We start from the raw sequence: 225,412 nt of genomic DNA on the forward strand, positions 1-225,412 counted from the left end.
TATTTGCGGTTTTTATTTGTGAACGAACACATAGTTTTTGCTTTTGCCTACACTAAACCTTTTAGCCAGCCAATCAGGTGTAACTTAAATAACACATACAAAGTGAGGTAATCGTAGACACGTGTCTACACGGCGCCTATTTCTGCCGTGAAGCAGTAATGTGTAAGCATCTGTCTGAAGGGCGCCGTAGCTAGTGAAATGACTGGGCAAATGAGACTTAACATCTTATGTCTCAAGGTGACGAGCGCAGCTGTAGTGCCGCTCAGAATTTTCGTGTTTTTCAAGAATCCTGAGCGGCACTGCATTGTAATGGGTAGGGCGTATCAATTACCATCAGCTAAACGTCCTGAAGAAACCTGAGTGGCACTGCATTGTAATGAGTAGGGCGTATCAATTACCATCAGCTGAACGTCCTGCTCGTCTCGTCCCTTATTTTCATTGGAACTAGTTAGGTTCCTCACTTATTTTGTAGATTGAGTGACAGCCCTAATTTAATCCGATTAAATCCTCTTCGTTATATTTCTCAAAATGTGTCAATAATTTGGGAATGTGAAGCTATTTATTTTCCTTAAATTAACTCAAAAGATATTGCCACACGTTTTTGAATTTTTATGTCTTGAAATACCCTCTCCGTTACGGAAGAAGATTTACATTCCAATTGTAAATTAATATTTGACCAATTTACCCCGCTTTCCGGTAGAACGATAGTGCAAAGAGAATGATAAAAGAGGTCGGTGTTATTGGCTCTTCCTAAATCACCCATACAATCTACAGCGTCATAGACCTGATAGGTATGTGCATGTGCAGTATACTACAACGAAATTGGCGCGAAGGTCCAACAATACTAAGAGCTTGTCTAAAAAGGCGTGAGAGACAGCGAAACTTAGATAATTTATACGTCTAGATAGTCTCGTCTTGCTGTTAAACAATCAATAAAAACAGGCCAGGTTTTTATACTTTAGTTTGCGTGACAAGCTACGTCTTACACTCGCGAATGGCATGAGATCTCCTGGGACTGTATGGGGGTACCACAAGGGTCTATTCTTCCTAATTTATATAAATGATCTACCTAACCTTGTAGAAAAAAAACACAAGGTGGTATTGTTTGCGAATGACACTTCACTTATATTCAAAGCGAAACGAAGCCAAATTTTAATGGGACGAAGTAAACAATACTCTATCTGACATCGTGTACTGGTTTATCGCCGATAACTTATTGTTAAATAGTCATAAAACCAAATATATTAAATTTACCGCGCCAAATGTCGAAAATGTAGATGCGAATATTTTATTAAATGGAGAGGTGGTAAAACCAGTGGAATCTGCTGTATTTCTTGGCATTACTCTTGATTCCAAATTGCAATGGGGCCCCCATATTGAAGTATTGGCGAATAGGCTTGGTTCTGCAGCATATGCGGTTAATAAAATTAGACGGTTAACTGACATAGATACGGCGCGACTATTATACGATTTTCTTAATGACACCACGGACTGGGAATAAAACGAACACCCTCACGCTCTTTAATTATAAATATTTATTGTACGATTTCACATTGTAATCCATATTTTATATTTAAAAAAAGCCCGCTGAGTTTCTTGCGCCCATTCTTCTCAGGTCTGAGGCAGTCTCTTTTGAATGGGTGGTAGTTTTTGACGTTCAATAAGTGATTTTAAATCCTATTTTGAATAAAAATATTTGAATTTGAATTTGTATGACACTTTGTGTTAGTGCGTTTGCATTGCTTGCATAGAGGTTAACTCTAAACTCAATTTTTTTGACGTTTTCACACCAGTCATAGTCTATCTAAACGTTTAAATGATCTAAGCAGCAAAATATCAAGCTGTGAAGCAGTATTATTACACTTTTATCCCTTGAATACATCCGGTCGGAACTGGGAAGTTGGTGACAACAAAGCCCGCGTGCGTCACTGCTCGCTCGTGAGTCCCGACTGGCCATAGATAATACACTATATAGAGATGTGCAACTCATGTTTTTATTTATTAAAATCCGTGTGTACCCAGGCCAAGAGATGGCGCTGCGTTATTTTTTCGCTCTTAGCGTACCGTCGCTAGATGGCGCTAATTATGTTTATAGTTTTAACTTTTTACTATTGTAGTAGACAGTATTGAATGCATATTGATTCGACAAGGTATGACATAACGCCTTAATCTTTAAGCTATATGAACTGGGTATGCCAGACAGGCTCGTGCGCATCATACGAGCCTACCTTAGAAGAAGAAGGCACGTTATCCACGCCCCAACCCATCAGGTTGGGAGTGTCTCAGGGCTCAGTTCTGTCCCCGCCCCGACCCTCTTCTCACTCTTCACGAGTGACCTCCCGAAGCCTCAGAAAGTGCAAATTGCACAATATGCGGACGACACGGCTCTTTATTATGGCGCCACTCGGGGGCGCCTCGCGGCTCATATAAGAGTGCTTCAGGCCGCCGTTAATGAACTAGGAGACTGGTTCAGAAAATGGCGGATTGAAGTCAATCCCTCAAAGAGTGCAGCGGTACTCTTTGGTAATACTAATAAAATAAAATCGTTGGCCCCTATACCAATTGTTAAATTATATGGGACCCCTATTCCGTGGGCCCAACATTATAAATATTTAGGTGTTACGTTTAACAGTAACATGAACTTCGCAAAACATATCAGCACGGTTTGCAATAGAGCCGGGTTTGCCCTTAGCCGCCTGTATCCACTTGTATGCAAGCGAAGCAAACTACCGCTCAGACACAAGGTGACATTGTACAAGACCATCGTACGTCCCATTATGTCGTACGCAAGCATCGTGTTTGCCCACGCGCCGCCGAGCCACTTGCGGCGTTTGCAAGTGGTTCAGAATAGATTCACGCGCACGGCCCCCGGAGCACCGTGGTTCGTTCGTAACGTAGATCTCCATCGCAATCTTGAGCTGCCGACCATCGCTCAACATTTCAAGGAGATATCGCGACGCTACTTTGATAAGGTGGCCGAGCACCCAAATATCTTGGTGAGGGAGGCATGTGCTTACACTCCTCTAGACCACAGTCTGAACAAACAGAGGCGACCTCGACACGTACTAGTCGACCCGGACGACTATATTACGATCGCAAACGCGACACCAACACTATCACCAACACCGACACCAAACCAACCACACCGCCCTCGAAGACGTAGGCGCGGCCGTGTACATCAAACCGCTGCCACTAGTCACTTTGACGATTTCCAGCGGCCACAACCTAATATAATACGATTCACACACTTTGATAGAAGCCCGACGAGATAGTCCTCGTCCTGTAATCGTTTAACATCACTCACACTCACATCACAAATCACACACCTACAATAACACTACACACAAATAGTCACACACTTACATACACTCACACATACTTACATACATATATCACCGCACTCGCCGGCGAGTGCGAAGTCTCTTCAAACCTAGAGTCCACTGGACTAACAGATATATTAGGTCGTTAGTGATCTTCTCTCCATCCAGCCTAGTGAGCAGGCGGTCCGAGGTTCGAGTCTCCTTCCGAGACGCCCCGCGCCTGTGAGCTACATTTTCGGCCTCCAAGGCGCCCGCCCGGCTTCGCTGTAAAAGACTTCAGGGCTATCAGCACAGAGGAGGTTTTTAGTCGGTAGGGGGTGTTTACACCCGAGCCCGACATATGGGCCCCGTTTCGGGGTCTTCAATACGTAAATGTATTTTACTCCTCTCGAAAAAAAAAAAGAATGCATATTGATGTTTGTTTTATGTGGGTGTAAATTATTATTCGTTTATTAAGTTCAGCAATTCAATGATTACAACACGATAGTCAAGTCTTTAATAAGTAAGTTAAGTGAGTTTTTTTGCTATCACTAGCTCCATCTATCCATCTATCATGTATGTTAAATTATCACCATCATGGTGAAGTTGCAGCGTACCTAATAGAATAGGTGGCAGCACTTTCAATGCAATTTTTTTTAATGTGCCAATGTAGGAAAGTTGCACCCCCTTGCTACTGGCTGGCTTATTCTGTAGAGGTCGCCACACGTACTTGCGATTTCGATACCTACATGGGGTGTGAGACAGGCCTGGGAAAGCGCAAAAATTACATATAGTATTTTTTAACGATATGCCCTAATATCTATTTAGGTTGTCCTAATATCGATATATATGTTGATGTCGTTGATCACCGCATTTTATTGAACTTAATGAATCTTATTCAATGGATGGGCTCATTTTTAAAAAACCGTTAGATGAATGTTGTTCTTGGAGGGTACCAGTCAAATACTTTTCTTGCGACGTCTGGTGTTCCGCAGGGTTGCAATCTTGGACCCACTTATTTCGTATTTTCAGTAATGATATAGTCAAATGTTTTAAGTTTTGTCAATTCCATCTTAATGCAGATGACCTCAAGATGTAAAGTAAAATAAAAAATATACAAGACTCAAGGAATATGCAACAGGATTTAGATATACTTTCGAAATGGTGCAATGAAAATAATCTAAAATTAAGTCATCTAAAATGTTACAGTATTACCTTCAGTAGAAAAATAAAAAATATTAGTTTTAATTACAGTATAAATGGCAACATATTAGAAATCGGGAATCAAATAAATGATCTCGGGATCATACTGGACTGTAAGTTGAGTTTCATATCACATTTGATAATCTGGTGAGTAAGGCTCTAAAACTTTTAGGTTTCATCATAAGAAGTACAAAAGAATTTAAAAGATCATCCACAAAATTAACGCTGTTTAATTCAATGATTAGAAGTAAACTTGAATATTGGTCTGTTGTATGGAATTCTAACTATCAAGTGCATAAAGAGAGAATAGAAAGAGTAAAAAAAATCTTACGACACTTAGCCTACAAGGATAAAATATTAAATGAAATTAATAAAACCAATGAACTCTTAAAATTTTATAAAACCATATCACTATACAATCGTAGAAACTCAATAGATCTCTGTTTTTTGCATAAAATTGTAAATGGGGGTATTGACAGCCCGAACTTATTAAACAGAATAAGGTTAGCAGTTCCAAGACAAAATGCACGGTCAAATATTAAAAATAAAATTACTTTCAGGCCAAGAATTACAAGGAGTAATCTAGGTACAAAGATCCTATTAACAGAATGGTAATGTCCTATAACAATATATTTAAAACAGCAGATTTGGACATATTTTGTAACTCGGAATCGATTTTCATCGATTAAAAATCATTTAATTAAATAATAATATCATTAGTTTATTCGTTTTTGATAATACACACATCAAAAATGTCTAAGCAACATGTATTTATTTAAATTTTAGGATGGTTTTTCACATTATAACGTTGTATTTTATTTTTAAAATAATATTTTAGGGTCCTATGATGTAAAAATAACAGCTGTTGTCTTTATAAGTTCTTTTAATAACAGAATTGACAATATTAGAATATACTGCAGAAACTAAGGTATATAAGCAACTAAACATTTTTTTAACAAAATGAAATTTCTAAGGAAAATGAATTTATTGTGAAAGAATAGGATTATTTAATACAAAGTATGGCCTCCTCTTGTCGGCAACGATTATTCATTGAATTAATGAGACTGTTTATGTCATCTTGCGGTATTCGCTCCCAAAGGAATTGTAGCAAATCCTTCAGCTGTTGGGTTGTTGTCACTCAGTCCATATCCTTCAAAACACGTCTCTGGAGCATGTCCCATGCGTGCTCGAAGGGGTTGAGGTCTGGCGATTGTGCAGGCCAGGGCAATACCCGGACGTTCTCTGTTGCCAAGTACTGACTGGTTCGCCGAGCTGTATGTGAACGCGCATTGTCAAGCATTAACGTAAAATCGGAGCCAAAGGCTTGTGCAAATAGATGGACATAAGGTCTGAGAATATCCTCAACGTAATTTTCAGCGTTCATATTTCCATTTACAAAAACGAGCTCAGTTCGCCTGTTCTTCATAATACCCGCCTATAACATAACTGTTGAGCCACTGTATGGATGAACTTCCTGAATGCACCTGAGCCTTTCAGTATTTCCGGGCCGACGGTACACTCGCACCCTTCTTGTATCAGGCCTAAACCCAAATTGCGACTCATCGGAAAAAATAATTTTATCCCATTGTTCCTGGGTCCATGTTCTGCGTTCTCTACACCATTCATTTCGACGAGCGTGATTCCCGTGACGTACTATCGATGGGCACCTAATTGGGCGTCGAGCTCATAGGCCGTACTCGTGCAGTCGATTTCGGACAGTTTGGGGACTTACATCAACACCACTTGAATTTTGTAGCCTCAAACTTATCTCTCGAGCAGTTAACATCGGCTGGCGTCTTGCAGTCAGTTGTATGTACCGGTCTTGCCGAGTGGTTGTACTCCTTTTACGGCCCGAATGCTGTTCAGCGGGTTCCCTTGTATTATTGTAGCGCTGCCAAAAACGACAAATAACACTTCTATGAATGCCAAAATGTCGAGATACCTGAGAATGATTACTTCCCGCTTGCAACATCCCTACAGCTCTTGCATTTCATTTGCCGTCAAATGACGTCGCTCCATGACGTAAACAATATCTAAAAATTCAATTTTTTCGCTAACTTTATTTAAATGGTTGGTAAAATTATAAAATCAAGACTTTAGTCTAAGCAATAAAAACGCTCTTAAATTCAAACAAATTCCCTTTCATTTAATTTTATGTACAAAACAAAACATAATCGATATTTTTTTTACAACCAGCCAGTATGTCATGATCAATAACAAAAAAGTTTACATCTACCTATGCACATTGAGTGAATAAAGACTGAGAAATTAAATAATATAAATGGTAAATTTTGTAATATCATGTATGTTGCTTAGACTTTTTGATGTGTGTAGTTGCTGTATTTTGAATTTGTTTATAGTTATAAGTTTTATATAATTTTGTGTAAGTACTTTATAAAGTAATTTAGATGGTAATTAAACAAGGAGATTGTCTTATTTTAATATTGTTATTAACTACTTGTGATTTAATTAATTAATTGCATGTCGACTTAGCCCGTAAATGGGGTATACGATGTTAAATAATATTAGTAATTTATATGTAAATATACCATAAGTCAACACATTGTATACAACGTGAACTTTCTTCTAAATAAATAATGTTCTTTTTTATTTTAAAACTGAATTGACTAGGAAACTGAAACGAGTGCGTTAATCATCCAAATAATAAATGAAAAGTTGTTGCCTTCGTCTAAATCGTCAACTTTTCGGCCCACTGTTCTGAGACGACGTTCCTTCTTTGCGCATCCGTCGCGCAGAAAAATAGTATTACAATATGTATAATCTGAGACAAATCAAAGAACACAAAAATAAAAAAGATATGTATCGTTCAAGTTCCAGCGATGCTAACTTCAGTATCACAAATTTTTGGGAACTTTCCGTTACAAGTATTACCATACCAGCAATCGTATACACAACACCGGAGGGAAAAGGGTCATCTCAAGCACGTCCTACAACTGAGAGCCCTCACGGTGTTCCTCTCCAGCCATTGTTAGCTGAATCTAGCCAGAATCAAACATGTGCAGATTCTGTGTGAAGCTACTGAAGACTCCAAGGGACGAGGCGAGCAGGACGTTCAGCTGATGGTAATTGATACGCCTTGCCAATTACAATGCAGTGCCGCTCAGGATTCTTGAAAAACCCAAAAATTCACTTGCTACGGCGCCCTTCAGACCAAAACACAGTAATGCTTACTGCTTCACGGGATAAATAAGCGTCGTTCTGGTACCCGTAAATTAGACGGCATACTGTGCAAAGGAGCCTCCCACTAGCAAAATTAACTTAAGGCAGAGGACTTGCCTTGCCTAAGCCCTCGGAGGATCCTACGCCTCTTAAAAGTAATAGGTCTTGAGGATGTAATTTAAACTTCGGCACAGTGCATGTTGCCTAGCTAGTAGGTTCGATTTCCATAGCTCATTTTTAAGAATAGAGAGTTAAGTGTACTTCAATCTCCAAATCTTAATAAAAAAATGCACTTTCTATTTCCCTCCCTAGGTACTTAACATACCTACTGATGTTTGATGTTTGTTTATCACAACTTTATCTAACAATATTGAGAAAAAAACACACATTAGTTTGAATAGTACCTTTATTTCAATAGTATACAGACATTTATGTAATAAAAAGCAGAATAGAACTGGAACTATTGGCATTAACTTCAATTTGAATTTATAGTGTTAATTGGAGATGGTTGAAAACAACACCACTGCTACAATGTTTAATATAAAAAAAAAAACTTTTAGTTTCTGGGTATGTGTACAACTTATTTGACAATGTAATTCGTCTACGAAACAAATGGTGTAGTCAAACTCAAATATTCTATTGGTAGAATTACTTATTTTTATTATATATATCAATTATAATTCATGAATTTTACAAATTAAAACAAGTGACACAAAAAGTGAAACGAAATATATTACGATGAATTTATACTTGGACATAATTGCATATTTAAGTCTAATAACCACGAGTACCACTAACATAATATTAATGTATTTTTATCAGTCATTGATAATATTATATTAGATCTCACTACATCAAATCGCCAATAATTCCACCCCTTAGATACAAATGGCTCCCATTCATGCTATAGTTAAGACGATATAATTTCTAAAGGTACTTATACACATATATTTTTATCTACACCCATGCTTTAAATCCTTTATTAAAGATTTTGAAACAGTTAGCTTATTGTCAACATTAAAACACCCAATGTTCTAATAACCATTACATCATCCAAACGAGTGTTGTAATGTTGTACTGAATTTGTAACAACACTCCTATGTTGTTGTTTTTTTCGATCCCTTCATGCGCAAAGAGTTTCAACAGACAGCCACATCTTATTGCTCGATGCGTGGTATCTGTATGAATTTTAAAAAAAGAACATTTTCGTTTACGCGCGTTCCACACTACCAGAAGTCGCGCGATGAAATAAAAAGTAGGTTATTCGAATCCCCGCCATTTTTATTGTTTTGTTTACAAAAAAGAGGGATTCATTTTAAACGCTGCAAAAGAACATTATATTCGAGTGAATTTTAATTATTGCACTATACAAAATGTAAATTACTACTAAAATAAATAATTGTTTCACTAATACTTAAATAAATCAGTAATGAATGATTTTAGGTTACTACTAGGACTGGTGTTTTAATGTTAGCAGGAGGTTAAATGTTTCAGAATCTTTTAGAGGATTCATATTCTGGGTATAGATAAAGTCTTGTATGCAACTTATTACACAACAGTTGCATAAATAACAAATACAACATGTTTATTTGGCGTTTAAATGTCGTTTCATAAACTCTTAACAAAAATCATCAGTTAAGAATACTTAGACTGATTATTATAAGAAAACTTCGTTAATCAATGCTGATATTATGAAATTTCTTTAAAAAAGTGGCATGCCTAATATATGTTTTAGTGCCATTTGTAAAATTAAGTAAATTAACTTAATACACAAACAAACAAAGTAAAAATATATTGATTCCATAACTAACGGCCGTTCCCAATACACTATCTACAGATGGAGATAAATTACTACCTTCTACTGTCAGTAATTAGCTGTCAATAATCTGAAGCAGTCCCAATGTACCCGATAAGTCATTCTTATCGCCTCATATTGGGACGCGTGAATTGAAATTTCCTTACAAACTTCTATCGCTGGTAAGCTATACGTCGTCCCATTGGCAGACAGCGTGTACGGATAAGGTGAGTTACTGTCGATAAGTTTATTGGGACAGAAAAGTCAACGATAGTTACCATTTTTATCTCAAGTAAGAGATAGACTGAATATTGGGAACGGCCGTTAGTAGATAAATGAAATTTATACAAAACGAGCATAGTAAATGAAGAGTGATTTTCTAAAATCTACTATTTTTGAAGCTTACTAGGACTGTCCATAATATCAACCTTAGTTTAAAATACTAACTGTACTTTGTTCACTTATACGAGTATCCAACAACTAGGCGGGTAGGTGAGCCGAGTATAGAAGTACAATAAACAATAATTAGACTCACAACTCACGTTGTGTTCCGACCGCGCTTTGAATACAACGCCACGCAATAACAGTGTTCAGTGAAAAGTAAAGCCGTCCAAATAACAGCATACCGAAACTTAAAGAATATGCCCCTTTAAATAAACATGATTATGTAATTAACTTGACCTTTTTAATAGTTTTGATAAATAATTACATTGCAGTTGCTAAAACAAATCCATGAACCGTAATGAATTCTTATGAGTATTATTCTTCGTATACAATAGACTTTGAACATTAATGCCGCGAAATAAGGTGTCAATTTGAATGAATGTTATCTGCATACGTATATACAACGCTTGGACATTTTTATCCTACTAATATTATAAATGTGAAAGTTTGTATGTCTGGATGTATGTTTGAACTTCTTTAACGCAAAATCTACTGAATAGATTTTGATGAAACTTTACAATAATATAGCTTACACACCAGAATAACATATAGGCTATAATTTATAAAACTATAGTGTATAGTGTAATTATACAAAATATAAAAGAAGTGTGATTGTTACTAATGAATACAACTAGCGCAATCTCTTATCAACTAGCAAGCACAAGATCAATACAATTTATATGGCAAAACAACGTTTGCCGGGTCAGCTAGTACCTAATAATAGGCGATTGGGAGTCTAGTACTTTATCGTACGTCAATGTTGGCGAGTCACAATTATTGTACTTAAAGATTTGACGATCGTATTTTGTATGTTCGCTAGTCGTTAAGTTCGAGAGACTAGCACTTGTCTGTTCTATCATTTCATTCATTCATTTTAAAAGTTCTTTATTCAAGTAGAAAATATATAGAAAGTACATTACTTGACACAGTCAAAGAAACGGACATTTAAAAAACTTAAAATAATAACAGATATTTGATATTATAATTTGTACCTTTGGAGAGGCAGGTAACACTCGTTTACTAAAATATTCAAAATCATTAATTTATTACTGATGGCACAGGTGATAAGTTAATCTCAATAATTAATTGAAGGTAGGTCGAAAATAAAATACTCGTAACGATTTGTTCAAAGCAGTAATTAGCTTGTGCATATTTCATTGTCTTGATATATATTGATTAGCAAATGGTGATGGGGCAGTTTATATCGATTATACGTTTCGATAAACGGTAGGTCAAACTACTGTCTGTTCTATCACAACTTCTATAAAACTCTCCAATGTGCGTTATGTCCATACATACTTTAAATATACATCGTAAATTTTTAGTCAATTTAAAAATATTTGACGCCAAAAAGTAGTAACCAGTTTAAGGCCTACTTTATGGCGCGCTTTTCCATTTTTTTTCTTATCTATCGAATGGGTTTTATATTTTTACGTTCAATAAATGATTTTAAAATGCTATTTTGAATGCAAATTTCTGAATTTTAATTTTAAATATCAACATCTTTGCTTGTTTCTAGAATATGTGAACATTCTTCAAGAAAGTTTGTTTTAGGAAACACATAGCCTCTACGAAACCCTCCGAAAAAAGGTTAAATTATAGTAACTATTAGTTGAGATTTAGTATTTTTAAATCTAAAAGTTAAGTATCGAATCAAATTTATACATTCTTTTACTGATTGGCTCTTCATTTTTTGGATTTGCCGTCGCCGAAGAACATAGAGCACATCGTCGCGTGCAGACAAGCCTTAGCCGGCTTAAAATCCTCGTCGAAAGCCAACGCGTACCTGTACATCCAAACCGCTTGGTCGTACTCCTTCTGCAATTGGAAAAGTATTAATTATAGTATAAATTCAATTATTTTTCAAAATAGGATGTGACATCAGTTATTGAAAGTCAAAATCTACCACCCATTCCAAAATGAATGCCTCAGACCTGAGAAGAATGGGGGCAACAAACTCATCGGGCTTTTTTTTTCATCGAATAAATATGTTTACAAAGTAATATTGTACTATTAAACTTATTATTTAATAGCCTGAGGGCGGTCACTCCATTCCCAATCTGTGGTATCATTAAGAAACTCATTTATGTTATAGTAACCTTTACCACACAAACGTTTTTTAACAATTCTTTTGAATAACGTAATACTTTTGTTTTGAACATTTTCTGGGATCTTGTTGTAAAAGTATATACATCGCCCCACAAAAGCCTGACTAACTCGACTTAGCCGAGTAGTAGGCATCATAAGTTTATGTCTGTTCCTGGTGTTAACATTATAGTTATGACAGTTTCTGGCAAATTCACTTATGTGCCTATGAACATACATTACATTATCAAGAATATATTGGGAAGCAACAGTCAAGATGTTAATTTTTTTGAATTTTGCTCTCCATGATTCTTTTTATTTTTTTAATATTAATTATATTTTTTTTACTCGTAACTATAAGACGACGAAGGTTTTCAGACTGAAGATAAAAGTATTCAACCACTGCGTGTTGTCAGTGATGACTTATGGTACGCAGACGTGGCTGACGAGAAAACTCATGGTCGCTCAGAGGGCAATGGAGAGGGCTTAGCTTGGGAGTTTCCCTTGGAGATCGTACCAGAAATGAGGAGATTCGTAGGAGGACCAAAGTCACATACATAGCGCACATGGTTGTGAAACTGAATTGACAGGGCACATAGTTCAACGGACAGATGGCTGGTGAAGCAGTAAAGTCCTTGAATCGCGACAACGTACCCGAAGACGCGTGTTGTTAGGCCTTCAACAAGATGGAACGACGATCCAGTCAAGATCGCCGGAATACATTGGATGAGAGCAGCGCAGGACCGATCGTCATCAATCGGACAAAGATCTCCTTTGTCCAGGAGTGGAAGTCATTGAGCTGATGATGAACAGATCGAACTATAATTTTTTGTAATGGACCAATTTGAAAGACATAGAGCTAGATGAAATACAATCCACTGAAGTGTGGCGGCAATTTTGTAAAAATCCGAGCACCTGTGTGGATACTTTTGAAGCCCAGGTGTTCGGATTCCAGCGCGTGTGTATGATGGGAGGGATTCCAATTGGTTCTTTAAGCACTGATTGCTTGTATAGTGCGCTCTGTTATAAAGTAATCTCTTGAGCTTGTTGGTACTCTATCCCAAAATTCCGATCATTATTTATATCGATCATAAAATTTTATACATCTTAATTAATATGCACAGATATTTTGTTGTATTGGTTGATGATAAAGGATTGTTTGTATGTTTTTTATGTATAACAATCTAAAAACCATTTTGATTTGTGTGGAATGGATTGAGCGGTCCTGGCGAAAAAAAAAATATTTCTCAATAAAAAAAAACGATGCGACACCTGAACGGTTGGCTTAGTGGCAGAGCGCTCTGACGGAGAGGTCGTGGGTTCGACTCCCGCATCGTTCATAAATATTGTTTTTAAATTTAATTTTTTGTAATAATTTTTTTTTTATAATAATTACAATATTTGTTATATGGCAGGATATGGTTATTTTTTAATTTGTGTCAAATACCTTGTGTGGCTACACACGTTATATACAGTTTCTATTATAATCAGGAAACTTTTCTACTGTTTTCACTTTATTATTGCACTAGAAAGAAATATTGACGCAGAATATTATTAAAATATATATTACCATGTGTGTATGCGAGACAGCAACTAAGAATGACTCAATTTTACTTTTTGGCGACGAGTAGAACGACAGATAAGCGACTTCCTTGGCGTCCCGTTGCTTCATATGCCTGAAATACAATGAATAAGTTATGATGTTGTTGTTCTTACATTCAAGCTCAGTATCACTACATATTATAAAATTTAGTCCTCCACCGCGCCTCTTTGTCTAGTCAAAATAAACTCAAAAAGTATTGCACCAATATTCACACTGTTTTCGCCGCACACTGCACCGCGCCGCACCACCGGCTCATATACTCACATGTGCAGCATGGCAGTCAGTCCTCGCAGCGGGTAGGGCGCCAGGTTCACCGGCGCCAGCATGTGCGACAGCGCTGCACACTGCACCGCGCCGCACCACCGGCTCATATACTTACATGTGCAGCATGGCAGTCAGTCCTCGCAGCGGGTAGGGCGCCAGGTTCACCGGCGCCAGCATGTGCGACAGCGCTGCACACTGCACCGCGCCGCACCACCGGCTCATATACTTACATGTGCAGCATGGCAGTCAGTCCTCGCAGCGGGTAGGGCGCCAGGTTCACCGGCGCCAGCATGTGCGACAGCGCCGCACACTGCACCGCGCCGCACCACCGGCTCATATACTCACATGTGCAGCATGGCAGTCAGTCCTCGCAGCGGGTAGGGCGCCAGGTTCACCGGCGCCAGCATGTGCGACAGCGCTGCACACTGCACCGCGCCGCACCACCGGCTCATATACTTACATGTGCAGCATGGCAGTCAGTCCTCGCAGCGGGTAGGGCGCCAGGTTCACCGGCGCCAGCATGTGCGACAGCGCCGCACACTGCACCGCGCCGCACCACCGGCTCATATACTCACATGTGCAGCATGGCAGTCAGTCCTCGCAGCGGGTAGGGCGCCAGGTTCACCGGCGCCAGCATGTGCGACAGCGCTGCACACTGCACCGCGCCGCACCACCGGCTCATATACTTACATGTGCAGCATGGCAGTCAGTCCTCGCAGCGGGTAGGGCGCCAGGTTCACCGGCGCCAGCATGTGCGACAGCGCCGCACACTGCACCGCGCCGCACCACCGGCTCATATACTTACTTTTTATTTTATTTATTTATTATATATTAGGAGATTCAACAGCTTTCATAACATTACAAAACAATCTTAATAGTCATAGCTAGCCATTTATAGAATCCCACGTGTATATAATTGGATAGTTACATATGTGTGCGATACACCAGCCCATAATCCAACATACCTACAGCCAATATTATATATAAACTAGATACACTATAATACAATTAGCACAATATATGTGAACATAATATGCATACCAATTACAACTCCTATAACATTACTATAAATTATCAACTAACTTGTATAACATTATCCAATACTACCTAATCAAAAAAATCCCTGTTCAGTAGCCGTCTCGCCGTTGCCACACTTGTGTTGAATATATCAATGTTTATGTACTTAGAGGTTTCATTGAACTTATTGCCTGCCCTTACTAAAAATGCATTTTGCCTATAGTTTGTTCTCACTTGCGGTATATTTATTAGAGGATTAAATCTAATAGGTTTGGGTACATTTAGTTTAAGTTTTTCTAATAGTTCAGGACAGTCCACCCTATTGGAAGCTATTTGCAACAAATATGTAATGTCCGCGATATCCCGTCTAGCAGAGAGTGGAAGTATGTGCATGCGCTGGCATAAGTTGCGGTACTCTTAAGAACTATAGGGAATGCGCAAACGGAAACATAAGTATTTAATGAATTTCACCTGGATTTTTTCAATTCTATCAATATTGATATTATATCGCGGATTCCAGACTTGTGATGCGTATTCCAATATACTGCGGACAAAAGAACAGTAAAGCAACTTATAAGTTTTGGCATGCTTAAACTCAGCAGAGCTTCTTAAGACGAACCCTAATGACTTCGAAGCCTTTGACACAATGTTATCTATGTGATCATTAAATGATAGCTTATAATCATGTATTACACCTAGATCACTAATTTTTAAACATTTATTTAAACACTGATTCTTCAGGTAGTAGTCTACAGATATTTGTTTTGGTTTCCTAGAAAACGAAACAACAAAACATTTGTCTGGATTTAGGTCAAGTTTGTTCATAAGACAGTAACTGTCTAGGCGTGCTAAGTCAGATTGAAGCTTTAATGCATCGGTGGCACTTTTAATGCATGTAAAAATCTTCATGTCATCAGCGAAGCAAAGCAAGCGAGAGTAAAGTCTCTTAAAGTAGTATAGCAAAGCTCATCTGACGCATTGTTATAAGTTTTATATTTACAGTACAGTTTTATATTTACATGTGCAGCATGGCAGTCAGTCCTCGCAGCGGGTAGGGCGCCAGGTTCACCGGCGCCAGCATGTGCGACAGCGCCGCACACTGCACCGCGCCGCACCACCGGCTCATATACTTACATGTGCAGCACGGCAGTCAGTCCTCGCATCGGGTAGGGCGCCAGGTTCACCGGCGCCAGCATGTGCGACAGCGCCGCACACTGCACCGCGCCGCACCACCGGCTCATATACTTACATGTGCAGCATGGCAGTCAGTCCTCGCAGCGGGTAGGGCGCCAGGTTCACCGGCGCCAGCATGTGCGACAGCGCCGCACACTGCACCGCGCCGCACCACCGGCTCATATACTTACATGTGCAGCATGGCAGTCAGTCCTCGCAGCGGGTAGGGCGCCAGGTCCACCGGCGCCAGCATGTGCGACAGCGCCGCACACTGCACCGCGCCGCACCACCGGCTCATATACTTACATGTGCAGCATGGCAGTCAGTCCTCGCAGCGGGTAGGGCGCCAGGTCCACCGGCGCCAGCATGTGCGACAGCGCCGCACACTGCACCGCGCCGCACCACCGGCTCATATACTTACATGTGCAGCATGGCAGTCAGTCCTCGCAGCGGGTAGGGCGCCAGGTTCACCGGCGCCAGCATGTGCGACAGCGCCGCACACTGCACCGCGCCGCACCACCGGCTCATATACTTACATGTGCAGCATGGCAGTCAGTCCTCGCAGCGGGTAGGGCGCCAGGTTCACCGGCGCCAGCATGTGCGACAGCGCTGCACACTGCACCGCGCCGCACCACCGGCTCATATACTTACATGTGCAGCATGGCAGTCAGTCCTCGCAGCGGGTAGGGCGCCAGGTTCACCGGCGCCAGCATGTGCGACAGCGCCGCACACTGCACCGCGCCGCACCACCGGCTCATATACTCACATGTGCAGCATGGCAGTCAGTCCTCGCAGCGGGTAGGGCGCCAGGTTCACCGGCGCCAGCATGTGCGACAGCGCCGCACACTGCACCGCGCCGCACCACCGGCTCATATACTCACATGTGCAGCATGGCAGTCAGTCCTCGCAGCGGGTAGGGCGCCAGGTTCACCGGCGCCAGCATGTGCGACAGCGCTGCACACTGCACCGCGCCGCACCACCGGCTCATATACTTACATGTGCAGCATGGCAGTCAGTCCTCGCAGCGGGTAGGGCGCCAGGTTCACCGGCGCCAGCATGTGCGACAGCGCCGCACACTGCACCGCGCCGCACCACCGGCTCATATACTCACATGTGCAGCATGGCAGTCAGTCCTCGCAGCGGGTAGGGCGCCAGGTTCACCGGCGCCAGCATGTGCGACAGCGCTGCACACTGCACCGCGCCGCACCACCGGCTCATATACTTACATGTGCAGCATGGCAGTCAGTCCTCGCAGCGGGTAGGGCGCCAGGTTCACCGGCGCCAGCATGTGCGACAGCGCCGCACACTGCACCGCGCCGCACCACCGGCTCATATACTTACTTTTTATTTTATTTATTTATTATATATTAGGAGATTCAACAGCTTTCATAACATTACAAAACAATCTTAATAGTCATAGCTAGCCATTTATAGAATCCCACGTGTATATAATTGGATAGTTACATATGTGTGCGATACACCAGCCCATAATCCAACATACCTACAGCCAATATTATATATAAACTAGATACACTATAATACAATTAGCACAATATATGTGAACATAATATGCATACCAATTACAACTCCTATAACATTACTATAAATTATCAACTAACTTGTATAACATTATCCAATACTACCTAATCAAAAAAATCCCTGTTCAGTAGCCGTCTCGCCGTTGCCACACTTGTGTTGAATATATCAATGTTTATGTACTTAGAGGTTTCATTGAACTTATTGCCTGCCCTTACTAAAAATGCATTTTGCCTATAGTTTGTTCTCACTTGCGGTATATTTATTAGAGGATTAAATCTAATAGGTTTGGGTACATTTAGTTTAAGTTTTTCTAATAGTTCAGGACAGTCCACCCTATTGGAAGCTATTTGCAACAAATATGTAATGTCCGCGATATCCCGTCTAGCAGAGAGTGGAAGTATGTGCATGCGCTGGCATAAGTTGCGGTACTCTTAAGAACTATAGGGAATGCGCAAACGGAAACATAAGTATTTAATGAATTTCACCTGGATTTTTTCAATTCTATCAATATTGATATTATATCGCGGATTCCAGACTTGTGATGCGTATTCCAATATACTGCGGACAAAAGAACAGTAAAGCAACTTATAAGTTTTGGCATGCTTAAACTCAGCAGAGCTTCTTAAGACGAACCCTAATGACTTCGAAGCCTTTGACACAATGTTATCTATGTGATCATTAAATGATAGCTTATAATCATGTATTACACCTAGATCACTAATTTTTAAACATTTATTTAAACACTGATTCTTCAGGTAGTAGTCTACAGATATTTGTTTTGGTTTCCTAGAAAACGAAACAACAAAACATTTGTCTGGATTTAGGTCAAGTTTGTTCATAAGACAGTAACTGTCTAGGCGTGCTAAGTCAGATTGAAGCTTTAATGCATCGGTGGCACTTTTAATGCATGTAAAAATCTTCATGTCATCAGCGAAGCAAAGCAAGCGAGAGTAAAGGAAACAGGACGCTATATCGTTGACAAAAATTGCAAAAAGCAACGGACCAAGAAGAGATCCTTGGGGAACCCCACTAGGAACCAGAATCCAACTGGATGTGTAATTACTAATAACTACAGCCTGTGACCTTCGCTCAATGTACGACGAAAACCATCGGTGCAAGTCTCCCCTTATTCCTATGTTGTACAACTTTGTTAATAGGATTGTATGGTCAATTTTATCGAAGGCTTTCGTGTAGTCCGTATAAATTACGTCTACTTGGCCCCCCGAGTCCATAGATTCCGAGATGAATTCATTTAGTAGCAGTAAATTGGACACAGTAGATCGACCACGCAGAAAGCCATGCTGAGTGTAATGAAATGAGTTCCTAAGAGCGGTATATACTTGATTATATATCACTCTTTCAAATATTTTCGCGATAATGCATAATTTCGAGATAGGTCGATAATTATTGACCTCCATCCTAGATCCTTTTTTATGCACTGGCGTGATAAATGCCCATTTCCAAATTGGCGGCATTATGGCACTACTAAGTGATTTTTTGAATAATAGTGCAATAGGTATGGCTAGAGTTTCGGCACAATTAATTAAATATATAGGGCTAATATGGTCAGGACCAGCTGCTTTGGTAGGATCTAACTTCTTTAAAAGATTTTTAATAGCACTAACATCAATGTTAATCTCGGAAATATGAGATAAATCTGAGGAGGCGGACTGAAAAGTGTTAGCTTGTAAAGATTCGCTGGGAGGACTAGTAGAAAGAAATGTCGAATAAAAATAATTAGAAAAAGCCTCACATATGTCATCTCCGGTGTTATATATATTATCAAGATATTTAATATTGTTAGGTATACTATTCGAATTTTTACGTGATTTTATAAAAGACCAGAACGTTTTAGGATTTTTAACCAGTGATTTTTCTACTCTTTCTATGTACTCGTAATAGCATTTTCTTTCTAGTAATTTAGCCCTATCTCTTAAAGTAGTATAGCAAAGCTCATCTGACGCATTGTTATAAGTTTTATATTTACAGTACAGTTTTATATTTACATGTGCAGCATGGCAGTCAGTCCTCGCAGCGGGTAGGGCGCCAGGTTCACCGGCGCCAGCATGTGCGACAGCGCCGCACACTGCACCGCGCCGCACCACCGGCTCATATACTTACATGTGCAGCACGGCAGTCAGTCCTCGCATCGGGTAGGGCGCCAGGTTCACCGGCGCCAGCATGTGCGACAGCGCCGCACACTGCACCGCGCCGCACCACCGGCTCATATACTTACATGTGCAGCATGGCAGTCAGTCCTCGCAGCGGGTAGGGCGCCAGGTCCACCGGCGCCAGCATGTGCGACAGCGCCGCACACTGCACCGCGCCGCACCACCGGCTCATATACTTACATGTGCAGCATGGCAGTCAGTCCTCGCAGCGGGTAGGGCGCCAGGTTCACCGGCGCCAGCATGTGCGACAGCGCCGCACACTGCACCGCGCCGCACCACCGGCTCATATACTTACATGTGCAGCATGGCAGTCAGTCCTCGCAGCGGGTAGGGCGCCAGGTTCACCGGCGCCAGCATGTGCGACAGCGCCGCACACTGCACCGCGCCGCACCACCGGCTCATATACTTACATGTGCAGCATGGCAGTCAGTCCTCGCAGCGGGTAGGGCGCCAGGTTCACCGGCGCCAGCATGTGCGACAGCGCCGCACACTGCACCGCGCCGCACCACCGGCTCATATACTCACATGTGCAGCATGGCAGTCAGTCCTCGCAGCGGGTAGGGCGCCAGGTTCACCGGCGCCAGCATGTGCGACAGCGCCGCACACTGCACCGCGCCGCACCACCGGCTCATATACTCACATGTGCAGCATGGCAGTCAGTCCTCGCAGCGGGTAGGGCGCCAGGTTCACCGGCGCCAGCATGTGCGACAGCGCCGCACACTGCACCGCGCCGCACCACCGGCTCATATACTCACATGTGCAGCATGGCAGTCAGTCCTCGCAGCGGGTAGGGCGCCAGGTTCACCGGCGCCAGCATGTGCGACAGCGCCGCACACTGCACCGCGCCGCACCACCGGCTCATATACTCACATGTGCAGCATGGCAGTCAGTCCTCGCAGCGGGTAGGGCGCCAGGTTCACCGGCGCCAGCATGTGCGACAGCGCCGCACACTGCACCGCGCCGCACCACCGGCTCATATACTCACATGTGCAGCATGGCAGTCAGTCCTCGCAGCGGGTAGGGCGCCAGGTTCACCGGCGCCAGCATGTGCGACAGCGCCGCACACTGCACCGCGCACGCACCGTGCCCGCCCGCGCCGCACCACCAGCTCGCACTTAGCGCGCCCAGCCACGACGTGGGCCGCTAAAACACAAAAAAAAAATTGAAAAACAAACAGTATTACATGACATAAATAGGTTAAAAAAGCATACATTTATTTACCATTGACAGTTTTCGCATGTATTACAAATAATGAGCAAAAATACAAAAAAAAACGAAAAGTGATACAATAAAAGTATATACATATAAAGACAAAATGAGTGCAAATTTTAGAATCAAATATCAGCAGTCAAGAGAACACGCACTTATCCAACGCCTCGTTAATCTATCTCTTAACGGCCCTAAATCTGGTAAAATCATATTTAAGCTAAACAGTTCAGATAGTCGATGTAAATGGCAAACGGTCTTCGGGTAAACCTGTGGGAATATGTGTTCCACAGGGTTTTATTCTCGGTCCTTTCTTGTTTCTTATATATATTAACGATCTACCGTTTGTGGTAGATGATAGCCATGATATTGTATTGTTTCCTGATGATACTTCACTTATTTTTAAAGTGAAGCGACGTGCAGATACTGATGACGAGGTAAACAATGCACTCTCAAAGATAGTGCGTTGGTTTGAGACGAATAATCTGCACTAAAACAAAAAAAAAAGTGTTTACGGTTCATTACACCAAACACAACGGAGGTACAAACCAACGTACTTATAAATGACCAGAGATTGGAACTTGTGGACACTACGGTCTTCTTGGGTATCACGTTGGATAAAAGCTTCAGTGGGATCCACTTATTGCCCATCTAGCAGATAGACTCAGCTCTGCGGCATATGCCGTTAAAAAGATTAGAGAATACACGAATGTTGCGACAGCTAGATTAGTGTACTTCAGTTATTTTCACAGCATCATGACGTACGGTATTTTACTATGGGGTCATGCTGCTGACATTGATATAGTGTTTGCTCTGCAAAAGAGAGCTGTTCGTGCTATATATCAGGTTGGTTATAGACAGTCTCTCAAAGAAAAATTTAAAGAAATAAATATTATTACTGTTCATTGTCAGTACATTTATGAAAATACAAAAAAATACAAAAATACAAAATCATTTATTTCGCACTTTTCATATACAAATTAACATTTTATACTGACCCCCACACTAGGCATTGCCTGTCTCGTGGGGGAAATAGTAGAATTAACAGAAAATAAAGATATACAAGCGGCTAGTGACAACAAGCTGATTACTAAAATTTAACTAATCATATAAAGAAATAAACTAAAAGTAATAACTATACAAGTATTAATTGTGTGTATATGTAGGTGAAAATGTGTGTATTGTGTATATGTATATGTATGTATTTTTTTGGATTGTACCTTAAGAAGATTTTCAGTTTCCATATAGGATAGTTGTATTAAATATTTTGATAGAAGCTCTTTAGCCTTGAAGATGGAGTGTTCTTTAAATTTACATAGCTGGACCAGTTTATTATAAATCCGGGGTTACAAAAAGGTTGGAAAGCGACATGCAAATGCAGTTTTGACATTAGTAACAGGCAATTTGTAAACTCGGTTTTTAAGCAATGTGTTGTATTCTTTTGAGTTCAGAGCTGTTTTGTGGACATGCATCGCCACTCTTATCAGGTACAGCTTTCGAACACTGAGTACCTGAGCGTCGCTGTACAAATCATTCGTTGGGTATCTAATCGGTTTCCTCAAAGCGACTTTTAACACAGCTCTTTGCGCTCTTTCCAATTTTATGAGGTTGGTAGAATTTGTACCTCCCCAGGCTAGAATGCAGTAATTTATGATTGATTGTCCGAGGGCTAAATAGATGCTTTTTAATAATGAAAGCTCAGCGGACTCTCGAAGCAATTTAATGGTGTATACCAATTTTCGTAAACGAGTTGAGACAGCAGCAACGTGATCTCTGAAACTTAATGTTTCGTCTACGACTATTCCAAGATATCTCATTGCGTTAACTCTTTTAATGTGGTCACAAGTGCACTTTTGAGCTGGACGTCTTGTACAGTTTGTACTGTGAATTTTAAGATTTTGCTGTTGGCTTGGTGATGAAGCAGAAGTCTTATAAAAGCATTGAAATCTAGTTTCAGAAGAATTTAAAGTTAGAATATTTTGTTTCAGCCAGTATGATACCAGTGACATACCTTGCTCGACATATTCGTAAACGGTATCCCAAGAGAGTCCGTGAAAAACAATAGCTGTGTCATCAGCGTAACACAGGATCTCAGCATTTTGTAATGGCATAAACATTATGTCATTAATATATAATAAAAACAGAGTAGGACCTAAAATGCTGCCCTGTGGTACCCCGAAGGATATTGGTCTCAGGTCACTAAGTTTATCACCAACTTTAACACATTGGCTTCTATCCGTCAAATAGCTGGTAAACCAATCCAGTATAATTCCTCGGAACCCGTATGCTTCGAGTTTTCGCAGTAGGATGGGAATTGAAACTGTATCAAAGGCTTTCGATAAATCTAGGAAAACTCCTACACAGGCCCTTCCTTCGTCTAAATGGGCGGCAACAACTTTTGTGAGAAGAGTCACTGCATCTTCTGTTGACTTGCCCCTTCTAAATCCAAACTGCCGATTCGCTATAAGGGAGTTAGATTCAAGGTAAGCGACTACTCTTTTGTTCACAATGCGCTCCAATAGTTTTGAGACAGACCCTAATAGTGATATCGGCCTGTAATTACTGGGTTCCATCTTTGATTGACCTTTATGGATCGGTACAACTGCCGCAACTTTCCATGCCTTAGGGAATGTACCACTTTCGATGCTTTGATTAAAAATCGCCGCTAGCGGTTCAGCAATTGCAGGGCCAATTGACTTTAGGACTTTATTATTCAGGTAATCAAGACCTGGGGAGCTATAAGGGTCTAATTTCTGAATGAGACCGAGAACTTCATGTTTATCTGTAGGCGCTATAAATATTGAGCTTAGTGCTGATGAGTTAATTTTGACCTTGGCTGCAAGCGATTCTTCGGTTTCATTTTCTTGACCAAGTATTGTATTTGCAAGGTTTTGACCAGCTGAAGTAAAATACTCATTACAAATGTTTAAGGCCTCTGTCTCATTGTTTCTTATGTATTTTAAAACTTGCGCCGGAGGAGCTGTGCAATTGCGATGTGTAATTTTATTGATTGTTTGCCAGAGCTTTCTTGGATCTTTTTTGTGAGCAACTAGTTCCTTTTTTTCGTGTTCAGCTTTAATATTTCTTGAGAGTTTAATGTAGAAGTTACGATATCTTGAATAGATTAGTTTTTTAGTTTCATCATGAGGAAATTTTTTTGATATTTGGTGGAGTTTATCTCTTTGTTTGGAGCACCTAATGAGGCCAGGAGTCATCCAGGGGTGGATGCAAAATTTTGAACGACTTACCTTAATAGTTTTGGTGTTTTTAGCTATCGCAGCTGATACAGCAGTCGTGAAAATAGACACCGCATCGTCAAGAGAGTTTGCTTGTATAACTGAAGACCAGTCAAGCAGTTCAAGCTCTTTATTAAGATCATCGTAGTTTACTTTCAGTTTTGATCTCACCTGAGTTGTGATTTTCTGCTGTTTTGTTTTGATACCAACCATGATTAGAGCATGATCAGTAAGATCGGTGGTACACACAATCGATTCGGCTTGAAGGTTACATGGGACGAATATGTGATCGATGCAGGTTTTACTGTGTGTAGGTTTGTTGATAGACGACAGTAGCCCGTGTGAAGCAAGTACTTCCAAGTAACTTGATGTTTGCTCAGTAGTTATTTCTTCTATAATGTTAATATTCACGTCACCTGACAGTATGAGACAAGAGTGTCGGTTAACTGACTTGAGCAGCTGGTCCAAGGACTGAATAAAGTTGTCAGTGTTAGGGAACGACGGAGAACGGTAAATACCTAGAACTGTGAAAACTTTGCATACACTTATCTTCAAACAGTTTGCTTCGGCTATATCAGGTTCGGAAACTTCCGCAGACCATTTGTTATTTACGTAAGCGATGACCCCACCTGATTTGTTGATGTACTTTTTTGTGCTGTGTGCTATATAACCATTTATTTGCTTAATTGTGGTGTAATCATTAATCCAACATTCGCTGAGAATAATAACGTCAAACGGTATATCGATTCTAGCTAAAGTCAATAAGAAATTATCAAAGTTCCGCTGCATGCTTCTGATATTTACTTGAAGAATTTTAAGTGTATATTTTGTTATAATGGGATAACATACTTCCGGGCTAGAAATAATGTGGCATTTAATGTCAAAAGAATTATCAATTTCAGTCATAAGATCTAAAGCAGCCATAGAAAATGGATAATTATAAAATAAATTTGTTTTCTAAGTAATAAATACCACGATGTAAAAGCGCCCATACAAGGAAGAGGACGTGCACGTACATTGGGGTTTGTTTTAAAGGTAAGTGTTTGTTTAAGATTTTTTCTTTCAAATATTGTAGTATGTGTGACTGTTTGGGTGTGTGTTGAGTTAAGTTGAGTGAGAGTGTTAAAATTCAAAAGAAATATTTTGAACGAAGTTAAATACAAAATTTCTAAAGATAAAAAAACAAAATACATATATGTTTTACTAAAGTTATTCGTTACGTTTGTCTGAGAAGTTCTGGAGATCCTCAAGAGAACGAACGATTTAATATATGTTCACAAAAATCGTCACCTTTTTGCTCTTAATAGTGATTTTCATTATTAGATTACTTATTTATTATTATTACATTAGAAATAAGGGATTGCTTGTAACTAATTCTAATAGGCTTCATAAGATACATAATAGCTTTAAGGGTAAATGTATACACTTCTACAATAAAGTACCAGCCACTGTTCAGTCATTATCTGTAAATAAATTTAAATGTTTTATAAAAAAAATGGCTCTGTCGTAAATCCTATTACTCCACAGCTGAATATCTAATTGATCGGACAGCTTGGGACTAGATTGTGATTATTTTATAGCGATAGAAATGACTGTACAATATTGTATAATTTTATTGAAAAGTGCGCAAAAACAAAATGCTGGGAGAGTTTCTTGCGCCGCTTGTTCTCTCTCAGAGCGCCATTTATTTCCCAAGCGGTAGTAGTATCTAGTATATTAGAAATGACATCAAAAAGAATTCTAAAGGAATCAATTTTGAGAAAATAAATGCCTTTTATGCATTTTATGCATTTTATGCATTTTAACGCGTTTAGTGACGTATTGAATAGATCGAAATCAGGCAAGTCAACTAATAACTTATTTATTGCTTGTGGACACCTTATAAAATATGAATGTTGCCTGTAGTTAGCATTGCAGTGAGGAATGTATATTGTACATTTTATCCTGGTGTAGTTATTGGGCGCTTTGATACTAATTTGTGCTGTTAATTTAGAAGAATCTATCTTAGAGTGAAGTAACTTAGCGTAAAAAACTGTATCAGCTATTTGACTTCTTACTTGTCATGGTAGCATGTGATGCCTTTTACATGTTAATATATAATCTGTATCATATTTATTATGTAATATCAATATATATTGGAATTATCTTAAAAAACTTGTTTGAATTTTTTTCAAGTCTTAATGTGAACTTCATATTAAGGGGTTCCAAACCTGAGAACAATATTCATGGGTGCTTCGAACATATGAACAGAAGTATTTTAATGAGTTTTGCGCTAGAAAATTGACAACAGATCCGTTTGATGAAACCAGAAGATTTCTTTATCAATGTGTATTTCATATCTAAGTTTACTGTCATGTGCAGGGGTATGCATTCCATATATGCCAATAGGCATAGGCAGTAAGTTTTTCGTCACGCGATATACTAAACACCTATAGTAGGCAGTTCCGATAATGCCTACTCAAAGCTAGTAGAATACGTTCAATTTCTATAACAAAATTTATTTGTCAAGGTTATACGACCACAGCAAAAATTATACAATGACTATGTTTATCGTTCTTAAATGATTGTGGGATATAAAATATGACATTTCCGGAAATAAAAATATATTGTTCAGTAAGTCAACAATGACAGCGTAATTTTTTTAGTTGTTGTGTTTTCGTGTACCTACTTTATATCACGGGCGTGAATTATTAAGCTAATTACATTAGTTATTTGTTGTGTTGATTTGTTTATATTTAGTGTTTGTATTGGAAAAAAAAAAGAAGTTGCTGTGTGTTTTGTGTTTCAAATAGGAAACTAATAAGGAATCAAAATAAAATGGAGAAATTCCAGTGTCGCGATTGTGGCGAAAATACGATTTGTTTACAGAAATTAGGTACGTATCCTTTTGCACAATTTTCGTTCGTAGATAAAATAAAAATTGTTTCTCTTAATAGACCAATACCAAAAATTAGTTAAAATCAACAAAAAGGTAAAACTATGAGATATTTCAATACCAAGTATTACGAAAAATATTAATTGCTGTTTATTTTCTACAACGAAGACTGTGTGCAACGATACTGGTTACGGTAACTTGAATAATTTGACAAATCTAAAAACACGATCAATCTGACAGAACGGCAGAAAAATGTTGGTAAGTGAACTCATATCTATCCTTATAACAGGAACTAAATTTTAGGCTAGTTAGGCCTCCAGTGCCTACCGCACTGGAAAACCAATGCACGCCCCTGGTCATTGTGTAATACCAAGGTCTCTAATTTTAATAACAGAATGAAGAACAACGCCCTTTATTTTATATTTGTAATCTATTATATTATACTTACGTGAAAGAGTAATGGAATGACATTTTAACACGTTAAGGTCTAGTTTATTCAGAAGACAATATGCCTCAAATTTTTCTAGATTCGCTTGAAGAAGCTGAAAATCTGAATCTCTGGTGAAATTTAAGAATATTTTCATATCATCAGCATACAGCAAGAAATTGGGAGATTCAAAGTAAACGCCTACATCATTAATAAATATATTAAATAATAGAGGGCCTAGTAATGAGCCTTGTGGCACTCCAGAACATACAGTATTCCAAGAAGAGGCATAGCCTTTTACAACAACTTGTTGAGACCTATTTTTAATGTAAGAGGTGAACCATATGAATAGATTTCCATGTATTCCAGCAAATAGAAGTTTCCGTAACAGTATACAGTGATCAAATCGGTTAAATGCGTCCATACCTGCAGTTTTGTAATCAATAAATGATAGCAGATTAGTGGTGGTCGACCATGTTGTTCAGGTATGGACGTAGATTTTAGAGAACTGTAAACCTAAGTGTAAATAATACATTCAAAGATTTTGGCAAATATACAAAGCTTGGAGATAGGTCTAAAATTTTTAATATCGATTTTATTTCCATTTTTGTATACTGGAGTTACGAAAGTTTTCAAATTTTAGGTAATATACCTTCATTTATTGATCTAATAAAGAGTATTTTCAACGGTTTAATGGGCTATTGGAACAAGAGGATATAAGTAATGGGTCGATATGATCTGGTCCCGATCCTTTTGCAAGATTGTCTGACTTGAGGTGTTTCATAACTATAGAATCATCAATATGTACTGTGCTGAGAGTGCTGCTATAAACAGAAGAACAATGATTAAATGTATTTGAACTTCGATGAGGCTGTGACGTGGGAATGAGGAAATTAGTCTGAAAGTATTGAGAAAAGAGATTACATATTTTGTCACCTGTATCAGCTACACGACCTTCTAATGTTAATGTGGATGGCAAGGAATTGGGCCTTTTTTATTTGATTTTACGTAGGATCAAAATAGTATATAGGATATAGGATTGGAAGCAATAGAAATTTATATCGTTTTAATGTAGTTCCTATGACATTCATCCTCCAATTCTTTAGCTCTTTTCCGTAGGATAGAAAAGGAAAGACAATCATCGGAGTTGCCATATGTGTAATATTTAAATTTTCCTTTAAGTATTTTTTTCAGAGGTGGTGTAGTGAGGTAGTCCGTGATTAGTGCGAATTACGGACTAACAAAAATAACGACTCCGTGGCACCTTACATAACAGTGTAGCACCAAAACAAGCCGATTAACGAGTAAATACATAGCCCCACGCACACACTTACAGGCCGATAGGCGGCCATTATGAAAATTGTCATCGTCTGTGACAGATCAGTTTGCGTCTCAAAAAAATATTTTAAAAATGCCGTCGTGCGTTGTGAAAAAGTGTAAAAACGATACTATATAAATTATTTAAGGGAGAAAAAAATTGTGTAACTTGTATCCCCCGTAACCGCACACACACTAGCATAACGGTGCTTCACTTGCTAATATCAGGGCGAGGAGTCCTTCTTTTTTTACTTGTCCGTGGCACTAATATATTTCTTCTTCTTCACTTGATTGAGGGATTACTTTAAAGCTTAGTTTAAAATCAAAGTAATGTGGCAACAAATCGAGCTCGAAGCTCCATCGCTCTCCCTCCATTATTTTAAGTATGTTGTGTCCATCCCAGTATTAAAATATTTCATTTTAAAATATTCACCAAAATCGATTCTTACATACCAGCATTGAATCCTTATTTCAGGCAAAACTTTTCAGAATTACCAGAAAAATACTGAAAAGATTTGAAAATTTAAAAAAAATTGTTTAACTTGTGTTTTATATCCAAACAAAAAATATGTAAGAAAAGTGTAAGCCCAAGTAAAAAAATGATTTTCAATAATTGATTGCACTCATTTTAATGGCAATTATCAAATAGCAAGTGCAATAAACATTAGTTACTTACGGTTTCCACATACTTGGCAATCATAGCTCCGAGTGTAAGGTAATCATCGAAATAGAACAACTCTGTGAACTGGTGGGTGAGACTCATTATTGGTTCCCATTTTGTTGTGTCTATTCTGCTCAACCGTTGTATATAGAAGTCTTCCGAGGAGCTTAATAATGACTTGCAGTCCGGAACTTTCTTGGTTGATGGCGTCATGGTAAGTATTTCTGGGGGTAATCTGAAAAAACAACATAAAAAAATCATCTTCTTTCATTACACATTTAAATAAAACACTTTAAAGATTAAAACGCATGTAATTGTAACTGTGTGTGTTTTTAACATGTAACTTTTACATTAGTGTTTGCCTTTTTTCAGTATTCCTGAAATAATGCTCTGAAAAGGTCATGGAACGTCAAGTTAACTAAAATAATAATAAAAATGTATGTAAAAAAGTAACAATTACACGCGTTTCAATCCTTTAAAACTTGAATAATTTAAATAAATAAGAAATTGATTACGATAATTTCGTATCCCTACAATTTACAATGTAGGCAAAGTATTTACCTAATATTCAGAATTTAGAAATTGATGAAATCTCTCAGATTTTGATTGAAACGCTGGAAACTAATAGTTATTTATGCAACTGTTGTGTAATAAGAGGTATGAAAACACGAATGTGGGTTTATAATATTAACACATGAGTGTTTGAAAAACTAATTAACAGTAGCATACAAGACTTTATCTACATTCATATATGAATCCTCTATAAAATATTCTGAGGCAGTTTGCTTACTGCTAAGTGTTATCATTAAAAAAGCCAGTCCTAGTATCCATATCATCCAAAGGAGTGTTGTGAAAACGGATGATATAATGTTGTACTGAATTTCATTACAACACTCGTTTTGATGATGTAATGGTTATTAGGACATTGGGTGTTTTGATTGGCAATAAGCTGTAACTGTTTTAGAATCTTTATAGAGGATTTAAAGCATGGCTGTAGATGCTGCTTTACGTCACATTCAGATGTAAACAATGTAAAAGTCAATTCTCACCTCACATTAGAATCAGTTAGTAATTGTTTAAAGCTAACAATGTGCAACCAATATCCAAATTGTACTGAGTGATGTTCACACTCCTCCTCGGTCATTGACGCGTCTAACGGATTCATACCTGAAATACAAGTGTTCCAAATTTATCACACATTATATATATTTAGTATTTTGGGTGGGCCTACCATTATTTAGGAGGAGGTGCTACTCTTATCTTGGAGGTCCGAGTGTTTGTCTATTTCTGTCCCTATGAAATAATGTAAATTATTGGTAACAGAAGGCCAACCATCAACTTTTAATTAGCGATTCAATTCCGATGCGGTAGCTAAACTGAATCGCTAAGATTAGTACCATTGCCTTTAACTGAATGGCGTTAGAATCGCTTATGGAAGAATGAACGAAAGAAATTTGTCTGTGGTCCGCGTTGTAAGAAAGAGATGACGCTGTACAGTCATTGCATAAGTCCGTCTCTTTTACTCGAACCATATGCGTTGCGTTTCGAAACCTTAAATGATATGATTTTAGCGGTTTTTGCGTAAATATTACTACTTTAAATACAATTTAAAGTTAAGCATTAAGCCCTTATAAGTACTTATTAAATAATAGCAATATGTATATATAGTTCTTTGAATTACAAATTAAAGGTGTTCTTTGGTATTTTCGTAAAAATAAACTGATTAAATAGAGTTATGAACGCACCTCCATTCATGTTTGATTTGACAGGAGCACGGAGTATATAGTTCTTTCAAACAGGCTATAGCCAGGAGCCTTACAGCCTCGTCTTTAGTATTTTCATTTTCGGTATTGATGTTCAGTATATTTTTTTACAGAAATGTCCACTAAAATATTCTCTTTTCATCAATCCTCTTAATAATCTCTCTCTCAATATTCTCAATCACTCTTTTCTGTATGTTTTCAATATTTTTTATCAGTTGTTAACAAAACGATTCACTTTCCTCTATGAAAGTAGCAACTTTTTTTGGAATCGCTCAATTTGACACTTATCGAGTTTAGGTTGAAATATTACCTCATGGTACGATTCAATGAACGAACTAAAACAGTTTGCGATTCAATTTCCGACTTGATTTGACGTCAACCTAAATTGGATAGCTCTAATGACGTCGTGGTATGAAATAGCAAAACAGTTAATTTTAGGTCGTCAATTGAATCGCAATAAGAGTTCATGGTAGGCACACAGGACAGCTAATCTTCACAGTTCGTCCGAGACAAGTCCGGCCACGCAGGGGCGTGCTTTGCGTTTCTAGCAAGATAGACACTGTAGATACAAGTACCTACTTTAATAATATAAGGGTTGAAGTTGTGATTTACTCTAGCCATGTCAATTTTGTGGTTTTAAAAGTAAGTAAGCTAAATCTGTGATGTTCAATAGAAAATTTGTTATAGAATAATGAAAATAAATTATCTTACATTGGTGGTATATATTAGTTTAGGATTTTATTAAGGTAGGCATTGCCTAAATGTCTATATGGAATGCTGCACGCCCTTGCTGCCACAGTTCTTATTTCTGAGAAGTGCCGAAGTAATTACAATTACTTGCCACGTTCTATCTTCTAGCGCTTCGCCATCACTTAGGTATCGTATTATTTCTGTTTAGGACTTATTCAAATAAAAAAAATGACTTAATTTGAAAAAAAATATCCGAAATTACTCACTTCTACATCCGTGCGGGCCGCACCCCTTCAAAACAGTATCTATTGCTTTCATCATATGGTCGTAATTCGTATGGTGGGCTAGAGTGTCGTGCCGGCTTGCGGGTGTGTTCTGTATTATTATCTCGAAAAATTTATCGTTTATATAGTTTTTTCCCTTGTACTGTTCATATTCATTTTGTTCCAGCAGTGACATAAGTGTACTGGTGTCTTCTGTAACATACACATAATGTTTTAGCATAAGAAAATTATGGTGAATATCAATAAATATTTCATGACTTGTGTAAAACTTTATAAGCGTGCAGATTATGTGCCTAGAAAAACACTAGTTTTATTGTTTCAATAAAATCAAGTACGCAGTTACAAAATAATTTTAGTTTTCGCATTACATGCTAAGCGATGCCTGCGTTATTACGTCATAACATCGCACGGCGCCGTTCAGATACCAACAGAAAATTTTGACAACTATACGTCATATACAGAATATTTTGTACCTATTGCTTATATCTAGCTATTCGTTTTCTTTTTATCATGTACTAGGTGATACCTGCGACTTCGTCCGCGTAAACACATGACTAAACACGTAGTACTTATAAAAATCTTTATCTTTCATTTCATTTCATCTTTATTTCTTACAATTTTATTAACTTTATATTAAATGAAGATATCGCCATATTTTATCAATTTGTATAAAAATAATATAATAGATAGTTAACAACTGTAAGTAATCTACCAACTATTATTAGCTAAACATAAGTTTCTTTTTTACCTCCTGAGAGAAGGAAAGATATAAAAATTCTAATTAGTTATTCATTTTAAACTATTCTTTCAATTTGATTTCTGAACGACGGGGGGTACATCAAAGGAATAATGAAAATGTTGTTTTTATTTAATTCCGAGCATTTTCATATTTATTCACCTTTTAAACCTTCTCTGGGCTTCCACAAATAATTCAAGACCAAAATTATTAGCCAAATCGGTCCAGCCGTTCTCGAGTTTTAGCGAAACTAACGAACAGCAATTCATTTTTATATATATAGATTTATTGAAATTATGCTATAATAACATAATTCTGTCCAATCATACCACATAAATTAAATATTCACTGTAAAAAAATTATTGTTTATTTTTTACAATGTCAAACTAGACCAACGCACACGTAATCTTCACAAAAATCTTTATTAAATGGATTCAAATTCAAATATTTTTATTCAAAATAGGATGTAAAATCACTTATTGAACGTCAAAAAGTACCACCCATTCAAAAGAGACTGCCTCAGACCTGAGAATAATGGGCGCAAGAAACTCAGCGGGCTTTTTTTAATATAAAATATGGATTACAATGTGATATCGTACAATAAACATTTATAATTAAAGAGCCTGAGGATGTTCGATTTATTCCCAGTCCGTGGTGTCATTAAGAAAATCGTTTATGCTATAATAACCTTTCCCACACAAACGATTTTTAACAATTCTTTTAAATTTTGTAACACATTTGTTTTGTACATTTTCTGGGATCATATTGTAGAAGCATATACATCGCCCAACAAAAGAGTTACTAACTCGACCCAACAGTACAAGGTACAGAGTACAAGGCATAACAAGTTTATGTTTGTTCCTCGTGTTAACATTATGAATGTCACAGTTTCTAGAAAATTCCTCAATGTGCTTATGAACATACAGAACATTATCAAAAATGTATTGGGAAGCAACAGTGAAAATGTTTATTTCTTTAAATTTTTCTCTTAATGATTCTTTAGGACTTAGGTTATAAATCGCGCGAATAGTTTTTTTTTTATGAAAATAAGGGACAAGACGAGCAGGACGTTCAGCTGATGGTAATTGATACGCCCTGCCCATTACAATGCAGTGCCGCTCAGGATTCTTGAAACCCCCAAAAATTCTGAGCGGCACTACAACTGCGCTCGTCACCGTGAGACAAGATGTTAAGTCTCATTTGCCCAGTAATTTCACTAGCTACGGCGCCCTTCAGACCGAAACACAGTAATACTTACACATTACTGCTTCACGGCAGAAATAGGCGCCGTTGTGGTACCCATAATCTAGCCGGCATCCTGTGCAAAGGAGCCTCCCACTGGTAAAGCTATTATTAGGGTCATCATACTGTGGCTCTACTTGTGTTTCTATGACCACTGACCTTTCTTCTTGCTAAAGCAGCGAATGCTGGTCATGTGACAGTTGGCTCCACCCTTCTCACACACCATGTTGATACCGGGCTGTACTTGAGTACATACATCACCTTCACTGAAATCTAAAAAAAAAATATATGGTCAAGCAACATGTAATTTAACTACTCCCCAAAAGATCACCATGACGATCGATCCTGTGGGGGGGGGGGGCTACGAACACTTCATCTTCCGGTACGTGGTCACTATGCGAGGATTTTACAGCCCCAACGGCCATCTGCCAGTCGAACTATGTGCCCTGCCCACTGCCACTTCAGTTTCGCAATCATCTGCGCTGAGTGACTTTGGTTCTCCTACGGATCTCCTCATTTCTGATTAGACATCGCAGGGAAACTCCGAGCCCTCTCCATTGCCATCTGAGCGAAAATAAGCTTCTTCACAAAACTCATAGCGACCACATCTGCGTTCACAATGTAATTAATCTATACTAATATTATAAAGCTGCAGTGTTTGTTTGTTTGAACGCGCTAATCTCTGGTACTACTGGTCCGATTTGAGTGATTCTTTCAGTATTGGGTAGTCCATTTATCGAGGAAGGCTATATGCTATGTTTTTTTTTTTCAAAGTTAGGGATCCGTAATAAAATTGCTATTTTGTAACACAAGGTGTAAAATCGAAAACCTATTTTTGCGTGCGCTGCAAAAACTATTGCAAATGAAAAACATGATGTACAGGCTATATAAAACTATCGCGTGAATTATACTTTATATGGCAAAACAACGTTTGCCGGGTCAGCTAGTATAATAATTTACATATAATTTACTAAGATCCAATTACAAGCGCACGCAAGGGTATGAAAAACACCAGCAGAAATCCTTAAATCATTTATTACATGCCGCAGCGGTATAATATGTCTCACAAGGTACCAATATCACAAACACTTATTATGAATAACACACTAGTACTTGTATTGATTGTTATATTTGCACCCATTGACGTACCCAGTGTCTGAAGCAAAACTCTGCCTACGCGTCTATTAGGCAGATTTTTATTCAGTTGTGCTTCGACCGCGCTTTGAATACAACGCCACGCAATGACAAAGTGTTAATAGAAAAAGTGTCCAAATAACAGCATATCAAATATGACTCTTACATGCGCGCAATGTATTTAGAAAGGGGTATAAAGTTTTCCCATTACAAATAAATAATTAAATAGATGTAGAACATATCTCACCGACTTCCTGTATTTTATACACTTGTTCGAACACGCATGCCCAGGTGTTGAGCAGGTTCCGTACCAGGCCGGACATGAACCCTGGCTCCACGCGGATCACCTGCTCGAGGTGGAACATCTGGGTCAGTCTGTGCTGCTTGATGTTGTTTAGCTGCGCCATGAGGAAGTTCGTTGCCGGCTGACAAATAAGAAACAATAATAGTGTTTTTATAAGAATATACGTTTATTTACAATTGGTGTACTAATATACATTACACGTTGTAAAAACTACCACTACGAGAATGAATATTAAAGAATTACTGTCAGATCTGGATTTGTGGGCTGACCAGTTGGCCAAAATACCAGCAAGCACTTGGGTTACGGTAACTATTTTGAGGCTGTCTGGCCGAGGATGAAACGGTCACTCATGAAATCCTCGAATATGCGGGGTGCCTATCCAACGAGTAAAAACCTTACTCCGCAAACACCCCAGGAGTGTTTTTAACTACTGGAAGGAGCTGGGCTGGTTGAAATGACTGGATAACACTGCACGCAAAATGGACCGACCCAACTAAGTGGTCTGCTTTAACTTTAACTCCTTTACCATAATCATCCAAATAGTTTGAGTTTTCTTCAGTGTTAATTCCGCCAATATTTGTCTTTTCAACAATTCGACACGTGTTTCGCCTCTACACGAGGCATCCTCAGGACATGATGACTCACCAAAATCTGGCACGAGACGAGTGCACATACGTGTCAAATTGTTTAAAAGACAAATACTGGCGGAATTAACAGTAAAGAAAACTCAAAAAAATTGCATAATTATGGATTTCCGCAAAGTAACGCCTACTTCAATAAATTCCCTTTCCCATACCTTAATACTAATACCATACTCTATTGAGACGCGTAGGTAGTACTTTGTACAATCTGCGCGCCTCGGGGTCCCACTGGCCAAAGTTCTAGAGATAACGCCTCGTCTTATATAATCCGTATGTTGTGTAATATTTTTCTATAAAACCAGTAGTAAATACAGTAATAAATCAATAATTTGTAAGGTCAAGAGTGAATTTCACAATTTTCAAGCTTAAGAATGACTCATCGGTTATGGGAATGATATATATATCATATATGAAACAGAAATTTGAATAAGTTTTTTCTTATGGTCACTTAAATATATATTTATCAGCTTATGTTTACATGCCTCATTCGCATTCATCTGTATAGCCTCTTCCGCTGCTAGCACGGCCTCGTCGAAGTATCCCAGCTCCATGTACACCGAGCCTAAGGAGACCAGAACGATCTCCTTATACTTGGGGTGCACTGAGCGTGTTGCCGCTTGCAGACAATGCAAAGCGTTGATTCTGTTTCCCCGGACTCGCCAGTACAGCGATGCCAGAACTTGCCCAATCCACTTTGGGGCTAATCTCTGAAAATTTATATTAGATACGCATTTGAAAATTGTTTCTATAAACACCAACTTATGTATGATAAGGCTCTTTTGCACAGGATGCCGGCTAGATTATGGGTACCACAAAGGCGCCTATTTTTGCCGTGAAGCAGTAATGTGTAAGCATTACTGTGTTTCGGTCTGAAGGGCGCCGTAGCTAGTGAAATTACTAGGCAAATGAGATTTGACAACTTATGTCTCAAGGTGACGAGCGCAGTTGTAGTGCCGCTCAGAATTTTTTGGTTTTTCAATTATCCTGAACGGCACTGCATTGTAATGGGCAGGGCGTATCAATTTCCATCAGCTAAACGTCCTGCTCGTCTCGCCCCCTTATTTTCATAAAACAAAAAGAACACGTCGGTCCGGTGTACGTCGGTCCGTTGACGTGCTATGACGACAAATAAGTGCGTTCAGTGCGATGCCGACCGAGCAATCGACCAAAAATCGTAAACAAAAATTGGTGTTTTTGCAATTTCGAATATATTGTACAAAATTCTCCTTTTATTAGGCGCTCTATAACAATCGGGTAATCATGATATCGTCTCCTTCTTTTATACCGTAATCGTTTGCGTAAGTAACAAAAGTTACAAATGGATTAATTTTCTTCACAATTGTACACGTCCAATCAAACTTGCAGCTGAGCACTAAACACAACATGGTCAGCGCGTACGGGTATGAACTACGCTCGACCGACATCAGCCCTCTCCATTTGTCGATAACTAAATCCAGCCTTAAACGGACACACAAATTGTTTTTTCACACTTCTGTTCGTTGCTAATCCGCTGCTAAGAAGCGTTCTATCTATAAAGCTCACTCTCCGTTGCGTAGGGTCGTTGCTTCATTGTGTATTTTCATTTATCATGGGGAGTGTTTTGAAGAGCTATGTGACCAGTGTCAATCAATATCCCTGCCAACGAGTTATACCAAATGCCAAATCTAGATGTGTGGTATTGCCGTTGTGGTATCCATAATCATCCGGTGCAAAGGAGCCTCCCACTGGTAAATAAACGACCGACGATTCTCATCAGCGTGATGTAGCTGTAGGCGCGTAGCAATTCATCAGCGCTGGACTATATGCGTACATGATTTTTGCTCACCGTCGGTCGAACACTAGAGCCAGCCTAAGGGTCGGTATAATTAGTGTAATTACAGGCCTAGTGGTACTTAACAACTGAAGTCTCAAGGCGACGGACACAATCGCGGTGCTGTTGAAAATTTTACTGTACTGCATTGTAGTGGGCAGGGCTTTCATCTCGTCTCATCACTTATTATGTATAAATATATAAAATACGACTTCCAAAGCACCTTCCTCATGGCTACGTAGATCCTGTGTCCTATCTCAACCTCCTGCATATGCTTGGCGTGCTCCGGGTCACCGTCGCTCACGTACTTCAGCATCATCTCCCGCAAATACCCTGTATCTACCACCTCTGTTACATGTTGCCTGCAATACCATAATATTAGATTAAAGAACTAGAAATTCATGGGACCAGAATATGATGTGGATATCTTAGTCCAGAGCAACTAGGTACTTTAAGGTGTTGTTGACCTTTCCAATAATAAAATTTGTTTTGATAAGTATTTATACAAGAATTAGTGTAATATTGTTTGTCCGTGATGAACTCCTTAATTACTGAACCGTTTTAAATGAAATTTCATACACTGTGTGCAGTTTAATCCAACTTGAGAGATAAAATAGTTTTTATTCCGATTCATGACCCTTCATATTTTTCAATTTCAAGTTTTATTTCTGCATGAATAATTCTATGAGATAAATTTTTAAGCCAGAGTGAAACAGTTCTGATATAACATTATTTAATTAGAACAAAAGGGAAAAACGAAACAATAATTGTAATGATCTAACTTCTACAGATTTCGTAATGAACAAAATAGATTTTAAATTGTGATATTAAATTCTTTCTGCACCGGTCAACAGCTACATGGCTATATATAACTGGGGGCAATCATTTAAAAAATAGGTCATTTATAATTTGAAAAGCATAAAACTGTGAAATAGAACATGTAGATGGATAAATGGAGTTTATTTGTCATATTCTTTACCCTAATGCGCCAAAAGAAGAATAGTTACTAAAAAATAGCTTCGTTGATGTATCATTAGAAAAAGGTCACTGAAAACAGTAGTGTATGTAATATGCTACAATAATTAACCCTATTGATTGAGACATCATGAAAAATGTTCTTTTGCAACACCAAAAGAACCACCGTTCACCTTTTAGTGGGACAATACACTTTTTTAAGGTACTCACATCATATTGACCTGAAGAACCCCTTTAACGGCCGTTCCCAATACAGTCTATCTCCGGTTGTGGCCTACTTGAGATAAAAATCGTAACTATCGTTGACTTTTGTGTCCCAATAAACTTATCGACGGTAACTCAGCAATCCGTACACGCTGTCTGTCAATGTGAGGACGTATAGCTTACCAGCGATAGAATTTTGTATGGAAATTGCAATTCACGGGTCCCAATATAAGGCGATAAGAATGACTTATCGGGTATATTCGGACAGCTTCAGATTATTGACAGAAAATTACTGACAGTAGAAGATAGTAATTATTAAGTATAGTAATTTATCTCTATCTGTAGAAAGTATATTGGGAACGGACGTAAGAGCTCATCAAACTAAAGTTACAGAACACCCCCGAGATTTACTTTGTCTACACGTAAGAGAAGTAAAGGACATTTTGGTGCTAGAAGATAAATTTGCTCCTTCAATCATAGGTGACATAAAACCTTGAAATTGACTTACTTGAAATTCTTCTTCACATTGCTATCTTTCTCATGAAGACAGTTGGGAGGATGCCACGGCAGCTCGTGTTCCACGTCCAGAGGCACTCCGATCTTATCAGTAAGCAATGATCTCACTCTGTAAGGGGCGCCTATATCAATGTAAACCATGTTTAAAACAATTAAGGACCAAACTAAACATTGAGGAAAAAATAATAAACATAACATATTTATTAGCAAAAATCTATCGCAGTACTTTTAGCACTTTAAAGTACTGAAAGCGTGCTTAAATTGACTGATGGATGGTACCGAATGAATTGCCGGGAAGATGGGGACTGCAGCGCATTTTTCTCGCTAAGTATTTTTTTATAGAAAAGTTGTACAAACATGCGTACGGGTCACCTGGTGTTAAGTGATCACCGCCGCTCACATTCTCTTGCAACACCAGAGGAATCACAAGAGCGTTGCCGGCCTTAAATGAAGGTGTACGCGCTTACGAAGCTCATTCCACAGCTTTGTCATACGTGGAAGAAAGATCCTTGAACCGAACTGTGGAGGAACGCCAAATAAAAGAGAGGTAGCACTTTTTATGGTAGAGGAGGATAAATGAGCTTACGAATCACTTGTTGGTAAGTGATCACCGTAGCCCATGGTTATGGTTTGTAAAGTGGCTTTGATCCAGTTCAGTTCAGCCCTGTTCCACTGCGACCAATGTGATCTATTGTGATAGCCACTGTTAACTATAGCTCACTGCTAACATTGATTCTTTTCATAAATCTTATTATATCTTTTGCAGTGAGCTGACGAGTCTCAAGTGGTCAAGAATTGGACTTCCTAAAGATGCTACGTTTACGCATTAAAGAACCACATTCAGGGAGAATGTGTAACTGGGTTTCATCTGCACTATTACAGAAACTAAACGCTCTGCAATCTATTAGACCTAAGATTGAGAGGTGTTTGTTTAATCTGCAGTGCCCCGTTAGTGCCCTGCTTAGAATGCGTAAGTTTTCTCTAACTAGCCCTAGTGCCTCATGCACTGCCTTCTTGTTGAAGGCTTGGATTAGGGCCGTAGCCCATAGTTTCTTGCAACATGAGAGGAATAACACGAGCGGTAACGACCGGTATGTCGTATCCTGGAAACACCTCACAAGGAAGCTCATTTCAGTTTTTTCTAGCCACACTGAAGCCACAACATGAGAGTTGTACAAAGCATACAAGATTTTATGACGATACGTCACTCGAACGGTTAGCTCAGTTGGGAGAGCACTGTCACGGAACGCCAGAGGTCGTGGGTTCGAGACCCGCATCGTTCATAAATTTTTGTTTTCAAATCTTATTTGCATATTGTCAGTTGAGTGATACTTAAAACTATGTTAGTAAAATTAAAAACATAACAAATTGTTTAGATTTACAACAGCGACATCTCAAGTCAATTGCCTAATATGCAAATATTGGGGTTGAGCAGGTTATCAACTGTAAAGTAGATCCTGTACATGAACCCACAACCTGAGAGTTGAACAAAGCATACAAGATTTTATGACGATACATCACTCGAACGGTTAGCTCAGTTGGGAGAGCATTGGCACGGAACGCCAGAGGTCGCGGGTTAGAGTCCCGCATCGTTCATAAAATTTTTTGGAACACAGCACTGGGAATAACGCCACACATCCAGTCGGTAAAGATAATATCCATAATATTAGATAGATTATATATTATATATAACAGATTGCTCAATCCCCGATAATTCGAGCAACATTGTGTTGCACATTTAAATAAAACACTTTGTAAAGGATTAAAACACGTGTAATTGTAATTGTGCTTACATTACATTTGGCGTAAAAGTTACATTTTTATCACTATCATTTTCCCCTTACAACGCTCTCTGAAAAGGTCACCAAACGTCGAGTTAAGTGACATAATTTATTTAAATGTATAAGACTCTCGTTAATCAAAGAGAATACTCTGTGTTGCAAGTTGTTTTGTTTTTGGAGGGCTCCCGCTAGGCAAGTTACAGGGCTACTATTGCTTATCATCTCAAATCTTAAAGTAGCGAGCACAATTGTAGTGCTGGAAATTATACAAATTATACAAGACAGCGAAGTCTATGGTCCTTCACTACGTAGACAATATTACGCAGAAAAAAAATCAGTATGGAGAGTTTAAAGGATTTAAACCAACCAGCAGATTTCATCTTAAACGCTGTAGGTACGCTATCTAATTTCTGAGTTTTTTTTTATGTAATATAAGGGGACGAGAGGAGCAGGACGTTCAAAAACCCCAAAATACCGAGTGGCACTACAATTGCGCTGGTCACCTTGAAACATAAGATTTAAGTTATAACATAAGTCATATTTGCTCAGTAATTCCACTAGCTACGATGCCCTTCAGATCGAAAGACAATAATGTTTACACATTACTGCTTCACGGCAGAAAAACGGCGCTGTTGTGGTACCCTACCCTAATTAATAATATAGGAATCGATATATAGGAATATAGGATATCGGAATCCATGTCAAAAATTTTATAACATTCAAAATTAAGTGGAAATTCGATTGGTCGATTCAAATGATATTCTTACAGCGAAAGATCCTCGTGAGATCAATGCATTGTTTGGAGGTAGTTTTTTATTTTGTTAACGGCTTTCTACTAAAAGTAACTGTTTTAAAATTCAGTTGCAAAATTCGATCCATACGAAAAAACCATACCCATACGATCTAAGTTAAACAAAAGTTTGGAAGCATAAAAAAAGAGGAACAAAATAAGGGGACAGAGACTAGGATACAATATATTGTTATGGTTAAGAAAATAGTTATTATTTATACAGATATCATACCTGATGCCTTTGTTCTCCAGAGGCAAGAACACGGGGTATAACGCCTCCACTTTGTCCGGGAAGTTCGGAGCCGCAAAAAGACAGAACTCATCTGAAGGCCAGTCTGGATCTGTGTCAAAGTCCTCCCTGTTTTTATTTATTGTTAGTGACTGTGGGTGTCTGTAAATTTGTAATTAACTTGATTATTATTGTATTTTAAAATTAATTATATTAATTATTAAAAACAATGAAAGTACACTTTTCTCCTTTTTTTTTTATGGAATAGGAGGACAAACGAGCGTACGGGTCACCTGATGTTAAGTGATTACCGCCGCCCACATTCTCTTGCAACACCAGAGGAATCACAAGAGTTAGTTAGTTAGTTACTCCTTAGTTCTGTGTCAACTGTCAGTGTCCGAATCAAATTTTACATTGCTGCTTTTTTTAATGTATAGATTTTATTTATTTCTTATTAACAAATTATATATTATAAATATCAAAGTTCTTGTACATACATACTCATTCGAGTTTTACCGAGTACAAAAGGTTGTCAGAATACATATCTATACTATATAATATTATAAAGCAGCAGTGTTTGTTTGTTTGTTTGAACGCGCTAATCTCTGGTACTACTGGTCCGATTTGAATGATTCTTTCAGTGTTGGGTAGTCCATTTATCGAGGAAGGCTATAGGCTAGGATGTTTTTTTTTTCAAAATTAGGGATCCGTAATAAAATTGCTATTTTGTAACACAAGGTGTAAAATCGAAAACCTATTGTTGCGTGCGCGCCAAAAAGTATTGACAATAGAACAAAATGATGTACAGGCTATAATATAGGCAATATTTTATCTCGGTATTTCCACGGAAACGAGAAAAACGCGGGTGAAACCGCGGGGCACAGCTAGTTATTTATAAGTTTAAAGTTTATTACTCAGTTAAATATAAAAGAAAAAGGAAACAACTTAAAACTACATTAAAATATTAATTATGTAAAAAAAAAACAAAAGCATAACATTTAGGTGCTAAGATATTATTTGTGAACAACATTACAAGCTAAAATAATTTACGAATACCCTCAATGTAAGCACTAAAAGTATTGTTGCTTTTTAAACAGAGTGATTATTTTATTAACTAACAATATAACTCTACAAGAATGACGAGGAGAGTGAAAAATATATCTATACTAGCCGTTCCCCCCGCTTTGCTGGGCGAATTTTAAAAGAAAGGAACGTTGGAATTTGAAAAATAAGTATAAGTAGCCATAAATCATCTAGGATTAATATCACATCGAATGGTGGTAGTTACATGTCGATGCGATCAGTGGTTTAGGCGTGAAAGAGCCTCAAACGATTCCTCCAAACCAAACAAATTCTCGAATTAAAACATTAATTGAGTTCTGACAAAAAATATTGGTTTAATTTAAATTTCAGATTTTTTTCTTTATTTTATAGCAATTGTAGCTTATCATGGTGTAATTTATAGCATGTCCCATATTTCGGGTTTGTTGTACACGTGATTTGTCTATATGTATAGAAGAACGCCATTGATAATTTCAGTAAAACAAATATTTATTGGTCGGATTTTCCCTAGGAGGAACGCTATTGTAGATTATTATCAACCTCATCATCAATTAAAGTTTATGAAGATTCTAGGTTCTATCATAATCTTGAATTTCTAATGGGTAGATAACTTACAGTAACACAAATTACATATAGACAAAAAAAAAGAAAAAAGTTCACATCATTATTTAATAAAATACAACATTATTTTATAATCTATTACATAATAAACTTTAATGGCCGTATAATATATTATTTACTGACTCATTAAATACATATTTATATTATTACAGTATATTTTAAGTAATCATTGACACTATATTTGTTAGAAATACGGACGAGTAAAAAAATAATGACTCCGAGTCACCTTACATAACAGTGAGGCACCATAACAAGCCGGTAAACGTGTAAATACATAGCCCCACGCATACACTTACACTAATACAAGCCGATCGGCCGCCATAATGAGATTTGCCATAGTCTGTGACAGATCAGTTTGCGTCGCAATAAAATATTTTAAAAATGCCGTTGTGCGTTGTGATAAAGTGTAAAAACAATAATATAAAAATACTAGCTGACCTGGCAAACGTTGTTTTGCCATATAAATTATATATGTAAACCTTCCTTCAGCTTCAACGAATCTATTACAAAAGATTTCATTGAGATCGGTCGAATAGTTTAGGAGTTATTAGGGAACATAAAAACATACATTCTCTTTTATATTTATAGATTTGTGGAAATATGATTATCTAAGGGACAAAAAATTGTGTAACTGGTATACCCCGTAACCTCACACACTAGCATAAAGGTGCTTCACTTGCTAATATCAAGGCGCGGAGTCCTTCTTTTTTTACTAGTCCGTGGTTAGAAATCACTAATTTGCAAAAAAATTAATTGGCTGAACATAAACCCATTTGTAACGCCTATTTATTTAAAGTGATTGACGCAATTAAAGAAATATGAGTTATCGTCAAATATGTATGTAATTCTTTGTTCTTAATACACAAACTATTTTTTTAATACTAATACAGAACGATAAATACTATTCTTACGAATACGGACTTTTTTAGCACAATTCTAAGCTTTCTATTTGATGGGACTGATTAGTAACGTTAAAATTTGTCGATTTGACACATTTCTGGAGAAAGTAATATATAATTAAGAAATTTAAATAAATGACACTCTTATTTATTAATCTGTATACTAAACTTGGTTGAACCGTAGGTCAATGGTTCAAATCCAGCTCGAAGGACCAAATTGACTATGTACGAGCTGTTGGTACCATACCATAGTCAAATAAAAGATGTTGTTGTTAATGTTAATGAGCGCTCGCGGTAAGTGTTCGTCGCGAAATCGTACTGATGTTAATACGGCTAATGTCGCGTAAAGTGCTGAGTGAAAACAGGTTGCACAGTACAAAGGGCAAACGAAGAAATTAGAAATACTCTACTTCTTCCGGAAAAATGTGGCATATAATATATTGTGCTGCATTAAACTTACAAAAAGATATCAGTTTCATATTCAGTGAGATCATCTCCGGCATCCTCTGTATGATTCTTCTCCTGTTCAGCTGTTTGTGTATCCTTTTTACTTTTTTCTTTTGGCATAGATTTATCCGATAATGCTTCTTTTGATTTACCTGTAAATCAATTTGTTTGATTTGCCAGTAATAAATATGCTTAGTATGCATAAAATCTTAGTCAGTGACATAAAATCTTAATGTGCGGTGTTTCCGAGACGATTCGACACGGGTACTTCCAAAAAATGCGCGTACATTTTCCTTAAAGGCCGGCAACGCTCCTGTGATTTTCCTGGTGTTTCAAGAGAGTGTGGGCGGCGGTGATCACTTAAGACCAGGTGTTCCGTACGCTCATTTGTCCTACTTTTGGAGGAATTCTATGGAGGAACACATACGTTCAGATAGTGGGGATAGGATATCATATCCTTTGTGAGAATGTGGGCCGGCTTGAAGTATTGCCGTGCTCCATTTATGACGCCAAGCTTCTTCGAAGCCAATTTAGCGTTGTCTTCCAGATGACCACGAAATTGGCAATCACTCGACATTTCGAGACCCAGTATTCCGATACTAGGCGAGGATTAAGGGAGGTGTTGTTGAAGAGCGGTGATACGACAAATCGGGTTTTTTTAAGTGGTAAACGCGAAAACTTGAGTCTTCTGGGGGTTAAATTGGACAATGTTCAATTTACCACACTCTGCGACCTTCTGGAGAGGACTCGATACAAGACACAAGTTTGTCCCGGCACTGATCGACGATTTCCAGAGAGGATTGGAGGTCTCCCAACATATGCAGAAGAAATAGTGTAGGAGATGGCACACAGCCTTGGGGTACTCCAGCGTTCACAGGCTTCGGATTCGAACAATAACAGTCGACAACGACTTGTATGCTGCGCCCAGTGAGGAAACTGGAGGTCCACTTGAACAAACTCTCGGGAAGCCCAAATGATGGATTTTTTTAAAGTAGTGCCTAGTACACAATGTACACAATCAAAGGTTTTCGCTATATCAAGGCTAACTTACATGCCTTCTTCCTTGCTTTCGACAGCCGCCGCACATCTATGTGTTAGGTGTACCAGAAGATCGACTGCCACTGAACATTGCGAAAACGGTAGTCAGTCGTTGATCAATTGGTGACGGTGTAGTGATGAAAATCCGGAAGTAAAATAAATGATTTCAACGATAAAAAATTCTGAACAATCAATTAACTTACCAGATTCAATATTTGTTATAGACGCGAACAGATCTTCCTTGCTCTCTTTATCCCCTTTATTCAAATGTGCCAATATTTCAGGTGTATTCGAGTGTTTCTGTATGTAGCCCACAATCCTCTGCAGAGTGTAGATCGCGTCAAGGTTTGGCACGCTGGCCAGTTCCAAAATCTGGCCGTCGAACATTGTACCGTCAAAGAAATACTTGATCAATGAATATTTATCACCACTCTGTTTTAACTTGGCTATTGGTAGTCCGGTCAGTTCAGACATCTTGGCACTGTTCTTTTCGACGTTTTTATAGTCTGTAAGAAAATTCAAAAAACGTCTCAGCCGGCTTATATTTACATATAATTATAACAAGATGCTTTTTATAAGTGAGTTACTTTTTTTATGCAAAAAAACTAGTGCCTGCCCGCGGCGTCGTCCGCGTGGCCGGTATAAAGCCGTTAGAAATATATGTCTACATCTAATGTGATGATATGTAACCTATATGTTGTTCCGAGGTCTATATTCATGCAATATTTGAATTAAATCTATTACTGATATTTATTATAATATGATATTAATTAAATCTATTACGTTTTCTGTGTTTTACATGGCCATATAAACGACAAAAATTCTGTAAACTACTTTTTTTGGCCCTGGTATTGTTTGTAGAATTCACAGCAAACATTCTTTAAAAAAATATATTTATATTATGATGTATTAAATTATGAAGGTGGAGTAGAAATATTTATCAATGCAATTTTCTGTCCTCATTATGTTTATGAGATTTTTTCGTCTATCTACATCTCAAGTCAATTCTCAAATATTTATATAACATATTAGGTTTTAGCAGGCTATTTAATTTAAAGTAGTTTCTGTTGATGAGGGATTTGATAATCACTGGGGTTTGATTCTCAACAAATTTTCTCAAATAAAAGACCAAGAAGTCAGTGTAATTGCAAAATTTGTCATGTATAATGTTTATAATTAAAGTTTTATCAAGTGGGGGGCTTATTTAAGGGTGGAAAAACATCCTCACTCAATAATCAATAATTATCTAAGATTTTTTATATATAAGAGGGGGCAAAAGGGCAAGAGTCTTACGGGATGGGGAGTGGTGGGATAACCGCCCATAGACATCCGCAACAACAGATGTCAAGACATGCATTGCCAGGCCCTAAAGGTGACAGTATGCTCTTTTCTTGAAGGTCCCGAAGTCGTTACGCGTCGGGAAAACAGCAGCCAGTAATTGATTCCACAAAGTGGCTGTGCGAGGCAAGAAATTTCTTGGAAAACTCGCGGTTGAGGGATGCCAGCAGCTAAAGTTATGCAGTTGGTATATTGCATTTTGACGTAATGTCCGGTGGTGGAATTCGGCCGCCGGAATCTACCCGAACAGCTCCTCTGAGCACACTCCGTGATAAATGCGGTAGACGATACAGAGAGAACCCACATCTCTACTTAACGCGAAAGAATCAAGACGATCGGAGATGACTTGATCATCAATGATTCTAGCCGCTCTTCGTTGTGTGCGGTCAAATGGAAGAAGCTGGTTATGGAGAGGGCGCCCACCCAGATATAAGAACAGTACTCCATGTAAAGACGAATTTGCTCCATGTAGTACAGTTGTACGCGGTGGTTTAAGGTGAAGTATTCTCTCGCCTTACTAAGTACACCAAGCTTTTTAGAGGGTAGTTTAGCCTTCTCTTCCTGTTGTTATCTGTTGACTGTTGCCGTCTTACATATAATATGTTTGTTTAATGTGCTTATTAGAAATAACTTAGTAAATACTTTTATTAAAACCATACTATAATTAAAATAATTCACCATAGCCATCAATTTGCTTCATGGTTTTCAGAAATTCACTTTGCGTTTTAATCCATAATGACTCCTTTAAACTATAGTCATTTAGTTCCTCACGCAACTTATGGATTTTCCTAAAAAAAATTGATAAATATAGTACCAGTGTTGTACATAATGTTTTAACTGTAATAAATATTGAAGTCTCAAAGTTTTTCAATGGCTGTCTGTGCTACGCAATAACATAGCTAGTCTTGATTTTTTATAACTTTCCTGCTTATTTTATCTAAATATGTTTGGCATATTAGACTTAATCTTATCTGAATTGTTGGGTTGAAATAAGTTCTTTACGGCCATTTTCAATAACTTATCTCTAGTTACAGATACATTGCTGTCACCGTTTAATGACAAGATCTTATCTATCCATAGTTATGTCCAATATAGTTAGAGTCCAATGCTTTAAGTCTATAGGTTATTGAAATGTAAGTAAGTGTAAAAGGATAGATTTGTCTACCTCTAGTAAGTTAAACTAAGGATAGATATGTTATTGAAAATGGCCAATAGTCGTTATTTACTTACTAGACAAAAAGGAATGACAGTGCTCACTATGGCCCTCTGTGCAGTGTATGCATAAATGCAATATAAAAATCAAGAGATTGGTAGAGAGTTGATTTAGTATAAAATACATCAAACATTCAAAGTAAAAAATAACTCACTAACCACTTCATATTCTTCATTCTTCCCTTTACATGGATATGACACAGTGTAGCATATGTATGTTTTTTAGCTATTTCCATTTTAGAATTTATCTTCAAGCATATTTTATAGTGGACCAAGGATGCATTATATTCACCAATATATGTATAAAGGTTGGCAAGTACAAAATGTGATATCGGATTTCGAAAATCATGGTCCACTGCTCCATTCAGGATAATTAAAGCATCTTCGTAATGTCTCGCTCGATAGAATATTGAGGCTAAGCTCAACATTGCTATATCTTTATATTCTCTAGAAAATAACACCAGAATTATGTTACTAAAAGGCATAAAAGGCATTTATTTTCTCAAAATTGATTCCTTTAGAATTCTTTTTGATGTCATTTCTTATACTACTAGATACTACTACCGCTTCGGAAACTAATGGCGCTCTGAGAGAGAAGAAGCGGCGCCAGAAACTCTCCCAGCATTCTTTTTTTTGCGCTCTTTTCAATAAAAATATACAATATTGTTAGTCATTTATATCGCTATAAAATAATCACAATCTAGTCCCAGGCTGTCCGATCATTTAGATATTCAGCAGTGGAGTAATAGGATTTACGACAGAGCCGTTTTTTTATAAAACATTTAAATTTATTTATAGATAATGCCTGAACAGTGGCTGGGACTTTATTGTAGAAGTGTATACATTTACCCTTAAAGCTATTATGTATCTTATGAAGCCTACTAGAATTAGTTACAAGCAATCCCATATTTCTAGTGTTATAATAATGAAAATCACTATTAAGAGCAAAAAGGTGACGATTTTTGTGAACATAAATTAAATTTTCATAAATTTACTGACAATGAACAGTCATAATCATTCTTTGAGAGACTGCCTATAACCAAGCTGATATATAGCACGAACAGCTCTCTTTTGCAGTGCAAACACTATATCAATATCAGCAGCATGACCCCATAGTAATATACCGTACGTCATGATGCTGTGAAAATAACTAAAGTACACTAATCTAGCGGTCGCAACATTTGTGTACTCTCTAATTATTCTAACTGCATATGCCGCAGAGCTGAGTCTATCTGCTAGATGGGTAATATGTGGACCCCACTGAAGCTTTTTATCTAACGTGATACCCAAGAAGACCGTAGTGTCCACAAGTTCCAATCTCTGGTCATTTATAAGTACGTTGGTTTGTACCTCCGCTGTATTTGGTGTAATGAACCGTAAACACTTTGTTTTTTTACTGTTTAAGTGCAGATTATTCGTCTCAAACCAACGCACTATCTTTGAGAGTGCATTGCTTACCTCGTCATCAATATCCGCACGTCGCTTCACTTTAAAAATAAGTGAAGTATCATCAGCAAACAATACAATCTCATGGCTATCATCTACCACAAACGGTAGATCGTTAATATATATAAGAAACAAGAAAGGACCGAGAATAGAACCCTGTGGAACACCTATTTCCACAGGTTTACCCGAAGACCGTTTGCCATTTACATCGACTATCTGAACTCTTTCGCTTAAATATGATTTTAATAGATTTAGGGCTCTATTTTTCACTCCATAATGCTTTAGTTTTACGAGTAAAGTTTCATGGTGGACGCAGTCAAATGCTTTTGACAAATCACAAAAAATGCCCAATGCATCCTGTGACTCTTCCCAGGCGTCAAAGATGTGCTCAATGAGTCTAGTACCCGCGTTAATTGTTGATAAGCCCCTAGTGAAACCAAACTGATTTTTGTTCATTAATTTACAAAAATGCATTTGTAGCTGTTGAAACAAAAAATTTTCAAAAATTTTACTAAAAACAGGCAGCACTGAAATAGTTCTGAAATTAGCAGGGTCAAAAGAACTGCCCGAATTAAACAAAGGTATAACTTTGCTGTATTTCATGAGGTCAGGGAACACACCCTCATCTATGCATTCATTAAATATTATTGCTAATTCAGGTGCTATAATGTCAAGTATGTATTTTACAATATTAGTCGAAGGGCCCCATAGGTTAATTAATTTGAAGATTTTTATTATATCGCTACCTGTAACATACTTAAATTTCAAATCAGTGGAAGATACTGGTACGTGTAATTTAAGCATATCATATGCTGCTTTTGGCTAAGAGTTAAGGTCTTTGGTCGTGACAATCGGGATTTCGGAGAAGTATTTATCAAATTCATTTGCAATTTCTATTTCCGAATTTATAATGCGATTATTAATATTTAAACAGATGTTACGGCAATTCGATCTACCAGTTTCATTGTTAATTACACTCCAAGTCGCTTTTATTTTATTATTACTGTTTTTAATTTTATCTGCAATGAAACATGTTTTCGCTTCATGACAAACTACTTTAAAGAGCTTGGAGTATTTTTTTACATATATTTTAAATTCTTCACTATTATTGTAATGTCTCTCATAATAAAGGTCATATAAGCGTTTACTACTTTTGTGGATACCCATTGTTGCCCAATCATTAAAACTATGTTTGTTGTTTACTGTCACCGTTACTGGAGTAAAAATCCTGTCAAATTCCTCACAGAAGGAATTGAAGACTAAGTTATAGTGAAAATTAGCAGTTTCACCACAGTGAAAAATGGTATCGTATTTACCAAATTATTTCTAAACCTCTCAAGACCTTTCGTCACCTTTTTTGGTCTGACATTGTCCAATCTTGTATTTACTTTTATAAGTTGCCCACTATGGTCGGACTGAAGATTATTAATTATGAGTTTACTAGTAATATTAACATCTGTAAAAATATTATCTAAACAGGTTGCTGTTGTAGAAGTGATTCTAGTAGGTTCCCAAAATACATTGAACAAATTAAAACTTTGAAATAAATTTTTAAGGCTAGTACAATTGGCCGAAGGTTCAAGCAAGTTTATATTAAAATCTCCACACACTATAATTGACTTGCTAGTTTTGCTAAATTTTGATAGTACCTCCTCCATTCTATGTTGGAATTGTTCATATGATGCAGTGGGGGGGCGGTATACACTTACAATAATAAATTGCTCTAGTTCTATACAAGCTATCTCAATTAGTTGTTCTATAGAGAGATTAACAATATCTCTTCTATTTTTACATTTTAATCTATTATTAATAATAATTAGGGAACCTCCATGTATTGCCCTACTTCTACAAAACGAACTGACTACTTTATGTTCTCTAAAACTAAACTGGAGCTGATGACTCTTACGCCAATGTTCTGTAATACATAATATATCTATATTACAGCAGCTCAAAAACAGTTCAATTTCTAATTCCTTACTTGAGATACCTTGTATATTCTGGTGAACAATATTTATGAACTTTATATTATGATTATCTATAGCAGTAACATTTATATTTGGTGAATGTTGCCTATTTTGTATGATATTGCAAGAGTTGTCCTCCCTTGTCAAATAACTTAATTTAAATTAATTGAAGAAAAATCTTCATTGTTATATTTTTGTACATTAGTACTAATACATTCCCCAATAGAGGCTTGTATGTCGATTATTTTACCATTTTGCCCAATAGAGGCATGTTTATTAAATAATACTACAGAGGAAGTAGTTTGTTGACTAAGACTATAAGCTACTAAAGTAGCCAGCTGTCGCTTAACTCTAAATGGTAGGTATAGGTCACCATTGGTTATTTTCAGTTTATAATTAATGAATTTATTTGTGTCAAATGAAATTAAATTTTCATTGTTGTGGAATGTCACATTATACAAAGTTGTATTTAATTTAAATATTTTTCTATTTTGCTCCTGTGTCAAATCTGAGGAGTATGGAAATGTACACATCATCACTTTAGATTTTGTGTTATTGGAAATATTAATTAATTTTTCTATATTTTTAATTAGGTCCTTATTTCTAATATTATGAGAGTTATTACCAAACATTATACCTATGATCGTTTTTTCTTTTAGATTTATTTTTGGTATGGAATTTATGAGGTTATTGAAAGTTATATTGGGTTTACATATATTTATCAAGTCACAATTCTTTGCAACTGCATTATTTAATAAAGGTCCAAAAGGTACAGAGATGACTAAGTACACTCCAACAATTCCTTGCTAGTATCTATCAATTAGAACATTATCAATTATTATTATCAAAAAATTTATCCTTAAACATACCTTACATCCAACAGTCTAAGTGATTTATTCATCTATTAAAAATCCATTTTATATCTTTGAATCTTTAGTTACAAGACCTATACTATATAAAATAGTACTAGTTAGTAGATAGGTAGGCGTGTTAATGTGGTGCCACCATTTCAAATATCAATTTATAAGGTCCCACAACACACATGTGATTCCTTGGTATAACAAGAGTATGGTCTGTGGTTGGCCCATCAATATATTATGCTGTTCATGTATGTGAACTGATTGCTCATGCCATGTAAGATAGCTGGCAAAAAACTATATAATATGGTGAAACACCTGAACCCCCATTCTTGTGGATTGTTTATATGTGACCACATATAAATCTTTTGATCAGTTTCATAATCCGTAAGTTTAATATAGCAGATGTTTTGAATTTTACAATAGCATGTAGAATTTTAAAATAATCAACCATTCAGAATAAAAAAAATGCAGCTAATTTATAATTCACATACCTAGGAGCATAGTGAATGGCTCTTCTACAGCATTCAATAGCTTTTGGTGCATTTCCTTTGATCCTCCAGTACAATGAAGCCAGGTTATAATGAAGCCATGAGGAAGTGTTACGTTTCAGGACCCCTGTGAGCCAATGACCCATCTGATCCACTGATGTTGTAAATGGTAAGAGGAATTCTAAGGATGGATATTCTGGTGCTATAGATATATTGTTTCTTTCGATCATACTCTGAAAATTAACAATTTAAATGCCACATAATACATTATTTTTTGTTACATTGTAGGATATGAAGAGGATCACTTTAGATAAATGTGTTTTTAAGACAGCTACTATTTCTATTAACTGTTCCACATAATTGAATATCCACATAAAAGAAACAGTTTGATCTATTCACTGGAGTATTCAATTTAATCAATACCATATACCAGTGTTAGGCTCCTTTGCACAGGATGCCGGCTAGATTAAGGCTACCACAATGGCGCCTATTTCTGCAGTGAGTAATTTGTAAACATTATTGTGTTTTGGTCTGACGGTTGCCGTAGGTAGAAATTACTGGGCAAATGAGACTTAACACACAATTCTAGTGCCACTCATAATTTTTGGGTTTTACAAGAATCCTGAGTGGCACTGTATTGTAATGGGCAGGGTATAGCAATTACCATCAGCTGAATGTCCTACATGTCTTGTCTCTAATTTTAATTTAAAAAAAAGACTACTTACATTTAAATGCTCAAATGCAAACATACTGAATGTAAGTGATGATATCTTTTTACAATCTGGTACTTCAGAACTTGCTCCAAAGTGTTTGGGTAGCAAAAAATCTTTTTCAGGTATGTTCTTTATAGTACCATCTTCCAGTGGTGTGTGATACCAATCTATCATGTTGAGGGGTCCAGCTCTCATGCAATTTTCATCTTTTCCAACATCAATACCTAAATCTGTATCTTTTTCAATTTCAGACCATAGATTATCAAGGAAGTCCTGCTTCTTTGAAAGCTCATTATACAAATTTTTTATCTCCTCCCAATGTGTATCTTGCTTTAAAAAAGATAGCAAGTCATAGGGTCGAGCTATTTCAAAAGGAGAATCAATCTGTTAACAAAAAATAAACATTTTAAGAATTAAATGAAAAATCATAACTTTACACCTTAGGTAAAATGGCAGACAGATCTTTTTAGTAGTCCACTCTGTCATTGAGCCAGAACATATCTTGAGGTAAGATTATACATGTTATAAAACCTGCTCTTACATGTCAACATTTTTGTGACTTTTCCTTTTGTAAACAAAGACTTTGAATCGTAAAAATAGCCTTTAATTTCTACGTATCTGCTAAGCCTGGGTATATCATAAACAGATATTTCAGATTCCTAAAAAATATCCCTGCCACTAATTACAACTGTAATTAATACAGCTTTTGTAAGTAGGTTGCTGTTGCACTTTAAGACAAACCATCTTTAATTTACATTACTCAATTTATCTTTAATGTACATTGAAAATCATAGTTTTGCTCTCAAACTATTTCAAGTATCTATCGCATTAAATAAATATTTGTGTTAAGCCAAACAGTACCTACCAGTAGTAACTTAGCATGTATAAATATAATAAACAGACATGAACGGTGTTGAAGTTAATTTTTAAGTTGTATTATGTAATTTAAGAATTTTTATAGAAGCAATATCACCAAGTATGAATTTTTCTAAGATAGATATAAATTAATGTATTCTTAGTTCTTACCCTTGGCTGAATTAGACCACTTTCAGTCACCATCCAGTGCGTAGTCGCACCAGCTTTTCTAGCATGACTAAATAAGAAAAAAAGCCATATAAAGGCAATTTGCATTGCTGCAAACAAATTTAAATTTTTTCGCACCATATTTAAGTCAAAAACACATTATTGTAATTGAAAATAATTTTCTAAAGCAAAATCACGACTGTTCCCACACAGTACATACATACACATTGCACACACGCATTGTGCAACAAACCACAGCAGACAGGTGACAGGTCACAGGGTACAGACCGTTGAGTTACAGAATACAGACCGTACAGACTACAGACTCTCAACCTTAGAATATTGGCACTAAGCTTTCAACTATCAACAAAGAGGATGTAAATACTTATACTATGCAATTAGAGACGGGACTGCCTCAGTAAAAATTGAAATTTAGTTTAGTATCAAAGCTGCAGTTATTTGACATAAGTTTGAAATAGTAATAATTACAATATCGCGATTGGCTACGATGTATAATCCGGTTTGGTAATAGTTTGAAAGTGAAGAGTTGCTTTCAAACGTAGTGGACCTCCTTTTTTTACAAGATTATAGACATCATCTGTCAATTACTGCACGTTTCATACAAATTACAATCGAGTTAATCGCTTTTTTCTTAGAGAGTTTCGCTAGGCTGACTATAAATATAACAAACTAAAAGTACTCTGCGGCAGTTGGCACAAACACAAACACAGTAACACACTGTAAGTATACTACTTCACAGTTCACTACACTATTCGTGAAATGAGAAATCGCTTCAACAAAGTCTTCGTTGCAGTTGATCGTAGTTCAAATATTCAATACTTTCGCAACGTCGCGAAGAACTCACATCTGATTAAGTAGTGATGTCACTTCATTGTAATATGCATTCAACCATATTATTAGTATGAACATATTTTAAGTAGAACTATAATGTTTTCCACCGCTGTATTCCACGATTACACCATATGCCACACACCTACCTACTAAAATATTATCATCCTCACCATGTGGATGAGTGCCGTTTCTTAACACTTTTGTTTTCAAGGAACTTTCTTCTATGAACGGTGTTTCTAGGACAATACAACATTTGTACCTTTAAGTGCGTAAAGTGACCTTGACTATGAATTTTTTTGGAAGTCTTGTAGTCTATCCCAAGATATTTTATACGTCCAGATAGAGCATCTTGCTTGTAGGCAACGCATGTACCTGTGTCACTTTTTTTGTCGTTTTAGTGCGTTGCTGAAAATAGAGGTTAATAGGTCGCGGCATTTTTTCGACGTGTTCACAGCTGTCACAGTCTATCTAGACGTATAAATTATCCAAGCATCTGAGATTTATATTTAATTGCTCTCAAGTCTTGCCTATATAAAACATATATATTTTAACAAGACTTACGAACACATGCATGAGAAATAATTAATATTTTCGACGTGACTCTGTGCGACTACCACCAAAGAGAATTTAACCACTACGTTAATCCACAGACTATATTATAAAATAAATCGAGCTGGAAGTATCGAGTAGCCGAGCACATATTGCACAGACTACTATGATGCTTACGCATACATATTGATACTATTTCGCTCTGCGTAGACAATTCTGTGATTCTAAAGTAAAACGCGTAACTCAAATTCTACGCAAAAAAAGTCGCATATTATAAGATAAACAAGATATAAATATTAACATAATATAACTATATACATAAGCAAGCATAAAGGTACCCAACGGATACCAACGCGCTAATGCGCAGGTCCAACCAACCCTATATACGTACAATGGTATTCAGTACTAAAATGTCCAACATAATATGTTTTTACACTCTTTTATCGAAATTGAATGTGCACACGTAACGCAATAAAGAAAATAAGTACCTACAACAGCCAGTAAAATTATTGATTAAAATCAATAAAAGCATAAATGCAATGACCACCTTTCAAGTGCTTCACAATGGCTTCATATTTCAAGCTGATCGATACGACTTACTGGACTAATAATAATCAGTTATATTATAAACTTATTAACCAAATGTAGAAAGTGGAGGTGAAAGATGATAAATGACAAACAGGAAGTGTCGACGCAAAGCTGTTTAATCGAACCCGCTGAAGACAGTAATGTAAATAGTAGTTCAATTGTAAGCGTGGAGTACAAGGTAATAAATATTTATTACCTATTTATTATATTTATTCTATTTTGTGATATAAAAAATATATAAATTATGGTTTAAAAAATAAATTAGGGCCTCGCATTAATTATTAAGGGCAGCAGGCCATGTTTTTTTTTTCAAATGTAAGAATAATCGTTCGGTACGGTTTATATAAATAATTATTTATCTATACTTACATGTAATACACAAAATTCTGTGTCTCGGTGTTTGTTACCAAATACATCCGAAACGGCTGAACCGATTTGTATGAAATTTATTGTGCATTTCGGGTAGGTCTGAGGCCTCAGCCTGGGAATCGGCCATCATCTATTTTTCATACCCCTAAATGATAAGGGTGACCCACTCCTAAATATATTTTTTTATATTTTTGACAATTTTTTTTATTTATATTTTGTTATGATTTAGCATTAAAAAATATGTACATACATCTTCAAATTTTCGCCCTTATACGATCTACAGCTATAGTGTATAACGATTTTTATATTATTCTGTTCCATCCACAATAATTTTAGTACGATATATTTGGTAGGTCTCAGAATCAGTTGCATCTATTTTTTATACCCCAAAAATTTTAATTAATGAATTTTTTTAATTACTTTATATGGCAATACAACGTTTGCAGAGTCAGCTAGTATTATTACACAATATAACAAATTGAAAACTGTATATTGAATATTTTTTCAAATAATACTTGCTGTTTCATTTACAATCAATTCCGCATTCAAAAAAATAATTAGTAGAAATTTCTGCTTGTCTGTTTGTCTATTGTCTGTACTCTGTATGTATGTAAAACGCCAAAAAGTAGGACTCCGTGTCACCTGACAAAACAGTGAAGCACCCACTTACACTAATATAAGCCGATCGGCCGCCATTATGAGATTTGCCATCGTCTGTGACAGATCAGTTTGCGTCGCAATAAAATATTTAAAAATGCCGTCGTGAGTTGTGAATAAGTATAGAAACGATACCATAAAAGTATTTGTGGCCATATATGATTATTTAAGGGAGAAAATAATGTGTAACTAGTATCCCCCGTAACCGCACACACATTAGCATAAAGGTGCTTCACTTGCTAATATCACGGCGCGGAGTCCTTCTTTTGTTACTCGTCCGTGGGTATATATAGTATTTTCTTTGATTGACGCGAGTGTTATACATTTAACTAAACTTAATACATTTAAATAAACTTTTAAAGGATTAAAACGCGTGTAATTGTAACGGTCTTACATTAGATGTTTGCGGACATTAATGGTTTTTGGCAAAATTTACTGACAGTGTCCTCTTGTTTTTTTTTCTTTTTTATTTTTTGGTACACTACACATACCAAAAAAGGAGAGGACACTGTCAGTAAATTTTGCCAAAAACCATCTGTGTACAGCAAATACCACCTCCGAGGAAATAAATGGCGCTAAATTTCATAATGACAACTATGACAAATACTATCTTTGACTCACTTCATCTGCAGCCTGAAAACGAGATCTGGAAAGGTCTTGAAACGTCGGGTTAACTAAAATAAAAATGTAACTTTTACGCAAACATCTAATGTAAAACCGTTACAATTACACGCGTTTTAATCCTTTAAAAGTGTTATTTTTAATTAGGTATATATGCTATATATTATCATGCTAGTAGCAGGGCTAGTATTTTTACTGCTTTACAACGTCGTCCGCGCGGACGACATCGCAGGCAGCAGCTAGTCTATTTAATATACATTAATTAGCTAATTAAGGTAGGATATAAGGTCGCGGACCATTATATATTAGGATTAAAAATTCGGTGTAGATTTGTTTTCTAGAGTTCTTATCAAAGACGAGTTGTCGTTCGTGTGATTATTTTCACTTAAACCTTTATTAAATTAATATTCACAAAATTATTTTGGTTTTTGACTATCACTTTGGATGCATGGATTCTTCTGTAGAAAGCTAAGATAAATACTTTTAAGCGGAATTAATTAATTATTTAGACCAACCGAAGAATAACGATAAAAGATTGCTCGAAAGGCAGCAGGCACTAAGGCTGAGATCTATAGAGCGTACTTTTTTTATTACAGTAAGGGATGAGACGAGCAGGACGTTCAGCTGGTTATGGATACGCCCTGCACAATACAATGCATGGCCGCTCAGGATTCTTGAGAAACCCAAAAATTCTGAGCGGCTCTACAATTGCGCTCGTCACCTTGAGACATAAGCTGTTAAGTCTCATTCCCAGTAATTTCACTAGCTACGGCGCCCTTCTGACTGCTTACATATAACTACTTCACGGCAGAAATAGGCGCCGTTGTAGTACGCATAATCTAGCCGGCATCCTGTGCAAAGGAGTCTCCCACTGGTAAACTGGTACTTAGAGTTAAATCAGACTCTACGTACTTAAAACTCCGAGTGATAAAACGCGAAATTGCATTGTCTTCGCTTAACCTCAACATATCTAAATACAACTATCAAATGACTATAAAAACGATATAAAATATTATGCTAAGCTTACACTCAGCTAATTTTGACGTAAGTAAAGTCTAAGCAAAGTCTAAGTATGCTCTATAAATCTCGGCCAAAACTCTTAAAATTTTATTATTATACTAGCTGAGCCAGCAAAGTTTGTATTGCCATATAGGTAAAGTAATAAAAAAATACAATAATTAAAATTTTTGGGATATAAAAATAGATGACAACCGATTCTCACACCTACCAAATATATCGTAAATAAAATGTATCATACTACAATAATCATTATTTTCGATTGCCATCTTGCAACTCTATTGCGTATCTGTAGATGGAATAGAATAATATTAAACTCGCCATACAAAAATAGGTGTTCATCGTAGACGGGTGAAAATTTGAAGTTGTATGTACTTTTTATGCTGAATCATGAAAAATTAAAAATAAAAAAATTGACAAAAAAATAGAAATAATATTTAGGGTTGAGTGACCCTTATCATTTAGGGGTATGAAAAATAGATGTTGGCCTATTCTCAGACCTACCTGACATACACACAATTGTTCAAACAAATCGGTTCAGCCGTTTCCGAGGAGTTTGGTAACAAGCACCGGGACACGAGACTTTTATATGTAAGATATTCTTTATAATCAATTTAATAATACTTTATCTTATTTTTCATTTGGTCTTTGGTAGGGTGTCTTGTGGACATGTGCGCTCAGGAGAATGTGTTTAACTGCTCTGTGGCTTCCGCTAGGTGCATTAATATTTTGCTACGTAACCGCAACGATGTTCCAGTCAGATGACATTCATGAAACACACTGTAGGGTAAGATATTGTTATTATTACCATAGACTTTGAATATATAAACGTATAGACGACCTGACAGCCGGATAATAATAATAAAAATCAAACATTATTTGGACGTAGTTCCTGAAAAACGTTCCAAACCACATAACATTTTAAGGAATTCGTGTTAATTTTTAATTCATGTTTTTTAATAAATATTAGTCTATTCCATACATGTGGGTTGGGCTACAAAGTCATGGTGGCATTTAAAGAGTGACAGTAGGGCTGCCATTATTTGTCAGTCCGTTAATGATGAATCACGTGACTAGTTTTGTGTTCTTTACTCAATTTCGACATGATTGTTATTTGGGACAATTTTCTGGAATTACGTCCATTTCAGGCATAAAATCCCATATCACAATATTTAGTAGTAACAATAAATAGAATAGTATACTATTAAGTAAAATATATTCATAAGCTTATAGCAGTCAAAAAACATCGACATCTATTTGCGATTTTTTGGCATGATGCACGCAAGTTCAATGCTCGAAAATGGAGCAGTTTATAAGCCCGGACAACGATGAAATAATAGTATTCCAACGCTCGCAACCTGTTCCAGATTTTATTTTAATGAAAATAAGGGATGAGCAGGACGTCAAATAATGGTTGATACGCCCTGCCCATTACAATGCATCGCTGCTCAGGATTATTGAAAAACCCCAAAATTCTGAGCGGCACTACAACTGCGCTCGTCACCTTGAGACATAAGATGTTAAGTCTCATTTGCCCAGTAATTTAATTTCACTAACTACGGCGCCCTACAGACCGAAACACAGTAATGCTTATAAATTACTGCTTCATGGCAGAAATAGGCGCCGTTGTGGTACCCATAATCTAGCCGGCATCCTGTGCAAAGAAGCCTCCACTGGTGAATCCCACAACACGAGATCTGATGAATGAAGTCGGATATGTGGGACGCGTTACAGTAACGTTGCAGCTTCATCAGGACACGATATGCGTCATTATATTGTATCCGGATAACGCTCATTGTCCTTTGAGTGTACCGTACCCAGAGCTGACACGCGTACCTATAAGAATAATGCATTATCACTTTTAATTTGTCAATGTGTGGTATAGCTAAAGGTTTAACATTTACAATACACAGCAGCTAATGCCAAAAGTGGTTAACTGCTTACGACATGCCAATAAAAATCGGTTACAGTCACAATAGTCTCGCTTCCCTTACTATCTTGCTATATCCCCGTTATAGACATTCTTCTTTCATGCACGACGACCTGTGTAGCCGAGTGGTTAGCGATCCTAGCTACTAAGCTAGAGGTCCCAGGTTCGAATCCCGGTAGGTGCAAGCATTTATATGATGAATATGGATGTTTGTTTCCGAGTCATGTATTTATGTATGTTTATATGTATTTATGTATGTTTATATGTATTTATGTATGTTTATATGTATTTATGTATGTTTAAGTAAGTATATTGTATTAAATATATCGTTGTCTTGCAACCCATAACACAGGCTATAATATGCTTAATTTGGGGCAAGATAATTTCTGTAAAAAGTGTGTGTGTCAATATTATGCATGCTTCGTTTGTCTATGCGTTAGTCTATTTTAAGTGAATGATTATTAATTAGATAATTTATACGCCTAGGTAGAGTCTCCTGCTGTTAGACAACCGATAAAGGCAGGCCAGGAATATTAGTTTAGTGTGCTACGTTTTACACTCGCGATTTGTATGACATTTTGTGGTAGTGTGCGTGAATTGCTCAAAATAGAGGTTAGTTCTTAATTAAATTTTTTTCGACGTTTTCACAGCTATCATAGTCTATCTAGACGTATAAATGATATAAGGATTATTACTTTCCTTCAATTATTAGCCCATAGTCAATAAACACGTGCTGATAATTATTGAACTGATTTTAGAAGTTAATTATTACTTTAAATTAACATTATTTTTGTTTTAATTTCGCTTATTTTCCAATTCAGGTATCAATGATGCTTTATCATAAAAATATATTTAAAAGAAAACTAGCTAAACACGGCCAAACTTGGCTCTGACTTAGGGTGAGATCTACAGAGGGTACTGAGACCTCACACAGACTTTACTTACATAAAACTTAGTTGAGTATGATAAAACGCGAACATGACTTTTGTATTACGCTGTCTTAGCAAAGCTCAGCACAGTTTCAGATGTCAAATAATATAATATAATAAAAACGAAATCAAAGATTATGCTAAGCTTACACCTAGCTAAGATATTGTAGATATTGTATTTTCTATAATTGGTCCAATTAAAACATGTAACAAACTCTTAAGATAAATATATTACAGCTCAAAAACTATAAGTTAAGTTTTGAATGACTGGATCACTTGTAGTTGCGTAGAGACGTCGCTTCATTGTTTGTTTTCTACCGCATTTATCACGGGGAGTGTTCCAAAGAGCTGTTTCACCTGATTCCTGCCGCCGAATTCCACCTTCGCACGATACGCGACAAATTATGATATCATCCCTACCATCTGGATGTGTGGCGGTCCTCCACAGTGCGGTTCTACGTACTACAAAGCTGTGGAATGAGCTTCCTTGTGCGGTGTTTCCGGGACGATACGACATGGGTACCTTCAAAAGAAAGCGCACCCCTTCCTTAAGCGCTCCTGTGATTCCTCTGGTATTGATAGGTAACATACGAGTTAGGTAACTACATCATCATAAATTGTTTCTGAAAATTCTTCCAGGTTTACAACGTAGTGCCATCAATAAGTGCAATTACCGGGATAAGTCCACAACGTTACGTGTGGAGGATTTGCATCGCCTATCACCTAGGACCAAGACTTTTGATAGGATCTCTCTACTATAATTATCATAAGGAACGCACATTGCAGATAAAGGATGGCGAGGTAAAATTAGAATATCAAATCTCAACTATTAGTATGTGTTGGTGGAAAATCGGAATGAAGATTAAGTATATTTCTTGAGAAAGATAACAGTTTATCCCATATCCCTATAAAATGATTATCTTTATAAATAAAATGATAGAGAGTTTTATTTGTAGGCGCATCACGGAAAATGTATAGTATTAATATATCAATTAAATATTCTAAGTTCTATTCCTTGGACTAAAAAAAAATAGTGCGATATCATCATTAAATACAAAGTTTTAAAAAACAAAATTTTTTATATGTAGGTACCGCTTTGTGGTGAATAACGAGTTTTTCAGCTATTTCGTACCTAATATGGCGATCTTGCTGCACTTTTTCAAAAATGGTATATATTTTATCCGTATCAGGGCGACCAGATTTTGCATTTTAAATATCAAAATTCATTGACTGGAAACGCTTTCAACCATGCCTTTGCTACTTCTAACTCACTTTTTACGCGACTTACATTTTCCTTTTTCGTAATGAGATTTTAAAATATATCGAAACTCTTAATTAGATTCACTTGTCTTGACAGAAATAAAAATAATATATCTTCAATAAAAAAATTAAGTACTACATATTTCTTTTTAAAATTTTACATTTTTAATGTCATCAAAACCAGCCAGATACACATAGTACAGCCAAAGAGATTTTATTACTAGTTTATGCTATGCCTTAAAAGTTTTGATATGAATTAGTTTTATTCAACTAATAATAACACAAATCTTATTTCAGGTTCGCAAGTTGGCTACAAAATTAGGAGAAGCTTGTTATTGGTTAAATTTTATCGAGTTATTCGCTCTAAGTGGAGTTACTTACGTTTCAAATAGAGAAAATTACTGTAAGTATTAAAAATATTCATATTCATTATCATCATGACTACCTCCCTTGACCCTCGACTAAATCTTGATAGCTTCCTTTTTGTCGCGCCGACTTCTCATGGGAAAGTAGGCTTCTCATATGAGAACCATTTAACTTTTAACAAAACAAGACAACATTTAAAAGTCAAAATTATGTCTAAATAAAATATTATCACTTACTTTTTTAGATACATTTAGTAGGTAAATTGCAAGACAATTTATATAATAACAATTCAAAAGTGCTTGAACTAAACCAACTTCAATAATCTGAATTTGAACATTTAGTTTTGTTCATTCGGAAAACTGCTGAGACTAGTTGGACTAGAAAACCAACAATTGTTTTCTATAAATTGAAAATTGTGATATAAATAACAGATAAACTTTTCGAATAGGATTTCAAAAATTTAAAATAATGAGATGCATTGCAGAGAAATATTGCAGTTTTAATTATGTAAGTGCTGGCCCATTGCCAGTTGTGATTAGTGTTGCTATTTGAGTATGATTTCAGTGAATGGGGTGATATTTTCTTCCCCTCACCTGAATACGAGCGCCAAAAACGTAAAGACAATAACCCTGACCTGCATACACAGAGAATTAGGTTAAATTTTCTGTGCCTACATATGGGACCCACAAACCTTAAATCGAGTTAAACTCACAAATTCGGTGGAATTTCAAAATACTAATAAATTAACCATAGATAATTTATACGTCTAGATAGAGTCTCTGGCTGTCAGACAACGATATAAAAACAGGCCAGGAATATTAGTTTAGTGTGCGTGACAAGCTACGTCTTACACTCGCGATTTGTAGGACACTTTGTGTTAGTGTGCGTGAATTGCTCAAAATAGAGGGTAGTTCTAAATTTTTTTCGACGTTTTCACAGCTGTCATACTCTATCTAGACGTATAAATTGTCTAAGAATCTAACATTACATGGAAAAATATAATTAATTAGGTCTATTTCTTACCCAGTAAAGTAGGTCGTTAAAATTATCTAATTCATAAGAAACGTTTATTGCATGTTCATAAGGTTTTAAGCATGTTGTCTGTATTTTGCATATTTCAATAATTGTTCGGTTTCGGCGCGAATGGCAGTCTCACTAACTGGGTAAAAACGAGGTACTAGCGGTTATATTTAAAACGAGTAGCTGTAGCCTCATGGAAATTGAAGACCGAAAAAGACGTACATGTCTAATCGACTTGGAAACACTGCCCATGGAAGTTTGGTGTACATGGAAGCAAGAAGCAATGCTTCAAGCCGGTCCATATGGTTGACTAGGTATTGCTCAACTCTGTTCTGGTACAACCCAGCATCAGCTCGATTATATTTCAACTATTTGACCGTGTGTAGAGCTGCTTGAATCGTTGATGACCCAATACTCTGTGAACGACTTGATCGTTTGACGTAGCATAGAGACGTCGCTTAATTTTGTGTCTTCGCGCGGGGATAGTTCCAGAGAACTATATTACTTGATGATTTCAACCGCTGAAATCTAATAACGCACCACACGCCACATACTTCAATATATCTTTGTCACTATTCAAATGTATTTCTCAACAGTAAGGTTTTTAGGGAACTCTCTTCCACGTACAAATACTATGGAATGAAATTCCTTGCGCGATTTTTCCAATACGGTACGACATGGATACTTTCAGGAAAAGCACATACGTCCACCTAAAAGGCCGGTAGCACTGCTGTTCTTCCTTTAGTGTTGCCATATACCATACATATATTCCGTAAAATAAAAACTGCTTTAAGGAAGAACGCCATACATCCAGATTTTATTATTTTATTACGCGGATGCTGTTCAAGTTTGTGGTGTTTGGCTGTGGTATTTGATGCAAATGAAGTTCGGAATACTCCGGAATAAATACGGTAGAGATTCGTAATGAAGTCAATATTTACCCAACCGTAAGGGAGGAAACGGTTCACAGAATTTCTGAAAGTTCAGTCAGATCTTTCTTGTACGCGGTCCTTTGGATTACTTAGATGACAATATTCTGTTTGTTTGATTACAGTTGTTCACGAGAAGATTTTCATAATATTTATGATAGCTGCGTTGCTACACATGCTGTGCCGGGCCCGAGTGGGCTGTATCGCAACTGACGTCGTAGAACCAGTAGCCACAAACAAACTGGTCTGGGTGTTATTCTACGTTGCCATTACTGCAACTGTAGGTCTTATTATCTCTTTCCTTAGGCATCGATTGCTCTGCAGACCTCTAGGTAAGAAATTTTACTTGAATTTCAAACCAACCTATTGTTTCCTAGATTAAATCCAGGAGTGCACGTGGGAGTCTAATATTACTAGAACTGCAATGAGAAATATTGAAAGCATCATCTACGATCAAGTCCTCTGCGATAGGAATATTCTGATTATCTATGTCCCGAAGTGTGTTCAGAGGATTGCATAGAATCAGCTGCCGAAATATACCATTACAAATGCGAAGTTCCACGATAAAGTCTTTTCAAATTAGACTGGTACGGTATTACCAAATCGATACGCCTTAGAATAGAGACCTTTAAGCTTAAAGCAGTCCTTTCCTCTCTTTTGAGAAGTTATTGCTCTAAATTTCGCTCGTCTGGCATAGCACATCTTAGACATGGTATTGCAGATGTCCAGTCTACTGGAAAAAATGATATATTTACCTTCAAAAAAGCGCGTACACACTGCAAGAAAGAAGAGAAGGATAGGTAATCGCTAATTCTTACGCTAGTTTGGTGCAAAATAAGGTACGATACAAGCAGGACGTTCAGCTGATGGTATTGATACGCCTCATTACAGTGAAGTGCCGCTCAGGATCCTTTAAAACCCCAAAAATTCTGAGCGGCATAACATGTTAAGTCTCATTTTCCCAGTAATTTCACTAGCTACGGCGCCCTTCTGACCGAAACACAATAATGTCTAACACTACTGCTTCGCGGCAGAAATAGGCGCCGTTGTCGTACCCATAATCTAGCCGGTATCCTGTGCTAAGGAGCCTCCCACTGGTACAGTTTGTCCTCCTGCTATAAAAAAATATATCCATAAGGAGCCGTACTCACCTAATTATCACCACTTGAACAGCATGATTCCAAGTCTGACATACTTTGCTTTAACCTAAATGTGTTTTTTTTTCAGCTTTCACCTGGTTCTCGGTTTGCGAGTACATTCTGGCAACAACAAACATGGCCTTCCATGCTCTAATAGTACGTGACCTTCCATTGCACCAGGTTGTAGTGACCAGCTCCGAACGTCATAAAGCCAACTAATTTTATATGTTATGTTTGGTATTATTTCTCCAGTATTTTGTACACCTCAATAAATAAATGAAGGGTAGAGTAAATGTATGAAGCATAATGTATGGTAGTAAAGTCAAAGTTACTTTATTCCATTCATAGGCGATATTATGTGTATGATTCATTTTACGTATCAAAACTAACTTTTAATATACTTTATAACGATTACTAAGATGCGAGTGTGTGTGTACAATATTAATTATAGGTTTCGAATTCGTTTTACGAATATAATACAACTTTTAACTTTAAGGATTGATCTCCCCTGCGCTCCAACTAGATACCGCATGCTTTGTCGCAAAGTGCGGCAAATAATACAAGCGTCCAAGTGGGCGTACTTAAGCCAGTCTCGACGACGACATGGGTACCTTTAAAAAAGCGCATTGGTAGTTAGTTAGGATATCATCCCCACCATTAGGATCCGTTCCAACCAGCGGTCCTCTACAGTGCGGTTTTCAAGAAACTTTCTTCCACGTACTAGAATGTTGTGGAATGAACTTCCTTGTGCGGTGTTTCCGGGACGATACGACATAGGTCCCTTAAAAAAAAGCGCGAACACCTTCCTTAAAACCCGGCAACGCTGCTGTGATTCCTCTGGAGTTGCAAGAGAATGTGGGCGGCGGTGATCACTTAACATCAGGTGACCCATACGCTCGTTTGTCCCCCTTTAACATAAAAAAAGTCTCAAACAATGTGTGACGTTGACGTGCCACATGTTCTGTTAAACTTTGCTTATAATTGAAACTAAAATTGGGTACTAAAACTTTGTAGAAATAATACTACAAGAAATAAGAAAGACACTGGAATCACATATCATCAATAAGTATTTTGTACCTATTTTAGTAATTTCAATGTAAAATAACACGAAGCGTATGTTACAAAATTTGAAAGATGACATCGAGTGTCAAGATGCCACGCACACAAGCATCTAATAGTTGCCGTAATAAAAAAGCTATTGTTCTTAGGTAGGGCGGTATCTAGTTGGAGCGCAGCGGAAAGGAATCTTGAGTCTAGGTTTAAGGTATAAAATTTTATATGAACATAAGTCGTAGAGAAATTATGTAATATAATTATGATATTTTTAATTATTAATGATTTTTTTTTTGGTTTGAACAGAAATAGGAACAAACCTGCGCATAAAATAAGTTCACCCGATTCGCTACCCTATTTAATATGTTTTGCTTAGGATTTTTGTTAGCCACTACTCTATTCACATTTCATGTACGGCTTTTTAATTTTACCCTCCGTAGTACGAAAAAGATGAGTGATGAGTTTTAGCTTAGCTAATTTATACGTCTAGATAGATTCTCTTGCTGTAAGACAACCGCTAAAACAGGCCAGGAATATTAGTTTAGTGTGCGTGAATTTCTCAAAATGGATTTTTTTTGATGAAAATAAGGTAAGAGACGAGCAGGACGTTCTACTGATCGTAATTAATACGCCCTGCCCATTAGAATGCAGTGCCGCTCAAGATAATTTAAAAAACCAAAAATGTTGAGCGGTACTTCAACTGCGCTCGTCGCCTTGAGACATAAGATGTCAAGTCCCGTTTGGCCTGTAATTTCACAAGCTACGGCGCCCTTCCGACCGAAACATAATAATGCTTACACATAACTGCTTCACGGCAGAAATAGGCACCGTTGTGGTACCCATAATCTAGCGGACATCCGGTGCAAAGGAGCCTCCCACTAGTTAGTTTGATGTTTTCACAGCCGTCATAGTCTGTCTAGACGTATAAATGATCCAAGAGTTTTAGGTTTAAAGATGTACATATTTTATCCTAGGCTTCTTGTGAAGTAGAACACAATATATTACAATATATTGTGTGTATTAATAGTTTCATATTTGTATCTTTTATTGGGAGTCGGGATCTGTCACCTATTCGGTAGGATACGAAACTTAGTAGACCCTTTGTACAAATCCCAAAAAGGAACGCGTCCTTGATGGCTTAGGGCGACATCTATGAACAATATCAAACATTATTCGATTACAAACCTTAACACCCTTCCTAAGATAAATTACATAAAGGATTTATTTATTTTTAATATTTAAGGCATTAGCTGTAGTTTATGTTAGTTTTCTTATGATGTGATTGACCTATTTGACATCATGTTGGCAAATTTTTTTTTTCTTTTTACTTAATTCACTTGCATCTTGACATAGAAGCGACGAAGTAGTGATAAAATGATACTTCCCTGTTTGTTATTGTAAATATTACTTTATATTTGTAATATATTTTGTAATTCATAACAGCTTTTTAGCATCGCACAAATATTTGTAATTTGACACACAATATTATGAGAGTATTATTAGTATGTAAGTGATAATGTTGGGAAAAATATTGTAAAACACTGTACGGTTGATATCGAGATATTATATTTTTAGGACTTTATGTCCAAATAGCTCAGTATGAATGTAGGTACCTAATCGGTTCTTCTGTTTAAGATATTCGTTTTGAATTTTTAAATTACGTAAATGCATTAAGCGAAGTTTTTTTGCATACTTATGCCACAGAGTAGTGATGGATACCTACGTACGTATTAACTTATAGTTATTTAAATACTTATTTCAATTTAAGTAATGGTAAGTTTACTTTTTTTATGTTACAAACCTTAGATAATTTATGCGTGTAGATAGTGTCTCTTGCTGTTAGACAACCGATGGAAACAGGCCAGGTTTATTACTTTAGTGTGCGTGACAAGCTACGTCTCACACTCGCGATTTGTATGCCACTTTATGTTAGTATGCTTGCATGGCGCAGAGTAGAGGTTAACTATCAACCTCAATTATTTCGACGTTTTCACAGCTGTTACAGTCTATCTAGACGTACCTATCAATATTTTTTTTACTTTGGTTTCCATTTCGCTAAAAGCATCTATGGCATATATATATATACCTAAGCATCACCTATATAATTGTTTTTCCAATGTCAATTAAGTGAAGATGTACCTAAATAGTAAATACTACGTAAATAAAATATCAATATTATTCATGCTTCTATAGTTACTTTGTGTATTTCTGCGGTCATGAATTTGTATCTAATATACCTATGCGAGTATTTGAGGCAAATTTATATAAACGACTATAAAATCAACTATTATAAATTTTATTAACATTCACGTATTTTATAAAATACTCAACTATATAATAAAAATCACCACCGCATATTTTTAATAACTCTCTTTCCGTTTAATATGGAAATAACAAAACTAATATTGTGAAAATATATATTAATCCAGTGTAATTTAGACACTAGTACAAAATAATGTTTTTTACATTTCTGTCGCTGTGTATGTAGATAGTAAACACTCCCTCTCATAATTTTCTCCTAATTCCCAATGAAGTTATTACAACTTCAAAAAATTTATCACTGCCATCAAACAGATCACTATTTATTAAATAATCCCCTAGGTACGTAAATTACTTTCGAGATATTTTTAACCGACTTCAAAAAGGAGGAGGTTCTCAATTCAATTGTTTTTTTTTATTTATTATTTTATTTAGGTATGTACACCGATAACTCGGAGATTTATGATCCGTTTTACGTAATTCTTCTTTAGTTCGATGCGGAATAGATGCCATTTGGTCCCATAAAAATTGTATATAGTCTGGCCCAGTAGTTTTCAATTTTATGAATATTTTTTATGAAAAATTTTGTCTACCTGGATGAAATTCTTATGGCTTATAATATTTACTGTTCAGTGTTATTATTGGAAAGTTATTAGAAATGACAAGGCACGGATGAGACTTTAGATATAATATCAGAACACATTTGGAGAAATTTAGGCTATATGTGCTGACCGTACACATCTACGGACAAATGCAAAAACGTCTCCATAATAATATACTTGTACTACTGGGCCAAATACATTATAGAGCGCTGTACTAGGTAGATTGAATAATACTTAATTGACACCTTTTTTTAAAATCATAATTCCATTGTTTTGCAAATAATATTTTATTATAGTGCACAAATAGGTACGATTTTTCGTAGATAGGTAAATCCTTATGTAAAACATAGAATTTATCGAAATTAGAACGATTTGGCCAAATTATATTGTATAAATATATAACCTACATTATTTACATGAGATTCTTTCCTATTTATATAAATCTTGTAAACCATGATGAGTCCCTAAATGTATTAGAATAATAATGAAAATTATTAATAATACCTATATTTTTAATAATTACTACCTAAATATTTACCACAACTCGCAAGCCGTACCTAAGTGATTTCTTGTACTTATCACAATAACGAGAAAAACTATAGGTATAGTGTAGGTACACGATTTGAATTTTAAATATCAAGTATGTCAAGTGATAATTTGATTAATTATTATATTGAGTACTTAGATGATTGTGTAGGCCAAAGATACCTAGGTAGTACCTACCTACTTGTCGCTGGTGTTTTAGGTAGTATTTCTGTGAATATTAGGTAATTAGGTACTTATGATACAATAATTATTGTAGGTAGCTAATTTAAACAGATCAAAGTACCTATGCTGTACGTGTGTAAGTGATACCCAATAAGAGCCCAGTAGTGAAAGAAATTTATAAACTTAATTTAGTTAGCATTTCCTTATTTTAGCAAGAGTAATTATTCGCTATTGAAATAAAATATACGTTAAAGTTATATCTGTAGTCTTATTTAAAAAAAACCTGAAAATCTGAATTTGTTTTATCATTTTATGATTTTTTTTTTAATTATAATGAAGGCTCAAAGAACCTTTTTATGTCTACCACTATACTTTTCTTCCACTCCATCTAGTGAAGATTGATAAAAAGTAGTCGTAATCGAAGTCAACTAGATGGCAGCACAAGTACCAATGATACGATAAAAATATACAAGACCCGCTTGTTTCGTAACAAACATGGCGGCAGATGAGAGCTACGCAGGTATAAAACTGTGAATGTGTGCGTCTATACGTACACAAAATTTCACGTTTGACCACTCTACTCACGCACACATTTATAGTTTACCGGGTGTTCACGGGGCGAGGGGGGAACGTCCATGAAGTTCTGTCAGCATATGCGCAAACGAGGTGCGCATTCGTCGCGTGCGTTGTCGGGATTCTTTGTGCCATTCTTCGCATACCAATAAGAGTATATTCTTTTAAATAACTCATAAATATACATCTTGCCAAAATTCGCCACTTCACCTCACCTTCGAAGCCCGTCCTAGGTAAGTGAAAATTATTTTTAACCCGTTTTTCATACAGTTAATCCGAGATTTTAGTGATTTTTATTCGGGAATGTCAACAATGCGATCGCGATCCTGCAATATTTTACATAGTTGTCGTGTTTGCTTTGGCTCTACTTCCGGTTGTTCGGGTGTCGGCATTTCGCGATGTAAACATTATCTAGTTTTAGGCGTCGGATGTTTCGGAAAGCTCCCTAGGGCACAAAGTGTTCTCAAGGTGTTTTTGTGTTGTTAAATTTGCTCGAGTGTGCTTACTGAGATGGCGCAATTTTCGAAAGACGCGTTATGGAATGGTTCAGTGCGGTCCGTGATACACTTCAGTCGAGTTGGTAGCTTTATGCGATTTGACGTATTCCGCGCGCGGTGATGCTGATGACACTTGTAAGGTTAATTTATGAAATGTCAAATACTTTCCATGTAATTCGCGAGTGAATTTATAACGAACTGACTGTGTGCTAATGATACTAATGCAGTGATAGTTATTATCTAGTGTAATGGACTGTTACTATACGAAGTTTTTTCCAAGACGTGAGTATTTGTGAAGTTAGCGAAAACAAACAAACAAAATTCCTCGAGTTCCTGGAATATTTTCTTAGATTTTCCGCGTGTGGCGCTTTTTCGTGATTGTTTAAATTTTCGTGGGAATATATAAAATGAATTTATTCTTTTTAGAAATAATAGTACGTGTTGTTTTTTAAATAATTTTTAAAACGGATGTAAGTACATTATCCAATAAGAGAGAAATAAAACGAAATTGAATTCCCTTGCCAAGTGACCACTTCAAATAAACTTCAATAACAGTGCAGAAGAGTTCAAAATTAATTTATTTTATTTTTATAATCAATTTTAATGAAATTTTATCAAAGGATTACACTATAGTCAATTGTGTATGATATTAATGGAGTAATTTTTTGAATTAATATTGAATTTCGAATATGAACATTTTATTTAGGTAAAATAATTAACTAACAAACGTTATAATTTTGATTTTCTGTCAACAAAATTTTTCCTTCCGGGAATCTTTAAAAAAAATCTTTATTGAACTTAGTTGATTCTGTTGCATCTTTTGGGCGCGAAAATTTATCCTACTTGAACCCCAAAAACATTTACTTTTGAAGGTTTTTTTTTTCAAAACTATAGGAATATTAGATAGACATCGCCTTTATCAACAATCTTTAATTTACATGCAATCTTACCTGAATCTATTTTATCTGTGGTGTGTACATAAAAACTTAAATAACAATAATAACATTAAATAGCATATTATTGTCTTGTTTTTTAACATAGACCCCAAGATTTTTTCAAAATGTCCGATTATAACCGATTTTAAGATAATGGTTATTTAAGTGAATGTCGCTTGGTCTTTTAGGGTCATTTAGTAGTTGAAAGTAATAGAAAAATGAATTACGGATTCGTGTAAGTGATAAGCTTCCTACTAAAGTGTATGCTAATTGAGCGATTAATTGAAATACTCGCTAATTTTCACGTAATTTTAACAGCAATTGCGATAGAGGTCATGAACGGTGATCACTGTGTGGTAGGTGATAGTTGTAAGGAAGTTCGCCGCCAATCACCAGTAGCACCATGCGGGTATTTCCAGGATGATACGACTAGGGTATCTAATTTTTTTTTATGGAATAGGAGGACAAACGAGCGTACGGGTCACCTGTTGTTAAGTGATCACCGCCGCCCACAATCTCTTGCAACACCAGAGGAATCACAGGAGCGTTGCCGGCCTTTAAGGAAGGTGTACGCGCTTTTTTTCAAGGTACCCATGTCATATCGTCCCGGAAACACCGCACAAGGAAGCTCATTCCACAGCTTTGTAGTACGTGGAAGAAAGCTCCTTGAAAACCGCACTGTGGAGGACCGCCACACATCCAGATGGTGAGGATGATATCCTAACTTGTGGCGTGTCGTGCGAAGGTGGAATTCGGCGGCAGGAATCAGGTTAAACAGCTCTTCGGAACACTCCCCGTGATAAATGCGATAGAAGACACACAATGAAGCGACGTCTCTACGCAACACCAAGTGATCCAGCCGTTCACAGAGCACTGGTTCCCCGACAATTCGAGCTGCTCTGCGTTGCACGCGGTCAATTGGATCGAGCTGATACTGGGGTGCGCCAGACCAGAGATGACATCAATACTCCAAGTGTGGCCGGACCTGCGCTTTGTAGAGATAATTGATATTATACCTCTAGATAGAGTCTCTTGCTGTTAGACAACCGATAAAAACAGACCAGGAATATTAGTTTAGTATGCGTGACAAGCTACTTCTTACATTGCGAGGCTCCCTTGCACAGGATGCCGGCTAGATTATGGGTACCACTACGGCGCCTATTTCTGTCGTGAAGCAGTAATGTCTAAACATTACTGTGTCTCGGTCTGAAGGGCGCCGAAGCTAGTGAAGTTACTGGGAAAATCAGACTTAACATCTTATGTCTCGAGGAGACGAGCGCAATTGCAGTGCCGCTCCTGTCCGTCTCGTCCCTTATTATTATAAAAAAAACACTCGCGATTTGTGTAAGTTTACGTGAAATGCTAAAAATAGAGATTAGTTCTAAACTCAATTTTTTTCGACGTTTTCATAGCTGTCATAGTCTATCTAGACGTATGAATTATCTAAGGGTATCTAATAAAGCTCGTACATCCACTTTAAAGGTCGCCAACGCTCCTGTCACTTCTCTGTTGATGCAAGAGAGTATGGGTCGCGGTCACTGACCATCAGGTGACCCATTTGCTTAAATATTCTCCTCTTCCAATCAAAACAATACCTACGATTTGACTGTAACAGTTTTAGTAAACGTGTCAGACAGTAAGATAACTTCCCTATGTGATTAAGAAAAAGCTATAAAACTAATAGAATTAATTAATGTACCATCATTTAGGTACTTATTAATAATAAAAGATCATTGCCATATTAGCTATTCTAATACTAAATTTAAATTCATGAAACTACCGTCATTTATGTATCAATCCAAATTCAAATATTTTATTTAAAGTAGGATATGAAATCACTTAATCGAAAGTCAAAAACTACCACCCAATCGGAAATGAATGCCGCAGACTTGGGACGAACGGGCGCAAGAAACTCAGCGGGCTTACTTTTTTTTATAAAAATTCGATAAAGTCAAATTTGAATATTTAAATCTGTTGTTGATTGAACGTTTTTAACAATTCTTTTGAATTTCGTTGATACATTTGTTTTCAACTTTTTCTGGGTTTTGTTATAAAATCATATAGGTAGGTACAAGACTTACTTACTCGACTTAGCCGAGCATATTTGTTCCTGGTGTTAACATTATGGTTATGACAGTTTCTAGAAAATTTATTAAGTACATTAGCAAAAATATGTAGAGAGGCAACAGTTATAATTTTTATTTCTTTAAATTTGTTCTCTACAGCACAAAATGGTATTAATATCGGTAGCATCAATCAAGCAATCAATCAAAACATATCTTTGAACAATCCATTGAATATTATTAATAATATTGTTAAACTGATTCATAAAGTTTAAAATGAATGAGACTCGCGAATCAATTTCTAACAATACGATACCGCGAAAACGAATCAAAGATCTTTAGATAGTTCGGATAGGCGCTTCCACTTCGTGTCTGTCGCTCGAGTGACTGCCAAGAGTTATTTTGGTCAATACAGTTGATGTTTTTATTGGTCGCCGCGTCGCCGGTGGAGTCGAACACGATAGAAACACGGCTAGCAATATAGCTGCCACTCCGACCCTCACATCACACCTAATGGACTATCAGGAACGATTTATCACGCTCATGAGACGAACGAACGTAATCAAACATTATTTCTTGCGTTTCGAAATTTAAATTTTGCCGATCTTGAGCTTTTATGCAATTTGAGACACGCATGGGATGAAATACGTAATTGAGTGGGTCTGCCGGATGTCTAAGATTTGCATTTGCGTATAATCCGATTGCCTCTAATGATTTTTCGACGTCGCAATTACGGGAACGAAGAATCATTAGTAGAATTAAAAGCGGCAAAAGGTTGGATCAAATATGTTTTGAGAACGAGATTTCGTAACAAAATATTTAGTGATATTGGTAATCTTTTCTTTTGTTTATGGTAGAGAAGTTTAAAGTGTTTACGTGTCCCCTGATTTTGGGTGATCACCTCCGGCCACATTCTCACTATTCATGAGAATAATCACAGTTGCTTTGCCGACTTTTTTAAAACCTTAGCTCACTGCAAAGAATTGGGAAAGTTTCTTGCGCCGTTATCCTCTCACAGAGCACCATTTCGTCTTGAAGTGATAGAATCTTTTGCTGTAAGCTGCTGAGATTAACTTAGATAAAGTAACTTTTTTAACATAGTGTTATTTCTATTACTTACTACTTGCTAGAAAATATTAAAACGCTTTTCGAACTCACTCGTATTTGTAAAAAGTCCTAACGAAGTTTAAAGAGTATAATTAAAAATTTAAAACTCAACCAAAAATAAAAATATATACTTAATTGTCCCTTTTTTACTTTTAAAAGAATCAATAGGCTTTAAAGACAAGCATTATAAATTAGTTAATGACAGTTATTAGTGATGAGGATCATTTATACTTAGTAATATGAAGTTTTAGGAAGCGTTTATGGTGAATATTGCAATTGAAGCAAATAACAAGAAATACCAAAACATTGATAATTATATCGAAATTCAGCTTTTTCTACTGGTTGATTGAAGACGCCCATTTCCATTTATTTAAACCTGTTAGTGCTTATCGTTATTGTTGATTTTTCCGCCATACTACCTTACTGTGATATTAAAGTATTTTATCTACACCCATGCTTTAAATCCTCTATTAAAGATTCTGAAACAGTTAGCTTATTACCAACATTAAAACACCCAATGTCGTAATAACCATTACATCATCCAAACGAGTGTTATAATGTTGTACTGAATTTCATAACAACACTCCTTGGTTTTTTTTCTATCCCTTCATGCGCAAAGAGTATCAACAAACAGCCACATTCTTATTGCTCGATGCGTGGTATCTGTATGAATTTCAAAAAAAGAACATTTTCGTTTACGCGCGTTCCACACTATCAGAACCTGGCGCGCCGTAAAAAAAAAGTAGGTTATTCGAAACCCCGCCATTTTTCTTGAAAAAATGAGCGATTGAAGTTTTGTCAGCACACCGCCGGATATTTTACACGCTGCAAAAGAACATAATATTCAAGTGAATTTTAATAATTGCACAATACAAAATGTAAATTACTACTAAAATAAATAATTAAGTATTTCATTTACACTTAGTTTATTTGTATAAAATCAGTAATGTATGATATTAAGTTACTACTAGGACTAGCTGTTTTAATGTTAGCAGTAAGCTAACTGTTTCAGAATCTTTTAAATGATTCATATTCTGTGTGTAGATAAAGTCTTGTATGCAACTGTTGATAATTAGGTATTAAAACACTCATGTGATACTATTATCACACTCATCTTCGCCTCGTGAGATAAATCCACATTCGTGTTTTAATACCCCTTATTACACAACAGTTGCTTAAATAACTATAACATCTTTTTTGAACAATAACGGCTCACTTATGGATAACATCTTAATACATATAAATCCAGTGTCCTGATGTTTGTTTCCAGTGAACTCCTAAACTAATGAACGGATTTTAATGGGGATTCATGGAGTGCAGTTTAGTCCAACTCGAGAGATAAGATAGTTTTTATTTCTATTTGGGACCAATAATTATTTTTATTTCCAATATTTGTTTGTATGTACATATTTTCTATGAGAGAATTTATTGACGCACGGCTTGACAGTTCTGCTGTGAAACAATTTCATTATAACAACAATATTTCTTGATAGTATGAAATATTATTGACAAATTCATAAAAAAAGAACAGTTTTTTATTTATTGTGTACAGAACAACGTCTGTCGGGTCAGCTAGTTGTCTCTAAATTCCCAAAAGATATTACATATTTTAAAATTTATTTTACACTTAATTTCGCAGTTTTGGACTAATCCAATCCCAACGGTAATATGTACTCTATCTAATAGGGGTTCTTCATACCCTTAAACGTTAAAGGCGTAGGACTTAAATTAGAGAAGAGAAAAGAAGGAGGTTATCATTTAAATTTACAGCCTTTATAAATTCTGCGAACGTTTATCTGTTTCCGCATTACTTTTTATCAGCTTGTTGTAATTCGATAACAAATTACGTATTTCAGGAAAGTCATAATTGTTCGCAGGCTTAGCTGGATATCTCTAGGCGACACAACGTCATATATTGAGAAAAATATATCTATAATAATTAAATATGGAAAATTTCTAATCTTTGCGTGTTCCTAAGATCTCGTAAAATTAATTAAAATTACGGAATTACTTAATTTAATATATAAAATTCTCGTGTCGGGGTGTTTGTTACCAAACTCCTTCGAAACGACTGAATCGATTTGTATGAAATTTTGTATGCGTATTGGGTAGGTCTGAGAATCGGCCAACATTTGTTTTTCATACCGCTAAATGATAAGGGTGACAAAATTTATATTTTTTTATTACAAATTAAAATTTTCACCTTTTTACGAAAAAAACAGGGAGTTTTTTAATCTCCATTTTTATATTATTCTGTTCCATCCACAGATTTGCAATGGGTTGCAAGATGGCAATGGAATATTAACGTTAACTATTTTTTTTTCTCAATTTAAATTAACCTTCAACCATTGTAATCTGGCAACACAACGTTTGCCGTGTCAGCGAGTAATAATATAATTTCAAAGCCAGAATAAAATAATATAACTAATGGTCAGTTAGTATTAGGCAATAAAATCCACAAGAAAGAGTTCATAGAGAACATTAAAGATTTTGCGGAGTCTGGAGATATGATTGCGTCGTCTATCCAGTAACCTCGCTCTATTCTCGGACCACTATTTGTGTGTTATTCCCGCGTTGAGCCTCTACTGTTACTCTGTCATTATAAACCTTAGGTTAATGCAGGAGAGCTCGAAATTGTCTGCCGTTAACTGGAACAAACTTCCTTTACTCTTGTTAAATCAGTGGGAGTGAAAGGCTCCATCTCTTGTTATTTATCTTAATAATCTTCTTTAGACTTATTAAGTAGATGTTATATATGTTTAAACTATGTATCAATTATATCTTATTAAAGATCGTTTACATTTTTTAGGGCTGGTCATTTGTATTTAGGTATATGACTTTCGTTTTTAAATTAACATTAATTTAAATCCTTTGCAGTGACAAAAAAGGATATGAAACTTGATAATCTTATTCGAATCACTCTCATATATAGCAGATAATCATATAACAGTAGGAGGTTCCTTTGCACAGGATGCCGGTTAGGCTATGGGTACCACAACGGCGCCTTTTCTGCCGTGGAGCATTAATTCAAATTTCAAATACAAATTCAAATATTTTTATTCACAACAGGATTTCACATCACTTATTGAACGTCAAAAATAAACTACCACCCATTCCAAAATAAATGCCTCAGGCCTGAGAAGAACGGGCGCACCAAACTCAGCGGGCTTTTTATTCATCAATAAATATGTTTACAAAGTTATATCGTACAATTAAACTTATTATTTAGTAGCCTGAGGCCGGTCGCTCCATTCCCAATGTGTGGTATCATTAAGAAAGTCATTTATGTTATAGTAACCTTTACCACACAAACGTTTTTTAACAATTCTTTTGAATAACGTAATACTTTTATTTTGAACATTTTCTGGGATCTTGTTGTAAAAGCATATACATTGCCCCACAAAAGACTTACTAACTCGACTTAGCCTAGTAGAAGGCATTATAAGCTTTATGTCTGTTCCTGGTGTTAACATTATGGTTATGATAATGTGACACAATAATGTGTATGCGTTATTGTGTTTCAGTCTGAAGGGCGACGCAGCCAGTGAAATTACTGGGCAAATGAGACTTAACATCTTATGTCTCGCGATGAGCGCAATTGTTGTGCTGTTCAGAGTTTTTGGGTTATTCAAGAATCCTGACTGGCGTATCTATTACCATTACCATCCCTCTCGTCTCGTCTCTTATTAAAAAAAAAAGAATGAAGAATTAATGTTCGTACATTTAGGACTGTTAAAGCAAAAATTAAAAGAATTTAACAATTCTCTCAATTGAGTTCACTGCACGTATTGCAGGTAGCGTTTGATACAAAACCCATTCGTAGTTCACTTGTTAAACTATCGTTGATAGTTGGAATTGTTCTTCGCCCGTAGCCGTTCTTGGCGATTTAATTAAACTTGATATTTGTAGGTTTTATTTCAGCATTGCACGTACGCTTTGATTGTTCGAAGCGGACGGCCTGCGAGCTTCCAACAGAACCTTTTGTCTCCACAGTAGTCAATAATGCACTGCTTATTTATCGTCTTTTGCTTGATTTGCTTTTATTATTTAAGGGTTTTCATGATTGGTTTTGGTTTTTGGTTTTTATTTGCCGTCAGGATAATATTGGTATATATAATGAAAATAGCTCTTCTTCTTCGTCGGATTACTCTTGACAGAGCAGTCGTGGTCACGTCGAACGACGAACGATTCTACGCCAGTTATCCCTGGCTATTGCTTCTCTGGCACATGTGTTGAGGGGAGTATTGGTTAAGGCTTTGATCTGGTCTGGTCTGTCCAGCGCATAGGGGAGCGTCCTCTTGACCTACTGCCGTTGACCCTTCCCTGAACAACAAGTCTCTCTATGGCATGCTGAAAATAGCTAACAGTATATAAATATATATGTATAAAAGATATACTCAAGGGCAGGAGGCAGAAGTAACTCATTTGCATGTTCCTGTTTTTCGCACTATGTTATTAAAAAAAAAAACAGTTGTCTTTTGATCTTTAAGTAATATAATATATATCTGTATAGCCTGTATGACGACCTGTATAGCCGAGTGGTTAGCGATCCTACCTACTAAGCTAGAGGTCCCGGGTTCGAATCCCGGTAGGTGCAAGCATTTATATGATGAATAAGGATGTTTGTTTCCGAGTCATGGATGTTTAAATGTATTTATGTATCTTTATATGAATTTATGTTTGTTTTAGTAAGTATATTGTATTAAATATATACAAAAACAAGACAAGATTACCCGTCCGTCAACAAGGTATTCATCGCGGTGCAATTACAATAATTATTATTCATTAAGTTCTTTGTCAAATTGTAATTAGAGTGATTGTAAATAGTGTGTTTTGAAGTGTAGTACATGGTTTAATGTTATCTCGAAATTTAACAGTGAATCGGAAAAGTTATTTGTGTTTTAAAATTTAACAATTAAGCAGAATAAAATTAAAATTCAAAATTACCCTCAAATGCTATAAAATATTACTTGTAAACAAAACCACTTCAATTTAATTACGAAACTGACAAGTGACAGCTGGAACATACGAGTCTGACATATATCATCTACAAACTTATGAGTGAGTGTCATTTCTTTTTTTTTTTTTTTGGCTTGGAATACTGAGACCTATATAAACAAAAGAAGGTCTTAACGTATTGGCCACGTGGGGCTGTGAATTCATTCCCGACCTAGTACTATCCGACTTGTTATTAAATTTAGAAATTTTATTTGTTAGTAAAATAATTTACGGATTTATACAATGCTACGTTCGCCATCTAAACAATATTCTAACTCTAACCCTGATTTGAGTTCTGAAAATGACTCCCAACAGTCTCAGGCACTAAGGAAACGTAAACAACCTCACTGTGAGTTAACAGAATCTTTCAAGCAATTCACAATTATGATGCAAAATACGCTTTCTGACTTTAAGTCCGACCTAGACATCAAAATATCAAAAATAGGAGAAAATACTGAAAATATCCGGCTGGAATTGGACGCATTGTCTGCATCAATGAATGAGTTTAAGAAAGAGCTGTGTTCTTTACGTAATGACCAAAAGACGACCAGTGAGCAGGTTTTGCAGTTAAGTGAGAAACAAGAGGCTTTGTGTAAAGAAATGGGGGATGTTCAAATCTCTATAGATTTTACTAACAAAATTAATGAAGATGTTAAGCTACGTGTTTCAAAACTTGAGAAAGATGTTAAAAAGTCGGATAACTCTTTATCTAAAATACTGTCACTTGAATCCAAAATCGAAATCCTGGAGGAGCAAGCTAGGAGCTGCAATATAGATATAAGTGGTATACCCGAAAAAAGGAGTGAAAACCTTATTGAACTTATGGAGACTATATGCAGAACTATATGCTTCCCTATTGATCGGAAGGATATTATTGCTATACATCGAGTACCACAAGCTCTACTACAAGTAAACCGGCCTAAAAACATTGTTGTGAAGGTATCTTCTAGGATTCTAAGAGACAACATATTAAGTGCATTCCGAAAAAGAAAAGATATTACATCGGATCAAATAGGCATATCTGGAACGCCTAAACCAATTTATATGAACGAGCATTTGACGTTAGAAAAGAAAAAGTTGTTTCGTATCTGTCGGGAAACTGCAAAGAAAGAAAAATATCAATATGTCTGGATCAAACACGCAACAATACTTGTGCGGGAATCTAACAATCATGCGGCTTTTGCGATACGATCACAGAGTGATATATCTAAAATTAAAGCTGGTGGTAGCAGGATACTTAATGTCAACAAATAATTTATGTTACTTTGTTTTATCAATTTGCTATATTGTGCTATTTAAGTATTTTCACTGTTCATGTTTCCTTTTATGGTGTTTAGTTAAATATTTTTATACGAAAATAATCTCTTGTGTTGTATGTCCGTACATAACGAATGGCGCTTGGATTGTAGGGAGTATAATTCAAACTCGGATCTCATTTATTCTACATTTTATTATCTACGTTTATATAACTGAAATCGCAAAAATTGCTTTGGTAACGTACAATGGGCTTTATAATAATAAAGATGGCTAGCATTACGTGCTACTATCAAAATTGTAGGGGCATTCGCACTAAATTACATACGTTGTACATGAATATTCTTTCTCACGAATATGACTTAATTATATTAATAGAAACATGGTTGATACCTGAAATTGACAATAGTGAGTTCATAGACCAGCGCTACAATGTTTACCGTTGTGATCGCAACCGAAGTGCTACGAATAAAAAGGATGGGGGAGGCGTGTTAATAGCTGTCTTAAAGGGTCTACGACCAATGCCTATAGATTTAATTTATCATAGTAGTTCTTTACAAGGAATGGAACATGTAACTATTTCTCTTCCCAAGTCAAACGGTTCAAACCGACATATTATCACCGCAGTCTACATACCACCGAAAACGTCAATAGAGTCGTATATTGCGTACTTCGATTTATTAATAAGTACTCTAGAAGAAACAACTATAGAAAGTTTCTCGCTTTTTGGGGACTACAACATGCCAAATATAGAATGGGTGTCCAAGATCGATAGTCTTAAAGGCTTTGATTGTAAGGGCACATCCCCACTAAGTACTCACTTAAGTAACTTTTTGTCATATCTTGGGGCAGTGCAGTATAATTGTATTAGAAACGGAACAGGAAAAATATTAGACTTATTAATATCTAACAAAGAGGTTGATATCACTGTACCTACTATTCCACTTTTACCCATAGATAACCATCATCCCCCATTTTGTGTTTCAATCGCTTTTAAGGTTGTTTCTTATCATATGCCGCGGTGCCCACTATTAAAGTATAATTTTTATAAAGCCAATTTTGACTTTATAAACAAGGACCTGGACAATCTTGACTGGCCTACGATACTCAGTACAAGCGATGTAGACGAAGCTGTTGATATTTTTTATAACTCAATTTTTGGTATAATTAAATTATACACTCCTCTAACAAAGCAAAAATCTACTAGATACCCTATTTGGTTTGCATCATCGTTAATTCACATTGCTAAAAACAAGAAAAAAGCTTGGGTTAGGTGGAAGAAGTATAAAAACGCTTCTGATTATGAACAATTTTCTTTATTCAGATCTAGGTTTAAATTAGAATGTAACAAATGTTTCACAAAATATTTATCGTCAGTTGAAGATAGTATAACAAAAAATATTAAACATTTTTGGTCATTTATATCAAATAAAAAAACAAAATGTAGTATTCCTTCGTACATGCGTTACAAAAATCTTCAATCGATTGAACCTTACAGAATTTGTCGAATGTTCTCTGATTTTTTCCACTCTGTGTATGAACCTTCCTCTCTTTCACTCAATACATGGTCGCCCCCGCCAGAATCAACGGCGAATGATATAACTTTAGACTATGTACACCTCACCGAAAATAAGGTTCGAGTAGCATTAAAAACCCTGGATTCATCAAAAGGTACTGGCCCTGATGGGCTGCCTGCATTTTTCCTTGTTAGAACGGCTAATGCCATTTGCAAACCTTTACACCTGATTTTTAATAAATGTATTCTATATGGTGTTTTCCCTGAAGTATGGAAACGTGCAAACATTGTACCAGTTCATAAGAGCGGCTCTAAACATTTAGTGGAAAACTATCGTCCCGTTTCTATTTTATGCGAAGTAGCAAAGGTTTTTGAACGACTTGTTCATAATGAACTTTATCCTGTTGTCCATAGTACAATTTTAGAGGAGCAACATGGTTTTGTTAAAAAGCGATCTACTATTACCAACCTAATTAATTTCACTTCTCTTCTATTTAATAATATGGACAATAACGTTCAAACAGATGTGATTTATACTGATTTTATGAAGGCATTTGACAAGGTGGACCATGAAATTTTGTTAGGTAAAATTGCTTTTAATGGTATACGTGGTAATTTGTTACGCTGGTTTTCTTCTTATATTACAAAAAGAACTCAAAAAGTAGTTATTAATGGATTTAGGTCTGAAAGTATAGATGTCACTTCTGGCGTACCTCAGGGCTCCATACTTGGACCTCTCCTGTTTATTATTTATATTAATGACATAAAGCAATGTTTTGATAATTGTAAATTTTTACTATATGCTGATGATCTAAAAATATTCAAGTCAATTACAAACCTCAACGATTGTGAGTTAATCCAACAGGACCTAAATAGATTATCTGATTATTGCAGAAAGAATAAATTAACATTAAGCCTACATAAATGTAATTCTATCAACTTTTCAAAAAAAAATGCATTATTAATTATAATTATTCTCTTTCTAATGTTACGTTGAGTAAAGTTTTATCTGTTAGGGACCTAGGAGTTATTTTGGATAATAAATTACACTTAAATCTTCATATTGACAAAATTGTTAACACTGCTTTCAAAATGTATGGATTTATCATGAGAACATCCATTGACTTTAAGAAGCCCTATACTTTTTTACATTTATATAAATCCCTTGTACGTTCCCAATTGGAATATGCCGTTCCTATTTGGCACCCTTTTTATAAAAAGTATTACGAAATGATAGAAAATGTCCAACGTAAATTCTTAAGATCCATGAGTTACAGATGCTATGACAATTACAATATGTCGTACGCAGATTTGATAGATAAGTATAAACTACTATCCCTTCAATCAAGGCGCAAACTTCTTCAATGTATGTTTCTGCACGGCATACATAGCAAATTTGATTGTACAGAATTGACCAACAAATTAAATTATGTTATTCCTAGAACAGCCCATATCCGAGGACTGTGTAATCGTAAACTTTTTGCAACAGGTAAATTTCGTACTAATGCAGGAATAAGATCACCTCTGCATCAATTAGTTGACAATTACAACAAAGAATTCATTAGTGTTGACATTTTCCATTTATCCGAGAGCCAGTTCAAGTGCCAAATTAAAAAAAAAATACTGGATAATATTTGATTTATTTACATACATTCTTTTAAATACCTACTGATCATCATAAGTACTTTAGGTTAATATCATTGTATATATAGTCATAATTTAGTGTAGATTTGTGTAGATAATTATTTCTTTTGTTTTCCTTTTTGTGTTTATTAATTGTTTGATTTCTATAAATTTAATTTACTCCAACTAGCCATAATATTAAGAACATTGTGTATTTCTCTTTAGTTTCAATTAGTATTGTATTAACATTTATTTTTGTACCTAACATTGAATACCTCTAAGTTTTTCATAGTAAGATGTGGATAGCGTATCTGACTACAATTTTATTAGACTTAATTGTTATTTCTTTATGTATCTACTTTGTAAGTTGTAGTTGTTTGCTTTTCCTAATAAAAAAAAAAAAAAAAAAAAAAAAATATCATTGTCTTGTAACCCATAACACAGGCTATAGATGCTTAACTTGGGGCAAGATAATTTGTGTAAAAAGTGTGTCAATATTATTATTATTATTATATACCATATTACTCAGTGAAATTAACTAGTTTTTAAATCGCTAAAGGAGTTTTGTATTTATTTCATACAAAAAATAATCTTTTGACTTAAATTGGTAGCATGTTTCCGATGGTCATAAATATTGCAACGATCACAAGGAATTTGCAAATTAGAGCTCAACTTGCGTGTTATCTTATGCTCGTCTTTTATCTAACGTGGACTCCTGATTTAAAATCAGCATACTAAAAACTTCTACAATGTTTATGGTATTACGAGTATTATATAAAATGATAAATTATTATTATTTAAAATTTATTTAATTTTACATCGTAATGCTATAAACTTGAAGAGATAACTGGAATTAATTAATCTCGTTTTTGTTATTATTTTATTATGAACATGAACAAATATTATGTGTAATTAAATGTCGATTCTCTTTTGCTCCTTGTGGTATCCAAGGTAGTTCTATTCTTGCTGGAGTTGCAGCATCAACTGCCGAAGACAAAAAAGGGCCGAAATATGTCGTTTTCAGTGACCCCTCACACCTTTGTGCCATTTGGTGTCGAGACACCTGGAGACCAGAGGCTCGGAAATTGTAAAAGCTACTGGAAGCCAACAATTAAATTTGAAATTATATTGCCGCCATTTCTGAACATTAATAACAGTTTTACCAGTGGGAGGCTCCTTTGCACAGGATGCCGGCTACATTATGGGTACCACAACGGCGACTATTTCTGCTGGAGTAAACATTACTGTGTTTCGGTCTCAAGGGCGCCGTAGCTAGTGAAATTACTGGTCAAATAAGACTTAACATCTGGCTATTTAAGAATCCTGAGCGGCACTGCATTGTAATAGACAGGGCGTATTACCATCAGCTGAACGTACTGCTCGTCACGTTCATAAAAAAAACAAAAAGAAAGTTACAATAACACACGTTTAAAACATAGATAATATTAACAGATAAAGTAAAACATTAAATACTTCAGAACAGGACAAGATAATACAAAATCATAATCCCTTTAGCATAACTATTCCAAGAAACTTATTAGCTTGTCGCAAATTTCATTATCGCGGTCGGCGGTGGCATTGTTATCAGCGCTTTATCGTGAAAAGTGAATGACAAACTCTCAATATTACTTGGGAACATAATATTTACAATACGAACTGTGGTTTGGCGCCACTTAAAGTAGAGTTATCTTCAGCAATTAAGTCATCTGCACAAGATGAATAGAAACGACTTATGAACCGTATTTTTTTATGATAATAAGGGATCAGACGTTCAGCTGATGTTCATTACAATGCAGTGCCGCTCAGGATTCTTGGAAAACCCCAAAAATTCTGAGCGGCACTACAATTGCGCCCGTCACCATGAGACGTAAGATGTTAAGTCTCATTTGCCCAATAATTTCTATAGCTACGGCGCCCTTCAGACCGAAACACAACAATGCTTACACATAACTGCTTCACGGCAGAAATAAGCGCCGCTGTGGGACCCATCATCTAGTCGGCATCCTGTGCAAAGGAGCCTCAGAGTTTTGGGTTTTTCAAGAATCCTGAGGGGCACGGCATTGTAATGGGCAGGACGTATCAATTACCATCACTTGAACGTCCTGCTCGTCTCATCCCTTATATAAGTCATAAAAAAAGTCTTTTGTTGTCACTGATACGATAATTGGTCTTCGCCGCGCTCCAAATAGATACCGCAGGCGTAGTCGCACAGTGCGGCAACTAATACTACGCCCAAGTGGGCATACACGAGCCAGTCTCGAACAGTATGTTACGTTGACGTGCCACATGTTCTGTTAAAAGTTTGCTAATAATTGAAACTAAAATCACAGCTAAAATGCCTGTTAAATCTTTGTAAAAGTAATACTACAAGAAATAAGAAAGACACTGGGATCACATATCATCAGTAAGTATTTTGTATTCATAAAATAAAAAATACTTAAAAAATTAATTTGCAAAATAACACGAAGCGTATGTTACAAAATTTGAAAGATGCCATTGAGTGTCAAGATGCCACGCACACGAGCATCTAATAGTTGCCGTAATAAAAAAGCTATTGTTCTTAGGTAGTGCGGTATCTAGTTGGAGCGCAGCGGAGACCAATCTCGACATCTAGAATACGATCCTTAAGATGTAATTCACCGTACACGTGTATGACACCGCAGCGAATACCAATCTTAATATCAACTCAATGCTATGTTGGTGTATTTACGAGGGCATTAAGTTCTGGTCTTAATGTCTGTAATGTATTAAGTGGACTGTATTAAGTGGTGGTTTATTGATTTTCACGTAGCTTTCCAGTCCATATCTCCGTGTGTACATGCAAATATTTGGAACTCGATGAAGATTATTTATTGAAGTAGGCGTTACTTTGCGGAAATCCATAATTATCTGCAAGACTGCAACGAAGAACTCTCGTGCCAGATTTTGGCGACTCAACATGTCCTGAGGATGCCTCGCGTTGAGGCGAAACACGTGTCGAATTGTTTGAAGACAAATATTGGCAGAATTAACACTAAAGAAAAACTCAAATCATTTGGATCGATGAAGATTATAAAATTATATTCTTAAGCTTTATGTTATCGATATTTAAGGTATTTAGCTAAAAATTGTATTCAATATTTCAGTTAATTTTTATTGAATAGGCGGGAAAAAGCTATTATCTCAGCAATATAGCTAAAGAAGTATTTTTATATTGTTAGTATTCGTATTCATTTATATTAAAAAATAGGATATTAAATCACTCATTGAACATCGAGATGCACACATTCGAAAGTACATGGCTCAGACCTGAGAAGAACAGGCCCAAAAAAGGCAGTGGGCCTCATTTTTTAGTAAAACTTAAATGAAAAAAATCCTAATAAAACCAGGGGCCGTTGCTCTATTCCCATCGTGGGGTACTTTCAAGAAAGTTATCCATATTAATATAACATAACATTCAAATGTAATAAGTTTGGTTAAGATTTGTCTTTAAACAATTCGACACGTGTTTCGCCTATACACGGGGCATCGCCGCAGGAGTTGTTGACTCGCCAAATTGTGGCACGACACTCCAGCATTAACACTCGAGTAAACTAATATTGGGATAATTATAGATTAACACAAAGTAACGCCTAATTCAATCAATATTATGTCATATTATTACTATCATAATATATATTATATATATCTTAACACAGAGTAGATATTATAGATAATTTTTTTATGCCAATACGGGACGAGACGAGCAGGCCGTTCAGCTGACGGTAATTGGTACACCCTGCCCATTACAATGCAGTACCGCTCAGGATTCTTGAATAAACCAAATACTCTAAGCGGCACTACAATAATTGTGCTTAAGATATAAGACGACGGCACCCTTCAGACAGTGGTGCCCATAGTCTATCCGGCATCCTGTGCAAAGGAGCCTCCCACTGGTTATTTATTAACCCACGTGTACGCAAACAATTGTGCTTCGTTTATTATAACACGTCAATTCGTTCAATTTTAATCTCATATATAAACTACTAGAATTTTGAAAGGATAACACGTAATTTCTTTTTAATACATTAACTAAATTAAAATTATTAAAAAAAAATCGGCCGACAATTTGATAATTGCCTAGTCGACACATACATTATTATTTATATCATTACTGCGACACGCTTTTAGGAGTTTTATGATGTGTCGTTACTTCAAATTAACTGCTCGTTCTAGTGTTTATTACTAGTAACTGCACGCGACGGCGCCCTCGAAGATTTCGTTTTCGTTGACATTGGAATCTGACCTTTGAGTCGAATTTTATTACGGACCCAGATTTATTTTCTAAAATAAAAGTATCCTACGTTATTTTTTATTATAAGAACTATCCGCCAGTGAATATCCCATCAAAATCAGGCAGCTGTTTCATAGATAACCCGGATAGTAAATAAAAAAAATTGAAAAATTCTCCGCGTGATAGCAACGTATTATATTTTTAATTCTGAATGAGAAATAGACAATCTCAAAGGCGTATGATATAAATGAAAGGGTGTAAAGTGCGGCTTGCACAGTTCTGTCTCGGATTCTGAATCTTCTCAGTCTAACACCTCCATTTAAGTTCCGTCAACGCTCCTGTGATTGTGATCTAGCATTGCAAGAGAATGTGGGAGGCGGTGATGCACCGTACTCTCGTTTGTCCTCCTTTTCCATAAAAAAATTATCTTTTATGATGTATAATGATCATCTACTAAATCGCCAATAAAAGTTGGTTTTAGAAATTTATTTATTGAAAAGCGCATTACTTATTTCATTAAACCTGATGTTGATTTTACCAAATAGAGAATGAATTTGCTTGCGAAGCATATTCTCGCACCATTCGACAAACCAGGCTGGTTAGTTCAACACTTACATTGTTCGCAATCAACTCATTTCCTAGGTCTTGTATTGTAGCAACAATGTCCTATCACCAGATATTAAGTGGGTGATAATTTATTAAGGCAATATCGATAAATCGTGATTTTATTATCGCTCCTTTGATTTATATTTAATACACGAGAGAGCTGTGGAGTGTTTTAGCCTCAATTCTCAAAGCAGAAGATTGATGTTAAGTCTCTCGGTTCCTACGGACACGAAAGGAACCCGGCTGTCGCGCGATAAATTAACGCAACTCGTATTAGAAACAAGAATAATAAAACTAATGTCGTCTCGCTCGAACACATCTGAAGACCACTTGAATGAAAAGGATGGAAATAGATGCGTTACGACAGGACCGCTTTTTATTATTCCATGACGAAGGCAACCGTTATCCCTTTTAACTTTACTTAATGACGACTTAAGTGAAGGTTGTGATGAAGTTTTAAAATGAGTTAAGCGTTAATTTATTTTGTTTGAATTATACTTATTTTACGATGGTTTTATATTTAATAAAGGAGATATATATAATAAACAGATTAATTACTGTTTCTATTAGACATGATTAGATAGTTAGATTATATAGAATTAAGTATTTTCGATGCGGTCAATTATTATTGCAGCATTACTCGTGTCTCGAGTTTTGTAAAAATGATTATAGGTACCACAACGGCGTCTATTTCTGTCGTGAAGCAGTTATGTGTAAGCATTATTGTGTTTCGGTGTGAAGGGCGCCGTAGCTAATTAAATTACTGGGCAAATTAGACTTAACATCTTATGTCTTATGACGAACGCAATTGTAGTGCCGCTCAGAATTTTTGGGTATTTCAAAAATCCTGAACAGCACTGCATTAAAATGAGCAGGGCATATCAATTAGCATCAGCCGAACGTCCTGCTCGTCTCGTCCTATATTTTCATTAAAAAAAACATAGTATCTTCATCACTTCCACTTGAGCTGGCAGATGCAGGACCATGAAATGCTTACTGAATAGGCACCCCAAAGGCCGGTGAAGAATCTCTAAGAACACTGGCATTGCAGATGTTTGCGATCGGTTACTAATTCGAAAAATAAAACAACGAAATCAAAGGCTGTGCAGCACACTGAAAATTATTATAGTCTTTTTAATAAATGTTGTTTGACAATGCCCTGTAGCAAGAATAACTTTTTACTGTTAAATAATCGACGCTGTATTAGTGTTGCTAAATCCGACGTTAATCCTATCGCCAAGTGAATTTTGTAATAAAAATAAATAAATTTAGATTATTTCAAAGATTGCATATAACATTTTAGTGGTTGAGACTTCCCATTAAGTTGTCTTGGGATACTTGTATGGGGAATATTTCGCAACTTCCTTAGCGGGTTCTTAATACTTGATAATATAGAAGAAATAAACAAAAATGATTCAAAATCAAATTTCACAATAATCGCACAATCAAAACAAATCTGAAAACTGCGTGTGTGTGTATATATGTGAGTGAATGGGTGTGTGAAAATTTTATAGTGATAATAGATGGACGTTAGCCGCTGAAAATCAGTTGTGAATTGAAGCTGCTTGCAAAATTTTAATCCAAATAATTATAACGGATGATATTTTGTTTCTTTATTTCATGAATAAATACTTTTGTCGTTTCATTTCTTCGCTTATCGAGTCATAAAAATACTTCATTATAATATATGAACGGTGTTGTAAACGTCTCCATTAGCAGAAGTCTTCCAGGGGCAATAAAATGTCATGATTTACATGTATAAACACACCACGAAGTATATTGAATGCTGCGCGTCATTAAGACAGCGTAAAAATAAATAAAACAAATGTATTTAGGTTAAGTATAATGCGTCGCAACAAGTATGCAAGCGGGCGATCCTAAGAGATTGCCAGTCCGGCCCTGGCGTACCAATCTCCAATCGGTAAATGGTTTAAGTCTTGGTATGCGAACTATTCCCCATGGAATGTCGCAGTCACTACGCTGCACTTATGTGGACGGAGCGAATTTTTTTCTTATCGCAGTGCATTTTCTGCAGGTTTTAAACGCGGACGACATGGCCACGAGTTCCAAGTAAACATACTGACTGATGCGTCATTATGTTATCGGTTGGGCTTGTAATAATTAATCAGTGGAAGGCTCCTTTGCACAGCAGTAGTGTGTAAGCATTATTGTGTTTCGGTCTGACGGGCGCCGTAGCTAGTGAAATTACTGGGCAAATGGGGCTTAACATGTTATGTCGTATCGTCCGTAACAACGCGCAAGGAAACTCAATCCATAGTTCGATTGTACGTGGAAGAGTAAGCGTTAATATTTGACGACCATAGCATGCTATCCTTGTCACACTAGACCAGATAATCTACTCGCACAATTATGCTATAAAAATGAACGAGAATTAAGAATTCCTATTTTTTAACCTTGACTTACTGATCTGAGATTTCAAGTTCTCATTTATAAAACGCATTTTATCGGCGCAGGTTGTAGTCGCCAAACCAGATGAAACGGTATTACCGATATCGCGCGCTCGTTCACTCTTTCAGTATGTATTGTAAGAAGCAGTACGCGGTCTTATTTGACGTTTTTAAACTTGTCACGTCTTGTCTTGTTGTTTAAGCTTTCGAAAATTGTTTTTAGCTTAACATTGGTTGTTACTACGTCGTTTAAGAATCTAGCATAGAACTGACAAAACGGGTAGGTAAGTACATAATTTACAATTATGTTTAAATACCAGCTTGTACCAGAAATTTCTTTCACAACCTTTGATTGACAAGCTTCGACTGGAATAAAGTCTATTTTGTTTTTAATCCTATTTATCGACATTGATGGTTCCCTTAACATAATATTAGTCACTTTTATTTTTTTTAATGTGATAATGCTCACTTCTGGGATTAATTACACCATTTTTTTTTTAAATATTGACACACTTTTTACACAAATTATCTTGTCCCAAATTAAGCATATATAGCCTGTGTTATGGGTTACAAGACAATGATATATTTAATACAATATACTTACTTAAACATACATAAATTCATATAAACATACATAAATACATTTAAACATCCATGACTCGGAAACAAACATCCATATTCATCATATAAATGCTTGCACCTACCGGGATTCGAACCCGGGACATCTAGCTTAGTAGATAGGATCGCTTACCACTCGGTTATACAGGTCGTCAAATTAAATTATTACAAAAATTAAATTTGAAAACAACATTTATGAACGATGCGGGACTCGAACCCACGACCTGTCGCATTCCGTGGGAGTGCTCTTCCACTGATCCACGCAAATTATTAGAGTTAATGTATAATACTAAACTCGATATATATACAACACCATTTATTGGTGTATCGAAGTATATTATATTTTATAATCGTATCGAAGTTTCATAATACTAGTATTCAATAATTATTAACCACAATGGTAAATTTTTTAACACGCGCAAACATATTCTTGATTGGCTGTGCACCGCGCGCTGTAGAACCTGTGCTCCGTGTCTGACACGTTCACATCCCGGTACTGATACGACACGCAGTGGGTGAACTCAGTCATCAAATAGAGGATCATAAAGCCGGTAGTCGGTATATGACTGTGTGTATTAATCAGCACCCACCATCAATCACAGCCGATGCAATCGTTCCGCTGTCACATCTATTCCTGGACGCGTGGTTTTTGCTAATGGCTGCTCAGATGCTCTCCACATTTGGCCGCTGCGAAACTTTTTTTTTTCTAACGAGAAAAGTGTTGATTTGTCATAGAAATTATCTGTACATATAAATAAAATTGGAGTGTCTGTTTGTAATATTGAATTAACCGTTTTTTACTACTGTTTGTTACGTCTGACTGTTTATTTGTTCCGGCTAATCTCTGAAATGTTTGGACCGATTTTGACGGGACTTTTATTGGAAGGTAGCTGATGTTATAAGGAGTAACTTAGGCTACATTTATTTTAGAAAAATTGTTTAATTTTAAAAAATAAAGTAATGTTGCTATGTCCAAGAAACGGTCTAAATCTAAAAACTAGTTCTCTATAAATTTACACGTATAATTTGGATTATTTATTTTATTTGGGAAACTTAGTGTTACAATAACTTAATTACTATACAATAGTGTGAACATTTTAAACCATTTAAAAGTTTTCGGATATTGATTCTAATGACACATAGTATAATATATATAGGTAGAACTTTTTTTGTATATAAGTATATATATATTAAATATGTTGACAGGTAGGTTTATGGTACATATTTATTATGTTCAAAGAGAATTTAAACACTACGTTCAATTATGTTTATATTTACAGTTAGTGAAACACATTAAACCAGTTGTTAGTCATTTTCGATCTGATAGAATTTGTGGATCAATTAAACAGGTCAAACTCAGGAGAGCATTTAAGATTATTTATGGAGTGAGATGCTCTTGGGTCTCATATTGTAAAAAATGTAATACTACTTAGATACGCCCTGCCCATTACAATGATCGCTCGTCACCCAGTAATTTCACTAACTACCCTCCAGACCGAAACACAATAATGTTTACACATTACTGCTTCACCCTTATATGTTGTAGTATCCATAATCTAGTCTATTTCAGTCTCTTATCGATAAATGCTTTTGGATCTATTCAGATTTAATTCAATCTAAACTTAAATTAAACATCTGTATTTATCACATAAAATACAATCGCTATTCAGCGATATAGATTCGACAATGCGTTCAACTTTTACAATCGATATAACTACATTGAGTTTTTGCATTGTACAGTTCATAAAACTAGCAGAATGCAATTTAAATTTGTGAACTCCTTGAATTCAAAAGCACTTAGAGACAGTTTCGTGTTACTTATTGTTTTAAAATGTATTCTAAATGATAAAGAGAAAATATTTTAGTACAGACCTTAAATACACACTGAACTCCTAGCTTATTTACTTGTAAAGACGTGTGGCACTCGGGGACTGCCGCGGTAAAGCTATTGCATAGCATTTTTTATCAACTTATGCAATTATAATTATTTATTTATTTTATTTGTGCAGTATTTTTTTTTATAAAATTAATTAAAAAAAAGCAAACGAGAAGTGAGTAAAATTTAACTTGCAAGATTTGATTACAGGCAGACAACGGGACATGTGAAATTATATAAAAATGCTTGTCATAATAATAAAAATTAAAAAACGTGATAAAAGAAATAAAGAAATTAAAAAAATCAAGACGTACCCCAGAATCGAACCTGAGACCTTCTGCACAAAACGACATAGAAATATATATAATATATATAGATCTAGTAAGTAAGTGTTAGGTTATTTTCGTTACGGAATTTCTGGATTCGGTCTCCACGCTCAAGGCCCGCGATAGAAGCTATGCAATAGTTTAAAATTTTATAGGTGTTGATACTATGACATATATTTATTTTTAATATATATTTTACACCAACATACAACATAAGGTAGTTTGTAACGATGCTAGTTACACAGTGCTAGTGACTTATGACAAAAATTACGTTTAATGAGCCCGGCTTAAGTTACCGATATAAAAATAATAAATAAAAAAAAAAAAAAAATTCAAACATTGCTTACGTTGTTCTTCAATACAGACACAACGTCAGAAAATATGCAGATGTCAATATGCGCGAACTCCAGTCATAATAGATTATCAAAGATCTATAAACATGGAGTATTAATCCAAACATTAATTATGCAACGATAAAAACATCTCGTAACTATTAATAATTAGACATCACGTTTAAATTAATTACAATTAAAATTAATTTATTATGTTTGTAAAGTGATAAACCTCACTTCTAAATTCTCTCCTCAATCCTAGAAGTGAGTGTTCTCACTTTAAAATCATGGCCAATTGTTTAGAATTGCAAGAGTGACATCTCAAGTCATCAAGGTTATCAACTGTAAAGTAGATCATTTAGATGAAGCCACCAACTGAGAGTTGAACAAATCATACAAGATTCTATGACGATACGTCACTCGAACGGTTAGCTCAGTTGGAAGAGAACTCGCACGGAACGCGAGAGGTCGTGTTCGATTCCCGCATCGTTCATAAAATTTACTTTTCAAATTTTATTTGTGTAGAATTAAAACTATGTCAATTTAAAAATTTCACCACTAGGCATTTATAAGAATTATTCCAAAATTAACATTGCAATGGATGCCTAAGTCACACTATGTACCACAACATTTTGAATTTCTATTAACTTCACTAAATGGTAGCGCACACTACTAAAGCTCAAGTTGTGCCACAATTCGCTGGCACAAATAAAAGCGTAAACATATCTCGGTCCAAGCAGAGGAGTTTATAATTTATTTGTGTCGCAGTTTTCTGGCGACGATTTTCCCACAGGGCGGTGACTCAAACGAGCCGCGCCCGCCCTTTATGTGGTTTTTTGTGGCAGTACAAAATGTGGAAAACATTCAGTGATAACTTGCAACAATCGCTGCCGCCGCGCACCGGATGCTTCAGCCATTCCTCGGATTCCTCGCTGCCCAGGACCTCGGCTCACGCTTTTTCATCGACACATCGAATAAAATAATCGTTGTGGCTCGAATGGAATCGCTCTTAATTAATAAATTTGTTTCAAAGTTCACATTTGTTTTTTGTTGGATGCCACTCTGTGGCGGGTAGTTTGAAAAAAGTAATGTTACGTTAAGTAACTATTTTTATGCATTAATGCATTATGATGTAAAAAGGTAATAATGACGTAAAAGAAAACAATCATATATTGCCACTACGAAATAATAAATAATAACTTATTTCTAGTTTTTAGTGTTAAAATACCTCCCTACAAATTACCTGAAATTACTTATAAAGAAAGAAAATACAATAACTTATTATTTATTTATAAATTTCAAAGTGGTGTTTATACGCATTCTTTATTTAAAAAATAATAATATCATAATTCATGTTTCATGGGTTCATTCGTAGATACAAATATATTTCCTTGAAATCAAGAACTATTTCACATAGTTCGGAATCGAAGATACTAAAATGCTGTTGATTAGTATAGGGTTCAATTTAAATTTAAACGAACAGCTGTTGTTTTTATGAAAAAAAGTCGCACCAACTATTCATATCATACATAGTCTAGATTATGACAGGTGTGAAAACGTCGAAAAATATTGAGTTTGGAGTTAACCTCCATTTTGAGCAATTCACGCACACTAACACAGTGTCATACAAATTGCTTCTATAAGAAGTAGCTTGTCACGCACACTAAACTAATATTCCTGGCCTGTTTCTATCGGTTGTCTGACTGCAAGAGGCTCTATTTAGACGTATAAATTATCTAAGATATAATATTTTAATTTATTTTGCTAGATATTGCAAGTCTTGGGCTAAATCAAGGAAAATAAGTGAAATTTCAAACTACAAATCTCTTTGGTTCAGCACTATAATATATAGAACTTCATCGAACTAAAATTAATGTAAACTTAGGTTATAGTTTACAAAGTAATCTGTTAAGTGTAAAAAAAACTATCAAAACATACGAAAATATAGTTTACCTTCGAAAAGACTGCGTATCGAAAAATATATATTTTGTTATGAATATTTTATCACGTAAGTACCAACTCGTAACCATATCACGGGAGACGAACCAATTCAAACAAAATTTTTATGCTAACGCTACATAAAGAGTTTTTATTAAAGCCCTATTGTTTCTTAATCGCTTCGTTCTTGATTTGATGCAGCGATAAGTTTACGTTAAAACTCTGAAGCGGCAATAACTAATATCTGATAAACGAATCTCAGAATCAGATCACTGACAGGCTCCCAATCTTTGAAGTTGCTGTCGATTTTTAAACCTCGGGAAATATATTACCATTAGAATCTCTCTTGCATACCTCCTTAAAGGCATTGCTGGTATGCTCGTATATGAGTTTGGTTTATTTTCTGTTATTGAAAGGGTATGTAAATAGGGTCCATTATTATGACCTTTTGAATACTTAATAATATGTAAGACTATTATAAATATCTTAACCGTTATTTAGTTTTTTTTTTGATCATTATAAATAATTAGGTTTACAAAATGAATTTTAAAACTTTAGTAATTGTTATAAGATAGATATTATTTATGTACGCAACGAACATTTCAACCTACAAAACCATCGGAAACTAATAAGATATTATATGATACTTGTTAGCAGTCGTTATCTATTAGTATGTTTTTTAAATGCTTTGTATATTGCTGCTTGTATTTGCATTACAAACATTAATAATAATTATTTTGCAATAGAACAAAAGTATATTTAACTCCCATTTTTTTGTGTCAACGTACTACAAGATCATGAAAATATTGCAGTTGACACTCCTTCCATACTTAATACTTTATACTGTATTATTGTTTCCTGCCTTGTTCACTACAATTTAACTATAAGTGTACTATTACACTAATTCATTTTCTGCCATAAACGTGGAGCAGTTCTAAAGCTCAGTCAAATTACCTTACACAAACAACCTACACTTTAAAATGCCAATCAGATTCTCTTATCGAACAGACCGTTCGCCGAGTGCACACGGAACATTTTAATGCGAAAATATCTCGTTAGAGCACGAAGTGTAAATTCCATTCATGGACCTCTAACTTGCGTATTGTTTCCTGCTCATAAATAAGCCATTGCTATTTAGCTAACAATCGAGCTCCGATGGGCATTTGGTTAGATTCCTGCAGCCGTGGCAGCCACGTGTGTCGGCATGCCTGGGGCTGGATATGCAACCCTGCTTGAATTTTGGCCCCTATGCGGAATATGCCATTCGTATCGGTTAAATACTGCCGAGCAATGCCAGTGTATCGGCTATCGATTGAAATGCCCGGATCTAGAATGTTGAGCTACGTGTGCGAATTTATGCAATGGATGGAAATGTTTATTTGTATTTTGATTGCTAGGTCACATAGCCCTCTAGAGCTGTTCATTTTTACTTTGGTAGCAATTAGTCTAATGTAGATAGGCTAGTTACTAAGCTGTCTAAGTTTATTGTTTGTGAAACTGGCTAAAATTTTTTTTTTAATTATGACAGTTTTTTATCATGGCGAAGGCTATGACCTAAGTCGTATGTACAAATCCATATTATTGGTCACTATATTATTTTATAAAGATAAACTCATAGTAATATCTAGATCTACACAGTTCACTAAAGCTTTGGATTTGATAGATAAAAACTAAAAATTTTATGATTTCAAAAAATCCTAATGATAATATCTTGTTTTTTCTGACAGATCTGATGTCAAATCTTAACGAGCTCTTTTAAAACTGTATCTTATTTGTGTTTTCCAATTAATAAAATGTTATTTAATTTAATTTATTCTTGTTTGCAGGTAAGTGACAAATGCGACTGTTAGTGTTAGTGCGGTGATCGTTACATCCATGAGTCATGATGCACCCAGCTGGATACTATGCGAACCTTGGTAAGATTTACATAAGTTACCATTATCTAAGCAACAATTTTGTTGTCTCTGTGCGACAATTACTGATAAGATGCAATAATCGCTTTTCATCAGAACCCATATCTTACTCAAATCATTTCCTTTCTTCTTTGATAAGCAAAATAAAAATCATAGGGCCGATGACACCTAAAAAACTTAAATATCCAAAGGGTCTTTGACGCGTACGCAGAAGAAGCTGTCGTATTTATTAGATTCTTTTCACAAAAATCTAAGTATAGTTTTATTGAATTACCCTTTGTGCACCCAATAATTCGTTATAATTTAAAGACGAAGAGAGAGTGACAATATCAAATGCTGTGGTGAAATCCATAATTGGTTTGTTTGATTTTCTACCATTATTTTGGAAAATTATAGTAACAGTTTCGTGTTCATCGCTTTTAAAAGCATTGGATGTGAAATGCATCTTTTCCGTTCGTGTTTGTTCTAAAAATCTCAGCCGGAAATCATATAATATATGTAACACTGTATCTGCCAATATGATTATAATTATTCTATCACACACAATATACAGAAGGCGATTAGACTTGATATCTAAATAAAAACACTTATGACGTATATAATCCTCGCTATCGAAGCTGATAATATGGTGAACTGATAAGATAAAAGTTGAATAATACTATTAATAGTCAATGGAAAAATTGTTTACATTTGTACGACTTTAAATCTCGAAATAATTTTCCAAAATAACAAATGTTTAAATAAAATTGATAAAGTATAATATGATCTCGATTTTTCTTTACACTTTTAAGATTACAAATCTCAAAATGTAAAATGTTTGTTATTCGTACGATGCGTTTGATAAATTAATATCAACTGTCTGAGAACCTCACTCCAATGATAAAGATAATTATTATAATTTTCTTACGTTCTTTTTCTACTTTCTTCGTCGCTATAAGACTTTTAGGCTAGGGGAAAACTTTTCCTGTAGGATCTTTAACATTTTTCCTTACAAGAACTCCCACTCCGTCTCTTGTTTGTCGTCTGTTTGACTGTGACTTTTTCTCATGTTTTGATCTGATTATTTTTTTACATCCAATTTAATGTTCGATTGAAAAGAGTACTCCATTTAGTGTAGTGGAAACACTTTCACTTCGCAATTATGTCCCTGAATAGTTGCTTGGCGACAATTATTTTACACCAATGAATTCATTTCATCATCTTGTTGCAATTGACCCGATAATATACTTTCGAATTGACTGGTACAGTTAAAGTGAAGTTCTGCTATTTGTTTTTTTTTTAATAATATTTATGTAGAGTATAAATCAAATATCCCCTGAGATCCAGCGACTTGCAATGAATCATAACCGCGAATCACCAGTGGGATCCGGTCTTCCGGTGGTCCATGTTGCTCTATGCCGTGAATACACTGCACTAAGATTGCATAACTTTGCAAAATACAGTATTTGTTTTTAAATATAACTACGAAATTATATATTTTTGTTTTGGATTTCAATTAATTGTACTAGTAATAAATCATCTGCTATTTCTATCATCTTAATCATATGATTAACACACACTACTCTATATTAATTTTAACTAATATGTATTTCACTAAGAAATCTTTTTATTTTAAAATATGGAAGTAGCATTAAAAGTTACTAGATGTGAGTGTTGTCGATAAAGCTAACAATTAATAGGTTGCGATTAAAGCACTTTTCCTCGCAGCTAATTATCGTTTGGTTTTACGAGCTGTTACTGATTAGGCAATTAAATCTTCATCAATATCATGTCTCAGTGCTCTAGTAAAGAATTATGACGCTTCTAAGCTTTGTTTAATTTTATCAAATACATGACGAAAGAAGTAAAATACAACGTTAGAATTTAAATTTTTATGTTACTTATATGAAACCCAGTGTTCTATCAACGGCTCGATCACCTGGCGTTGCATAGGGACGTCACTTCATTGTTGGTCTTCTACCGCATTTATCATGGGGAGTGTTCCGGAGAGCTGTTTCACCTGATACCTGCCGCCGAATCCCAGGTTCGCACGACATGCCAAGAATTAGGATATTATCCCCAACATCTGGATGTGTGGCGTTCCTTCACAGTGCGGTTTTCAAGGAGCTTCCTGGTGCGGTGTTTCCGGGATGATACGACAAAGGTTCTAAATGCAGGGCTGCGGTTTCATTTGTACTATTTGGATTTTGTTTACTATATTAATGTTAACTTGCACATGTATTTATTTCATTGTTCATTTTGTGTAAAACTAGTTGACATTTAGATAAACTAAAAATAAGCCACAACAAACCTCGATTCGTGGAAAATAACTCGTCAGCTTTATAAATATTGGGATATTTGAAATTTTAAGCATATTACTTTAATCCTGCTTTACTTGCGTACATTTCTTATGAAATAAAATCTTACTACAAAAACTTGCAAATCGCAAGCATGGTACCTACATTGTTCATCCAGGGGAGAATGTTGGCGATTCCATTCCTACGATGGTGTACTTTGTAGGAACGAAGCGAAGCTAAAGTCCTCAATTCAGCCGACCATTAGAACTGCACGTTCTCCAGTCTTACTAAGTGCTTCTATTAGAAAATGAATTCCAAATATCAAGTTTATTAGGAGCACAGAGAAAAGTGTTAGTGAACATTTTTAAAAGATTTTTTCATTAATTTTGTATACAAATAAAGTGGCTAGTATCCGTCAAAATATTCAACATTCAAACAAGAAATAAATGAAAAACACTTTAGAAATGGAATTTCATACAAATACATGATGCAGTTCGGCCCAGTTGTCACATCAACACAGACGCACTTTCCAAGGTGTATTATAAATTATGTTTAGGCAATCACGACTTTGAATATTTTTTGGTGTTCAAGATTATTAATAAAACAATGAGGGAAAGACGAATTTCGTATATACATAAACAAATGGATAATGCTAAAATAAAGTTTGGATGCGATTCCCTAATTGATAAAAATAATTATAATGCAAAAAGCTGTTTCAGAAATTAAAGTCGCTATATCTAAGTATAAGTAAGCATTTAATTGAAGATATAGCTATTGCAAATGCCATAATTCCAGCAGTATTTTCTTTTATTGATATTTTTTCTACTTTACTTATTAAAGCACTAACACTTTTAGTAAGTATTGCCAAAATACCTATACTTAACACCACCTTCAGGAAATTATGAGGCTCTAACTGGCATCAAACCTGATACGAATTCTCGTGCGATGTAGCCTTTAGTCGCCTGTGACAGTCGTAGAGCTATGCGGTTGTAAAGCACGCGATACGTCTAGAATATCAAATAAATAAATGTTAATCAGTAAAAAATATCCTCATGAACTTTTGCCATTCACTTATAGGGTAGCAAAATGGCTAGAAGCATGTTTGTAGAGCAAAAGTTATCAGTAATCAAACACTCAGCTGTGTAGTGCAACAGTGAAACAGATTTACCAAGTGCAACGATCAAGCTTCAACATTAAACGCCTCTATCAAACCTGACATAACATTCGCCCCGCCCACGACCTCTCTCTCTAGCGCTATAACGTGCGACAGAGATGCCCGCATACCGAAGCCTCCACGCTTCTAAGAAAAGCCAACTGTTATTACCCGTAGATTGTTCTCGAGCGTTTTGCCTCGCTCTCATGAATGAACCCCGCAGGTGCGCTCCCGAAGCATTAAATTTCGTCAATTACCCCATTCTAAATTCTGGGCAATTTTCAGCACGCTACTTGATAATTTTCGGTGGCTAATACTTTGATGTTTCGCCAATAATGGCGCGGGAAGTTTCCTTTTAAAATTGCGATTTATGCTTATGTGCTTTGTTTACAGTACGAAGCATTTGCATTGATGAAACGAGGGTATTATTATAACCGATTTATGAATAAAGGAGGGAAACATTGTACATTTGTGAACAGGTAGTTTGTGCTACAGATTTCTGTACCGCTACTGTTTTTGGAACCTTCAAAATAAAATTACTCTTACATTTCAACGGCCGGCAATGTATCTCAGACATCTTAGATACCTATTGCTGATTTGGATGGACTGGTGCACAGTTATCTTTATATATATAAATCGTGTTTCCAGTGAACTCCTAAACTAATGAACGGATTTTAATGGGGTTTACTTCCTGGAGTGCAGTTAAGTCCAACTTGAGAGATGAGGAGGAGATGATAGTTTTTATTTCGATTTGGGACCCATTATTATTTTCATTTCCAATATTTCTTTTATATGGACACATTTACTATGAGAGAATTTATTGACGCACGGTTTGACAGTTCTGCTGCGAAACAATTTCATTACAACAACAGGAAGCATATTTTACGAATTAATTCTTGATGTTATGAAATATTATTGACAAATTCATAAAAAACAGTATTTTATTTATTATGTACAGAACAACGTCTATTTTAATGCTTGTGAATATAAATATAGAAGTGTTATGCAATTGAAATTTATATAAGTATCTACTTAATAAGAAGTGACTTGAAATTTCTTATAATGTTTTTAAAGTTTTTTATCGCGGAACTTTAACATTGTAATTATTATGACGGGGTACTCACGATATATATTTTCGGAATCAAATCAAAAATATATATATCGTCAGTACCCGTCATAATAATTACAATTTCATATAATATAACTCATTGTTACTTTTTAAGGAAGTTTTTTAAATTTAATTACAAAAAATGTCAACAGACAGTTTTTACCAGTGGGAGGCTCCTTTGCACAGGATGCCGGCTAGATTATGGGTACCACAACGGCGCCTATTTCTGCCGTGAAGCAGTAATGTGTAAGCATTACTGTGTTTCGTTCTGAAGGGCACCGTAGCTAGTGAAATTACTGGGCAAATGAGACTTAACATCTTATGTCTCAAGGTGACGAGCGCAATTGTAGTGCCGCTCAGAATTTTTGAATTATTTTTATTTGCGAATCTAATCCTTTAAAAAGTATTTCATTTAAATATATTATGATTATTTTATCTTTCAAACTTGGCTCGCTAATATACAAAGAAAAGCGAACTTTTATGACTTATCACCATATAAATGATACATTTGATACAACTGCTCTGTATGTCATATGTAGGTAGATATTATGTTGTCAGTTGTTGGTGGTTTATTCGGTTGAGTGATCGCACATCAATCATCGCTTCATTGGCACTTTGCTATCGATCAATTTGGTGTGTATATAAAAAGATTCATTACCCTCTGCCAACTATTAAATAATCCGAAACAAATATATGATTTTGTTATGTTTTAACAACACGGGGCTAACTGCATGGTAGGAATCCCTGCTCGTTGAAAGGAGTTTATTTAAACGTACTATCACCCTGTGTATATGTCGCAGGTATATCAAAGCCGTGATATTACAATTTAACTGATATTTTTAATTTAATGAATATACAATAAATACAAGAAACATAACCAATAAGAGACGGCATCATAAACTAACGAAAAGTAAAATTGTCAAAATATCATTGTCTTACAATATCAATATAGTGTTTTTTTTTTTATGGAATAGGAGGACAAACGAGCGTACGGGTCACCTCGTGTTAAGTGATCACCGCCGCCCACACTCTCCTGCAACACCAGAGGAATCACAAGAGCGTTGCCGGCCTTTAAGGAAGGTGTACGCGCTTTTCTTGAAGGTACCCATGTCGTATCGTCCCGGAAACACCGCACAAGGAAGCTCATTCCACAGCTTCGTGGTACGAGGAAGAAAGCTCCTTGAAAACCGCACTGTGGAGGACCGCCACACATCCAGATGGTGGGGATGATATCGTAACTTGTGGCGTGTCGTGCGAAGGTGAAATTCGGCGGCAGGAATCAGGTTGAACAGCTCTTCGGAACACTCCCCGTGATAAATGCGGTAGAAGACACACAATGAAGCGACGTCTCTACGCAATGCCAAGTGTACCCTTAACATTACAATGTCACTAAAACCAGGCTGTTAATCGATTGATAATCTACCGGTAAACTATAAGTGAAGTACACTAGTGAAATTGTAATATCAAGGCTTGGACCAATATACCTACGACATATAATATATCAAAAACACATTAGAAAAATATTTTTATATAAATATTCTATTATTATAATATTTGAAAATCAATTTACGATGTTTATTGTTTGTAAACATTTTTCTTGTATTAAAATGCTTGACAATTTAATATTAATCATGCATTTTTACATTTCATAAGTCGTATGACCGTCCTTTCAAGCACTGATGTAAAAATAAAATATCGTCCAATTTACAATTACGGTCACTTTGCATTCAAAGGGTTCCTTAACAATTTAGTTGCACAGTTTCGTGATGATGTGAACACAGCGTATCTTTACAATTTATCTATAACTTAATATCTATATATCATAGGATTGACTTGTTTGCTTGCTCACTGAACGAGTTTAAAATTAGAGTAGTTGTTGTATGTTCTAGTAATAGTAATTAGTATAGTAATAATCTAGTATAGTAGGTATAGATTGTTAGTAGTAGATCTAAGATTTATCTTTATGAAAATTTATTGAATAAGGCGTTACTTTGCGGAAATCCATAATTATACAAATTATTTAAGTTTTCTTTAGTGTTAATTAACAACACGTCCTGAGGATGCCTCGTGTAGAGGCGAAACACGTGTCGAATTGTTTTAAAGACAAATATTGGCGGAATTAACACTAAAGAAAACTTAAATAATTTGTATATTTATCTTTATATTAATTTAAATACTTAAATTTAAGTCAAGCCTCTATCGCAATAGGTAACTCTGTAAGGATAGGCTTTATTGGTTAAATAAATAAATAAATAAATCTTATAACCCGTTCATGTGAAATTCCATCTCGCTCTACAACTGACCTTTTTTTATGGAAAATTTATCCAAGGGATTTATCCTCCATAACAGCATAATTAGCGCGTTCATTCAGAGTAGTATTGCCGGCTTTCACATATTATGATGGGTTTAATAGATCAGTAGGTACTATAGGTTTTTTACCAGTGGGAGGCTCCTTTGAACAGGATGTCGGCTAGATTATGGGGACCACAACGACGCCTATTTCTATCGTGAAGCAGTAATGTGCAAGCATTTTTGTGCCTCGGTCACAACTGGGCAAATGAGACTTAACATGTTATGTCTCAAGGTGACGAGCGCAGTTGTAATGCTGCACAGAATTTTTGGGTTTTTCAATAATCTTGAGCGGCACTGCATTGTAATGTGCAGGACGTATCAATTACCATCAGCTGAACGTCCTGCTCGTCTGTTCCTTTATTGTCATAAAAAAAAGTGTCAGCACTTAGTTGAGATCTATAGAGCTTAGACTTTGCTTAACCTTTACTCACATAAATCGTACCTGAGTGTGATAAAACGCGAACTTGCCTTTTGCATTGGGCTGTCTTAGCTTTAAGCTCAGTATAATTTCAGATGACAATTGACTATAAAAACGTAATCAAAGATCAAACTCAGCTAAGTTTTACATGAGGGTTTTTTTACGAAAATACTGGACGAGACGAGCAGGACGTTCAGCTGATGGTAATTGATACGCCCTGCCCATTACAATGCAGAGCCGCTCAGGATTCTTGAAAATCCCACAAATTCTGAGCGGCACTTCAATTGCGCTCGTCACCTTGAGACATACGATGTTAAGTCTCATTTGCCCAGTAATTTCACTAGCTACGGCGCCCTTCAGACCGAAACACAGTAATGCTTACACATTACTGCTTCACTGCAGAAATAGGCACCGTTATGGTAACCATAATCTAGGCTGCACCCTGTGCAAGGGAGCCTCCCACTGATAAATAAGTCTGAGCAAGTCTAAGTACCATCTATAGATCTCAGCCTTAGAAATTTAACATTTACACGGATCCCTAAAAACAATCAAACACGCGTTATAAATAAACTAATACAGTCGAGTTTTTAAATCCAACATAAAACGATTGTCTCATTGGATACGTGACAGCGAAGTGGTATTATTGTATTGAAGTCGAGCTCTTGGCACGATTGCAGCGCTCGCGAATAAATGCTGATTCTTTTAACAACCACCTGATGTACCCCACTGAATCATTACAGTGATTTACGTTTATTCATGTCATGTTCGAACAGATTGTTTTCAAAAATAACACAAGCATTTAGCATGAATGAGTTAATTCTTTGTATATTCGTATATTTACCGGTGGGAGGCCCCTTTGCAACGGCGCCTTTTTCTGCCGTGAAGCAGTAATGTGTAAGCATTATTGTGTAGCTAGTGAAATTACTGGGCAAATGAGACTTGACATCTTATGTGCCGCTCAGAATTTTTGGGTTTTTCAATAATCTTGAGCGGCGGTGCATCGCAATGGGCAGGGCGTATCAATTACCATCAGCTGAACGTCACGCTCGTCTCGTTCTTTATTTTAATAAAAAAAAGGTATAAAACTTTATACATACCAAGTTTGTAAAGCCGTATATGTTTATTCTAAGAAGCCTTTCCAAACACTTATTTTGTGGTACCGTCAAAAGCCAATATTATTTATTTAAAAAAAAAATATTTTAAAATTAAGATGCAAAATTCCATATCGACCGCTAAATATCGGATTAACAAAGACAGAGAAAGTAATAACATCATTATAAGTATTGTGTTGTTAATGTTGTGTTGAGTGGTGACTGGTGGCTCTGATTGGCGCCAAACCGGCAGCCAAACCGGTCTGTTGTCCGACGGGGGGCGGCGGGGCCACAGTAGCCGCGACCGACTTCTGAGCTCTGGCCTAAACAAAATTATACCCCGTTGAGACTTTACAACGTGTCTCTCTGCCTCTCTACTTTTACTTGTTACTGTTAACGATTTATTGACTTAAGGCGCTGACTGACTAGGATTGTAAACGCTACAAACAACTCAACAATATTTGTGTTGATCATGTGGCTAAGCTGTAAATGGGAATTATATATATGAGAGGCACCTTTGCACAGGATGCCGGCTAGATTATGGGTACCACAACGGCGCTTATTTCTGCCGTGAAGCAGTAATGTGTAAGCATCACTGTGTTTCGGTCTGAAGGGCGCCGTAGCTAGTGAAATTACTGGGCAAATGAGACTTAGCATCTTATGTTTCAAGGTGACGAGCGCAGTTGTAGTGCCATTCAGAATTTTTGGGGTTTTTCAAGAATCCTGAGCGGCACTGCCTTGTAATGGACAGGCCGTTTCAATTACCATCAGCTGAACGTCCTCCTCGTCTTGTCCCTTATTTTCATAAAAATATATAAAGTTGAATAATTGTTCGGTTTAAGATTTAGAAAAGTACTAATTCTATTAAATTCTTTAAGAAAATTAGCGTTCTTATCGCTGCAAAATTCAGAGATTTTTGACTCCAAAGTTTATTTTTGGGAAGTAACTTCCAAATTTTTTATTGGATATTTAAAATTATATATAAATTTTCAATTCGGTTCAAAATTTTCTTTAAGTCCTTCTTTGTGCACTGTATTTTTTGCATCGGAGTATTTTCATTGCGTTATGTTGTAATCGACTCTCTAAGAAACAAATTTTTGTGAATATTGTGGTATGACCGCACCTTAAACTGGTTTTTTATTGAGTACTGTTGCTTATATTTTATTTATTTACTAGACACTTCAACAGAATACACATTAATACATTTATAAATACAAACTTAACATTATTTACAATTCTAATATGTACATCTATAAGAGAAATGCACAACATTGACTTATAATTAAAATAAGTGTTTTATAACCAAAAGTACAAATGATAGTAAATGTGAAAATTAATGTAAGTTACTAGGTATATAGTTAGTTTATAGTATGACTTAAAAGTATGTTAGAATTTTATTTTTAAGTGAGTGACTCTAGATAGAGCTTCGTGCTGCTAGATAACCGATGAAAACAGGCCAGGTTTATTACTTTTGTGTGCGTGACAGGCTACGTGTTACACTCGCGATTTGTATGACACTTTGCGTTAGTGTGCGTGCATTGCTCAAAATAGAGTTTAACTGTCAACCTCAATATTTTTCGACATTTCCACAACTCACGTCACTCTATCTGATAATTTCTAATAATATACATAAACGCAAACAGGAAAGCTGTTTATATTTATTAATGAGAGCCAAATAATGACATTATTGTTACAGTTTTACTATTTTAAATCACTTTGAATTTGAGCTTTTTAATGGGAAGATGTGGCTAGCAACACATTGCTACTGATAAAATTCTATGGAAATAATTCTTGTTTTAAACATACTTAAGTATCTACTTTTGTGGAAAAATAAGATTCTCGATAAGTCATTCTTATCGCCTTATATTGGGACGCTTGAATTGCATTTTCCATACAAACTTCTATCTCTGGTAAGCTATAATACGTCATCCCATTGACAGACAGCGTGTACGGATAAGGTGATTTACCGTCTATAAGTTTATTGGAACACAAAAGTCAACGATAGTTACGATTTTTTTCTCAAGTAGGCCACAACCGGAGATAGACTGAATATTGGTAACGGCCGTTAGAGATGTTCTTCTGTATCGCACGCTTTGTCCGTCTATATGCCACTATATTGTAAATCTATGGCTCTGATTGACCGCGCTCCCTTAATCGACTTGATCCGACTTTAGCCGAACAAGCGTTTCATAGCCGAGAGTATCTTTCGATACGCACAAAATAAAGTGCTCAGGGCGGCTTAAGAAGTTTTTTACTTCAAAAAGTTGCCCTTATGTTGCTGTAAAGGGCACAAAAAAGGCATAAAAGTTATTTATTTTCTCAAAATTGATTCCTTTAGAATTCTTTATGATGTAGGCAATTTCTAATATACTAGATACTACTACCACTTCAGAAACAAATGGCGCTCTGTGAGAGAAGAAGCAGCGCAAGAAACTTTCTCAGCATTCTTTTTTTGCACTCTTTAATAAAATATACAATATTGTACTGTCATTGCTATTGCTATAAAATAATCATTATCTAGTCCCAGACTGTCCGATCATTTAGATATTCAGCTGTGGAGTAGCAGGATCTACGGCATAGCCATTTTTAATAGAACATTTAAATTTATTTATAGAAAATGTCTGCACAGTGGCTGGGCCTTTTTTTTTATGGAATAGGAGGACAAACGATCGTACGGGTCACCTCTTGTTAAGTGATCACCGGCGCCCACAATCTCTTGCAACACCAGAGGAATCACAGGAGCGTTGCCGGCCTTTAACTTTATTATAAAAGTGTTTACATTTACCCTTAAATCCTTAAACGCCTTATTATGTATCTTATGAAGCCTACTAGTATTAGTTACAAGCAATCCCTTCTTTCTAGTGTTATAATAATGAAAATCAATATATTGAATTTTCATAAAGTAATGAAATGTAGAATGAACATTTCAAATTATTTTAAAATCGTACTTCTTAAACTCATCAGTTGTGCCATCATTAAATAAATACCAAATACAAACGTGGTATCAATTTGATATCATCAGCTACTCCGACCATAAACGACAGCTACCAAAAGTTATTAATCAAAGTGTTACATTGCGTTATACTTAATTATAACTAAGTTATATTTTCGTCATAAAGATTTATATCTCAATCTTTTAGAAGATGTATAATTGCACGATTTGAATTGCAAATGCGCACATTAAATTTAATATTAACCGAGCGAGATTTTCTCTGTTGTTGAGAAAAAAAATATGTAATGATTCATGGCGGTGCGATCGTTTCCAGCCAATCGGAAAATTCCTGTAATCTCACAAGACTTTCTTTAAACATCGCTCTATCGGATGTACTTATGACACGCAAACTTTAATGAGACTATTATCATTTCATTTTATTGTAAATCAATAATTATCTTAGATTATTTATACTAGATAGACTATGACAGCTGTGAAAACGTCGAAAAAAAATTAAGTTTAGGACTAACTCTATTTTGAACAATTCACGCACACTAACACAAAGTGTGAATCTCTTGACAACAGATGAAAACAGGCCAGGAATATTAGTTTATTGTGCGTGACAAGCTACGTCTTAAACTCGCGATCTGTATCTCAGATTGTGTTAAGCTAGTGCATTGCTCCTTGTACCAGTGGGAGGCTCCTTTGCACAGGATGCCGCCTAGATTATGGGTACCACAACGGCGCCTATTTCTGCCGTAAAGCAGTAATATGTAAGTTTTATTGTTTTTCGGTGTGAAGGGCGCTGTAGCTAGTGAAAATACTGGGCCAATTGTAGTGCTGCTCAGAATTTTCGGGTTTTTCAAGAATCCTGAGCGGCACTGCATTGTAATGGACAGGTCGTATGAATTACCACGAGCTGAACGCCCTGCCCGTCTCGTCCCTTATTGTCATAAAAAAACGAAGTCAGTAAACCACATCTAATATTATCATACAATTTTGCTAACCTGTTATGTTATGTATGAGTAACAGTCATTAACTTTTTTGTGAGCACAACAGAACGTTCTAAACCAACGTTATCAGTGACAAGATAAGACGGCGAGTGGGTGACATCATACCCTCGACCACCTTGTGTTGATAAAGAAAGCGTTCTTAGTTAGCCTCTGCTTCAGATAACGTTGATGTCTTGGCCAGTTCCAAACAGCATACATTTAAATAACTTTTTTTTAAATTAAAATAAGGGACTAGACTAGCCGCACGTTCAGCTGATGGTATATAAGCCCTGTTAATTCTTGAAAAACCTCAAAATTTCTGAGCGCTCGTCACATTGAGACATGTCAAGTGTCATTTTCCAGTAATTTCACTAGCTACGGCGCCCTTCGGATCGGAACACAATAATGCTTACACATTATTGCTTCACGGCAGAAATATGTGCCGTTTTGGTACCCATAATCTAGCCGGTAGTCTGTGCATACGAGCCTCCCATTGGTAGTTTATCTTTATCAATAAAAAAAGGAATTGTGTGCTCTTTATAAAACCACATAACAAGTGAATCTTTTTTTTCACATAATGTGTGTGACATGTTAATATACTTAAGCAAAATAGTCGAATATAATTGCCTCCACAACTTCTTTTTTTGAGCAATTTTTATCTACCTTCATCTTTTATAATTGTTCACTTTGTTTGTTTTGCATGCCTACTAATAGAAACCTAAAGTAATATTTATATTGTATATTTATGTAAAATTCTCATGTAAGTGATTTTATACTAAATCTTATGAGAATAAATGTCTTTAAACCAAAAAAAAAATGCCATTAATACATACAAAATATTTATGTACATTCAAACGAAAATCTTTGTTACCGATCCCGCTGTTTTTAATGTAGCATTTTGTACAACTCGTCTTAGATAACATCTACCATTTATCATTGTGTCTTGGGCCTAACTAATTTTAAGTCTGATATCGTTCATATTACATAGTATATTCATCATAATAATTGTACAACACAATTACAAGATTATGTGGCGATATTTTTCACATTCCTGTAATTTTGTAGCGTGTAAGAGGGACATTTCCTTTTTGTATCGCTCGGAATATTACAGAAACAAATTTAATAATTCAATTCTATTTTTTTTACGTATTAAGTAAAGTTAGTAAGTAAACGTTATTTTGCGGCAATCCATAATTATCCAAATGCTTTGAGTTTTCTTGAGTGTTAATTCCGCCAATATTCGTCTTCAAACAATTCGACACGTGTTTCGCCTCTGCACGAGGCATCCTCAGGAGATGTTGACTCGCCAAACCATTTCCATAGAAGAAATTATTTACACAATACTTTTAAGGAAATTGTACTTATTATTGAATTAATATGACACTCCACAGATAGATAATAAATTGGGTACCTTCAAAAAAAGCGCGTACACCTTCCTTAAAGGCCTGCAACGATCCTGTGATTCCAAGAGAATGTGGGCCTCGTTTTGCATAAAAAAATATGTAATTAATTCAGGAAGCGTATTGTAAATCGACCAGTAAAACAACTCTATTATTTATTTATTGTACAGTGAATTGTAAAAAGGCCAGGGATCCCAACAGTTCAAGTCAAGCGGTTAGCTTAGAACAGACGGGAGCATATCGGATTGAAACTCGAAATCTTGAACCGGTTTCTCGGTTAGTTCGCTCGTTTCCCACCGCCTGTTGTTGGTATTTTCATCTCTTTCTCTGTGACTCACAGTTTTTACCGGTCTCTACGCACTTCATGGCCACTCGTCCAACTTCGTCACGCTTTGATTTTAATGACTCTACAATATACGACAATATTGTCTATATATTAATGACAATGAAAGTTTTTAATCATTATTTATAAGCTCATTTGATTTGAGTTTCTATACGTAATTATTTATGTTTTAAAAATTCGAACAATGCGGCATGGTGGTTTAGTTTGATGAAAAAAAAAGCCCGCTGAGTTTTGAGGCATTCATTTTGGAATGGGTGGTAGGTAGTTTTTTGACTTTCAATAAGTGATGTCACATCCTTTTTTGAATAAAAATATTTGTATTTGAATTTATAAGTTGAGATTGCTCTACGGCTGAGATCTACCTGAATCGATTTTCAAGTCCAAAATAAGAAAATACATTTAATTAAGTAATATCATTCGTCTTTGTTTTTGATAATAGTTAATTATTATGCTTAATTTTCTTAATTTCTATAGCTTAATATGTTTTTATTTTTATTTTTGTGTACTTTGAAAAGTAATTTATACAGTAAGCAAACAAGGAAATTGTCTTTTTTAAATATTTTTATTATGTGCTCGTAATTTTATTAATTCTTAAATGGGGTATGTTAGATCATATAAGTTAATAATCTATAGAGAGCACTTTGCTCAAACTATACTTACGTAAGTATATTTATATATATAATATTAACACACTTTTTACACAAATTATGTTGCCCCAAATTAGGCATATATAGCCTGTGTTATGGGTTGCAAGACAGCGATATATTTAATACAATATACTTACTTAATCATATATAAATTCATATAAACATACACAAATACATTTAAACCTCTATGACTCTGAAACAAACTTCCATATTCATCATATAAATGCTTGCACCTACCGGGATTCGAACCCGGGACCTCTAGCTTAGTAGGTACGATCGCTAACCACTCGGCTAATACAGGTCGTCATATATATACATATGAAAAAGATAAATGTTGAAATTCAAAATGAAAAATCTTATTTGGCTATATATTATAATATATGTATCTGTTAATTATTCCTTAAGTTAATTATAATTAAGTTTTACTTCAATCGCGCGTAAAGATTACAAGCACACACTTTTATTTTTGTGGCAAGCACTGTTACTATAACTATAAGCTAAACTTTCCAGAAGTTATATCAAATAACGTTTTACGGTAGTGTCCTTCTATCCGATAAAAAACACATTGTCAGCGGCCATTTGTGGATTCTAGGTTTAAATCAGAAGAAACCCTGATGCGCAAACTTCTTCTTCTTCGGCGTTACACTCTTGTCAGAGTGGTCGTGGTCGTCACGTCGAGGTTAGTGGCCTGTTTCACAATGCGACGCCACTCGTCGCGAACTGCCGCTCTTCTCGTGCATTCATGCAGAGTACCGTCGACAGCTTGCCTCACTTGGTCCGTCCACCTCATCGGGGACCTGCCTCTTGGTCTAGTGCTCTCGACTTGCGCAAACTAACTAGGATTGTAAACGCTACAACCAATAGTACAGTATTTGTGTTGATCATGTGGCTAAGCTGCAAATGGACATTTATTTTACTGATTTTCTTTTGTTTATTCAATATTTACATATAAAACTGAAAAAAATGTTAGGTTTAAGTTTTAGAAAAGTACTAATTCTATTAAATTATTTAAAGAAAGAATGTTGTTATCGCTGAAAATTCGGATTTTTGACTCCAAAGTTTATTTTTGGGAAGCAACTTCAAATTTTTTTCTTTGATATTTCAAATTTTGTATTCAAACAATGACACAGCGAACGTTGTATTGCCGATATTAAAATCGCGATACAAAAGTGACTGTTGATCGTAGATGCACCCATCTACGATCAACAGTTACTTTAAAATTTGAAGTTGTGTGAAGAACATTTAGGGGGATGAAAAAGTTGTAGATGTTGTCCGATTCTCAGACCTACCCAATATGCACTCAAAATTTCATGAGAATCGGTCAAGCCGTTTCGAAAGAGTTTAACTGCAAACACCGCGACATGATAATTTTATATATCAGTTTCTATTCGGTTCAAAATTTTCTTTAAGTCCTTCTTTGTGCACTGTATTTGTTGCGTCGGAATATTTTCATTGCGTTATATTGTAATCGACTCCGTAAGAAACCAATTTTTGTGGATATTGAGATATGACCGCGCCTTAAACAAATACATTGAAAAAATATCATCGTGTCATTTGCAGGCAAACGTTATAGAAAATAACATCGTTTGTTATTCAAGTATCGTAATAATACTCGGTAAGCTTGCGGGCGTAATATGAAACCGAGACAAAGCTCACATTCGTTGTCATCGAAAGTTACATTATCTTATTTGATTCGTGTTATTATTGACGTAATATAGGGTTGCCACTTCAAGAATTTGACGACCCATATAGCCGAATTTAGCTGGTTAGTGACCCTGACTACTAAGCCGGGTTCGAATCCCGGTAGGTGCAATCATTTATATGTTGAATATGAATGTTTGTTTCAGAGTCATGGATGTTTATATGTATTTATGTATGCTTAAGTAAGTATCTTGTATTATATATATCGTTGTCTTGTACCCATGGTACAGGCTATGCCTAGTTTGGGGCAAGATAATTTGTGTAAAAGTGTGTTAAAAAAATATTTACATTACGAGAGCTCTACATAAATCGCCGTTCACTTAAACAAAAGCTACTGAAATCGACTAATTCGTTTCGTTTAACGTTTAAAATCATCAATAGCTCAATATATGTTATAATATTTATCATTCATTTTCCTTAATATGTTTCATAATTATTATTAGTATCATAATATGTTTTCCGTATCTGAAATAGGATGTGACAAATCATCGCAACGAATATTAAATATGGTTCAATTTGCAAAATTTGTAATATTTAGTTGAAAAATTTGTGGCAATTGGCAGCCCTAGCAACGATTGGCCCGACACTACACGAAGGTGTAGAAAGAGAAAGGGAACTTATACAAAAGTGGGTAATGTTTTTGCTGTTCTTGTTGCTGCAACTCGGCCGAATGAATCATCGTCGCGTGGGCCGAGCAACGAGCTTATTATGTTGACTGTATATAATACACTGTAGCGTGCTATGTTTTCTCTTGAAGACAAATAATGTACTTATTTACAGATTAATAGCTTTTATTATCGATATAACCGTCATAGATTTGTATGCTTTGAACGTATACGTATCCTATTTTTAGACATACATACAATTGAGCCGATTTTCCAGAGGGTTAGGTAAAGGTTACGGAACTCCATCCACTGTCTGGCATACTTTCCTTCTTTCACTCCTTTCATGCGAACCACCTTTTTTTCTAGATTTTTCTTGACCCGGCCCCTTTCCTGGAGTCCCAGGGAACAGTTGATCATGGAACACAACCATCTTACTTGACTTTACGAATGTGTGCAGTCAATCTACTATCATTTTCCTTTCTAAGTGACCAAAATATGGTTAATTCCTCAAGTCTAGTAATAGTAACTATGCTTAAATAACTTTGGTGGAAACCTTGAAGTAAAAGAATAAATAGTGATTTTGTTATCAACACTTATAATAGGTACCCTTGAAGCTTGAAGTTACTATTATTATTACAGTTACTATTATTATTACATACTATTATTTTATTTCTACTACGAAATACAATAACAACAAACTTTGGAGGTTAATTGTTTCCCTACATTCACTATTCCATTTTACTTATAATATGTAAGCTGCTTGGGCACGGGGAATTGCGCTGGTGTGAGACGCGACTTGCATCGACACTATGGCTACTTCTCTAGTCCAAGTTACGACAGTTGATGCTGGGGCTGCTGCTTGGATTGCCGAAGACAGCAAACGTCGCAAATATGTCGGTCTCAGTGAGTTTTACAACTTTGTGCCGTTTGGTGTCGAGACAGTTGACCCGTGGGGCCCAGAAGCGTGGAGAATGTACAAAGTACTATCTTCTCGCCTCAATAAGGCTACTCATAACCCAAGCGCTGGCAGCTATTGTGGTCAACGCATCAGCCTAGCTATCCAACGTGGAAATGCTGCCAGTATTCTTGGTACGCCTCCCTGTAATGATAATTTCAATTTAATGTAATCATAGTATTGTAAATATAGTTATAAGATTTGTTTTCTTTGAATAAATATTTTAATATGTAAATTAAGTTACTTACAGAACTACAATAGTGAATTAATCAAAGTTTTTGTTACATTTCGAAACGCGTTCACAGAATCGTACAGCTATTATTCGGGGTATTTGCTCAGGTTGTTGCACACAAAAGTGCACTTTGTCCAAACCTTGACTTTGTCTATTATAGTTTAGTTTTCTATTCTTCTGTTTGTCGCCAGACATTTAACGGTTGTTTGTTCTTTGTTGCCTTCTGTTGTCACCTCCGCACAGACAATTTAAACAATTGTAATGGTGTTAACAATACGGGTTGTTTTCTCACAAATAGCTAGATATAATTTGATTATTATTACGGTATTAACGCTAAGTACCAAGCCAATACCGATATATTCTCTCGAACTTTTGGAGCAGCAGTTATTGATAATAAGTAATAGATAAAATGCTGCTGCTGTTCCAAAAGGCAGAAATTTTCCTGTGCAAGTAAATTTCTCATTATATATTCAGATATAAGATATTTATTTAAATAATTATAATGCACTAAATTTATCAATCAAAGAATAATATTTAATTTATTAAAGATTGATAGATACTGAGTTCACGTTTTAAATTTGTTTGGCGATAATGTTTTTGGTTTCGACATTGTCAGTTGGCAGGTTGGAACTCAATACTGAATGAATAATATGATTTAATTTTAACACAATATAGTTATTATATTTAAGAATACAATCATTCTTATACTAGTTTACTCCGTATAAACGCAAATCTGTGTAAATCACTCCTCCATGAACTGAGCTACTGATTTTTTTTTTTGCGCCCAAGCAAGGGAATGGGCTACCCTCCGGGATATTGACGGGAGGGAGGTGGTGAATGCTCATGCATACCAACGCAGACTTAGGCTGTTTTGTGCTGTTATGTGGGACTCACGTGAAAACCTAGGTGCCTACCCACTAAACACCACCTGCAGTTGGCTTTGGGCAGGTGCCCTCTAAGCCTACATCGAAGGCTTCTCTTGGTGAGAGAGAGGCGCAAGGAGCTACTGACTGTTTAGTCTGTTTATATAACCTTAAACTATTAAAAGAGCAATAATTTTTGTAAATATTATGTTTCATGTATCACGCAAATAGCTCTAACAACTTTGCTCTTAAACTTGGCGATTTAATAGTAGAAAAACTGATCTAGCCATCTGTCTTATCTGTGGCAAAATGCTTTTTAATTTCGAATTTTCATGTCCGTTGTCTTTCAGATATGCTTCACATGATGTTTCATCACACCATCATTGCTTTGGGTCAGCCAGCAGTTGTTACACATATATATACATACTCTTTTAGTATATATATATATATATATATATATATATATATATATATATATATATATACTAAAAGAGATTTCCACCTATGTGCTGATCACGATATCCTTGGAACCATATGACCCATATACTTGAAATTCGACAGTAATACTCCTTTCGTCGAGTAGAGATCAGCTAAGAGCAGAAATTTTACTAAATCAGAGAGAATTAATTGCAGAGGGCTAATTAATTTATTACGCCATATGTAGGCATAGTCTTTTTTCTGCTTATAGCATCCACGTGGTTGACTTACTAGAAATCATTTTACATTAAAAGGTATATGCTGTTTCAATTAAATAGTTGAACAACGTGCCATGTGCCATCGTTTCCTGACCTTTGTACAACGGTGTTCAAGTGACTCAATGATGTACTTACGAAGCAAAACTCCCGACACGATTGCACTTTCTCATGGCGACATTCTCATTACAAAGAGACCTTTGTATAGCGTTATGTTACTGTGTTTAATATCTATTGCTGGGTTTCAAAACACTAGTAGAATTTCAAAATAGGTCAAAATAGGAGAAACGTATTGTTAGATAATTTATACATCTAGACAGAGTTGCTTGCTGTTAGACAACCGATAAAAACAGGCCAGGAATATTAGTTACGTACTTCTTACACTCGCAACTTATATGACGCTTTGTGTAAGTGCGCGTGAATTGCTCTAAATAGTGGTTAGTTCTAAACACAATTTTTTTCGACGTTTTTACAGCTGTCATAGTCTATCTATACGTATATGATCGAATCTTTTTTTTAAATAAGGCAGTGTACCATGCCAATAGAACTGAATATTTCATATATTATTGTCTCGTTTGCAATTATTACTAAGAATACTTCCAAATTTAGATAACCAATTATATTATACAAGTTATGGTATATAATATCATTATTTTCTTTAGTAGATTTTTTAAATGACAGTAACGGACGAGACGAGCAGGACGTTCAGCTGATGGTAATTGATACGTCCTGCCCATTACAGTGTAGTGCCGCTCAGGATTATTGAAAAACCCAAAAACTCTGAGCGGCACTACAATTGCGCTCGTCATCTTGAGAGTTGCGACATAAGATATTAAGTCTCATTGCCCAGTAATTTCACTAGCTACGGCGCCCTTCAGACCGAAACACAATGATACTTCCACATTATTGCTTCACTGCAGAAATGGGCGCCGATGTAGATGCTTTTCTTCATATTTGGTGTGGAATTTTTAGTACGGATCACATTAAACGTTTTCTTTTTAATTTTGCATGATATCGTTTACCCGGAAAATAACAATGGAAAAGTTCACACAGCGTAAACAAGTTTTAGGCTGACATAAAGGTTCAACTGTGCCCTTAAATAGCATAATTTACGATGGCCAATAATAATAACATTAAAGTTTATTTAATTGAACGTAAAGTGGCGTGGCCGGTACGAAACGTTGCGTAGTACGTTCTTGGATGAAAATAGAGTGGAGCCGTAAATGGTTCATAGTCGTTTTTGATTGCAGTCAGTTAATGTACCGTTACCGCAAGCCCTGCACGTGTTTAACTATACTTGTCTGTTTATATTTGAAGTTTTCATTTGAGTCCTATTACACTAAAATTAAATTTAAATTTATAATTAACATCCATTCCTGCCTTATAGATGAAAATTATATAAATTAACAAAAATCTTATTTTGCTAATTGATAAATGGTCATCGGTCCTCGATAAATCTACGAATTGTGGCCGTTTAAATGAGTTGGTTGGTTACAAACAAACATGCATACAGGTGTAATAATTATAATAAACGGGGCATTAAATCAGTTCAAATCACAAAACAACATTTAGCATATTTCCTTAACCTCTACTAACCCTAAATTTTCATTTTTGCATACATTACTAACTAAGGTTTCCTACATTTCCGTGTATTATTACATTATCGAATACAATACCAGCTCTTAGATCGCGCCGTGATCCAATAAATCTCTTAATATCGGCTTATTTACAACGGTATCGGAGGTAACCAGTTGTTGAGCGTGTTGTGGCAACATCGCTTGCAGCAAATCAGTTTGGTGAGGGGGGGTAAAGGGGGGACAGGTGCGGGGAGAGGGGGGGGGGGCGGGGTAACACACATATGCATTATTCAAGGCTCATTTCTATTCAACGCCGACGACAGCCCGCCCGATAAAAAGTTCTCGTTTGACAACTTGGACGCCTGCACCCTTTGTACCGACAGCGTGCAACACTGACACGAATCAATGTCTTCTGTGTATTTATTGCTGTAATTACTTAAAGGTTTCTCATGAGTACAAAACAACATGGCGGTGATGGCACGTACGCGAATGTGAGTTTGAAATACTATGGTGTGATAGATGGAGATAAACATAGTCAGCTACTGAATTCTTCCGCCTTTGGGACTAAAAGACAAATGATTAAAAACTCGTCTGCGCAAAATTCTGATCAAATATGATATTATTTGCCTGCAAATTTATTTTGTATTTCTTAGGGATACCGATATCACTTAAGTTTTGATGTTCGTACATATATTATTTAAATAAGACTACAATATGATAATTTTTATAATCTCTCACATTAATAATATGCCAGAGCTTTTTCCGCGCGCAGTGTTCACTATATGTTCCTCTATGTCGAGTCATAGAGAGAAACATGTATAAATTTGAATAACAAAGCTCAAACATAAATATTAAACAAGAATTATTTATTTTTGGAAAACACACATTTCATTAACTCCGCTGTGCTTATTTAAATTTTAAATGAACGGTTTTAAGATGACCTGTTGGACGACTTCATAATTATACAGTTAAACATATTAAATAAATAAAAATTGTTTCAAGGTTACACTTTGACAGTATTTAAGTATTGAGATCTCAGATCATTTATATATCTAGACAGACTGTGGCAGCTATGAAAGCGTCAAAATAGAGGTTAAAAGTAAACCTATATTTTGAGTAATGCACGCAGAACACAAAGTGTCATAAAAATCGCGAGTGTATAAGTAGCTTCTCACGCACACTAAACTAATAAACCTGGCCTGTCTTCATCAGTTGTCTAACAGCAAAAGGCTCTATCTAGACGTATAAATTATCTAAGCTTGAGATATATTCTGGAATAGGGACTTAACACAGCATACATTATTAACATTCACAATATGATTATAAATTTCAAGACCCATATAGCCCAGTGGTGTCTAACCCTGCTTACTGAGCGAAAGGTCCTGGTTACTGGTAGAAGCAAACATTTATATATGATGAATATCGATGTTTGTTTTTTAGTCATGGATGCTTATTATCATCAGCCGGAAGACGTCTACTGCTGGATAATGGCCTCCCCCAAAGATCTCTACGACGATCGGTCCTGCGCTGCCCTTATCCAACGTATTCCGGCGATCTTGACGAGATCGTCGGTCCATCTTGTGGGGCCACCAACACTGTGTCTTCCGGTATACGATGCTTGGTATGGTATATGGTATGGCATGGTATGGCGGCTTCTGTTTCCGAAATTAAACCACTAGTATGGGCCCATTTTGCGGGCAGTATTGGCCAGTTACTGGGGTGTTCACAGACTTCCTGGCTATCTCTTGTCTCGTGCAGGGCAAGATAATTTGTGTCCTTACTATTAATAAATTAAAAAAAAAAAACAACCGACTTCAAAAACACTATTCCAAAACAATAAAATATATAATATGCATTAAAAAGTATAAAAATAATTGCGTATCTTTATAGAATCTAATTAATTAGTCTAATTCTAGTTACGATTATTGTTGTTTTTAGAATAGCAAATTTAAGATTTTTATGGTTTTCTCATGGATGCCGTTGTCAGATCTGGACCAAAATACAATGGGACCACACGGGAAGCACCAGCTTTCAAATAAAAGAAGAAAAATCAAAATCGGTTCACCCAGTCGAAAGTTGTGAGGTACAAACATAAAAAAAAACATACCGACGAATTGAGAACCTCCTCCTTTTTTGAAGTCGGTTAAATAGTATATTAACGACTATGATAAATTCTGCCCTTACGGTTGCATAACCGACCGTGACAGCTCAGTTTAATTCAATACCCACAATGTAAAGTACTCGCGCGCGTCTAAAGAAGGTTTCATTTAAAAAAAAACTTCATCTACATTGCTCAGTTCAATGCAACATCAGCTCGTGTAACACATATAGTGTAATTATGACGAGAGGTTAAAGATCAAATGGATATAATTGACGCTTTGAATTGTAAAAATGGGATCGATTTGTCCTACATTGGCATGAGTTAGATTTATAATGTACCATTCGTAAACTTGTACGATCATAATATAGATTAACCCCCTTATTCATAATGGTCCGCTAACTTTAAACAGCCGCTTAGTAGTGTTTTTTCTCATTCTGACTTAGGTCAATAGAAGAAGACAGAGTGAGAATTAGCAATGCCTTAAGTTAGCAGACTATTATGAATAGGGGAAAGACAATAATAATAATATTGACACACTTTTTACACAAATTATCTTGCCCCATATTAAGCATATATAGCCAGTGTTTTGGGTTGCAAGACAACGATATATTTAATACAATAAACTTACTTAAACATACATAAATACATATAAACATACATAAATACATTTAAACATCCATGACTCGGATACAAACATCCATATTCATCATATAAATGCTTGCACCTACCGGGATTCAAACCCGGGACCTCTAGCTTAGTATGTAAGAACGCTAACCACTCAGCTATACAGGTCGTCAATTACAATATCCTGAACAGGGAGGTATTTTTTTATGAATATTAAAGGACGACACAAGCAGGACCTTACTTACCCATTACAATGCAGTGCCTCTCAGGATTGTTGAAAAACCCCACCTTCACTCACCTTGAGACATAAGATGATAAGTCTCGTTTACCCAGTAATTTCACTAGCTACGGCGCCCTTCAGACCGAAACACAATAAAGCTTACACATTACTGCTTCACGACAGAAATAGCTGTTGGGGTACCCATGATCTATCCGGCATCCTGTACAAAGGAGCCTCCCATTGGTTTATAGAAGATTGATTTAAATTTTGTTTTGCAAATGGCGGGTGCAATTCCTTTTGGGATATGATATCCGTAAAACAGTTTCTGTGTTATTGCAGAAAATTTAAACACAAGCTGAACACTGTTTTGTAATAGTAAAAGATAATCTCCATTTTAGACGCCGTTATTGTTTGGTTACTGACGTTGTTATAGTCATGTCACTAACTGTCTAACAAAACACGTGTCTAAGCTATGTTTAAATTTTATTTTTGTAATAACACCGTTTGTGTTTAAGATTGAGGTTAGTAATAAGATAGACAACATTTTGTTGTGTTCTATATTCATAAAGTAATAACATTTGCAATATTTCTACCTAGTGGGAGGGATCTTTGTACAGGATGTCTTTTTCTGTCGTGAAGTAGTAGTATGTAAGCATTGTGCAATACTGTGCTAATAAGGCTTATATCTGGTAGTAACCAGCATAAGATTTAAACACAAAAACGTAACAATAATGTATATAATATAATATTGACACACTTTTACACAAATTATCTTGCCCAAAACTAGGCATAGCCTGTACTATGGGTACAAGACTACGATAAATTTAATACGATATACTTACTTGAACGTTCATAAATACATACATATATAAACATTATTGACTCGGAAACAAACATCCATATTCGTCATATAAATGATTGCACCTACCGGGATTCGAACCATAAATCTTTAATTCCTGTAACAGGTGTTATTTATGAGGATATTTACGAACAATTACTTAAAAAATATATTTCAAAGTGAAAGTACAGAATGCTAAATCACTGCTCAATTATTTCACCATTAATAAAAATTATTAGCGACCATTAAATAATGCTAAAGACTCTTCGTAAATAGTTGTTTTGTGATCGTTAAACCTACTGAATTAATTAATATAATTAAGTATAGCATTTTAAATATCTGTTAATAGTTTCACGTGGGGCTAGGTCATGCTACAGTTAGAATTAGTATTTAGTAAGAAATCGTTTTAACTGGACTACACTGGCTATGTGTAATCTAAGTTGCTCGTGTAAAACTATGTCCATTTCACTATAAGCATCTGAGATATTCTGAGTTGAGCTTGAACGATCATATTTTTCAGAGCGCTTATTCGCATTAAAAATATAATTTATGTGATTTACATCACATTAGGTAAAATACTGAGAATAACCCCCTTATTCATAATAGGCTGCTTACTTAAAGCATTGCTAATTCTCACTCTGTCTTCTTCTATTGACCTAAGTCAGAATGAGAAAAAACACTCCTAAGCGGCTGTTTAAAGTTAGCGGACCATTATGAATAGGGGGGGTAAAACTCTAACGGCCTTACAAATAAACTTGGTATAAAGTTATATCTGAGAATAAACAAAGATTATGCAAAATGTTTACAAATAGACATTTTGCTTGTCATAAGGCCGCAGACGTACAGAGACCGTGGTCAGTGCCTTAACAACGTGGAAACACTGATACATTACGCTCCAAAGTTTGACAGTTGAATAAATTTTCCTTGAGGACCATGAATGAAGACTATCAGTAAAAACGAGTTTTAACAAGTTAAGATGCATTGTAACTAAAAAGTGCATTTTGCTGTAACATTATTAGATAATGTGTCGCGTTATAGCTTTAGTTGAATGGTAACTGTTGAACATGGTGGTTGGAGTTTGGCAGAGTGCCGACCGCCGACCGCTCATTGGTTGACGAGTATGAATATTGACGGACAACTTAGAAGTATTGGCGCAGAATTACGGAAATATCGTTGCTATTTAGGATGCATCCGAATGTGTTTGGGAATTCACTCGTTCATAACTGCGTAGGCAAATAAACCATCTTGTACACCTAATAAGGGTGAAAACTGGATGAGGTAAAAGAGTGCCCCGCGGCACAGCCGCTCTCATTGTTTTTTGAATTACCAGTGCCCGCGGGCACGGCCGATGCGGAAAGGTTAATACTTACCTAATAATAATAATATTTTAAACTTTTATCTTGTATTCTGAACTTTACTATATTTATAATATGTCTCTAAGCTTGGTGTGCCTTGCGATATAGGCCTCCTCAAATAATTTACACTGTTTTCTATCTGCCGCCACTCTTAGCCTGGGTGCCTAAGGTCTTTTCAGCTCGTCTTCCCATCTTTTCACTTTTCGGACCTCAGCTCCTATGCCCATCTCTTGGATATCAGACAGTCACCAGTTTGCTCCATTTTTCTTGCTGACATCAGAGCAAATGTCACTCCATCTCCATTTTAGTTGGTTGATACGTAATAAGATGTCTGTAAGTTTTGTTCTATGCTTGATGCATATATTGTCTTTTAGCTTTAGCCCTAGAATACTCCTTTCAATAGCTCTTTGACACTGCCAGTTTGCCTCTATGACTTTGTGTCAAAGCCGAGGTATCACATCCATAGGTTTTAATACCTACTTAATTTAATTAAAATTTAACAATCTACAACTCCTTAATGAAAAAAATGCCGCTTTGAACAAAACATCGCTGAAAAAGCTGTATTTTTTATATTCATTTTTCATTCTCCTGATTATGTTAGTGATGCCCTCTATAAAGCAGTTGCTGTTTAGAAATTAGGAAACTCCGAGTTCTGAGCAAGCACTGCGTCACCTTTAGATAAAACGATATAATGATATGTTTCAGTAGTCTATTATTAGTATTATTAAGATTTAGGGATTAAAATACACTCAAATCTTAGGATCTTAGAATTTGTGTTAGAGCAAAAAATAAATTTTTTAGCAACAAAAAAGCAACAAATTTCGGTGTTTTTTTTTTTCAATTTGGCTAAATTTACGTCGCCATTTTTTTCGACCTGAATTTGTGCCCCCTGCTTGCGCTAGCTCAACTCCCTCTGTCTAAAAAAATGAGATTAGGAAATAATCGAGTCTACTAACTAGGAAACGTGTTACTGTGCCAAGATTTAAGTTATATCCTCGAGACCTATTACTTTTAAGAGGCGTAGGATCCTCAGAGGGTTTAGGAGGGTTAGTAATTGGATCAGGCTAAATAAAGGTAATGCTTGCAATAAGTCGCCGTTATGATGTGATGGTGCCATCTATCCGGCCTACTGTAGATATGAGATGCGAGCCATAGTTACCGGCTTTAATTTTTATGATGACCTCATAATATCCTTCTGAAATCGACAAGTACACCAGGGCACTAGATATTGCAGATACACCAAAAACGAAAGTGCCGTACGGCACACTACGCCCTGACCAAGTTCTGATTTCTGTTTTGTTTATAAGATGGCTTATTTTGCATGGTCTTATAGCTTGTTTCAACAGCTTACTGATACATTCACTCAAATCATCCTATCTATTAATACACGTAAAATAATACTCATTGACAGACCGCTACGCGGGCGCCAAAATCAAGCCGATCTAAGGCATACCGCGGCGCGGGGGCACTTGCTGGTTTCGGAAGGATATTGTGTTTTTGTAATATTTATCTAACAAGTATTATTTCTGTAAAGCTTTCTGTTGTGCGATACAAATTTTGAATCCTTTTGGATGACGTTGGTGGTTCACATGGTTCATTTGTTTTCATAATTCGTTGTTGTGTGTGTGGGTTTGTATGTTCCAATGTTTTTGTGGTTTTCCCCGAACCATAGTGTTATTTTAGTCTGTTAATTAATCTGTTGTCATTCATATTGTATGAATGTATGAATTTTTTGGGCCAAAACCTTTTCTTCTTTCTTACATATTTTTGATATTATGCCCTAAAAATAAATTGCTTAGCGGGTCTAAGGAAGTTTTCACTGGCATCTCGCAATATATCCTATGATATATATGTATTATTCAATACAAGAGTATAATTTTATTGTTTGCAATCCTCGAGAGCGTCCTAATTCGGACGCATTTTGACAGTAAGTAACATTTAACGGGCGAATGTGAAACAGTAGCAGTCAACGTTTTCCTTATTGTTTTGATTACCTGTGGATTTAAAAAACCTTAGATGGGACTTTGAAAGACACGGAGATGAAACCTTCAGAATTGGGACAACCTGGAGGTCGTATGATAAATTGTAGTTTCACGCAATAGCCAGTGTATTTAATTATGGGTGATACTCCAAATGTGTTATTTGTTGATGTTATTCGACCGATGATAACAGGCCAGGTTTATTACTTTAGTTTGCGTGACAAGGTACGTCTTACACTCGCGATTTGTATGTCACTTTGTGTTAGTGTGCGTGCATTGCACAAGTACTTCTGGTACAGTAGTCTGAGGACTATAAACTCTGTTCGAATAATTTATCTGTGCGAACACTAGTTATAGAAATTATTGTGATGAACGAACGAGACGTGTTCATTACAACTTCTGACCTGTATTTAGCAGTAGTAGGTTACCACCTAAGGTATAATCTGTCACATCATCAGCGCAATCGCTGCGGGTTTGTACAACGTGCAATCATGACCCTATTACACTACCGATAACTAGGCAGTAGCACAAATGCACACATTGATCTGAAATACAGTTGCAACAAGGAAAATAAGCATTTCTGTATACTGTGGCCCAAAGTCTAACTCATATCTGACGACCCCTTTAGCTCAGTGGTTAATGACCCTGCCTACTGAGCTAGAGGTCTCGGGTTCGAATCCCGGTAGTTGCAATCATCTATACTAATATTATAAAGCTGCAGTGTTTGTTTGAACGCGCTAATCTCTGGTACTACTGGTCCGATTTGAATGATGATTTCAGTGTTGGGTAGTCCATTTATCGAGGAAGGCTATAGGCTATGTTTTTTTTTCAAAATTAGGGATCCGTAATAAAATTGCTATTTTGTAACACAAGGTGTAAAATCGAAAACCTATTTTTGCGTGCGCTGCAAAAACTATTGACAATAGAACAAAATGATGTACAGGCTATAATATAGGCAATATTTTATTACTTATAAAACTATCGCGTGAATTATACTTTATATGGCAAAATAACGTTTGCCGGGTCAGCTAGTTTATAATATGATGATGAATATGAATGTTTGTTTCCGAATCATGGGTGTTTAATTGTATTTATGTATGTTTAAGTAAGTATATTGTATTAAATATATCTTTGTCTTGCACCCATAGTACTGGCTATGCCTTTTTTGGGGCAAGATAAATTGTGTAAGATTGTGTCAATAGGTCAATATAATTAATATTTTTATTCAAAATATTATAAAATCTCTTCAAAGTCAAATAAACTTTAATGAATTGGGCTTAAACTGAGCGCTTTTGAATAGTCTCAATAAATATTTCTTTTAAATCCTGAATTTACCATATGTTCGGAAAAAGTTGAGCTCGTGAGAAAAACATGCAAGAAACTTTTGAACACATTCTTATTGACCGTCAAAATCTAGCACTTCGAAAATATATGCGTCGCATCTGAAAAGAACGGATTCAAGAAAACTCATTGGACCCCCTTTTTTATGAATAAAATATGTTACGGTTAAATTATTTATAGTAATAACTATCGCAGTTCTATCGCAATCGGATGAACGGTGAAGTAGCGCATTAAATATGAACAAATAAATGTAAATTTTTATACATAATATTATATATTATATCAGATTAGAACATGTTTATAACAGTAAGCTCTTCGATTAAATTCATGTTTGAAATTGTTTCACAGCAGAACTGATAGAATCAATAAAGTCTCTCATAGAAAATCCTATTATTATTATATTATAAATGTGAAAGTTTGTATGTCTGGATGTATGTTTGAACTTCTTTAACGCAAACACTACTGAATGGATTTTGATGAAACTTTGCAATAATATAGCTTACACACCAGAATAACATATAGGCTATATAAAATATTGTGTGAATTATCTATACATTGAAATAAAATTGGAGTGTCTGTTTGTAATATTGAAATAACCGTTTTTTACTAAATGTATATTATGAATACATATACGGTACATACACCAAAATAACATTTTTTACTATTTTTGTCTGTCTGTCTGTTTGTTCCGTCTAATAATAGCTTTAAGGGTAAATCTATACACTTCTACAATAAAGTCCCAGCCACTGTTCAGGCATTATCTATAAATAAATTTAAATGTTTTATAAAAAAATGGCTCTGTCGTAAATCCTATTACTCCACTGCTGAATATCTAAATGATCGGACAGCCTGGGACTAGATTGTGATTATTTTATAGCGATAGAAATGACTGTACAATATTGTATATTTTTATTGAAAAGAGCGCAAAAAAAAGAATGCTGGGAGAGTTTCTTGCACCGCTTCTTCTCTCTCAGAGCGCCATTTGTTTCCAAAGCGGTAGTAGTATAAGAAATGACATCAAAAAGAATTCTAAAGGAATCAATTTCGAGAAAATAAATGCCTTTTTATGCCTTTTTTATGCCTAATCCGGCGACTTTTATTGGCAGGTAGCTGATGTAATAAGGAGTAACTTAGGCTACGTTTATTTTAGAAAAATAAAGCAATGTCCAAGAAACGGTCTAACTCTAAAAATAATTTATATAGCAAAACAACATTAGCCGGGTCAGCTAGTATTTTCATATAAAACAAATATTGGAAATAAAAATAATTATGGGTCCCAAATCGAAATAAAAACTATCCTATCTCTCAAGTTGGACGAAACTGCACTCCATGAAGTATTAATTACTTCCACATTAAAATCCGTTCATTAGTTTAGGAGTTCACTGGAAACAAACATCGGGACACTGGATTTACATATATTAAGATATTTTTAAATACAAAATGCGTAACGTCTATAACTAATATACATTTGAACATAAATATCGTGAACGACAGCACACACGGCGACCGCAACGATGACGTCATTGTACACGTGACCTCTTCTATTATGTTCATTGTGCCGATGGAATAAAAACGATACCGTATGTCGCCTACGCATGTTGCTATGTAAGTCTCATTTAAATAGTGATTTTTTCCTTTTTTTTATCTTGTCTCAAGGTGACGAGCACAGTTGTAGTGGCACTCGGAATTTTTGTTCTTCCAGAATCTGAGTGGCACTTCATTGTAGTGGGCAGGATCCATTAGCATCAGCTGAACGTCCTGCTCGTGTCACCCCTTATTATTATACAAAACAAATTTTGAAACATTTAGAAACTTATGTAGCTCTTAATTAATTAAGTAATAATGTATCTCCCAGAAAAAATTTAATAGAACTAGCGTAATTAGGTTAGGCGACTAGACAAAGTCAAGTTAGAGAAAATTAAGAGTCAGACAAAATTCAAGAACGCACACAAGATGTGTCCAAAGCTTTTAAGTGGAAATGGACTGGACAGACTCACACAAAGAAAGAGAAATGGACAAAGAGCGTGACAGAATGGTATCCAAGAGACGGGAAACGAAGGAAAGGTAGACAGATTAGAAAGTGGCAAGACGATTTTAAAAGGACAGAAGGACCGGAATGGATGAGAGGAGCTAAAGACCGAATAGAGTGGAAGTCCTTAGAGGAGCCTTCGAAAGGTCATTTAAGTTTTATTTATAAGAAAAACAATAAAGATTTAAATAAAACACTTTTAAAGGATTAAAACGCGTGTAATTGTAACGGTTTTACATTAGATGTTTGCGTAAAAGTTACATTTTTATTTTACCTAACCCGACGTTTCAAGACCTTTCCAGATCTCGTTTTCAGGGGGACTGCAGATGAAGTGAGTCAAAGATAGTATTTGTCATAGTTGTCATTATGAAGTTTAGCGCCATTTATTTCCTCGGAGGTGGTATTTGCTGTACACAAATGGTTTTTGGCAAAATTTACTGACAGTGTCCTGTCGTTTTTAAGTTTTACTTTATAATTAATTTAGGTTTCAAAACGAGGAAGTTATATTGAGGCTGCGATTATGTTTGTAAGGTGATAGTTTGGTTTATTTGCAATCGCTCCACAAAAGACTTACTAACTGTACTTAGCCGAGTAGTAGGCATGATAAGTTCATTTCTGTTTCTGATGTTAACATTATGGTTATGAGAGTTTCTAGCAAATTCACTTATGTGCCTATGTACATAAATTACATTATCAGGAATATATTTAGAAGCAACAGTCAAGATGTTAATTTCTTTTAATTTTTCTCTCAATGATTCTTTAGGACCCAGGTTATAAATAGGGCCCTCTTCTGCACCATATAATCCCAATTCATTAAATAATGTGTTGGTCATGATTCACTTTCACGATGCAATAAAAGAACGCAGATACTATTGGCAGGTTGCTTCACTTGGAAACAGTCTATCATGATAAATAGCCCGCATATTGTCGCAACTGGTGCTCCGGCAAAACAATGCCACAGACGAGAATATTCTAATCATAACTCAGTTTGACGGCGAAATGAAAAAACTCTTACATTAACCAAATCGAATTCCGTTAAATTATCCCATAGCGATAAAAATGTTAATATTCGCTTAATGTGTTATTGTGTACGTGTCTGGGAAAACATTTTGGCTTAGATAATTTATACGTCTAGATAGAGTCTCTTGCTATTGTAATTTTTATGACGGGTACTCACGATATATATTTTCACCAGTGGGAGGCTCCTTTGCACAGGATGCCGGCTAGATTATGGGTACCACAACGGCGCCTATTTCTGCCGAGATGCAGTAATGTGTAAGTATTACTGTGTATCGGTCGTGAAGGACGCCGTAGCTAGTGAAATTACTGGGCAAATGCGACTTAACATCTTATGTCTCAAGGTGACGAGCGCAGTTATAGTGCCGCTCAGAATTTTTGAGTTTTTCAAGAATCCTGAGCGGCACTGCATTGTAATGGGCAGGGCGTATCAATTACCATCAGCTGACCGTCCTGCTCGTCTCGTCCCTTATTATCATATTTTTTTTATCAAAGACCAAAACGAATTAGGCGCCACGTGGACAGATTGATATACTATTAGCATCCAAATGTTTCTGAGTTTTCTTGATCGTAAATTCCGCCAATATTCGTTTTCAAACAATTCGACACGTATTTCGCCTCTACACGAGCCATCTCCAGGAGATATTGGCTCGCCAAACTCTGCCACGAGACGCAGTTGAGTTGCCTTTGAGTCTTTTTCCTCAAAATAACGTCTACTTCAATAACTGTATTATTAGTACACAAATAAAATTTGAAAACGAAATTTTATGAACGATGCGGGACTCGAACCCATGACCTATCGCTTGTGCTCTTCCAACTGAGTTAATCGTTCGAGTGACGTATCGTCATAAAATATTGTATGATTTGTTCAACTCACAGGTTTAGGCTTCTCAGGTGTAACCCACACCTATTATTAATCCTAGAAGAGAGGGTTATCACTTTAAAAACATTAAACATTGTTTAGATTTGCAAGAGAGACATCTCAGGTCAATTTCATTATATGAAAATATCGGGGTTGAGCATATTATCCGTTTACCTGTAAAATAGATCCTGTAGATGCATGTAGCACAGAACGCAAAAGGTCGCGGGTTCGATTCACGCATTGTTCATAAATTTGTTTTCATATTTAATTTGTATAATTAATCCCAAAAGTGAGGGTTATCACTTTAAAAAAAAAACAAATTGTTAGGTCGAAGTAGGTTCTATAGATCTCGGCCTAAGACAGTACAACATAAGTACCTTCAAAAAAGGTTTGACCTTTACAAGAAAGTCGTATTAATAACACTTGTTATGTTGAAACTAACCGAGATTGGATCACAGTAATGAAAAAGAAATATTACTTCTTCCCACAATCGAAATACTTAGCCAAAGGTCGACATTTTTGAAGCCAATTAGTTCAAATACTAAGCCTTATTTATTCATTCGGTGGGTTGATGATGAAGATAAAGTTATACCTAGCCGGGGAGCATTTCAAATATTTCTATTGAATTCAGTAACGAGTAAGATTGTTATTTAGGACAAAATGTTCACACCGCAGCGGCTATTGTGATTAAATATTCAGTAAAATCTATTTATAGTAATAAAGGAGTTGTAGTTCCACCATTTATTCACCAGAGCCCATACATCCATACTTCTTTACTATTTTTTTTTATGGAAAAGGAGGACAAACAGACACATTCTCTTGCAACACCATAGGAATCAGAGGAGCGTTGCCAGCCTTTAAGGAAGGTAGTACGGCTTCTTTTTCGAAGGTACCCATGTCGTATCGTCCCGGAAACACAGCACAAGGAAGCTCATTCCACAGCATTGTAGTACGTGGAAGAAAGCTTCTTGAAAACCGCACTGTGGAGGAACGCCACACATCCAGACTAATATTTTTATATGTTTGTTTACTTGTTTTGTTAATAGGCTTCAACTACTGAACCGATTTGAAAAATTATTTCACTGTTGGAAAGCTATTGTATCCTCTGGTGACATAGGCTATATTATATTTTCAAATAATTAGGGATCCTTACTAAAACTCCAATAATGTTACCAAAGGTGTAAATAAATTACCTATAATATTCTTTACATCACAAACGCTGCGAAAAGTGTTGGTGATATAATAAAATGACGTACGACGACTTTGCAGAACACGTCATCATTATTTACAAAAAGTGTTGCGAGTCGACAGCATATTATGTTATATAAGTGTTCTTTTATTTTAAAATTTTAATTGAAATGTCGCTACTACGTGGCTCAGACCTGTGTGAAGTCACGGGGTGTGAGCTAGTCAGTAATATGTTGATCCTTAGCAAGGTGTAAGCTTAGTATAAAAGGCATTTATTTCCTCAAAATTGATTTCTTTAGAATTCTTTTTGATGTAGGTACTACTACCGCTTCGGAAACAAATGGCGCTCTAAGAGAGAAGAAGCGGCGCAAGAAACTCTCTTATTATTCCTTTTTTTTGTGCTCTTTTCAATGAAAATATACAATACATTGTACAGTCATTTCTGTCGCTATAAAATAATCCTAATCTAGTCCCAGGCTGTTCGACCATTTTTTTTATAAAACATTCAAATTTGTTTATAGATAATGCCTGAACAGTGGCTGGGACTTTATTATAAAAGTGTATACATTTACCCTTAAAGCTATTATGTATCTTATGAAGCCTACTAGAATAAGTTACTAGCAATCCCTTATTTCTATCCTAATCCCTTATATATACATAATCATTGATTTCGTTATTATTGTGATTTGCCAGTTGAAATTATGCTAAGCTTTAGCTAAGACAGCCCAATCCAAAAGTAATTTTATCACGGGTTCGAATCCCGGTAGGTGCAAGCATTTATATGATGAATATGGATGTTTGTATCCGAGTCATGGATGTTTAAATGTATTTATGTATGTTTATATGAATTTATGTATGTTTAAGTAAGTATATTGTATTAAATATATCGTTGTCTTGTAACCCATAACACTGGCTATATATGCTTAACTTGGGGCAAAATAATTTGTGTAAAAAGTGTGTCAATATTATTATTATTATTATCACTCAGTTAAGTTTTACGTAAGTAAAGTCTGACCAAAGTCTAATTGGACATAATTCCAGCCAAACGTTCCAAACCACAATCATGTCGAAGTTGAGTTAAGAACACAAAACTGGTCACGTGATTCATATTAACAGACTGACAAAATATGGAAGCCCTACTGTCACTCTATCGTCTGTCTTAAGTGACATCATGACTTAGTAGCCCAACCCACACACTAATATTTATTCAACTTTAAACACGAATTCCTTAAAATGCGACGTTTGTGGCTTGGAACGGTTTTTTCAGGAACTACGTCCAATTACGCTCTATAGATCTTATTCTGTCTGTCTGTCAGCGGGCTGTATCTTATAAACCGCAACAGTTAGAGAGCTGACATTATAACAAAATGTATATTATTATTGCGGCTATAGTTACCAACCAACCAAAGTGGCCGTCATTTAAATAAAAAAATATATTGTAACAAAATATTTAAATACATAAAAGATAGATTTAAGTATATTGTCTGTTGGTATGGAACCCTTCGAGTAATTCGGACTCTGACTAGACCGGTTTTTGTTTTGATAATGCGAGTAATTGTAGGCTTATTGATTTGTGTACGTCATATATGATTAATAATATATTAATTATACATAATTGTAAATCAATATGACTCGTTTAATAACTAATTGATAATTGACACACCTATTTTATAATGATTCATAAAAGGCTCGTAGACTTACTACAATTACATATTTATATCATACTATGACATTTTGGTTTGAAGCAAAAGGATGTATCCAAATTATACCACCTACAATTTTACCATTGGAAGGCTCCCTTACACAGGATACCGGTTAGATTATGGGTAACACAACGGCGCCTATTTCTGCCGTGAAGCAGTAATGTGTAAGATGGCCAGAGCAATTGTATCACTCAGAATTTTTGTGTTTTTCAAGAATTCTGAGCGGCGCTGTATTGTAATGGGCAGGACGTATCAATTAGCATCAAGTGAAGGTCCGGCTCGTCTCGTCCCTTTTTTTTATAAAAAATATAACCTTTTTTCTTATTTTTTTATGGAAGAGTAGTTACAGACGAGCGTCACGTGTTACGTTACCTTTTAAGTTCACAAGTTTCAAGATCACCTTTTATATTGAGATTAGCTCAATTCAAAGCGTAAGGCATTCGGAACGACTGTTATTTATAAAATATTATAACCTATAATACGTAGGTAGGTATATTATGAAAACTAAAAAAAAAACTTAAGAACTTTAAAACCGGAAAGCAGCAAGGAACAAATTAGCCTCACATTCACTAAATTTCTGTTCGCATGTAACTGACGACTGTGTTATTGAGAAATAAAGTTAAATAAACCGAACTTTTACTTTTTTTTTATGAAAATAAGGGACGAGACGAGCAGGACGTTCAGCTGATGGTAATTGATACGCCCTGCCCATTACAACGCAGTGCCGATCAGGATTCTTGAAAAACTCCAAAAATTTTGAGCGGCACTGCAATTGCGCTCGTCACCTTGAGACATAGGATGTTAAGTCTCATTTGCCCAGTAATTTCACTAGCTACGGCGCCCTTCAGACCGAAACACAATAATAATGCTTCACGGCAGAAATAGGCGCCGTTGTGGTACCCATAATCTAGCCGGCACAACTTTAAGATCTATGTGAAAACCTGAAAGTAAATCCTACTAAGAAGTTTTGTTTGTTGCATAATGAGTTGTCCAGGAAATGGCAACACTTGGTGTTGTTTGGCTCTATTTAGTATGCATTCGGAATCGCAGAGGCGAGAGCAATAAGTTTAAGTCGCGATTTGCATAGATTGTAACTCCAGGTGCCTGCCGCGACCTGCCTACTCCATGTTTGGTGATTTACTGAGCTGTGGCCGGTGAGCGCTTGGGTCAGCCAACACGGCTATATTTTCAACCGAGCTTCCTGAACTTGTGTTTTGGTGCCTGTACGTACTACACACGTTATATCTTTTTGATTTACTGAGGTTATAAACTTTTTGTTATTTTTAAAGTGATATCCCTTACTTCTGGGCATTAATAATACAAATTAAAGGTCCTGCGACCTCGTGACTCAAACGGTTGGGTCAGTGGTAAGAGCGCTCGGTCGGAACCCGATAGATCACGGGATCGAGTCACGCATTGTTCATAAATGTTGGTTACAATTTTCATTTGTATTACTGAGGTTTTATTACGCGGAGTTTCTTATTTTAACAATGGAACGCGAGCGAACGCGCACCTGATTCCGGATTCCGGAATTTCAAAACAATTTATTATTAATTAATTTATGATTTATACGAGCAGGCGGCCGCAACTTCACTCGCGTTGATTCGACGTATTATACAAATAAAACTGTAAACACAATTTTATGAACGATGCGGGACTCGAACTCGCGACCTCTCGTGTTAAGTGCGAACGCTCTTTCCAACTAAGCCAACCGTTCGAGTGGCGTATCGTTGATAAAATCTTGTAAGCTTTGTTCAACTCTCAAGTTGTGACAACATCCTAGAAGTGAGGATTATCACTTTAAAAACATAACAAATTGTCAACGTATTATATCAATTAACTACACTGTTTGTGAATCGATCGCAATGAAACTTGACACAACATTTAGAACTGCATTCAAATAAGGTAATAAAGCAAATACACAGACAAACAAACCAACATCACATCACAAACTTTCATATCATCCTCACCTCTATCTAAGACGTTCTCTACAATGACGATTTCAAGGAACCTCGCTTTAACTGCTCCTTCACAATCAGGTAATTCATACGCCATAGTTTGTCCTGCGCTATTAATCCTATTTATTCCACAAAAAAAAACTTGGAATATAACTTCTTAGCCACTACAACATCGGCTTTGGTATGTGTGCAATGTTGCCAGCTACGATTAGCAGAATTCCGCTCCCCAAATAGAAGTTAACTACTAAAAAAAGCCACTTGCGACACGTATGTAGGTAATATGTTGTGCCCGACCTTATATGTATATGATTGCTTCGACTGATGCATCTACCACCATGCGAGTTAACGGGCTTTTTATGTATTTACTGTTTTTTTTAATTACAACTCCATAAGTACCCATTTATAAAGTAATTTCTGTGGTATTATTTATATGCCGTGATAATTAAATAAGTTGTTGTTACAATAAACTGGGTATTAATAACTTGACATTTATTTACACGGATATGTTTTATTTTGTTGTTATCATACAATTACTGGGCAAATGAGACTTAACATCTTATGTGTCAAGGTGACGAACGCAATTGCAGTGCCGCTCAGAATTTTTGAATTTATCATTACCATCAGCTGAACGTCTAGCTCGTTTCATCCCTTATTTTCATAAAAAAAACGTCGACTATCAAGTAACTTGTTCGACGCAGTAAAGCAATGAAAAAAAAACATATACCTGACAATACGACATTTCATACTTTCTGTTCAACTTCCATACAAACGTTCAAGCCGTATTTTATCGCCTTAGGGGTGAAATTTTTAAAAGTATTTTCCTAGTTATCACCTTCCGTACATAATTTCAAATTTTAGCCCAAAAAATTGTAGAGCTCTTGCTGCTAGACAACCGATGAAAACAGGCTGGGTTTATTACTTTAGTCTGCGTGATAAACTACGTCTTACACTCGCGATTTGTATTTCATTTTGTGTCAACCTCAATTTTTATCTAGACGTATAAATGATCTAAGGTGGGTAATATTAATAATATGTCTACTAATCGTAACAGGACACAGTGCCATGGTTATGGTATCTGCCAGTTTATCACACACACTATCCAATACCGCTGACATCGGCTCGAATCACCTTACGATTCCCATGGGGTTCACAGAAACTGACTGTAACCGGAGTATAGTTCCGCGTGCAGAGCTGTGTAATCACCAACGACACGTAACACTTGAATATTTTCTGCAACGAATGTTATTTAATGATAATTATTGTGGGAAAGTTGTTCAATTATTTGCCGGTTGTTTTTTTTTTGATCTACAAAGAAATAAACATCCGGGTCACTTGATCGTTAGAATCACCCCTAAAGATTTTAACATTTTTTTTTCTACGTTGTTTTTTTTGTTTTTTGTGTAGTTATTTTGGGATTGACAAGGTACATAAATCAAATTTATAAACCAAATTTATGAACGATGAGGGACTCTAACCTTTCGCGTTCCACTGAGCCAACGTTTCGAGTAAAGTATGGTTGATAAATCTTGTATGCTTTGTTCAACTCTCAGGTTGTGGCTTCATCTATAGGATCTACTTTACAGTTGATAACCTGCTCAACCCCAATATTTTGCATATTACGAAACCGACTTGATATGTTGCTCTTGCAAATCTAACAAATTTATTATTTCTAAAGTGATAACCCTCACTTCGGGGATTAATTAACAAATTAAATTTATAAACGAATTAAATTCAATTAAAAAGAAAATAAATTTCCTTATGTGCAAAATATTGGGGTTGAGCAGGTTATCAACTTTAAAGTAGATCCTGTAGATGAAGCCACAACCTAACAGTTGAACAAGACAAATACAAGATATATCAACGATGCGTCACTTGAACGGTTGGCTCAGAGGATGAGCACTCGCACGTAACGCTAGAGTAGTAGAGAATTTAGTTTGTGTAATTAATCCCAGAAGTGAGGCTTATCATATTAAAAATAACAAATTGTTTACATTGACAAGGTGTTAACTATAGTAGTATGGCACTTTATATACGAGCTCCTTGTTCGGACCAGGTTATTGAGAAAAAGAAAAACTAAAGCCGATACAATGAGCATGCATGAAAAGCAAGGCAAAAAGCTGTTGTTTGCAGGTTTTTTTCTATTTCTGTTCGCTAGTTTGTTTTGTAGGCGGATTTGCGTATTTACCTACGTGCGTAGGTCATGGTCGAAAATTGACAGCTTAAATGTGTTTCAGTTTAGTTATATAGAAAATTTGGTTGTAAAAAAGTAATCTTTTATGTGCATTATTTGATATTCCTGGAGGTATCATTTTAAATACCTTAGTGATTATGTTTTGTGTAATCTACAGTACCTTCACTTAGCTACATTAATTGTAATAATTAATATTTGAACCAAAAAGACAATAATAACAATATTCACACTTACTCCATTTTTTCAAACTCTAATAAACTTTATTCAATCAGGCTTAAAGTAAGCGTGTTTGAAACGATGAATTGAACTATAAATATTTCTCTAAAATAAGTAATTTGCCATATGTTGGGAAAAAGTAGAGCTCGTGAGAAGAACATAAGAGAAACTCAACGATCACTCTTTTCAATTTGGTCATTGGATTTCATACCATAAAAATGTAGCCTTCCATTAAACAATAGGCCGGCATTTTCTAGTCTTGCAATAACGCATGGGTGAAAGTGATCACTCGCCATCTATTAGAAGGAGTGCAAGCAGATGGTCAAAACACATACTTGATGGTAAGTTATGTACCCTGGCCTTTAGTAACTCAAAATTTTGAGTATTGCTTCGATTGCAGAAGCTACGGCGCCCTCCAATCCGAAAGGCACAATGCTTACATCACTTTCACCCAATCCCCGTGATAGAGCGGAGGGTATCCATAGTACTCCAAAATTAATAATAATTTTCTTATTTTTTTTTATAGAATGGGAGGACAAACGAACGTATGGTGATCTGGTGTAAAGTGATCACCGCCACCCACATTCTCTTGCAACTCCAGAGGAATTACAGGAGTGTTGCCGACCTTTAAGGAAGGAGCTAGCGCTTTTTTGACGGTACCCATGGTGGGAGGCTCCTTTGCACCGGATGTCAGTTAGATTATGGGTACCACAACGGCGCCTATTTCTGCCCTGAAGCAGTAATGTGTAAGCATTACTGTGTTTCGGTCTGAAGGGCGCCGTAGCAAGTAAAATTACTGGGCAAATGAGACTGGACATCTTATCCCTCAAGGTGACGAGCGCAGTTATAGAGCCGCTCAGAATTTTTGGGTTTTTCAATAATCTTGAGCGGCACTGCATTGTAATTGGCTGGGCATATCAATTACCTCCAGCTGAACGTCCTGCTCGTTTCGTCCCTTGTTTTCATAATAAAAAGATAATTAAACTAAGAATCCTTTCTTCTCCCCAGCAACAGACTCGCTTTAACTCCATAGAATGAAATTGTGATGTTAGCCAGGTTGATGAACCTCGCGAATTGTTCGTTTAATTGTCTCACAGCTGTCCCTCACTGGATCAACCGTTAGTGTTAATTACTTCAGCCACATTATTTTATTGCCCTTTACATCCGCATAATGCTACGACAACTTGTGTTTTTAAACTTTGTTACGGATTCCCGGCGAAATAACAAAGTGTGAATAAGCAACATGTATTACACAAATTACAGTTTAATTACAGACACGAAAAACACATCTTTACATATAAATAAAATTGGTCTATTTTTAGTATTGAAATAACCGTTTTTAACTACATGTATATGAATATATATACACCAAAATAAAATATATTATTATTATTTTATTATTTATATTAAATATATTATTTACAATTTTTATCTGTCTGTCTGTCTGTTTGTTCCGGCTAATCTCTAAAATGGCTTGACCTATTTTGACGGGACTTATTTATCTTTATTGGCAGGTAGCTCATGTAAGTAATAAGAAGTAACTTTGGGTACGTTTATTTTAGAAAAAATCTTTTATTTTAGAAAAATAAAGTAATGTTCCAAGAAAGGGTCTAAGTCTAAAACTAATTTATATGGCAAAACAACGTTTGCCGGGTCAGCTAGTCATCTATAAGTCTACTGTTGTACGGTCATGGTAGCATCGCATTACTCTACCTTATAGGACATTTTGGTATGCTTAACGATTCATATCAAAATGTCATTGTTATAAGCAGGCGATCTGTATTAACATTGGATGAGCCATCTGCTCGTTCCGTCCCAGCTCACATGTACGCATAAAAAGAATAAACGCCATCAGACACCTTCGAATATTCTCTAAGATATTGAACTGTTGTTTTCACAGAAGTTTATTTGTTTTTTGCATCAGAAAATTGTTCATGAAATCCAATGATTTTATGTGTAACATCTCATTTAAATATTAAATGTAATTAATACTAAGGTGGTGACAGTGTTGTCATAGTTATGTATCATGATAAACCAACAAGTCTTCACTTTACTTATAAGTATTTTTAAAAGCCTCTAAAAACTTAAATTGTTGTATTTATTGTACTACTGGGTCAAGCCTTTTCTTCATGAACTAGTTTTTGTTTATAATTAAAGTTTTTCGTACATCACATGTTGCGGAGTTAAGAAAAGCCGTATTACTGGATAAAATAATACTTAAAAATAATCTGAACTCTATCTTCCCTCTGGTCTTTAGTAAATTTTTAAAGAAATTTTGTGTTTTTCAAGAATCCTGAGCGGTACTACATTGTAATGTGCAGGGCGTATCAATTGCCATCAACTGATCGTCCTGCTCGTCTCGTCCCTTATTTTCATAAAAAAAAGGTATAAGCAATACTTTGTATGGGTCGATCAATAGCGATATAAACTACCAGTCTTATTTAGAACTAGGTTTTCAAATTTGTAAATATTTCTTTCTCCCTATTATTTTAGGCTTGTTTGTGATGAGTCTAATACATTTGGTTGGATGTATAATAAATATAGCGGAAAAGAGTTGTATAAAGTTTTATTTAAGTCCTGGGGGAAGGTTAAGTTCAGTTCACCAGTGGGAGGCTCCTTTACACAAGATGCTGGCTAGGTTATGGGTACCACAACGGCGCCTATTTCTGCCATGAAGCAGTAATATGAAAACATTACTGTGTTGTCGCGTCTGAAAGGAGCCGTAGTTAGTGAAGTTACTGGGCAAATGAGACTTAACATCTTATGTCTCATCTTATGTTGTACCATAATCTAGCTCGAATCCTGTGCAAAGGAGCCTCCCACTGGTGAAAGCATAAAGCATTCGCTGTAATTATAAGCGTCCTTCCAAACGGAACGTGATACGATCAACTTAGCTCAATAACGTAGAGCTTTTGAAACTACGTAGAATTCTAGATCGAGCCAGGAATATAGAGGTTAAGCGATGAAAGCACTCAAGACGCTGCACAAACTTGTTGCGTTGAGCATACTCATAAACTTAGTTAACCCCTTGTCGGCTTCGCAGCTCGAATTAATTCGATTATCAACACACCTTCGTCTAGAGCAGGGGTGCTCAAGCTTGAACTGCTGGCGATCTACTTCAGAATTAATACAACGATCAATCGACTCTGAGAGGCTTCAAGTATGTGTGATGAATTCAATAACCTATCGACATAAAGCATTGTACTATAACTATATTGGACATAATTATGGATAGATAAGATCTTGTCATTAAACGGTGACAGCAATGTATACGTAACTAGAGATACGTTATTTAAAACGGCTGTAAGTAGAATGTCACGATGACATAGATATTAGTTTTGCGCACAATAATATGATTCTTTTTAGTCAAGATAGGTAGGTCTGCTCTAAAATTTCAATGAAAAAACTCATAATTCATAATTGCGAGTTTATTATTGGTTCTTAGAAAACAAACGCGTTCAAGTGTCTAAAGTTGTAAACTTAACTAAAGAGTGACTTCGGATGTTGAATCTGCATGACACTGCATGTGCTGAGCATACTTTTATAAGTATGTACGTAATTACCGATTTTAGTTATCTAAAACAAAATCTGTGAATAGTTCTATATCGGATTTTTATCTCGAGATCGACTTAAAAGCACTCGATCGACCGTTTGAGCACCCCTGGGCTATTGAATAGATTCCCTTCATTGTCCTCCGCCGCACTGCATGTAGCCACAATAATAATACAACTAGGTGCACCGGCTTTGCTTAATTGGATTACAAACGTGTGCTCCAGTAATTGCTTGCCTTTGTCGACTATTACATCCTTGTGTATCTAATGTTATAAAATAAACAACTGCATTTTAATCTCTGTCCATGTATGGAAAGCAGTACAGTAAATTACAACTTGATATTACTTCGAATGGGCATTCATTTATATAACGCAATTAATACTAATAATACGGTGAGAATGAGACAAAATAAATAAAGATGATTTCCGTAATGTTTTAAGAAAACAATATCTTATACGATATATTTACAACAGCAAAACGCTTGCATAAATTCCAAGTAGAGACTAATCTCTATTTCTAAAATCTAAATTAATGAATTCACGGCTTGACAAAATCATGACGAACGATTGGCTTTTTCATCTTGCATCAACCCTTTCATTCATGGTCCTTTATTCTTGATACTCTTCACTTAGACCCTCAACAAAAAGTACATACCCGATGTCAGTCTCACTAGTTTCTATATTTTGTCTCTATTTATCATCTCTCTAAGTGACCGAACCCAACAATCGATCGATTTCGGTCAGAAGCATTATTTCTCAACTACTTAAAAAATTGAATGCGATTTCGAACGAAAATGTTTAGAAGTTTTGAATAAAATCGGCTTAGTTACAAGAAATAGAAATACTGTCAATGCAAATGAATTAAAAATAAAAAATAATCTGCTTTAATTCTGGTACACAACCGAAACAGGGTAACTCTTGCACCTTTCGAAATCAAGGTTAACCTACATATTATTAAAAATAGCGGTATTTTCACAACATATACAATGTTTGTATTTTTACTGTTTTTGTATCCTTATTCTCTATAGATCGAATACGTTTTTGAATCCGTCAAACTTCATTGTCAATAAAAAAACCGATTAATTCTTTGCTTATACATCATACTACTCTATATAATTATTATATAAATATATTCACCAGTGGAAGGCTCCTTTGCACAAGAAGCTGACTAGATTATGGGTACCACAACGGCGCCTATTTCTGCCGTGAAGCAGTAATGTGTAAACATTACTGTGTTTCGGTCTCAAGGGCGCCGCAGCTAGTGAAATTACTGGGCAAATGAGACTTAACATCTTATGTCTCAAGGTGACGAGCGCAATTGTTGTGCCGCTCAGAATTTTTAGGTTTTCCAAGAATCCTGAGCGGCACTGCATTGTTATGGGTAGGCCGTATCAATTACCATCAGCTAAACGTCCTGCTCGTCTCGTCTCGTATTTTCATAAAAAAAAATACTTTCTACTAATATTAAAAAATATATACTAAATACCCTACGATATCTTTCAGCTGTTGAGAAAGGGCCTTCGAAAGTACAACTATATTTGCATCCTGTACACCACTATTGAGTGTATGTAGAACACAGGCATTATCAATGTCTTGCCAATCTCCCTCTTGAAAGTCAATTAAATGCATCCTATTACAATAAGCAGATAAAGTACAGGATTCATTTCCTGACTTACTCGAATGTGTGCCGACTGTGTATGGTTTCTATGTTTATAGAATAAAATCGAGTTATATCAATTTCCTTATACTGAAGTCAAACGTGGCACACAGTTTAATATCACTTTATATTTGTACTTGTGTTTATAAAGTCATACAAGTACATTTGATAATGTGTTACTTACGTCCTTAAAGTGATACTAGCAATGTTCCGCGGTTTCACTCGCTTAAATTCCGATCTCGTGGTAGTGGAAAGTCTAGTAAGTCTGACTGTTATAGAGTTATTTTTATTTATATAAAAGTATTATTTCACTTAGTTACTATTTTATTATTGCATTATTTTCTTTAAATTGGCATTATTAAATTCGATTTTAATAATTTATAAAGAATTTTGAAGGTATTGAAATGATCTTTGATAAAATATTGTTTAATGGGATAAGGATTAATACAGTGGTATGAATAATATAGATTATTGTCGACACTTTTATCAACTTTTAAAGTGTAAAAATATAGTTATTGTGGCAGATCTACAGTAGTTAGACATATGGTTACTCGGACATTTTTATAGATATTGATACGTTCTGAAAATATTGTAAAACATTTTTTTTTGGTTCTATCATCAATAGTTTTCACAGCGCACGCGATGATAAATTTTTACACACCTCGGGTTATATTATTGCATTTTTATTTGTGATCCCTATTTTTTTTTGTTATATGTTACTCAGTGAACATGCAGCTTTCTAATGTTGAAAGAATTTTTGAGATAGGTCCAGTAGTTTTTGTGTGATAACATTACTAACATACTGCCAATACTGAGCAAGAACTGTGGAAAACTTTATGACTAGATATTGCAGATAAGACCGTTTTCTCCCATGTTGTAAACAATCAAATCATTCAATAACAGCACATACTATCTAATATATAAAATTCTCGTGTCACGGTGTACGTAATTGAACTCCTCTGAAACGGCTCGACCGATTTTCGTGAATCTTAGCGTGCATATCGGCTAGGGTGGAGAATCGGACAATTCCTATTTTTCATCCCTCTAAATGTTAAGGGCGGTCCACCCCAAAACCTTTTTTAAAAATACATACAACTTCAATTTTCTAATATAATATTATTCTAATCCATCCACAGACACGCAATAGTTGCAATATGGCTATCGAATATAATGTTTAATGTAGTACGATAAATTTTATGTATGATATAATTAGTAGGTCTGATAATCGGTCGTCATCTATTTTTATACCCTAAAAATTTTAATTATTGAATTTTTTTATTTCTTCATATGGCAACACAACGTTTGCTGGGTCAGCTAGTTATATTATAAAGTTCATAGTCTTAGGGCTAGCGACTTAGGTGTGTAGATTTTACTGAACTGTGTCATAATTGAACAATTTAAGGTTAGTATCTATTAAGATTTATTTAACTCATGTTTTGGGTTCCGTGTTCGACGAATAACCAATAGGAACGCTAGTACTAAATTTTATTGTCTGTACCTAATATTTATTATTTGGAAAATTCTTAAGCCTATTAAATTGTTTATTTTCTGTTTATACAAATTTATTTCTTTCATGTAAATAATTCATTACTGTTAAATCTTGCGTTACTACGAATAAAGCCGAGTCTACACTAGAAATGATGTAATTTTTTTATATAACAACTAGCTGACCCGGCAGACTTCGTACAGCCTCAGTCGATAAATAAAAGACCTAAATTTGTGTATAAAATAAACATAAAACAAACATAAGGAATCCTTTTTTAAGGAAGATTATTTTTTACCACCTGAGAAAGTTAGAAAGATATAAAAATTCTAACTAAGTAGTTAATCATTTTAAACTTTTATTTTTATTTGATTTTTGAACGACGGGGGACACATCAAAGGAAAAACAAAATTGTTTTTTTTTTATTGAATTCCGAGTATTTTCATATTTTTTCAACCTTCAAGACTTCCACAAATAATTCAAGACCAAAATTTGCCAAATCGGTCTCGCCGTTCTCGAGTTTTAGCGAGACTAACGAACAGCAATTCATTTTTATATATATAGATTTAACCTTTGAACTACTTAATATTCAGTAGAGAGCTATCAAATCACGAAGTAAGTAGAAGTTCATTGTTTTTGAGCGAGTGATATTGAAGAGGAAGGGGTTCGGATCACGTACAAAGTGAACGACACTAGAATATTAAAATGTAAGTATTGAATGGGTCGAGTTTTTGGAATTCTTACATACATTTATGCAATGAATGTTAAGGGAATTGTGACGGTCATTTTGTCGGCGTCAACGATAACTGAAAATGAATTTATATATTTATGTTAGACATAACCTTATTATCAGTAAGTTTAGCAGTGGGAGGCTCCTTTGCACAACGGTGCCTTTTTCTGCTATGAATTAGTAATGTGTAAGCATTACTGTGTTACTGCAGGCGCCGTAGCTAGTGAAATTACTGGGCAAATGAGACTTAACATCTTATATGTCTCCAGGTGACGAGCGCAATTGTAGTGCCGCTCAGAGTTTTTGGGTTTTTCAAGAATCCTGAGTGGCACTTCTTTATTATGGGCAGGGCGTATCAATTACCATCAACTGAACGTCCTTGTCTCATCCCTTATTGTCATATAAAATATTATAGGTTGATCTAAAAGTTTCGACACATAAGTTGTAGGTGTTAATATAAACTATTTCAGTTGACTTTTTATTATTTTCCTAAACTAAGGTAATAGGGCTATCTGACTTTGGAGCTGTTATATTAGTCACCATCACCCCAATTATAAAATAAAGAATTGGCAGTTTTAGAGACTACCGATAGAAGTGAATACTTAGAAGTTTTAGTATTCAAATTGAATTAGTTTTTTAATAAATTAAAATTAAATTAAAAAACTAAATTAACTCTTAGTATTAAATTTTCAATTATTAATTTAGTTTTAATACTTTTTACTTTTTCAATAATATATTAATCGAATAAAAACACTATTTCAACAATTCACAGTTATACACACATTGAACTTTTCACAAAATCCATTTAATTTCACTTATAAGAGATACACAGCAATAATGTTGCACAATACGTCAGCGGTATAGCTACAGATACACTGCTATAAGCATATTTTTTTATAATTATTTATTTATCGCATGCGCCAGTCATGAGCATGTCGGTGACGCGAACCTATCAAATTTTTCCTACCAATAAGTGCGTAACGCGGCTGATGTGGTTTTCACTTTAATAATTAACATAAATATATAAATACTGACAACAGAAATTCGAAATCTCAATGTATATATATATATATATATATATATAATATTGACACACTTTTAACACAAATTATCGTGCCCCAAGCCTGTGTTATGGGTTACAAGACAATGATATATTTAATACAATATACTTACTTAAACATACATAAATTCAAATAAACATACATAAATACATTTAAACATCCATGACTCGGAAACAAACATCCATATTCATCATATACATGCTGGCACCTACCGGGATTAGAACCCGGGACCTCTAGCTTAGTAGGTAGGATCGCTAACCACTAGGCTATCTATTCGTGTCGTCATGTATTCTGTAGGTATCATTTTCAATCCATTAGGTACAAAATAAAATGCATACCCAGTGAAATGATTCTGTATTCATTTGCGACTAATTAATATTAATGTACAAAGAGAGGATATCGGACCTACATAGCCAACGTTGTGTGTCGTACGTCTGAAGTTTCGTGTCGGTTCCGTTTCGTGATCGTCACATGTGAGATGACACTGCACAGTGGATAATTATTTAAACCACCATTCATGTAGTGTTTTATTTAAATCAAATGTAACTAAAATTTCGTTTCGTCAATATGCAACGGCTATATCTTGTGAAAACGCAATGCAGTGGGATGCTCCTTTGCACAGGATGCCGGCTAGATTAGGGGTACCACAACGGCGCCTATTTCTGCCGTGAAGAAGTAATGTGTAAGCATTACTGTGTTTCGGTCTGAAGGGCGCCGCAGGGACACTTAACATCTTATGCATCAAGGTGACAAGCGCAATTGTAGTGCCGCTCAGAAATTTTAGGTTTTTCAAAAATCCTGCATCGTAATGGGCAGGGTGTATCAATTACCATCATTTGAACGTTACAATAACGTATGTATGTATTGTAAAAGGGTAGTAATGAGAATACTGGCACTATGTCATCAAAAAGCTGTACACGGCTAATAGCCGAAACACATGGTCGGATTTGGTACGGCCGAATCCAATCAAATCAAAAATATTTTATCTCGTAGGTGAATTACATTACACTTGAAACATGTAATTTTTTCATATAGCTCATTCTAAAGGCAGATTTCCTTAGACAAGAACGAGCAAGAAACTCAAAGGTTGCATTTCAAAACAAATTTGTATTACCAGCTCTTGTTTTCAATTAAATTTACAAATCATTTCATTCACAAGTGATGCAACAGAAATACTCAAATAGACAATCGTGCTTGTATACGGATAAAATATATAGGTTTGCAAGTTTAATAATCAAAGTAATAATGTAATTTCAATCATCTCATGTCAGTACCTATAGCACCCTATTGTCTCTGATCATTTCTTCACTATTTGAGAGGTGGTTAATAGAATATTTACACCTTACTGATTGACTGCGCTACAACTAAATACCGCAGGCGTAGTCGCAAAGTGCAGCAATACCTTTAATATTATTATATTAAAGTTACGTATAATATTATAATAATATTAGCTGACCCAGCAAACGTTGTATTGTCGATATTAAAATCGCGATACAAAAGTAACTGTTGATCGTAGATGGGTGAAAATTTGAAGTTGTATATATTTTTTAATGCTGACTCATAATCAAACTAATTTAAAAAAAAATGTCAAAAAAATAAAAAATAAAAAAACCACATTTAGGGGTATGAAAAATAGATGTTGGCCGATTCTCAGACCTACTCAATATGCTCACAAAATTTCACGGAGTACGGGAACGAACATTGTGACACGAGAATTTTATATATAAGATTGGTACACTTACTCAAATTATCTTGAAATCTCGAATCCGGGACCTCTAGCTTAGTGGGCAGGGTCACTAATCACTGGGCTATATTGGTCGTCAATATATTGAATACGACATCCTCTCAACAATATTACAATACTCGATACAAATTTAATTTGTACTAATAATATTTATGGATGAAGCATTGAAATGAAATGAATTGAAGTCATCTCTCATTATCAACTGTAATGTAGATCCTGTAGATGGCGCGCAACTCGAGAGTTGAACAAACATACCAAGATTTATGGATCAAGCGTTAATCAGACGTGTGGCTTAGTGGGCAAAGTGCTGGGGCGTAACCCGAGAAGCACCAGTTCAAACTATTTATTTAACCCCAGAAGTGGTGGAGAGCACTTGAAAATTACAAATGGTATTAATATTAATAATACACTAATAATATTTTCGAAGGAATAATATTATGAGGAAGCTCATTGTCGCTCAGAGGGCAATGGAGAGGGCTATGCTCGGAGTTTCCCTGCGAGATCGAATCAGAAATTAGGAGATCCGTAGGAGAACCAATGTCACCGACATAGCCTAGATTGCGAAACTGAAGTGGCAGTGGGCAGGGCACATAGCTCGGCGGACAGATGGCCGTTGGGGCAGGAAAGTCCTCGAATGGCGATCACGTACCGGAAGTCGTAGTGTTGATAGACCCCCAAAAGGTGGACCGATGATCTGGTCAAGATCGCCGGAGTAGGTTGGATGAGGGCAACGTAGGACCGATCGTAATGGCGATCTTTGGGGGAGGCCTTTGACCAGCAGTGGACGTCTTCCGGCTGTATATAATATTATTGGGGATTACAAAGAAAATCAATACAGAATTCACACAATCTTTTATAGCTGTTGTGATTGATGAGCCTCGCGTCCATTTTCATTATCGTAAACAGCACCTGCTTAATAGTAAAATAATCATAGACACATAATATTATTCATAAGTTATAATAAAGATATTAGTGGTTCGTCATTACTTTAATAACCGATTTTGTAATAACTTAATCAAAATTCCTGTCGCTAATCGCGGTCTCCTGTGACACGTGGAGTTCTATTATATCCATCGGCCATCGCTGATGACAATGACATTATCAAAGACGATTAAGTAAAACGTTGTGGCTTCGATTATTTATTTGTCTGGGTAAACTGGGACAACTGTGCACACTTCGAAAAAAATAGTGGTGAACTGTTAACCTCTATTTTCAGCAACTCATGTACTAAAACAAAGTGAGTAACGTATCGTAAGACATAGTTTTCATGAACGCTAAGGTAATAAATCTAGCCTGTTGTCATGCATTGCCTAACAGCAACAGGCTCTATCTAGAGTCTTGACGTATAAGCTATCAATGCGTCGTGGAAATCATATTACATTGACATTATGTCGTATACCATATTATATATATAAGAGATTTCCACGTATATAGTCACTTATCACGATATCTCTGGAACCATTCGAGCTAAAGACTTGAAATTTGGTAGGAATATTCTTTTCACCGAGTAGAGGTCAGCTAAGAAAGGATTTTACGAAATTCCAACCGAAAAACTTTTTTTTATTATGAACGTAAGTCAACAACAACGGAACAACGTAAGTCTGTATTGTTATATTATTATCGTCATTGAAATAAATAATCTTCAATACACACACGTATGAATCTATTGTATTGAGAATTGACATTGAACCTCCGATAAAACAAACAACATTGTTTTTTTTCGCCGCCAAACAAACATTAGTGTGTTACAAGCACTGTTTACGTTTCTGCTTGGTCGGCGCCGAAGCTAGTGACACACTGGCCTACTGAATCTCTTTCTTAAGATTATCAATATCTTATATCTTTAAACGAGCAATTCTTGTACATAATATATAATCTTATTCTCGGAAACGGCTCCAACGATTTTAATGTAATTTAGTATACAGGTAGTTTCGGGGGCGAGAAATCTATCTAGCTAGGTTTCAATTTTAAAAAATATATTTTTAATCGTGTTAATAAGAAACTGCTACAATATCATTAGAATACAAAGGTAAATTTTGCCACTACATACAAGACTATAATAGCTCAGATGGGGCATATGGTGATCCGGTAAGCAGAAGAGCCTGGTTCGAATCCAGATGTCCTATTAGTTTTGTTCCTTCTTAAAATTACGAGCAAGGCTCGGTCGTCCAGGTAATATTACTTTATACGTTAGTATCCATCCCTACTCGGTGATATTAGGTATTTTTTCTACTCCTAATTTTATCTGTCATTTATACAGTCACGATTAGTAATAGTACATACTTTATTGAGTATTTGAAAAACTCTATACTCTATGGCCCAAAAAAGTAGTTTTTTTGGTGCCACAGGCAATTAATATTGCCGTGTCTGTTTTTACTAAACATTTTAATGTCAACTTTTGAAAAAAACGTGTTAATATAATTTGCCAGGATGCTGCTGGGTATGGTTCTGTTATATTCACATTTCTAACGTTGGATGTATGGGTGTATCTTTGCCTATGTAGACAATATATTTCCCGCCCACTTAAGCGGCAACTCGAAAACTAGTGGTATTTGTTTGTTTATTAATAAATTAAATGGTCTCGTCATAGAAAATTATTCAGTTTTACACAAATTATCATGCCCCAAAATAGGCATAGCCTGTGGTATGGGTTACAAGACAACGATATATTTAATACAATATACATCCTTAAACATACATAAATACAAATAAACATCCATATTCATCATATAAATATTTGGTCCTACCGGGATTCGAACCCATAACTACTAGAGTTACTCTAGTTCAGAAAGCAAGCTCACTAACGACTGGGCTATATGGGTCCTGGTAATAAAATTTCATTCATTCATTTCAATCATGAGATCTTATGGTATAGTTGAGGAGTGCAATGGCAGTGCTATTCGAAATAACCTATGTTTTTTTTATAGAAAAAGAGGGCAACCGAGTGCACGGGTCACCTGCTGTTAAGTGATCACCGCCGCCTACATTCTCTTGCAACACCAGAGGAATCACAGAAGCGTTGCCGGCCTTTACGTTGTTTATTGCTTTCAAGAATCTTAAGCGCTCTACTAGTTAGCTGGGTGTATCACTGACCATCAAGTGAACATGTCTTTAAAAAAAAAAGGAAATAGAAATTTAAACTTTCGAAAATGTTTTATAAGTAATATATGTTAAATGAGAAACAAGATGAAAACAGGCGTCTGTGTGTTGGCATAAAACATTATTTACATAAGCCGTTGTTCCTGAATTCATTCACGTTGGGTCGCCTCCACTAAGCGCTGATTTATCGTTTTAATTTTATAAAGTATCTCTTTGTAACGTCCCATTTATATTAGATATTAGTGACGATAATATTTCCATAATGTTTTTATATCCCTTTTCGTTTTAAAGTGTTTTGTCAATAATGTATTTCTGTTAATTATTCAAATGAAATTAAGTTTAAATGTTGAATTTTGAAAAATCGATACGTAAACAGTCAGGTTAGCTGAATTTTGAATATTGAATCACTCGCTAACGCAAACATTGAGAATTATAATTGGTGAAGCATTATCGGTTTACTTACTTAACTCTTACTGGAGATAGATCGCAGTTCATTGTATACTATAATTACATAGCTTCCTAACTAAATGAATTGCTGTTCGTTAGTCTCGCTAAAACTCGAGAACGGCTGGACCGATTTGGCTTATTTTGGTCTTGAATTATTTGTGGAAGTCTAGAGAAGGTTTAAAAGGTGAATAAATATGAAAATGCTCGGAATAAAATAAAAACAACAATTTTGTTTTTTCTTTGATGTGTGCCCCGTCGTTCAGAAATCAAATTAAAAGAATAGTTTAAAATGAATAACTAATTAGAATCTTTACATCTTTCTCACTTTCTCAGGAGGTAAAAAATGAACTTAATTTTAGGTAACTGTAGTTGGTAGATTAACTACAGCTGTTAACTATCTATCAGATTATTTTTATGTAGATTGATAAATCTTCAGTTTTGTCAAAAAATAAACACAACCAACAAAACAAAACAAAAAGTTTATCAGAAAGCTTTGAATTGATTAAAAGACTGTATCATAACTGTGGTGGTCTATCAATATCAAATTGAAACACCTTATAAATAGCCAGTATTTCAGGAAAACTCTGTTTTGTAAGTAAGTAATAACGTGTGTAGTTAATCGAAAATAACAATAAAATTTCATTCGTACCGAGCATATTTTTTATTTGTTTTTATAAAAAAGGATTCCTTTTGTTTGTTTTAAGTTTATTTTATACAAAAGTTTAGATATTTTATTTATCGATTGAGGCAGTACGAAGTCTGCCGGGTCAGCTAGTAACACAAATAAAATTTGAAAACAAAATTTATAAACGATGCAGGACTCGAAACCGCGACCTATCGCTTTGAGCAGGTTATCAACTTTAAAGTAGTTCCTGTAGATGAAGCCACATCCAGAGAGTTGACAAAGCATACAAGATTTTTATCAACGATTCGTCACTCGAACGGTTGGCTCAGTTGGAAAGAGTTTTTATTTTATTTTATTTGTGTAATGTTATTTCAACAAAATTACAACGTCGCTAAAATTTTCATCACAATAAGTCTATGTAGGTACTTATATGAATTCCGAATAGAGTTTCAATCCAATATTATACTTGTTATTACTTTTAAAACACGTGTGAAAAACAATAGAAACTTCTAGATACTCGAGGTATTACGTGGAAAATACGGGTGTGTTATTGTTTATTGCATTTTAAGTGTGGTAAGTCGAGCTCTGACATTCAGAGAGATCATTGCAATATGAGTCTTAATTCACTGCTGAATCGAGTGATGATTCATTTCAAAACGAAGCTTATTCCATTGAACTACCTCCTTTATTCCAAGGGTGTTAAGTCGAAATTGGTTTATCGAGTCTTGTATCGATACATCATTTCTTGTGGCATTATAACTTGGCAGTGGCCTATGCGTGACTCAGAAGTGTGCTCCCATGATTATCTTCGCCGGCGCAATATAGGTTTCGAGTGAAAAAATTGGCAAGACAAAAAAGTTGAAAGCGATCGTATTTCTGAGGCTCATTAGAGCTTGTCAGTTCCGTTGCTGTGTCATAGTTCGTTTGAGTCATTCGATGTTCACACGTGTGCTATGTTTTCTGTTACATAATGTTTTGGTTTGATTTATGACGTAGCCCTTCACGTACGAATGATAACACGTCGATGCAAACGAATACGTGCGCTGCCTGACCACGTGGCTGGCTTCCTTTGTATAACTAGTCAGTAAACATTGACACATAGGTAAAATATCTTTGTAAATCCGCACCCGCAACTTCCCCGCGGTTTTTTTACTATTTTCATTTTTGATACAAGCGTGACTATCCGCTGATTGCAACCGGCCTAATAGTCTAAACACATGATCGAATTTGGTACAGCTGAAACATTAAACCGACTATATTCGATGGTATGTTCGGCCTTAAAAACTCCGAAGCTCTAAGCGATTCACTCGATTGTAGAAAACGTACAGTCATTGATAGATTGACAGATGACGGCTATAATATTGTAAAAAACGGAGATGGCCGAAATTCCCTACGTTTTAAGAAACCGTTCGCTTTCAAACTTAGCCGGATCATACTTGTCGCCAATCGTCATACTGTAATTACTACTATTTCAAACTTATTTCAAATCACTGCACGTTTCATACTAAACTTAATTTCAATTATTACTTAGGCAGTCCCGTCTCTTAATACGTGCATACATATTTACACCCTCTTTGGGTATGTCTAATTGTCTATAGCACAAAGTTATTATTATTCCCGTCCGGACCGTACCGAGTACGACCGTACCAAATCGGACCATGTGTTAGATATGTAACGTCGATTAGGTCTCGATCACATCGCATTGGTACCTACTTGGTACATGCACATGAATGACTAATGCTTCTGTATTTTTGATGTGATATCCGGACCCCTTCATTATGTCCACCTGGTACCTATACAGGGTGTAGTCGTTAAGTGTGACCAGGAGATTATTCCGTTACTATTTAAGATATCAAGAAACTATAAACTGATATCGAAAGTACGTTACTTAATCACTAAAATGACATCATTTACTTTTTTTAAATCAAAATTTCGATAATAAACACACCCATACATTTAGTATGATATTCACACAACAATTATGTTTTTTTTTTGGAGGAGGAAAATACATTTACGTATTGAAGACCCCGAAACGGGGTCCATATGTCGGCCTTCCCTACCGACTAAAACCCTCCTCTATGCTGTTAGCCCTGAAGGCTTTTAGAGCGACATAGGGCCGTGGAGGCCGCAAAGACTACACAAAACAGTCGCGGAGCGTCTCTTAAGGAGACTCGAACCATGGACCGGCTGTGTGCCTGTGGGAAGGAGAGAGACGATTCCCTTACCAACTTTGAGTTTCAGATCGCCTGCTTTTGATGAAATCAAGCGTATTGTGTCAATCGAAAAACTGCATTCAAACGCCCTCAAAATCAGTTTACAATCATATCAACTGTTTATGAACAATTTGTTATTTTTTAAAGTTAGAACCATCACTTCTGTGATTATAATAACAAATTGTTTAGATTTGAAAGAACGACATCTCAAGTCAATATCCTTATATGCAAATATTGGGGTTGAGCAGGTTATAAACTGTAAAGTAAATCCTGTAGATGAAGCCACGACCTGAGAGTTGAACAAGACATACAAGATTTATCATTAATACATGTGTAGTGTAGTAGAAGAGCGCTCGCACGGAACGCGACAGGTCGCGGGTGCGAGTCCCGCATCGTTAATAAATTTTGATTTCAAATAAAATTGTTTATGAGCTTATCCACCATTGCTAGACATTGGTAACCCGTTTGTATCGATGTGTGTCGTTAGGCGAGCTAATTCTGAATTATGAATAGGAGAGGGTGCCTGCCGTCTGCCTATCTGCGCCATAATGTCTATTGATCGCCGTTATGTTATTGAACTATAATTTAATTTAAATTCGGTCCATAATTTGTTTCGCTATTATTACCTAATTGATTGTTTCTTCTCAGAAAAAGTAACAAGGTAAGACTTTCACCTGATGGTAAGTGGTACGCCCTGTCCGTCCTAAAATAAAGTGCCACTCGGGATTTTTGAAAAATTAAAAATTTTCATCGGCAGCGCAACTGCTCTTGTCACTTTGAGACATAAAATGCTTACTCTCAACAGACCAGTAGAGTCAGGAGCCGTTACACAATACTAGTTGACGGTAGAAAAATTGTATTGAAACTTTTAAAAGATTGATAACAGCATAAGATAAAGTATTTTTCTAATAGTGGAGCATTTCATTCACTCAATGTATTTAATCATACTTTTCAAAATTTAATTCTATTTATATAAAATAATATTCTAATATTGCTACACAAGTGCTAGACATGTCTTTTTGAACTGAAACTCTCGACTACACCAGGATATACACACACATAAAAGCTTGCACGTGCACCAACAAGCACCCCTCATACAATAAAATAATAACACAAATTATGAAACAGTACAGCACGCATATCAAAGAGCACATCGGGCTAAAATGTTGAACTACCCACATTGCAGGGGTGTTAGCCACCTGCCGCTCCTCCGCGCCCTCTACGCGCTCGGTTGAGCACCAAAGTATGTTAATTAATTTTCGGTTGACCGTTCGACGCTTGATCAAATCGTCAGCTCTGCGGTTTGTCCACGATTTCATGTAACAAAGGATCCGTTCACGCTTTCCGATATGAACTCAATTATTTGTATAATAGTAATAAATACATCCTACATAAAGACCCTAGGGTCTATTACGATGACCAGTAATTTCACTAGCTATTCCTTCAGACCGAAACACAATAATGCTTACACATTACTGCTTCATGCCGGCATCCTGTGCAATGGAGCCTCCTAATGGTAAAAATGGCAATACATGAGTTTGTATTTTCCTCGCAAGTGTGTTGAAGAAGTGCATATGAAAATCGTGGGCAACTTCCTCAATAGACACTAGGATGATTTACGGCCTCGCGTAGAATGAGCTAATTAGCTCACTTGTACCATAATACCTATACTATTATACTTAAATACTCTTTATCTTTTTTAAAATCTGTTCATTTCTAATTTTTGCTTCTTTAATACATATTTATTCTTATTAAATGTTATTATTATATTAGTAGTATCTAGTATATAAGAAATGACATCAAATTGTTAGTATATTACAGTATCAATTCTTTATAATGTTTTATATTCAAATCACCACTTAGTGAAGTCTTGTGCTTTGCAATAATGATGTAAGTAAAAATGAATAATTCACGTTTATAAATTCTAAAGTTTAAAAGTACAAAAGCGAAAAACGTGTTCATTAATAAATGTATTTAAGTTCAGAAATGTGATTGTATCCAAAATAATTTGTAAAAATACTTGCCATGGCCTATTTAACCAGATTCAAGTTAAATTTCATAATAAAACTGTTGTACGGAACAAAACCTTGCTCCACCAAAAGAGGATTTATAAATTATTTGTAGATAAACATGTTTTTGTTGGACATAATTAATAAAAATTTGTCGTCAATAATGTCATAATACGACTTTAGTTAGCCTTGCTTCTGAGAGAAAATACCTACTTATTTTAATTCCCTTCCCTTGCTAAACGTCATGCCAGCATTGCTTAACTTAATCTCTTATATGTAATTTCCAAACAAACAAATGATTTTTTTCGCAAATTATGATTATTTATAATAATTATATTATATTATTAAAAATTATATAATTTGAGACTTTGCATCAACACACCTTGAAGGTACTATATGAACTAATAATAGTTAATACCAGCTTAGTGAAACTCTAAGGAAAAAGCGATTCACACGATTCACACATAGATTGACAGATGACAGCTATAATCTTGTAAAAAACGGAGACAGCCGAAATCCACTACGTTTTAAGCAACTGTTCGCTTTCAAACTTAGCCGGATTATTCTTTGTCGCGAATCGCCATAACACTATGGCGATTACAGAAACGTTTCATAATAAACTAAATATCAATTTTTACTCAGGCAATCCCTTATTACGTAGTATTTACATCTTCTTTGGTTAATACCCATTATACTGTCCATAGTGAAAATGTTAAAGTAGTGTTTTTTTTAAACCATTTTTAACCGACTAATTCCGGTTACTTCACAATGACGGTAGGTGGAAATACATTTATAATTAACTTAAGTTACCAAAAACTGTCAACCTAACTACCAAATAAGTAGAACAAAACCGAATTTAAAGTTCTCTATGTAGGTAATTACACGTTGACCGGTTAGATTTTTTTTTGAAAATATGTCGCAATGTTATTTCTGTCTTGGAGCTATAATAGCACCACTTATCTTTTTACTTTAAATTCAGAGAAATGTCGCTATTATTACAATCTTATCCGATTTCCTAATGTGGTTTTTCCTTGAAAAATCTTAAGTACCTGAGAATGCGATTCATTTAAGCAGTATTAAAGAAAATGCGATCACTCTTAACAAATATCAATTTGAAACGGTCAACAAACTAAAAAAAAAAACAGTTTTTATTACCTCTTGAAAGTACACGCGACACAGCCTAAATAGCTCTAAATTACTGGAATTATTCCGTACTTTGTTATTAAATGCATTCCAGTTAAAGGAATCGCGTGCTCTAGGCTGTACCGTTTCAGCAGTGAGCTTTTTATTGTGTGGCTTTTTAATTCACTTTTGTAAATTCCAAACTAATGGCTTCCATGTTTTTAATTGCGTCTATAATTTATGGTCACTTACAATAAAACTAAAAGTATCCTTTATTTATTTTCCACCCAAGTTGGTAGTATAGAAAATATTGGTACTTTTTTTTCGCCATTTATTTTTAGATTTTCGAAAGCAACCCGATACAAATTTTAAAAACTCACAATAGCTACCATCTGTAAACAATTTAACGAACCGTCGCTCTACTAAGCTACTCTACTCTACTCTTTACCAGTGGGAGACTTTGCACAGGAAGCCGGCTAGATTATGGGCGCCTAATTCTGCCGTGAAGCAGTAACGTACAACATTACTGTGTTTCGGTCTGAAGGGTTCCTTAGCTAGTGAAATTACTGGGCAATTGAGACTTAACATCTTATGTCTCAAGGTGGGGAGCGCAATTGCAGTGCCAATCAGAATTTTTTTTCAAGAATTCTGAGCAGCATTGTAATGGGCAGGGCGTATCAATTACCATCAGCTTAACGTCCTGCTCGTCTCGTCCCTTATTTTCATAAAAAAAAGCTCTGAACAAACTTTAAAAACTCACAATAGCAACCAACTGTAAACAATTTAACGAACCACGCCGTTCCGGCTTACACCGCCTCAATATTGGGCGCGTTCATGGTTTCTGTTTTGTTCTGTATGTATAATATAACAAATAATATTTCACTTCAAAAGTACAAAGTCCGCAGCAAAACTAACCAAAACCTTATAGACCAACAACAAAAATAAATAGCTCACAGTCAGGTATATATCTACACAAACCAACAATATATTCACGATGTATTTCGCTTAATATTAATATCAAAATCTTAAGCAATATCATGTCGTAGTAACAGTAATGAACATTGAGGTTTAATGTCGCCCACACAACCCGCTACATAACAATGCTTATAGAAAACCTCCGATCTAATATCACCTGGATGTGGTACTTAAATTAATATTACATATTTATTTATTGTCCAATTAGCACGGCAGTGCCACTTACACGAATTAGACGTAACACAAAAAGGAAAAATTACAAATTATATGCTGGTTTATTATTTCTTTTCTTTATCCCATTTCTATTCAAATATATTAATTTACTTGAAGTAGTTATAATTATTCTGGATATTTCCTTGTGGAAAAAAGTGGTGCCATTCTCCTCTGGAGATAAACCTATATGATTTGACATTATAAATAAAATCATATATCAAAGAAAAACAAAATAACAACTATTGAAGTTATACTTCTTTAGGCGCATTATGATAATATGATGAGAGTGAAATTTTAAGATGCACGCGCATCACTGTAACACAAAAGGAACAGTTTGTGGTTCCTATAATTTTCTGACGTATGCGACATTCATTATTTTTTTAGAGTTCTTAGTCCATTATTATGTTAGGCAAAGGGTTCAAGCCCGTACAGCCGTATTCGTTATTTAATAATTAATTGTCAAAGCCATGGTTGCAAGTTTTGTACAATATTGTTCCTTCTACAAAAGTAGAATAGCACGAGGAATAAATAATTTTAAGGATTTTTGCTTTGTTAGGCCAAAGAGGTATAACTTCTTGCGTGCATACATAGTTACACACACACTTTTTTTATCACTAGGTAGGTACATATTATTATCAAAAAGAGCTATAATAATCTATTAATATTCACTCGTATATAACCACTAAAAAGTTGTTTTGTCATTGAGATCGGTTCCAGTTTTAGACCGGCCATATATAATTAGGGTCCTTTAACAATGTGTGGCTGAATTATGACACAAATAGACTTATTTTTTAATTTTAGATCTACTGAAACAAAATTCGATCTTGCCATGCGATGGTCCAATTGTAGATGTAGCCTTATGTAGTTTATCTTCGCGTTCATCAGAGATAACGGGAGCCAAGTCTACGTCATCTTCTGTTCTAGCTTTATCAATATTTTCTTAAACTTGTGACCTTAATTCTAAATAGTTTTTTTTTGCTTACCGTTTCATGCTTATTGCTGGAGCCGCTATTTTTACTATTTGTTACTATACAATTAGTAATGTGTCTATTATTCTAAATCTGGTTTATTATTAATCGATTATAGTATCAATTTGGATGATAAATACAATAATTATTGTAAAATAAGCACAAATCGTACAAAACTGAAGCAAGAAAACGAATTCATTTAATGAAATTAGTTTCTCAAGGCTCAGGAAACTCTTTCAATACTCCAAACCATGTAAATTTTATGGGTACGTTTATTGGGACATTGATCGCGTCAGTACAGAGCAAATATCTTACGGCGCTCTTACTTCATTCACTGCCACATAAAATTCCCATTGATAATGACAAACCGGTCGTCAGCGAACCCTCTCGAAGGGTCCACCGCCCGATATTGCGGACACTTGTCATATCAAACGGGGGGATGTCGCGAGTAGAATTATAACCAGAGTAAGCACATTTTTATTTCGATTGGCATTACGACCGCAACACTTTTAAAACCTGCCTGCTTAAATAATTACTCGCCTGGGAGATTGCGCTTGTCATAAATGACAGCTGTTATTATGTCAAGGTCGAAATTCGTTAGTTTTGAATATATATTAGAACTAGCTTTTACCCGCGACTTCTTCCGTGTTGAATAGTTACTTTGGGTAATTTTTTATTTCTTAGGATACTTTTTAAATACGTTCCAAAAGTGCTCGACCAAATGTGTATAAAATATTTCTTATCAAGTACCTAAATACAAAGTTTCATGGCTTTATCTTCGATAATGACGAATTTCCGTACAAACTGCCATCCTCTATCTCAACCTCTCCATTTAGGTTTTTGCAATAAAAGGTTACCTATGTCCTTTTTCAAGCTCTCTGTTCAAAATTTTATAAAGATCGGTTCGGTGGTTGAGGCGTGAAAGCGTAACAAACAAACCTACATTCACATTTATAATATTAGTAGTGATAAATGTTAAATATAGTGACACACCGTGCCCCTAAATTTGATATAGGTTCTCCTAAGTATACCAATTTCCGAATTGTCCAAACACGTTAAAAGAGAGACTTAATAAAATTTTGTAAATCAAATACTTCGTCGATAACAACAGGAAATAGTAGTTATATATCCTAATACTATGTGGCTCTATTGTAATCAGACATGAAAATAACTGTTCACGTCGTGGTTACTATTCTTTTTTACTAACCAGTGGGAGGCTATTTTGCACAGGCTAGATTATGGGTACCACAACGCCGCCAATTTTTGCCGTGAAGCAGTAAGGTGTAAGCATTACTGTGTTTCGGTCTGAAGGGCGCCGTAGCTAGAGTTATTACTGGGCAAATGAAACTTAGGTGAAGAGCGCAGTAGTAGTGTCGCTCAGAATTTTTGAGTCTTTCAAGAATCCTGAGCGGCAATGCATTATTAAAGGCGGGGCGTACCAAATACTATCAACTGAACGCCCTGCTGGTCTCGTCCCTTATTTTCATTAAAAAAAAAACTTCTCGTAATAATTTTGATTATGAAGCCAGCTCCATCGCCGTCGCGAACCTTTTCACATTATCTCTGTCTACTCACGATCTGTATAACGATGCTTTATTATTTTAATTATTGCACATCCAACGCCCTTTGTCAGCCGCCGTGGCTGCAACGTGAATTAGTCCCTCGATTGTCCTAATTGAACGCACTCCGGTCCCTATTATTAGCTTTGTAATTAATTCATCAACCCTGCACGTATATTAAATTATTTTGCGTACTATAATATGGTTTTTTAATATAATTTTATGATAATAATTTTTGCTGCAACATTTATTGAATCACTAGCCGTTCCCGCCCGCTTCGCTGGGCGAATTTTAAAAGAAAATAAATTTAATTTAATCATCTTATTATAAATACAATGAAAAAATAAGAAGCCATTAACAATCTAGGATAAATTTCGCATCGAATGGTGGTAGTTTCATGTCGATACGATCAGTGGTTTAGGCGTGATTGAGCCTCAAACAACGACCATTTTCATTATACATATATAGATTCAAACTACATATTTTCAACCTTTCCCCCAACTTATAATTATATTGATACCATAAAAAAATGTTAGTTTACCTAAGAACAATAGCTTTTTTATTACGGCAACTATTAGATGCTTGTGTGCGTGGCATCTTGACACTCAATGGCATCTTTCAAATTTTGTAACATACGCTTCGTGATAATTATAATTAATATATAAGATATTTAGATATATTTAATTATAATTAATATTAAGATATAAGATAATTTTAGATTTAAATTTATAAAATACAAAATACTTACTGATAATAATATGTGATCCCAGTGTCTTTCTTATTTGTACAAAGCTTTACTACGCAACCCGGCATTTTAGTTTCAATTAGTAGGAAAGTGTAACAAAACATGTGGCACGTCAACATCACACATTGTTCGAGACTGGCTCGAGTACGCCCACTTGGGCGTAGTATTAGTTGCTGCACTTTACGACTACGCCTGCGGTGTCTAGTTAGAGCGCAGCGGAGACCAATGCTTAATCTAAGATAATAGCAGCAAAAATAGTATGTGCCCGTTTCGAATTGTCCTCCATTGGATATAATACAATCCTTAAAAACTTGCCGAAAACGAAACCAGTTGAATTGTCAACGCAAATCAATTGAAACACGCATTTTCTTCGGGGGAAAATTATTCACCGCCAATGTTATCGATTGTTTTAAGGACTCCGGGATTAAGATGTTTCCCTACACGCTTGTGTGTATCAAGCTATTGCCAATTCCGTGGCCATCTGGAGGGCAAAGCCAAATTGGCTTCGAAGAAACTGGGCGTCATAAATAGAGCACGGCAATACTTCAAGCCGGCCCACATCCTAGCGCTCTACAAAGCGCAGGTCCGGCCTCACATGGAGTATTGCTGTCATCTCTGGTCTGGCGCACCCCAGTATCAGCTCGATCGATTTGACCGCGTGCAACGCAGAGCAGCTCGAATTGTCGGAGACCTAGCGCTCTGTGAACGGCTGGATCACTTGGCGTTGCGTAGAGACGTCGCTTCACTGTGTGTCTTTTACCGCATTTATCACGGGGAGTGTTCCGAAGAACCTGATTCCTGCCGCCGAATTTCACCTTCGCACGACACGCCACAAGTTACGATATCATCCCCACCTCTGGTGTTGCAAGAGAGTGTGGGCGGCGGTGATCACTTAACACCAGGTGACCCGTACGCTCGTTTGTCCTCCTATTCCATAAAAAAAAAGCTTTATGACGCGGTACTGCGCCTTGTTGCGTTGTGTTTTTAATAGGCTTTCCAACTCTTATGTTGTCATTTGTATGTTGATACTCTTGTGTCGAAGTTTTGATAAGGTTTTAACAAAAATATGTTAGTTTTATCCATCTAGCAGTTTAAGTTAAAGTACTTGTTGTATTTTTTTTTCGGTTAAAGTAACATTACTTATTAGCCAAGTTCAGGCTACATTGTTATGCCATACATGATAATAACTATATTATTATGTTCCCTAGAGGAAGAAAAAACTTACTTTGTTTAACGCAATCGCAGTCTCGTTTCACTCCGCTCCATTTTAGTATCAGAAAATATATTGGCGCGAAAATAACGAATATTTGTATAAGACTGACAGCTTCCAAATTCAAACGGAACATTCTTTTTTTATTGTGACAGTATTTATGGCCAGACTAGGCAGTGTCGGCATAACATCCATTATAGATTTATTTATGATAAGTAATATAATGATTTATTCAAATTTCGTGAACATATAAGGATATGTTTCATTCAAGCTGTAAACACTCATGATTTTATATGGCGTCACGTAAATGTCGTGAGAATATACCAGTCTATTTTTCTTTGCTATTCATATTATATTAGTAGAAAATGAAGTAATTATTAATATAACAGAAATTAAAATTCTATGTTTTACTTACATAATCTTATACATTTTATTTAGTTGCATTTCTTTCCTTATTTGTAGACTTTTAATATCATAGAATGCGAGTTTTATTATTCTTGCGACAATTTTCATGGAAATGGTCTATTGTTGGCATACCGTACACTAAAACAGTTTCGAAATGTTAAATTTTTCGCTTAAGTGATAACACAATATAATATCAACAAATATTTTTATGAAGCTTAACTATGCTTACAACAAAATAACTTAATAAATTATTATTAATCTTAAATGAAAATAAGGGACGAGACGAGCAAGACGTTCATAATAATAGATACGCCCTGTCCATTACAAGGTAATGCCGCTCAGGATTCTTGAAAAACTCCAAAAATTCTGAGCGGCACTACAACTGCGCTCGTCACCTTGAGACGTAAGATGTTTAGTCTCATTTCCCCAGCAATTTCAGTATCTACGGCGCCCTTGCGTCCTTCCGATTGCTTCACGGCAGAAATGAGCGCCGTTTTGGTACCCATAATCTAGCCGGCATCCTGTGCAAAGGAGCCTCCCACTGGTAAATAATACTAACGATAGTAACTAGTTTATTTGCATTTATTGAGAATATCTTAAAGTATAAAAGTGCTGCCGACGAAATAAACAAGAAATGTGATAAAAATCGAGTGAGGTAGAGTCGCGGGGCGGGCGGGAGCACTCGGCGCATACTTGCCTCTTCGAACATCCGATCTTCATAACGAAATTCTCCGTTTTTGATATTATACTTATATTGTTAGCGTCGCTACCTGCATATTTGTAACGGTAAATATGAAAATTTCAAGAATTCCTACGATCTCCGCTCGAGAACTTTATATAAAGCTTATTCAGTTGGTATTAAGATAATTCTGAATTGATATCCTTCAACAACTCGCTTATTCTGATAAAGTAATAAGTTACATATTGCTGTAATATTTATGTTAGATATTTTTTTAATAAAAATCACAACCAAATGATTATGATATTCTTTTGGGCTTTTTGCCGGAGCCGTAACTGAATTTCTATATTAAAGTAACTTAAGTTACACGTTGTTATCAAAAATCTCGTCAATATTGGTCGAGCCGTCTCGGAGATTAACCAGAAACAACAGATATAAATTGGTCTACTGATACAGTCCTTTAAAGTCCAGTTATCAATAGAAGCAAGCACTCTTTCCATGGGAAAACTTTTCACTGCCAATCGTACGTATTGTTTAAGGGACTCCAAATTATCATGGCGTTGCTTAGAGCAAGCCGTACTCTATCCAGCTATTCACATCCAACCATTAAGATCGAGACTAGACGATGGCCAGTCTTCAGCTCTGATGAAGTCCGAAACGTTCGTTTCCAACCAAGACTGCGTAGACCGAGCTTTATGTCCCGGCGCCGTGTCTTGCTGGTAGGACCATAATTGATAATTGAACATGGTGTTATTAAGGGGCTTCACAACCTTCTCAAAAAATGGTATCGTGATCTACAAGTCCTAAGTCATCTTTTAGAATACGCGACATGGTTCTAGGTGCTATCTTCATCTCCCGAGTTAAAATCTTTCCTAAATCTTGCTTTCGGACAGGATTTCTTTGAATTCTTTCCCTTACTGGTTTGACCACCTTTTTCGTACGGATACTACGTGGACGGCCAGATCTTTTTCTGTCACAAACAGAGGAGGTCTCATTGTACCTATTGAAAGCCCAGACACAAATTTTTTACTAATACCAAGCATATGGAGAGTTTTAAAACTGCATTTGGCGGCAACTTACTTTGTGTAATGCAATCATAGCGATTCGGTTCTCTTTATCATCCCATTCCATTTTAATATCGCAAAATATTGTATAATGTATTGGCGCCAAAATGAGACAACTCAATTAACAATCACATAAAAATGACAGATTCCAAATTCAAATGTAATATTTCTTTATTTTTAATTGTAACAGTATTTATGGCCAGACTAAGTATATAGGTCGGCAACGCACGTAATGTTTCTTCTCTGGCGTTACATGAGTGTATGGTCCACGGTAATGCCAGACCATCAGGTGACCCGAACGCTTGTTTGTCGACCTCTCCCATAAAAATAGATCATGACAACAAGTCAGTCCAACGCAGTGAAAGAAAATTGGAAATATCGTGAAAGAGTTTGTAGCTTTCCATCCATTAATTTATCTGAAATCATTTCAAGCGATGCATAGCGCGATTTTCATATTCCTATACAATAATAAAGAGGTTTTAATTGTTACTGATTTACGGCCGTTGCCAATATACTATCTACAGATAGAGATAAATTACAACCTTCTACTGTCAGTGATTAGCTGTCAATAATCTGAAGCTGCCCCAATATACCCGATAAGTCACTATTATCGCCTTATATTGGGACGCGTTAATTTCAATTTCTATACAAATTTCTATCGCTGGTAAGCTATACGTCGTCCCCATTGAGTTAGTTATATCGTGAATTATCGTGAATTTATTGGGACAGAAAAGTCAACTATAGTTACGATTTTTATCTCAAGTAAGAGATAGACTGAATATTGGGAACGGCCGTAGTTTATATAGAGTGTAATGTAAAGTGACAGTTCGGCGGCGCAATATTTAATGTTAAGTGCAAATTCACTAATTATCACATCTGCGTCAAAGAGTAGTATAATGTTACATTTAGTGCAATTAACACAACACACCATTGAAACTATACAAGCGACCGGCAGCGTCCGTAAACAAATACTCTGTTTGACGTCAATCGAGCGACCGAGCGTGGGGACCGTTGACGTCTACCAGTCTTCGCTCACACTATTATATAATATAACAATTTATTCCTGAACAATTTGTTATATTTTTTAAGTGATACCCTCACTTCTAGGATTGATACACAAATAAAATTTAAAAAGAAATTTTCGTTCATAAAATTTTGTATTGATGTTATATATAATATGTAAATTTTAGATTTGTAAGAGCGACATCTTAAGACAATTTCCTTAAATGCAAATACTGGGGTTGAGCAGGTTATCAACTGTAAAGTAGATCCTGTAGATGAAGCCACAACCTGAGAGTTGAACAAAGCATACAAGATTTTATCACGGTACGTCATGCGAACGGTCAGCTCATTTGGAAGAGCACTCGCAAGGAACGCGAGAGGTCGTGGGTTCGAGATCCGCATCGTTCATAAAAAAAAATATTTCAAATTTTATTTATATAATTTTATTTAATATAGGCCAATTCAGTTGAAACACTGATTTTCAATGAGGCAGAACTGGTAAAGACTACCTCAAACCAGTTTATCCTGAGGTGTACTTATTCATGTTAGGCTCAACTAATTCGGAGGTTTGTCCAAATGCTGACAGGAGAAACTTGTTTAATCTAGTCCTTACCGGTTTATCTTATCGCCTAAGGGATGAACTGATTTCCTCTTTCTATAAAAAAAATATCTAAAAATCTGTGCCCATAGATCCCATAGATCAATATTTTGGTTGAACCTTCATTGTATTAATATTATCTGAAGCGTTGTCGATCTATAATATAATAGAGACCTTTTACGTTCAGTTTTCTTTAGAAATACTATTATATCAGACTAGATAATAAGTCATCTTGTAATTTCAGAGATAACCATGCTTAAACCCTAGATCATTAATGTCTGGATAAATTATGACAGGTGTGAAAACGTCGAAAAAAAAATGAGTATAGAATTATTTTGAGCAATTTAAGTACACTAACACAAAGTGTCATACAAATCGCGAGTGTAAGACGTAGCTTGTCACGCACACTAAACTAATGTTCCTGGTGTGTTTTACAAGAGACTCTATCTAGACGTATTAATTAATTATAATTAATTATCATTAACAGTCAAATAACTGTCATGCTGTAGGATGTCAGTATAACGTTTGTTTGTTTGTTTGTTTCAGCCGGCACCATTGCGTCCCCGTGGAGCACAGCGGCAGGCGCGCCCGATACCAACGGAGCCGCCGCCGACGCCAAGCATCTCGACGTCGGCGATGCCAGCGATGATGAGAAGGTACCACCTCAACAACCTCATCCTTTCACACTTCACTCATACTCGCGTACACACTACCTTTTGATTATGGATAGTAAATATTAAAAAAAAAGTGTGTGTGTGTGTACTTATGTATGCACGCAAGAAGTTATACTTCTTTGGCCTAGCAAAGCAAAAATCCTTAAATTTATTTATTACTCGTGCTATTCTACGTTTGTAGAAAGAACGATATTGTAAAAATCAATTTGACAGTCAATTATTAAAAAACGAATACGGCTGTAGGGGCTTGAACCATTTGCCTATCCTAACAATGGACGAGGATACCAAAAAAAAATAACGAATGTCGCAAACGTCAGAAAAATTAGGAACCAACTTCACCCTGTTGATTTTGTGTTACAGTGAAAATACAGTTAAAATTTCACTCTCATCATTTTAACATAACGCGCCTAAAAAAGTATAACTTCAAAGATTCAATATTTTTTCTTTTAACATTTATGCATGCGAACGAAAGAGTTAACATCCCTATATTTATTAGTGTTTGTATGATAGCAATCAAAATAATACGAAGACAGAGTTATTTGAAATAGAACTCTAAGTATATCCAATAAATCGCGTAAACAAAGTTTTAAATTTAATATTCTTAGCGCATATGAAAACGTTACGTTTTCTGAGTACTGTGATTCACACTTGCGTCGCCACAGACACCGCGCCAATTCGTATATATTTTTATTTTACATCGAAACATGCTACACTATTAATTAGAATGACGCATCTCACTTCACGATTCGGATAAAGTTTAGTACACACTAAATACTATCAAAAGCTGTTCGCTTTTTTATTCGCTTTATATTAGTTTCACTTGTATGTTTGTAACTGACTCCTTTGGACGCGATTTTGACCCACTTTAAAAGGCCAGATTTCATTCAAACTTTGTGGATTTATCGAGGACCGATGACAGTACACTAATTTGATAAGATTATTCCATTATTCAATTTGCAAACTATGATTTTTGTCAATTTATATAATTTTTATCTGTAAGTCGATAAGGCAGGAATTGATGTTAAAGTACTTAATAGTTTTAAAAATAGCGTATTTTTATAGAAAATTTAACTAAAAACTCTAAAATAAATAATAGTTTAAAAAATTAACTAAAACTATTGTAACAAAAAGCGTGGGGAGTAGAAGAATTATTATTTTAATAATATCTTAAAAAGCACCCCACGCTTTTTTAAAGTAAAATATATTTTTCTTTACACTATTTTCAATTTAAAATTATTAAAATTTATTTTCTATTTTTTTAGTTGAATTTTATATGAAGCATGCTTTTTAGTTTTTTTTCTTATTTATTATTTATTATATTAAGAGCAAATTAAATTTCAATACCAACAATTCAAATGTTTCAGTGGTATGTTTGCCTACCAAAGAATGGATAGCTGGTTGGCATTTTTCTCTTAGTCTAAATTTGCCTATTTAAGGAATCCTAACGGACAATTTACGTTCCTCCGTAATTCAATGATTGAGATGTGCAAACTGCAAAAAGCATGTTTCGTCTGCGGTTTGTGCAATTCATAATTACTGTGCGTCAAATATGTGATTTTTATAGCTACAACACGTTGAAAAATATATAGCTGATTACGAATACTAATACGGCCTTACAAATAAACTTGGTATAAAGTTATAACTAAGCATAAATAAAGAATATGCAAAATGTTTACAATATCGTTGACAACACTGTCAACACAATTATAATTCTGAAGTTTTCCGAATGACAAGCAGCCTTGCAAATAAACGCGGGAAACGTTATACGTCCGAATAAACCAATCATAAGCAGAATGTGTATTTGTAAACATTTTGCATTTTCTTGGTTTATGATTAGTTATAACTTTATGTCAATTTTATTTGTAAGGCCGGTACTGTATAAGCTACGCAATACTTAAGTAATATGTCAATTCAGATGTTGTCTCTAGATATGTGTAAAAGTTAATTGCAGATAATCTAAATGTTGAAAATTTTATTAAAAGAGCGCAAAAAATAAAACTGGTTCTTGCGCCGTTTCTTATCTCTCAAAATATTTGTGACATCTTTCTTTTAAAATACTCCCAAAATAGTTGTTTTCAAATATCTCTCGTGCACGGACATCGATCAATAACAGTTACAGTGTATTGATAAATATTGAGTCACTGGTGTTTCCGTAGCTTTATAATGTAACCTTTAGTTGATTACAACATCTGGTTTATATATTTTATTTATAATGGTCCGATACAAGAGGATTCCGGGAGTTTCCATAGTTAACTATTTTTAACCGACTCGATATCAAGGCGAAGGTGTTATGGCTTTTGTTTTATAACCGAGGGCGCGCAAGAAGATAAGTACTTCAATATAATAATATTATTAACGCTTTTTTATTAATCTTATATATAAAATTCTCGTGTCCCGGTGTTAGTTACCAAACTCCCCCGAAACGGCTTAACCAATTTGTGTGTATATCGGATATGTCTGAGAATCGGCCAACATCTAATTTTCATACCCTTAAAAGATAAGGGTACCACCACAACCCACCCCTAAATATACTTTTTTATTTTTTTTTTGACAATTTTTATTTTATTATAATTCAGCGTTAAATAATACAATATCCGGACGACCGAGCCTTGCTCGGATTTTTAAGAACGTACAAAACTTGAACTAAAAAAACTAATAGGACTTCTGGATTCGAACCGGGATCACCCAATGTCCCATCTGAGCTATAATAGTCTTCTATATAGTGGCGAAATTTACCTTTGTATTCTAATGTTATTGTAGCTGTTTTTCATTCAAACATGGATAAAACCATTTTTTTAAATTGAAACCTAGCTAGATCGATTTATCACCCCCGAAATCCCCTGCATACTTATAAATCGTTTAAAGATATAAGATACAACTTCAAATTTTTACCCGTCTACGATCAACACCTATTTTTGTATCGCATTTTTTATATTATTCTGTTCCATCTATAGGGTTGCAGGATGGCAACCGAATATAAATGTTACGGACGATTTATTTGGTAGGTCTGAGAATCGATCATCTATTTTTATACCCAAAAAATTTTAAATGTTGTTTTCTTTTTATTACTTTATATGGCAATACAACGTTTGCTGGATAGCTAGTTTCTATACAGATTGCTTTACAAACATTTTGGCTTTGAAAGGTAGTATCATAAATACTTTGTTGATATAAGGCTAGTATTTAAAACTATATATTTTTGCTTTGTAATATTGCTGTTATAAAAAAACTGTAAATTAATTTAGCAAAAACGCATGTGTTTTAAATTGTTGTTGTTTCATAGGGCATCGCAATATGGCTTTGTTTAGTACCTGCACAGAAAATAAAACACACTCCATACTACAATTGGACATGAATTTTGACACACAATTTTGTATCCGCCACCACTTCAACACCAAACCACCTTAACATAACTTACAGTAAAAATTGCAATCACAAAAACAAGTTTATTGCAAAACATTAATTAAGGTGGTTACCAATTTTTGTCGTTGATAATCTGTATATGTTCGATATTGATTAAATGTTTTAAATAATTCCAGTGACCGAATTGAGTACATCTGACCCATTTCATTATTTCATATATATATATCTGAGTTGTTTGTGAATAATAAATTGTTTGACATTCAATTAATTAAACTCAATTCGAGTTATTTTGCGTGGACTTTTTATATATGGTGTTATAATACTTGTTATTAATATTTAACAATTTATTAACTGCAACAGATCGTTATGTTTTTATTATTGTGTTAAATTTATTATTCAATGTTATTTGACAGATACAAACTTTCAGCCAAGCTTGGATAGCACTGTACAGGTAGTTTTACAACACGAACTAAAACACTTTTAAAGGATTAAAACGCGTGTAATTGTAACTGTGTTTTTTACATTAGATTTTTGCGTAAAAATTACATTTTTATTAATATTTCAGCTAACCCAACATTTCAAGACATTTCCAGATCTCGTTTTCACGGGGACTGCAGATGAAATGAGTCAAATATAGTATTTGTTATACTTGTCATTATGAATTTTAGCGCCATTTATTGCCTTTGAGGTGGTATTTGCTATAGACAGGTGGTTTTTGACAAAATTTAATGACAGTGTCCTATTTGTTTGGTATGTGTGGTTGTGGGGTTTAATTTAAAGATTATTGTATTCCAGGTGTTAAATAGATCAAACATCAAACACAGACGTCACTCTAAGTCAGCTGTATGTGAACACATAACAGGCCGTCCTAACCACTACATCCGATTCGACTAAACAAAAGTTTTGGTAAAAGAGAAAGATTTCTCCCAAGACTGGTACGAGAAGCCATTCAAATTTAAAAAAAATACCCATATTTCGATAGAGAAGACGGTCTAAAATTATCTAACAAGTGTAACACTCGCGTTAAAGAAAATACAACACTAATTAAGACAGTCTCCTGGTACACTTTGACTACGCGATCCATATAGCCGAGTGGTTAGTGACGCTGCCTACTTAGCTAGAGGTCCCGGATTCGAATCCCCGTAGGTGCAAACATTTATGTGATGAATATGGATGTTTGTTTGCGTGGGTGGATGAATGGGTGTTTATATGTATGTTTACGTATGTGTATCATAATAATATGTAACGTTGTCTTGCACCCATAGTATAGGCTATGCCTAGTTTGGGGCAAGATAATCTGTGTAAGAGTGGGTCGATATTATTATTATTACATTTACTGGAGTCTTAACTCCACAAGAATGATCCTTTATGACACCTTGATATGACATCTCCCACCACACCATGACTGACGCAGGTTGACGCGTGATCGTCACGTACGCTTTTCCGTTCAGTCAAGTGGTTACTTGTGAAGCTTGTTTGTAGCTGTAATTCGCCATTTCACATATTTTTTTTGAGGTTAATAATAAAAATATACATAAATAAACTGGAAACTAAAAGTGGGTTTCAAATTCAAACCCACTTTGCTAAAGGCAATCACTGCAATATTGTTTTCTTTAACACCGCATTTAATCTTTGTGATTATTATTCTCGAAAAAAATATGTCGAAATGTAGTTTTTGACGTATTAAATGGGGTCCGAATTTGAATTAAATATTTATATACAGGCTTCTTAGTGTGTCTATAGCCGCGAAGGAGGAAATTAAAAATTATTCGTTTTTAATATTATTTTAAGTATACATTTGATACGGAACCCTTCGTGAGCGAGTCTGGGTTGGGCTTGACCAGTTTCTCTTTGTTATTTATTGTTAAATGGGTTGAATTAATACAATATAAAACTATTACTGAATTAGGCTGACTAGGCAATTAACATTAGCAATAACAAACACGTTAAAGTACCGGTCCATTTGTTAATTATAAGATGACGTTATAACTTTAACTTTTAACCGTCATTCTCTAGTCTTCACCGGTTAAAGCTGTGGTTAATGGGAAGTAGCTAAATAGCGACCTGTCATAAGTTTCAGATTAATATTTGTTATTAACTTGATACTTCACTTTTTAACTTTAACTATGCCAAGGAATACAATGGTGCAACACATTCCGCAGTCTATGTTAAAGTCAGCGTTATTTGTTTTGTTATTTGACTTAAACCTTAACTATAAATATGACGCAACAAATAAATCCTGTTACCAAGATATGTTATGCAAAGCTCATTGTAAACAATTAACTCATAAGAATCAATAAAGCCGAACAAGTGATAATTCGCGTGTAATTTGCATGAGAATTCAAGCTGTGTTGCGCTAAGTGGTAACTAAGTTCAAGGCTTCGAAGGAAACGGCGAGATGGCGCGCTCTTACTAAACTGTTGCTTTGAATGATTCATGTCGCAATTGTTTACAGCGAGCGAATTCTGATAATTTGATTATACAATCTCCGACTAGCTTTGTTACATTCTATATGCACTTAAGAGGTTTGAGAGTACTTACTAATATTATTATTAGTGTTGAAAAGTTAAAAAAGCCTGGGATTGTTTGGACAGTATATAGAAATATAAATAGGAAGGTTATAGATATAAGTGGTATATACATACATACATGAATTAACGTCGCCAGCAGTGGAAACAGTAGTTTATATGTGTATTATTTACTGAGTATCTTATATAACAATAACAAACGTAGTAATAAATATTATTTTTCACTAATTTCTTGATTACGGTATTTAAATCTCAGCTGTTTGACCTGGTTCCTGCTGCATTCCACCTTCGCACGACACGCCACAAACTGGGAAATCATTCTCACCATCTGTTCTGAAGTTCCTCTACAGTGCGGTTTTCACGGAACTTTTGCCGCGTACAACCAAACTGCGTAATGAGCTCTACATGCTCGTCTTGTCCCACTACATACACCTTCCTAATATGTAGGCAACGCTCCTGTTATTCCTCTTATGTTGCGAGTATGGGCGGCGGTGATCACTTACGGTCTTTGCCCTCCTCTTCCATAACAAATTATTTGAATTGATTGTTGATTGTCGCTTACAGGATATGTCAGCGGCGGATGCGGAGGGTGTTTGGAGTCCAGACATCGAGCAGAGCTTCCAGGAGGCGCTGGCGATATACCCTCCCTGTGGACGGCGGAAAATTATACTCTCGGACGAGGGCAAGATGTACGGTGAGTCCGAACATGCTAGAGGATACGTACATACTTACTTTTGTTTAAAAAAAACCGAACCCCTAATTTATGTGGTACAGCATCAGTTTCTATGCATTCAGCCAATTCACTGACAATAATTTACCTAAATTCAAAATAATTTTAAATGCGTTATTTATGTATTTACATATTATTATAGTAAAGTTATTACATACAAAAAAATAATAGAAAACTTATTGTTTGAAAACTTTCTTCATGCATTTGAGAGGAAAACAAAAAGCACTCGTATCGAAATGGATCACTTTCCGCTAATGTCTAAGTCTACTTCTCGAACAGACGTACGAGTATTTAAAATATATTTAAAAGAAAGGATTGTAGACGAAGACATTTTGTTTTGGATGATCTTCCTGCGTCCATTCCCGTTCTGTGGATTCATCGGATTGTCATCATGGTAATGCTATCTCTATTGGTGTTCCGCTTCGATCTTCGGATTCTTCTGTCTCTTCCCCTTTATCATCCTTTTGACAATGAGGTTTTGTTATGCCAGGAGAGTGGGTAGTATATGGAAGCTCTTGTCAAAATAAATTATGTAATGGGCTTTTTTCAAATACATTTTGTGTTTTTTTGCATGAAAGGCTAATATTTTTCTCAAAATTGATTCCTTTAGAATACTTTTTGATGTCACTCCTAACACTACCACCGCTTCGGAAAAAAATGGCGCTCTGAGAGAGAAGAAGTGGCGCTAGAACTCTCCCAGCGTTCTTGTTTCGTTCTTATTAAGAATATATACAATATTGTACTGTCATTGTTATTGCTATAAAATAATCATAATCTATTCTAAGGATGTCCGATCACTTAGGTATTCAGGTATGGAGTAGTAGGATTTACTAATAGCAAATCTACTTTCTCTATCACAAACTTTATTGTGGGCACTGTGTTCCCAATTTCCTTCATCTTCTGTATCATTTTCTCCATTACTGACGGCCGTGTCAGTGACTCTCGTGTCACAGTGATTGTTGTTTCTTTACATTTCAATCTTAGGAGATTCAGAATTCTCCCTGAGCGATTGTTACTTTAAATCCATTTAGTTCCGTAACTTGGTCACACCAACAGGTGAATCCTTAGGGTATTTTACTTTCTAACAGGTCTCCACGATTAACTTTACCAGATTATTTAGTTGTCTGCGGGTTATGTGAACAATGCATTTTTTTTCTTCAAACACGATGCTATCACTCTGTTAACCGCAGTCACAATTTGGTTTAATAAGAGTACTGAATTATGGTCTTAAAAGAATATTCTCATTTAAGATTATAGCATCGTCAACTTAAAGTCAAACGTATCTCTTCACCCCTGGGACTAGTGGAGGCTCCTTTGCACAAGAAGCTGGCTAGATTATGGGTACTACAACAGCGCCTTTTTGCATTGAAGCAGTAATGTGTGTAAGCATTATTGTGTTTCAGTATGAAGGGCGCCGTAGCTAGTGAAATTACTGGGCAAACGAGACTTAACATCTTATGTCTCTTAATTTTCTGTATTAAGGAGAAAAGCGCAATTGCAGTGCCGCTCAGAACTTTTGGGTTTTTCACGAATCCTAGGCGGCATTGCATTGTAATGGGCACGGCGTATCAATTACCATCCCTTCTAGTCATGAAAAATCCCCTGCCCCTGGTGTTGCGGATGTCCATTGCCTTACCACTTTCCACCATGTGAGTCTCTTTCCTATTTATCCCTTCTTACTTAAAAATAAACGTTTTCAAGTTTTCGTTTAGTATATATTTCAATAAATAATACTAAATACTAAGTTACGCCCTCATCCAACGTATGCCGTCGATCGTGACCAAATCGTCGGTCCATCTTGTGGAGGGCCTACGAACGCTGCGTCTTCCGGTACGTGGTCGCCATTCGACTTTTTCTGCCCCGGGATGGCACTTGGATGAGGGCAGCGCGGGACCGAACGTCGAGGTGATATTTGGGGGAGGCCTTTGTCCAGCAGTGGCCGTCTTCCGTTTGATGATGATGATTAAGTTACGTGAGCAACAAAATAAGATCTCTCCAGAAAAGTCCTACAATAGTTTATGTTACCGTCATGGACTTTTACCACAACCACGGTTAGACTCAGTAGGTAAAAAAACTAGCCAAATTTACTTGGGAAACTTAACAATTGTAATTCAAGCTGTATCCGAAATAGCTCGCGCAAAGCATTTTATACTCGTACATTCCCGAGCACTGGTTGGATGCATCGCCGGTATTTGTGATAATTATTTACATTTTTACGACTCAGTTCAAGCTCAACTATCAAATTAAAATAAATTCATTTTAATTAGTTTCGAATCATGCATACGTTTTCGTTAGTCTTGATGACCGTTACTACACTCAGTATTAGTTAACATTAAACAGATAATATATTTCTCGAGGGAAGCTTGAGAAAATTGTAAAAACAGGTCAAGCGCGAGACGGATTCGCACACAAAGGGCTCAGAACTATCACAGAAGATACAGCACTATGTCCGTTTGGAAAAACATTTTTTTTAATTCAAAAAAAAAGATAGTACTTTGTACATTCTCCGCGCCTCGGGGCCCCACGATCCAAGTGTCGCGACACCAAACAAACAACAAAAACAAACAAATTTACACACAATTATAACATAGGTATACGACATCTAGTTGCTGCGATTGTCGATAAGTGTCAATGTCTCATCGCGGTATTCAGGCACAAAGTTCACCTCACCTTATTTTGTGTGCATGACATTTAGACTGAATTATTATGAAGCGACACCAAGGTTGTTCCTATATCGAACAATGGATGTGGCACGAGACAAAAGGTAGGTATTGATGTTAGCCGACAAAGCGTTTTGCGCAATAGGATTCCTGGGAAAGACACCGACAATTATTATCTCTGCGATCGGACGATTCGAGGAAACTGATCGAGATATGTCGCTTTGTTAAAAGTTATCCGGTGAATTCGTGAGAAAACTCTCCTGGGTGGACTAATTAAATGACAATCTATCATTAAATTTGATTGATTCGAAGAACATGTCCATCTATTCGTATGTTGGTGGAGTGCTTTCTTTGTTGTCTTGCTAGCAACCGGGGACTTATAATATGTTTTTTGGAGGTCTGGTTGTTTTTTTTTATTGACTTAATATACTAATTTTTTTTATTAAAATCGGTTTTTTGAAGATCTTTTTGAAATCGTCATTCTAGAGCAGTTTTAACATTATCACATGTTGGGAAGGCTGTCTTTAACAGAACCTTAATAAAAATAGCACAAAATCGATCGTCACTTAAAAAAAACCTGAGCAACTTAGTCATTTACTAGCGGGCGCTGTAAGAGCAGCTTCTTTTTTATGGAAAAGGAGAACAAACGAGCGTACGTGTACCTGGTGTTAAGTGATCACCGCCGCCCACATTCTCTTGCAACAACAGAGGAATCACAGGAGCGTTGCCGGCCTTAAAGGAAGGTGTACGTGCTTTTTTTGAAGGAACCTATGTCGTATCGTCCCAGACACACCGCAATAGGAAGTTCATTCCACAGCTTTGTAGGACGTGGAAGAAAGCTCCTTGAAAACCGCACTGTAGAGGAACGCTACACATACACATTTATCTAGATTCTAGACCATAGGTTCTCAACGTGGGCGATAACGCCCCCTTGTGGGCGTTTGAGACTTTCGGGGGGGCAGTAGAAGACCCAGAGAAAATTAGGGGGCATTGAGATGGCGCAGATGGGGCGTGGGTAGATTAAAAAATATAGTCTAAAAACGCAAAAAAATACACGAAAATACTCTAGAAAAAAACATATCCTCAAAGTGGACCGTGAGCAAAATAAGGTTGAGAAACTATGATGACTAGACGTATAAATTATCTATGCTTTTAATTTTGCATTCTAACAATATTTTCTTGTTCATTCACAATAACTTACAGCAATGAAAGCCAAGTTGACAATAAAGGAGATTTGTATTCGTGTTAATTTGTTGAAGCTGGCGGCGGGCAATCGTCACGTTGCGTTAATGAGCTCCACACTAACGTCGTTACGTGAAGATATTCCACGCTCGGCATACTAAAAATACTGATAGACTTACGTTCAGATAGATATGGTAATCAGGCGACTCGGGAATATAATCCAAATTGTCAAATATAGGGGGATACATATTCCCTAATGCACTAAATTCTCATCATCTGGGCTGAAGTACCTCTACAGTGCGGTTTTTAAGGAACTTTCTTCCACATACTATAAAGCTGTGTAATGAGCTTACATGTGCGTTGTTTCCGGGACGATACGACATGGGTACCCTCAAAAGAAGCGCATACACCTTATTTAAAGGCCGCTACGCTCCTGTGATTCCTCTGGTATTTCGTGAGAGTGTGGGTGGCGGTGATCAATTAAGACCAGGTGACCCGCACGCTCGTTTGTCCTCCTTTACCAAAAAAAAAGGTTTGAAAAGGTTTGAAGCTATTGGACGGTAGGCAAGTATTTCAACCGCGGCAAATGGATGTCCTGTCTCTCTGAAAGATAGGCGTGAATTGTATGTATATTCATCACATACACAAGAAACTTCTATTTGTAAGTCGGTTAAAATGCGAAATAAAAGCAATATCTTCTTACCCTTGCATCACGTACAGTGGGGTGGTGACGTGAACAATAAAAGGACACCATTCCGCCGGACACACATTAAGTTCATGTCAGGAACGAACATTATATATCCCAGTTTTAATTAAAGGACTACCCGCTCCCAAGCCGGAATTGCTAAACAAATCTACCGCAAGCTATGTGTCCACCTCAAGTGATTTAATAGACGGAAAGAAATGCCGCATTTAAATCTTATCGTCCTATCCTCACTGTTACATCATCTTATATCTTCTATCCTAACTGTAAATGTTTTGTAGAAATTTGTTTAAGAAGATAAGCAAATAAATAATGTCCATTCAAGTTGAACGTTGAAAAATTGAGCTGATTTTAGAGTTTCCGATTGTTAATCACGGGAACCGTATTATGATTTTGCTGTCAATGTGTGTCTGCCTAAGAGGGGGTTTCATCACTGAGGGTTTAATAAGACTGTCGCTCTGACGACAAATAAATTAAATACAAAAAAATATTTAACAGAAAGACAGAAGCACTTCACCGATTTCTCCCATAAATTTCGTGTATTTTCCCCTTTCTTTCCACACTCACGCTTTTTCTTTTGTTGTTATAAATAATATAGTTATCCGTAAATATTTTCCACCTACTGTAAAGCTTAATCTAATGGTAATAATATACTGAAAAGGCTTCAAGCAACTTTCTTAATATTTCCAAAAAGCCATTCTTAATCAAAAGTTGTCTGGTGGGCACCAAAGAACAGCTTTAAATAGCTCAAGAAAATAACTTTCAAGAACTGCATTCAAAATAAAATGTTTCTTGAAATCTGGTAATTGTATTGTGTTTTAGGTATGGCTTTACGTTGGCCAAATTAAATATAGCAATAATTATTGATTTGTGTTAGTTTATAATAATAATTATAAAACGAAACCACTTAAATATGTGTGTCAAAACGAAACATGTGCCAACTCTTATATTTATAACAATGTAAATGTTTCTAGCAAATAAAGAACTTTGAGTTTAATGATAGTATTCAATATGTAATAATATATCGCGATATTTTGCGATTTTTTACGGATAATAAACAGATTTATTCACACTTTTAAATTATCTAGTAATTATTATATTATATTTGTTTTGGGAGCATCGACGTAATTGCGGACAGCCGTCTCCTGATAATAATATATAGGAGAACATAACCAGCGGACGTGACCATCGCGTACGGGGTCTGTTTTCCAGACTACCCTCACTCTTACAACTAATTCGGTAAATCGCTGTTTTGTGAAGGATAAACTTTCTGTGTGCATTTAGACGCCAGTTCATCTGAAGAATGTACTTCATATACCAGGACTATTACAATATAATATCTGGAAAACTAAACTGCTTGCATGGTGGCATTTATTTTCTTAAAATCGATTCCTTTAGAATTCTTTCTGTTGTCATTTCTAATATACTAGATACTACCACCGCTTCGGAAACAAATGGCGCTCTGAGAGAGAAGAAGCGATGCAAGAAACTCTCAAAATATATAATGTTGTAATGTCATTGCTATTGCTATAAAATAATCTAGTCCCAGACTGTCCGATTACTTAGATAGTCAGCTGCAGTAGTAGGATTTCCGATTTTTTAATAAAACATTTAAATTTATATATAGATAAATAATATAAGGTAAAATATATAGACTCTTAGTCTCTGAGTAAGTTCAGATTCGACACTAAGTTTTAAAATAAATAGTAAAATTGTGATTTTACCAGATGCCGTCATAAAAAATATTAAGTGTGAATCGCTTTATGGAGAGTTTGATTTTATAATTAACGCTGTTATCAAGAAACACCTGACTAGAGAAAAAACAGACACTTATACAAATACAAACTTTGATTCATAATCTTAATAATAATAATTACTACCGTGATACATAAGGCTCTTCTTCCATTGAAAACGTTTGTTAATACAAGCCAAAAGTGGCACTTTCGAATAAAATATTTTTTTGCTATAGAAACTTTAAATTATGTGTACATAAAAAGATATCTAAACTTAAGACTACATATACGCAAACAGGACGTACCTACTTGTTTTATATACATAACTTTACTTAAGTATACAATGTTTTTAATAATATTGAGTCTATTTAAACAGGATAGTAGTATGTACAGGGGAAGTAGTTCGCGTAGTTTATTATTTAAAATTATCAGATAAAAATTTATTATGATTCACTGTAAAACTGACAATTTCCAGACAGGTTTTATAGTATCAACAAGGAAAAATTTTAACCAATATAAAATAATAAACGAATTGTCTGGTAGGTATAATTTTGCCAATCTTGCTCTAATTATTGACTTTAATACAAATATTATATACATCCATATAAATAAAAAGTAGTTTGACAAGAGTAAACTAAATGCCAAGTAAATTCCTGAAGCAAGAGTTCATAAAGGATGAAATAGAGCTGCAAGTAAGGAGCTACAGTTAGGATAGTTCAGGAAATATATCGTTACCGTGTATGAATGGAGTCGGGAGTTGTTGTAGTCGAACGGTAATTTAGCGGCGAAATGTTGTGGCTAGTTGTTGGAAGCAGTTTGCTTACAAAGCGTGCACTGTCGGCGCCGCCGCTGGCACTTTCCCGAGTTAAGACATTCAAAACCGCTCAATATCCTGATGAAAGTTTATGGCGCACGGCTTCACGTGGTCCGGGCGGGGGTTGCCGAGGGGTTCTCGGGAGGGCTAAACTATGCGAAGAATGCGCAATTAGTGAGTGAGCGAGCGTGTAAGGGGCCCGGCGAGCCGCCAGTCGGCGAACGCAGTAAGAAAATATAAAGAAGGGGCGGGTTCCTGCGCCCGTTGTTTAGCGCCCTCCCGGCCTCCGTAACTCCCGATTGTCTCCCGAGAAATCCTCCTCAGTGCCGTCTCAACTCAACCCTTGCCGCGACGATTACACTCGCATATCTTCAGTTTGGGTCAGCGTGAATTCTGCTCCAACGCCGAACTCGGAGCCATCGCTTAAAATTAAATAATATCATTCGTGACAAAATCAAAGTTCTTTATTTGCCAGAAACATTCACAAGTAAATTTGTTACAGATTTAAGAGTACACATGTTTCGTCTTGACAGACATACAAATATTTTAGTGGTTTCGTTTTATAATATTACTAGCCGTTCCCGCCCGCTTCGCTGGACGAATTTTAAAATTAAATAAATTAATGAAGGAATATTAGAATTCGAAAAATAAGGCATAAACCATCTAGGATAAATTTCGCATCGAATGTTTAGTTTCATGTCGATACAATTAGTGGTTTAGGCGTGAAAGAGCCTCAAACAAAGACCATGTTCATACTATCATCTACATTCATTAGGCCAACGTAAAGCTATACCTAAAATACCCTACAATATACAATAATTAATGAAATGTTAAAAGATAATGTAATTAAAATAATCACAAAAAAATATAATATTAAAAATAGTATTGGTGCCAGTTACCACTTCGTTTGGATAATATTCGTTTATTGAGTAAAAACAATATTTTTTTAATAGTGTTAATAATTTAAATTTAAACTGTCTCCTCTCTTATTTCTTTTGGTAATTTATTAATTATTTTTACACACATAGCATGACAGTTTTTTTTAGTACAAAGTGGTTCTAATGTGGCGTACTCGAAGTCTAGTAGGATCACGCGATGGAAACAAAGAACAATTTTTTCTTAACAAATAAACTAGCCTCGTGTTTGAACTCGTAAAAAATTGAATTCCAATTTAAAGAACAGTACAAAAAATTATCCATCTTTCTTATTATCAATATAGCACCGGTTTATACAGCTGCAATGTGCTCAACTGGACCGATGGTTAATTATAATTGTACACCATCAAGTTTGACTCGTTTTTACAATATTGTATTCTAGTTTAAGAGTTGACAGGTATCAGTTTCAATAACATGTCTATTTATTATACTTTATATCCGATTATTATTTTATAACATAATACTTGAGTTCTACAAATTTAATGAACCATTAATTAAGATTATATTGGGTGTAGTTAGTTTTTTCTCCTTTAGACGAAAGCGAAAGATAGGCATCTTATAAGTAAGAACGTTCTTAAACTACCACCCATTCCAAAAAGAATGCCTCAGACTTGGGAAGAACGGGCGCAACAAACTCAGCGGGCTTTATTTTAATAAAAAAAATATGTTTACAAAGTTATATCTCCTTTCCTAATCTGTGGTATCATCATTCAGAAAGTCATTTATGTTATAGTAACCTTTGCCACACAAACGTTTTTTTAACAATTCTTTTGAATAACGTAATTCTTTTGTTTTGAACATTTTCTGGGATCTTGTTGTAAAACTTTCTAACTGTACTTAGCCGAGTAATAGGCATTTAAGTTTATGTCTGTCCCGGTGTTAACATTATTGTTATTACAGTTTCTAGCAAATTCACTTATGTGCCTATGTACATACATAACATTATCAAGAATATATTCAGAAGGAACAGCCAAGATGTTAATATTTTAATTAATTTCTTTAAATTTTGCTCTCAATGATTATTTAGGACCTAGGTTATAAATAGCCTAAGAGTTTTCCGACCTGATTTGTAGCGTCACTCAACTCGTCACAAGTCCGTATTTTAATTTTCAGAAGACGTCTCAATAAGTGATTCGTGATCAATTGTTTTGTTGTCTCATTTATGTACAATTAATAAGAAAGTGACAAGAAAAAATTACGGATTAAGGGGGCATTTATCTTACCGCAAGAGCGCATACATGGCGATGATCACATACCATTACATGATCTACTAATCTGTTTGTTTATTCCTTTTTTGCCAAATTGGACAATCTACTTTTTTTGCATATAAGAGGAGGAAATCGGGCAAGAGGCTCACAGGATGGGGACTCCTAGAGAGTAACAACAGGCAAGCAAGTTCTAACAAACTTGCTTGAACTTGTACTAATAACATTAGGCACGAATCTTATCACATACCTCCACCGAGCTCACATGCTCAAATACATTTACATAGCGAATAAAGCTTTTAAAAGGCCAGCGATGGATACGACGTTAATGTGTTTCTGATGGATCCTCGATAACTTCCCTGCTGCAGAATAATTTATACCTGGCGCGAACACCGAACATTACAAAACAACGCCACACAACTGAAGCTCATTCATAAAATATTGGCATTAGTCACCTTGTTTTTTTTTAATGAAAATAAGGGACGAAACGAACAGAGCGTTCAGCTGATGGTAATTGACACGCCCTGCCCATTACGATGCAGTGCCGCTCAGGATTCTTGAAAAAAATTCTGAGTGGCACTACAACTGCGCTCGTCACCTTGAGACATAAGTTGTCAAGTCTCTACGGCGCCCTTCAAACCGAAACACCGAAATGCTTACACAATACTGCATTACGGCAGAAATAGGCGCCGTTGTGGTGCCCATAATCTAGCCGACATCCTGTGCAAAGGAGCCTCCCACTGCTAAAAAATGGTCTATGAAAATATTGTATATTCGCATAATGAGCTGAATATACTTGCACGCACAATTTGTCGCGAGAGATGTCGGCGAGAGTGGCCGAGCCGCTGGCACTCGACCAAATTAACCATCTAACGAACTAATAAATAATGATCTCTTGTTTTTCTATTCTCAGCGCAATAGAAACGTTCTAACTTGATGCTGCACTGAACTATTTTCGGAAACCCCGCGACGTTTCGGGTGAAGGCACTGGGTAAAACTGGATTCGCATTCGTCTCCGATAACACCCGCATTGAACATTTATTGATTACTATTTGTAAGGCGGTGTATTTTTTTTAATTTTAACGACGAATTTTAATAAACAGTGCCATAATTTCGCAGCAATCTCAGGAATGCTCTCACTTTGAAGTATTCAAAGTTTGTTAATGTAACTTTCGGCGTCCTTTCGCCTTTATTTCTGATAGATTTACATCATAGTATTTTCGGAATTGTAACTACTCTTCTTACAGTATTTACGAGCGTTTCACTTGTACGTAAATGCAACACGCATACACATAAATGTGGAAATGGTTGTGTCCCATCGGAATATTTAAATAATATCCCCAGGCATTTTTACCAGTGTGAAGCTCCTTTGCACAGAATGCCGGCTAGATTATGCGGCCAATTTCTGCCGTGAAGCAGTAACCTCTAAGCATTATTATGTTTCGGTCTGAAGGGCGCCGTAGCTAGTAAAAATACTAGGCAAACGAGACAAGATTTAAATGTTTGTTGTATTACGAATATCATATCATATGCAGTGATAAAAATATTAACAGAGGCAGGTCAAGTAAGAGAATGTACGGTGATGATCTCTTACCAATCGATCACACTCGATCCTTCCATTAGATATTTTCTTTTTCTTCCTTCCACATCTTTTCGACCTCCGCCCAAATATTTGCTGGCTACTATTACTTTTACAAATATTAGATCGCCGAAGCTGTTCACTGCCGCATTGGAAGATGAGTGCCAGTGATTAAATACGAAACGTAGACGTGGTCGCTAACTATGGGCCTGAAGAGAAAACTGATTGTAGCTCAGAGGACAATAGAGAGGGCTATGCTCTGAGTTTCCCTGCGAGATCGAATCAGAAATCAGGAGATCCGGAGGAGAACCAAAATCACCGAAACACCCCAGATGGTTGCGAAACTAAAGTGGCAGGGGGCGGGGCACATAGCTCGACGGACAGATGGCCGTAATGGCAGTGAAGGAGTTTACTGGCGACCACGTATAGGATGGCGTAGTGTTAGTAGGCCCCAACAGGATCGAATGCCATGGCGATCTTTGGGGCAGGCCTTTGTCCAGCAGTATACGTCTTCCGGCTGAAATGATGATAATGATTAATGTCACAGAACACAGAAAAATAGAGCACTGTTAAAATTATTCACATAAACATAAAACAAAATTCAAAAGAGCAAAAAGTTAAATATACAAAAGCGAGCCAATGAAGCCTGTAATATAATTCGTGCTCTATGAAATTTAACGAGCGTATACGAGTACATATAAAACTAGGTATACACACTCGTTCGCCTCAACGAGTCGGCAAGGGTTAATTAAATTCGCGCCAACCGTCTCTCGGTAGCGTCACATTCCCCGAATTCAATGAGATTTCAATTTACTTTGGCCTGAACCACTCTCCCGATGCTCGATGTCCACATTAAAACTTTATTGACTTAATTAATTGCATTGTTTACACCTTTACCTCTCTAATGTTTATATTAATTTTACGGGGCGTTTTGCATTAATCGAAGTCTCACTTGATTTTGTATACATTGAAGACTTCCTTCTATCCCTTTTAGGCAAATAATGCCTGTACCAGGTGTCTCCGCTCTGCCATTTCAGCAATGTGTTATTTTTAACAAAAGTTTTATAAAGTCGTAGAAAAAGTTAAAGCCCATAGTTAAAAATCCAAAATCTAGAAAAATAATTCGAGGATGATTAGAAAAAACTGATTTTCCTTAAAGCTTGCAAATTTTACTATATATTTACTTACTCCAAAACTACCTCTACTGCGTCATACTCAAAATTATACTTAAAGCCAATGAGCCGAATGGTGTATCAACAAGTGCTTTTATGGTGAAATTCTTTCAGCAGTCTCGGAAATATATAAACCAGGTGTTATTCGATTTGGAATAGCACGAAGATGATTTCACCCTGTACTGTGCTTGGACAAGTCCTCGACTCATGTAAATAATAGTATAATTTTAGAGGTGCAATTTTGGTTAAAAAAAAAACTATAAGACAATTGGTCTCAACGAAACGTTCTCGTCTTGAAATGCGAACCTTATTAATCTGTGAATTTCTAATTTCAGGAAGAAACGAACTTATAGCAAGATATATAAAATTAAGAACAGGCAAAACGCGCACAAGGAAACAAGTCTCGTCACACATACAAGTACTAGCCAGGCGGAAACTAAGAGAAATTCAAGCTAAACTTAAAGTGGTAAGCCGAATTTTAAATTTATTTTATATTCTGTGATATAAAATTCCACTGGTTCTGTACCTGTACCCCACCCGTCATTTCGTTTGTTTGTCATCCGGTTGCAGAAACGCTAATTCTAAACTCGTCATTAAACACTGATCATTCATTAAACCGCTGCACAAAACGTCATAACATTAATTAATTAAAGATAAAAATGGAACTGTCATTGCACAAAGAAAAATTGAGGTCAAAAGGAACATTGTTTTGATAATATGAACTTTCAATTTTAATTGGCCGCACAGGGTCCATTGATGCTGTGTCACAAGTTTACAATCGCGGAAACAGCGAATATTTTGTGTGGATTAAAACTAAACGAATAAAAATAATGTTCGTAGCTGGTGTATCATGTTTGTTATATCCAGGAGTAGGTGTTTCGCAATAATTCGCCTTTTTTCATATAAGGTTAACTTGTTTGAGAAACATGATGGAAAAGACTTCCGTGTACGTTGTAGAATCAAAGGACAGTCCTACAGATTGTTCATTTTTTAAAATTGGCATCAGCTACTTAAAACAATAGGTCCATTGATTGTCTTATCCATCTACTCATCTGCTGAAGGTTCCTTGCCTCATAATACAGAAGTAGAGTTTGTTATATTAATTACTCCAAAAAAAGAGACCCCTAGTTTCTTGCACCCGTTCTTCTCAGGACTGAGGCATACTTTTTGAATGGTATTAAGTAAATATGGTAATAAGTGATGTCATATCCTATTCTGAATACAGATATTTGAAAATGACTGCAATACGAATATTGAAATCTGACAGTGAAAAATGATCGCCATATATTTTATTTAAAAAACAACAAATTAGTTGAAAATGGTTTACCGGAGGAATGTAATATAGTCGCAGATTGTGGTAGAAAATTTAAGCTTTATTTCACGTCCGCCGTTCCAATTTAAATCATCACTTATTCGCTTGTGATCTATAAGTCACCTGCGAGGCGACATTTTCAAGGGCACTGTTTATGTGGCTACAGGCTATATCACTTCTAGTACCTTTTCTTTATATTTTTATGGTTCTGCTATATTACTCGCAATAGGTACTTTAATTACTTATGCTCCTTTCAAAGTCGACTATAGTTAAGAGAACTTTGCATATCCATAATTATGTGATAGTAATTTTTGTGCAATGACTTTAACTATTGCATTGAAGATGATTTACATACTGACAGTATTTAATGAAACTTCTGCAACTAAATCAAAATAGTTAAGAAAATTGAAATTTTGACATAGAGTTAATAAAGTTGATATAACATTAAATATGTAAAAGTCTTAAAAATATGTTATTAATGAACAATCTACTGAACCCTTAATGTGCGAGTTTCACTTGCGCTAGACCGGTTAGTGACGAATGGGTCATCTAAATTTAAGTGATCACCTTGTCGTTGATATTACTACAGTAAAATCAAGAATGTTTGCATATAAACCCTGCACTTTTTTTAAAGTTCCTGTTCTTATTGAGATGGAGACATCAAGTAATAATTATGTTCCATAATAAGTTGTGCATTAAAAACCTTACTTGGATAAAACTTCACGTCAAATCGACTTAAGTTTGAAGTGTAGAAAAATTTAACAAAATCAGATCAAACAGTTTCCATGATTAGTAATTAAATATGTAGCAAGACATTTTAAATTGTGATAAATAATCTAGGACGGTGGTGTGATGAAAGAGAAGGCGATGCAGTCAATGAGCACACTATCTAGCGCTCAAATAGTGGCCAGTTTGCCTCACCCGGCGTACCATCACACGGTACATTTTGCAAGGCATGCCTTTGTATTTACTCACACGAAAATAGCCTTAACTGTGTTGCTTCCATCTAGGCATGCCGCCATGCACGCAATTGAGGATACTAAAACCATCGATTGGCTTAAATTAGATTTTAACTTAATAACCTACATAAAGTGAACATTGATAAGATACTATATAATGGCGATTAAAATCTTTAAAATTATATATTTTGAAATACATCGTCCTCCTGAGTTACACAAGATGTAGTGATAGTGTTTGTAAAGAGAATATCGAGGTAGTTTAATTGTTGATTGGAAATTAAGTGGATGGATAGAGCGAATAAAATATTGTCATCTTATTTGTAACTTTATTGCTGTGATCATATCGGAAATGCACTGGAAGTGGCCAGCTCAAGATTTGCAGGAATAAGAGAACTAGGGAGTTGATGTGAGTGTGGAAATCGAGTGGAGAGAAGGCAATAAGAGAACTAGCGAGGGTGGAAATTGAGTGGATGGATAGAAGTAGATTGAGTGCACAATTTGATAGAGCGAATAAAATATTGTCACCTTATTTGTACCTTAATTGCTGTGATCATATCGGAAATGCACTGAGATGTGGCCAGCTCAGGATTTCCAGGAATATGAGAACTTGCATGAACGTGGGACGAATGTACAGTACATATAGCACAAGTTTCGAACTATGTAGAAGTTTAGTTTTTATGTAGGCACTGGAAACTTCTAGTGCTGATTCTGTTTTTCTGGACATAATACTTAATAACAACATAAATGTTGTTTAAAATATATTATGTGTTGCTTTGTTAATGAAAGTGTCAATGTAGAAATCCTATCGGAGGCGGGGAAAGGGTAGCCCGGGGCGAGGGAAGTACGGCAGGGGACGCAAGTGAAGTTTGCCTAGCGATTTAAAAATAGCATTGTGAATTGTACGAACGCACATAATAATCATTTAAAATTTGCCAGTTATTTGCTATTTTCATTATAATTTTAATAATGTAAACGCCAAAGCCAGATTTTTTGGTAATTTTAAAATAACGGCGTATATACCAGCAAAGCACAGGTACTATGCCTTTGCTAGTAGCCGTGTGGCTAATTTCATCAAAACTGCTCGTATACATAATTTTTCACCGCTTAACTCATCCTCTTTGCGATAATAGATGTATTGTAAAACGCCATTATAAGTTTACATTTATTTCTAAGTAGAAGTATAAAAAATTCGGACATCTTACTTTGAAAGGACCTTATGCCTTATATTATAACCTTATGGGTGCAATATCCAATTATCCCTTCTTAGGCTCACTTACGTCATTCAAAAGACCTTTGTCAAAATTTCAAGTTTGTAGCCCTAGTCATCTGTCGGTTAAAGATCTGCGGTGATTAGACTGTCTGGACAAATAATTATATGTGTATTGCTTAGATTAAAGATTGGTCTCCGCTGCGCTCCAACTAGATACCGCAGGCGTCGTCGCAAAGTGAGGCAACTAATCCTTTCGAGCCAGTCTCGAACAATGTGTGACGTTTACGTGCCACATGTTCTGTTAAACTTTGCTAATAATTGAAACTAACATTGCGTATTTTTTTTTTTAATAATACTTCAAGAAATAAGAAAGACACGAGGATCACATACGAGGGGAGGTCAAAAAGTTCGCGGAATGACTGGGAAAAAAGATGAAATGATACATTATGTTATTTTTCCTTTTCAATATATTCCCCCTTAACACGAATACATTTTTGGGATCTGGCATATAACTTATTAATACCGTCGAAAAAATAGGTTTTGTCTTGGGCGTCAAAATACGCCGAAATCGCCGACTTGACTTCATCATCGTCTCTAAATTTTTTTCCACGCAGCTCTTTCTTCATCTTTGGGAATAAATAAAAATCGCTAGGGGCCAGGTCTGGACTGTAGGGTGGATGGCGTAGTTGTTCAAAACCGCATCGATGAATGGCAGCCGTCGCAACATGACTCGTGTGAACGGGCGCGTTGTCGTGCAAAAGGAGTACACCTTTTGTCAGTTTTCCTCTTCTTTTTTCTTTAATAGCTTCTTTTAATCGGTCCAATAGGGAAGCGTAGTACTCTCCCGTTATAGAAACACCACGTTCTTTATAATCGATCAAAAGAATACCTTCAGTATCCCAAAAAATAGTCGCCATGATCTTTCCGGCCGATTGCGACACTTTAAATTTTTTTGGGGGTGGTGTGCCTTTTTTGTGCCACTGCATCGACTCCTGCTTTGACTCAGGCTCATAGTGGTGAACCCAAGTTTCATCACCGGTTACAATTCGGGCCATAATTTCTTCCCTAACTTCTCCACAGCGGTCCAAATACTCGCGGGAACAGTTGACGCGCTCACGTTTTTGCAGCGGCGTGAGCATTCTCGGGACCCACCTTGAACACACTTTACTCATGCCAAGATGTTGATGAAGAATATTTAAAATTGTGGTTTCTGATACTCCAACTGATGCTGCAAGTTGTTTCTTCTTCAACCTTCCGTCTTCCAATACAAGTTTTTCAACTTTTTCAATGATTTCCGGCGTAGTGGCCTCAATGGGCCGTCCAGGTCGAGGATCATCTTCAATTGACTCCCTTCCTTGCTTGAAAAGGCCGTGCCATTTGTAAATCATGGTTTTACCAGGAGCAGAGTCTCCGTAAACAGCTAACATCTCTTGCAAAATAGTTTGAGGCGTTTTTCCTTGTTTGGTGAGGAACTTTACGACGGCGCGATGTTCAATTTTCTCCATAGTGGCTAGTTTGTTCCCGATTTACTTGTTCACTCGTTTGTAACTCGAAAGCTAATGACCCAATTAGGCTAGAAATTGGCATATATAGTAATTATGAGTTACTCAAGTAGCGGCTACCTGGAGGAGCGACCTCACCCCCGCCAACCCCGCCATTCCGCGAACTTTTTGACCGCCCCTCGTATCATCAGTAAGTAGTTTGTATTTTATTAATTTCAATGTTAAATAACACCAAGCGTATATAAGATACAAAATTTTGAAAGATGCCATTGAGTGTCAAAATCACACTACAATATAATGCCGGTGCGGTATCTAGTTGGAGCGCAGCGTAGACCAATCTAAGGTGTATAGGTAGATGTTTTCTTGAAACTAACCATAGCAATTAATAAAATAGACCTGCCGTGACTATGGATTTTTTTTTAAATAATGCCTTGTTTTAAATAATCGACGTTCATGTGAATAATATCGGCAACGTAACAGAATTTTCATTTTTTTTTTATTTAACCGATATCGAAAATTGATGTGCCAACACTATAACATGATACCTACATGTGCTGCTTTCATAATAATTGTGTTTAGATGTTGCTAGTCTTAACAAATATAGCTGTCAATATGTTTTGTCTCACCTGTTTTTAACTGTATTGTTATCTCGTTCTAGCAATTCTGGCAGCCAGGTCTACAAGCTGGTACGTCACAAGAGTAAGTAAAATTACTAAATATTTTATTCTACCATAGTTAAAAGAGTAGAGAAAAAAATCATTTATTCAATTAGGTCAAAATGGCACATGAATGTCAAAGATTTTACCTATTATTTGTACGTCCTACCTATTGATAGGCTTTAAGTCGGTGCCTGTCCGCTTGGGTTATTTGGTTCTAAACGAAGCTATCCCGCTCAAAGTCACGCGTGGCGAGTGCAGGTACCTGCCATAACATTTGGCTTGGCACCGACTTCAAACCTATCAATAGGTTGCACATACAAATGTTTTTTAATAGCTATAGATATGCTGCGAAAGGTTCCGCGTGCCTTAAACAATACAGATCCTCACGTTACATACATATTTCACGTTCTTGTTTGACACTGAAATATCGTGAACAACATTTGTTTGCCATGAATGACAGGTAACGGGTTAATATATAATCATTCTAAATGAAAACTCCTTCATCATCCACGTAAACAAAAATATTCATATAAATGTTCATAAAATGAAAACTACTGGGCCAAACTATGTCAAATTTTTATGGGAGCAAATTTCTACATTTTTCATTTATTTTTTCTATATATTTTATCTACGACCGCTGTTTGTATATGTCTTTGCCGTCATTGTAGATTGTATGACCCTTATCTGTAGGAGTCCCGGAGTAAAAAACTCGTTAACAAGGAATGTTATATTTTCAGTGTAAAGCCGTTTCCCGGCGCGGGCTACAAGGGCGTCCCGGGAGTAGGTGGAGTGGTCCCGGGCGGCACGGATGTCGCCCCCCCTCCTCCATGGGAAGGTCGCGCCATCGCCACACATAAACTTCGCCTCGTCGAGTTCTCTGCCTTCGTGGAACACCCCAGAGATCCAGACACGGTAATTACATACATACATACATAAGATCACGGCTCTTTCCCGTAGGGGTAGGCAGAGACCACTTCTTTCCACTTGCTACGATCCTTACATACTTGTTTCGCTTCGTCCACTTTCATTATTCCTTTCATACATGCTCTCCGGTTTAGGGTACTCTTGACCTGGCCTTTTTTCAAGACGTCCCTGATTTGATCTTGAAACGTCCGCCTAGGTCTACCCCTTCCAACACTTTCATTCACACTGGCCTTATACACTTTACACAATTTTTTTCGTCAATCGTTACGACACGGTATAATTATTAATTAAAAAGTGGTCTCAGTATTTAGAGGATTGTATTAAGGCCAGTGGAGGTAATTTTTAAAAAGCTTCATATTTTTAATGATTTTGATATAAATTATTTTATGACAATAAGGGACGAGACGAGCAGGACGTTCAGCTGATGGTAATTAATACGCCCTGCCCATAACAATGCAGTGCCGCTCAGGAAACTTGAAAAACCCAAAAATATACAGCTAGTGGTAATATAATGGTGATTTTTTGTTTCAGTATCCACCCAGTACGTCGCCCGCGCAACATCTCTTTGTACATATAGGAGGCTCAGTCACTTACGCAGATCCCTTACTAGAGGTACGTTTATAGCCAAATTTATGAACGATGCGGAACTCGAACCCGCGACCTCTCGGGTTCCATCCGAGCGCTCTTCCAACTGAGCCAACCGTTCGAGTGACGTATCGTTCATTAATCTTAATACGTCTTGTTCAACTCTCAGGTTGTGGCTCCACCTACAGGATCTACTTTACAACCTGCACAACCCCAATAATTGCATATTAGGAAATTGACTTGAGATGTCGCTCTTTGAAATCTAAACAATTTAAAGTGATACCCTCACTTCTTGGATTAATTAATAATTTTGGTTAGAAATTTAATTAATCATAGCAATTTTAAATTTATTGACGGTTTTGGTTACGGAGAACGTATGAATACATTTATTTCATCATATAAAATATCTATTTATAATTTACAGTCAGTAGATGTTCAGCAAATCAACGACAAATTCCCGGAGAAGAAAGGCGGCTTAAAAGAGTTGTACGAGAAAGGACCACGGAACGCGTTCTTCCTCGTCAAGTTCTGGGCAGACCTCAACAGTAACAACTTAGATGACCCGGCCGCCTTCTACGGCGTCACTAGTGTGTAAGTGCATATAATAATAGTAATCAGCCTTAATTGATTCCAAGCATCCGTAGATATCCGTAGATAATAAGCATAGTAGATATTAGCTCCTTTTAGTGTGCAGCGCATTGCATGGGCTGAATATCTGATGGTTAAACCTTTTCTCAACAGAATAAATTGCTTAACACTTAAACTCAGTATTACATACACCGAGTAGAGCTTGATGGGAGAGTTTCTTGACACGTTTCTTCTCTCTTAGAGTGTCATTTGTTTCCGAAGCGGTGGTAGTTTGTTAGTGACATCAAAAAAAAAGGGATCAATTTTGAGAAAATAAATGCCTTTTATATGCTTGCATCAAACAAAATCAAAAATGAATGCATTTGTTCGGTTCTAGATACGAGAGCAACGAGAACATGACGATTACGTGCAGTACCAAGGTGTGCTCGTTCGGGAAGCAGGTGGTGGAGAAGGTGGAGACTGAGTACGCCAGGTTCGAGGGCGGCAGGTTCGTGTACCGGATCCACCGGTCGCCCATGTGCGAGTACATGGTGAACTTCATACACAAGCTGAAACACCTGCCCGAGAAGTACATGATGAACAGTGTGCTCGAAAACTTCACCATACTGCAGGTAAGGCTCTACAACTACTGCCTAGAGCTCTACATTCACGCGGGAAAACGAGAAAAATACGTTAAATATACTGGCGTTAGTTAGTCAACTAGACCACTTGCATCATACTTCAGCTACCATGCCTCATGTAACTCATATGTGTACTGAACCACAACCAGTGGACGAGAACTAAATTAATTTCAATTTATGTACAAGTTTAAAAAAATACTTCTCTCTAATTGTATAAAAATAATTTAAGAAAGTAAAATTGCACGAGGTCTATTTTTTATGGATCTTTATTTTATTACGCTAAAGAAGAATAACTTAATTTTTATACGCTTTATATTAGCTTCACTTGTATATTTGTATGTATGTTTGTAACTGACTCCTTTAGACGCGATTTTGACCCACGTTAAACGACCAGATTTCATTCCAACTTTGTAGATTTATCGAGGACCGATGACAGTACACTAATTTGATAAGATTATTCCATTATTCAATTTGCAAACTAAGATTTTTGTCAATTTATATAATTTTTATCTGTAGTCGATAAGGCAGGAATTGATGTTACAGTACTTAATAGTTTTAAAATACGCCTTTATAGAAAATTTAACTAAAAAATTAAAAACACGATTTATATAAATATAGAAAATAAATTTAATTTGAAAATAGTGTAAATTAAAATATTTTATTGAAAAAAAAGCGTCAAAATAATTTTTTTCTTTCTATATTTTAGTTGAATTTTATGTAAAGCGTGTTTTTTAGTTTTTTAAACTAATATTTATTTTAAAACCAAATGTGTTTCGCAGGTTGTTTCAAATCGAGATACTCAGGAGACCCTACTGTGCGCGGCATTCGTCTTCGAGGTGTCGAACAGCGAGCACGGAGCTCAACATCACATCTACAGACTCGTGAAAGACTGATCACACACACACACACACACACCTGAACATTGTTGTGAACGTGTCAGTGACCTGTTGTGATATCGTTTGTTCCACTACCAAGGTATTGCCTACGTTTTGATTTGATTGAATAAAGTTCGGGGCCTTCTTAATGTTGCTATGATTTATCCATTTATTTTATAAGCCGTGCTAAAAAGAAACAGTTTTATTAATTGCGGGCGTTTTTAATTCAGAAAATATGCTGTCGCGTTCATTGAAAGAAGTAATAATGTTAGAATAGTATATTATCCGTTCGAGTGACGTATCGTCATAAAATCCCGTATGCTTTGTTCTTCTATAGATTAGCAAATATTGGTGTAGAGCAGGTTGATATGAACCCTGCAGTTGAACAAAGCATTCAAGATTTTATGACGATACGTCACTCCAACGGTTATGATTGAGCTATGTTGCTCATTATACACGTGGGTTGCAGCCCGAGCCGTAGTCGAGGGCGTACAGCAGCCAAGTGTCTACTGAGCAAGTTGCTTACGAGTTTCATACGCACATTTTCAATTCGCTTGCGAGAAAAAAACAATCATGTATTGCATAAATCGTGTAATTAATTAGAGACACATTTATTTATTACAAAAATATAAATGGATTTTAAGAGACATAAAACCTCTTTGTTGTTACAAAAAAAACTGTAATACCCGGTTAAATTGAAAATGCTCTGTTTACTCTCATATAATTTCCAGTTTGATACTAAATTAACTTTGTAGGGATAATTATATTATCTACTAGTGTGTAATATTATTGTGCACGTGTGTGCTGTAGTTCAGTTTATGGCCCTATGCAAGTGTGTTGAAAATTCATTTATTACTCTTTTTCGTATACAGGACAGGGTTGTGCTATGTATATATTATATGCATATTATCTGATATGATGTGAAAGGGATAGCATGCAGCGGCCGCCAATTGTAAAACTCTTCTTAATTGGCACGGCTATAACCCATAGATATTTTTTTGGTAAAATTTCTACTAAAATGTGCAATTTTGTATATATATATATTAAATATTCGACAAAGTAGACAAATAAAATACATTAAGAAGCCTCGTTCTGATCAGTGTTTGTAAACAAATTAATATGATTCTTAAACGCAGGACGTTTTAATTACTGTATTCTTAAATGGATGGTATGTTTGTGAAATATTTTAATTAAATGTGATTCGAAAAGCGGACGTTTTTGCTACTGGCAATAATAATTATAATTATAGAATTCGTGTTATATATAATAATATGTCAAATGTGATCTGAGATTATGTGAGTATTTTTATATAAAAAAATATCTTTACGTGTACGTAGCTCAATTTTTAATACTTCATTTTGTCTTTTTATATGTTTGTATCGCTTAATTATTATTCTTCTCTCCATTGTTTTTATACTTTTATGTTTCACGTCTTAGATAACGTGTCTAGATAATTCTAGATTTGTAAAGAAATGTCAAAATAAAGATAATATACATACTTAAAGGAATATTGAATACACACAGTGCCTCTAATAATTATGTTATATTAACATAAATTACTTGAGTGTTTTTAATCTTTTCACTTTGCCGTTACACATTGATGTAACTGACAGTAACAATATTTTGATTAACAGTTAATTTTAATACTAATTTCTTTCATTTTAATTTTTTACAAAGATTTGTACCTTATTTTCTACTAAAAGATGAAATGTAGCTATTAGAATTTTATCTGTTTACGTTTTACTGGTATAGGACAATATAAATGCAACAAGAGACGTAGGCCGGGTTCCCACTACGCCGGACCGTTAGATCTGCCGAAACCGGACACCGGATAAAGTGTTCATACATTCACAGTCGACATTACACTGGATCCCGGATAAGAAAATTAGACAGTCATGTACTCACATCAGTTGTGCGCACAATGGACGACGAAATTGTTTTATAGAAGGCAGAATAAAATAAAACATTGTTTACATCCTATTTTACGGGAAAGATTTTCACTTTAAAACATTTGAGATTTTTATCAAAAAAAGCGAGCCGAATGACGCGAGGAGAGCACGGGTGCGGCGAGCAAGGGACAGATAACGGCACTAAGTCGTTCACAATTACCCCGGACGGGAGTTCTTCGTAGTGACAATACGCTCGGTAAAAATGCCGGATTCGGGATAATGTGAATAGCTTTATATAATTTGTATAGCCACTAAGCCCTTCCGACAGTATTACCGGCCCGGAGCAGTGGGAACCCGGCCTTAGTATTTTTGCTGATTTGTCGATCTCCTGACATTGTGACTAGCAGCTGTTCATGAGTGAAAAGATTAAAACAGTGTAGCAAATATCATGGATCATACTTAGATTAGTTAAGTGTAGAAATAGATCATGTGTATAGAAAGTTGTCTACGAATGTTTTGTTAAACTTACAAACAGATTATGATATTTCTTGCTTTGAAAGTGTTGACAATACGAAATGCACGCGTGGGAGCGAAGCAGCTAAATGGACGTGAATTATATTATAATACAGGAATCTATATGGTTACATATTAAATACTATTAATACATATGTATTAAATACCATAACGGGGACACGTATATAAGTATATCGATCTCAGTTTGAGAAACTTCTCAGATTTTTTTATATCATTGAGGGACGAGACGAGCGATGAACGTCGTTCATGTGATGGTAATTGATACGACCTGCCCATAACAATTCAGTGCCCCTTAGGATTCTTGAACCCAAAATCTCTGAGCGGCACTACAATTGCGCTCGTCACCTTGAGACATGAGATGTTAAGTCTCATTTGCCCAGGTATTCACTAACTACGGCGCCCTTCAGACCGAAACACAATAATGTTTGTACTTTACGGCACAAAAAGGCGCCGTTGTGGTAATTATTATGGTGACCACAACGGCGCCTATTTCTGCCAGCATCCTGTGCAAAGGAGCCTCCCACTGGTGAAATTTGACCTTACAAGGAACACATAAATATTAAACTTTCTCAGTATTTTGTATTTCTGCGCACCATTTTTCCTTTTATTTTATATATTAATTATGAAATTTTAAGTATCTACAAAAATTTATTAAGAGTTTATAAGTGTTTATTATGTAACCCTGTACTTTCTGTGTACATTGATATATTTATGTAAATAATTATGTACAGTAAGTTTTGAGTTATACCTAATAAATGAATTGTTCTTCAGATCCCAGTATGAACTTTACTCAATTTGTAAATAAAAGGTCATTTATACGTCTATATAGACTGTGACAACTGTCAAAACTCAGAAAAATTGAGTTTGACAGTTAACCTCTATTTTGAAAAATGCACGTAGACTAACACAAAGTGACATACAAATCGCGAGTGTAAGACGTAGCTTGTCACGTACACTAAAGTAATAAACCTGACCTGTTTTCATCGGTTGTCTAGCAGAAAGAGGCTCCATCTAGACGTATATATGATCTTAAATTAAAGGTTAAAAATGATTAATTGCTTGCTTGGTAAAAAAATAATATTGAAATTATATTTGGATTGAGTAACATAGATTTCAATAATTGAACTCAAAGGTGAATTTTCAAATAATAATTGTGAATTGAACACATCTCAATAAATATTTTAGTTGGCAACACTTTTAAGTGAAAACTTAATTATACGCAAAGTTTAGAACGTTATCATTTTTATCTCTTTTTAAAAATTTCAAGATTGTTTTTGCTACTTAAGTTTTAAGTGATGTTTTTTTATGTCTTTTATGCCACAGAAATCTTTGCCATTTATATATCACTTGACTAATTGCTTTTTACATCTCGACTTTAACTGTTGATTGAGAATAACTCTTTCTTTGTGATAATATAAAGAGAAAAAAAATATGGTTTGTGAGGAATTGTGTTGTTTACGTATTGAAGAAATCAATGTTTTTATTATTAGATCATATATACGTCTAGATAGACTGTTACAACTGTGAAAACGACGAAAAAAATTGAACTTAGAACTAACCTCTATTTTGAGCAATTCACGCACACTAACACAAAGTGTCATACAAATCGCGAGTGTAAGACGTAGCTTGTCACGCACACTAAAGTAATATTCCTCCATTTTTTGCCCTTTCATGTTAAAAGAGCTAATAGTTATTTCACAGCTTTGTATGAATCATTTGTGTGTCATTACAGAATTCATAAGAACATTTTTAATGCAACTCTTTCATATACAGTTGTCATATTTGAACGATTTAAGGCAACTTAAAATGCTAGTGAAAAATTCATCTGAAATCAATTAAAAGAACTAAGCAAAATAAATACTTATCGAAGTGTATAAAAAATTTTTGACGGAATATTTGGAACTTGGATGTACATCAATATATACTTCAAAAATTTTTTTGCCTAAATGAATAAATCTTACATCATTTATACGTCTAGACAGACTATGACAGCTGTGAAAAGTCAAAAAAAATAAAAGAGGTTGACAGTTCACCTCTATTTTGTGCAATACACGCACACTAAAGTAATAAACCTGTTTTGATCGTTTATCAAGAGGCTCTATCTAAACGTATAAATTATCTATGGTATAAGAAAGGGCCATTATCTCCTCTCTATGTTACTCATTTGTCATTTCATCAACGACGACGGGTTATTTGATCGTGTGAAGTACAAAATGGACACGTTGTGACGCGAGTGAAAAATGGCAATGATTTGATCTCTATTTTAGTCAAATATTGGAAGGTGTTCGCGCCATACGACATCGGTAAAAGTGCATTAAATAGTTTTAGTTTGAGACGCGCGATAGGAAATTATAATAAGAGATTTTTGTATTTATTTAAATAGATCTATATATTAGGTAATTTGTAAAGTAGTTGTAAGGTTTGTCTGTAGGACGATGGCGGCAGTCGATCGGCAAGTAAGTTAGTACTTAAAGTTTTCGTTTGCTTGTTTCGTTGTGGCGGCGAAGGATCTGCGATCTTTGTGATGTTGTTCATATGTACTCAAATGAGATTAAGTCTTTTGCTTTTAGCGATGCGGAGCGTTAGTTACGTGTAAATATTATCTCTAGTGCGTTTTTGGTTGTAGTTAAGCCGGCTTTACACGTACTGTTCTGAATCAAGAATTATTTCTGGACAGTCCGTTTGAAATAAATGTCTATTCTATGAAAATGTAAATATTAAGATATAAAAAAGAAATGTTTTATTTCCGATCTGCTAAATATTTTTTTTTGAAATGAAAAATATAAACTTGTTACAAAGTTATTCCTGAGTATAACCAAAGAATATGCAAAATTTTGACTATATTGCTGACAACACTGTCAATACAATGATTAACAAATAAACCCGAGAAACCTTATACATCTAGAATATCTAATTGTAAACGTTTTGCATATTCTTGGTTTATACTCCGGTATAACTTTATCTACTTACTTACTCTACTTTATATACCATGTTTATTTGTAAGGCCGATAGTGTTTAGCCCTTATAAAGTATTTGTAGCACAGACTTAACAAAGGTGTTAGGGCTGTGCTGGTGCAAATTGCTTGTGGGTTCAGAAGTTCGTGTCTGTTTATTCTGATGCAATTAGAACAATCCAGAACCCTGATTAGAAAGGCGGACGTGTAAGCCGCGCTTAAGTGTATTTGTTTGCTTGTGCGACATGTGTTTCATATCGACAATCTGCCATATCAATATGAAGAATATATAGTCGTGTTCGGAGCGCACCATTTGCTATCCATTTTTTTTTTCGTTGGATTTTTTCGTTTTTTTTTATCGAGTCCCTCCTTCGAGCAAATGGTCGCTCGCAGAACTCTGACAATTGTACAGTATTTTAAAGATAATATTACGTTAAAATTTGTATGAAAAATTTAATTATATTGTCTTCTTAAAATAACGTGTATTATTTTTATCCTTCCACATTAATGCTATATAAAATCCAGAAGGTTTGTTAACACCTAAGTACATTATCTATATTCAAGTGTATCTATTGCTCTTACTGTCATAAATTTAAATAAAAGAGACAGCAATACACGTCGACAGATTAAATATATAGCTAGCTGACCCGACAGACGTTGTTCTTTTCATAAAAGGCATAAAAAGGTAAATGCCTTTTTAATTTTCTCATGATTGATTCCTTTAGAATTATTTTTGATGTCATTTCTAATAGTTATAGTTACTACTACCACTTCGGAAACAAATGGCGCACTGAGAGAGAAGAAGCGGCGCAAGAAACTGTCCCAGTATTCTTTATTGCGCTCTTTTCGATAAAAAATATACAATATTGTACAGTCATTTCTATCGCTATAAAATAATCAGAATCTAGTCCCAGGCTGTCCGATCACTTAGATATTTTGCTGTGGAGTAATAGGATTTACGACAGAGCTATTTTTTTTATAAAACATTTAATTTTTAGATAATGCCTGAACAGTGGCTTGGACTTTATTATAAAAGTGTATACATTTACCCTTAAAGCTATTATGTATTTTATGAAGCCTACTAGAATAAGTTACAAGCAATCCCTTATTTCTAGTGTTATAACAATGAAAATGACTATTAAGGGCATAAAGGTGACGATTTTTGTGAACGTATAGTAAATTAACATAAATGTACTGACAATGAATCGGCATAATATTTATTTCATTATATTTTTATTTGAGAGACTGTTTATAACCAAGCTGATATATAGCACAAACAGCTCGTTTTTTTAGATGTTTTCTTGAAACTGACCAGAGCAATTAGTAAATTAGATGTGCCGTGACTATTGAAATTATTTTTTTAATATGCTTTATATAATAGTGATTTTCATTATTATATGAAAGTCACTATTAAGAACAAAAAGTGCATAATAAATAAAATACTGATTTATTATGAATTTGTCAATAATATTTCATAGCATCAGGAATTATTTCGTAAAATATGCACATATTTTAATAAAATTATTAAAAAAAGCAGAACTATGGGTCCCAAATTCAAATAAAAACTATCCTATGTCTCAAGTTGGACAAAACTGCACTCCGTGAAGCAAGAGTTTACTGGAAACAAACATCAGCACACTGGATTTATATATATTAAGATATCAATAATTATTTCTAAATACATAATAGGTATAATAGAAATAATTATAAGGTAACTTATTTGGGCACACGGGCAACTTACTACATAGGTTCTCGTCAATCATCGCAAATCCTGTGTTCCCCAGAGTCCATACATCATTATTTGGTACATGCTGGAGGCTGATAAGGTGCCTCGAGTACTACGCCTCAGCCCGAAGCAAAATATTCGCATCAGTCGTCGAGTTGCGAAAGCTGGATTAAAAAGAATAGTAATAATATTTAAACTATAAAAAATAATGGGCTTTTGTAAAAAGCCATCTTGGGCATGCTTATGCATGCATAGAAATAGGAATACAGTGGTTGCGCTTTATAGGAGTATGGATACTTACGTATTTTTATAGTGTATAACTGAGATTCTAGTTAATATCAAAAATCTGTTTGCCACTGACTAGGTAGTAAGTAATGTAGAAATACAAATATATTAATTTACTACAGGGAGTAACAATAACATAACATTTCCTAAACGTCATGAAGCTGCATCAAAATTAAAGGGGCTATGACATGGGGCCAGCCCACCATATAACAACTTAGGTTATTTAATATAATCCTCCTAGCTCGTATCTATGTATATTGATCGTATAGAATATATTCATTAGTGGTTTTTTAAATATCGTTGTTTGACACTTAGGTTAACAGCCTCTGGGCTGGATTATAATATTAAGGAGATCTGCTCCTTAATAAAGTAAATTCTAATACATATTCCAAAAAACAAAAGTTTTTTCGAACTTTAAGAGCCCTCCATTTGGTGTTCCAAGAAGTAATTATAGGCAAACTCATATCATTATCTAACATCAGCTGCGCGGCGCGGCGGCTCAAACGAATAAGGCGGGCGATGTTTATATTAATCCAAAACTTTCGTTTTTAAGACCGATGTAGTAATACTATCTATCTTTTACCAAGGAAATATGAATTTCTGTAATGTATTTTTATGACAATCTATATTACTAATATATAAAGCTGCAGTGTTTGTTTGTTTGAACGCGCTAATCTCTGGTACTACTGGTCTGATTTGAATGATTCTTTCAGTGTTGGGTAGTCCATTTATCGAGGAAGGCTATAGGCTATGTTTTTTTTTTTTCAAAATTAGGGATCCGTAATAAAATTGCTATTTTGTAACACAAGGTGTAAAATCGAAAACCTATTTTTGCGTGCGCTGCAAAAACTATTGACAATAGAACAAAATGGTGTACAGGCTATAATATAGGCAATATTTTATTACTTATGAAACTATCGCGTGAATTATACTTTATATGGCAAAACAACGTTTGCCGGGTCAGCTAGTAAGGGATAAGACGAGCAGGACGTTCAGCTGATGGTAATTCAAATTCAAATATTTTTATTCAAAATAGGATTTAAAATCACTTATTGAACGTCAAAAACTACCACCCATTCAAAAGAGACTGCCTCAGATCTGAGAAGAATGGGCGCAAGAAACCCACCCGGTTTTTTTTTAAATATAAAATATGGAGTACAATGTGATATCGTACAATAAACATATATAATTAAAGAGCTGAGGGTGTTCGCTTTATTCCCATTCCGTGGTGTCATTAAGAAAATCCTTTATGCTATAGTAACCTTTCCCACACAAACGTTTTTTAACAATTCTTTTAAATTTCGTAACTCATTTGTTTTGTACATTTTCTGGGACCATATTGTAGAAGCATATACATCGCCCAACAAAGAAGTCTTACTAACTCGACCCAACCGAGTAGTAGGCATAACAAGTTTGTTTGTTCCTCGTGTTAACATTATGAAAGTTTCTAGAAAATTCCTCAATGTGCTTATTAACATATAACAATTGATACGCCCTGCCCATTATTGTAATGTAAGTGCCGCTCAGGATTCTTGAAAAACCCAAAAACTCTGAATGGCAATACAATTCAAAGTAATTGTTAAAAAACGTTTGTGTGGTAAAGGTTACTATAACATAAACGACTTTCTTAATGATACCACAGATTGGGAATGGAGCGACCGCCCTCAGGCTATTAAATAATAAGTTTAATTGTACAATATTTCTTTGTTACTTTGTAAATGTTACTTTAATTGTAAAACATATTTTTGATGAAAAAAAAAGACCGCTGAGTTTGTTGCGCCCATTCTTCTCAGGCCTGAGGCATTCATTTTGGAATGGGTGGTAGTTTTTTTTTGACTTTCAATAAGTGATTTCACATCCTATTTTGAATAAAAATATTTGAATTTGAATTGCGTTAGTCACCTTGAGACATAAGATGTGAAGTCTTATTTGCCCAGTACAGCTACGGCGCCCTTCAGACCGAAACACAATAATGCTTCCACAATACTGATTCACGGCAGAGATGGGCGCTGTTGTGGTACCCATAATCTAGCCGGCATTCTGTGCAAAGGAACCTCCCACTGGACAAACCACTGGCATGTTCTTGAACCAATCTTCATACACCTCCGCATTCATTTCTTCGTGGTAATCGCCAGATTTCTTTGATTTAAATGACAGTAGTGCATCTTAGGCTAGGGTTACTATGGATGCGAGTTCTGACGAAAATTTGTTCTGACGGATTCGTCAGAAGAAACAAACGCCTGGTACCCAATGACAGTGTTTACACTGGCAACGACGAACGCGTCAGAACATGCACGACGTCGTCAGAACCACTCGAGCGTTCAAACGAGTTTGATTTTTTCGCACGACCTGCATCTGCGAATTTTGAGTGATTTGGTTTCCACCATGGATTACGATAAATTGATCAGTCTCGTGTACGAGAACAGGTGTTTGTGGGATGTGAGGGACAACAATTATCACAACAGAGATATTTCTCGGCAAAAGTGGGAGAAAGTTGTTACAGAACTCACACTCACTACACATTTACACTCTACATTTGGAACTCTCCTTTGTCGTCTCTTCTAGAAAATAACTCGTTGGCATGCTCTGTCTTTCCACCCTTTAACAATAATAATTTAAATAATGGACTTTCAAGAAAATCAAATTCATCAATTTCGTCCATCTTCGCTGGACTGCTGCGGAGGTGGAAGCAGCAGTGTCGTCAGTCCAGAATCTGGATACGGTGTGGTCAGCGATGAGCCAAGTTTCATCCGTAAAGACAATATTTGTCCAATCTTGAGTTTTTTGCCTCTCTTAAAGTCACATCGTGCCAAAGCAATACCAGTGCGTTAATATTTTTCTTTTTTCTGATCTTTTATAAAAAAAGCCAATTCTTTTCAAAACTTAGGTCAAAGAAGATTTTTGACTACGAAATAGACTGTTTCTTTTAAAGAAACAATAAGTTTTCTTAAAGTTTGAATTTCTATTTTCAGATTAGTAGTACATGACAACGAATGGCATCAGCGTGAAAATCGTGAACTGCTGTCACATCACGAGACCAGCGTTTTCTTTTTGGTGTAGAAGGCTTATTTTGTTCTAAGTCGCTCCTGCCATTGGCTTCGTTAGTGATTTTAGTCACAGCTTAGAGACTGATGCCCAACGCGGCCGCATCACCGTTTCGTACTTGCGAGATAGATACAAGCGGACCGCCATCTTGATTTTTTTGTTCAAAATAATCATGAAGCACCAATTGTCTCGATTGTTTTTTCAACAAACATCCTTTCGGCATTTCAACGATCAATGTAGTCAGCCCAATCTAAGCACTCCTAAAAGTTGCACCTAGGAATAAAACTACTCAACTCGAGGTATAGCAAATGTGAGAGAACACTCAGCGAATGTAAATGCGTGTGACTAGCACGGGCGTTTGATGCGAGTCAAATGACTACGTCAAAATGGCGGCCGGATGGACGGTCGGTTGATGTTGCCAGTTGACGTAAGATATGAAAATGACAAAAAACTATTAATAATCATTTTATTTAAGGTGTAGCAAGAGAACAAGCATTTTTAAATAATTTAGAGTATTTTTATCATATGCGAGAAAAGATGCATAATAACGAATTATATTATGATCTCTCATAGTTCATATAGCCGTCGTCTGGCCCTAAGAATACCAGCTGTTGCCCAATCGTTAAATGACAATATTTCTTTTATTTGAATAAATACAAATGTGAAATTTTATTCTCCGGTTGCCGTATTTACAGAAACAAACGTAAATGAATAGCGTTACCATTATATTAGCTATGATTAAGTTAAACGGAGCTGTGAGGAACCCTTACATTTTCCAACGTTCTCTGATATCTGCTTATTCCCTGTATATTAACTAGATCCACATCGCGCCGCCCATGATCGAGGTAGAGCCAAATTATCTTATATAAACACTAGCTCGCTCAGCAAACGTTGCCAATTAAATTAATAAAAAAATTCAATTGTTAAACCTTTTTGGTGAATAAAAAATAGATGACGACCGATTCTCAGACATACCAAATATATCGTACTACAATTATTGTATTCGTTTGCCATCTTGCAACCTGTTCTATGAGATAGAGCAGAGTATCAGCAGTATACTATGAGCAAATCAGTGCATTCACCATTATTTAATATAAAAAAACAACTTTATAAAATAATTACAACTTTTTATAAGCATGACAACGTAATAACTGCTTTGTAGTCATAGTAACCAAAAGTCACTAATTTCTTCTTCTATGAGTAAGACCTCTATGATACTCCCCCTCACGATGACCTTCAGGTCTGAGTGACGCCTATCATTAGAAGCTTTAAAAATCTTGGTTGTGGTAGTGCCTTTGTAAAAAGGTCTGCCTCCATATGTTCTGTGTCCTTGTAACGGATGGTCACTAATTTCTTCTGGACACAATCTCGTATAAAATGTTCCTTTATGCTGATATGTTCCGATCTCTTACCAGTCATTTGATTGTTTGCTAACATCTGTGCAGCCAAATTATCATTATAGATCGTAACAGTTTGTTGAAAAACTCCAATATCTTCCGACAGATATTTCAAGTGTAAAGCTTCCTTCGTTGCTTCTGTCATCGCCATATATTCGGCTTCTGCTGTTGACAAAGCCACTGTTCTTAGTTTCTTTGATGCATAACTGATAAGGCCACCACCATACTTAAAAATATAACCGGTATATGAACGACGGTCAACGGTACATGCCGCCCAGTCAGCGTCAGCCATGCCTGTTAGTGCCATTCCTGATTGTTTATATCTGATGGTTACATTCTTCGTTCCTTTTAAATAACGAATCACCCTTTTTGCAGCTTGCCAATGTGTATTATCAAAACATGTATTATATTGGCTCAAATAACTAACAGCAAACATTATATCTGGTCTTGTGAGGTACACTAGAGATCCAATTAACATTTGGTATGGTATATTCTCCATTTCTGTGAGTCCATTACCCTTCTCCAGTTTCAGACCAGTCTCCATGGGCGTTGACACTGGCTTACATTCAGCCATGTTGAACTTATTTATTAAATTTTCAATATAATTCTCCTGTGACAATGTTATTTCTCCCCCTACATGGGTGAATTGTATGTCCAGGGAATGATGGAGTGAACCCATATCTCGTAACTCAAAAACTTTTTCAGTTTTGTTTTGACTTCTCGTAACAACATTTCTGATTTATATGCTAGTATTAAGTCATCCACATAAATGTTTGCAAACAGCTTTTCTCCTCCTTTTTCATTAATATACAAGCAAGGATCCGCTGAAGAATTCTTAAATCCGATTTCCAACAATTTCTCATGTAACTTTAAGAACCATTGTCTTCCTGCTTGTTTCAAACCATATATGGCTTTGTTTAGTTGACACATCCCATTATTTTTGTATCTATTTATATCTAAAGGCATTTCTTTTGCTTTTTTAATCAACTCTATGTCTTTTCCATGTGTAATTATGTATTTTAAATATTTATCCAGATTTTTCGGCTTCTTCATTAAAATTTGTTCATCTAAATCGCCGTTTAAAAATGCAGTACACACGTCTAGTTGGGATAACTTAAATTTATTTTCAATTGCATGTGCAATAAGTATTCTAAGAGTACTCATTTTTGCAACAGGTGCAAATGTTTCAGTGTAATCAATTCCTTCTTTCTGATTAAACCCACGCGCCACAAGTCGTGCTTTTTGTCTATCTATTTCTGCCATTGCATTATATTTATATTTTAAAATCATTTTACTATCAATCAAATTTTTGCTTTGTTTCTATGTACAATTTTCATAGTATTATTTTTAAGATGAGATTCAATCTCGCTTATTATTGCATCTTCCCATTCATACTTGTTCTCGTCTATTTCACAGAGGAATGATTGTTCAGCATCCATCTCATAATCTTGATGCCATGCTGGTGGTTTTCTCTGTCTTTTATCAGTAGAACAAGTCGGATCTATTTCATCTGTTTCTGTATTTGCGTCAACAAATATTTCATCATTGTTCAATTCCTGGTCAGATTCATCAATTTCATGTTCTTTCAAATCTTTATTATCTTCTACATTTTCTTTTCAGGAGAAAATATAAATTCTATTTCCTTTTTATTAATCTCTCTTTTTTAAATACATCTTGTTTTTGTTCTCCTTTGATCTCGTTTTCATAAAACATTTTGTCCAGTATTTTGACATCTCTGCTAATCATTACCTGGTCTGTTTTTGGGTTGAAAATCCGGTATGCCTTGTGATTTTCCGAATATCCTACAAAAATTCCAGGTGTCGCTCTGGCTTAAAATTTTCCATTTTTCTTTCCATTTTTATGTTCAAACGCCTTAGTTCCGAATATGTGAAAATGTCTTACTGACGGAACTCTCTTTACCCATTTTTCAAATGGAGTCGCGTTATCAATACTTGTGCAAGGACTACGGTTTGCCAAGTAGTTAGCTGTATTAATAGCTTCAGCCCAAAAAACTTCTTTCATATTGGCGTCTATCAACATACATCTAGCTTTATCAAGCAATGTCCTATTTTTTCTTTCTGCTAAGCCATTCTGTTCTGGCGTGTATGGTGCGGAAAGTCTCCTTTTGATGCCATTCTCCTTCAAATATTAGTCAAAATTATTGTTAATATATTCTGCCCCATTGTCACTTTGTAAGCTTACTATCTTCTTTTTGGTAAATCTTTCAGCCTCATTTTTGAATTCCTTAAATTTTGATAGAGTTTCATCCTTAGTTTTCATTGTATATATATTCACTGTATTTATGTATGTTTAAGTAAGTATATTGTATTAAATATATCGTTGTCTTTGTACCCATAGTACAGGCTATGCCTAGTTTGGGACAAAATAATTTGTGTAAGAGTGTGTCAATATTATTATTATTATATACTCTTGTATATCTTGAATAATCATCTGTAAATGTGATGAAGTATTTGGAACCCCCTTTCGATGGCTGCCTCATGGGACCACATACATCAGTATGCACAATTTCTAATCTTTCATTTGTACGTTGCTCATTTTTAGGTGCATTAAACGGTAGTTTTGTTGCTTTGCCTTTAGCACAGACTTCACAGTCTTTAACTGTGTCACTTTTATTGAATTCTAAGCCTTCCATAATTTTCTTATCAAGTGCTATTCTCATTTGTCCTTCATTTAGATGTGCTAACTTTCTATGCCATTGCTGCATTTTGCTTGCTTCGCAGTAATTAGCTTTCTCTTCTATGCTTTCTTTAACGTAGTACAAACCGTCTGAATGTCTCTCTGCTTTTAACAGAATTTTATTGTTTCGCATCACAGTAGCATTTTTTTGTTTAAATAAAACTGTTCCACCTTTGTCTGTTATTTTTCCAACTGACATTAGATTTGTAGTCAGCGATGGTACGTACAAGGCTTCAGTTAGTTTCAGATTTGGTATTTTATAGGTGTGAAGTTTTGCTGGACCTCGTCCTTCGATTTGTGCAAGACAGTTTTCTGATGCCAACCTTAACGTTTTGTTATCAGCTTTGTCCATATTAATGAATCTTTTCAATTCATGACTCATATGTGACGTACATCCGCTGTCAAGACACCATTTCGTTTTTTATATTCGTTTTTTTATTTCGTTATTTTATTTTTTTGCATTTAAAACATTTAACAATAAAGTTTTTATTTTTGCCACGTTGTCTACTATACAGCGCCTCTTGTTCAGAGTTTTGTTCACTTGTACTAGCTATATTTTTTCTTGCCTCAGCTTCTTCAATTATCTTTATTTTCAAGTTGTCTGGATCTGGTAGATCATCCCTGGATTCTATTGCAATTCAAAAATTTTCAAAAGATTGAGGTAAGCTGTAAAGCATCATAATACTAAGAAGATCTTTATTAATTGGTATGTCCATATCTGCTAGTTTATCGACGATATCCATAAATTTATTCAAGTGATTGACAATATTATCACCATCTTTCTTCTTCTTCAATATCAACTCTTTTAATAGGCTTGCTTTTCTTGCAGGACCTTTGCTATAATATATGCTTTCTAGCGTATCCCAGATATCTTTACTTGTTTGACAATTTTAACTTGTTTTAATTCGCCCGGTGATATTATGAGAAATAGCTCGGCTAATGCTAACTCATCTTTTTCCATATAGTCATTCAATGCATCACCTTCTCGCGTTGGTCTCTTAATTTTATTTGAAACATAGCTCCAAAGGCCAAGTTTTAATAGTACAGCTTTTGCATGGATCCTCCATGTATCGTAGTTTTCTCTTTTCAATTGTTCTATGTGCACATGATTGCTCATTTTTCTCTTTTATTCCCGTTTCTGGGCCCATAACTTGTTATATGAGATAGAGCAGAGTATCAGCAGTAGACTATGAGCAAATCAGTGCATTCACCATTATTTAATATAAGAAAACAACTTTATAAATTAATTACAACTTTTTATAAGCATGACAACGTAATAACTGCTTTGTAGTCATAGTAACCAAAAGTCACTAATTTCTTCTTCTATGAGTAAGACCTCTATGATACAACCCTATTGCGGATCTGTGGATTCAACAGATTAATATAAAAATCGCGATACAAAAATAGATGTAGAAAGCGAAAATCTTGAAGTTGTATGTATTTTTAATGCTGAATCATCATAAAAAAAATAAAAAAATTGTCAAAAAAATAAAAAAAAATTTAGGGGTGGGTGACACTTATTATTTAGGGGTATGAAAAATAGATGTTGGTCGATTCTCAGTCCTACCCGATATGCACACAAAATTACAAATCGGTTCAGCCGTTTCGGAGGAGTTTGGCAACAAACACCGCGACACGAGAATTTTATATATTAGATAAACTTATTAGAGGCTCATGGTTAGATAATAAATAATTAAATAGTTTAATAATTTTGATTCCATTTTCCTGTCAAATGCGTGCTGTCAAACAGATTTAAAGTCATAGGGCGGTCATTGGCAAACTTCTCAAACAAAAAGTTTTTGTCATATCTGGATAGCAGTAACGTGAATCATTTCTTTTTCCCATACCAAAATTTACCGACGTCCTTGATGACTCACTTCACAGTCTTGCCTATAATAATAATTTGTATTTAACATTTCGAGTTTAGATTATCGCTTTATCACAATTAACCAAATAATAACAACGGCTCAGATTCGAATCCCTGTTGTAACAGCTGATCGATGGGTACGATACGAACAGCTCACGCGTGCGATAAGATAATTTGCCACTATCACAATAATTCCTATAGGTATTTTTCAATTAAGGATAGGTTGGTCCTATCGAAATTGCTATTTATTTTACTTATCCTGATGGAATGACGCTGGTGGCTTGGGCACGGGGAAGGGCGCTGGTGTGGGACGCGACTTGCGTCAACACTCTGGCCCCTTCTCATGTCCAAGTTACGTCAGTTGGTACTAGGGCTGCTGCTTCGAAAGCCGAAGACAGCAAGCGTCGCAAATATGTCAGTCTATATATATTTTCGTGCCGTTTGGTGTTGAGACACTTGGCCCGTGGGGCCCAGAGGCTCGGAAAATGTACAAAGCTTCGCGCCTCAAAAAGGCTACTGGACATTCAAGCGCTGGCAGCTATATCTGTCGGCCTAGCTATCCAACGTGGAAATGCTGCCCGTATTCGCGGTGCGCTTCCACGTAATGATAGTTTTAATTCTATGTAGTCATAGTATTGTAAATACGGTTATAAGTTTTCTTTTGTTTGAATAAATATATACATTGATAAGTTTTGTGTTACTGGAGTCCATCGGTGCGATGATATTTCCAATCTAAAAAAGCCAATCAGTTTCCATCTTCTTGGGTATCTCACCTACCGGTTTCTCTTACAATCAGGATGTCTTGCTCGTAGATGTTTTGCAAAAAATATATTATTGTTTAGCTTAGTTCCCCAATCAAGCTTGATTCTTCTGTTATATAGAAAATGCATCTATTAATCATTATTCTTACTATCAGTCCCAGTTACATTTGCAAACCCCAAATGGGCACTGTCAACCGAAGCTATTTTTATGTTATTGTAAGTACCTATTATAGACGAGCAGGATGTTCAGCTGGTGGCAATTGATACCCCCAGCCCATTACGATGCAGCGCCGTTTAGGATTCTTGAAAAACCCAAAACTTCTCATCGGCACTACATTTGCGCTCGTCACCTTGAGACATACGATGTCAAATCTCATTTGCCCAGTAATTTCACTAGCTACGGAGCCGAAACACAATGATGGTTATACATTACTGCCTCACGGCAGAAATAGGCGCCGTTGTGGTAATAGATAAATCCAAGTAAAAATAACAATATGAGGTGGTGGTAATATAATAGGATGGTATTTGAGTTCTTATTGATAAAAAAAAGGCTATAGACTGTTCACATAATTTGTACTTACCAATGTTAAATCGGAATAAGAACCCTCTTATCCGTGTTTGGTTAATTGCAGTAAAATTTGTGCATTGTTTTCAAGGTTAATACAGAGAAAACTTAAATATAACCTTATAATTATTATTGGGGATATTGGGGGCGATGAACACTTTATAGCTCCGGATATTTCGCCACTGTTGCAAGTATTATTTTAGATTTTAGTGATTGTAAACACAAATTCACAAGTTAAACGTGGGCTAACTTTTGAATCAATGTTTAATAGTTTATTATATTTAAGTGATATACCTCACTTCTGGGATCAACCGCGCCTCTCAGGTTCCGTCCGAGCGCTCTTACCAACTGAGCCAACCGTCTGAGTCCGTATAATGCTTAATACTCAGTTACTATTTAAATATTATTATAACGCATAACATTGCTAGCTTCAAACGGTAGATTATTTATAAGTCTAGATAGACTATGACAGCTGTGAAACCGTCGAAAAAGAAATTTATTTAGAACTAACCTCAATTTTGAGCAAATCACACACAGTTACACAAAGTGTCATACAAATCTCGAGTGTAAGACGTAGTTTGTCACGCACACTAAACTAATATTCCTTGCCTGTTCTTATCGGTTGTCTAAAGGCCTCGCAAATTCACTTTGATTAGTGCGAGTGAAAGTGATTAGTTATGAGGATGATTAGTGCAGGTGTATAGTGTAAGTAGTGTCGAATTCTTATTTAGTGTTTCTGTTTAGTAAATTCAGTTGTTAAGTGTCGATCAGCAAGTATGTACGAACATAGAGAAGCGCTTGCAATTGCAAGAAGTACATAAAGAAGTATTAAATGCGGTGGTATCTGAAACGGAAGAACTTTTGCTAGACGAAAAATATGGGTTCGAAAATGGATTTAAAGACCCACTCATAGCGCAAGCTACCAACTCTAAGGAATTGGCTGCTGAAGATACGGAAGACGGAATATTACTGTGCTCTTTGATTGACCGAAGAGTCCACTAATCACTAATCAAAGTGAATCCAGGCCTTAACAGCAACAGACTCTATCTAGACGTATAAATCATCTAAGCTTAAAACTTTATTTATACCTAATGAAACCTATTAACAAAATAAGTATTCCTTGAACTCCTTCCATGACAAGCTTGCCACTTTCTTTAAATCTGCGTTACTCAGTAAGCGATAGTTGCCCAACTGGTATTACAAGATTGACTGCAGTGATTTTTTCACGTGACCTGCATACACCTTGAACATGAAAAATATTTAAAAAAAACACGCCGGAACCAACATTCAATTTTCAGACATACCTATTTGACTTATCAATGTTGTACTGTAATGTATGTAATTAGCTCGGATAAGCAATTGTATTTTAAAATTTATATATTTCAATTTCAGAATTTTCGCAACTTTCTGAGCACATGGCACACTTATAGGTAGTGAATACTATAAATAACTTAAATCATTGTAAGTACTTTCCTACCAAGTAAACGGTTAATGATGTTCGTAATAATAGTTTTAAATTAAAACACTTTTATTTTCATTATTTTTTTTAAATTTTAATATTTACCGAGGCTTTCCAGTAAGTGGTCAACGACAATTGTGAGAAAAAGAAGAAAAACGTGTGTAAAGTGTGTTTTCGTGGGAGGTGCTTGCATGAGTGTGTGTGTTTGGGTGTGCGTGTGTATGTGTTGTGTGTAATGGAACCTGCTCGAAAGTGTAGGTACACAGCCTGAAAGAATATTTACAATAAAATTAATGATTTAATGGTTTAATTATTTAGGATACTTACAAAATTGTTAAGAAATAAAATTTGACAGTCTTCAAAGAGTTTTTTAAGAACAAAGTCTCAAGTGCAAAGCACAATACAACTCTATTACTTATATTGTCTAAGAAGTGGCAAAGTATAAATGAATGAATACGATGGATGCATAATATAATTATGTAGGTATATACCAACCACACAGGTAAAGATTATCCTTACCGTCTGGATTTGTGACATATCTGTGGCGTACGATATACACTTACAAACAGGTTACGCTCCAACTCAATTTTTTTTTATTTGAAACTGCTTAATAATTCTATATTTATAAACGTATAGGTAGTACTTAATACAATTAAAATTTCCGTTAATACAATTAAAATAACAATCTTCCAAAAGGCCTACTAATAGTATAAAAAAATTTACAAATACTGCCTTCATAACTGTGTATAAAAGAGACAACAATACTTAGATCATTATTTATACGTCTAGATAGACTGTAACAGCTATGAAAACGTCGAAAATAATAATGTGAGGTTGACAGTTAACCTCTATTTTGAGCAATGCACGCACACTAACACAATGTGACATACGAATCTCGAGAGTAAGACGTAGCTCGTCACCCACACTATGGTAATAATCCTGGTTTGTTATCATCGGCAGTTTAGCAGCAAGAGACTATCTAGCTATGTAACAATATTATGCCTTCTGCAACACGGACATAAAATTGTACTACTTCAATGAGTCCCAAAATTGTAATGATTGGTAATTTTTAGAGCTCGCACCAACTTACCATGGGACCCATCGGCCAGAGCATATTTTTTGGTGTAATATTGTGTTGTATATCACTATCAGTGAACCAAGGTAAGCTTAGTTTTACCATAAGGAATATATTTTATTCTATCAAATATTTATATGTTGCGAGTCGATTGTACTGACCAAATACTACTGCGAGTTTTTGGTGCCGTTTCTTTTGTCTCAACGCGCGAAAACAGTTGACCCTAAAGGCCTACCCTGCAACTTCCCGCTAATTCCATGCCATAACGCTTCAAATCGTCATAATCCGTTTTCCTAATTTATTAAATGAAAATAAGGGTCGAGACGAGCAGGACGTTCACGGATGGTAATTGATACGCCCTGCTCAATACAATGCAGTGCCACTCGGGATTCTCGAAAAACCCAAAACTTCTGAGCGGCACTACATTTGCGCTCGTCACCTTGAGAGATATAAGATGTTAAGTCTCATTTGCCCAGTAATTTCACTAGCTACGGCGCCCTTCAGACGGAAACACAATAATGCTTACACATCACTGCTTCACGGCAGAAATAGGCGCCGTTGTGGTACCCATAATCTAGTCGGCATCCTGTGCAAAGAAGACCCTCACTGGTAGTTGGTGTTTCTATCCAAATACATGGATTTTCAGATTTGCCGTGTGCTGCACGCGACCTGGGCATCGAAGGCAGGTCGATAGTGTGCGTCTGTAACTCCACATACTGCGATACTGTCACCAGAGATGTTCCCGCATCAGGCTCCTATGTTACCTATACTTCTAGCAAAGTGAGTTTTATATTTATGGTCATATGAACCACTTGTCTTCTGAAATATCTGAGCAATAATCATTTTTTTATGAAGATAACGGACGAGACGAGCAGGACCTTCAGCTGATGGTATTGGCCCTGCCAATTACAATGCAGTGCCTCTCAGGATTATCGAAAAACCCAAAAATTGTGAACGGCACTATAACTGCGCTCGCCACCTTGAGACATGAGTTGTTAAGTCTCATTTGCCCAGTCATCTAGTCATTATGGAAGAAAAAATTATGTTTTGTTCAGATAAGCCCTTTTTTTATTTAGGTACAATTGACATTATTGTTATTAAGTTTCCTTTGTTCTAAGAATACGATGCTATTAATAAAAGGTATATCGATTACGAGTTAGTATGGATACTAACTGATCCTGGAGGATTCAGAATAATTTTTACCCACACGTCTCTTTCTGAAGCCCCTTCTGACTTGCGGGTAACGGGTTGCTGACTTGCCCTTTTGATTATCATATCACTAGAAATAAAAGATTGCTTGGAACTAATTCTAGTAGGCTTCATAAGATACATAATAGCCTTTAAGGGTAAATGTATACACTTTTATAATAAAGTCACTGTTCAGGCATTATCTATAAATAAATTTAAATGTTTTATAAAAAAAATGGCTATGTCGTAAATTCTATTACTCCACAGCTGAATATCTAAGTGATCGGACAGCCTGGGACTAGATTCTGATTATTTTATAGCGATAGAAATGAGTGTACAATATTGTATATTTTTATTGAAAAGCAGAGCAGAGCACAAATAAAGAATGCTGGGAGAGTGTCTTGCGCCACTTCTTTTCTCTCAGAGCGCCATTTGTTTGAAAAGCGGTAGTAGTATCTAGTATATTAGAAATGACATCAAAAATAATTCTAAAGGTATCAATTTTGAGAAAATAAATGCCTTTTATTGACAACATTAAAGCACATATAAGTTTAATTTAAGTATTAGATAAGAAAATATTTCTTTATGAAATATTTGGGAAAAAATTACAGTTCATTTATTAAATATGAGAATTAAATAAATTTGAATGTGCATCAATAATTTTTGTAAAATAAAAATTGTTTATAATTCTATAAAAATAATATTTTCATTGGTTGTCTTAAATGCATTTTTTATTGTATATATTACTGTAATATTGTTCTGTTATCAGTTCTGTTAATAACACAGGGATAAAAATTTGCAGGGATTATTCTTCTTTTACGCCAAGGAAGTACCTAACTTCTGCATGCGTACCCAAGTACCTACTCAAACACTTTTTGTTACCAAAATTAAACCTAAAGGGCATTGATCAACAAGATAAAGTTAATTTAACAAAAAACGGAAGAATCTACCAACTATGTATACATCTTAATGGTAAAATAAAAATTGTTTGCAGTCGGGAAAAAGATTTGAAAAAGTATCTGGAAGATTGAATTCACAAACTGGGGAACATGTTACTCATTTACCAGCTTGCGACGCTATTTTCTTTAACGATTTCACTAAAGAGGACGGCAGCAACGGTGAAAAGCGTCGAGAAAAACTAAGTGAACTGTGTGCAAGTATGTTAAAATATTAATTTAAGTACTGATTTTAATTTTAATTGTCGTCTGTTTGGATTAAAGTCATCCAAAATACAGTTCTTAAAGAACATAATGATCGTTAAAAACTGAAACAGTATGCCGTGCTACATAAGTCCTTTTATTTGTTCAAAATATTTTGATTACACCAGCGACCATTTCATTATAAAAAAATATGTTGATCCGTTTGTTTATAAGTGATAACACATGGTTGCTGGGTTAATTTAAAAATTTCATCAAAATGAGTCTGCTTGTTTTCGAAAACAAACATCTGTTTTTAAAATTGAAGGGAACTTTTGGACAACTGTAACTCTTCAGCTACGAATTGATGAGCGTCATCAGTTTATTGAAGGATTTGGAGGTTCTGTTACTGATGCAGCAGCTTATAACTGGGTCAAGCTGTCAGAACAAACGAAAGATTATTTTATAAGGTAAGTTATACATGTACCAGCATTACAATGGTTAGATACTACACTCCCCAAACTGAACTGCGGCTCCGAACATAGCCGCAGTTATGAACTAACACGTCATGATAGTCTAATAATTAAATAATAAGTTGTTACTTTGATTTTTTATACTAATTATACAATATAATTGAAGCGTGGGGGCCACCTCCTGTTAAGTGATCACCGCCGCCCACATTCTCTTGCAACACCAGAGGAATAACAAGAGCATTGCTAGCCTTTATATCTGGATCTACTCAACCGATTTTGAAAATTCTGTTACCAATAGAAATTCAAATTTTTGTGAGTGTCATATATACTATATATTAACCCAAAAATGAAAATACTTTTTCATAGTAGTTGTAAGTATTTATAAAATACGTCGGAGAAAAACCGTTGAACACTAAAAATAAATTATATATGGCAAAACAACGTTTGCCGTATCAGCTAGTAAATAATAATAAGAAATTATGGCTGAAAAGTCTCGTCTTAAGAATCTTAAAATACTGATACTAACTTAAATAAGAAAATTTTCTTTGGAATAATAATTCAAATGAAGAGGTGGGGTTTTATAATTGCAATCATAAAATCAAGCAGGTAGCATGTTTCTTTTGTGGGGCGATATGCTTTTACTAAATTGAAAAGAATTGTAAGACGTAATTGTGGTAAAGGTTACTATAATACAAATAAATTTCATAATTATACCACAGATTGGGAATGGAGCGACTGCCTTCGGCCTATAAAATTATAAATTTGATTGTAACGAAATTTTATAAAAAAAAATAAGAAGCCCTCTGAGTTTGTGTCCGTTCTTCTAGGGTCTAAGGCATAAATTTTGGAATGGGTGCTAGTTTTTGACGTCCTACAAGTGATTTCATATCATATTTTGGACATAAATATATGAATTTGAATGGCGAACCAAAGCCGGCCAAAGGTATTTCTTATGTTTCACTCGCTTTCGGTTTCGCCGTCCGTTACATGTGGGGCCCACGTTTCATTTCAGCAACAGCTAACTAGATTAATGATCAGATAAGAGATAACAGCTGTTTTGAAAACATAATTATAATATATATTACTTAAATTTTTATACAGATTATATCATCGAGGTAAACAAAGATTTTCATAAAATGAGAACTACTGGGCCAAACTATGTAAAATTTTATGGGACCAAATGTCATCTACTCTGCATCGAACTAAAGTAAAGTAAAAATTACGTAAATCGGATCATAAATCTCAGAGTGTGTGCATACATAAAAAATACTGATCGAATTGATAACCTCCTCCTTTTAGAAGTCGGTTAAAAATACCTATGAGTGAATTATGTCAAGAAACAAAATTTATACCTACTACCTTCTTCTCAGTCATTTCCCTCACTGCTGAGGATTGTGACTCCTTCTGACCTTGTCCACTAGCTGTCGCCATCGGTTGCGTTCCGTTGCCTGATGTATTGCAATATTCCAATGAATCCACCTCTAGCTCTTTGGAAATTTGGTGAGACCACCGTATGGGACTTCGGCCTCTCGGTCTCTTTCCTTCTACCTTCCCTGTCACCAAAAGACGCTCCAAATTATTGTCATTTCTGCGAGCAATGTGGCCAAAGTATCGCACTATTCTTTGCAGGCAGATTGTGGACCTAACTACTACCTACCTATTCTTATAACTCCTGCAAGAACTGCGAGGAATTTTGATGAGAAATGTAATTAATGATATTTTATCAATAAAATATTACAGGTCATATTTTTCGGAAGATGGTTTGGAGTACAACATTATCCGGACGCCCATAGGAGGAGCAGACTTTTCGACACATCCATACACTTACAACGAGTACCCTGAGAATGATAAAGATCTGACGAACTTCACAATGACTTACGAGGATATCTTTCTTAAGGTATTTTTAAGCTACCTTTTCAATAATTGCACCTTTGTGTATAAGTGGGCGACAATTCAACTGCACTTGTCACCTTGAGACACAAGGTCTCATTTGCCCAGTTATTTCACTAGCTACGGTGCTCTTCAGACCGAAACACAGTAATGCTTACATTACTGCTTCACGGCTGAGAAGCGAAATGAAGTAGAGAGTAAACGAGGCTTTCTCTATACTGGACTGGACTTATACCGGATGTAAGTGAACTACATCCTAAAAGTGGGGGTAGAAATTTGACTGTGATTCTGAATATATTGGCACTGAAAGTTACCAAAATAAAAAAAATGTGGTGCGGATATTTTTTTTAGAATAAAAATGCAATACAGTCCATTTTTTAATCATAATTATTAATAGTCCCTATAATTATAACACACCAAAGGGCAGAAATGTATTTCACCGCAAGACGTGGC

The 225,412-nt window shown here is 35.7% G+C and overlaps 3 protein-coding genes across 8 annotated transcripts; 2 read left to right on the plus strand and 1 right to left on the minus strand.

Annotated features, from left to right (window-relative positions):
- Positions 1-8,070: 8,070 nt before the first annotated feature.
- Positions 8,071-55,998, minus strand: LOC126970697 (tetratricopeptide repeat protein 17). Of its 4 annotated transcripts, XM_050816787.1 has the most exons (19): positions 55,709-55,977; positions 54,695-55,066; positions 53,973-54,202; positions 49,371-49,658; positions 48,678-48,787; positions 46,865-47,167; positions 45,637-45,775; positions 42,598-42,756; positions 39,787-39,903; positions 38,323-38,461; positions 36,772-36,996; positions 35,592-35,769; positions 34,370-34,483; positions 32,215-32,424; positions 30,545-30,662; positions 29,511-29,730; positions 20,759-20,916; positions 13,577-13,682; positions 8,071-11,739 (listed from the first exon to the last, which is right to left on the minus strand). In XM_050816787.1, exons 1-19 carry the CDS (start codon positions 55,844-55,846, stop codon positions 11,608-11,610), a joined length of 3,456 nt encoding a protein of 1,151 aa, XP_050672744.1. In that variant the 5' UTR covers positions 55,847-55,977; the 3' UTR covers positions 8,071-11,607. The 4 variants fall into 4 exon arrangements, with proteins under 4 accessions (XP_050672744.1, XP_050672745.1, XP_050672746.1 ...); XM_050816788.1 differs by lacking the exons at positions 46,865-47,167; positions 48,678-48,787; positions 49,371-49,658; ... (1 more) ...; positions 54,695-55,066; positions 55,709-55,977 and having other exon boundaries at positions 39,787-39,916; XM_050816789.1 differs by lacking the exons at positions 8,071-11,739; positions 13,577-13,682; positions 20,759-20,916; ... (4 more) ...; positions 35,592-35,769; positions 36,772-36,996 and having other exon boundaries at positions 39,787-39,916; positions 55,709-55,992.
- A 1,509-nt stretch (positions 55,999-57,507) lies between these two features.
- LOC126970440 (post-GPI attachment to proteins factor 2-like) lies at positions 57,508-72,812 on the plus strand. Its single transcript, XM_050816321.1, has 6 exons — positions 57,508-57,872; positions 61,014-61,145; positions 63,857-64,018; positions 64,775-64,880; positions 66,918-67,124; positions 68,020-72,812. The coding sequence occupies exons 1-6, from the start codon at positions 57,771-57,773 to the stop codon at positions 68,148-68,150; spliced, it is 840 nt and encodes a 279-aa protein (XP_050672278.1). The 5' UTR covers positions 57,508-57,770; the 3' UTR covers positions 68,151-72,812.
- A 421-nt stretch (positions 72,813-73,233) lies between these two features.
- On the plus strand, positions 73,234-205,874 carry LOC126970590 (transcriptional enhancer factor TEF-1). 3 transcript variants are annotated; one of them, XM_050816586.1, is made up of 12 exons: positions 73,561-73,905; positions 101,302-101,391; positions 172,053-172,162; positions 178,636-178,765; positions 191,120-191,250; positions 192,937-193,035; positions 196,426-196,466; positions 197,164-197,338; positions 197,882-197,962; positions 198,360-198,526; positions 198,900-199,134; positions 199,923-205,874. In XM_050816586.1, exons 2-12 carry the CDS (start codon positions 101,358-101,360, stop codon positions 200,034-200,036), a joined length of 1,317 nt encoding a protein of 438 aa, XP_050672543.1. In that variant the 5' UTR covers positions 73,561-73,905; positions 101,302-101,357; the 3' UTR covers positions 200,037-205,874. The 3 variants fall into 3 exon arrangements, with proteins under 3 accessions (XP_050672545.1, XP_050672543.1, XP_050672544.1); XM_050816588.1 differs by lacking the exons at positions 73,561-73,905; positions 101,302-101,391 and adding an exon at positions 73,234-73,359; XM_050816587.1 differs by lacking the exon at positions 192,937-193,035 and having other exon boundaries at positions 73,562-73,905.
- Positions 205,875-225,412: the final 19,538 nt, after the last annotated feature.

This window comes from Leptidea sinapis, chromosome 21, assembly GCF_905404315.1.
Source record: "Leptidea sinapis chromosome 21, ilLepSina1.1, whole genome shotgun sequence".
NCBI lineage: Eukaryota > Metazoa > Arthropoda > Insecta > Lepidoptera > Pieridae > Leptidea > Leptidea sinapis.

Excerpts from the sequence above, each read along its gene's own strand:
- LOC126970697 (XM_050816787.1), bottom strand. The coding sequence starts at position 55,846 with ATGGTGCGAAAAAATTTAAATTTGTTTGCAGCAATGCAAATTGCCTTT. Across the intron at positions 42,757-45,636 it reads TATGAAACTGATATCTTTTT|ACACCCACAGTCACTAACAA; the intron begins GTAAGTTTAATG and ends ACAAATTTACAG. Across the intron at positions 20,917-29,510 it reads TTGCCAAGTATGTGGAAACC|CGGCCCACGTCGTGGCTGGG; the intron begins GTAAGTAACTAA and ends TTTGTGTTTTAG.
- LOC126970590 (XM_050816586.1), top strand. The coding sequence starts at position 101,358 with ATGATGCACCCAGCTGGATACTATGCGAACCTTG. Across the intron at positions 191,251-192,936 it reads TTCAAGCTAAACTTAAAGTG|GACGGTGGTGTGATGAAAGA; the intron begins GTAAGCCGAATT and ends TAAATAATCTAG. Across the intron at positions 199,135-199,922 it reads AAAACTTCACCATACTGCAG|GTTGTTTCAAATCGAGATAC; the intron begins GTAAGGCTCTAC and ends TGTGTTTCGCAG.
- LOC126970440 (XM_050816321.1), top strand. The coding sequence starts at position 57,771 with ATGATAAATGACAAACAGGAAGTGTCGACGCAAAGCTGTTTAATCGAA. Across the intron at positions 57,873-61,013 it reads TTGTAAGCGTGGAGTACAAG|GGTGTCTTGTGGACATGTGC; the intron begins GTAATAAATATT and ends GGTCTTTGGTAG. Across the intron at positions 64,881-66,917 it reads TTCAAATAGAGAAAATTACT|TTGTTCACGAGAAGATTTTC; the intron begins GTAAGTATTAAA and ends GTTTGATTACAG.